The sequence below is a fragment of the Pteropus medius genome, unplaced genomic scaffold, assembly GCF_902729225.1.
Source record: "Pteropus medius unplaced genomic scaffold, Ma_sr-lr_union100, whole genome shotgun sequence".
Classification (NCBI taxonomy): Eukaryota; Metazoa; Chordata; class Mammalia; order Chiroptera; family Pteropodidae; genus Pteropus; species Pteropus medius.
The window spans coordinates 50,259,641-50,469,971 of NW_024340849.1; the positions used below are offsets into that span (position 1 = coordinate 50,259,641).

The 210,331-nt window shown below is 36.2% G+C and overlaps 1 protein-coding gene and 3 pseudogenes across 2 annotated transcripts; 2 read left to right on the forward strand and 2 right to left on the reverse strand.

Moving 5' to 3' along the window:
• Nucleotides 1-34,772: 34,772 nt before the first annotated feature.
• CEP192 (centrosomal protein 192) lies at nucleotides 34,773-197,278 on the forward strand. The gene is made up of 54 exons (XM_039846883.1): nucleotides 34,773-35,007; nucleotides 41,889-41,939; nucleotides 44,360-44,506; nucleotides 48,744-48,955; nucleotides 54,064-54,162; nucleotides 57,880-58,020; nucleotides 58,787-58,944; nucleotides 60,037-60,187; nucleotides 65,103-65,148; nucleotides 66,557-66,990; nucleotides 73,293-73,460; nucleotides 74,093-74,218; nucleotides 84,280-84,455; nucleotides 86,953-87,002; nucleotides 89,399-89,519; nucleotides 91,070-91,218; nucleotides 92,343-92,487; nucleotides 92,932-93,053; nucleotides 108,710-109,070; nucleotides 109,452-109,595; nucleotides 115,116-115,180; nucleotides 115,740-115,949; nucleotides 116,548-116,674; nucleotides 117,562-117,692; nucleotides 130,018-130,828; nucleotides 130,918-131,044; nucleotides 135,763-135,934; nucleotides 137,749-138,655; nucleotides 139,591-139,739; nucleotides 141,051-141,281; nucleotides 146,704-146,829; nucleotides 147,025-147,168; nucleotides 147,291-147,354; nucleotides 147,779-147,918; nucleotides 148,016-148,108; nucleotides 148,566-148,684; nucleotides 149,591-149,767; nucleotides 153,851-153,941; nucleotides 154,097-154,273; nucleotides 158,185-158,445; nucleotides 158,704-158,819; nucleotides 160,346-160,455; nucleotides 163,134-163,272; nucleotides 173,517-173,695; nucleotides 174,318-174,441; nucleotides 178,992-179,097; nucleotides 179,542-179,749; nucleotides 182,114-182,193; nucleotides 183,117-183,212; nucleotides 186,775-186,894; nucleotides 187,512-187,630; nucleotides 190,025-190,154; nucleotides 190,611-190,669; nucleotides 196,834-197,278. The coding sequence occupies exons 1-54, from the start codon at nucleotides 34,897-34,899 to the stop codon at nucleotides 196,970-196,972; spliced, it is 9,159 nt and encodes a 3,052-aa protein (XP_039702817.1). The 5' UTR covers nucleotides 34,773-34,896; the 3' UTR covers nucleotides 196,973-197,278.
• On the forward strand, nucleotides 76,133-77,903 carry LOC120589019 (serine/arginine-rich splicing factor 7-like; annotated as a pseudogene).
• Nucleotides 105,638-108,510, reverse strand: LOC120583375 (voltage-dependent anion-selective channel protein 3-like; annotated as a pseudogene). The gene is made up of 2 exons (XR_005647787.1): nucleotides 108,454-108,510; nucleotides 105,638-106,629 (listed from the first exon to the last, which is right to left on the reverse strand). The product of XR_005647787.1 is annotated as a voltage-dependent anion-selective channel protein 3-like (transcript).
• On the reverse strand, nucleotides 111,484-111,602 carry LOC120590925 (uncharacterized; annotated as a pseudogene).
• Nucleotides 197,279-210,331: the final 13,053 nt, after the last annotated feature.

A 210,331-nucleotide genomic window follows, 5' to 3' on the forward strand; every position in this document is an offset into this window, starting at 1 on the left:
TTACTCAGCCATAAGAAGAGATGAAATAGTGCCATTTGTGACAACGTGGAGGGACCTTGAGGTAATTATGCTAAGCAAAATAAGCCAGACAGAAAATGTTGAAAACCACATGATATTACTTATATGTGAGATATAAACCTAAAAGCAACAAACAAACAGAACAAACAGAGACTCATGGACATAGACAACAGACTAGTGGTTACCAGAGGGTAGGGGGACAGGGAGGATGAGGAAGGTAAATAGGGTAAAAAGGGTCAAATATGTGGTGACAGAAAGAAATCTAACTATGGGCGGTGAACACACAATGCTAATTATATGTATATGCCTTACTATTAAATTGTACACCTGAATCTTACTGGATTTTGTTAGCCGATGTTGCCATAATAAAAACTAATTTTAAAAAATGTGGAAGGAGAGTGGAATATTATTCAGCCAAGTGGTTTGTATTTGTATTTGGGGGCTCTTCCAAATTCTCATCAATCCTGCTAGCCCTCATTGTCATCTAAGGCTTAGCCAATTTCTCCTCTTCATCTTCATATGTAACAGACTTGTTAGTACAGCCCACATACCAGTTAGGTGCCTGCTTCCAGACATAAAAGCTGGTGCAACTCTCTGAAATCCTATGAAGTTTTCTTTTCTTTCTAAATTCAGTTCATTGAAACTTATTTCGACCACTGTTCATCATGTGAGTAAGAAAGTACAATTATTATTTTATTTAGATTTTTCTTTTTACAATGAGAGGGAAGGATTTTTTACTCTCTGCTACATCCTAAGTGTAATCAGACTTCAGAATGTCTTATATTTCCTTGATTCTTTTCTTTCCTTCACTCTTCACATCTAATTTCCCTGCAAATCCTGGCAGCTATATCTGCACTGTAAATCTTGAATTTATTCACTACTCTCCATCTCCAGGGATTCTACTTGAGCTAGTAGCATCACTCACTTGGGTCACTGAGGTAGTCTACTAATTTATCTCCACGTTTGTATTCTTGACCCTTCTATATTCTGTTCTCCACAGAGAAGCCAGAATGTTCATTTAGATGAAAAAAATCAGATTTCCTTTCTCAAAGTTAACAATTGTTTGTTTTATCTTGACTAAAATACAATTTCTATCACAGCCGACAGTGCTCTACATCATCTGTTCCTTGACTGCTTCTCCAGTAACATCTCATACTATACTTTTTTGTCACTCATCAAACTCCCACCTACACTTTCCTATTGCACACCAAGATTTGTTTTGATTTTTGCTGCCCACCTCATGGCTTTTGTATTGCTATTACTTGCCAGGGAACTTCCCCAGATTATCACAACTTTTGGCTGTCAGATCTATTCTTCACAGATCATCTCCGTATTGCATGGTATGAAAATTTGCAAAAATTTTCAAAGGTTCCCTCACCCACTAGGTTGTGGCTAAGTTCAACCAAAGGGATACACTTATAAGAGATAAAATGTTAGGGGGAAGGGGAGACATCATGATATTCTCCTCACTTTTGTATTTGAGGATTTATTTTTGGCAGCAATTGCATATTCTATGTGGTTCATGCTCCCACCATGCAGGCCCTGTCGTAGGTTATAGTACTACTACCTCCTTTGTTTCTTTCACAAGAGACAAAGGACTGGGAGTGGTTTCCTTCCTGCTCATCTCTGGGTTGCCTTGTTAAATCCTGTTTGACTTAATGACTCTTCCAACGACCATATAAATTACCCCTATTTAAATATCTGGTGTAGTTTTTTATTTTTCCTGATGGAATTTGGCTGATGCATTTGGCTACAAGTCATCATTCAGTTCTGACCTCAAATAATATCTCTTCAGAGTAATATTCCCAGATCATCCTACTTACAGTAGTTTCCTATTAACTCTCATCATATCACTCTCTTTACTTTAATGCCTGTCTTCTATTAGAACACAGGCTTTACCAGAGCACAGACCTCATAAGTCTTGTTCAGTGTTGTTTTCCTGTGCCTAGAATGGTGTCTGGAACACAGTAACACTTTAATATATATTTGTGTAATAAAAAAGAAATATTTTCTAGTACTTTTATAATTTTAATTTCTATGTTTACATTTTAATCCATCTAAAATTTATTTTTGTATCAGATGTAAAGTATAAGTATAATTTTTTGTTACATATTGTTAAAAAACAAAATTCAGCTTCGTAAATGTAAATGTCTAGTTGGCTTTATTCAACAATTTATGAATCTGGCAGCATTCCATCTAGCAAATAGTAAGGAGTTCCGAGGATATGTACAAAATGAAAGACTTTTACAGGCAGAAGGGGGCAGGAAAAAGACGTTTCTAGCAAAGAATTAATGATTTCAGGTAGGCTCACCTTCCTTTAGGGGATGGATGGGGTCTAGGGTGGAATACCTCACTAGTGCTGACTAGGTAATTCTGGATTGACCTGTTAAAGGTTATGTTCCTGAGAGAAGCTGGGATTGCAATTAGGTTAAGTATTAAGTCTTGGTTCCATGATATGAGCTTAGCATGAGTGACTCCATTTGGGGCCCGTTGTTACTTTTTAACAGTAGCTACTGGCATAAACTAATTTATTGAAAAACTATTCTTTCTGTACTATTTTGTACTGATCCCTTTATTATATACTGAATCCTACACATATTGTACTTATATTTGTTACTGAACATTCTATTCTGTTTTATTGTTCAACTCATGCAAGTAATGCACTATTTTAATTATTGTATCTTTATAATACATTATAATAACTGGTGGATCAAATTCTCCCCTGGACATTCTTTTTAAAAATTCTAACTGTAACAAAGAGTGGTTGCCATGGGCTGAGGGGTGGGGAAAATGGGGAATGACAGCCAGTGGGTGTGGGGTTTCATTTTGGGGTAATGAAAATGTTCTAAAAATAATATATATGATTGCCCAATTCTGTGAGTATACTAAAAACCACTGAATTGTACACTGTAAAAGGTTAAATAATATGGTATGTGAATTATAGCTCAACAAAGTTATTGTAAAAATCAATAAAAAATTCTAACTAATACCTAATTTTTTATTCATTTAGATGTACTTAGAATAAATCTTAAAGGTCCACAAAAACCTCGTTAGTGTTTGGTTGAAACTGTTTTAAATATATAGACTAATTTGAGGGGAAAATGACTTTAAAGTATTGAATCTTCCCATAGGAAATAATAGTGTTTCTTTTATTTGTTCAAATCATCTGTGTATAGTGCAGCCCTTTAGTAAAGTTTTAGAACTTTCCTCATATAAATCTAGCATAATTTTTCTTCTTAATAATAACTGCTAATATTTATTGAGCTCTTAATATGTACCAATTCCTAATAATTTATATTTCTGTTGTTATATTGAATAGAATGACTTCCCTTTGCATTTTCTAATGCCGACATATAAGAAAGCTATTAATTCTTGTCAATATATTTATTTAACTAGGGCATGTCTTTTTTAAAAAAAAATTAGTTAAAGAAATTACTAGCTCGACATCCACTTAGATATGCTGCTCTGTGATAAATAGCATATTATTGTACACACTCATATTGACATAGGTTTTTTAGTAAACTTTATTTTAATGTTTGTTATTAATCATATTTAACAATAAGAATTACAACCATCTAAGTAGCCTTCACTATGTGACAAACATTATAGCAGTCCTCAAACAACGTTGTTTCATTCAGTGTTATTTCATTGTAATGTGTATGAGATGCCAGAGGAAATTAACTCTTATTTGTATCAGTTAGCCTATGGTAAAATTGGTTTTGTTATATGTCATTTCACTGAAAGCCACAGAACTTATCAATGACATTAAGTACTTACTGTACTCAACGCATTACATATGTGATCTCTTTGAATCCTTGGTGAAACACTTTGTAGTAAGGATTATTATATATGTTTTATAGATGTGAAAACTGAGTCTCAGTTACACATTTCTACTCTGTTGTTTTAAATATAACTTATAAACCTTTACTAACAACCGTTCTCATTTTAAAAAATTGTTAGTTATACAAGACTATAATTAGACTTTGATAGTCTAAGATAAAAAGAAGTGAGAAGAGTACAATATGGCATGAATTTCTGTCATGCTGCATTCTTAAATTTTTTATTTTGGAGTAAGAGTCTTCATCTCTTTACGTCATTTTACTACAGTTCACTACAGTGGGATGTGATATTGTCTGAAGGTGGCTTCTAATTCCATGAGCCTATGAATGTTTTATTTGATTCTCAAAATCTTTAATTTCTCAGTGTAGTGTGAAAAAAAATCTCAAAAGAAAATTATATGGATAAATTCCCAGACCTGAAAGTATTTGTCTTTATTTTTAAAGTGTATTTTAAGCTATATGAAATCTTTATTTCAAGTGGTCTCTAAACTTTGCCATTTTCCTTGATTTTTTTATTTTGCTAGCACAACTTGAATTAACTCACTAAAGTCATTAGCAAAGCTGTTATGAAGTTCTTCTCTTGAACCTGACAACACTCAGGCAGAAAAACATGAAAAAACATGATGATGATATCCCAGTATTATCTGAGGGTATGGGAATGCTGTGGTGAGATATGAATTGATGTGAACATTGCAAAGTGTTATCTGTCAATTCTGTCAAAATATGTATGTTCTTTGACCCAGCAGTTTCACAAGGATGTTTATTATTGCATTGTCTGTAATAGCAACAAATTGGAATCTAAAAGTCCATTAATAGGAGACTGGTTAAAATGCCTGGCATACAGTAAATGCTCACTAAATGTTTACTGACTGAATGAACAAATGAATGTATGTGTATGTATGTATGTGTATATATATATATATGTGTATATATATGTGTGTATATATATATATATATATATCTCCATAAAATGAAATATCGATAGCAGATACATATTAAAAGAGTCAAGATAAAATATTGAATGAAAAAAGCAAGTCACAAAATAATCTTATTTATAATAGGAACTGCTTTTTGAAAAAAAGTTTTTATACACACAACAAAATTTTAGGATACACAAAAGACAATTCTGGCTATTTCTGGAGAGCAGAAATGCTAGACAGAGGAAAAAGTGCTAAGGAAATATTTACCTGTCCCTTTGCTGTTTGAATGTTTAAATCATGAATGTTTATTACTTTTATAACAAAAAAGATCAAATTATCTCGTTTCTACATCACTTCCATAGTGTTTATATGGCATTTTGTCCATATTGCTGTTTAGAGTAAACTTTTGATATGAAGGTTAAACATGCAAACAAATTAAAGAACAAACATGTCTGATATTTAATTTTAAGTAGTATTTTAAAGATATAAATGTCCTCATAACCCCAACCTTAAACTTTGTTCTCATTTGCTTTGTGTGCATTTATTTTAGGGGAAGCAAGAAAAAAGGGCTATGATTTAATCAACATAGCAAAGAGAAGAACACACCAAAGGAAGTTGGATGTGAGGGAAGTTGAGGATTCATGGGAGAGGAACTTGGAAACAGGGCATCTAGGAAAAATATTAAACTCCAATGAACACCGAGACATTTGGGTGGCCCCTCAGGCTAGCTATGTCCGTCATGTCATCGTAAGAGGGATCTAGGTTTGAGCCATATTTTATTTACATCTGAAAGGGTGACCCCAGTAGAGACTCAGATTGCAAGTTAAAGACTACAGGCTGTGCCTAGTGCCACGTTAGAGCTGTGGACCAAGGCTTCAGGGAGCGCAGAGGAGTGTGTGGCTGTCATCTCTATCTATTTAGCTAGGGAAACTTCACAAAGGACAGGATTTTTAGGCTGAATTGTGAAGAGTTAATAGGAAAGTTTGCTAGGACAAGGAGGGGTGTTAGAGGAGCACTTCAGGAGTAGGAAAAGCACACAGTGGAGGCATTAACAGTGCTTACTAACTTCTGGTGGCTATACTCCTGGCAAGCTTGCAGTTAGCTAGTGATCAATTCTGTCCAATAGACCATGAAAGAAAGGTAGGTGTGTCTGTTGCAGAAAGATAGGAGCAGCTAGTGTCTACCAGTTCTTGCATCCTGTGAGAAAGAAGTTTACCTCACAGGGAGTTAACTCCCCCATACTTCTGGGTTGTACGTGCACAGGTGTTAAAGGGTGAGTCTACTCCTCCCTTGCCTCATTATCAACTGAGAATCCTGGGCAAGAAGTAAGAGGGGGACAGAGGTCAAGTGCCTTCCAGTTGCATCTGCGTGAGGTCAGCCGGACCCAATATATAAGCATGTGGAGAAGAGCAGAGGTGTCTGGCAGCTGTTGAGCTGGATCTGGAACTTCTTCCAGGACTTCTATGGTGTCTGGATAATGGATGAGTACTCAAAGGTAAAGGAGGTGGTAGTTAAGTTAAATCCCAGGCTGTAGATAGTCCAAGAGCCTGGGAGGCTTATTTAGTTTATGAGATCCCAGGAATATTTTTAGTATAACGTAGGACTTTTCTTTAGTCTTATAGTCTCTGTCTTTAGGCAGAAACTGCATAAATTGTCCACATACATGAGTACAATTAAAAATTTTAATATGGAAGAAAATATGAAGCTGACTTTCATTTGCTTATGACTTGAACAAATACCTTTGCCAAAATGTATTAATCATGCATTTTAGTTGGACAAAACTATGATCTAGGTATAGTGAGTAATGAAAAATATTGGCAGTAATTGCCTTTGTGTTTCCCACAAATGGATAAATTATTTCTAAATGGGAGTTCCTTAAACCTTTCATCTGGAAGTAAATTTCGACGGATGATAAAATCTCTCTTACAGCCCAGTCTTCCATCCATATATAAATATGGTTCCCACTTGACATAGATGTAATGTGAGAAATTGAATCAATATGATGATGGATGAATCACAAAAATATATGTAGACTGAGGTTTATTTTTGAATTTAATTTGATTGTTATTGCAGATTACTCAGTGAATATTGAATTATTAGCAAGTTCTATCAGTTGCCTGGAAAACATTTATCATTAGGTGATGCAGACACTACTCGTCAGGAATAGATGCTGTGCAGAAAAATTCATTACGTTGTTCTCCAGTATCACTGGAGAAAAATGACTATATGGTAATTCATCGCAAAGGCCTGCACTCTACAAGGACTTTATAGATAAAAATGTCAGTATAACCATTTATCACATATATTGGCTAATATGTATTTTTCATGCAACTTTCTAAGAATTAGAATTTACTCAGATAGAAAAAAACGTCATTTGTTCTTGTTGGAGTTCTAATTTATAACCATGAAAATCAATAATTTAATTTAAATTTACTTGCTCTTCTTACCATCATTTAAATCATTGTTAAATGAAGCCAAATGATATGCTTCTCTTTATCTCTAAGTGGAAGTGCACATCCAATTTATTTTAAAACATTTACAAAGCAATATCACTTTCAAAAAACACTTAATAATTGCCTGGCAAGTTATTCTCTAATGGCCCAGTGCTATTCTTGTCATATTAGGAGCATTTTGACACAGAAAAACCTCAGGGGACTGAAAAAGCAACAGTCTCCTGATCTGAAGATGGGCCGAAGGGAAAGAAACCCAGAATCCTTACTTTCTTCACAAATTTAGACATTAAATTAGTTCAGTTTAGCCATTCTGGCTCTCCATCTGCTCCTGCCTCTCTGTTGCACTGGAAGCCTGTCCCCTCGCATGCAGCATAGACACAGACACAGAGAGGCAGATGGGGAGCAGGGCGCCAAGCTGCAGAAGCATCCTGGGTTTCGGTACTGTCTGCAAAGACTGTGCTCAATACAATCTCCCTGGTTCCAAACAGGAGCTGCTTGCATTTCTTCTGTACCCCTAAACCTAGGGTAGGTACTATAAATATGGAAGGGCCAGGACAGCAGTGGTACTAATGAATGAGAACAGATACCTGTCAGCAGGCTGTACTGGGGTTTCCCACTAATAATCAGCGTTGCTGAAACCCTGACCTGTCTCCTTAGCCCCCATTCACTTGGCTCCTGAGTGTTTCTAGATACAAAAGAATAGCCAGAACACTTTAGGAGACATGGCCCAGGGAAAGAAATGTGGGAGCAGTGTTCTGATCTGGACAAATAACAGGGTAAGAAGAGACTCAAGGAAGATAGCAGGAGGAATGAGAGATGCCAAAGAAAAGAGAATTAAAAAGAGAGACAAGGACACACACACCACCACCACCACCACCACCACACTGGCATGCACTGGTGGGACGGACCCTTAGGAACTCTTAAGATCTGGTCTGGATCCTGCCAGACAGCTAGAAGTTGGTCTCTGCCTCCCTGGCCAACAGTGAACAGGCAGGAAGGTCTGTTCTGAACACTTGCACCTGGCAGGCACAGTCTCTAGGAACAGCCACGAGGAGTGAAGAAGATGTAAACCCCCCTCAGAGTGTCCAGAAGGTGCTTCCCAGGCTTGACAATACCCTCTCCTGTGAGGGAGTTTTAGTTGGCAGCTGGCAGCTATTAACAAAAAGATGCAAACGAAGTGAAAAAGCATAAGGTTTCCTTAAAGGCAAAGGAAAAGGCAAAAGCTAGGTGTCCCTGGGAGGATTTGGGGAACCTGGGAACTCACACATCAAGCTAGGAGTATGCTTGGTTTATCCTCCTCTGTGCAGTGCAGTCTTCTCGGTGTGGAAAGGTGTCTGTGTCCTTTGCATTTAATGAAACCTTACACCTTTTCACTTTGTTTGCAACTTTTTGCTAATAGCTGCCTGTTGTGACACCAACATACATACATTTGCAGATAGATTATAGAACAAGAATGGTAATCTACAGTCTATAACCTTGTCCTACTTTCAGGTCATAAGTCACATTTTCTCTATCATTTCTTGTTTTCTCCCAGAAATCTCCTGTGAGGAGTAAGGCTGACTCACTGCCATTTCTCCAGTCAGAGTTCTTGACAAAGGTTGGGATAAGAAGTTTTCTGGCACAAGGAAGAATGCATCCTTCTGTTATATCTCCCCTAGTTAACCCTCGGAAAGGAGGAGCACAGCTAAAGGAAAACACCTGTGGTTTGGCTGATTAGTGAGGCTTATCCTTAGATGGTGATGCTGCCTGAAAGCCAACCTCTACAGAATTTAGTTCAGACTTCAGCAATGCATAACACAATGGCTACTGAAGACCAAGACCCATGGCTAGTTGATTCATTAAAATGGAATGTGACGTAGTGCCTGGCCATTCAAAGTACAGTAAGTCCTCACTTAACGTCGTTGATAAGTTATGCAACTTTAAGTGAAACAATCTATGTTGAAGCCAATTTTACTATAGACTAATTGGTATAAATAAAAGTTAAGTTCCTACAGCTTCTCATCAATAGTCTAATGAAACGCCATTATTCAAGAACCTGCTGTATGGTCCATAGATCAGTATCAGTGTCGACTGCAAGCTTATCAGAACTACAAGGACCTGGTCCCAACCGAGACTCACTGAGCCAAAATCTACATTTTCACACATCCACCAGGTGAGACATTAGAGTTTGAGAAGCCCTGGTGTGGTGGGCTTGAAGCTGGAAAATATGGCGTCTTGGGACAATTGTGAGATTTACCAGCTGTATAAACTCTAAGCTCCAGTTTATTCATCTGCAAACCAAGACAATCATTATAATCCCTTCCATTTCTTCCTCACAAGATTATTATAAGGTAAATTAACCTAAAATAAGCATATAAAAGCTTTCTGTAAACAGTACGTTCTCTGACTAAAGTACTAGGATAATAAGGCCAAGCTGCCTTTAGCGTGGATTCAATTCCTGTGCTGATTATTACCAGAATTTTGTGTTGTCATGGGCAACTCTTTAAGCCCATGGGCAACTCTTTAAGCCCAATTCTGGTAATAATCACAAAAGAAGCCAGGTATGAGAGTGAACTGGTTTGAGGCTTGATCACAAAAGAAGCCAGGTATGAGAGTGAACTGGTTTAGCACGACTGAATAGTTGATGTACCTAGTGCCAATTTCAGTGTTAATTTTTTTTCCATCTCAAAATTTTGCATTTAGAAAACCTGCAGTGCCAGACTCCTTAGTGTCAGCCAGTACTGCCCACCCTATATCTCCTTCTTCCTACTCCCTCTTTAACTGGAGACAATCTGAGGCATAAGGCATTAAACCAATAAACAAATGCCCAGTGGAGATATTATTTCCAAGGATTTCCTTATATGTCTAAGGCATTATAACTGTCCCCCCTCCTCCACACCAGTCTTTTAATACAGGACAAATATTGGTGACCTGAAAATTTTGCTTAAATAGAAGATTCTGTATAAATATGAGAAATTTTAATTTGAAAACCGTATATACTATTCTGAATATACCATAATCCATGCATGTAGTGTCTGTTACCATATGAACAGTTCTGCACTTGATGTCCTTTAATTATTATAACACTTTTATTGTACTATTATTAACTATTTTAGAAATGAGAAAATGAGACAGAGCTAGTAAGTGACTGGTAAAGTAATGAAACAAGGAAGCTGTTAGTCGGGGGCGGCTCTAATGCCTTGGTAGCCTATATAAGCAAACTGAAACCTGAGAGTCAATGCACTCAAATTTAAGAAAGTGAAACTTAAGAACAACCAATCACAAACAGCCAACTGGGCTTTCCCAAAGAAGGCAACCACTTAAGCTTTAGCCAATCAAGTAACTTCATTGCTCATTGCTTTCATTCTGTGTCTTGTCTATAAAAACTTTTTCCCTTCCTGCATGGAGAACATTAACCACATCTGGTTTGGCCCAGTTTGAATTGGTGTTTGCTCAGATCCACTTTTGAAAATTATGATGTGCCACGTTTTATCTTTTAACATGTCTCACGAAGGTCACTTTGTAGGCAACTGTCAAATCCAGGTCAACACCAGGCAGTCCAACTCCAGACTCTGCACAATGGACCCTGATTTTGTCCTCCAGAAAAAGAAGGATATAAGCACTAAGTCAGTGTTCTCAACCTTGGAATCACCTAAGGAGCTTAAAAAAATTCTGTCACATAGACTGGGAAAAAATATTCACAGTTAATTTATCTGAGAAAAGTCATGTATCTAAATTACATAAAGAATTCTCACAAATGAACAATAAAAAGACAAATAACTCAGTGTTTAAAACTAGACAAAAGACTTGAATAGATGCTTCACAAAAGAAAATCTAAGAACAATCAATAAGTACATGAAAAGGTGCTCAACATCATTAACACCAGAAGAACTAAAGATAAAAAGACTAATAGGATGTCCTTTCATACACACTAGGGTGGTTAATGTCAAAAACACTGATAACACCAATGTTGGCCAAGATGTAGAGCAACTATAGACCTCATACATAGCTATTGGGTGTGTAAAATAGTACAACTGCATTAGAAAACAGTGGCAAATTCGTATGAAGTCAAAAACACATCTGATTTTCAACCTAGCAATTCTACTCTATTATATTTAACAAAAAGAAAGGAATGAATAGGTTCCTAGAAAAGTCTCCAGAAATGCTCTTAGCAACATTGTTCCAGTTATCCAATGTGACTAAAAAAACTACACCAAAGTCAGTGGCATACAACAACCATTTTTCATGCTCACAGATTCTGTGGTCAGGAACTAAGAAAGGGGCAAAGTGAAGCAGCACTTCTCTGCGCCACCATGGCCAGTGTCTGACACACCTATTCTCAGATGGCTTGCTTACTTGCCTCTGCCTTCTGGTCGGCAATGGTTGAAGTCTAGACTTGCCAGATGCTTTCAACCAGAATATTTACAATAGCCTTTCTGGCCTGGTGGTCTCAGGGTAGCCAGATTTCTTCCAGGAGAGCTCAAGGCTCTAAGGTAAATGTTCCCAGAGAACTTCCGAGCATTGGGAAGCTGCATATTATAGCCCCAGATGTACCATAATGTCTGTATTAGTCTATTATGGTTGCCACAGCAAAGCACCACAGACTTGGTGGCTTAAACAGCAGACATTTATTTTCTCACAGTTCTGGAGGCTGGGAAGTCCAAGGTCAAAGGTTAGTGTTTGATGAGGACTCTTCCTGGCTTTCAGGTTGCTACTTTTGACTATGCCCTTTCACTTGGCCTTTCTTTTGTGTGGGGGGGATGGAGAGAGGGAGGGGAAGGAGGAGGAAGAGAGAGGGATAGAGAGAGAGAGAGAACGAACAAACAAGCTCTGGTTTCTCTTCTCTTTCTTATAGGGTCGCTAGCTTTATTTGGATTGGCCCTACCCAAATGATTTCATTTAACCTTAATTACCTCCCTAAAGGCCCTCTCTCCAAATATAGTCAGATTGGGGGTTAGGGCTTCAACATATAAATTTTGGGGAAACAATTTGATCTAAACAGTATCACTTCCACAACTCCACAATGTGAAGCACAATTCCACAGTGTGAAGTAGTCATATCCTGCCCAGCTTGAGCAAGAAGGGATGTGGAGACCATTTCTAATGAAGAAGTGTCAAAGATTTTATGGTCATGTTTTAAAATCACTACATAACCTTATTCATAATAGCTCCAAACTGTAAACAACCCAAAATTCCATCAACATCAAAATAGACAAATAAATTGTGATATATTCATATAATCAAATACTACTCCCCAATAAAAAGGAATGTACAACCACTTTGATGAATCTCAAAAACTTTCTGTTGTGATGAAAATGTGTTTCTTGTTTTGGATGGTGGTCACACAGGTATATGTAATTGTGAAAATTCTTTGAACTGAACACCTAAGGTATGGATGTTTTATTGTCATGTGGATTATTTCTCTATTTGCTCCTGCACGCATGCACACACACATACACACACACAAAAAAACTCCTAGGTGCTACTCCCAGAAATTCTGGTTCAATTAACTTGGGGGTATATCCTGGGCAAGAGGATTTTCAAAAATTCTTCTCGTGATTCTAATGTAAAGTGAGAGCTGAGGCCCTCTGCACGAGGCCGGTACAAGATGTTTGGGTAGAGGGAGAGGCCTACATAACATCCTTCCTTAGAAAACAGTGCTTGTTTTATATATGAGTATCTTATTGCTGCTATAACAAATTACCACAAATTTAGTAGTGTAAAACAACCAAAGTTTATTCTCTTATAGTTCTGGAGGTCAGAGTTCAAAATGAGTCTTAAGAGGCTAATATCAAGGTGTCACAAGGGCCATCTCCATTTCTTCTGGAGGCTCCAGGAACCTGTTCCTTGTCTCTTCCAGTTTTAGAGGCCATCTACATTCCTTATCTATATTAGTGGCCACTGCACTCTAATCTCTGCTTCTCATCATATCACCTTTTCTCTGACTTTTACTCTTCTATATCCCCCTTACAGAGACTGTTATAATGACACTGGGCCCACCTGGATAATCCAGGACAACCCCTCATCTCAAGACCTGTAACTTAATCATAGCCACTCAGTTCCTTTTCCATGCAGGTAACTTATTCACAGGTTCTGGAGATTAGGATGTAGACATATTTGAGAGGCCTACCACACTGTGCTGTTCAAAATGCAGTTTTTGAGATGTCAGAGAGACGATTGACTCCTCCCCTAGAATATTGGAAACCAAAGGGCTTAGGAAGTTTCCACAGCCATCTCAAACTATTTCTTAAACATGACCTGAAAAAATGTCCCATAATCTCTCTAGACTATAGCATTTCACGTCACCTGTCCCAAATAACCAGGCCCTAGGGTAGTGATCACTTTAATGGAAAACTTAATTTCCTTTCTCAGATCCCAGGACAACAAGCCCCATTACAATGTGAAAACTTGAGAACAGTAACCGCCCTGTCTTAAGAAGAGGAAGTGCAGAAGTTACTTAAAGTAGCAGTAAAGAATATTCGTAGAGGCATGTATTCTCACTTCTCCTTTCATATAAAGATTGAAAGTGAACATCAGCTCATTCGCAGAACAATGTGTTGATAGGACCCATCTTAAAGCTTTCTCTCTCTTTTTCTCTCTGTCTCTATTCAAATGTTTTTGAGGGCTTACTGTGTGCCAGGCAAAATATTCTCTGAAAAAAAGTGTTCTCCCTCTCCTGCTCTCTCATTCTTCCAATTTCCTCTGGATGAACATTGCTAAAATATCACTTTTCCATGTTGTTTCTGTCTGGCACTTGGGGTCCTGTATTGTCTATGCAGAATTTCCCCCCATGACTCACAACATGAACCTCAAATTCTAGCCAAGCCAATCTAAATAGAGATAGTTAACTATTTTCTATTTTGTAGCTTAAATTCTTAGCATAAAACATTGTAAAGTGTCCTTCTTACATGTCACAGTTAAAAACACCAAGGCTACTGGTCACTCATGGACATTACCACATGGTAAAGAATACTGAGGCTGCTGGTCACTCCCACACTGTACAGTGCCTCATTCTTCATCCTGCTCAAGGCCACTACCTCCCGTCCAGCCACACACAGCTATGCCAGACCACGCCTGCCTCTTTTCACCCAACTTCCGGAGACCAGTCAAATAAAAATCACCCAGAGAGTCAAATGTGTTATGCTAGGAGAAGTTTGGACCCCTGAAACTCATTCATGAAAGTCTGAGCACTTCCAGAATCTCAATTAAGGCACTATTGGAGTAGGTCATCTCTGAGGGTCTTTATACCAATAAAAGTCTGTTATCCTATCATTTTACTTCTATTGTGTCCTTTTAATATATAATACAAAATACAGCAGAAAGTAAAGATCCCAGGGAAGTAACCATGGAAGTTCTGTCCTTCCCTTATGCTCAGCAACTATAGGCAACACAGTCCTGAAACCCAGATCTTGGCAGTACAATCCAAAACTGCCCTCCGAATCTTTACAGGAATGACCAGGTCCTTCATTCCAGGCCCTAATGCTGTTGCTTGTACACTGAGAGAAAGGCTAGAATAGCAACGGTTTCCCTCTAAAACCTATCCAGTATTCTGGAAACAATATCTATTCTCACCACGTCTTAGTGGTGACGTGTATAGGAAGGTGACCCTCCTGGGCTTCTGCCATACCTCTACCCTTCTCAGCACTACTGCTCCCTCTGCTGGAGCCACAATGCACTACCTTCTCTCTCTTCTGCCCCAACCAGAAAGGAAAATCTGAGCTCTTAGACAGACTTCACCTTCCCAAACTCAGGAGCAGAGAAGTGAAGAAGTCTGCATGACCACCTTCTTTATAACCTGTTGCAGGGAGATAAGAGGGAGAATGCCAGCTTCTCAACTGTTCAGGAATGGACACCCCACAGGGCCACAGACCCCAGGCTTGTCCTTCACTTCCCAGGTTGCAGCTTTTTTGGCCCCAAGGACTGATGTTAATGCTCAGAAGACACAACTGAAACTGCAGCTATCTTTCCAATTCTAGAAGTGTATCTCTTTTCTTCATCAAACCTTAAGGTAGGAGAGGGCCTCCCTTGCCCACCACATTCTTCCTGTTGCAAGATGATTCTCCATGGGTCTCACTTTTTTGCATGTCTTGTAAGCAAGGCACTGGCTTCCTTTTGGTCTTGGTTATCTTTGCAAGAATACTTGTATAGTGAACACCTTGGAAGACAAAGAAAGATAAGTGTCTTTCTCCAGAGCAAAAGGCAGTTTACTTAAATCTTTGGAAATACAGTGTCTCCTACTAGAACAAAAAGGTAGGCAGGCTTACTGCCCATTATTAAATATTCAGGGTCTTTATGTTCAGTGATCCTTTTATATTACTACTCCCTGGTGTCACCTGGCCTGGCTATATTGGGGATCAGGGAAATGGCTTAAGAAAATGTAGATGCTCTGGCTACTGCCATGGTTATAAAAACATGACTTCTGCCAGTGTCCGTTAGACTGAGACATCCTAACTTGTTAGTTTGCAAGTAGGGTGAATTCTCAGACCAGACCCTTGTCTGTCACTGACACTTGCTAGTGCTGAACTCAGGGCAAACCACCCCCAGGCTACTCTGTCAAGGCCTCTGAGTCCCAAGCCTACAAAAAATTCCAAGTTTATTGAGCTAATTAGCACTGAATTTGGAAATGTAAAGATTTCATTTCCAATTTTATGATATGCTGCCTACTCTGTTATAGACCATGGAAAATTTCAGGTGTTGCTGACACTAAGAAATCTGCAGGGTTACAGGGTGGTTCAAAGTTCTATATGCGGTGTTTTAGTGCCACCTACAGGCTACCCTCTACACTCTCAACATTCATCCACATAGTGGGTTGGAGTAACCTATGCAAAGTAGGGATAAATCTCACAAATACAATGTAGAGCAAAAGAAGCTAGATAGAGTACATATTTTATCATTTACAGAAAGTACAAAACCAGGTGAAACTAATTGTATTAGAGTTTTCCAGAAACAGAACCAATGAAATATAAATATTAAATTCCTTAAAATAAATCCCTTTAAATAAATATTTAAATATCTTTATTACAAATAAATTTATAAATATATATTAAAATATAACTATATAAATATAGAGAGACATATATATTTAAAGAGATTAATTTTAAGAAATTGGTTCATGTGATTGTGGGGGCTGGCAAGTCTGCATTTTGTGGGACAGGCAGGTAGACTGAAAACTCAGGCAGAATTTCTGTATTACAGTGTTGAGGCAGATTTCCATTTTTTCCCCTTAAGAGCCTTTGCTCCTAAGGCTTTCAAATGAATAGATGAGGCCCATCTGTATTACCGAGGGCAGTCTCCTTTACTTATTGTCAACTGATTAGTAATGTTAATCACATCTACAAAATACCTTCACAGAAACATCTAGGGTAGTATTTGGCTAAACAACTGGGCACTATAGCCTAGCTAAGTTGACACATAAAATTAACCATTGTGGTCAACCCCCATGTCAACTTGGCACCTATACATACCTTCTTAACACTTTCCCCAAGAGAGATGCAAAGTCCTAGAGTGATGTTTACTCTTCACCTTGATATCCTATGACTTAAATATTATAATGTAAAATTAACAATACTTAAATAAAACAACATAAGTTAGTGCATCATATGTCATATAATAAAGGAATAGGAAGGGAATGAAACAAAGATATTATATATAAATAAAAAATGTTTATGTGTGTATGTGTGTATAAATATATATTTATATATGTGTGATAAATGTATTTATATAAATATAAATATATATACACACAAACATATTTTAAAATAATTTTTCAACTTTTTAATTACATTGGCATATAATATTATATTAGTTTCAGGTGTATAACATAATGATTAGACATTTATATAACTTACAGAGTGATCACCTTGATAAATCTAGTACCCATCTGACACTGTACATAGTTATAACAATATTATTGACTATATTCTATATGCTGTACTTTGCATCACAATAACTATTTTGTAACTATCAATTTGTACTTCTTAATTTCTTCCCCTTTTTAATCCCTTTTCCTCCTCCCATCTGGCAACCATCAAAATGTTCTCTGTATTTATGAGTTTGTTTCTGATTTGTTTGTTTATTTTGTTCTTTAGATTCCACATATTAGTAAAATCACAACATTTGTCTTTCTCTGTCTGACTTACTCCACTAGAACAATGTCCTCTAGGTCCATCCATGTTGTTACAGATGGCAAGATTTTATTCTTTTTTAATGACTGAGTCATATTCCATTGTATATATGTACCTCCTCTTCTTTATCCATTCATCCATTGACGGAAACCCACATTGCCTCCTTATCTTAGCTATTGGAAATAATGCTGTATTGAACATAAAGATTCACATGTCCTTTTGAAGTAGTGTTTTAGGTTTCTTTGGATAAATATCCAAAATTGGGATTACTGGGTCCTTCTTTGTCTCTCGTTACAGCTTATGTTTTAAAGTCTATTTTATAAGTATTGCTACCTCAGCTTTTTTATTTGTTTTTACTTTCATGAAACATCTTTTTCCATCTCTTTATTTGTGTCTTTTGATCTGGAGTGAGTCTCTTGTGGGCAGCATATGTAAGGACCTTTTCTTATCCATTCGGTCACTCTATCATTTGATTGGAGCATTTAATCCATTTACATTTAAAGTAATTTTCCATAGATATGCAGTTATTGCAATTTTATTTTTCATATTTTTAATCTTTTTTTTCTTTTCCTTCTTCTTAAAGAAATCCCCCCAACATTTCCTGTGATATTGGCTCAATGGTGATGAACTCCTTTAGCTTTTTCTATTCTGGGAAGCTGTTTTTCGATTCTAAACAATATCTTTGCTGGGTAGAGTCATCTTGGTTGTAGGTCCTTGCTTTTCATCACTTTAAATATTTCATGCCAGTCTCTTCTGGCCTGCAAGTTTTCTGTTGAGAAATCAGCTGGCAGTCTCATGGGAGCTCTCCTGTAGGTACCTAACTGCTTTTCTTTTGCTGCTTTTAAGAGTCTCTCTTTGTCTTTAAGCTTTGACATTTTAAATTATGATGTGTCTTGATGCGGGCCTCTTTGGGTTCATTCTGTTTTGGATTCTGACTTCTTGGGCTTGTATATCTATTTCCTTCACCAGCTTAGGGAAGTTTTCTGTCATTATTTTTTGAAATAGGTTTTCAATTTCTTGCTCTCTCTCTTCTCCTTCTGGTTCCCCTATGATGTAAATGTTGGTAAGCTTGATGTTATCTCAGAAGCCCCTTTTTTTTGGATTCTTTTTTATTGTTGCTGTTCTGATTAAGTGTTTTCTGCTACCTTATCTTATAAATTGCTAATTCGATATCTTTGCTTCATCTAATCTACTGTTGATTCCCTCTAGTGCATTTTTCATTTCAGTTATTGTATTCTTCATTTCTAACTGGTTCTTTATTATGTTTTCTATCTCCACTTTTATGGTTTCTATCTCTTTTGTAAAAGTTCTCACTGAGTTCATCTACTTTTCCCCTAAGTTCATTGAGCATCCTTATAACCCATGTTTTGAATTCTGCATCTGGTAGATTTTTCATCTCCATTTTGTTTAGTACATTTTTTTGGAGCTTTGTTCTGTTCTTTCATTTGAGACATGTCTCCCATTTTGTCTCCCATTTTGTCTGCCTCCCTGTATTCGTTTCTATGGATTAGGTAGGGTTGCTATGTCTCCCGGTCTTACTAGAGTAGATATGTTATGGGGCCCAGTGGCACAGTCTCCCTGGTCACCTGAGCCAGGCGCTCTAAGTGTGTCTCTTATATGTGTTATGCGTGCTCTCTTGTAGTTTGAGCCTTAGTAGTTGTTTGCATGTCAGTGGGAGGATTTGACCCTTGGGCTGATTGATTGTGACTACAGTAGAGGAGCTGTTGTGCAGGAATCACTTTAGCAGAGCTCTGGTGCCTGCCCAGTCTGCCCTTTGGGTACGTTGTTCTCAGATGTAACCCTGAGTGGGGCTCCGGCTCAGACTAAAGTTCGACACTGAGCATGCAGACTGGGATCTCCTGGAAGGGGCCCCACCACAGGCCAAGTTCAGCCTCAGCCTGTGCCCTGCCAGGGGACACATGGCATGAGCCACCAAGCAATCTGCAGATAGCTGCTATCCACTCTGGGCTTGGATGTGCCTTTAGAGGCCAAGCTGCAAACTGAGGCCGGCTGCCACTAGTGCTGGGCTTGAGGCTGCTCAGCAAGACGAATGGGGCATGCGGAGTCTAGATGCTACTTCTTCATGCTTTCCTTTAAGATATTTTAGGAAAGTCTGCAAGATAGGACATTTGTATGGAAAGCCACTGGAAGCAGCTTGGGTAGGCCCACAAGTTGGGTGGGGCAGGGTCTCAGGGAATCACCAGGGCAGGATGACCAGTATCAGCCAGGTTGATGAGACTCTGATATTGAGTAGTGCTGCCTGCATCTGCAGGTCGGGTGGGGAAGAGTTCAACAAAGGAACAATGCCCTCTTCCAGCACTCTTTTCTGGGAGAAAGCTGCCCCTCCAGCCCTTAACTGAAGCCAGACAGTTTGGTTCCTCCCCATATGTCCCTGGAGACTTTCTAGCTGCTCCCCCAGTGCTAGAGCTTGGAGCAAATGAGTTTGTCAGCAAATAAGTCAGAGCATGGGCCCCTTAAGAGGAACATCTGTAATTCCAGTGGCCCTCCATCTCATTTAGCCACAATCTCCCCTGCTTTTCACAGCGAGAAGATGTGATAATTTTGGCAGAAGCATTGAATAGAGTAAAGGCAAAACCCTGGACTGGTTAGCCAGGGGGATCTCCACAGCGAAGCTATCCCTCCCTATTTCAACCACCACACACAGGTGGGACCAGCCTGTTCTGCATCTCTGCCCTTTCTATCAGTCTCAAGGAGGCCTCTTCTGTGTATCACCAGTTGTAGGATTTCTGTTCAGCTAGACTTTAGGTGACTTCCAATGATGGCTATGTTGTAGTTTAATAGTAATTTTTATGTGATTGTGAGAGGTGGCAAACATAGCATTTACCTACTCCACCGTCTTGACTAGGACTTCACATAAATATATTTATAACCAAATAAGGAAGAAATACTCATAACAATTACTGTGTTCATTTCTAGAAGTGGTCATGTGTTTGTAGCTGGTATTTATAACTATCTTCTTCTAGTACCCATTCTATATTTTCATTGCTATCAGCAAAGATCTCAGCTGGTCGTGGTTCTTTGCCTGGTGGGTGACCCAAATCTTCATTCCTGACATTAGTAGTTCTGACTGGATTGAACTGTTGAAGTTTTTTATTGATCTTAATGCCAGGGCATGGTCATACAAAGAGACACCGCAAGGGATCTCCTTGTTCTAGACATACTCTTCCTTACCTCCATTGTGGAGTAGCAGCCCCATTTTCCTTTAGTTGGCAAGAGCAATCACCCCAGACAGCCCAGTAACTCCCTTCTTTTCTTGCCAATTCAAAAACGTCAGGAGCCCAATGTGGTTGGGCAGCAGTCTTAACTTTCAGTTTAAAGGAATCATTTTGTGTCTTTGGGTGGGAGCATTCTTCACTTTGAAGCTAAGACTGCTAGACCAGCAGAGCTTCAGGTCACAAGATAGGAAGCAAACATTTTGCTAGTGGGTTGATATTGAATAGTGCTCCTTCCACTTCCACCTCACTGATTCCTGGCTGTGGGAAAAACAGCACAATATACCAATTCAGAGATTGTATAACCTCCTGGGGGGACATTGTACCAGCCCTGAAAGGTGTTGCCACCTAGCTGGCACTGTAACTGAGTCTTTCAAAAAGCCATTCCACCATTCTATCTGCTCCTTCAGTATGGTAAGGAACAAAGTAAGACCAGTGAATTCCATGAGTATAGGCCCATTGCCACACTTTGTTTGTTGTTAAGTGAATTTCTGAAGCAGAAACAATGCTGTGTGGAATACCATGAAACTGGACAAAGCATTCTATGTGTCCACGGTGATAATTTTGGCAGAAGCATTGAGTAAAGGCAAATCTATATCAAGAGTAAATATCTCTCTCAATAAGAATGAAACACTGACCCTTCAATGGTAGAAGTGGTCCAATGTAATCAACTTGTCACCAGGTAGCTAGTTGATCATCCCAGGGATGCTTCTATAATGGAGACTTAATGTTTGTCTCTGCTGCTGGCAGATTGGGCACTCAGCAGTGGTTGTAGCCAAATCAGTGTTTGTAAGTGGAAACCCATATTTCTGAGTCCATGCATAATCTCCATCCCTAAAACTATGGCCACTTTGTTGATGAGGCCATTGGATGATGGCAGGAGTAGGTAGAAAAAGAGGGTGATCAGTCTCTATAGAATGGGCTATCCTATCCACTTGATTATTAACGTCCTTCTCTACTGAGGTCACCCTTTGGTGAGCATTCATGTATGTCACAAACAATTTCATGTTTTTCCCCTCATTGAGAAGGATATTCTTTCCTAAATATCCTTGTCACTATCTTCTCAGTCATGTTCCTTTTGAGTCTCTGACCATCAAATTACAGCTCATGAATCAGTATAAAATTGTACTTCTGGCCATTTCTTTTTCCAATCAAAATGAACAACCAGGTGCACTACTCAAAGTTCTACACACTGAGAAGATTTCCCTGGGTGGTAGTCCTGTAGTTGTCCACTTTTGACTGGTGACTGCATATCAGGCAGAACCATAAAGCAGAACCTGGCTTGAATTTTCTCTTCCTTAGTTAACTGATTGTAGGGAATTCCCCATGAAGCCATAGGTTAGGGTTGCAATGGAGAACTTAGTATAGTAAGAGTGTAGTAAGGCCAAGGGCCCCACTCAAAACTAGCAGATTTTTGGGGCACTCAGTAAATGGGCTGGCGTAGTACACTCAAATGAGGACTATGTTGCCTCCAAAATCTAAAAAGGCCCACTGGGTATTGTACCTCTTTTCTGGTTGTAGGAAGAGCCAGGTGCAACTTATACTTCATCAGATGACTTATACTTCATCTCCTAAGGAATATCTTTACATGCCCCAAATCACTGGAGTCCTAGAAATTTCACTGAGGTAGAAGCTCCCTGAGTTTTTGTTAGCTTTATTCTCCACCATCTAACACATGGATGTCTTACCAATGAGTCCAGAGAAGATGTTACTTCTCACTCACTAGGTCTAATCAGCATGATGTCATGAATGTAATGGAGGAGTGTGATATTTTGAAGGGAAAGGTAATCAAGATCCCTGTGAACTAAATTATGACGTCAGACTGGACTGCTGATATACACTGAGGTAGGACAGTGAAGGTGTGTTGCTGGTTTTGCCATGTGAAAGCAAACTGCTTCTGGTAGTCTCTATTGGCAGGTATAAAAAAAAAAAAGCATTTGTCAAATCAATAGCTGCATGCCAGGTACCAGGGTCTGTATTAATTTTCTCAAGCAATGTTGCCACATCTATTATAGCAGTTGCAATTGAAGCCACAACAACATTGGAGGTTAGGGCTTCAACATACAAATTTTGGGGGATCCATTATGACTGTATTTGGAGTTAGGGCCTGTAGGGAGGTAATTAAGGTTAAATAAGATCATAATGGTGGGACCTAATCTGAAGAGACTTGTGTCCTTATAAGAAGAGAAAGAGATACCAGCAGTCTCTCTTTGAGTGCACAGAGGAGAGACCATGTGAAGACACGGTGAGAAGGCAGTCATCTGCAAGCAAGGAAGAGAGCTCTCACCAGAAATGAAATCTGCTGGCACCTCCATCTGAAACTTCTAGCCTCCAGAGCTGTGAGAGAATAAATTTTTGTTGTTTAAGCCCATCCAGTCTGTGATATTTTATTGTGGCAGTCCAAGCTGACTAATATAACAGTGAAAGTATATTGCTGGCCTTGGCAACTAAAAGTGCCTTTGGTGGAAGTCTTTATTAAGAAGTATTGTGGAAAAGCATTTTCCAGATTAATAGCTGCAAACTAGCTACCAGGGGACATGTTAATGTGCTCAAGCAATGAAACCACATCTGGAACAGCAGTTGTAATTGCAGTGACTACCTGGGTAAGTTTATAAAAATCCACCATCATTCTCCAAGATCCATCTGTTTTCTTCACAGGCCAAATAGGTGAGTTGAAAGGAGATGTGGTAGGAATCACCACTCTTGCATCCTTCAAGTCCTTGATGGTGGCATTAACTTCTGCAATCCCAGAAATGCAGTATTGCTTTTGGTTTACTATTTTCCTAGGTAGAGGCAATCTGGTGGCCTCCACTTGGCCTTTTCTACCATAATAGCACTCTCTCCACAGGTCAGGGAACCAGTATGGTAATTCTGCCGGTTGCTGAATGTGTCTATCCCAATTATGCATTCCAGAATTGGGGAAATATACACAGGATTGGTTTGGAGACCCGCTGGACTCACTGAGAGATGGAGCTGAGTTAAACTCCACTGATCACCTATTCTCCATAAACTCTGACTCTGACTAGTAAACAACAGTGATGTTTTGGGTCTCTAGGAATTAATGTCCGTTCAGAGCTGGTGTTTAGTAATTCCTGAAAAGTCTAATTATTTTCTTTTCCCTCAAGCATAATTGGTATGGTTAAAGGCCTTAGGTCCCTAAAGGAAAACTGAGAGAAAGATTAACAATATATATTTTTGACAGTGCAGCAAGGCCTTTCCAAATTAGATCTGGCCTCCCCTTTATTCTAGGGGTTCTGGGTCTTTAAACTGGCTCAAGTCTAGAATTGAATGAAAGGCTGTGATTGTTTTTCTGATTGAAGACTTTTGTGAACTTGTTCTAGAACTCTTCCACTTACACAGATCAAGTAATAATTTGTAGATCACCCATCTATTCTCTTCTAGGAACACCATGATCAACTAGTCAATGCCAGTAAGATAATTTTGATTACTGCTTTGAACCTGCTGCACATTATGGTAATTGGCATCTTGTCTTTGGCAATTATGCTGCTATCCCTAGGATCCAATTATTCCCATTGCATTTAAGGATCCCAGTTCAGTGGCAACAGTTCCTACTGTAATTTCTGACCTATAGGGAAGAGAGACCACAGGAGTTCAAGGATGCTGGGGCTCCCTTTACAAATTTCTATTATGGTGAAAAAGTGGAATGAGTGAGCAGGTCTCATACAGTACATATACTCTAACATTCCAACTTCCCTAAGCCTTCTGATCCCTCTCTTTATAGTATACAAAGGCAGGTCTAGCATTTCAAACTCATTTAGTATAGGTCACCTTTTGGGTATGTTTCAGCCAGCCAGCCAGCCAACCAACCAGTGAAATAAACAACCAATTAAAGTCCTTTCTAACCCCTTGAGTTATACCACTGAATCCAGACTCTGCTTAGTCAGTTCATATCAATAAATTCAGCCTGATTCCATTTTATTTACCTTTCATCATTATCCCACACCTTTAACATACATTCCCACACATATTCCTCAGAATTATGGCTGTATAAGTTGGAAAAATAATGCAGTTCTTCTGGAGCATAGTGCAACACCTCATGGGTCAAACTTAGTATCTCACCATTTGGGGCTTGCTGGAACTTAAGTTTTGCTATAGTTCTAAAAGCAAATAGGGGTGCCTGGAGTGAGTCATGAGAAGAACCAGCAGTGTCTTGAAAGGCAACTACCTGAGAAGAGGCCATTACAGGCTCCTCAGGCAAAGCAGAGTCAACATTCTCAGATGAAGGTGGAAGGGTTGCTTCTACTGGCAAAGGAGACTCACAGAATTTAGGGGTTCAATGTTCCCAGCTTCTTCAGGATCTGTCCATATGTTTCCATTCCAACTTTCAGGGTCTTGTTTTTTTCCAACCATGCCCCTACTTTAATAGCAAGGCTGGGAATTCAACCACTTGCAGGATGAGATTGGGATTTGGTTTTCAGAAATCTCAGCTCTGTGGTGATAGGAGGTAAGCGATTCTTTCAGGTCAGACATAGAAACTTTCCAGTCAGTTACATGGTGCTCAAGCTGGAAATTTAAAGTCCCAAATTCATCCTTTTCTTTCCCTACTTTTCCAGTATAGTTAGTAGTAACAAGCCAATCTCATTAGTTTAACAAAATATTCTAGAGAATCAAATACATGGCCACCTAGAAAAACATACTTCTTGTAAATATTTGATTAGGAGCATCCAATGTTGATATTTTGGATATCTCTATTGCCACATCAAGCTATGGACTATATTGGTGCCCATTTTGTCACTGGAAAGAGTCATCAGTGCCTTTAACTCTAATCAAATTAGAGATCCAATTCCAGAAATCACAGAACCAATTCAGAAAATTCATCCTTAAGATTCTCTTCTTTTAGAACCACTCTTGGTATCAAAATCTTTACCAGTCTGGGTTCTCCAGAGATACAGAACCAATAAGTGATTGATTAATTGATTGATTGACTGATTGGCTAATGTGATTGTGGGGACTGGCAGGTCTGAAATCCACAGAACAGCCTGGCAGGCTGGAAACTTAAATGGAAGCTGATGTTGTAGTCTCGAGTCTGCAATCCGTGAGACAGGCAGGTAGACTGAAAACTCAGGCAGAATTCCCTTTTTTCCCTGGAAAACTTCAGTATTTGCTCTTAAGGCTTTCAGTTGAATGGATGAAGCACATCCACATTATTGAATGTAATCTCTTTCACTTAAAGTGACTAGATGTTAATTATCTTTACAAAATACCTTCACAGCAACATCTAGACCAGTGTTTGATCAAACAACTGGGCAACATAGCCTAGGCAAGTCGACATATAAAATTAACCATCACACTAACCAATGCTGTTAGAAATAAGGATAGTGATTACCCTTGGGGCAGAGATATAATGACCAGAAAAGGAAGCATAAGGAGAGCATCTGGGATCTGGTCATGTTCTGTTTCTTGATTCAGTGATGGTTGCATGGATGTATTCAGTTTGTGAAAATTCAGTGAGCTGTACACTTAATGACATGTGTACATTTTGAAATGTACATTTTACTTCATTAAAGAGTAAAATGTTAATAAAAAATAATAGAAACAAGGAAAAAGCATTATGTCACTTATGGAGAAAATTTATTAAAGTATAAGAAATTACCATATATAACTATATTGATAAATTTAAATATGTTGCTGAAATAATTGATTTTTAAAGGAAATTATAAATGATCAAAACTGACTTGACAAAAGTCAAAAAATCTGGAGATACCAATTAAAGAATTTTAAGGCAGTTAAAACTGACTACCTCTCACTACTAAAGGCATTAGGCCTATATAGTTTTGTGGATCCCATCTATAAAATCTTCACAGAATAGCAGTTCCTATGTTATTTAGAGCAGGGGAAAAAAAAACGTAAAAGCTTCTTAACTCATTGTAGGTTAATATAATTCAGAAGCCATAAAAGAGCATGTATGTAAAGCATACACAAACTTATCTTCCCATATTCCATATAAATACAGAGGCAAAAATCCTAAATAAAATATTGGTGAATCACCAGCCATATATTAAAAAAACAAAAAATCGGAGATAAAATAAAACGTTAATTCCTAATAAAGACTCCTCAGAAGTTAGAAATAGAATTCAATCTTTTAAGAAATTTTACATTAAAAGCAGTTTCATTAACATTAGGAACATGATAAGTATGGCCATAGCTATTATTCAACAATATGTTAGAATTAGCACTGGCTTTCTCTTCCTTTCTACTATACAGAGAACTGAAACCTCCAAACTAGTTTTCCCAGACTCTCTTACCAGCTCTCTCTTTCTAGTTAGGTTCTGCCTACTAGAGACACTAGTAGGAGACTGGAATGTGGGAGAAAGGGAGAAGCCTTTCTCCTATCTTTGTGGAGGCATGTAGATAGCTGCATAGTGGTGACAATGGGCAAGTATGGCTTCCTGCTCAGTTGTATATCTCTGACAGCAACATTAGCAGCAGCACTCTGTTCTGGCTCCAGCAGTTGCAGCAGAGGCTTTAGGACCTCAGCTGTACACAGCTGGTGGCCCTTGCTTCTTTGATTGTGGCTGCCGTTGGACACCTGCATAATCAGCTGGAGTGTTAGCTCCCAGCTTCCTGCTTTTTGGTGGTGAATGTTCCAACGGCAGCCACAATCAAAGAAGCAAGGGTCAGTGATGGCAGACTCTATTTTCCCTTTCATTCTTCCTGCCCTAAGGCTGGAAATGGTTTTCCACAGTTATTAATCTCTGGGAAACCTCATGTTTCCTTTTTGCTCTTTATGCTTATAATACATTTATAATCAATTTCCTGTGCTAGATTTTCTATTTCAAATAATGGAGTGGATATCATATTTGTGATTGAATACTGACTGATACAAAATATCTATACTCATTATTTGCAGCTGGTATGATTTTTTTTAAACCTATATTCCCGAGAGAATCAATGTAGAAGCTAAATGATCTAAGAGTCCAATAAGGGAATAGATATAAAGTAAACATACAAAAATTAATAGCTTTCTTATGACAATATAGAAAAAGAGCCCATCCACAATAGTATAAAAAGACAAAAAGTTTTAATAAACCTAATGAGAAGCACATAAAATTATATAAAGAAAAATTTTAGAACTATAATAAAGCACATATAAGAAAACCTACATAAATAAAAAAATAAAGCATGCTTATAATGATCTTTACATGTTAGTACATTAGTGGGGGAATGATTAAATAAACCACAATTCAACCACATTTTGAAATGCATAGGTTAAAAAGAATGAAATAATGAACTAGACCCATGTAAAACAATCCCCAAGACATATTGGATATTTTTTAAAAGCATAAATTGGTATAATATTTGTAACTATATTCTTAAAAAACAAACTTTCTGATACTAGGTACACATATATGTTTTATATCCTGTAAATCCATAGAAATATGTGTAGGGGTACACAGTAAATCATATATTTTGAGAACAGAGATTAGATTGTGGGGTGAAAGGGAACATTAACTTTTACTTTATATATACATACGTTTTAAAAAGTTTCTTACAGTAAAGTCTTACAATAATTATCTAATTTTAAGAAATGGGGAAGAGAATGAGGAGACACCCCAGACAAAAAAAAGCTAAACCAGAAAAAAAAATGGCATAGATTATAGAGGCTCTGTTCATACCTCTGGCGACCAAATCAAAGTTGTGACGGAAACAAGGAGCAGCAGCAAGGAAAAATCGTCTGGGATCTAGATGAACAAGCCATACAACTAGGGAGAAATCCAAGAAAGCACCCTGCAATGGTAGAAGGTAGGTTGGGGCAAGGATGTGGGGCTGCCTAGTCCTGAGCAGCTGAGTGAGACAGAGGCTGCAGCAGTAGCAGAAGCCTCTTAAATGGGCTGTGTCTGCTAGCAGATTTTCGCAGTGATGGAGCTGCTTGCTCTGAGCACCAGTGCTGATGTGGTTGCATGAAGGGGGCACTAAGGACTTACAAGGAGACATTGTCAGAATGAGGGCTTAGGTTAGACTCATTCTGTACAGAGGTGCCGGCGATATCCATTGTTCCCTGTTGAGCCTTCCCACCTCCCAGTGCGCCAAACACAGCCCCACCATAACCGTGATGTCATCAAACTGGATAACAGAGGTCGCCCAGAGGATTCCCTGAAACCCCACTTCCCTCAACTCTTGGCTCCACCCAAGCCACATCCTGGTATATCCTCAGCGAGTCAGGTGCTCCTTACTGAGCAACGCGTAGACTCACACTGGAGCCAACTGGCCTCAGTCTCTGGTGTGGCCTTTTGAGGCAATTATAAGCACAGCATCTGTGGATTGCTTGCTGAATCTTAACAGGTGGCCCCTGGAGGGATAGAGGCTTGGACTAAATTTGGCCTGCAGCTGCATCCCTCTCAGGACTGTGCCACTGGACACCTACTTCACAAATCCACACTAATAAGACTGGGAGACTTAGGAGCTTTGCTTAGTCCATAGAAACAGACACAGAAAGGCAGCCAAAATGGGAAAAGAAGCAGAAACCATATGAGAGAATAGAACAGAAATCCAGATATAATGGAATCAAGTAATCTAACAGATGCAGAGTGCAAAACACTGAGTATAAAGATGCTCAATGAACTTTTTGGAAGTGTAGATAAATTCAGTGAGAACTTCAACAAATAGATAAAAAACATAAAAATGGAAATGGAAATTATAAAAGAGAACCAGTCTGAAATTAAGAACACATGATCTGAGATGAGAAGTATATTGAATGGAATAAACAAAATGAATAAAGAAAAGGATCAAATACCCTGTCTAGAAAATGAGAAAGCCAAGGACACTTAATCAGAATGGCAAGAGATAAGATGCCAAGACTATAAAAATAATTTAAGGAGCATATGGGTCACTATTAAGGGTCCAAATATCCATCTGATTGGTGTAACTGAAGAAAATCAAGATGCTGAACTGCTGTTTGAAGAAATGATGGAACACTTCCCTCACCTGGTGAAGGAAATAGACTTACAACCTTAGGAAGCTCAGAGAATCCCCAAAATCAAGGATCCAAAGAGACCCACACCAAGACACATCATAATTAAAATGCCAAAGGTTAAATACAAAGAAAAAATATTAAAAGCAGCAAGAGAAAAACAGATAATTACTTGCTAGGGAACACCCATAAGACTGGCAGCTGATTTCTCTAAAGAAACTGTGCAGGACAGAAGGGTTTGGCCAAAATATTCAATAGGATGAAGACCCAGGATCTACAACCAAGAATAATTTATCTAGGAAAGCTGTTATTTAGAGTTGAAGGACAGATAAAGAGTTTCCTAGACAAAAATAAGCTAAAGAAATTTATCACCACCAAGCCAGTACTATAGGAAATGTTGGAGGGACTTCTTTAAGAAGAAAAAATGTATCAAAAACAGGAATAAAGAATGGTAACAACTACATTCCTACCAATAAGTACCTTAAATGGAAAAGATTTAAGTGCTCCAACCAAAAAATGGGGTGGCTGAAAGGATAAGGAAACAAGATCCCTACATATGCTGCTTATAAGAGACTGACTTCAGTTTAAAAGACACATAGAGACTAAAAGGAAGGGGATGAAAAAAGATACTGCTTTGACGGACCTAGAAGGTATTTAAGTCAGACAGAGAAAGATAAACACTATATGATTTCACTTATACATGGAATCTAAGGAATAAAAAGAACAAGCTAACCCAAAACTGACTTGCAAATATAGTGGACAATTTAGTGACGGACAGAGGGGAGGGAGATTTGGGGGGAATGGGAGAATGGGGTGAAGGGTTAAAGAAGTACAAATTAGTAGCTGATAGATGGTCACATGGTTAGTGAGCACAGCATAGGTAATGCAGTTAGCATTAATACATTGGCTAGGTGGAGGGTGAGGGGAGGGAGGATGCAATTGCAGGGATCGTTTTACAAACTATAAAGATGTCTAACCAAAATACTATATACTTGAAATTAATTAAAATAAATAATTTTTTTTTTAAAAAAGAAAAAGCCAAACCAGTATTACAAGAATGTTAAAGAGACCTCTTTAAGGAAAAAAAAAAAAAAGATCAAATATATGAGGAATAAAAGGCAATAACTACATGTGTAGCAACAATTACTTTAATGTAAATGGTTTAAATGCTCCAATCAAAAATCATAGGGTAGCTGAATGGTTAAGAAAACAGGGTCCTTACATATGTTGCCTACAGGAGATTTCTGATTGAAAGACACACACATACTAAAAGTAAATGGATTAAAAAAGATGTTTCATGAAAATGGAAGTGAAAAAAAAAAAAGCTGGAGTAGCAATACTTATACCACACAAAATAGACTTTAAAGCAAAGGCTATAAAAAAAGACAAGGAAGGAATCAGTAATTCCACTTCTGGGTATTTATCAGAAGAAACCAAAAACATGAATTCAAAGACATATGCATCCATATGTTCATTGCTGCATTATTTACACTCAAGAAAGAACCTAAGTGTCCATCAATAGATGAATGGATAAAGAAGTGGTAAATATATAAAATGGAATTTACTTAACCATAAAAGAAGGAAATATTGCCATCTGCAACAACATAGATGGATCTAGAGGGTATTATGCTAAGTGAAATAAATCCGACATGGAAAAATAAATACCATATAATTTCACTTATATGTGGAATCTACAAAACAAAATAAACAAAACAGAAACAAACTCATAGATAGAACTTTTTGATGGTTGCCAGATGGGAGGGGGGTTGGGGCATAGTGAAAAAGGGGAAATGAATAATAAGTACAAATTGGTAGTTACAAAATGGGCATGGGGATATAAAGTATAGCATAGGGAATATAGACAGTAATATTGTAATAACTAAATATGGTGTCATACGAGTTCTAGATTTATCAGTACTATAACATTTATAAGTTATATAAATGTCTAATCACTATGTTTTACACTTGAAACATAATATCGTATATCAACTGTAATTGAAAAATAAAAAATTATCTAAAAAAAGAGAATGAGGAGACAAGTCACAGAGTGAGAAAAATATTTCAAAACGACACATCTGATAAAGGACTGTTATCCAAAATATACAAAGAACTCTTAAAACTCAAAAATAAGAAAACAAAACAACCTGATTTAAAAATGGGCAAAAAACCTGAATAGACACCTCACCAGAGAAGATATACAGAAGGCAAATAAGCATATGAAAAGATGCCTGACATCATATGTCATCAGCGAAATGCAAATTAAAATAATGGGATATACTACCTATATTTTAGAATGGCCAAAATCCAGAACACTGACAACAGCAAATGCTGACAAGAATGTGGAGCAATAGGAACTCTCATTGATGATGGGACTACAAAATGGTACAGCTACTTTGAAAGATAGTTTAGTGGTTTCTTACAAAACTAAACATATACCAGATGATCCAGCAATCATATTCTTTAGTATATACCCAAAGGAGTTGAAAATTTATGTCCACACAAAAACCCACAGACAGATGTCTATAGCAGCTTTATTCACAATCATCAAAACTTGGAAGCAACTAAGATGTCCTTCAATAGGTGAATGGCTAAGCAAACTGTGGTATCCAGACAATAACATATTTTTCAGTGCTAAAAAGTTATCAAGCCATAATAAGGCATGGAAGAAACTTAAATACACATTAAGTGAAAAAAGCTCATCTGATAAGGCTATATATTGTATGATTCTCACTATATGACATTCTGGAAAAGGAAAAATTATGGAGACAGTGGAAAAATCAGTGGTTTTCAGGGATTGAAAGGGTGGAATGAATAAGTGGAGAACAGAGGGTTTTTAAGGCAGTGAAAACTATCCTGCATGAAGAGGAATTTTCACTCAAAAGGTTAACCTTATAATCAGCTCTTTGTTCTCCTTCTGCAGATATGCTTGCTGCATAGGCCATAGGGCAGGGTGACCTCGAAATTAACTAAAGACTCATCCTCCCTTTTGCTTGTTTTGTCTAAAAAACAAATGTAACTGCCTGTATCCATAGCAACTCCCACGCTCTGTAACCGTCTGAGGACAAATTAACCAATCGGCCCATCCAAAATAAGCCCTATATAAGCAAAGTCGCAACTGAGCTGGGGGCGCAAATCTTCAGAGCGCTAGCTCCTCTGGGACTACTGGCATAATAACCTGAGTTCTCCAACTCTCAGAGTGGTGCTTGGTTTCTCGCCAGTCTGATTTTTGCAACATTTCTGCAACACTGCAATGGTGAATACATGTCACTACACATTTGTCAAAACCCACAGAAATTACAACACCCAAAGTGAATCCCAAGGTAAACTATGGACTTTGGGTGAGTATGATGTGTCAATGCAGGTTTGTCATTTATAACAAATGTACCGCTATGTTAGATATTGATAGTGGTGGAGGCCAGTAAGGGAGTTGCGGGAGAGGAAGGAATTTTCCTTTATCCTGAATGTTCTTTTGGCTTATCTAACAATCGAATAGAGGTGAGACCAACTAATAAGAAACAATAACCAAATTTTATTACATACGTATGTATTGGAACCCTTCATACATACATGAGGGTTAGAGACTCCCACATACATTTCAAAAACAGAAAGGAAAAATGAGGTATACATGACATTCTGGACTAAGGATGATTTAAGGTACTCTGGGGCTTCAGAAGGTAAATGCAATGAGAACACATGTCCAGTAATCAGTAGTTTGCCATGCCATGTAGATGAGTTCTCTCTGATCTCTTAGTAAGGCCAAGCCTCCTAACTCAAATTCCTCTAATAGTTAATGGCGGGGAGGGGCAGAAGTTTCTCCTGAGCCCACAATGTCTCTTTTGACTTTAGCTCAAAATAATCCACATATTATTAAAGCACATTTTGGAGTGAACTCTCACAGAGGGTAGATATATATATCTGAACTAATATTTTTTTGCTCAATTTTGCTTGAACCTAAAATGCTCTAAAAAATGGTCTATTTTAAAAATCCCCTGTGCTTCACCTATTTAACCCCCCGCCCAGATAATCTCTGGTACCTTTCTTTCTGTCTACTGTCTTCCAAACGTAATTTAAAAAATATTTAAATTAAGAAGATTTTTAAGTTTTGGAGCTTTTATAAATTGATCGGACTTTTATACATAGTACTTTCTTAAAAATACTTAGTTATTAGTTATCACACCTGCAACTCACAGATTTGGGGTCTGCCAATTAAAGCACCAATAAAATCTTATATTTTTTTCAGTGCAAAAAAAGGAAAGTAAATTCTAGAAAGACTAGGTTATTGCTACACCTCCTTTTGCTGGTTTCTGTGTAACCCATCAGGGGACAGCTAGGACTATTTGCTTTGAAAACTTTCTAATTTGCTAATCTTACCATGGTCAAAATCCAAATACAAACCCCTTCAGGCTCATTTCTTTCTTCTTTTTCTCTCTTTTTTACTTTCACTCCCCACACCCAATCTTCCACTGTTTCCCATCTATCATTAAGCTCTCTGGAATATCTGATAAACTAAATCCCGTAAACTGTTAATGTCTTTGCAGATTATTCCTCCACTTACTAGGTTTGATTCAATCCTTGATTTGAGGACTCTTTTTTACTGGCCTTCTTCCCAGTGTTTTTTTTTTTTTGACTTCTTTATTTGAGGAACTCTGGCTCAGGCAGTCATTTTCATTTACTGGATCCTGTGCTTTAGAACAGGTACATGTAGAACTTTCTAATTCCTAGTATCTCATTGCATATGTCCTGATTCCTGTTCGTTCTACCGCCAAGCCTGTTCTACCTGTGAAATCTTTAAAACATTTTGACGCCTTCTGATCATTTCCACCTCCTTTCCCTTAATACCTGCTCTTGGACCCGCATGACCCCTCACTTTTCTTCCTCCAGACTCCATCCTCCTGTCTGCATTTATAGGCTACTGAGCCTGGACTATTTACTCTCATCTTCAGGCATCTCTCCATTTTCCCTTGCTCTTTAGTTGTCCCAGCGAAGATTCCTGACCAAATCCAAGTCCGCCTTCTCTACTCGCTCCTAGCATTCGCCCCGTCTCGGGGTAAATCGATCGAAACGCTGACCAGAATTGACTCAAGTTCGAGGACTGTGTATGACAGTTTTAACTTTAGCGTTTCTCTCAATTTCAATACTTCAACGATTAATTTTTACTTTTACCAAAGCACCGCAAACCCAACCGACCGGAGGACCACGGCCATGCACCACAGAACTCCTGGGGGAGGCGCAGTCGCTGTCGCGGCGGCCTCGCGGGGCATGATGGGAAGAAGGGCGGGGCGCGGGCGCGCGCAGGGGACGCGCTCCGTGCACGTCCTGGTGGCCCGTGTCCTGGTGGCTAGTGTCCCACTTTTGAGGGGGGAGGGGCATTCGGAGGAAGCACGGGCCCGGCGGAGGTCATGTTTGTGGCACGCAGCATAGCGGCGGACCATAAGGATCTTATTCATGATGTTTCTTTCGACTTTCACGGGCGGCGGATGGCGACTTGTTCCAGCGACCAGAGTGTCAAGGTACGCGCGGAGCCTTCGGGCGGGGCGGAGTCCGAAGCAGGGGAGTGGGAGCGTACGCGGAGCGGAGAGACCGGCGCTCTGAAAGGGTACCACTTTTGATATCGAGGCGCGCCTCCAGGTACGAAGCCTGGACCCAAAGGAAGCAGGCGAGCACCGGTAGGGGGCCTGCTCCGCCATGCTCGGCCCCTCACCCTGGGGTCACAGGCGCCGCCGGCGCGCGTGCTGCCGTGCGCCTGCGCAGAGCGTCTTGACCGCGTGCGCGCTCCCGCCGCTGCTGCCGCCGCTGCTGCCGCCGCCGCCGCCGCCGCCGCCGCCGGGGAAGCTGGGAGTAGGGGGTTCCCCGAGTTCGCGCTATCGCGTCCCGGTGGGCGGGAGCCGGGGAGCTTTCTCAGCCCTGTGCCCAGTGCGCGTGTGCCCGTCCGCGGAGTTCTGGCAGCAGCTGTCCTGCGTTAACCGTGCTTGCTCAGTGAGAGGACTGACCCCTGGTTCCTGTAAGGCAGTCAGTTCGCGTTGTGTTCTGAGTTCTGGGTACCTCACCTGGGGAGATAATTCTCTCCTTGTGTAGCGATAGGAGGCTCGTTTTGTTTCGCGATGAAAGAAAAGTACCAATCCGTTTACATCCAGTGAAGTTCATCTATAGAGGGATTGGAGTGTGTTTAATAAAGTTCCTGTAAACGTCCGTGACAAGCAGAATTTCTTCTATACGAGGGTATTTGGGATTTAGGAACCTCAAAGATGCAGGGTAAACAGTAACAGACTTGAAGGCTGGTGTGTGGAGTATTTGCATTCTCCACAACTTCGAAATAGCTGAAAATCCGAAGGACAGTGTTTACTCATTGTTTTTCACAAGTATGATATCAGCGATCCCTCATAGATAATCATAACTAGTTTTCCTTTTTAAAAACGATTTGTGCCGCCAAATTAATCAAATAGTGCTTTTACCTGTAAAAGGTTTGGAATCACATAAAAACATTTTTTTTTTTATTGTGGTAAACTAACCGTTTTAAAGTGTATGTTACAGTTCAATAGCAGTAAGCACAGTATTCACATTGCTGTGCAACCATCACCACTATACTCCCCAGAAAGTTATCTTCATCCTAAACAGAAACTCTGTACCTAGTAGCTCCCTCTTCCCTTTTTCCCCCAGCTGCTGGTCAGCTCTAACTTTTTCTCTATAAATTTGACTATTCTGGGTACCTCATATAAATGGAATCATATTTGATATTTTGTGTCTGGTTCATTTAACTTACCATGATGTTTTCAAGTTTGTAGCATGTATCAATTTCGTTTTTAAGGTTGAATAATATTTTGTATGTATACACTGCATTTTGTTTATCCATTCATCCACTTTTTGGCTATTGTGAATATTGCATTAATTAATGTGTTAGCTGAAGAGGTACTTTTTTTTTAATCGTTCACTTATTACTGAATCTTTTAATTTGTAGATTTTGTCAGAGTAGTGTTGCAATGAAGATCTTCGTTTAGCTTTTTATATATTTTGTATCATTTCCTTAGACTCATTCCAGTAAGAAATTAGTGAATATTTTAAAAGCTGTTGAGAGTAATTGGCAAATTGCCTTTTTGAAGGTGTCTGTTTTACACTGCCAGTGAGAGTATTGATTTGAAAGCATCATTTTCCATGTTGGGCATTATCATTACAATTTTTCTTTAAAAGTTTTATGTGATAAAATACACATAATAAAATTTATCATCTTAACCATTTTTAAGTGTACAGTTAAGTGGTATTAGGTACATTCACATCTTTCTGCAACCATCACCACCATTTCCAGGACTTTTTCATTTTGCAGAACTGAAACTCAGTATCCATTAAACTCTCCATCCCCTGGCAACCACTATTTTGCTTTCTGTGTTTATGAATTTGGTTACTCTAGGTACCTCATTTAAGTGGAATCATACATTTTGTCATTTTTGTGACAGGCTTGTTTAACTTAGTTTAATGTTTTCTTTTACTTTTGTACACGTGGCATATGTCAGTTTTCTTTTTAAGCCTGAATGTTCCATTTTATGTATTGTGTATACCACATTTTGCTTATCATTCCACTGTCCATGGACTTGGGTTGCTTCTGCATTCTAGCTATTGTAAATAATGCTGCTATGAATGTGAGTGTACAAATATCTCTTTGAAACCCTGCCTTTTATTTATTTTTAAATTAAATTTATTGGGATTAGGATTAGTTGATCACATTATAAGTTTAAGGAGTACCATTTTATAATACATCATTTGTATAATGCATTGTGTGCTCACCACTCAAAGTCAAGATATTTCTGTCACTGTACCCTTCTTTTAACCTCTTTATTCTTTCTCACCTGCTTACTCTCTAGTAACCACTATACTGCTGTCTGTGTCTATGAGTTTGTTTTGTTTGTTCATTTTTTGCTTTCTATTTTATATCCCACATATGAATGAAATCATATGTTCTTGTTCTTTTTTGTCTGACTTATTTCACTTAATATGATGTTCTCATGATCCATCCATGTTGTCGCCAGCGATACTTTTTCATCATTTTTTAAGGTTGACTAGTATTCCAATATATGTATGTACCACATCTTTATACAGTCATCCATCGAAGGACACTTAGGTTTCCATGTCTTGGCTGTTGTAATGAATGGTGCAGTGAACATAAGGGTACGCATAGTTTTAAAAACAAGTAATTTCAAATTTTTGGGGTAGATACCAGAAGAGGGGTTGCTGGGTCATATGGTAGCTCCATTCCTAATTTTTTTCTGTTTTCTATGGAGGCTGTACCAGCTTACATTCCCATCAGCAGTGTACGAGGGTTCCCTTTCTCCATGTCTTCTGGAACTCTTGTTGTTTCTTGCGTTATTGATAGTTGCTGTTCTGACAGCTGTGGGGTGGTATCTTACTGTGGCTTTGATTGCATTTCCCTTTTAGCTAATGAAGTTGAGAATCTTTTCATATACCTGTTGGCCATTGTGAGTTTTCTTGGGAAAAGTGTTCAGGCCCTCTGGCCATTTTTTAATTGGTTTGTTTGCTTTTTTGTTGTTGAGTTATATGAGGTCTTTATATATTTTGGGTATTAGTTCCTTATTGGAGGTGTTGTTGGCAAATGTCTTCTCTCGTTGGTTGGTTGCCTTTTTGTTTCGATGGTTACTTTTGCTGTGCAGAATCTTTTTAGTTTGATGTAGTCTCGTTTGTTTTTACTTCCTTTGCCTTTGGGGTCAAGTTCAGAAAAAAAACATCTGAGATCAAGGTTCATAAGTTTAGTACCTATGTTTTCTTCTATGTATTTTAATTCAGCTCTTATATTCAAGTCTTTAATTTATTTTGAGTTGATTTTTGTGTATGGGGTCATTAGCAGTCTAGTTACATTCTCTTGCATGTGGCTTTCCAATTTCCCCAATACCATTTATTGAAGAGGCTTCCCTTTCTCCATTGTATATTTTTGGCTCCTTTGTTGAAAATTAGTTGCCTGTTCATGTGTGGGTTTACTTCTGGGCTCTCAAGTCTGCTCTTTTGGTTTGTGTGTCTAGTTTTCTGCCAATACCATACCGTTTTGATTATTGTAGCTTTGTAGTATAATTTGAAGTCAGACAGTGTGATACCTCTGTATGACGATTATGTCTGTTCGGTTTAATGTGTCATTTAAGGCCAATAATTTCTTTATTGACTTTCTGTTTGCTGTCAGTGGGGTATTTGAGTTCCCTACTGCAATTGTATTTTTGTCAATTTCTTCCTTTAGGTCTGTTAGTAATTGTTTTATATATTTTAGTGCTCCCAGGTTTGGTGCATATATATTGATAAGTGTTACGTATTCTCGATAAAATATTCCCTTTATCATTATACAGTGTCCATCTTTGTCTCTTGTTACTTTTTTATCTTGAAATGTATTTTGTCAGAAACAAGCACGGCTACACCTGCTTTTCTCTGGATGCCATTTGCTTCGAATATCATCTTCCACCCCATTACTTTGAATCTGTTTGACTTTGTAGCTGAGATAGGTCTCCTTGAGGCAGCATATAGTTGGGTCTTGTTTTTTTTTTTTTTTTTAACCTATCCCGCTACTTTATGCCTTTTAATTGATCAGTTCAGTCCATTTACGTTTAGGTTTATTATTGACATATAGGGACATAATACAGCCGTTTTATCTTTTGTTTTTGTTTTTGTTTTTTGATTGTTCTATCTCCATTGTTTCCTTTCCCTTGTATTTCTTTCTACTATTTTAGTTTGGTGATGTTCTATGATTTTTTTTTTTCCTGTGCTATCCTTTTTTTGTGTCATTTGTCTCAGATTTTTGTTTGTAGAGTTTTTGTAATTACCTTTAGGTTTATGCAAAAAGTATTTTCATATGTATAATAGTCCTTTTTTTTTTCTGATTGCATCTTCTCTACATTCACCTGTGCAAATTCAGTCCTTTTCGCTGTCCCCTTTTATGTTTTTGTTATTACATGTTACCCCTTTATAATCTGTGTGTTCATTTCCAAATTGCAGAAGCTGTAGTCTTTTTTAAAAAATGCTTTTATTCCTTTTGACCTTTATATTATAATTGTTTAATACCTTATTCCAAACTAGAGTTGCAGTTTTCCACTTCTGTCTATCATCTTACTCACAGTTTTGTTTCCTTCTTTCTTTTTGTTCTAGGTAGAAGAGCTCTTTTCAACATTTCTTGTAATGCGGGTGTTGTGGTGATAAATTCCCTCAGCTTTAGTTTGTCTGGAAAAGCCTTTATTTCTTTTTCATATCTAAAGGGGAACTTTGCCGGATATATTATTCTTGGCTGGTGATTTCTTTTTTTCAATATTTTGAAAGTTTATTTCTACCCTCTCCTAGGTTGTAAGATTTCTGCTAAAAAAAATCCGATGATAGCCTAATGGAGTTTCCTTCATAGGTTATAGTCTTTTCCTCCTTGGCTGCCTTGAGAATTTTTTCTTTGTCATTAACTTTCAAGAGTTTTAATATAATGTGTCTTGGGGAAGGTCTTTTTGCATTGAGATAACTATGTGCTCTGTTAGCTTCTTGGATTCAAGGGTCCAGCTCTTTACATAGGTTTAGAAAGTTCTCATCAATTATTCGTTTGAATGGGCTCTCTGTTCACTTCTCCATCTTTTTTCCTTTGGGTATACTCATTCTTAATATTGCTCTTTATTGATGGAGTCAAAGAATTCTTATATCAATTCTCTCTCTTCCACCTGAGTCATTTCTATTTTTATCTTAAAGATTAGTAACTCTTCCATGTAGTCTGCTCTATTTTCTGAGCTCTCTAATTCATTCGTCATGTCATATATTGAGTTTTTCATCTCTAGATTTGGTTGGTTCTTTTTTATAGTTTCAGTCTCTTTGGTAAAGTACTCCTTCTGTTTATTGACTTTAGTCCTGAGCTCATTGAACTGCTTTTGAATTTTCTTGTAGTTGGTTGAGTTTTTAAAAAACTACAATCTTGAATTTGCTGTTATTTAAATCCCAGTCTTCCATGCCTTTAAGTTTGTTTTCTGGAGACTATTCATTTTCTTTCTGAGCTACCCTGTTGCCTTGGTTATTTGTGGTATTTGATAGATTATTTCTCTGGGCATTTGAGAAATTGAAAACTACTTTTTTAGGTACTATTTTGCTTTAACAATTTAGCAGATCGATAAGTAGAGATCTTTTATTTTCCAGTAGATAGTGTTATAGCTTAAGGTTTTGTTTTACCTGCACTGCAGGGACTTGTGGGATCATGGTGGTGTAGTGTTGCCTCAGCTGTGGAAAATGCCCAGTATTCCCCAAGGAGGTGGCCATCCCTTCAGTGACTAGGTCACCTTGGTCTCAGGTCACTACCCCTGTGATGGGATATGGTTGGCAGTGGGACTCCAGGCTTATGATTTTCCAGCACTGCTTCCTTACAGCCATAGGCTGCTAGCTGCACTATACTATCTGAGGTATCCCAGCTGCCAATACTGGATTCTCCTGCAGTGGGTGGGGAAGGAGTAGGGAAGGTGGATTTGCAAGGCTGTGGCTTTGTTTTTTCCCACTGGGTTTAGGGTTTAGCTGCATTGTGTATTGGCCACTCAGTATGGAATGCTGCCTCTGCCCTGCTGGCCCTATCCAGGCTGCCAAGTGAAGACTGAGATCCGGCCCTCCACTGCTACTGTACCAGCTGCATTCACTGCAGGCACCTACTAGATTGTGTCCACAGCTCCAGTCTCTCTGCAGATCCTTCTCTCCATCCTTCCTTCCCTGCTTGCTCCCATATGCCTACTTTCAGATATCTCAATGTGTGAATCTCAGACATGTTTGTGTGTTGAACAGGAGATGCTTTGTTAAATTGTAGTTGTCCGACTTGTAACTTTAAGGGGACAGACCAAGAAGTCTTCTCATTCTGCCACGATGCTGATGTCACTGTGAAATCCTGCTTTTTAACTCTTATGGGTATATACCCAGAAGTAGATGTTAATGAATCAATAATATATGCCAAATAAGGTCTCTTTAAACACATATAAACACAAAAAGGTTATGTATTGGTTAGTTGACAAATATGTTGTGACCAGAGACTCCTGTGAATCTCACCTTATATTTCTCCTAAGAGCAGTGGTTCAGTATTTGTTAATTCAGTGTTCACAGCAACATAGAGAACATAACTATGGCAAATAACAAGACTTGACTATAATTGTAATTGACTTTGTTACATATTAGAGTGTAGACTCCTTGACCCCTCAGTGCTTAACCCAGTGCCTGGCACATCCAAGGTTTTCAATAAGTATTTCATTGAATGAAAACGAATGTTTATTTATTGGTTGTATTCTTCTGTGAATTCATGTTCTTCTTCTTTGCCCTAATATTGATTCAGTCTTAATTCTGTCTTCAGTTTTTCATATTAATTTTTAGGAATTCTTTGCATAAAATATCTGTTTTAATTTTTTTATAGGTTTGGGATAAAAGTGAAAGTGGAGATTGGCATTGTACTGCTAGCTGGAAGGTTAGTTTTTTTACAGTGAATTTTTAAAAAATTGAAATGTTTATTGTTTATTTGGTAGTATCAGTGACTTGTTATTCAACTTTGAGAGAATTATATAATTTATACTTTTTTTCCTAAAAAGATATTTAACATTTTTCACTGCTAAAGTGACAGAAATACAATTTAGAAAATTTGAGAGTAAGAAAATTTGTAATTCTATAGCATTCTAACATAATTCTTTTTAGCATTTTACTATTTATTTCTTATTTATATACTTTTAATAGCTGTGATGTTTCATATGTAGTTTTATTTCTTTATTTTTTTAAAAAATAACTTTACTCAAATAGAATTTTACATACCTTAAGAGTCATAAGTTTTAAATGTACAGTTCAGCGAGTTTTAGTAAATTTATGCAGTTATGCAATCATAACCACAATCTATTTTTAGAATACTTCCTTCAACCCTGAAATTTCCATTATGCCCATTTGTGGTCAATCCTCATTCCCCTCCCAAGCCCCAGGCAACCACTGAACTGTTTTCTGTCTCTATATTTTTACCTTTGTGCCTGGCTACTTTCTTTTAGTATATTTTTGAGGTTCATTCATGTTGTGACATGTGTCAATAGTTCAAATCTTTGTAATGCTGAAGAGTATTAAAAAGCCACGTTTTGTTTGTTTATTAACCAGTTCATGGAGATGTGAACTGTTTCTAGTTTTTGAAAATTATGAATGATGCTGTTTTGAACATGTCATATAAGTCTTTGTGTAGATGGATTTACATTTTATTTCTCTTAGGTGGATATTGAGGAGTGGCATTGCTAAGTTGTATATGTTTTAACTTTCTAAGAAACTGCCAAATTGTTTTCCAAAGTGCCTGTACCATTTTATATTTCCACCAAGAAATATATGAGAGTTCCAGTTTCTCTGTATCCTCCTGTACACTTGATATTTTCTCTCTTTTTTGATTATAGCCATATTAGTGCATGTGAAGTGGTATTGCATTTGGTTTTGATTTGTATGCCCTAAATGACTAACAGTGTTGATTATGTGTTCATGTGCTTATTCTCCATTCATATATCTTCTCTAGTGAAGTGTCTATCTAAATCTTTTGCCTGCTTCCTTTTTTTGAGATGACATTTATACAACATAAAGTTAATCATTTTAAAGTAAACAGTTCAGTGGCATTTATTCCACTGATAGTGTTGTACAGCTACCACCTCTATTTAGTTCCAAAACTTTCTATCATTCCAAAAAGAAACCCCTATTTCTTGCTTTTCAGTTTAACAAAATATTTCATAAGTACTTTGGTATGTTTTCAAAGGCTCTTTAAAAACATAAATATAGCAATAAGACTCAAATTATACCAACAAATGTATTCTGTTTTGCTTAACTAATGGATTTTTAAGTTGTATTTTTATTGCGATGAACATTTTTCTGTAACCCTTATTTGTTAGATTGTGCTTTACTGGGAATTTGACATTTAACAAAATCTCACTGCCCTAGTGCATTTTACTTGATAGTCTGTATAAACAAGAATTAAAGGCGAAACCAGAAAAAATGGACAAAGGATAAAAAATAAGGGTGTAAAGTTTATCTTTGGTTGATGGCATTGTTACCATGTAGAAATTAATAAATTACGGAAGTATTCTGAGATTGTTGAGTGTAAAAGTGTTAGATATGCAGAAGCGTGAAACAGATTTTGTGAACATAATTGGTGGGCTGATGCTTGTCAAATGGTATTTTTACTGGAAAGCAGAAATGAAATTCAGTTGATGTGAAATTCTTTAAGATGTTTTTTTCTTTTTCTTTTTTTATCAATATGAGGAGTTGAATAGTAATTTGACATTTTTCACATATAAGGATACTGTTACTGAGCTTTATTTTCTCAGAATATAAGGATTTGGGCTTCTCTGTATTTGCTCACCCATTCCTTCTTTTCCTAGAATAGTTTATTGAGACAGACATCAGAATCATTTAAGCATTTTGTTGCTGTAGTTTCTGTATACTGTTAGGCAAATAATTTTATATGCTTATTTATTTTATTTTACTTTTATTTATTTTACTAGGTGGATGTTTCCTGTAGAGATAATTTACAAATAAAAAAAAATAGCGGACTTGTAGAATCTGTTTAAAAGCTTGGTCAGGCTAAACTCTGAAGCCGATCTCTGTAATTATTAGCACTGGAAAAAGTCAACTTTATCCACCTGGGTTTTTCTTTATCAGTAAAATGTTAGAAGAACTTCATTCCAGAAGGGCTACAGTCCTAAATGTAGAATATTTTTAAGTTAAAAAGTTCTAGTTTAACTTTTTATTTAAATGTTAAATTGAATCGCTTTCTCTTCTTACTGAAGTAAACATATCTATTCTGTTTCCTCAAGTAAAACCTTATATGTGTGAAATATGAGTAAACTCAGTTTTTGTTTTTTATTTTTAATCACTTAGACACATAGTGGGTCTGTGTGGCGTGTGACATGGGCACATCCTGAATTTGGACAGGTTTTGGCTTCCTGTTCTTTTGACCGAACAGCTGCTGTATGGGAAGAAATAGTAGGAGAATCGAATGATAAACTGCGAGGACAGAGTCATTGGGTGAGATATTCGTTCATTTTCATTCATTTTTTGGGGAAAAGGTTTGGGTGGGGCACGATCATCCAAGGAGCATTAGTTTTCTCAAGAACACTTCAGGCACTTGATAAGGTGTTACCACTTCCCTCTATGTTCGTCAATTCCATCTTTGTTTCTAACATGTTTTTCTCCTTCTTCTTTATTTGATATTGTGTTGGGCCTGAAATGGTACTCAGGAATACCCATGGCATTGTTTAATTGTGACTTTCATGATGAATCTAGAGTATTCGCTTTGTCAAATACTTAGTATACTCTAAAATTCTAAAAATCTTTTTTTCTCTTTTGTGATTACCTTTTCTTTTTTTCTTTCTTTTCTTTTTTTTTTTTTTTTTTTTTTTTTTTTTTTTTTTTTTTTTTTTTTTTTTTTTTTTTTTTTTTTTTTTTTTTTTTTTTACAAAATATACTCTTCTTTATCTGCTTCTGCTTTAACTCTAGCTCTTCCCTGATTGGGCGTTTGAATTTTAGGCAAGAGTATAATGTGTTTGCTGCTCAGGTTCCTTGTCTATAAAGTGAGAGAATTGAACTAGGCTACCTTTAAGACCCATCCCTATGTTTTCTTTTTTTTCCTCTTTATTTTTCACAATAGATATTCAGCCACAGGTATAAAATTTAAAAGATACAGAAAACTGTATGCAGTGAGAACTTCTTCTTCTGTGGTCACATAGTTCTCTCCCAGAGGCAATCACTGTTACAGGTTTTTTGTTTTTGTTTTTGTTTTTGTTTTTGTATATCCTTCTGGAGATATTCCATGTCTTTATAAGGACATAAATACAGTGTTTTCCTCTCTATTCCTACCAGTCCTTCCTACTTTCCCTCACATAATTCCAGTATGCTGACAATACCTTTTTTTTCCTGCTGCATTTTAAAATTATGATAAAATATACCTAACATAATACTTATAATTTTAAATGTTTGTAATTGTATAATTTAGTGCTAATAATTACATTCACAATGCTGTGTACATAATACTATGTGATATCCATACCACACTTTTCATCATTTCCAACATAAACTCTCTACCATTAAATTGTATCTCCTCCAGCCCCTGGTAATCTATTTTCTGTCTCTGGATTTGACTGCTCTAGGTACTTCATATAAGTGGAATCATACAATATTTGTCTTGTTTCACTAAGCAAAATATTTTCAAGGTTCATCTGTGTTGTAGCATATATTAACCTCATTCCTTTTATGACTGAATAATATTCTGTTGTGTGTATATGCCATATTTTGTTTATCCTTTTATCTGTGGATGGAATGCTGGGTTGTTTTCACCTTTTTAGCTATTGTAAATAATGCTGCTATGAGCATTGGCATATAGACACCTATTTGAGACCTTGCATTCAATTCTTTTGGATATATACCTAGGGGTGGAATTGCTGGGTCATATGGTAGTTCTATGTTTAACTTTTCGAAGAACTACTAAACTGTTTACCACAGTGGCTGCACCATTTTACATTCCCACCAGTAATGGACAAGGGTTCCAATTACTCCATATCTTTGCCAGTGCTTCTTACTTTTTGTTTTTTGAGTCTTAGTGAGTGTGAAGTGGTGTCTTATGGTTTTGAATTGCAGTTTCCCTAATAGTTGAACATCTTTTTATGAGCTAATTGGTCATTTGTATATCTTGTGATATTGTGATTTATAATTACGTTCATGGTTCCTGACTCATAGCTCCCAAAACCTTTGGAATTGCTGAGTGTCGAGAGTGATAAAGATGTATTTTGTTATGTTACCGTGTGACTTTTCTAAAGCACCTAAGGATGAGCTCTGGTTGCCAGTGGAGCCAACCATGCAATTAGAGGGTTGGAATTTTCAGTAATCTCCTGGAAGAGGGGAGGGGCCAATGAGTTAATCAGATGTTCCTAGGTAAAGGGGCCAATGAATTAATCATACCTATGAAAGGAGGCCTTCATAGAACCCCAAAAAGACAGGGTTTGGAGAGCTGGGTGGCAAACACGTGGAGATTTGGGGAGAGTGACATGCCTAGAAAGGGCATGGATGCTCCTTGACCTTTCCCTGTATCTTCCATCTCTTCCATCTGGCTGGTCCTGAGTTATATTCTTTTATAATAATATATCAGTGATCTAGTAAGTAAAATGTTTTAGGGTTCTGTGAGCAGCTCTAGCAAATTGAACCTAAGGAGGAGCTCTTGAACCTCTGATTTATAGCCAATCAGTTAGCAGCACAGGTAACCACCTGGGATTGTGACTGGCATCTGAAGTGATGGGTGGGTGGGAGCAGCTTTGTAGGACTGAGCCCCTTGACCTGAATTTAGTTGAATTCATCTCAGACTTGTTGGTGTCTGAGAATTGTTTGTTGGTGTAGGGGTACGCCCCCCCCCCGCTCGCCCGCCATTGGAATTGTTACTTCTATAGGGAAATATCTATTCAAGTCCTTTGCTCATTTTTTAATTGGGGCATTTATTTTTTGTTGTTGAGTTTTAGTTCTTTACATATTGTGGATGTTAATCCCTTATCAGATATATAATTTGTAATATCTTCTCCCATTCTGTGAGTTGTCTTTTCACTCTCTTGATAGTATCCTTTGATGCACAGGTTTTGAATTTTCATGAAGTCTGTTTTTTTTTCTTTTTTTTTATGTTTTTGGTGTCATATTCAAGAAATCATTGCCAAGTTCAATGTCATGAAGACTTTTTCTCAAAGTTTTAAGAGCATTATATTTTTAGCTTCTCTTTTATTGAGGTCTTTGATTCATGTTGTGGTAATTTTTGTGTATGGTCTGAGGTAAAGGTCCAATCATTCTTTTGCATTTGATATCCAGTGTTTCCAGTACCTCTTATCAAAAAGACTGTCCTTTTCCCATTGAATGGTCTTGGACCTCGATTGAAAATCAGTTGACCATATATGCAGCGTTTGTTTCTGGACTCTATTCTATTCTGTTGGTTAATATGTTTCTCCTTATGACAGTACCATGCTGTTTTAATTACTGTAGGTTTGTAGTTTGCATGCTAGTCATATTGTTTTATAATTCTTTTTTAATGATAGAAGGGATTGCTCTCATTGCCTAGGTACTAGGGCCTCTCTAAGACAAATCAACTGCTTAAGAGGAAAGAAGGGAAATTTATAGAAGTCATTTTTCTAGCAGTCAGTCTGAGGTGGATCAGTTAGGTTTAGGAGTGGTGGCATATAAAGGATTTTTATTTGAACTTAAAAGATATATTTATTTATATCTCATTAAATTAACTGCCATTAATACATTTAATGGTTCAGCATTTGTGTTGGTATTAATTATTCAGTGGTGTTTGTAGACAAAAATTTGCAAAGATTCTACCTTTGAAGTTTATGTAATATTCTTTTAATATTGAGAGTCCTTAAGATATATTTTGGTAACCATAGATAGACAGTAGGCTATTGGTTTCCAAATTTTATTGATGTTTTCAATTAAAAATCATCTAGGTACCAGAAAATAACTTATAAATGCTATCATGGAATTCTGTAATTATCACCAAGCCAGCTTTGTACCATTCTCTTGGCCTCTAGTAAATGCTTTCTCTTAAAAGTACATAGTGGTGGTCCAAGTTATGGTAATATACCTAGTAAATGACAGAGGAGTTCTGTGTGATTTTAGGGCCTGTACCATCCTTTTTTTTTTTTTTTTTTTTTTTTTTTTTTTTTTTTTTTTTTTTTTTGTATAGTAGTCCCTCCTTTTCTGCAGGAGATACATTCCAAGATATGTAGTGGACGCCTGAAACTGGTAGTACCAAACCCTATGTATATTGGGTTTTCATATATATATATATACCTTTGATGAAGTTTAATATATTAATTAGGCACAGGAAGAGATTGACAACAACAATAAAATAGAGCAATTATAACAATATAGTGTAATAAAAGTTATGTGAGTGTGGTCTCTCAACATATCTTATTGTATTATATTCATTGTTCTTGTGATGATGTGAGATAACACAATGCCTACGTACTGATACAAAGTGAGGTCAGTATGCTGGACAGAGGGATGAATCATGTCTTGAGCCTTATGGTGAGAGATAACCATGCTACTCAGAATGGTGTGCAATTTAAACCTTATGAATTTTTATTTCTGGAATATTCCATTTAATATTTTTGGGCTGTGGCTGACCACCGATAATTGAAACTATGAGTAGTGAAACCTCAGATCAGGGTTGGTGGGGGGCTGGAGTGGACTTACTGTATATAATTTAAATTGTTAATTTTTTTTTCAGGTTAAGAGGACAACTCTAGTGGATAGCAGAACATCCGTTACCGATGTGAAATTTGCTCCTAAGCATATGGGTCTTATGTTAGCAACCTGCTCAGCAGATGGTATAGTAAGAATATATGAGGCACCAGATGTCATGAATCTCAGCCAGTGGTCTCTGCAGCATGAGATATCATGTAAGCTAAGCTGTAGTTGTATTTCTTGGAATCCTTCAAGGTAAGCTTACAGAAGAAACTGATAATGTAATTCTAGTAAAATAAATTGGTAATTTTTAAGCTAAGCTAAGTATTTGATGGTTTATTTTCTTAAAAATGCTTTTCTTAGTTTTGTTTTTTTAAAAATATATAATACATAGAATAAAAATTCTCTCTCCTCCAACCAGTCTTGTCTACCTATTTCTACTGAACAGAAAAAGCTAACCATTTAAAATATTTTGGTGTATACCTTCTGGTCTTTTCTCCTGAATGTACAAATACATATTTAATGCATTTATAAACAAATAAGTGCAAATAAACACAGATATATCTTGTCATGTACAGATAAACACAAAACACAGACATTTATAGACATACTTTTTTTTTTCCTTGCAGTTTGCCTTTTTAACTTAACAAATATGGGCATTTTCCCATATATTGGTATATCTAGTCAGTCCTACCTTATTCCCTTAATTGCTGTATAGAATGTGACCCAAAGACTATACCATAGTTGCTTTTTATTAAGCTATTTTTTAAAATTGAATAATGAATCACTTGGTAAAGAAAAAAGTTCAAATAATCTAGAAGAGTACAAAATGAAAAGTAAAAGTTCCCCTATCCTCTAACAACAAATGCTGTAATAGTACTGTTATTAGATTTTAATTCTGGTAGTCACTATTTTATTTTTTAATGATTTACTTTTATCTCTGGTTCTTGCTATACATCTATACTTACTATAAGAAAGATAAATTTAGCACATTTATAAAGTGTTCCACTTCTCAAGGTGTCACTAGCTATCTTGTTTGTGGAAATGCTGATAGTTGTTTTAGTTATATTGGTAATCATAATTTCAAAGTGAAGTCTTGCTCTACTTGGTGATTTATCAATTTTTAGGCTATATATGGACTCACTTTTTAAAAGAGGAAATTAGCTTATTTTACTTCTACCTCACCCCTTCCATTTCCTAACATTTTGTTGTGTTGCTTGTATATTGACAAGATTTACAACATTTGTATTTACATTCTGTCATTTAATGTTTATGTTATGTTTTGATTGTAAGTTGATTCTAAAAATTAAGTAACAACCAAATTTGCAGTATTAGATTATGTAAATACTCATTATAGGTGCAAATGTAATCTGTTTTATGAAAATTTGTTCACACAGAATAATCTGGTGTTAACTTCTGATGGATGAATGCTTTTTTTCTTTCTCGATTTGTTTATTTCTGAGTTATACTTGGCTGTCACAATTTTCATATCACATATGTCTTTAGTTTTTGTGGGTTTTTTTTTTCCATTTTGGTGGCATACCTCCTAAAGTAAATTTTTTTCATACAGGATGGATGGGAAACTCTTTGAATTCTAGATACCTGAAAATGTCTTCATTTTATGCCATGCTTAATTGTAGTTTGGCTAGTTTTAGAGTTCTAAGTTCAAAGTGTAAGAATTTCAAAGATACTGTTTTGTATCTTTTTAACTTTAGGTGTTGTTAATGAGAAGTCTGAGGTCAGTCAGATGTTGGTTCTTTTGTAGATATCTTGTTCTTTCTGAAAGTTTTTAGGATTTTTGTCTTATACTTTGAAATCTGTTGCAAGCATATTCTCTAGTTTGTGGTTTATCATTTTGACACTATGATGACTTTTATAGTCAACAGAAAGTTCTGAATTTTAACGTAGCCACGTTTATTAGTTGTTCCTTTATTGTTATGGTGTTGTTTTATGTTTTATTTGAGAAATTCTTTTCCACCTTGAGGTTGTCCAGTGTATTCTGAAAGGTTGTTGGTTTTGCCCTTCGCATTTGGGCCATTAAGCTTCTGGGATTGCTTTGTAGGTTGTTTGAGGTAGTAGAATTTAAAAATTTAACCAGGGTGTTTCTAGGTATATTTTCTTTTAAAACATTTTTTATTAGGAAAAGTTTCAGATATACCAAAAGTAATAGTAGAAGTACAATAGATCCTCAAATATGCATCAGCCAGCTATAATAACTCAGAGCTACTCGTATTTTATCTATATATACATGCCTTCTTCTGTCCCTTCCATCCCCGAAAAACTATTAAAGTAAATCTAGATGTATACTCTTAGGTGTTTGTTTCTTTTGATTCATCCTGCTTGATGCTTAATGGTTCTTTTCAAAATAAAAGATCTTGTCTCAAATTGGGGATATCTTATGATTCTTTGATAATTTATTCTCTTCTGTTATCTCTGTTTTGTCTTTCTGGAACTCATCTTTGATTTTTCCTGAATTTACTCTCTATTTCTTTAAAATTGTTTAGAGATTTACTACTCTATCTCCCAGATCTCCAGCTTCTTCTCCAGGCACATATTTTTATACCATCTATTCATTTTTTAGGGGCTGGGGTGCAGTGGGGGATTGGCAATCATTTTTAATTGTTATGATGTCGTTTTCTCTGATTACACCTTCACCAACATAAAGCACAAAAATGCAGAAAACATGGTGATAAAAGAGACTTGTTTTCAGTATGAGAGCTGAGACGAGATGGCAGAGCCTTGCTCTCTTCTACCTCAGCATGGAACACGTATGTCAGGCAACTCAGTATTTTTGCAGAGCTGCTTCAGGTATGTTTGTGAATGACTGTGAAAGCCCCAACTATTGGATTTTTGGAGTTACAAATAAATTTTAGAATATAGGTCAATTTACAAATATAGAATCTGCAAACGAGGAGGATTGGCTATATCTGTTTTCTCAAAGATCTGTATATCTTGGTCTTTATCTTTCATGCTTCTTGTTTTCCTTAAGTAGGTATTAGTCTTGACTTATCTATTTGTGTTTATGAACAAGAGACTATTATGGCTAGTAGAGAAAACTGGTATAGGTATTTTTCTCCTGTTAGGTGCTATGTTTTCTTAACAGCTTACTCTCTTACCTAGAGAGTTGGCTGTGTTTAATCTGATTAAGTGGTATGGGTTAGCAAGATTTCTTTGTTGGGAGTGTAGACCAAGAAGGACCTGGCAGGCTGGAGAACCCCCAAACTGCCAAAGTCAGGAGGACTTGACTTTGGGGATGGAGCACTTTAATGTATTTTGCTCCTTGTTGTTCCTCTCCTTGCCAGTTTTGGAGTACTACTTTATTTCAAGTTCATATCACTCCTCTTAAGTTCTAAATCATCTGACTAGGGTTCTTCAGCAGAGTTTTTTTTAGCCTAGAGCAGTCACTTTCCAATCTTCAGGGGGTGCAGTCTTTTAAATGAATCACTTCATGATTACCTCACGACTCATTCCTGTTCTTTGCATTTGTTGATTAGAGATTGGAGCTTCTGGAATTTCCTCCTTACTGATAGTGACATGTGCTCTTTTCTCCTTTGCATTTTTTCTCTCATCTCCTGCTTCCTGTCTCCTTGGAATTCTTCCAAATTTCTGGATTTCTGATGATACACTCTGATTTCTAGCACTGTTGTGGTATTCTTTCATCATTTCCATGGAACCTTAGGGGAAGGGAACGCAGGTGCTGTCTACTATAATATAAAGAGAGTTGGATGGTTTTTCTCACTGTTTAGGTTTGAATCATGTGGAAAATGGTCTAAATGTGAACATCTTATTTCTGGATGTCCGAATGAGGTAATCCTCAATTCAGTTGTTACCTAGATGTTTTATGATTTGATTTTGAAATGTTTTAAAAGATATTTTCAGTAAATTTAGAATATGTTACTGTCAATGTACTTTGGTCCTCTCAAATATTTAGCATTGTTAGAAAGTTATATTTGTGAGATATAGAAACTGCTGTGGAATTACATCTCTTTAAATGACCAACAATTGTTATAAAGAACTTGTAATTTTATTTTATTACTATAGTACTTTGCAGTTTACCTGAGATTTTTCTTATACTAGGTGACATAGGGGAGGAACAAACTTTCCTCCATCCTCAAGGCTCTTCTGACTGGTCTAATAATTAAATAGACATGAGACAGATTAGCAAAACAAAATAACCAAATTTATTACATACATATGTATGGGAACCTCACATACACGAGCAAGTCAGAGACTCCACATGTACAAGAGATTGAAAGATAGAAAAGGAAACATGAGTATATAAGACATCCTGAGGTAGGGATGAGGCAGGTGCCTTGAGTACTTAAAAGTATCATTGCAGAATGATGAGAAGAAGTAAATAGTAAATAAAAGTTTGCCCTGCCTGTAGATAGATCAAAAGAAGTTATCTCTTCAAATTCACATTCTTCTAGGTAGCTGGGGAAGAAGTTTCTCTTAGGCCAGAGGCTAAAGTTGCCTTTAGCTCAAAACAGTCTGCATACCACAGAGATGCATCTCGGGGTGACTCATTCTGAACACCCACAGTGACTTGATTTATTATCAGAAGCTTTAGTAATAAAGCTTTAGTAATAAAGAACTAAACTAGTTCTTTTTTCATTACCATATTTTGTTTTCAGCTTTACAAGTTGGCAGATCACAGTACCAAGAAGGTCAAAGCTTAAACAAGGGTGTCATAATCAGAGATATTTCTTAATCTATATGAGGGAGGCAAAGGATATCAATATCTAGGTAATTAGGCATAGAAACAAAAAACATCATTTAACCTAGAGTTCAGTAGAATTCATCTTCTTATTGCTTATCTTTTGCCTTTTAAAAATGAGTCTAAAGAAGAGAATGGCATGTGGGGAGCATGCCTCTCTGAGGAGTGTTCTTTTTCTACGTTTCTTTCATCAGAGTCTCTCTTTCTCTCTCTCTCTTTTTTTTTTTTGTACAAAGCACTTAAAATCTTTTCTGTCCTGAATTCGGTCACCGTAGGGTTACCTTTTCATTCCAGGGTTAATGATCAAATCTTTCCAGAAGAAAAATTTGAAGGCCTTATAGGTGGGTTATTTATTTAAAAAAAAAATCTTTTGTGAAAAAAGCTACTTTCTTTCTCCACTATAAGAAAGTGTGGTAAAAACAATGCAAAAGGATGGTATCTTCAGTCTCCATGTTGAGCATTCTCAAGGATACACCCTCCCAAGGTGTTGCTGTGTTGGATGTATGGCGGAATTTAATCACACTAGTAGTGTCTTGCTGACTTGCGGATTGTAGACCTGCTTAATGCCAGTATTTTTTTAATTCTCTGAATTAAATGTATATTAGTTTAATCATTATGTAAAACATTTTTTACTCTTTATTTGTAGCTCTCGTGCTCATTCCCCCATGATAGCTGTAGGAAGTGATGATAGTAGTCCAAATGCAATGGCCAAGGTTCAGATTTTCGAATATAATGAAAACACCAGGTCAGTACTGCTTTGGTTTTAAAATTGCTCCAAATTGCATTTAATTTTTAAAAACGTTATTGCTTTACTTATTAACTGAATTATGTAGTATTCATTACATATTATCTGATTTTTCTGTGATATGCCACATTCTGTAATAGGCTGTGATAATATAAAATTGAACGATATAGAGGACAAGGTAGTTGATTTCCTGATATGTACCATCTTGTGAGAAAAACAAATACAAAAAAGTGAAAAATGGTGATAAATTTTATAAACTAGGAGAATTGGGATGTTAACAGCTTATACCTGGCGGGGAGGGGGCTGGGAAGGATCACCCAAAAGAAGACCTATAGGATGAGTAGAATTTAGCCAGACAAGGAGGGTAAAAACATTCCAGATGGAGAAAACTGCATGAGGTCCATGAATAAGAGAGAGCCAATATATTTCTTACTGTGGTTGGAACATAACAGGCAAAAAGAAGTGTGATGAGAAATATACAAAGTTTATATCTGCAAGACTTAGTGTTCAATGTTTAGGTTTTTCCTTAAGTGTAATATGAAGCCATTGAAAGATATTTAAGTTGGGGAATAACAGGGACAAATGATAGTTTAATTCTTCTATAGATGTGGAAAGTATTTTGGAAGGGAACATGAGTAGATTCAGGACTAGAATGCTGTGATAATAGTCAGGTGGGAGATTATAGTGGCTTTGGAATAGAGTAGTGATAGTGGGGATGGAGAGAAGTAGACAGTTGGAGAATAATTTAAGAAATGGTATCGGTAGGGTCTAATGATTTGGGAAGTGAAGAAGAAGGGGCGAGCCATCCAGATGATTTCCAAGGATCTGGCTTCATAGTTAATGGATAATGTGTAATTTCTTGAGATAAGGAACACTGGAAAGAGGGTAGATTTGGGTAGAGTGTATTAGCATGGGAAAATCTAATTTTGGTCATGTTAAGATATCTCTTAACACCTCAGAGACATAAACATTGTGTCAGAGGTATACTCAGAGTCTTATGGGAGAAAAGAGCACCTATCAGGTGACTGGGTGGGCTTCACATGTGCTGGACAAAATTCTTGGGTCTAGTTGTCAGATACTGGATGAGGTCTGAAATAGAAGAGAATTATAATTCTCATAGGCTCTGTAATTTAGAATGTTACTACTTGGGTTTTTAGGGGGTTCTTATATTTGCCTTCTACCTTCCTAGATTCTTGAATTTTTCAGAGAGGCTCTGTCTACAGTGGTGCTGTCCAATAGAACTTGCTGTGATGATGGAAATGGTCCATATTGGCACATCTAATGCAGAGGCCATTAGCCACATGCAGTTATTGAAACTTGAAATGTGGCTACTGCAGCCGAGAAACTGAATTTGTTAATTTTTATCAATTTAATTTTAAATAGGCACATGTGGCTAGTGGATACTATATTGGCCAGCACATTTCTAGAATATAGAAACCTTCCTCTGTAACTATTTTTAAGATACCAAAGCTATGAACCACATTACCAGCATATTTTAAAGAGGCTTCATGAAGAGCTATTATTGTTAATTTCTTTCAGCCTTAGCTGAACAGAGTGAATAATGAGCCATAAATCTAAAACTTAAAAGGTGGACCATTTCTAAAACAACATAGGAGAATAAAAAGTACTTCATCAATAATATTTGAATGAAAGGATAAAGAACTTGCATTTAGTTCTGAAGAAAATACAGGGCAGGTAGAAAGTACCTAAATAGTTAAAAGAATCCAGTGATAAAGATAATCTAAAGTTGTATTTGAGCTGGGAGAATAAATCTAGATTAGGGACTGGATCCCCTGTACTATTGCATATAACAAAGAGCCCAGAGAAGTTCTGGGGTTAGTTAAGTGTCTCAGTTGCTCAGTGATGTTATCAAGGGCCTTTCTGTTTTCCATTTTTTTTGCTGTCATCCAGTGTGTTAGCAACAGTTCCTTCTTAGGATCCAAGAGTTTCAGGTTTCACGTGCAAATATAAAGAAGGACATTTCCTTTCATAAATCTTTTTGTATTAGGAAGAGAAACTTTTATAGATGCATCTTTGCAGTCTTTTACATTGGGTCCTTCTTGCCAGAATTGGGTCACTTACCCATGCTTTAGCTGGAAGGGAGTCAGGCAGCATGCGTCTGGCATTTTCTGAGTCTAGAATGATGGGGAAGTGGCATTGGTTAGGTAACTGTGTGTGTGTGTGTGTGTGTGTGTGTGTGTGCGCGCGCATGTGCGCGCGCGCACGCGTGTGTGGTGGGGAGGGATTAGGAAGTTATTAGACCTTTTTGAGTTCACCTATTGGATTTTGTTTGGTCTGATTCTTTGAAGTAAGTTGTTTAACAGATTGAACATGTTACGTGGAAGATATGTGATAGTAGACTATGAAGCATTCAGTTATAACTAATTGATCTTTTTGAAAGTAGTGACACCTTTTAATACACAGGAATCATTGGTCAAATTAACCAATATTGGATATTATTTGTTGGCGACTTGATAATGATACAAGTACCCTGCATTTATGTAGGTTTCAGGGCATTTTCACATATATTATGAAATTTGAATGTTAACAATCATGAGTAGGGTAGGTAGCTTTTATATTAGCACTATTTTACAAATGAAGAAAGTGAGACCAGCAAGGTAAAATGACTAGTCTAAGGTCAAATAGAGGAGTCAAGACCACATAGTAGAAGCAGGGTGTAGATGAGATTGTTCAGGGTGATGTATAGGATGAGAAGAGGTCAAGAAGGGAGCCTCGAGGTGCATACTAGCTTGGAGATACTTCAGAAAGAATGTTGGGATGAAAGGAAGGCCAAGTAGAGAATGTTGGGAACACTAGTATTTCGGAGGAGGATGGTGGAAAGGTGAGATAGGAACATCTCTCTAACCCCCTCTCCAACACGCAGCGCTTCAGTTCTGTCCACATAGTCACTTGAAGACATAGAAAGACATAATGGAAAACTCTGATTCGCTATCTCAATTGTCTTCTTATTCTCTATTTGCAGATATAAAAATAGAATTGTAATGATGAAAGTAGACTTTGGTATAGATTACTTTTTAACCACTAAAAAGCTCTGTTCCTGCTTTTTTATTCACACTCAAATACTCAGGAAATTCAGTTACCCTTTTCTTAAAAAAGATAAATCAAGATCTTACTCTAATTTAGTTTTTGTTAAAGTGTTTTGAGCTAAACTTAAAAAATCAGCCGAAGAAACCTGGCTGCTTATATAGGTTTCCTAGGGCTATGGTAACAAATCACTGCAAATTGGTGGCTTAAAACAAATTTATTCTCACCTTGCTAGAGGCCAGAAATCTGAAATCAGGGTATTGTTAGGGCTGTGCTTCTTCTGAAATCCTACCTTGTCTCTTCAAGCTTCTGGTGGCTCCAGGAGTTCCTTGGTGTATGGCAGCTAATTCCAGTCTCTACTTCTGTCTTCTTATGACCTTCTTTTCTGTGTCTCTGTTTCTCCTCTTGTTTTTTATAAGGACACTCAACAGTGGATTTAGGGCCTACTGAAAATCCAGGGGATGTTCTCAGTTTGAGGTCTTAATTATATCTGAAAAGATCCTTTTTCCAAATTAGGTCAGTTTCAGATGTTAGGATTTCAATATACTACATACTGCAGAGGTCAACACTACTTCATTGTGAGCAATATAAAAAAAGTTGAAGTACCTCAACATGTGGATTTAAAAATTTTTTATTTCTGCAATTTTTAATGTAAATTGTTTTCTTTGTTAGGAAATATGCAAAAGCTGAAACCCTCATGACAGTTACAGATCCTGTCCATGATATTGCATTTGCTCCAAACCTGGGAAGGTCTTACCATATTCTGGCCATAGCAACCAAAGATGTGAGAATTTTTACATTAAAGCCTGTGAGGTGAGTTTTCAAAAATTACTAATTAGAAAGTGTTCTTAACTCTTGATTATTTTCATTTGTGGAGGAGAATGTAGAAGAGGCAATTGATCTGAAGAATGGGTTTGTTAATGAACATTTCATTTATAAATATATGACTATTGGGCATGAGGAATTGAGTAAAGAGAAATTCATGTTTTCTTAATTGTGTTTTATTTAGACTTATACTAACAATGAATTATATCCTCAATATAATTGGTACTCTATACATGTTTGAATGGATGAGAAGTGGCAATCTAAGGGAAAATTAGAGACATTCTTGTGAAATGTCTTGTGAAAAAGACATTCTTTTTAGCTTTAATTGTCGAATTGTGAGTTTTAGTTCTTTCCTTTTTTTCTTCCCTTCTTACTACTTCTTTTTTTTTTTTTTTAAATAAATGTATTATCTATTTTATTCCTCAGCTTTGGGGGAATAAAATCCTCTTGTAGCTTTCTTCTATGAAAGTCACTGATTATCTTTTATTCAGTGGTAGGATCATGTTAGGTACTGGGGAGTCAAATGAACATGAAATGGCCCAATGAGCTAATGGGGGGTGGTGGTATGGATATGCATATTACTATAAAATAATAAGTAGGTGAGACCATTTATATATATGTTTTGTTTTTCAATGAGGAGGAGAAAGGAGAGAGAGAGAGAGAGAGAGAGAGAGAGAGAGTATGTGTGTGTGTGTGTGTGTGTGTGTGTGGGTAAACCTTTTCGCAGAATTCTTCAGGAAAATTTTTTTAACAGGAAAGAACTTACTTCCTCTGGTGGGCCAACAAAATTTGAAATCCATATAGTGGCTCAGTTTGATAATCATAATTCTCAGGTCTGGCGAGTGAGTTGGAATATAACAGGAACAGTGCTAGCATCTTCAGGCGATGATGGCTGTGTAAGATTGTGGAAAGGTAAGATTTCACATATATTGCCTTATATTGGTGTTTTAGAATTTTCACTCAGAAATGTAAACTAAGTATTTTGAAAAAGATGATCTTTCCACAGTTACTTCCAAATTATATCTTATATTAATTTATGTTATTTTGAACTTTCATCATTTTACCTAGTTCACAGCAGTTAATTACCAGTTGAGTTATTTTTTCAAGTTCCCATGTCAAACAAAGCAACTTTTAAAACTAAAACTAACAGAATATGCAGTATCTTTAAGATAACTGTTTGCTATATTGCACAGATGTTTATCCACCTGGTAGAGGTGTCCTTGTGCACTACAATAATCAGTGTATCCCATACTTAGGATTCAAAATTATAGATTAGTTTATTTACCCTAAGCAGTAATTATTTTCCACGATGCAGTTTGGTGGAGTACCCTGGTCAATTTTTGGCTGTGTTAGCAGCAGCCCCAGATCTCCATTCAGTGTAACTTGATTTCGTGGGCTTTGCTGCCCTTTCCTGCCTCTGGGCTTTAGTGAACCATGCAGTTCCACCCTAGCAGGTTCCATAACTTGGGTTTCCTGGGCTCAGTGTCTCCTGTGATTAATTCTGCATTCAAAGAATTAGGCCTTGTTGAATAAGCCACTCAAACCCAAAGGTTTTGTTACCTATATCCATCTCTGAGGACATTAGGTACCCACATGACTTATACTTACATAACCAAGAAGACAACTCCATTACTCTACATATACAAGTAATTGAATTTCATTATAATGGAGACAAAGAATTTATTTTGATACGAACAGTATAATGCCACGGCTTAGAGAATTGAATTTGTTAATATATATCTCGTAAGGAAGGGAAATGGATGGTGAAAGCTTTGTTTTTTAAATTAGTAATTCTTTTCAGACTTTAAAAAATAACCATTAAAATTAAGATATATATATATATATATATATGAATGTCTTTATCGTTTATTTTGAAAGAAATGTAACCTTATAGGTCTCGTTTCTTTGTCGTTTAAGCACATGAACATAGATTAGTGCCTTTGACCATAGGTATTAGTCCATAGGTATTAGTCGTGTTAATGTATTTGACCATTTTCCTTTCAGCTAATTATATGGACAATTGGAAGTGTACTGGTATTTTGAAAGGTAATGGGAGCCCTGTCAGTGGGAGTTCTCAGCAGGGAAACTCAAATCCTTCCCTAGGTTCAAATATCCCAAATCTTCAAAATTCATCAAATGGATCTTCTGTTGGCAGGTAGGCTGATTTATGGGAAAACTAGAAATTATCTTCCTTTTTAGATCATTCTGGTAACCATAATAAAGTTGTGTTATTTCATGGATTTTAAGATTGAATGAAGAAATTCCACCCATAATTATGACACTAGAAAAAGTTTTCAATTCACATTCACTTTTTTAGTTCTGTGTTTGCCTTACTTAGTCATATTTACAGGTAGATTATAAGGCCATTAAACAAACTAAATTATATTCTGAAATTTAGTGATCAGAAATGTTTATAATTTTAAGATTTTACTTTCTTTTGATGTATGAGATGAAGAGGAAATATGAGATAATATTGAGGATTTTAGTTTCAGATTATTAATGTGTTAGTGCTGGCATTGTAGCCTTTGAATGGGGTTAAACTGAAATTTAAAATAAAATCCATTTGTTAAGGCTTTGTAGAAGAGAACAAGTTAAATTATTATTTTTTGTTTAAAACTAATGGAGATCATAAGAAGAAATGGAAAATTCTGAGCTCTTGATTTTTTAGAATTTTTAACATTTTAAATTCTTACTTAAAGAATGTTTGATGTGCTCTAAAAAGTCATGCTTTTGATTTCATATTCAAATTTTAAATATGTGAATTTGTAAGATAAAATTATTTTAACATACCTTTGTGAGTAATTTGGAATACGATCAGGAAACTTCAAAGCACAACCTTAATTGTCCTGTGGTTATCTTACTGTCCTCTTAAATAAAAGAATTGTATTTAAATTTTTTTTAACTGTCTTTATATTGTTATATTTTTATAAAGAAGTCCTGTTATTTGATTTTGAGGTTTAAGTATTTGCATGAAAACTATTTCAGGTTCCCATAGAAGATATCAGATTATAGAGATGGTTCCATGAAGCAAAGGATACTATTAAAAAAGAAAAAAAACTGTTTTTTGGTTGTTACCTATACTGCATATTTTCTAAAGAGCTTTGAAGTTTTGATCTGTATTCTTATTGTGCCAGTAACCATGTGTGTTAGATCTGTGATGCATTTTCCCTTCTCCATTTGTATTATGTCCTTTAACAGAAAGCACAGCTGAGTACCAGCTAACTGGAGTAACTTTGCTGTTTTGCTGCTTGTTGCATGCACACAGGAATGGAGAGCGAGCTCCTTTTCCCCTTCCCCAGCGCCATTTGACCTCTCCCAAGATACACCAGCAGCCTGCTTACTACTAAACGCAATCCAAAAGGCCTTTAAAAATACAATGTATATCATTTTTTTGTACTAGCCAGTCTATTGACACTATTTGAAACCTTTGAAAATATAAATGGAGAGGCTTTTTGTTGAGACATTGTCACCAAAACAATTTTTTGAAATGTTCCTGAAATTTACCTGGGTTTTAAGATTAAAAGAATTGTTACCATCCTTATAAGTAGTTGGGAGGAGGGAAAATACCACTTTATTCTATTTGGAGAATATAGGCTTATTTTGTTTTCTAAAACAGGCTAAAATGATGAATTTTTATAATTTTAATTTGAAGATTAAATATTTTTCAAAAAGATTGTTTTGAGTGCTAGTTTACCTTTTGTAGAATTGGTTTATAGATGATATTCAGTACAACTCTGTCATTTCTTTGTAATATTTTAAAAGTATTAGTAATGGAGAGAAGTAATAGTAAAGTAACAGAAGTGAGGGAAGTAGTAGTAAAATTAAATTGTACAGTTTGTAGCCAAATTAAATATTTGGTATTGCTTCATTTATAATTTGGTAGTAAAATGAAAATACTTTTGGGAGTTTTCAGTTTATATTCACTAAAGAGATAAATGTTTCTAATATGTGCTTATATGTTTTTGTGGTGTGATTCCATGGCTTAAGATTTCCTTCAGGTCAAAATTTGGAAACATACTATAAGAGCAGCAGTTAAAATTTTGCTGAAATTGTGCATGCACATTCACTTCCACATTCCATGTCCCAGGATTTTCTTTAGTTGGCTGCTTCATTTAGTTCATAACCTGTAGAACTCTGACCTCGATAACAAAGCTTTAAATCTTTACTAAAATGCATAAGTATTACGGGTAAGTTATAAAATGGTAGAATAATAATAGGACATATTCTTTGAGCCTTTTTAGTTATCAAAATTTTGTTCTGTTCTAAGGTTTTGCAGAAAAATAGCTAAGAGTATTCAAAGACTGTATTTCTTCAAAAGCATATTGCAATATCTGGCCATGCTATGTAAAAGTATATTTGAATTGGTTCTTAGTATCATGTTTGCACTAAAAAATGTACGTCTGCTGCTGCTACAAACGAGCATTGCTTAGAATAAAGAAAAAGCTTATTAGATTTATAAATTTACAGGACTATCAAATGTTTTGGAGAGGTTAGAAAAATGTCTTAAATTATAAAATTAATGTCTTTTTTGTAACATACTGGTAACTTTTTAAACATTTTAAGTTTAACAGATTGTATTTTTTTCTTTCAAATTTTTATGCTTGCTTAAGCAAGCTTGATTTGAGTAAGGGTCTTGATTTTTGCTATTATGTTGTTAGTTTTGGCATGAATATACTAAAGCTTTTTTTTTTTTTTTCCAGCATGTGTTTTCTCCTCTTTGGTTTTCTTTGTATTTACTACTTTTCTCTTTTTCTTCTGTGGTTTTTTTTTCTTTTTTGTTATCTGTTGTTTTGTTTTGGTGTTTTGTTTCTGTCTTCATTGTTTCAGGTATTTCTTTCCCCCTCTGGATTCCCCACAGGCTGGATCGAGATGGTCCAGTTATGCCCAGCTCCTTCCTCCTCCTCCTCCTCCTCCTCCTCTTCCTCCTCCTCTGGTAGAGCACTCTTGCGATGCTGACACTGCCAACCTCCAGTATCCTCACCCTCGCAGACGATCTCTCTCTCGGCCTCTTAATCCCTTACCTGAGAACGAAGGGGTTTAAAACTGACTTAACACTTAAAGGCCTTATTCCAGTGCTTTGTAGATGCTTTCATTCCTGGCTTTTTGTTTTTCATTTTCTTTCAGAAGATTTTTCTGATTTAGGGCCTGTCTTACATGTATTACAACCAGAACACAGTGTTTGGAACCTAAATGTTTGTGCTTCTGCATCAAAGGAACATTTTCTTTATTGGTTGGTAACCTTTGAGGAAATAAGATATGTACATGTTACATTAACTGTGAGAGTTACACCCAGGAGCTTCAAAGTGCCTGTTCTGTAAATTTTATTTTGAACTATTACCATGGTGTTAAGTTTCTTATAGTTTGTCATACTGGTTAATGTGAAAGCATATCATTATAAAGTTCACTCTGCCTTTGAGACAGATTAAGAAATGTTTTTAATTTTACAGGCTAATGTTGAAATTTACAAGTTTGTAAAATAAATCATTCCTGTGTATAAAGCAGCAAAACATAATATGGAGTATTTGGTCTTTTTTTTTTTTAAGAAATTGTTTTCACTACTTGAAATAACTGTTTAAAGCTTTTGTAATTATTCTCCAAGTAGATTATTTAATAAAATATATTTTAAAATATATGAATATGTTGTCTTATAAAAACAGAATATATTGTTTGATTGTTGGTAAAGCTTGTATCTCCTTAAATATCATGTTGCTAAAAAAAAAAAAATCCAAACAAAAAATAAGGAATGGGTATGACATTTAAAAGGTAGAAAGTCAATATGTAAACTAAAATGTAGAACTGACAGCTGTTGACTTTCAATCTAATTAGATAACATTAGATTACTTTCTAAAATGATACTTTTAAAATTTGAAAATAATATACTTGGAAATAATGGTAAAATGACTAAAATCATGAACTAGTAGTGTTCTCTTCAGTTTAGTTTTTTCAGGAATTGTCAAGGATTTTGACTTTGGGGCTAGAGAAAGATGTAATTTGAGCAGCATTTCAAATGTATTTATCAGATATTGCTATAACCATATATTTATAATCTAATTTTCAAAGACTCCTTTCCTGTGAATAGTGTCATACCTCTAGAGCTTAACATGCAAAGGATAAACAGCTGATAAGATATATTGTATTAATTTTAAGATACATTTGAGGGTTTTTTTGTGTCTAATCGTTAAAATGTTTTGTCTGTAAAGTTAGCACTTTAGCTTTCCAATGTAAGAAAAAGAATCCTTTCCAAATAATTCTCAAAAGGTCTTCCTTCTGTTAAAGGACTTGTAGATTTGTAGACTTGCTTAGGTTCAGAGCAATGGGTCTAACTAAGGGCCGAATCTAGCTCAAAATTAAGAATTTACATCTTTCAGATTTCAGTCATAGAGGTGTCTGAGGTTAGAATGGGATAATGAATTGAGACAGATTCTCACTCCAATTTTGTGAATATTGAGCATCTTCTGTGTGCAGGATACTGTACTAAACATTGGGATATGTAAAAAATAGGTAGTCTGCACACAAACTTAGTGTGAGAAGGTATTTACAGAATTTACAAAAGATAATGAGAATTTAATAAGGTTGAAACAGTATAGTAGGCATAAAAAGAAGTGATTTGTTTGAGCTGGAAGGGATGTGAGATTTCAACAGGTGGAGTTATTGAAACAGGAGGATAAGAGTTTAGGGTGATGGTCTAGAGTTGATAGAGGACAAGCGTGTGTGTTCAGGCAACAAAATGAAGGATTAGTCTGATGAAAGAGAAAGGTTCATTTGGTGGGCTAGTGAGAGATTAATCTGGAATCATACCTGTGGTTACATTGTAGAAGGCTTTGGACAGTTGCAGCTGAAGTGTTACCACTTAAAGCAGTTGGTAAAGGGAGCTATGGGAGATGTCTGCTTTTTCTTAACTGGGTATGCATCATTTCTAATTCCCGGGAAGGCACCATTGGCCATGGGGCTTCTGCAAGCTCTACTCAGTGTCTAAGGAGATTTGGAGGGAGTTCGATTCCTTTTCAATTGGCAAGTAAGATTAGATAATAGCTAATATTGAATACTTCCATGTGCCAGTGCTTTTCTAGATACCTTATGCAAACTAACTGGTTTAATTCTGACAGCAAACCTGAGGTAAGTTTTCAAATTATCCTCATTTTACAGATTAGGAAACTGGCAGGTTAAAGTCATTTGTCCAAGGCTGCACAGCTAGGGAGGGAGTCAGGATTGAGATCTAGGCAGTCTGGCATTAGAGTCTAGGCTCTCTTGCCTGCAGATACTTTGGATTGTAGATCCCTTTCCCTAAAGTCCTGCCAGGTTGCTGGGTGTGGTGGAGAGAGCTTTGGTCACTTGATTTTTTTTTTATGAAGGAGATTTATTGAGTTGGATACGAGAGATACAGGGTGAATGACAGTCTGGAACATACAGATACATTCCAGCAATTCACCCCTTATATGTGGCCATGATATAGACAGAGGAGTTAAAATACCCTGTGAAGCAAGGGTTGCTCATTATATTCAAATGGCATCCTTTCAGTTAAGTATTTGGTTTATTTTTCAGGATTCAGAAAATCTTGAGTTTTCTCCACTCTGTTCATTGAGTGTGGTCAAAGGTAGAATAGGGGTAATTACACTTTGCAAGGCTGGAAGGTTTCAAGAAGAGATGTCCAGAGAACTGTGGAAACATGACTGAGTTTGACAAGAAGACCTAATAAAACAAGTGCTCAGGACCAAGCTGATAACATGAAATGAGTGACAAGGTGTGAAAGTGGAGGCAGGTAAGGGTAGAGACAGAATGGTCTTCCGATGATAGAACATAATCAAAAAAGGGTGGTTTTTTTTTTTTTTTTTTTTTTTGGGATGGAGATATGCAGCGTTTCTAAAGGCAGGAACCAGTGGGTATCCAGGAATGATAGTTGAGCAGGAGATAGTGATCAAATGAACATGTTTTTCCCACCAGGCTAAAATTAGGAGTAGGACTTTGTTTTTCCTTTTCTCTCCTCCCAGGTGCACCATGCATCTTAAACATTGAATAATAGTTGAATGAATGAAGTTAGAGTTAGCTTTGGAGAAGAGGGACTCCGTTCCCTCTGAAACGCTATGGAAAAAATTTTGACATAAAGGAGAGTGAAAGGTGTGAAACTATCACCTATATGGTTTCAGTAAAGTAATAGTTAAGGCCTTGTGCTGAGTAGCTGTGGGTGATAGGATTTGTGCTGAGGATAGGAAAACGCAGGAAGTTAGCTAGGGATGAATTATGTCTCGTCGCCTCACCACTTTCCACACCAGACCAAGCTTACTTCACAAAGGCTATTAGGTGTAGCAAACTACTTACCATGAAGCTTGGATCCCGAGGAATGATTTCCTAATTGGAGCTTATTAGCACTGTGTAACATAAGGCAAATCACAACGCATTTCAATATCTGCCAAACGGTAGTAAAAAAGATCTGCATTCGCTCATGTAAGGACGAGAAAGCGGCAACGACACCGAACTTGGTGGTAGTACCACACGATTTGTTCACCAGAAATATTTCTTCATGTAGATGGCGAGTGACGGCGCTTTGGAATCCCAGATTCAAGGTAAGCATTACTTGCAAGTTGGCCAAGGCTTTCCACGCGGCACCTTGGGTTCGGCTGTAGCGAGAAGGCCTCCGCCCGGTCTCAGGCAATGCCGAACTCCTCCTCCAGACCTGCCGAACGCGGCTTCCTCGCTTCAAACCCGAGGCGCGCCGCTCTCACCCAATCATCGGGCTCCTGCTCGCCCCATCCCTCGCGCCGTCCAATTCAAAGCCGTCCTCGACCTTCGGCTCATGCCGCAAACTGCCGTAAACGTGGGCGGTGCGCGGTACGGTCGGTTAGGGCGGCCGCGCGTGCGAAAGCTACGCGCACGCGCATTTACAGCTCCGCCGCGACTCGGACTCAGACCTTTGGTTGTGTGCTTGTGTGCGGGACTCCTGAGGCTGGGGTCCCGGGCTCGGTGAGGAGGGTCGCTCCGTGTCTTGGTGTGCGGTTCGGTGGGAGCCAGGCGAATCCACTTGGCCGGCGTTTCTGCTGCCGCGCCGGCGGGGCAGTGCCGGTTGGACAGGGGCCGGGCTGGTGGTTAGCGAAACGCGAGCCGGAGTCGCGCCATAGCTCCGGGTCCAGCCGTTCGCACCGGTCCGGCCGCCACGCCGAATCCCGCTTAGTAAGTTTAATTGTGCTTTTGTGCCCGAGGCTCTTGGCCAAGCGTGGGAAGTTGACTCTGACCCGCGCGGTGTGTGCATCTGGTGTATCGTGGTGAGCGATTCTGGTTCTCTTCTTTGTCTGAAACTCTGACCCAGGAAATCACATTGTTAATACAGAGGGATCTTCCATTGTCACTCATTATTCACTAGTTTTGGTTCCTTCTAGGCGTCGTTCACATTTACTCCTAATACCTTTCCTAAATTCCTTGTATCTGATTTCCTTTTTAAAAAAACGTGAAATAAGAATGTTTAATGTCACTCTACTTTTGCTTTCTCTTAATTTCCGACTTTGTTTAGTAAAACATTAGGTCCCTTTCGAGGTCGTTGTTTGGAGGACAGCTGTTTTTATGATAGTATTTTTATTTGTTACCATTTTGAGGTTATTTGACTGAAAATTTTACTGCTCCAAGATCAGCTTTTTCTCCGAATTTCAGTTTTGTTGGCAAAGTTTGCGGTAAGCTTTGAAAAGTAGTATACTAAATGACTACCTAATTATAAGATATGCCTTAAAATGCCAAGAGTAAATGATGAATATTGGGGAATCTTGTCTATGTCTTATTTCCACGGCATGTACTTTTAAATGTGTTTAATTGTACACGTAGACCTCCAATTAATGACTACAGTAGATGTTATGTTATATATTCAGAAATGTAACTAAAGCAATTAAATAGTAGTAAACTCTAATGCAATATTTTGAGGTCACTGCTTTAAGGAAATAGTAAGAGAAATCCCAGAGGTGGTTACTTAGTTCAAATACAGTAAAGGAAAGATAATATATCTTCTTCATTTTAGGTGATGGAAGACGGGTGGATAATGCAGTATAGAGGAAAGTTAGGGAATTTTCCCTTCTGGGAAAGCTATAGGAATGTGGATGTCTATGGATGGTGTAGAACAAGTGTAATCCTTTCTGAAAATGAGATACTAGATATTAGATTACATCTTGGGGAATCTTCCACGGGGTTGTATTACCATTGCATTGAGAACAAAGCTCTATCTGAGCACCTAATCTGTGTATCACAATTGATAGGGATTGTCAGCAATCTGAGGGGAGCTGCCTTGTTTTTGCATTCCCAATGCCAGTAGAGTGTCTTTTGTGGTTTATGTTTGATAATGATTGTTGCATGAATGATCTTTGCTTAATATCTGAGTTTTCTTGGATTCAACTCCTTCTAAATAAGAGTGACCCTTAAAGAGTTTGGTATATATTTTAATGTGGTTTATAGACCTGTAAATAAATAATTTAGTAATTACAAGACTAGACATGTAGAGGCTAGTTTGAAGGCTTGTGCAATAGTTTAGATTAAAAAGTGATGGGCTTCAGATGTTGGGAATACAGAAGTGGGTCTCAGCTCCAAAGATATATTTGGAATTAGAAGCATTAGAATTTGGTAACTAATAGAGCAAGAGGGATCAGATGGTCCTAGGTGTCTGGCTTGTATAGCAAGAGAATATGGATAACATAAATCAAAACTAAAGATAACAGTGCGTGGGGGAAAGGTAATGAGTTTAGTTTTATATCTGTTGGTTTTGCACTACTTGGGAGGCAGTCAAGGGTAAGGTAGATGTCAAAGAGCCATTTGGAAATATGAATCTAGATTTCATGATAGAGGTCTGGGCTGAAGGTGATTTTAAAGATGAAGGAGGTGGCATTAGTACAGAAGAAAGAATACTCTGGGGCCAGACTTGCCTGGGTGTGAATCCTCTGCTCCCTCTTGTACTGTGTGGCCTGGAAAAGTCTCAATTCCTTTTCTTGGCCTCAGTTTTTCAGTAGTAATGGCTACCTTGCAAATTTGGTGCAGAGATTAGAGAAATGTATATAGAATATGTAGCACATTACTTGATAATAGAGTAGACACTATATCTCAGCGAGGTAGCTAGGGGACATAAATTATTTCAGCTTATTTTTTTTTCAGCTTATATTTCAGCTCTGTATCAGGTACTAGGAATATATGGGTAAATAAGATAGACATGTCCCCAAGAAACTGATAGTCTAAAGTCAAAGATGAGGTCACTTACTGTCAGTCATTTATTCATTTTATAACTTTGAGTACCTACTATGTACTAGGCATTGTTATAGGTATTAGGAAAATGATGGAGCAATCTTTTTAGTAGAAGAAGAAAAATACAAAAATAAATAGACAGTGATAAGTGCTGGAAGAAATTAAAACGAATATGACAGACTGTGGGGCTACATTTGAGCAGAGATCTAGAAGAGTATTCTAGGCTCCAAGGTCAGGATGGGCTTGGATGTTATAGGAACAGAAAAGTGAGTATATGGTGAATGAGCCCAAGTGGGGTGGAAGATGATGTGGCTCACTGAAATTTTCAGTAAGGGTATATGGTACCTGGTTTATATTTAGTGGTCCCTTTGACTGCTGTGTGAGGAATTGATTGTGGAGTAGAAAGAAGAGAAGCGAATAGACTGGTTGGCTTTTCAGTAGGGTAGGGTGGTAGTAGGGGAGACAGAAAGATGTGAGATGACTAAGGGTATGTTTTAGACATGTTTTACCCTTAGGAATGGGCTCCACTAGTAGATTTTTTTGGCACCATTGGTTTTTATTGAATTTAAATGGGTTCAAGGGGGCCTATTATTTTCAGTTGATCTTAGCCCTTAGAGTTCTGATATCTGATAGTATTTATGCCTTAGGCATTCAAGTTTGAGATTCCTGGTATATAAGATACAAATTGCAGGTCAGATTCCAGGTCAGAATCTCAGATATGACTCACATACAGAGCGGACAGAGGGTGAGGTGTAGAAGTATTAGTTTTGGATTCTTCTAAGACACTTAGCTGTGAAGGGAAGGTGAGAGGTGGTGGTAGGAAGTGCAAATGAAGGATGGGAACAAGTTTTCCACTTCCTCCATCCTAAAATTGAAGACTTTTGAACATATTTTTAGAAATGAAGAAGAACTAGAAATTGAAGAGAAAGAAATGCTAGAGCATGATCTGAGTGGAGAGTGCTTATGTGATAGTTGGTCATAGTTTGAAAACATTTATTCATTCAGCAAATTTATTGAGGGTCTACTCTGTGCAAGGCACTGCTCTAGATAGGAATTCAGTGGTAAAACAGGCCAAGTCCCTGCCCTCATGGACCTTACTTTCTAAAGGAAAAAAAAAAAAAAGACAAGGCAAGGAGATTGGAGTGCCATGCTACACTGTGTAGGTCTCTGAGGGAAGACTTGACCGATCAGTGGACATTTACAAAAAGATCTGAAAGAAGCAAAGGCACAAGATGTGAGGCTATTTGGGGCATCAGTGCTAGGCTGAGGTAAAAGCAAGGGCAAAGGTTCTGATGCAGGAGCCTAGTGTGTTTCGGTGACAGTGGTGAGGTCATTGGCTGATATGGAATGATCAAGGGAGAAGAGTGGTAGGAAACAAAGTGAGAGATTATTTAGTCCCTGTTGGCCATTATAAGGACTGACATTACTCTGAATGAGGTGGGAAGCCAGTGGAGGGCTTTAGCTGAGGAGTGATATTTGACCTATCTTACAGGGATAACTTTAGTGTGTGGAGAATAGACTAAGGAAGAGTCGAGGCATGGAGATAGAAGGCTATTACAATGAGTATCCATGCGGGAGAGGAGGTGATGGCTTGACGAAGTGGAAGTACTAAGTAATGGCAGGTTCTGGTTATATTGTTATAGTACAGCCATTGGGGTTTGCTTAGGGATTGCATAAAGGGTGTGTGTGTGTGTGTGTGTGTGTGAGTGGGAGTGAGGGGGGAACAGTCACTAATGATTAAGGTTTTTTGGTCTGAGCAACTAGAGAATGGAGTTCTCATTTTCTCTTGTGGGGAAGATTGAAGAGCAGGCTTTTCTTGAGGAGCTTGGAATGAAATGGAATCAAGATTCAGGTTTAGGTGCCTGTTAGATATCTAAGTGAAAATGTCAAGTAAGTAGTTGAATATCTGAGATTCTGGGGAGAGGCCCAGGCTGGAGATATAATTTCATATGGTATTTGAAACTTTGAAGGCAGTCACCAGATCTAGCCCTGAGGTCTAGGAGATAAGGAGGAACCAGCCAAGGAGAAGGAAAAGAAGCCGCTGATAAAGTTGGAGAACCCAGACAGTTGTGTCTTGGAGAGCAAGTGAAGAAAGTTTATTTCTGTGAGGGCATATGAATCCCATACTGTTAGGTTAAAGAAAATAAGGACTGAAAATTGACTATGGGATTATGGAGTTTGGCAACAGGGGTATCAGTGGTGATGTTGACAAGCCTTTTGGTGGAGTGGTGGGATGAAAACCAGCTTGGAGTGGGTTCAGGATGACAGGAGCGGAACTGGATGGCCAGCAGTGCTTCCTTTTGGGAGGAGTGTGTGCTGAAGGGAGCACAGATAGATATGGTAGCAGCAGTTGCAAGGGATAGCAGGGTATGAGATAGAGGAAGTCTTTTTAAAAAAATGGGAGAACTAACAGCATGCAGGTGGGAATGACTGCACAGAGAGAAGATGTGACATGTTTAAGAGAAGGGCCAGTTGCTAGAGTGATTATCATTGCATTGGTGAGAGGGGTTGGGATTAAATGCAAAGTGGAGAGATGGTCTTCTGAAAGGAACATGGATACTTCATCCATAATCAAATAAATTTTATAGGCTCTCTAGTTGTCCTAAAACCTTTTCTGTTTTATAGAGTAATTAAATTAGTCCTTGCACAGTCCTTCTTTGTTGTCCATCTTACCAATTGTGATAGCTCTTTAAATATCCTTCCAGGCTTTAAGCCTTGTCCCTTCCTCCGTAGGTTCATGGGCTGCAGAATACAGTCCCAGCTTCGTAATATACCACTCAGGCTTTTAGGATCTGGCTCCATGGTTTTATTCACCATGTTATTTTATACACCCATTGCCAAAATACATTGATTCACTTGCTATTGCCACTACATACTAAGTATTTAGAGTGGATTTTGGAATTAGATCTAGGTTCGAATCTTACTAATTGTATATATAACCTTGGGTAAATTTAATTTAGTCCGTGAGTTTGTTTCTTCATTTGTAAAATGGGGATATACGAGTTAAGGAACTAGATATGCAAGAAATCTTTTCTTTCACCTTTGCTTATGTTTATGTCATCTTTAAAAGCCCCCCCCCCCACTCTCTCTTTTGCTCCTCTCCATGTAAGGACACAACAAGAAGGCAGACATCTACAAGCTAGGAAGAAAGCTCTCACTGGAAACCAACTGTGCTAGAACCTTTATCTTGGACTTCTAACATCCAGAACTATGAGAAAATAAATTTTCGTTTTAGCCAATAAAAAAGTTAAAAATAAATTAAAGCTCCCTCATCTTCAAGGTATAGGACCAATACCCTCTCATTTATTGAGACTTTCCTGATGTAATGGTTTTCTTTACTGAAATCCACACAGCCATTACATGATAAGCACTCTGAAATATTTTTGAGATTGAATAACATCTTCTGAGTACTGTGATCAAGGTCAAGTTGAACCAATGGCCAATGTGGGCCAGAGGTTCTTTATCAGTAGTACAGATTCTTGGACATTGCTTTCCAGACTTACTCTTGTCCATGTGCCAAATATACTTTATTTAACTTAAAATTTTTCTTTGAATGGACCCACTTTTTAAAACATTAACTCATCCTTAATAATAATCTCTGAAATTAGGGGCCGGATTTTGCTAATTCTTTTTTTTTTTCTTTTTTCTTTTTTTTTCCTATTCTAGGTTAGAATAAGCACCCAACTGGTAAACTTTTAACTACATCCTAAAGTCATCAGTGTTGTGTCTTCCTTGCTTCTTGACTGGGTCAGTTTGTGGTAATTCATATTACTTCCTACAGCAATCTAAAAGTAAATAAAGCTGTGTTGTATTTCACTGTTATGTTAATTGCAAGAAGATAGTTTGATTTTTATATTCTCAGCTATAAAGTAGCAAAGTATTTTGAGATTTTCATTACCTCAGGATGCTTGCTAATAGTATCCCCTCTTAGTGCTATTCCAAAAATACGATTTTTCCTAAGATTTATTAGTTTTCTAAGATTTACGATCTTATACTGTTAATCATTTAAAAAAGTTTTATAATAATATTTGATTTATAAAAACTTATTGTTGCAGTGAGATGGAAGATCTTCGAGGTATAGCTGAAGAGTCATTTCCGAACTTTTTAACCAATTCATTACTTGGTAATAGTGGGATTTTGGAAAATGACACGCTTTCTTCAAATCTTGGCTTGCCTGTTGCTGTTTCAACACTTGCTAGAAATGGATACAGCACTGATAACAGGTAAGAATTGCTTGAACAAATGATGATTTTAGATCCATAAAGCCTACAATATACTGAATTTTTCTGTAAAATTTCTCACTCAAGCTTGAGTTTTTGCTTTATCTGGCCATATATGTAAGATTAATGTGGAAAAAGATAAAACTGTCTTTTTCCCTATTCCATTTCCCTATCAGTTTTGGGTGGGTGGGTTTGAGATTGGGTACCAATGATCTTTTGATCTAATTATTTTTTCTGTCCTTTGTTTTGGCTTTGTATTAGTTCTGCCTTATTGGTGGCTGGTAATTTGAATTATGTCTCTAAGTATGTGTACAGTTGCATATGCTTAAATATCTAACCACTTATTCATCCTCCCAACCTAACATTTGCTAAAGAGCATTATCCCTAATTTTGGAATGAAGGGGTTAGATTAATCCTGTAGGATTACTGTGACTCTTGTTTAACACATACACACCCCATTGCTGATCCGTTTCAGTGCTCTGCACATAGGATGATAGTTTTGAACACTAGGGCTCTATTTGTTTTACCACCTGGTGGTTCACAGTCATGCAATTCTATGTCACAGTGAATTTTAAATGTTTATAATTTAATTATTAACAATTAAACAGATTTTTTGTGTGTGTGTGCATGTGTAGGTATTCTGATATTCAGGCATCTTATTTAGTAGAAGAGAAGTTTTCAGTTCCATCTGAGTCATCTCTCAGTAGCCAGAGTGAAGCTGAACCAAGAAAGAAGTTACAGCTTAGCTTCCAGGGTGATGAGTAAGTTTGTATCTCCATTTTGCTTTTACTCTGTTAAAAGTGTGTCACTCTCAGTCTTGCAGAAAATGAAAATGTGATTGTGTCTCTGATTAAGTCTAATCATAAAAATCTTTAAGAGTTTTCTTTATATTTTTTATTTTTTTCAACAGCCATTAGAAATGACATTGCACATGTGATTCATAAAATATAAAAGAGTCTATAGCAAGCACAGCTTCTCATTCTGTATTATAAGTTTTCTGTAGTTTGAAATCCCAGAGGCTGGTTTTTTTTTTTTTTAATTATTTCTTATAATATGACATTTTAAAACTTCCCCACAGGGTTAATTTTCAACATATATGATGTATGACCTCCTTCTTGTAGATTGTATAGTGTACAATTTAAGGTTTTTGTTAAAGGCATTGGTATTTCTGACATGTTGCTTTCAAGAGAAAAAAACACCCACAGCCATCAAAGAAAGTTTTATTTTTTCCCTTTTTTTTATGATAAACATGTCTCTTTTTCCTAAAAAAATTAATTCCAGTTTTTTGAGGTTATGATAGTTTTGCCTAATATAATATTCCTTTACTCTCAAATTTTTACTTGCTAGTTGAGAAATTGCATTTTATTTCTTTAAATAGCAATGACTGGGCAGAGTCCTCTTAATACCTGTGCTTTATTTATTTTGCATTTTATATGGTAATGTTTCCTGTCACCTTGCCCCTCATAGTGAATGATTACTAGCCATTCTTCAGTTGTCTGTTGTATGTGTAGGTTTTTTTAAATGCTGCCATCTGATACACAAATCAACCAGTCTTATTTTTTAAAGAATAATTTGCTGGATTTTAATTTGTGTGAAGAAATAAAGTCACTTTTTCATAACTCCTAAAGTATTTCGTAGATTCCAGCCACTTATTGTTTAGCAGGGACAAAAACTATAGTCATGTATTTTGGGATCTTTCCTTCAAATTAGAGGAGTTTCTAAATTTGACTTGTTATTTCATTTTATTAATCTGCTTCACCCGTAAATATTTTCAGTGTTCTTAGTCTCTATTCACTTTTTAAAATAATTTTTTATTTTTTAGTTATAGTCTGCATATAATACTATATTAGTTTCAGGTGTGTAACAGTGATTAGATACTTGTGTAACTCAAAGTGATCCATCACCTTAATAAATCTAGTGCCCCTCTGACACCATACATAGTTATTACAATATTATTGGCTCTATACGTTATGCTGTAATTTCTATCTCCATGACTGTTTGTAACTACCAATTTGTATTTCTTAATCCCTTCTCCCTTTTTCACTGACTCCTCGAACTCCTCCCCCCTCAATCTGGTAACCTTCAAAATGTTCTCTATCTATGAGTTTGTTCCTGTTTGCTTATTTTGTTCTTTGGATTCCACACATCCATGCAATCATATGGCATTTGTCTTCCTCTTACTTACTCCATTCAGCACTCTACCCTCTAGGTCCATCAGGCAATATCTTTTTCTGTCCCCTTACTTTTAGTATGTGTCTTTTAATCTGATGTGAGCCTCTTGTAGGCAGCATATGTAAGGGTCTTGTTTTCTTATCTATTCAGCCACCCTATCTTTTGATTAGAGCATTTAATTCTTTTTCATTGAAGTACTCATTGATGGACATGTAGTTATTGCCATTCTTCATTTAGGCTTTTGATACATATTTTTTTCTTCTTAAAGTAGTTCTTCCATTTTCTGTAATACTGGCTTGGTGGTAATGAACTCCTTTAGATTTTTCTTGTCTGGGAAGCTCTTCATCTGTCCTTATATTCTAAATAATAACTTTGCTGAGTAAAGTAATCTTGGTTTGTAGGTCCTGGGTTTTCATCACTTTTAGTATTTTGTGCCAAGCGGTTCTTGTCCTGCATAGTTTCTTTTGAGAAATCAGCTGTCAGTCTTATGGGCATTCCCTTGTATGTAACTAATGGCTTTCCTCTTGCTGCTTTTAAGATTCTCTCTTTGAATTTAATGTTTGACATTTTAACTATGATGTGTCTTGGTGTAGGCCATTTTGGGTTCATCTTGTTTGGGATTCTGAACATTCTGGGGTTGTGTGTTTCCTTCACCACGTTAGGGAAGTTTTCTATCATTATTTCTTTAAATAGCTTTTTAATTTCTTTCTCTCTCTCTCCTCCTTCTGGTACCTCTATGATGCAAATGTTGGGATGCTTGATGTTGTCCCAGAGGCCCCTTAAACTGTCCTCATTTTCTTGGTTCTTTTTTATTGCTGCTGTTCTTATTGGGTATTTTCTGCTACCTTATCTTCCAAATTGCTGATTCAGTCCTCTGCTTCACTTAATCTATTGATTTCCTCTAACGTATTCTTTTCAGTTATTGTAGTCTTTATTTCTGACTGGTTCTTTTTTTATATTTCCTATCTCTTTGTTGAAGTTCTCACTGAAATCACTGAGCACCCTTATAACTAGTGTTCTGCACTCTGTATCTGGTAGATTCTTGTCCCATTTTATTTAGTTCTTTTTCTGGAGCTTTGTTCTGTTCTTTTGTTCGAGATATGTTTGTTTCCTCACTTTGGATGCCTCCCTGTGTTTGTATGTAGTAGGAAGAACTGCTGTGTCTCCCGGTCTTGGCAGAGTGGTCTTATGTGGTAGGTGTCCTGCGAGACCCAATTGTGCAGGCTCCTTGCTCAACTGAGCCAAGTGCTCCAGGTGTGTCTCTTGTGTGGGTTGTGGGTACCCTCCGGTTGTAGTTGATCCTTGGTTGCTGTTAGCACATCAGTGTTGTGGTACGGGCAGTACAGAGGAGAAGCCATGGTGTATCTTGGTAACCTGGGAACTGGTGCTGGCAAAGCAGAGTTAGAAGGGGCTATCAGTTATTATGGTCTCTTAGAACTGTGTGGATTGCAAGAAATCCTCCAGGTTTTGCCTTTGCAGAATTTGAAGACCCTAGAGATGTAGAAGATGCAGTGCGAGGCCTGGATGGCAAAGTGATTTGTGGCTCCTGGGCAAGGGTTGAACTATCAACAGGCAAGCCTTGGAGTTCTTATTTCGATAGACCCCTGCCCGACATCCCTTTAATCCCAATAATAGATGCTATGAGTATGGTGAAAAGGGACATTATGCTTGATTGTCATCGCTATAGCCAGCGAAGAAGCAAGTCACTGTCTAGATCATATTCGAGATTCAGATGTAGGCAGTACTCTCACTTATGAAGCAGGAACAGGGGAAGGAGGTTAGGATCAGCATTTCTTTGATGATTAAGATCTGTGTCTCTTAATACAGTCAGTTTCACTCAGACGGTCTAGGTCTGGTTTTATAAAAAGATGAAGGTATTTCCAATCCTGGTCGAGGTCAAGATCAAGATCCAGGTCTCTTTAGTGACCAAGAAGCAGTAGTTCCTCATCAGGAAGTCTATGAAGAAATGCAAGTCCTGAAAGAGTGGACTGAAGTTCTCAAGTTCACCTTTTTGGGAAAGGTGTTTTTCAACATTATTATAAGGGATTTGTGATGTTTGTAAACTAACCTAGGAAGGGTATTTCAACCATCTAATCAAATGAATCTGGATTATTACTCTATAAATTCATCGCGTAAGATAATATAAGATGTATTAATATCCTGTGGTGCTTGCTTTGGCAGCACATATACTAAAAAAACCATCCTATGGTCTGAAAATGTGGGTTTTTATTTGGTACTTTAAATAAAATGTTTTTAGGGAAAAAAAGCAAGGACCAACAACCAAGATTACTCTGCCCAGCAAAGATATCATTTAGAATCAAAGGACAGATAAAGAACTTCCCAGACAAGAAAAAGCTAAAGGATTAGTTCATCACCACCAAACCAGTATTGCAAGAAATGTTAGAGACTTCTTTAAGAAGAAGAAAAAAATCAAAAATATGAATAATGGCAGGAACTACACATCTGTTAACAGTTACTTTAAGTGTAAATGGATGAAATGCTGCAATCAAAAGACATAAGGCGTCTTGATAAGTGAAAAATGCTTACATATGTTGCCTATAAGAGACTTACTTCACATTGAAAGAGACAGACTGAAAGTAAAGGGATGGAAAACGATATCTCATGAAAATAGAAGTGGAAAAAACAAAAAACTGGGTAGCAATACTTATATCAGACAGACTTTAAAATGAGATAAAAAAGGACTTAATAATCTTAGTTCTGGGTATTTATCTGAAGAAACCCAAAATACGCCTTTGAAGGGATATGTGAATCCATATGTTCATTGCAGCACTGTTTATCACCAAGATATGGAGGCAACCTGGTTGTTCCATCAGTGGATGAACAGATAAACAAGAGGTGTTACATACATCCAATGGACTATTACTCAGCCATATAAAAGAATGAAATCTTGCCATCTGCGACAATATGAGTGGACCTGCTGGAGGGTATTGTGCTGAGGAGAATAAGTCAGAGAAAGACAAATGTCATGTGATTTCACTTATATTTGGAATCTAGAGAACAGGATAAATGAACAGACAAAACAGAAACAGGCTCAAAGATACAGAGAGCATTTTCATGGTTGCCAGATTGGGAATAGGATGAGAGAATAAGGGAGGGGATTAGGAGTTATAAATTGGTAGTTACAAAATAGTCATGGAGATGTAGGGTGTAGCATGGGGAATATGATCAGTAGTATTGTAATAGCTAGGTAGGGTATCATTTAGGTACTGAATTTATCAGGGTGATCACTGTAAGTTATACAAATGTGTAATCATCATGTCCTACTCCTGAAACATAAAATACTTTATGTTAGCCGTATTTGAAAAATTAAAAATTACTTTTAAGAAAAGTTGCTTTTTAGATGATTTGTATCATTTTACACTTTCACTAGAAAATGTAGCTGAGAATGCCTCCTTCTTTTGAGTTTTCCCCAGCATTTGCTGGTATTATTTTTAATCTTTGATTTTAGAAGTAAAAAAATTTATACACATGCATAAATGCATAGACAAGTCTGGAAGTCTGTAAACCACAGTGTAAATGGTAGTTATCTATTTGATTATCTAAATGGTGGAAATACAGGCAGTCTTAAAAAAAGTGTTCTGTTCGAATTCATAATTGAATATTTATGGGTTGAACATTCTTTAATGTTTATTCATTTTATTTCTGTTGCGAATTGGTTCTTGATAATGTTTAGATATAAGCACTTTATGTCAAAAATGTTAGTTAACTCTGTATATTCATTCACTCAGTGTGTATTTTTGACTGATTGCCTATTATGTGCCAGATATTTCTAGGATATAGCAGTGAACAAAACAGACATTAAACACAACAAACTAAAAATTAAAATATGCCAATTTTATTGCATGTTAGAAGGGAAAAGTGCTAGAAAAATAGAACATGGTAAGTATGATTATTAGGGAGGCTGAAGGGAATGGTCAGTGCGAGTCTCATTGAGGAGGTATAAGATGAGAACAAAGACTTGAAGGAGGGCATTAAAGGAGGGCGTTAGCCATGTTGACATTAGGAGGAAGAGGATTTCAGGTGGAGGGTGCAACCAGCGTAAATGCATTAAGGTAGGAACACACCCAACATATTCAAAGGGCAGAAAAGAGGCTGCAGTGGTGAGCAAAGACTTTTACTTTGAAATGGGAAACCATTGGGTTCCATGTGAGTTGTGTTTTAAAAGTCTCACTCTGGCTACTCTGTTGAGAATAGACTGTTGGGAGGAAGACTAAAAGCAGGAAGATCACTTAGGAAGTTTGATTATCAAGGGAGTGAGATAGTTGGAGAAGAGAAGAGCATTAAGACTTGATGTTTAGGTTCTGTAATATTAAAAGCTGGGGAGAGAAGGAAGAGACCTAGTGACTAAGAATTAGTCTTCAGAAGTAGAAAGAAAACAAAGTGTCTCCGAAGTCGCGTGAAGAACATTTATAAAAGAGTGATTCAGTTGTGTCAAATAAATGAAGTCTAAGAAATCACCATTGGTAACCCTGACAGGTAGTTTTGGTGGAAGTACAGGGAGGCATAGTGGCCCAACAGAGTGAATTTAAGAGAATGGAGAGTTGGTATTGGAGTCAGTGAGAGCAGACAACTTGAATTCTGCTCTCACTGACTTCTGCTGCAAAATATTTGTCTGCTCAGTGAGAGCAGACAACTTGAATTCTGCTCTCACTGACTTCTGCTGCAAAAATTTTCTTCTGGAGCAGAGAAATAGGACTGTGATAGTTGGTAGGGGTGGTGGGTCAAGACAAGTTTCTCTTTTTGTGATGGGATGAGTTACTGCATGCTTAGATGGTAATGAGAATGATCTGGAAAGGGAAAATTTGATTATGTAGAAGAGACTGACTGTTGCCATGTCTTTGTGTAAATAAGAGATTAGGATCTAATGTCCATTGTGGGGAATGACTTTAGAGAGATTGGACCATAGATAGTTTCTCTATTAACAGATGGGGAGGCAGAATATGTGGGTACATATTATGGTAAGAGTCTGTGGAAGTTGTCTTTTCAGTGCTTCAGGTTTCTCAGTGAAATAGGAGGCATGGCCATCAGCTTGGTGAGAGAGGAGGAGGAGGAGGAATTGGTGATTTGAAAAGAAATGTAAACAATCCTATGGGAATGTCGGAAAGTAAATGGACAAGGAATAGTAGGATTGTCAGACACTTGAGGGTTATGGTCACGAATTTAGTGTGAGACTGCTCAGTATGATTGTGATGTTTTCTCCAACCACATGAAGCTGTAGGTGTGCTGGCAAGGTATAAATAGAGATTTAGGATTAACTGGGATTATATTTTGATGAACACGGTGAGGGACAAGGGAGTTGAGGTGTATGATAACTGGCCATGGGATTTAGGTTAAGAAAGAGAAAAGGATATCAAAAGGGTGAGGGAGAGTGAAATGTAGTAGTGTGAATGGATTAGAGGCTTGAGGGGGTTAAAAGATTATAGAGTTGCAGTATTAGGGTAGATGACATGAGGATTTAGTAGGTGGTTCTAAGCTGAGAGGCTTTAGGGAGAGTGATCTGGAAGTGATACTGAGGGGCATAGTGGACCATGAATTTCATCTCCACACCCAGTGATACTAATGTTGTAGGAGAGACAACAGTCCTGTCCCCCTATGACAGAGCTTAAGGAGAGTAAAGTCCTTATAGGACATCCAGGCTTTCATTAAAGCAACGAGGTGAAAGGAATGTTAGAAAAGGGGTGCAGGAATACCAAGATTTTGCTGATTCTGCACTGTAAGGTACCGTGGAAGGGTTGGTTTGTTGGGAAGGAAAGAGGGGATGTGCAGTCTTGTGGAGCTTAGGATGCCAGCAGTAAGGAGTCCTGAACTTGTAGGGACTGAATAAATAGGGACAGAGAACATCATGAAGTTAGTCTCAGTGAGCTGATGTTGGTGATAAGACAGTAGATGTGAGAAGAGGGGAGAGAAATATTAGAAGTAATCTCTTGACGCTCTGATAGAAGTGCAGAGGTATGAGGAAGTAGTCTCGTTGACCCATGTTAACAGAAGATAGGAAACCTGCTGGCCTCACTCTTGACTTCTGTTGGGGTGGTGGGGCAGAGTGCTTTGTGGCTAGCCCTTGCCTCTGTTGAGTAATCTGAAGACCTGGGTTTAGTCTAAGAGCAAGGGCTTCCTGTGGCTACTGTGATGAAGGGTCCACAGCCTGTAGAGCCATGCGCTTAGTCCCCTTGTTAGGGATGGCTTCATGACCCTTTCTGGGGGAGGACAGAGTTTGTGTGTTTTAAATGTCCTTATTCTAACCTTGGAATTAATACTTTAGATGAGTATAGAATTTAAAGATGAAATAATTTTCGCAGAATTTTGAAGGGATTGCTTCATTGTGTGAGAAACTTGGATGTCATTTTGATACTTGATCCTTTGTATCTGAACTATTTTTTTCCCCTCTGGAAACTTACAATCCTCTCAGAGTGCCTGCTGGATGGGATTTCCTCTCCTCCCACTCACTAAATTCTAATTGTCATCAACCCAGAGATTTCTGTGCTTTAGTTCTAGATAATTATTGTTTTGGCACTTTTCTATTTTTCTCCCTTTTTCTGGAGCTACTATTTTGATCTGTTTCCATTGTTTTTCCTATTTTTTTCTTTTTCAGTGCAAAAAAAATAGATAAGTTCCTAATTTTTTCTCATCTTTCTGTTAAATTATTTGGCAATCATAATTTTGAGAGCTCTTTTTTCTGGTCTTTTGTTTTTTTATAATGGCTCCTTTTCGTGGATGTATGAAATAGCCACTTAAATGTTCCTGAGTGTTCTAATTGAGATTTTTTTAAAACTTATATTAATTATTCTTTGTCTCTGGGTTGTAGTTTGTTCATCTTTTTATCTCTTGAGCTGTTCTTTTTCGAACTATGTCTGATTTGTGGCTACTTCTAGGTTGCTAGTGTGGGCGTCCTCAGCTGATGGGTGTTTAGGTCTCATTTCCATTAGACCTCTGTGTGAGTGGGGCAGTGGTCCTGGCCAGCTTCACGTTATGGTGAGCAGGCTGGGGTGGGGGAGTATGTCTTAAATTCATGCTGAGTGTTAAATGCTTTATTCTAGGCTGCTGTTACTACCATAGCTTTATTCTGCATGGATGTTTCCTGTGACTCGTCTGGAGAAGAGCCTTATTCCTGGGTGTTTAGTGACATGTTGACACTGCTGTTTAGTTTGTATGGGTTGGGGAGCAGGAGTGGAGTACTGCCTGGCATGGTTGACAGAGTCTCAGTCAGCCCCTTTCTTTTGCTCTAGTCTTCTGCCCTCCTTCCGACTGTTGTCAGGAAACGTTACCGTGGTTCTTTCAGGCAGATTTGCTTCTGGGCCCTTGTGTTCTCATTCTGGACCATCTTTCTTTTCTCCTGCTTTGCCTATCTGCTTTTCAGATTCTAGAGTCTGAGGTAAGCTTGTGCTAGGACTGGTGGCTCCTATCCAGATTGCTTCACTTTTATAGGTGGGCTTACTGATATTTTAATGTGCTCCTGGAAGTTGCTTTGACATTTTTACTTGAAGCTTATGCCTTAATTTGAGAAATATTGATGGCCTAATAAAAAGGGATACCTATAGGTTTGAGGAAGTAGATTTTGGTGGTGCCGATGGTTATTTTAGAGTGCCCTTAACTGTCTGTTATCCTAAAGTTCTAATGATCACATTATATGCTTTTCATAGGGGAGGGCTTTAAAATTTGAAAATGAACCTGAATGTCCTGACTTGTTCTTTATTTCATGTCACCATCTTGCCCCTCCTCCCTTTTTCTTTTTTTTCTCTGCCACATGACTTCGTATCCATTTATAGTCTTTCCACCTACTCCTATCCTCTCTTTTACTCAGCTTCTATTTGGTGTAAACTTTTGTATACTTATCTGTGAATGCACCTTTGGTTTAAGCTAATGGCTTTTTATGTATTACATCCCCAATAAAGAACTGGAGAAGCTGGGAAGTAAATTAGGGTTCGAGATTTGCCTTAGACACAAAGGATTAGAATTTGTAAATTATGGAAAGGCTAATTTCTTTTCATCCATACTGGCTAGATCTGAGTTTGGGTCTAGGTGTCAGTTTGTCAAATGATAAATTTGCATTTAGAGTCTTTTTTTCTGCAGTTCAATCGCCTACCCCTCTTGCTGGTGAAATGGCTCATTGAGTTGCAATAGACCCAGTAGTTTGGGAGGAAAATTACTTTTAAGGAAAAACATTTTCATCCATACATAATAACAGAGGTAGATAGAAAGATAGGGACAAGAACAGTAGCAAGGACTAACAGTAAAACTTTTATAGCATTTAGCAATTCAGACAATTAGCTATTTGGCAAATATACAAGTATCCTTTAAGTCTGTCCTATTTAGAAAACTGACTTTTTCTCTAGAAGTGATAGTTTCAGAGATAGTTATTTGGGGGGAAAAAACCTTATCAGTTGAGAGGCACAGTAGCAGTATGATAATGTATTTGATTTTGGTAGACTGTCCATCACTGGATCCAAAATAATTGTGCAGTCCTTAGGATGTTACCAGTTGTGATTTCTGGCTAGTCCCAGAAATGTTTCTTTTCACTGTATCCACTTTTTTCTTTTTGAGAGATAAAATACATAACTGATTAATGGATATTTTAGAGATTTACCCTACGCAACTAACATTCCATCATCATTCTGTTTCCTAATAAAAAAAGTTCTGTCTCTAGGAAAAAGATCCATATAGAAAGCCAACATTTGTCAGATGCTGTCCTCAGAGAATCAGCTTTTCCTAGCAATCTAGCAAAAACAGAAGAGGAGGAGGCTACAACTGTAGAATCCTTTCAGAGCCAAGATCCTTGTGTTAGGATTTTACCACTGGAACAAGTGCAAGGTACTGAAGTATAAGAAATTGTTTTTTAATGTATATATTTTAATTTCCTTTCTCATTTCTCTGTCTTTGGACGGGTATTGATCTTAAGCTGTGATACTGTCAACTGAAAATGCTTTGGTTTGGCATTTAGCTATTAATATCATGTTTATAATACTTTTATAGGAAAAGGTCTCTTCATTGGTCTCTTAATTTTCTTTCCTGATTAAGCCGAAATCTTTCCTTTGGAAACCATGCTGTCTGTTGGCAACAGCACACTTTATATTCAAGACGAGGAAACTGTTTCTAATATACCGTTCATATTTCTCCCCACCAGTTAATTTATATTCTTATTAAGTCTTTTTTGTTCCTAAACTTTTTATAAGAATTATAAATTCTTAAATTATTTTTCCTAAGAAAATCAAGTCGAACACTTTTGAGTAGTATGAAAAATTGCTACCAAATTAGATCTGGGAAAGAAACTACAAAAATGAGGGGAAATTTTTAAAATAATAAATTTACAAATTTCTGTCAGATTGCTTTAAATACTTTATGTTCTCCAGAGAAATCAAGACTAGAAATTGAAAACTGTGTAATATAAGCTTATGTAGCAAAGATAACGTGTAACTCCATACTGTGGTTCAATACTCAAAAGGCCTTACTTGAGCCCATGTTATAAGATAGATGAATGAATGCACATTTATATGTTTAAGTTAAAAAATTTAAGGGTTGTTTGTATTTCTCTTGCTGAAAAAAATATGTATGAATGTAGAATAGCATTAACTCCTTATACTCACAAGCAATAAAAGAAAGAAATTGGACTTCACAAAAATTGAAAACTTTGTGCTTCAAAAGACACTATCATGACAGCAAAAAGGCAACCAGAAGTTGGGAGAAAATATTTGAAAATCTTGTATATGATACTAGCATTCTGAGTATATAAAATCTTACAACTCATTAAAAAAAAAGATAATCCAATACTACATGTAAATGGGCAAAGGATTTTAATAAACATTTCTCTAAAGAAGTTGTACACATGGCCAATAAACACATGAAAAGATGCTCAACTTCTTTAGTCCTCAGGGAACTGCAAATCAAAACCAAGAGATAGTACTTCATACCTACTAGAATAGCTATAATCAAAAAGATGGAAAATAGCAAGTGTTGGCGAGGATATGGAGAAATTGAAATCCTCATCTATTGCTGGTGGGTATATGAAATGGCACAACTGTGAAAATAGTTTGACAGTTCTTTCAAATGTTAAACACAGCATTACCATGTGATTCAGCAATTCCAGTTCTAAGTGTATACCCAAGAGAAATGAAAACATATGTCCATAAAAACTTGTACATGAATGTTCAGAGCAGCATTAGTCAGAATAGCTAAAAAGTGGAAACACTTAAATCTCAGTCAACTGGTGAATGTATAAACAAAATGTAATGTATGTCCATATAATGGAATAGTATTCAGCCATAAAAAGGAGTGAAGTATTGATATGTGCTTTGATATGAATGAACCTTGAAAACACGTTAAGTGAAAGGAGATAGACACAAAAGGCCACATGCTGTATGATTCTATTTATCCATAGGTAAATGTATAGATACTTAATAGGCAAAAAGAATAGAGGCAGAATGTAGATTAGTGGTTGTTAGGGCTTTGGGGGGAGGGGAGAATGGGGAGTGACTGCTAATGGGTACAGTGTTCTTTTCTGAAGTAATGACAATATTTTGGAACTAGAAAGTGAATAAGGTTGCAGAATCTTGTGAATATACTAAAAGCCACAGACTTTTACACTTTAAGAGGGTGATTTTATGATATACAAATATTGTATCAGTTAAAAAAAAACCTCCTATACACCTATCCCACAGTTTCAGTTAGTATAAGATTTTGTCATAGTTGCTCCATCTCTTCTCATTTTTTATTATTTTGTTTTTTTTTTTTTTTTAAAATTCCAGGCGTCATTTTGTTCCTGTATATTTCAGTATGCATCTCTGAAAATATGGACATTTTCTTACATAACTACTAAGTGCTATTAAGACCGCTAATAAGTAGTAGTCTAGTCCATATTCAGTTACTACTTATCTCAGCTGGTTTGCTTGATTTTGGGTCTAAGAAAGGTTATGTTATGGCACATTTATCGTATCTCTTAAGTCAGTGCCTTACTGAGATAGGCCAGATCAGTCACCCTGTAGATTGTCCCACTGTTTGGATTCGTCTGTTTGCTTACTCATGGTGTTATTTCTCTCTTCCCCATATCCTTTGTCAAGCAGAAGCTAGCTTTAAAGTTTTGATTATATTCATATTCAAGTGTTTTTGGCATGTGTGTCATTTTTTATGCTTACCCACCCCAACAGTTTTTTAATTTAACTGACCACTGATGAGTTCCAGAGCATCATTTAAAAGTGCTGTGTTCTGTTCAAAGGGAAAAGTTTTTAGTTCATTGATTTGCTATTTTTAGATATTATTGAGTATTTAGATAAAATAATTTGGTCTCAGTTTTTGTTTTTGTTTTCTTAAACAGACTCACCTATTGATTTTTATTTACAATCATGGATGAATAATGAGAATAAGGTAATCATTGATATATTTGTTATCAATATCTAGAGTTATTAGAGTGAGATTTCCTAGTTCACATATGTAAGTGAGGTGCTAAGTAGAACTGACATTTGCTAGACATCTTCTACTTATAAATAGTAAAAATAAGATACTGCTTCAAGTAAATAGGAAGTTGAGAGCAGTGCTGGTCCAGGTCCAGGAGCTGTCTATTCCTGGGCTGCTTCTGTCAAGAAGAACTGACTGCCCCCTCTGCTCTGCTGCTCTCTGTGCTGGCTGCCTCTAGAATGTTGGCTCTGTGAAGGTAAGGGTTTCTCTTTGTTTCATTTAGTGGCACATAGTTGGCACATACTCAGTAATTTGTTGAATGATAGAGAAGCTGTTTTCATTTGTAAGCAGCCCAAGCCTACACTCTTTCACATTTGTGATCAAAAAAGAAGAGCATGGTTTTTCTTGGGATAAGTTTAAAAAAAAAAAGGAGAATAAGTTTAATGAGCTCACTTGGGTCATATGTCCTCCCCTATGCAAATCACTGAGCCAAGGGATGAGTTGGGATAAAACACTGATTTATGAGTTGCATCTTATGTTTACTTTGTATGTGTGTGTGTGTGTACGTGTGTATATGTGCATCTGTGTCTATACATGCACAGATCGAGCAATATGACTGACAACCCCACCAGGACCACATGAAATAAAAAGATGGGTTCTTCAGAGGAAGGGACGCTGAGCAGATAAACAGTTTGTCTAGCATAAACAGTGAACTGGGATTTTAGGCCTATAATCTCATATCTGTAAGACTTGTTTAAAACATATAAACTAAGTATTTTTAGAACTTATGAAAAGGAGATGTGATTTTGGTTTTACTTTCATAAAAACTTATAAGATAATTTTTATAAAACGGTTACAAAAGCATTTAAGTTATTTCCCTATGCCAAGGGTTGGCAAACTGTAGCTCATTGTCCAAATCCAGCCTGCTGCCTGCTTTTTTAAAGTTATATTGGAACACAGCCATGCTTATTTGTTTCTACGTTGTATATAGCTACAACAGTTGAGTTGAGAAGTTGTGACGGAGGCTATGCTGGCAAACCCTGAAATATACTATCTGGTCCTTTACAGAAAATGTTTGTTGACCCCTGCTCCATAAACTTGCTCATTGGGTATAACCACTATTAAGTTTCAAGTGTGAGAAGTGCTTTTTATAGGAAGTTCAGATATGGTCAAATTGAAATTGAGTTTGAAAGCATGATTTCTTCAACTGTTTAGAGAAAAGTGGTTTCTAAAGAGAGAGAACAGTTCTTCCCTTTGATAGGTAATTTATTTTCTTAAGATGGTTGAAGAATTGACTTCCGAAAAATATTAGAAATCATTGATTAAAAAGAAGAGGGACCATAAAACGGGAAAGTAACAGAACAAGTATAGAAACATGAGATACTTGAGGAAAAGAGGATGAGAGCAGAAGGAAAATAAATGTATTAAAAAACTTAGACCAGAGCCAGCTACTACTGTATTTGACTTTTAATTTGGCTTTGTCTCAGTAGTCAAAACAGTGAAAGAAGTATGTTTTGTTAGGTCTCAGCATCTAAACTGTAAGAGCTACACCACTTTAGCAGACTAGAGATGTTTTCCAGTATCTCTCTAGTTCAGTTGGCTCATGTGTAAGGCACCAAGCATAGCAGAATGAATGGAGTTCTCAGCATTTGTGACCAAAAAGGCAGAGGTGTTTTACATATTGTTCTTTGTCATACAGATTTTCCCCCAGTTTTTTATGAGGAAAAATTTCAATGCACAGCGCTTATATTCCACAACATTAGACTCTGGCACATTAGATCTTTATGAGAATAACTCAGCACTGCCCTCTACAAGTATATAATTGCATTGAGAGCCCAGGTTTTTATCTTAAAAATTAGTGTGCATTTTGCAGTCTAATTGTTAAGATGGTAATGTTTGATATAAGATCAACATTTAGAAGGAAATGTGGTGTTCAGGGCCAGAATGTCCTTAGCAGACTGCTGTGTGCTCTTAGGGTTATATGGTTCTGGGTTGAGGAGCAGAGAAACCAATTGTTCCGATGGAGGTGCCAAGCTCAACTTTGCTATTATCTTCATTTCCTACCACAAGCTTTGTGTTGCTCAAATTCAGTTATGTATTAGTATACCATCTATATTGCTAGGTCTTCCAAGTGTGTGTATAATTTGAGACCTTAAATTTTAAGGATGTCTCATTGGGTGGGTCAGGGGAGGGAGGTGACATCGAGAGAGGAAGAAAGTTATTGACACATATAAAACAACTAGCACTTCATTGCCTAAATTGTGAATTACACACACAGAGCACATTGGCAGTCCTTTCTGCAGCATTGTGCTATGGTCTGCAAAGCAGTGAGTGTGCTTCTCTTACATGCATTATATTTCTCATAGATTTTTGTTCCTGATGCTGGAAAACATTTTGAAGACAAGAATTTAAACAATGACTTAAGCCATACTAGTTTACTAGAAAATGAGAAACTTATGTCACTGACAAGCTTGGAAGATTCTTCTGGTACTGTAAAGTAAAGTAACTTGTGTTTTCCTAGCCCTTACCTTGCCACTCCACGACTTTCTGTTCTTGGTTGTAGTAGTTCATACGCCAGCTTATTGTTTCTTTACCTCCTACCTTCCAGCACTCAAATGGCCAATTCTGTTAAGTGATAGAATTTTTAAAACTTATTTCTATGTATCTTGATATAATTATGCTCATCCCTTAGTTTAGTATCATAAGGGTACGAAGTAGTCACCCTAGGTTCCACTCAGAATAAAGCACTATGTTAAGAAATTGGGGGGACAATGAAATATTTAGCCTCTGCTCCCTAAAAGACCTGCTAAGTGAGAAAAGAGATGTATAACTAAACCTTCAGCTGTATTAAGTATATCTTAACAGAACAAATTGTGCAGGAATCATAGGAAGGTGACAAATTCTGAATGAGGAAGCTATCTGTGAAGCTTTATTGAAAGAGGATACAATTTGTCCTCTTTCTTGAAAAGGCCTGTGATAGGCCTTAACATAGATAAGGGCAGAGAAGTACATTTCAGGAAACAGAAACAGTTTCAGCAGAGGTCTTTAATGGTGGTGTGTTGTGTGGCGTATAGACCATGATTTGGAAATAGCCAGTGGTTTTGTGTTGCATGTTTACAGCACCTGTAGGAGGCTGAATTGGGGAACAAACCCAGAAGTAGGCAGGTAGCAAATATTCCATGGCTTTGAAGGCCAGGCTCTTGGGCTGAGTGGGATAAATATAAATAAATTCAGAACAGGTTTTGCTGCCAGAGGTTTTAGATATTTTTTGATGGTGGAATTATGGATAAGGAATTATTGATTTGAATTTATATAGATCTTTGTTTTAGTAGGCTAGATTCTTAGAGGCAAAATAGCTAAGTCAAAGGTTATGAGCATTTTTAAGGCTTTTAATATTGATAGCAAAATTATCCTCTTGAAAAGGCGGTGATAACTTACAATACCATTGCTAGTGATTGAGAGTTCTAGTTTTATCTTGCTTGCCCCTGCTGGGTTGGGTGTCAGAACATTAAAAACCACTACTAGTGTTGTTTATTTTTTTGTAACTTTTTGGTTTTGGAGGTTGAACATTTTTTAATCATAATTATTAGTGTTCAACTTTGTTATATCATTTTTCTTTAGTTCCTTCTTTCTCAAGATCAGATATTTGAAGTTTTATTTTACATTTACTAATTCCGCTAGAATTTATTTTTACTTTTATGTTGGGTTTATCTATCCTTTTTTTTTGAAAGTTACCATTTGCCACTCCATTTTCTGAATAATCTGCCATTTTTTCCACTGATCTTTGATGCCATGTTTCTTATATCCTAACTTACTATGTACAACAAGATTTATTTTTGTCCTGTCCTATCAAAGAATTTTTTAATTTCCATATTTAATTTGTATTGGAATACTCATAATGATTTATAGACTGAAATTATTTTTCTCATGTCATATGTTAAAACAAAATTGCATGACTTTTATGTTTTATCAGCCTTTGATTATAGTTCAGTCGCTGCTTTAAAGCCTGTTCTATATTTTTTTCTATTTACCAATAGATGATGATATTGATGATGAAGAGTTTTATGATGATCATTTGGAGGCTTATTTTGAGCAACTGGCAATTCCAGGAATGATATATGAAGACCTAGAAGGACAGGAACCCCCAGAAAAAGATTTTAAGTTACCTACAAGTGATACTGGTCAGGTATGTTCCAGTTGTTACGGTTTTTCAGAAATTTGACATTAAAAAAATTATTACTGGTCTCATTGGATAGTAACATAAAACTTAAGCTTTTGGCTTTCTTGGGACTCTTTTTCCCTAATATAAAATGATGAGAAAGATCTTTCCTGCTTCCTCTTTTCCTCACCTACAGAAAAATTAAGTAATAGTATAATGAACATCTGTATACCCCTCATCCAGATTGACCAGTTGTTAACATTTTGCCATCTTTGCATTTTCTTTGTCCCTCCATGAGTACTTCATTCCTGAATCATTTGAAAGTGCGTTGCAGATTTTGACATTTTACTCTGATACTTCAGTATTTATCTCCTGTGAATAAGGACATTTTCCTACATAATCATAATTCTGTTATCTAACTTTGACACATTAATTCATATTAATATGCAATCCATATTCAGATTTACCCAGTTGTCTCCAAAATGTCCTTTTATTGTTTTTGGTTCATGATTTAATCAGGAATTACACTTGAATTTGGTTGTCATGTCTCTTTATTCTTTCAGTTTGGAGTAGTTTTTTTTATGTCATTAAACCTTTTATAAAATCTAGGCCTGTTTTGTAAAATGACCCATAAGCTAGATATAGCTGATCAGTTTTCTCCCTCCTGCTAGATTAAACATTTGGTCAAGAATTCAGTTTAAACATTTTTCTCATGAACAGATTAAATGTAGGTGATGTTGTGTACTTCTCATTGCATCATGTCTGGAGACATATAAGTCTGTTTGTCCCATTATTGGTGATGGTGTGTTTGATTATCTTGGTTAACATGGTGTCAGCCAGATATCTTATTGCAAAGGTGCCTTTCTTTACCCCTTTGTTATCAGTAAGTCATCTGTGGGATGATACATCAAGGTCCTGTGAACATCTGATTCTCCAGCAACCTTTCATGAACTGGGTTTAGTATCATTGCTGAGGCTTTCCAGAAATAACAATCACATTGGTGGTTACAATGGTGATTTGTCCGTTTCCTTCTACATTAACTAGTTGGCATCCTTCTATACAAAAGACTTTCTCTGCTCTCCATGTTTTCCCTCTCAAAATGTTTGTTTTTAACTTAAAAAATTAATATAGCCAAGATATTCTTTTGACAGGCAAATGAAAACTATAGTTTAAACTATAAATCTCAGTCAGAAAATATCAACTGTCTGATTTCCCATGGCTCGCACTCTTCGGGAAATTCTGAAACAACCCACAGAGAGTCTGAGGAAGACCATGTTGTTTGTCTACCTGGGACCAGTATGTATTGAAATATGATTCCTTTGTTTTTAAACTCTATTTAATTTTGCATTTTTTTAAAAAAATTCTTTTTATGATTTAACACGTATTAACCCTTCTATCCCCTCAAATCATGAAAAAGCCTAAAATGTTTCAAAACAGCTTTTAATAATACCTGAGTACATTGGTATTATTAGAAATATTATAATCTGTATTTGTATATTACAAATGATCGTGCTCTGATCAGACATTTGAGAATTAGAAATGAGTGCTCTGTATAGTAACAGTTTGTCATGTTTACTGTTGCCTCATACTGATGGTTATTTTCTCTTGTATGCAAATTGGTATATTTGTCAAGAATACTAAATATTAGGTTTGCATAAAATAATTTGAATAGCAAGAAGCAGTTATTACATTAGATTACTGAAACTTTGACATTGCTCCGTTATTTTTCTTATATTTTAGGTAATTCTGATAGTAGAAGGTATATAGATGGTGCATTACCATTTTTCTCTAGTACCTGGAAAATTGAAAAAGAGAAAGAAAGGGCAGAAATTTCAAAGGGTACTGTTCTACATTGCGGAAGCGTAAGTTTATATGCATTTTCTTTAAATTTTCTATGAAAAGATAGGTTTTTGTATGATAGTTGTTTTCAAAGAAACAATTATTGACTTCGTGAAAAATGTAGAAAACAAAAAAATCCTCTGTGTGTTTGTATGTATGTATCTTTGATATCACTAAGATTGTATTTAATATATAATTGAATATATTTTCTTAAATATTTAATGACTTGCATTTAGATCATTCATTTGAAAAGTTCTTCAGCTCAGTGTTGACACCTTAAATAAAAAAACAAACAGATCATCTTTAACCTTGCTCAGGCATGTTCATTTTTAATTATTTCATTTTTTTCTCTATTTTTTAATGGCACCCCATTATTCCTTTGCTTGAAACTTGGTAGTCATTTCTGACTCTTATCCCTTTTTAAAAAGCAGTGTATGCCTCAGGATTGTATGATGGTTTTTAATTTAGAGGGAGTGTGTGTGCTTGTATATATAGAGACAGTTGTTTTATCCTCAGAGTAATCCCTTTGAGTGTATTATTAAAGTAGCGAGTGATAATGGGGTTGTTATTTTAAAAGTGATGAAGCTCAGAAGACCTAAATCCTGTCAATATATCCTCAAGACTGTGCTTAGACTTATTCTTGTTCAAGATACTTACTACTACATGTCTGATTTCTTGTCCTGTCTACAGTATTTTTATCATTCTGTTATTTGTCAGCACCAGGTTAATCTTGTTACAGTGGGGGTGTGTGTGTGTGTGTGTGTGTGTATTTTTTATTCCTCTGTGTGTGTATTCTGTGTCTCTTTAAAATTAGTAATCCTTTAAATGCTTTATGATCTGCCCCATGTTAATATTGTACATTATTTTGTATATTCTACAAATCCCTGTTCCTACTTTTTTTCTCCTCTCCTTTCCTAATTAAGATTATAATCTTTCCAGTCACAGGTCAAAACCTTAGTTACTTTTCAGTAACTCTAGAGTACATTAATTTGTCTGAATTGCTATTATAGTGATTGTTTTTTACAATATAGTACTTTATTCTATATAGGAATATTTTACTTGTCCTTAAGTTGTATGTTTAGCAGCTTCAAGAATTGTTACTCATCACAGGAGCCAGTAAACATAAAAATACAGCAAAAGGCCCCTCCCATCAGGTAACCAGAACAGGAGTTTATAGTCAGTGGGTTTTCTTCCTAGGACAGATGTTGGTCATATGTATACCTAAGAATATAGTTATAATTCTAATGTATTTAGTTAACAGACATCTAGCCATCAGCTGATTAGAGGTAGCAAATCAGGAAATAAAAGGGAGATGGCGTCTATTAATCTTAAAATGTGATAGTTGATGAATTTTATAAATGTCTATCTGTAGCCATTTAATTTTGGGTTAAGAATCATTTAATTTTGTTATAGTAGTTATTTTTCTAATTAGTGACTATTTGTCACTAAAAACAATAGTTTTAATATTGTTTAGTACTTACAAATTGCTGGGAATCTTGGTCAGTCAGGTATTTCAACAAAAAAAATTATCAGTACCTTTGCAGTAATAGATATGGTGCTTAGTGTAGTAGGCCATACAAAGATAATCTCCTTTCATGAACTTAGTCAGAAAATAAAAGAAATACTTAGATAACTGTAAAGTAAGGTGGCATCCTGGGTGTTGAAGCTCATCATACCTCTTGAAGGAAGTCCTCAGGCTTTGACCAGCTTACATTCTAAAAGTTGTCTGAAGTTTGGAAATTTTTCTGTGTAAGTAAAAACATAATTTCTGATGATCCATTTTTAGTTCTTCTAAAAAAGTATTTCATCCATAAAATAGCCAGGATCTGTAGGAATGTCCAGGCTCTCTGAAGGCGAAGCCCTGAGGCCCTCAGCAGTGGTTGAAAGGAAGGCAGTAAGTGTGGAGGAACTGTGAGGACTGGCTTCTGGCAGCCAAGGTTCAGGACAGTGTGGAGTAAACACATTCATCAAAGCTTTATTGCTTGGATGGGGGAAAATCCCTACCTGTAGGTCAGTCATAAAAAATGTTACATTATTTTATTAAGTTTCTTATTTTTCCCATATTTTAAGGTCGTGTGGTTTGTGTTACCATGAGATAACAATATTGTGTCCTTAATTTGGCAAGGTTTGCAGCCCATTTTTCTTAGTGAATGGCATCTAAGGAACTCAGTAATGCAAGCTACTAGATTACTTGTTTGTTGTAAAGTTGCTGTATATAAGAAATTGTTTTTTCCCCACCAAAGTAATGTAAATGGTGGGAGTTGCAGGAACACTGGTGCCATCTGGTATGAAAATGTCTTCTTACCTGAAAAGAGGAAAAATGGGGGAAAAATTGGAGATTTTAGGTATCAATTTCATATTTGTATAAATTTTTTATATATAATTTGGATCATAAAATTTTTGTCTCTTTCATAATTCCCCCATTTTGGTTTTCTTCTAAATATGTCTTTTATTACCTCTTATTCCCTAAACATTTTTCACTTACCTCCAACCCATCATTGTTCTCTCTGCTCTGTTTCTGTAGTGGTCAGAAATTGCTTTTCCCCGCTCTGGCATTAATATTACAGTTTTATGAACAATGGTGTAAGCTTTGCATGTGGATTAATTTTCCCACTGATACCCACTTTCCCAATATTTATTAAAATAATGCTTGCTTTTTTAAAAATAATGCTTTTTGCATTATTCTGTGTCTATTTTTTATGTTTTAAATATATTAATTTTAATTGTGGTAAAACATGTATAAGAATTTACTATGTTAACCATTTTTAATTATGCAGTTCAGTAGTGGTAAGAATATTCCCATTGTGCCGCAATCTCCAGAACTCTTGCAAAACCGAAACTCTACCCATTAAAAATATTGCTATTTCTCTGTTCCCCCCAGCATGTTGGCAGCTACCGTTCTATTTTCTGTCTCTATGAATTTGAGTACTATAGGTAACCTCATATAGATGGAATCATACAGTATTTGTCTTTTAGTGATTGGCTTATTTCACTTAATATAATATCCTTAAAGTTCATCCATGTTATAGCATATTTCAGAATTTCCTTTTTAGCTGACTAATATTTTATTGTACATATATACTTCATTTTGCTTATCCATTCATCCATCAGAGATACTTGGGTTCACCATTCAGTATGATGTTAGCTGTGGGTTTTAAAAAAAATGCTTTTACCAGGTTTGGGAATTTTTCCTCTGTTCTAGTTTTCTCAGAGTTTATTAGGAAAGGGTGCTGGATTTTGTCAGATGCACTTTTTGCATCATTTAAGATGATTATATATATTTTTTCCCTTTTCTCCTATTAATGTATACTACATCAATTTATTTATTTTAAATTTATTGGGGTGACATTGGTTAATAAAAACATATAGGTTTCAAGTGTACATTTCACTTAATACATCATATGTGTATTGCATTGTGTGTTCACCACCCAAAGTTAAATTTCCTTCTGTCACCATTGATTTCTTATGTTAACCACCCCTGCATTCTTAGTTATCTCTTACTTGGTTATGGTGAATAATCATATTCGTAAATCATATTCCTTTCTATTAGATTTGATTTGCTAAATTTTGAGGATTTTTTTCATCTATAGTCATAAGGAATTTTGGTTTGTAATTTTCTCATGATGTCTTTTTTCTGGCTTTGGTAACAGTAATTGTGGCCTTAAACAGTGTTAGGGAAGTGTTCCTTCCTCCTCTATTTTTTAAAAAAGATTTTCGGAAGGATTAGTGTTAATTCTTTAAACATTTGGTAGAATTCACTGGTGAAGCCATCTGATCTAGGAGTTTTCTTTGTTGGGAGGTGTTTGATTACTGATTTAATGTTTACTTGTTCTGTTGAGATTCTGTTTCTTTTTAGTTAGTTTAGGTGATTTGGGTATTCAAGAAATTAGTCTTTCTAGGTTATCTAATTTGTTGGCCTACAGTTGTTTATGGAGTCTTATAATCCTTTTTATCTCTGTAAGGTTGGTATAATGGCCCCACTTGTCCTCTGATTGTAATTATTTACATCTCTTCTTTGCTAGCTAATTTTTGTCAATTTTGCTGATCTCAAAAGAACTAACTTTTGGTTTCATTGATTTTTCTCTATTTTGTTTATTTCCAATGCATTCTTTATTATTTCCTTCCTTTGCTAGCTCTGGGTTTAGTTTCCTCTTCTATTTTAGTTTCTTAAGGTATAAAGTTAGATTATTGATTTGTGATCTTTCTTCTTTTTAATATAGGCATCGACAGCTGTAAAATTCCCTGAGCAGCAGTGCTTTCACTGCATTCAATAAGTTTTGGTATGTTGTGTTTCAGTTTTCATTCATCTAAGTATTTTCTAATTTCTTTTGTGATTTTTCTCTGACTCATTGGTTGTTTAAAAGTGTATTATTTGTACATTTTGATGGATTTTCCTTTTTTTTCTTACTGATTTCTAACTTCCTACTGTTATGGTTGTGAAAGATACTTTGTATGATATCTGTCTTTTTATATAATTATTGAGACTTGTTTTTTGGCTTATCATGATGGTCTATTCTTGAGAAAGTTCCATGTACCCTTGAGAAACATGTATATTCTATTGTTATGTCTCTTAGATCTGATTGGCTAATTTTGTCATTCAGGTCCTTTTTTTCCTTATTTACTTCTAACTGCTTATTCTGTCCATAATTGAATGTGAAGTATTGAACTCTCCAACTAGCATTGTAGAACTGACTGTTTCTCCTTTTAGTTCTGTTAATTTTTTTCTCATATGTTTTGAGAGTCTGTTTTTAGGTGCATAAGTGTTTATAATTGTTTTATCTTCTTCCTATATCAAACCCTTTACTAAGGTATAATGTCCTTTTTTTGTATCTTGTAATCTTTTCTGATATAAAGTCTATTTTGTCTGATATTATCATAGCCACTCCAGCTCTCTTTTGGTTACTGTTTGCATGGAATATCTTGTTTTATCCTGTTACATTACTGTGCTTTACTAGAGAAAAGGTTTTCCCTGGTAACTGTGTTGAAATAGACTCCAGAGTTCTAAAATAGTTACATAAGATTTCTGAGTCCAGTACAGTTGCCTAGGTAGAAAGACAGAATCTCAGTATTTTCTGCCATCTTCCCTGACCTCACTCCTCATTTACTTTTTATTTCTAATTTTATAGGATTATAATGAGAATTTAGTCTGAAAAATCTAAAACTTCTGAATGTTTAATAAAACATATATTAATATATGTGTTTCATGGACATATGAAAACTAAATGCTTTCCTATGGAATGTTTAGTTTTAAATAGCTATTACTTCAAGCTATTTATTGCATTATTAAACTTCTCTGTGATCACTTTTATCTACTAGATGTATTCTAGAAAAAATCGAAGTCTCCAATTTTTCTTGAATTTTTAGCAAATTAATTTTGCACCTTCAGGAGTTTTCTCTATGTACTTCTCTGCTATGGTTAATGCATACAAGATTATGGCTGTTATAAGCTTATTTATAAGATTATATTTTTTTGATAATAGTATCTTTATTTTTATCTCATTCAGTGCTTTTAACCTTAAATTCTCCTCTGTATGACACTGTATTAAAACCCTAGCCTTTTCTTTATTTTGTGTATAATTTTATCTTTTCCATTCTTTTTTAATATTTATCATTCGTTTAGAGGATTTCTTTATAAATAGCATGTAGGTTTTATTTTCTTTTAGTGTAATCCGGTAGTCTATTATTAATAGTTTTATATTTATTTTATTTTTTTAAATTTATTTATTTTTTTGTGTGACATTGGTTAATGAAATCCAGTAAGTTTGAGGTGTATAATTTAACATTAAAGCATATATATATATTGCATTGTATGTTCACCTCTCATAGTTAGATTTCTTTCTGTCACGACATATTTGACCCCTTTTACCCTATTGACCTCCCCCTTTCCCCCTCCCTTACCCTCTGGTAACTGCTAGTCTGTTGTCCATGTCCATGAGTCTCAGTTTGTCCTGTTCATTGCTTTTATTTATTTTTAATTTTTAAAATATTTATTTTTTTAATTAAGTTTATTAGGGTAACATTGGTTAATATAATTATATTATTTTCAGGTGTACATTATCATTTGACATCTGTATATTCTGTTGTGTGTTTACCACCTAAAGTCTAATTTCCTTCAGCTACCATATATTTGATCCCCTTTATCCACTTCACCCTCCCCCTATCCCACTGTATTTGACCCCCTTTACCCCATCTACCTCTCCTCTCCTCCCCCACCCCCTACTCTCTGGTAACCACTAGTCTATAGTCCATGTCCATAAGTCTCTGCTTGTTTGTCCTGTTACTTTGCTTTTAGGTTTATATCTCACATATAAGTGATATCATATGATTTCCAACTTTTTATGTCTGGCTTATTTCGCTTAGCATGATTATTTTGAGGTCCGTCCATGTTGTCGTAAATGGCAGTATTTCATCTCTTCTTATAGCTGAGTAATATTCCATTGCACCACAGCTTCTTTAGCCAGTAATCTCTCAAAGGACATTTCAGTTGCTTCCATGTCCTGGCCACTGTGAATAATGCTGCTATGAACATCGATGTGCAAATATCTTTTCGGATATGAGTTTTCATGTCTTTCGGGTAGATACCCAGTAATGGGATTTCTGGATCATATGGTAGATCAATTCTTAGTTTTTTGAGGAACCTCTGTACTGTTTTCCATCATGGTTGTACCAATTTGCAGTCCCACTAGCAGTGTATGAGGGTTCCTATTTCTCCACATCCTCTCCAGCATTTATTACTTGTCCTGTTGATTATAGCTATTCTAACAGGTGTGAAATGGTATGTCATTGTGGTTTTGATTTGCATTTCCCTAATAGCTAGCGATGTTGAGCATCTTTTCGTATATTTTTTGGCCATTTGTATGTCCTCTGGGGAGAAGTGTCTGTTTATATCCTCTACCCATTTTTTGATTGAATCATTTGTTTTTTGTTATTGAGTCGTATGAGTTTTTTGTATATTCTGGATATTAGGCCCTTATCTGAGGTGTTGCTTGCAAATATATTTTACCATTTGGGTGGTTGTCTCTTTACCTTGTTGATGGTTTCTTTTGCTGAGCAGAAGCTTTTTAGTTTGATGTAGTCCCATTCATTTATTTTTGCTTTTACTTCCCTTGCTTTTAAGGTCAAATTCATAAAATCCTTTAAGTTCAAGATCCTTGAGTTTAGTTCTTATGTTTTCTTCTATGCATTTTATTGATTCAGGTCTTATATTCAGGTCCATAATCCATGTTGAGTTAATTTTGGGTTTGGTGATAGACAACAGTCTAGTTTCATTCTTTTGCAGGTGGCTTTCCAGTTTTCCCAGCACCATTGATTGAAGAGGCTTTCCTTTATCCACTGTATGTTTTGGCTTTTTTGTCGAAAATTATTTGCCCATGTAAATATGGGTTTACTTCTGGACTCTTGATTCTATTCTACTGGTCCGTGTCTTTTTTGCTGCCAGTACCATGCCGTTTTGATTACTGTTGCTTCGTAGTATAATTTGAAGTTGGGCAGAGTGATGTCTCCAGTCTCGTTCTTTTTTCTCAGGATGGCTTTGGCAATCCGGGGTCTTTTGTGCTTCCATACAAATCTGATGATTTTTTGTTCTTTTTCTTTAAAAGAACAAAATGCCGATGGAATTTTGATGGGGATTGCATTAAATCTGTATAATGCTTTAGGTAATATGGTCATTTTAACTATGTTGATTCTTTCGATCCAAGAACATGGAATATCTTTCCATTTCTTTGTATCTTCTTTGATTTCTTTTAATAAGGTCTTGTAGTTTTCATTATGTAGGTCCTTCACATGTTTCATTAAATTTATTCCTAGGTATTTTATTCTTTTTGTTGCTATTGCAAAAGAAATTATTTTTTCCACTTCTTTTTCTGACACTTCATTGTAAAGAAAAGCTATGGATTTTTGAACATTGATTTTGCATCCAGAAACTTTATTGTATTTGCTCTTGTATCTAGTAGTGTTCTTGTGGAGTCCTTAGGGTTTTTTATATGGAAAATTCATGTCATCTGCAAATAGTGACAGTTTGACTTCTTCTTTTCCTATTTGGATGCCTTTTATATCTTTCTTTCTCTTGTCTGATTGCACTTGTTAGGACTTCCAATGTTATATTGAAAAACAGCGGCAATAGGGACAGCCTTGCCTTGTTCCTGATCTTAGAGGGAAGGTTTTCAGTTTTTCACTATTAAGTATAATGTTGGCATAGGGCTTTTCATATGTGGCCTTTATTATGTTAAAGTACTTTCCTTCTATACTGATTTTGTTAAGTGTTTTGATCATAAATGGATGCTGAATCTTGTCAAAGGCTTTTTCTGCATTTATTGATGTGATCATATGATTCTTACTTTTTAATTTGTTTATGTAGCGTATCATATTAATCGATTAGCATTATGTTGAACCATCCCTGTGCCTCTGGAATGAAGCCCACTTGATCGCGGTGTATAATCTTTTTAATATGTTGCTGTATATGGTTCGCTAGTATCTTATTTAGGATTTTTGCACATGTGGTCATGAGAGATATTGGTCTGTAGTTTTTTTTGTGTGTGTTATCTGTTTTGGTATCAGAGTAATATTGGACTCATAAAATGAGTTGGGAGGTATTGCCTCCTCTTCGATTTTTTAGAAGAGTTTGAAGAGAATAGGTATTAAATCTTCTTCGAATGTTTGGTACAATTCATGGGTTAAGCCATCTGGTCCTGAATTTTTCCTTTTTGGTAGGTTTTTTGATGATCGTTTCCATTTCCATACTGCTAATTGGTCTATTTAGATTTTTCAGTTCTTCTTGATTCACCCTAGGAAGGTCGTATTTTTCTAAGTACTGGTCAGTTTCTTCTGTGTTATTATATTTGGTGTTATATACTTTTTTATAGTATTCTTGTATGATCCTTTGTATTTCTGCGATATCAGTCGTAATTTCTCCTCTTTTGTTCTTGATTTTGTTTATTTGTGTCTTCTCTCTTTTTTCTTTAGTGAGTCTAGCCAGGGGTTTGCCAATTTTATTCACCTTCTCAAGGAACCAGGTCTTTGTTGCATTTGTTGCATTTATTTTTTCTGTCATTTTTTTGTTTTCAGTATCATTTATTTCTGCGCTAATTTTGATTATTTATTTCCTTCTGCTGACTTTAGGCTTCATTTGTTCTTTCTTTTCTAGTTTTTTAAGATAAAGCGTTAAGTTGTTGGTTTGGGCTTGTTCTTGTTTTTTGGAGGTAGGCCTGTAATCATATGAACTTTCTGTTAAGACCGCTTTTGCCATCTCCCAAAAGTTTTGATGTGTTGTACTATCATTATCATTCATTTCTATGTATCTCTTGATCTCTTTTTATTTCTTCTGTGACCCAGTCATTTTTTAGTAGCATGTTGTTTAATTTCCATGTATTTGTGATTCTTCCTGATTTCTTTTTACACTTGATCTCCAGCTTCAAAGCATTATGATCAGAGAACATGGTTGGTATACTTTCAACCCTCTTCTATTTGTTGCAGCTATCTCTGTGTCCCAGTATGTGGTCAATTCTTGAGAAGGTTCCATGTGCACTAGAGAAGAATGTATAAGCAGCTGTTTTGGAATGGAAGGCTCTGTGAATGTCAGTAATGTCCAGTTGGTCTAATGTGTCATTTAAGGATGTTATTTCCTCACTGATTTTCTGTTTGGATGATGTGTCCATATCCGACAGTGGGTATTTAGGTTTCCTATTACGATCGTGTTTTGGTCTGTTTCTCACATTAGTTCTATTAGTAATTGCTTTACATAGTTTGGGGCTCCCTGATTAGAAACATAGACATTAATAAGTGTTACAGCTTCTTGATGCCTGATTCCCTTTATCATTTTGAAGTGTCCCCAGTATCTTTCTTTACCTTTTTTATTTTGAAGTCTGTTTCGTCTGATATTAGTACCACTACTCACTCTTTTCTCTGAATGCCATTTGCTTGAAATACCATTTTCCACCCTTTCACTTTGAGTTTGTATTTGTGTTTGGAGCTGAGATACGTCTCATGGAGGCAACATATGACTGGGTTTTGTTTTTTGATCCATTCTGTAATTCTCTGCCTTTTTATTGGTGAGTTCAGTCTGTTTACATTTAGGATGATTATTGAAATATAAAGTCTTCTTATAGCCATTTTATCTTTTGCTTTCTGGTAGCTCGGTGTTTCCGTTACTTCCTTGTGCTTGTGTTTCTGTTTTCTTTATTTTGATTGGCTTTGTGGATTTTGCTTCTGGTTCTTCTTGTTTTATGTTATACACTTCACTTCTGTATCTTCTGTTTGGTTACCATTATGAACGTGTAAAGGATAGTGTGTACACACACACACACACACACACACACACACACACACACACACAGTCTTCCATTTTCTTCTGCGAGTTCCTTATCTCCATTCCCCTTTGCAAATTTAGATCTTTTAATTCTCTCCTTTTCAGTCATTGTTGTCTCAATTTGTCCTTATGTATGCTGAATGTTCATTACTATCTTATTATAACAATTCACTTATTATTATTTAAGCTTATAATGCCTTGTTCCTAGTAAGGGTTACAGTCCTCTGCTTCTATTTGCCTGATAGTCACTTTACTTCTATTTATGTTTTTTTTTTTTTTTTTTTTTTTTTGGTCATTTTGTTTTGGATGAGCTGACTCCTTTCAGTATTTCCTGTATAGTACAGGCCTTGTAGCGGAGATTTCCCTCAATTTTTATATGTCTGGAAAGGTCTTAATTTCTCCTTTATATCGAAAGGAGAGCTTAGCTGGATACATTATTCTGTGCTGGTCGTTCCTTTCATTTAATAGTTTAAATATTTGATTCCATTCCTTTCTAGCTTGTAAGGTCTGAGCTGAGAAGTCCGATGATAATCTAATGGATTTTCCCTTATAAGTTACTGTTTTCTTCTCCCTGGCTACCCTGAGAATTCTATTTTTGTTGATGATTTTTGATGATTTTAATACAATGTGTCTTGGTGAAGGCTTCTTTGGGTTGAGATAATTGAGTGTTCTGTTGACTTCTTGAATTCCAAGGTCCAGATCATTCCTTAGAAATTCTCTTCCACTCTTTGTCTGAAAATGCTTTCTAATCCCTGCTCCTTTTCCTCACCTTTGATAATGCGCATTATTCTTATGTTTTCCCTCCTGATGGTATCAGCTACTTGTATTTCTCTTTCATTATTTTTCATTCTTTATTTTCTTTCTTCTTCCTTCTGATTTATTTCTAGATTTTTGTCTTTGATATCACTGATCTTTTCCTCCATTTGGTCGACTGTATTTCCCAAGCTTGTTATTTCATTTTTCAGCTTTTGCAGTGTTTTCTGTAGCTCCAGAAGTTCTATCAGTTCTTTTTGAGGGTTGGTTTCAGTCTCTTTTCTGTGCTCATCTAGCTGTTTTGTCAATTCCTGAAATTGTTGATATGACTCATTTAGGAACTTACTGAGTTTTTTCAGAAGTACCATCCTGAATTCTCTGTCATTTAAGCCACATATTTCTATGTTTGTAAGCTTATTTTCTGGAGATTTTTCTCTTTCTGAGCTGCTTTGTCACCCTGGTTGTTCATGGTGTTTAATGGACTGTTTTTTCACCTGAGAATTAATGGAAATGTGTTCAGTTTTTTTTCCAGAAAGATTTATTATATATAGGTTTCTCTGTAGCCTGCTGCAAAGAAGGTGCTTTTCTTTTGGTTTCCAGTAGGTGGCGTCTAAGCCTCTTGGATCCCTGCTTTATATAACATCTTAATCATGCCTTTTTTTTTCTTATTGATATTTAATCACACTTGCTTCCCCCAGTCTCAGCCCTGTCAGTGTTAGCGACAGTTTTGGTAGTGTTTGCTCATATTTCCCTGGTGTCCGCTGTGTTTAGTCTTAGAGGATATGGGGGAGAGGCCCACCAGGTTGGGGTATGAGGGCTGCAGCACAGCCTCGTGTTTTGTGACCGCGGATGGTAATAATCAACTGTTTTTTCTCTGCCATCCCCACTTTTCTGCTTTGTGCCCTGATGAGTGGGCATTGCCGCCTTTTGTGTGGAGCTCACAGCACACCCAGGCAGGGCTGTTCAGGGAACTCGCTGCACTTTCTCCCTTCCCCGTCCTCCTGCAGGGAGCTCCTGCATCTGCGAGAGGCAGCTTCTTTTTTTCTCCCAGTCCACCACCCTCAAGTGGGATGCTGATTTAGATGTATGTAGTCATAATCCCATAGGTGGTAGTTTCACCCCATTGGCTCGTCACTTAATCACTTAAAGGGTTCAAATGCACTTCGTTAAAGAATTTTATGATTTCTTAGACTGTCATCACCTGACTGCATTTTAAAGTATATTCAAATGTGATGGATTTATTTTATTTTACTCTGATGCAAAACCAAAGATTCCACTACAGCACAGATACCAATATATTAAAAGGTTATGAAAAAGTGGTATGAGACATGCAGGACGTGATGTACAAACTGGAGGATCAGGTCATCTCCTTTATAACTTGACACACTACATCGTCACTGAAGAACACATTTAAAATAGAACTGCAGAACTGAAACGTGGCACAAATATGACAGCTTCCAGGAATGCCTTTAAGCACCTCCCTTAGGGTGGACTTGCGATCTTTAGACTTCAGTGTGGGGAAGATTACAATTCTTTGGAAGAATAAAAAGTTTACACTTTTGAAATTTCAGAGAATTTTAAGGCAAAAACATAATGGGTTCATTTCGCTTCACCTTCAGGGACAAATCTGATGCTTTATTCGAAACCACATTAAGCTTCTAGTTCAAATTTTAACGCAACTTTGTGATCTCTTGCACTGAAGTTCTTTCCATTGACTAAAGCTCATAGGGTCAGTTTTACTCCTGTTTGAAGGGTCTGAGCATTACCCAGTCTAATCAGGCTGGCATTATTTACTTTATCAGATAGAGAAGTCCTGCAAGCCAGTTTGTATTTAGCAGTGATACCAAAATGGATGTTGTCCAGCTATCCAAACAAGGTTTGTTGACGTTTCAGTATTCTCAATCTTTTGATACGTATACCCTCCACATCCAGTGCCATTGTTCATATGAGTGTGCAGCTGGAAGTCTGCAGCCTCATAATTATTCGGTGACATTTTGAATTTGGCTATGTCAAAACTCATCTTATAGCCAGCAAAGCCATACTTCAAATGCTAACATAGCCCAGCCAAAGATGGTTGGTCCAGAAAAATCTATATCAACATTACTGCCAAAACTGAAACGATCCTGTTTATAGAAGGCCTTCAATTTCCCACTCTTCTTTCCTGAGTTCAGTCAAATACTATATCAAGAGTTAGTTTCAACCCTTAGCCAACTTATTCTCCAAAGAGATTTCTGTTCCAAGAATATTATCTATGTTCCATTTTGGCGGAGGAAGGTAAGTCCATAATTACAGACCTTGTATTTGGTCTCTGGGTTGCCTGATGTTTTCCCTGTATCAGTATAAGCATGACCAGAAGCATAAAATTCCAGTCCACTACATGACTTGATTCTCAGATCTATTTTGACCATGCCAAACCTATATCTTTTGTTGAAGACATCCTTGTCAGCATTTCCTAGGTAATAGTAAGTTAATATGTTAACACATACTCCACCCAGAGTTGGTCTCTGCTCCACTGGGGCAATGCTGAAGGTCCTGATTGCATTCTTTATTCAAGATTGTGTAAGTCACTTTACTGAGGAGAGAGCTAGTTTCCCACCTTCTGGTTCTTTTTAATCTATGTTAGCATGTATGAAAATAGTTACCTAGTTTTCAATGATATTTTTTAGTCTCCTTTGTCTCTTTTAAATTGGGATAGTCATACTTTAAATTGTTTTTATAAGCTTTCTACATTAAGGAGATATTTTGATCCTCATGCATTTATTTATTTGGCTCAAACAACAGAAATTAATTTTCTTAATTCTGGAGAAGTCCATGATGAAGATTTCAGCAGGGTTGATTTCTCCGTAAGCTTCTTTTGTTGACTTATAAGTGGCCATCTTCTCGTGTTTTCATATGGTCTTCTCTCTGGTGATCCTTGTGCATTTTAGGCTTTAGTGTTTGTATCAGTTTTACAGGGATGCAGGACAAATCACCAAAGTTTTGCTAGCTTAAAACAACAGAAATTTATTCTCTCATAGTTTTAGAGGCCAAAAGTCTGAAATCAAGGTGTTGACCTGGTGTTTTTTAACTTGTGGCAGCAGTACGCCAATGTCTGCCTTTGTCTTCACATGGTCTTTCCCTCTGTGTCTCTTTGTCCCTCTGAAGTGTTCTTCTCCTTTCTCTTATAAGTTGACCCTTGAACAATGTAGGGATTAGGGTGCCAACCCCCCATGCGTTGAAAATCCTTGTATCACTTTTGACTCCCCCAAAACTTCACTATGTTCATTGGTATCTGCAAGCAATTGATTCCAGGACCTGCACAGATAACCCAAATCCACGGATGCTCAAGTCCCTTGTATAAAATGGTGCAGAGCAATTTATACAGTTGGCCCTTTGCATCTACGAGTTCACAACCACAGGTCAAAAATACTGTTTTGATCTGTGGCTAGTTGAATCTATGGATATGAAACCTAGTGCTATGGAATGCCGATGGTATATTTTTGAAAAAAATCCACATATAAGTGGACCTGCGCAGTTCAAACTTGTGTTGTTCAGCTGTATACTGCTCATTGGGTTTAAGGCCCATCCTAAATTCTCAATGATTTCATCTCAAGACCCTTTACTTAATTACATCTGCAAAGACCATTTCTGAAAAAGGTCACCATTTGCAGATAACTAGGATTAACACTCAGGCATATCTTTTTTTGGGAGGCACGGTTTAACTCAGGACAGTGTTAACACTTAGAAGATGTTATCTCCTGAAGAATACAAATCTATTCATCTGTATTTTATCCTAGTACTTTTACACCTAAATCTTTAAGCCATCTGGAATTTATTTTGATAAAAGGTAGAGATGTAAGTTTATTTTTTATATAACAAAATAACCCAGTTAATAAACAGTGGTGCTAGGAATTAAACTTGTGACTTTATTTCAAAGTCAGCATCTTTTCTGTTATATAGAACTACCTCCTTTTAGTACTCTAACTTTAAAAACTTTGCTTATGAGGATGGTTTTATCATAAATTTTATAACAGAGAAGACTGCTGTTAACAGGCTCTATTGGCACTTTATTCATAGCTGAATGTCTAAAAAGTACTATGAGCACTTGAGCCCATTTTCTGCAGTTATCTAGGAACTAATAAAAAGTGCATTTGGGAAAGTATGTTGGAGGGCTTGGTTTGAGGCACTGACTTAATATACTATGTCTGATGCAATTGTCATTAGAGTCCTAGACATTTGGAGTATTTGCTTTTTTGCTCATATTGAAATATCTGTGTTTTCAAGGGCTACTGTTCATATTAATTTTATGAGTTTGGTCACGGTAATGGGCTTACTATCTTTTAGAGACTTTTAGTGCTAATTATAAAAGTTAAATTGACGTTTCTAACATCCTGTAATGTAATAAACGTGTTGGGACCTGAAATCTGTTGATGTATGTTTGCCATGACCACATTTTGAATTTTGGCTTTTGTAAATTGCTCAACATTGATTCTTACATAGTCTGGAAGACTATAGTGTATACTGTATAGTCTGTTCTTTTATATAATAAACATTTTATGTCAACTGCATAATTTTTTCCCATAAAATTTTGGAATGAGTTGTAAAAAACAAAACTTACTGTTGCTCTCTTATTGGTTTTTAAAGGAATGCACAAGAGAAGATGTTCTGGTGAAGACTATCACAGCTACTCATGCAAAATTTAATCCTGATTATTTTCATGACAAAAATGCCAGTAAAAGTGATTTTGACTTGACAGACCCTTTAAAGCTGGAGGCAGGGTCTCCTCATCAAAATATGCTTTTAGCATCAGATTCAGAAATAGTTTTGCCCAAGAATAGATGTTTAGATATTGAGACTCCTAAAGTATCCAATCAAAAAAATACGAACATAGCATCTTTGAAATCCATTAGTGACAATGAAATTAATTCCACTGATACTCTTCGGTCACCAACTAGTGAAAGGCGAACATGTGAACGTTATGAGTACATTGAAAAGAGTAAAGACCGTAAGTGGGCTTTTTTTTTTTTTTTTTTTAATGAAAGTAAAGAAATAAATGGGGCGTACATTTTAAATAAAGTATATCGCTAAGTGGAATTTGCCTAATCTTTCATAGTAAAATATTTAAGTGCTTTATGAATTTTAAAATGCTATATTTAGTCACAGATCTGGTGGAAAAATACTTTTCTAAATCTTTTTTTTTCTCTCATTCTCCATTATAGACTTTTACTATAATTAAAGTTGGCTTATCCACCATCAGAGAGATGCTTTTCTTTGAGAAATAGATTTTCATTTTTCTAACTAGTTTTGGGCAGATTTCAGTACTGTTGATAACTAAGATAAGTCAACTAAATAAAATTGTCATGTGTCATTTATTTTATTTTTTTAGAAACTGATCTACCACAGAGTGTGGTCTATCAAAATGAAGAAGGTAGGTGGGTCACTGACCTTGCCTATTATACATCTTTTAATGAAGAACAAGATTTAAATATGTCTCTAACTGATGAGATGAATGAAGATTTCAGATCTGGTTGTAAGTGTATAAACTACTTTATTATACCACTTTCATTGTTTCTGATGTTCTTCTGAGATTACTCTGTGTATATTGCTTGGCCACGTCAAATTCCTTCTAGAATATATAACACTTAGCTCTTCACTTGTTTTTATAGCAACAAAGGCTTGAATTAGTGTTAATCATTGCAGAGTGAACTGAGCCTTTTCCTTATGCAAGGACAGTGGGTCAGACCAACACTCTTTAACTTCAACCTTTATATTGCAGAAATGGGCTTTATTTTCCCTTAGGCTTTACTTTCTCTTTGTAAAATCTGTCTTGAACAAAAATATTTCTGATAAATGAGCAGTTACAAAAGCCAATTCATTTTGGAGTAAAAGCTAAAAAATGTCGAAATGATGGCAGAAAAGTGATGAAAGAGATAAATTAAACCTCAAAGAATGAGCACATTAGGAACATCATTTAGGTATGTTCATTAGCAGAATCTCTTACAGTGAAAACAAAACTGGTGTAGGGCTGTAGAATGCACGGCATTTTGTCTTAGTCTATGGAGATGTTGCTGTGCTGCTGAAACCTCTGGTCTCTGAGAACCTCTAAACCTGGGATGAGGAAAGCATGCAGTGGACTGTCAAGCCCAGTTTGTTTTTAGTAAAAAAAGGTGCTAGAAGAAGTTATTCTGTTGCTTGTACTAAACTCTTTTAAAATGCCTAATGATGTGGAAATACAGAGATAAATAGGGCATTTTTTCAGTCCTTAAGAAATTTTCTATTAGCTAAGAGGGATAAGACAGGAATATAAAACAATAGATAGCATCATAAGAAACACAAACCAAGTGCTTTGGAGTTTATAGGAGAAATAATTTTTGCCTGAGAGGATAGCAGAAGGATTTCAAATAAGCTTTTGAGGTAGAGTTTTAATAGGTAAATATTTTGGGGCATGAGAAATTCCAAATGGGTGGAAAACCCAATGAAGGAGAATGAGATGAGAAAGCATGGGCATGTTTTGAAAATGGTTAATAGTTTAATGTGGCCGGCATTTATGGCAAGATGTGGGAAGTGGGGAAGAGCAGTATGAGATTAAGAGATGAAGTTGGAGAGGTACAGTAGGGCCTGGGAGTGGATAGAGTTTTGACTACCCTGCCAAAGAGTTGAGACCTGTTTAGTAAGCAGTAGAGAACCACTGAAGACATGCTTGTCCAGCTTGTTTTGCATGTCTCCTGGCAGCAATGATCAGTTAAAAAGAAGATTCCTTAGGATGATGTAGAAATCTAGATGTCACAGTGGGAATGAAAATAAAGTAGCTCACAAAAGATATGGAATTACAATGGTTAGGATTTCATGACTGGATTTCAGGAGATGGTAGAAAGGAAAGATTGAGGTTTGTGGTCCGAGTTATTTGAGAAAATGCCAATACCATTAACTGAGATGGGGAAAATCAGAAGAAATTGTAGAATTTTGGATGATTATGGTTTGAGGTTAAGATACTCAGTAGTTGGAAATATGAGTCAAATTAGAAGTTAAGTTACAGTTAGAACTTGCTCAATGATATCTTGATTTAGAAAGGACAAAAAGGGTATAGACTGGACAGTAGATACTGACATTGTCACCTAAAAAGTCAATGATGATGGAATTCTCATGTGTTGCTGGTGTAAGTGTAAATTGATCCACCATTTTGGAAATTTGTTTGGCAGTATCTTATTAAGGTGAACCTTTCTGACCAAGTATATACCCACTTTATGGGGTATATATGTTCACCAAATGACATATACTAAAATGTTTATAGCAGCACTATATGTAATAGCCCCAAACTAGAACCTCCAAAAAAAATTTTTTTTTTTTTAGGCGAGGCAACCCTTGGTTGACCTCACATATTATAAAGACCTTGTCAGCTTACCATCCCTTATTTTTTATGCCTACAGCACCCGATCTCACCAGGTGGTCTCCCATCCAGGTACTAACCAGGCCCAAACCTGCTTAGCTTCCGAGATCAAACAGGATCCAGCTTGTTCAGGGTAGCATGACCGTAGACACAAAATTCTTATTAACAATGGGATCGATTGTGTTTACTCATATATTCGAATGCTATGTAGCAATAAGAATGATGTATAGCCACTTGTAGCTGCATGAGTGAATTTTGCAAATATATTGAATGAAATAAGGCTTACTAAGAATACATACTATCAAATTCTGTTCTTATACAGTTCAAACATACCCTGTTCTATGGAGTAAGAAACAAGGGTAGCAGTTACCCTTTGGTGGGCATGTTGTGATGGGAAGGACAGGGAGGAAGCTCGAGAGGCCTTTTGGGTGCTGGCAGTCTTCTGTTTCTTGATCTGGGGTGTTGATGTGACTACACACATTTGTTCAGATTGTGAAAATTCATTGAGTTTTATACTTATATATACTTCTTATAAGTATATTACGCTTTGGTAAAAAGATTTTAAAAATTAGTCTTCAAATTGAGAAAAAATATTTCCAATTTATATTACAGATGAAGGGCCCATTTCCCTAATATGTAAATAGTCCTCATAAACAAAAAGACCAACTACTCAGTATAGAATTGGGCACAGTATGTAAACAGACAATTTATAGAAAAAAATAAAAATGGTTGTTAAATATGCAGAAAAAAGGTTCATTCTTACTTATGGAAAGAAATGCATAGTAAAACCACCCTATTTCTTAGTTATTTCATTAGCAGTTATCTAAAAGTTTGGTAATAAAACTATTTAGGTAAGAGTGTGAGGTAAATAGATATTCTGGTGCATTATAGGCACAGCCTCTAGGTGCAGCAGTATTGCAGCATCTAGCAAAATTACAAATGCACATACCCTGTAACCAGGTCATTCTCCTGGGAATTTATTCTTCAGATAGACTTGCATGAATGGTATGTGATGTATGTGCAGTGTTATTGCTTGCATATTGTTTATAATAACAAAAGGATGGAAGCAATGTAAATATACAAAATAGAGGACCGATTAAGTAAGGTACATTCATACAAGGAAATGCCCCGTGGCTATAAAAAAAGGTAAAGGAGCTCATTTAGGTACTGATATGGAATGATCACCAGAATAAATAATTTAAAATCCAAGACATAGAAAAGCATATAAAATATTCTAACATTTGTATAAAAAGATAGGAGAGGGAAGGACACATGTATTTGTAAATGCTTACATTGGAAAGATTTTAAAAAAGAAGAAATGGATTACAGGAATCCCTAGCTACTTGAACTCAAAAATCAAATAGATTCAAATAGTGAGAGATTTCCGGGATACTTTATACACTGATTGCTTCTGGAGGTGTGGTAAGTGGGGTTAGGGATGTGGGAGAGACTTTTCAGTTTTGTATTTCCTTTTATGTTATTTGGTTAACTTCTAAAAAGTCTTTATTGAAGCATGATATACATGTATATACCTTTTGAATTTTGTATTATGTGGACATATTACTATTAAAGGAAAAATAAATAGATAATGGAGGACTTTAATGAAACCATCTTCATGGAAGGATAGCATGGGTGGTAAGGAAATGGAGAAAATGATTATGGAAAACTATTAAGTTTGATGGAAGGAAAGGATGAATTAGATCAAGGGACATTAGGACTGGGGGAGCATGAATAAAATGGGAGCCTTTTTATAGGAAGTGGAAAGGGAATCTTGAAAATGTAAGAGAAGATATTCAGAATAAGATTGGACCAAGGACATAATTTTTTAGTGTCAAAATAATTTTAAATGAAAACTTAACCTACTTAAACTTTATTCAGAAACCTTACTAGATACTACTTCTCTTCCCCATTTCTGCTCTCTCTGAAAGTTCCATATATCTGTGGTACTTTAATTCCGCCAATAGCCTAGAATTTAAACACTGGGCAGAGGCTGGAGAAAAGGGGAGTGGGACATAAGGGCTGTTTCAAAATTTAACAACTAAAACATTCAGGTGACATTTGAAAGGACTATTGGATTTGGCAAATTAATTGGGCATAGGCTCATAAAAATGAAGTTCTGCTTTCTCATAATTTATGACTTATTTCTGATGAACATACAAAGTTACTATAGATTTTTATCTGAAGAATCTCTTAAAATTCACAGAAAAAGTACTTAGGAATATAATGTGACATTTGGAGCTATTTATGTAAGAATTTAAAAATGTAATATTTAACTCATTGAAGTAAATTAGGTTTTCCGGGTTACCTTCTTATAGGCTAATTTCCTACTTCTCTTGGCTGCTAGATATGGCTGGTTGATACTTTCACATTTTAGGGCAGTGGTTTTATAACTTACTTTGAGTTATGGGACCCCCACAGAGAATCTTCATAGAAAACTTTGTATGGAAGATAATATTTTGCATGTGATTTCGGGAGCTTCATGGTTCTCCTGGTGTTCACTCATAGACTTCTAGGTTAGAATGTGTTTATGTAAGAAATGATGTGTTCCCAGGGTAAAGAACCAGCACTATCCTTACAAGTAACAATCCAGAACTCTCTTTTTGGTGCTCTACTTTTCCTGACTGGAAATATGCTCCTGTATCTATTCTCATTTTGTCTCAAGATGTTAATGTTTGGACTGTGAGGGTTTCCTAAAGGGCAGTTTGGATCTGATTAGCCTTTGATGGACTAATGAGAGTAGGAGATAGCTCTTGTATTTGGTCTACAAGTGTACTGTCCCTTCTGGGTTGCTATTCACTCTTCCAATTTCTGCTACTATCTTGAAGTACCAGGTAGAGGCCCAGAGTGGGCAACAGACAGACAATCTTGAGTCTAGCCTGCAGACTTTTCTGAGTTAGCCAACATGTTTAAAATTCTTGTTAATTTTAATGCCTTGAACAAGACCATATGCTTTTTAGTTTGCTACTGTCTCACCCCTCCCTCTAGTGTTACACCTGGCCCTCTTTACTCATTGGCCATTAGCCTCTGAGGCATTTTAATTTGTGGCCTTGGCTTAGAGGTTGAAGGTATCTGGACCCATTCATTTCCCTGAGGTGAACTGAGGTGCTTATAAGACCTTTAAAGACAGACAACTGGATGACCACTTGTCCCTGTTTTCCTAGGCTGTGGGGTTTGCTGGGATGTCAGACTTTTACTTTCAAAAACTGGGACAGTCCTGGGCAAACAGGTGGTTGGGCACCCCAGCAGACATCTTCATGACGAGTTTATTGAATGTCTTGTCAGTCTGATGGTTCCTGATGAAATCCCACCTGTTTTCATGGGCAAGAGTACCTTATTAACTCATATATGCCAGATCTTCAAAGCTGAAATGAATGTGAATCTTTTAAAAACAAAAAGCTTACATTGTAAAGCCTATTTAGTAAGTTAGGGCACATTAATAACTGATGAAATCAGTCACAGTACGGTGTTCATTACCCAAAGTTTGAGAACCACAGACTTATGTACTTAATACAGATGTGTCAGTCATGTGATAGAAGCTTTCACGGACTTTAAAAATTTTTATTTCTTTAGTATTTCATTGTCCTCATTAGGCTTTTAGTTTTATGTATATGCTAGTATTTAGTAAACATTAGTATAATTTTACAAACCTGTTCTTTTTTTAAGCTGAGGCATTGGATTTGATTGCACAAGATGAAGAAGAATTTAACAAAGAGCACCAATTTATGCAGGTTTGTATTTTATTGGCATTAACCAAAGTTTAAACATTTTTCTGTATGTATTTCAATGTAGGCAAATTTTTCATTTCTTTCTGACTATATATAAAGTTAGTATAGAATTATATCTTGTTTCTCACATTTAGATAATTTCTATTTTTTCCTTCACACTCTGAATTAATTGAAAAATAACTGGCATACTAAAATGCTTAATTTGCTTAAAATCACCTTAATAATTGTTAAAGATATTTTCCTAGTTTTTAACCATGTTTTGAAATGAGGTAATGCTATTTGTTTTTATTGAAGATGTATTCCTTTGTAAAGATTTGTATTAATGAAAGTCAGTGTTTGATTCAGCAATATATTAAAACAATGCATATTACAACTCAAGTATGAAAAATGAATTTTTCTTCTTCTGGACTTTATTATCTGTGTGAGCTCTTTAAGCATGAATTTGTCCAATTTAAAAATTTAAAATGTTTAAATTTTCTTAGATAAATTTATTTTTGCATATGAAAAGAACAAAAAGAAGGCTTGTTGGGGAAATAAAATGAAACAATAACTTTTTTCCTAGGAAGAAAATATAGATGCACAGAACACTTCACTTGCACTAGGGGATACATCTTGGGGAACTTCAATTAATTACAATTTGTTGAGGAAGTCACTTAGCACATCAGATCTGGACAAAGATGATGCCAGTTATTTACGTCTATCTTTAGGAGAGTTCTTTGCTCAAAGATCTGAAGCTCTTGGTTGCCTCGGTGGTGGTTACAATGTGAAAAGAGTAAGTATGGTATGTGCTAGGAGTGGTTAAATTGACCAGCCCTTATATTTTGAATATTATGATGGCATAGCTAGAGCATAGTATCTTTAAAGCAGAGACAGAATAGGGACACAGTAGAATAGTGGTGAAAAGCTTAGATTTACTAGTATGTCAGACCCTGACTCCAGTCCTAGTTCTGCCTTTTAACTATTTCTGTTACATGGAACAATTGACTTAACTCTTCCATGCCTTCTAAAATGGAATGCTATTTTATATAGGGTTTCATAGGAATTAAATGGGATGGTGCATATAAAGCATTTAGCACTAAACTTAACATGCAGTAATTATTCAGTACCTGTTAACTAATTTTGTTATGTAATTGGTTAGTGGGAAGAATTTAAAGATTCATTTTTTTAACCTGTTGTGTAAAAACATATTTTGAAATATAAACCATCTTATTGGTTTAATAACTGTTCATCTCTAATAATTTAAGTTTCAATGGAAAAAAAATTATTTCGTTGAAATCATTTAGCTAGGTTACCAATATTAACATAAAATAGTATAGAATTTTTTAAAGCTGTTAAAACTTAAGGAAATAATTTACATGTTTATTTTGTAGCCATCATTTGGTTATTTTATTAGATCACCAGAGAAGAGAGAACCTGTTGCTTTAATAAGAAAATCTGATTTATCAAGAAGTAATTTGGAAAAAGAAATGGCTCATCTTAACCATGATCTATTTTCAGGTAATGGATTACATAAAAGAGTTTAGTAACCCTTTTTTTAATTTTAAACCTATAAATTAAGTAGTTGTGTGATTCTGTTCTTTATGAGTGAAAATGTATAAACAAATCACTTAGAATTTTTGCAGTATTACAGATTTGATTTTTATATAACCCCAGATTGCCTTTTCAATCTGAAGTGGAAACAAGTCAGACAGAATCTACCAAAATACATTTGTAAAAACCAAAGTAAATGAAAATAATTTGTTCAAAGGGGCAGTTAACTTTGTCTTATTTAAATAATTTGAGTTGATGAATTATAACTATTATATATACTATTTAGGTAGACTTTGTTAGAGATTTATTTTAAGATTTGGATAGTCGTGAGTATGATAAATATTTGTGATAAATATTTAAAATCAAACTTTTTTGGTTAACATACAGTGATACAATAGCAACTTTTTGCTAATACAATGCTTAGTCCTACATATTATATAAAATTGTATAAGATATGCTTCAGTCTTAAAGAGCCTATATACTAATAGGGGAGTTAGAATAAAGAGGCTATATCTGTAATTAGTTGAGTTTCTCTTATTGTAAAGAAGTGGTTTTTAAATTCAGCTTATTGTATATGTGTGAAATGTTTAAAATTGAAAATACTGAGTGATTTTTGTCAGTATCTGCAGGAGAAAAACTAAAATCCAATCTTCTTCAAAGTCCAGTTTTTGCAGAATTAAGCCAAATTAACAACGATATGGTCCTTTGTCCTAGTGACTACACATTTTGAAGATGACTGATATTTGGAGAAAAAAAGATGCCTTCCTTGGCAATTATATTGAGTGATCCTTATCTCACAGATTGTTTCCGTGAGATAGTGTATAGATAAATGGAATATTATGTATTTCCTACAGGAGACTTAAAAGAACAATCCAAGGCACAACTAAGTGAAGGATCAATTACACTTCATGCTGAAGAACTGGAGAGTATTTCACAAGTGGATGAAAATGATGTGACATTAACTGCCAGTAAAGACAAAACAGAGGTATTGCAAGCCTTTCATTAAGAAAAGCTAAAATCACATTGTCATAGAAGCCTAAGTTCAAGATAAGTTCACATGTGAAAAATATGGAGTATAACATGATTGGTCCTTTTTTTGGATTCAATTTTATTACAAGTGTCTTAAATTTTTGAAAACATTTTTTATCAAGGTATTATAAACATACAAAGGAGTTTGTAAAACAAACTTAGTGAGTTATCATAACTTGTACACCTGTGCACACCCCAGATCAAGAAAGAGAACATTGCCAGTAGCCCAGAAACTTATTTTGCCACCACTGAACACTACTTCCTCTTGTCTGACCTCAGCACTATATTAATTTCGTCTGTTTTTGAACTTTATATACAAGAAATTACATAGCATGTATTCTTTTTTTTTTTTTTACTTACATTTGCTAGATACAACTATTAACTATAATAGAAGCTTATTTTCATTACTGTGTAGTATTCTATTATATGACTATTTTGCAGTTGATATATCCATTCTACTGTTGATGGACATTTGGAACTCTATCTTATGTAAGTACAACACAGGGCCTGGCAGGGGGCTCTCTCTTCCTTCCTTCCTCCACTGTGTCTTCCCATGACACAGCAGCCCCACTCTTTTTCCAAATGCCCCATACCATTTTTGATCCACTCTCAGCTTTCAAGTCTAACCCCAGGACTCTTCCACCTTCTTCGGCCTCCAGGTAGCCCATTCCCTGCCTCCTCCATGTTTCCGTACTCCCTTGCTGCCAATTCTACCACCCGTCCTTCTCCCATTTGACTAGCGTCCTTACCCCGTCCTCACAGCCATGATCCTCACCTACCTGATCCAACACAAGCGGCCCATTCTCCTACTCCCCCACTCTTACCCTGGACAGTCTGTTTGCCCACAGCAGGGCTTTGGACCACTGGCAAACACACTGCTCCTGGGACCTTGGCTGCTGTCAAGCCCATTGCCCAGCCAGGCTGGGGCAGCCAGAGACTGGGTCCTGGGCGCAGAGGGTTGGCTAATATTTTATTAGGCCTGGCCAGCACCTCAGAAGGCCTTTGAAGACCCCATGTTCCCTCCACGATCCATGCTGCCAGGCACAGTCCCTTTCCTCCTGAGGCAAGGAAGTCAGAGGGCTGAGGAGAACGTGCTAGGCCCAGGCGTGTGCGGTGCAAAAGAGAAATGCCTCTGGAGGCCTTGAGAACCCAGCTGGGAAGCCTCCTAGACGTCAGGGGCCTTCATGTGTTTATGTGTCTGTATCAAACAGGCACAGCCAAGGCTTGCCTCATTTTCCCAGCTGGCTGTGGGTGTGCTGGAACTGTTCTATGTCCTTCCATCTCTAAAGAACTGAATTCAAATAGGACTGAGCTCTAATAGGTTTCTGGCTGGGAGTTTACAGTGTCCCTAGTGTCCCTGTGTGTGTGTGTGAGAGAGAGAGAGTGTGTGTGTGTGAGAGAGATATTGTAAATATTGTAGCTGTATAAACAAGTCTTGATATCTAGTAGAATAAGTCCTCCCTATTATATTTCTTTAAAAGTATCTTGGCTATTTTTGGCACTTTGCATTTCCATATGTATTTTAAAGTCAAATTGTCACTTTCCACAAACTAACCAAACAGCAGTCCTGTTGGGCTTTTAATTGGGATTGCATTTAATCTAAAGAATAGTAAAATTGACATCTTTATAATACTGAATCTTCTAATTCATGAAAATTTTACATCCCTCCATTGAGGTTTTATTTCTCTCTGTATTTTATGATTTCTTTGTGCAAAGATTTTGTACATCTTTTGTTAGGATCTATTCCTAAGTTATTGAAACACGATTTTAATATTTTCTTTCTTAAATTTATTTTCCATTTGTTATGGCTAAACAGAAAATGCACTTTTTAATATATTCAGCAACTGTGCTAAATTGAATATTAACTCTAATATCTAAATTCTTGGATTTTTCTCTATGTACAGTTATATCATCTGAGAATAACAGTTTTATTCCTTTCTTCTATACTTTTATTTCCTTGTTTGGTCTTACTTGATTCTACCTTGGAATAATGTTAAATAAAAGTGATGATGCCAGGTTTTCCTGATGCAGTGGGAAAGCTCTTCAGTATTTTATCTTTAAATTTCAGGTATGCTGTAGGTTATTCTTTAGCATTGAATTAAGAAAATTCCCATCTAACATTTTTTGTCTAGAAAATTTTTAAATTATTTTATATTTTATTTGTTTCAAGTATATAGTACATTGGTGCAACATTTATATAGTTTATAAAACGATCCCACTAATTGCTTTCTCTCCCCTGGCCCTCCACCTAGCCAATACATTAATGCTAACTGCATTCCCTATGCCGTGCTCCCCATCCCCATGACCATCTATCAACCACTGATTTGTACTACTTTAACCCTTCACCCAATTCAGTCCCTCAACCCGCCTTGCCTCTTTGTTATTTTGTTGTCATGTTGTATGGGTCTGTCTGCAGCTTGTCCTCTATCTTTGAGAGTCTGTTTTTGATTAATTTGTTCTTTTTGTTCCCTAGATTCCGCATATAAGTGAAAGTATGTGATATTTCTCTTTGTCTGACTTATTTTACTCAGCATAATAAACTCTAGGTCCATCCATGTTGTTGTAAATGGTAGGATTTCATTTTTTTTAATGGCTGAGTAATATTCCATTATATATATGAACCATAACTTCTTTATCCAATCATCTGTTGATGGGCATTTAGGTTGCTTCCATATCTTGGCTATTGTAAGTTGTGCTGCCATGAACATAGGAGTGCATAGATCTTTACAAACTATTGTTTTGTTTTTCTTTGGGTAAATACCCAGAAGTGCAATTGCTGGGTCAAAAGGTATATCCATTTTTAATTTTTTGAGAAACTTCCAGAGTGTTTTCCATACTGGATGTACCAGTTTGCAATCCCACCAAGAGTGTTTGAGAGTTCCCTTTTCTCCACTTCCTCACCAACACTTGTTCTTTGATTTATTGATGATAGCCATTCTGACAGGTGTGAGGTGATATCTCATTGTGGTTTTAATTTTAATTTCTCTGATGATTAGTGACTTTGAGCATCTTTTCATATGTCTGTTGGCCATCTGCATTTCCTCTTTGGAGAAGTATCTGTTCAGGTCTTCTGCCCATTTTTTAATTAGATTGTTTGTTATTTTGTTGTCAAGTTGTATGGGTTATTTATATATTTTGGATATTAATCTCTTATCAGATGTATCATTAGGGAATATCTTCTCCCATTCAGTTGGTTGTCTTTTTGTTGAAAACTTTTTAGTTTGATGTAGTCCCATTTTTTAATTTTTTTCTTTTATTTCCCTTGCCCAAGGAGATATAGCTGAAAAGAAATTACTGTTAGCAGTACCAGAGAGTTTACATGTTTTCTTCTAGAAGTTTTATGGTTTTGGGTCTTACATTTAAGTATTTAAATCTATTTTGAGTCTCTTCTCGTATACAGTGTAAGGTGTTCCAGTTTCTTTTTTTGCATGTTTCTGTCCAACTTTCCCAACACCTTTTATTGAAGAGGCTGTTCTTTACCCCATTGTATATTCTTACCTCCTTTGTCGTATATTAAGTTAGCGTATAGGTGTGGATTTATTTCTGGGCTCTCTATTCTGTTACATTGATCAATGTATCTGTTTTTATGCCAGTACCAGGCTGTTTGATTACTGTAGCCTTGTAGTATAGTCTGATATCAGGTAGTGCGATACCTCCAACTTTGTTCTTCTTTCTCAAGATTATCATGGCTATTCAGGGTTTTTTATGGTTCCATATAAATTCAGATTTAGCTCTCTGAAAAATGCCTCTGAAACATTGGTATTTTGATAGGGATTGCATCGAATCTATAGATTGCTTTGGGTAGTATGGCCATTTTAATGATGTTGATTTTTCCTACTTCTGAGCACAGTATATACTTGCATTTATTTGTATCTTCTTCAGTTTCTTTTTTCAATGACTTATAATTTTCTGAGAACAGATCTTTTACCTCCTGGTTAATTAGATTTCTAGGTATTTTATTGTTTTCAATGAAATTATAAATGGGATTGTTTCTTAATTTCTCTTCCCAACAGTTCATCTTTGGTGTATAGAAATGCCACTGACTTCTGAATATTTATTTTCTATCCTGCTACTTTTCTAAATTCATTGATCAGTTCTAACAGTTTTTTGGTTGAATCTTTTGGGTTCTCTATGTATAGTATATGTCATCAACAAATAACAAGAGTTTTACTTCTTCCTTTCCAGTTCACATACCATTTATTTCTCTTTCTTATTGCTGTGGCTAAGACTTCCAATACAGTGTTGAAGTGGAGTGGTGAAAGTGGGGAAAGGTGTCTTATTTCTGATCTTAAGGAAATCGGTTTTAGCCTTTCCCCATTGAATATGATGTTAGCTGTAGGTTTGTCATATATGGCCTTTATTATGTTGAGGTATGTTCCCTCTGTTCCCACTTTGCTGATAGTTTTTATAATGAATGGATGCTAGATTTTGTCGAACACTTTTTCTGCATCTGTTGATATGATCATATGTTTTTTATCTTTTGATTTGTTAATGTGGTGTATCATATTAATTGATTTGCGGATATTGTACCAGCCTTACAACCTAGGAATAAATCCAACTTGATCATGGTGTATGATATTTTTAAGGCATTGCTGAATTTGGTTTGCTAATATTTTGTTGAGGATTTTTGCATCAATGTTCATAAGATGTATCGGCCTATAGTTTTCTTTTTTTGTAATGCCTTTGTCTGGTTTTGGAGTCAAGGTAATCGTAGCCTCATAAAAGGAGTTAGGGAGCCTTCTCCTTCACGAATTTTTTGGAATAGTTTGAAAAGAACAGGTGTTAATTCTTCTTTGAATGTTTGGTAAAATTCACTTATGAAGCCATCTGGTCCAGGACTTTTGTTTTGGGGAGGTTTTTGATTACTTATTTTATTTCATTGGTGGTGGTCAGTTCAGATTTTCTGTTTTTTCTTGACACAGTCTTGGGAGATTGTATGTTTCTAGTAATGTATCCATTTCTTCCAGATTGTCTAATTTGTTGGCGTATAATTGCTCATAGTATTTTCTTAGGATCTTTTCTATTTCTGTGGTGTCCGTAATTATTTCTTCTCTTCATTTCTGATTTTATTTGAGTCCTTTCTCTTTTTTCCTTGATGAGTCTGGTTAAGGGTCTGTCAGTTTTGTTTATCCTTTCAAAGAACAAGCCCTTCATTTCATTAATCTTTTGTATTGTTTTTCTAGACTCTATTTTGTTTATTTCCACGCTGATCTGTATTATTTCCTTCCTTCTACTCACTTTGGGCTTTGTTTGCTGTTCTTGTTCTAGTTCTTTTAAGTGTAAGGTTATAGTGTTTATTTGAACTTTTTCTCGTTTCTTGAGGTTGGCCTGTAATGCTGTGAATTTCGCTCTTAGGACTGCTTTTGCTGTGTCCCATAGATTGTGAGTCGTTGTGTTTTCATTTTCATTTGTCTCTAAGTAATCTTTTGATTTCTTCCTTGATCTCATTGATAACCCATTTATTGTTTGGTAGCATATTATTTAGCCTCCATGTGTTTGTGTATTTTCCAATTTTTTTTTTTTTTTTTTGGTAATTGATTTCTAGTTTTATACCATTGTGATTGGAGAGGACGGTTGATATGATTTCAGTCTTCTTAAATTTATTGAGACTTGTTTTGTGTCCTAAGGTGGTCTATTATGGAAAATGTTCCATGTGCACTTGAGAAGAGTGTGTATTTTGCTGCTTTGAGGTGAAATGCTCTGAAAATATTAAATCCATCTGGTCTAGTGTGTCTTTTAGGCCTATTGTTTTCTTGCTGATTATTTGCCTGGAAGATCTGTCTATTGGTGTCAATGGAGTGTTAAAGTGTAGTTTGTTTTCAGAGATTGAATCTTGTCAAATGCTCTTTTGCATCTATGAAGACAAACATGAGCTTTCTTTGTATTAATATATAATTATATTAACATATAATTATATAAATGTATGTATAATTATATATATGTGTGTGTATATATATACATATATATACATGTGCGCCTTACTGTTGAATTGTACACCTGAAACTTACTGGATTTCGTTAACTGATGTCACTATAATAAAAATAAATTATAAATAGATTGATTGATTGATAAATAAATAAATAGTTTTTGAATGTTAAACTGTTCTGTACTTGGACTAAACCTCACTTGTGTATTATGTGTTATCCTCTTTATAGATCATTAGATTCAGTTTACTAATTGTTTAGAATTTTTCTTCTTTGTTTATGAGTGAAATGAATGCTCTTTCTTATAATCTTGGTTTTGGTATGAAGATTTTACTGGTCTGATTTTTTTCCATTTTCTGGAAGAGTTTGTAAGATGGTACAATTTTTCTTTAGATTTTGGTAGAAAACTGGTGAAAACTTCTATGTCTGAAATTAAAAGTATTAAAAACTAATACTTTATAATAGATTCAATTTCTTATTAGATATAAGGCTATTCTGATGTTTCAATATTTTTTTGTAGTTTAGTAAGTTGTTTTCTGGGAGTTGTAATCTTTTATCTGAACCTGAAAATATATCACTATAACATTGACCATAATATCCTCTTATAATGTTATTTAATATGTTAGGTTCTTAAGAAATGTCCTACTTGTTATTTTTAATATTAGCTATTTTGCTTCTCTCTTTTCCTTGGTCAGTCTTGCCAAGTATTTTTCAATTTTATTTTTAAAATTTTACATTCTCTTTTCTAGTTAATATTTTTTGGTCTTTATTTCTGTCCTAGATTCTGTGGACTTAATTTGGTTTTCTAAGTTCTTGAGATTACTGCTTAGCTTGTTTATTTTTTTGCTTTTTTGCTTTTTTTATATATGCATCTGAAGGTATGTTTCCCTGAAAGCAGGGATATTTTTGCATCTCCTTTTTTCATCCCATATGTTTTTATATATTTTTATTATTTCATTCAATGTATTTTCTAATTTCTCTGATCCATCTGTTTTTTAAAGTTTATTGCTTAGTTTCCAAACATTTAGAGATTTTAAAATACTGATTGTAAGCCAGTTGTACTATAGTCAAAGAGTTTTTGGTTTTAGTCCTTTGAAATGTGTTGAGACATGATATATATTTCAACATTTGTTTAGTTTTTGAAAATGTTCTCTATGCACTTGAAAGAAATGCCATTGGCGCAATTGTTGGTTGCCCTCTTCTGTATATTTCATTTAGGTAAAATTTGTTAAATCATGATCAAACTGTGTTCTTAGAATTATTCTTTCAGTTAATTATTCTTTCAGCTTGTTCTTTCAGTGACTTAGGTGGGTTTGTTTATTATTTATCATGAGTCTGTCAGTATTTCTTTTAAGATTTTCAAGGCTAAACAAAACTCATAGATACAGAGGACAAATTGGGGGTTGCCAGAGGGGGAGGGATTTTTGGGGTGAATGAAATGGGTGAAGGGAGTTAAGAGGTACAAATTTTCAGTTACAAAATAAATAAGACATAAGGGTGTAATTACAAATAAAAATAAGTACTAGTTGTAATGTGCAACATGATGAGAATAGTTAATAATGCTGTATGATATGCAGTCATGCATCGCATAAAGGCGTTTTGGTCAGCCAAGGACTGCCTACGTTGGAGGTCCCATAAGATTATAATGAAGCTAAAAAATTCCTGTCACCTAGTGAAATCATAGCTGTCATAACATCGTAGCACAACACATTACTCACATGTTTATGGTGATGCTTGTGTAAACAAATGTATTGTTTAATGCCAGTTGTATAAAAGTATAGCAGATACAATTATGTGTAGTACATACTAATTGAGAATGGTCAACAACTGTTACTGGTTTTTGTATTTACTATTTATTATTATTTTAGAGTGTAGTCTTTTTATATATATAAAAAAAACAACGTGTCGTGTTAAGCCAGCAGAAGCCTCATGCATCTCATGTTTACCCATCATTTTCTTTTGTGCTTGATTTAATCTTATGTCGTAGCTCTTAAGTATAAAAAAATCCACTGCTAATGTTGCTAATAAGAAGCCATATCAGGTGATTGACCTAGAAACAAAATTAAAAGTTACTGAGGACTACGAAGGTAGAAAATCAGTAATGGTTATTGCTCACCAGTCAGGCATGTTCCATTCCACCATAGCTACGATCTTGAAGAATAAGAACAAAGTGATGGAAGCTGCTAAAGGATCTGCTTCACTTAAGGCAATAAAACCAACAAAAATTTAAGAAGTGCATATATCAGACTTGGTGAAACTTCTCACTACCTGGATTAAAGACCAGATACAGAAGCGTATCCCTCTCTGTACCATGACGATCACAGCAAAAATGAAAAATTTGTTTGCAATGTTGAAGAAAAAGCTGGACTCAACTACAATGTTGAAATTACTGCTAGCTCCAGATGGTTTAACAATTCAAAAATCATTCATTACATAATCTGAAAGTGAGTGGTAAGTCTGCCAGTGCTGATGAGAAGGCAGCTGAAGAAATTTTTGAAACTCTAGATAAGCAGATTGTGGAGGAAAATTACTTACCAGAGCAAATATTCAGTATGGGTGGAACTTTCCTGTTCTGGAAACAGATGCCTGAAAAGACTTGATCCATAAGGAGGCCAAGACAGTTCCAGTTTTCAGGGCTTTTAAGGACAGGATAACAGTCTTGTTTCGGATCAGTGTTGCAGGCTACAAATTGAAACTGTGATCTGGCACAGTGAGAACCCCAGGGCCTTCAAGCATGTCAGTAAGCACACACTGCCAGAGTACTGCAGAATCAATAAGAAGTCATGGATGACTCATCTCCTCTCCCAAGATCCCTTCCTGAATTGCTGTGCCAGCGGAATGGAGAAGAACTGTTTGGAGAATGACATACCTTTCAAGATTTTGCTTATCATTGACAGTTCTCCCAGACATCTTCCTCTTATTGATGTTCTTCATCCCAATATCCAGGACACCACCTCTAAGATCCAACCAATGGGTTGAAGAGTTACAGCAGCTTTTAAGTCCTACTACCTGAAGTGGACCCTTTTCTAGGCTATTGCTGCAACTGAGGAAGACACTGATGCAATTCTAGAAGGATTGCAACACCTGGGACTGCATCAAGAATCTTGCTTGGGCTTGATGTGATGTCACTAAGAAGTGTATGAATGGCATTTGAAAGAAGACACAAGGTTCATTCATGGATTTTCCAAAGATTAGGAGGTTGCAAAAATCAGCGAGGCTGTGGTTGAGATGGCAAACAACTTTAACCTGGGTGTGAATGGGAATGACATTGAGGAACTCCTAGACATGGTTCCTGAGGAACTGACTAATGAGGAGTTGTTCCAGGTAGAACAGGAGTGCATAGCTGAAGAAGAGGCAAGAGAAAAGGAAACTGCTGGAGAAGAAAAAGAACGCTCAAGAAAATTAACAGGAAAGGGTTTAGCAGAAGTTTTTGCAGACTTCAACAAGCTCCTGAACCCTTTTCCTGTTTGCCCTGAGATAACTTGTGGATTACAGCCCTAACCTTACCTTCAAAATTTGCCATGAAATATCTCGCTTTTGTTATTTTCGCATTGCTCTAGTATATTGATGGTCTTTGGAAACATTATATCATTCTATTTATAGCATTCTATTTTTAGTAGTTCACTCGCTGGAAATGTTGTAGCCTAGAAAACATAGCTATATTCCTACATGAGCTGCACATTCTTTTCTAAATGAGAAAAGGGTTAAAGATGTTGAAAACATGGACCCCAAAACAAAAAGATTTTCATTCATGGAGAGGAATGTTCATGGTGCTTTATCTGCTTACAAGCAAATCTGTGATGGAAAGAAAAACAAAGCAACCGTTACCATAGGTATATTTTTAAAAAGAGTGATACCTCCTCAAGAAGAGCCTCAGGCAGGTCCTTCAGGAGGTATTCCAGAAGAAGGCATTGTTAACATAGATGGCAGCTCTATGGGTGTTACTGCTCCTGAGCACCTTCCATGGGACAAATATGGAGGTGGAAGACAGTGATATTGATGATCTTGAATCCTAACCCTGTGTAGGCCTAAGCTAACATGTGTTTATCTGTTGTTAGTTTTTAACAGAAAAGTTTAGAAATAAAAAAAAATTTAATTTAAAAATAGAAAACTTATGGAATAAGGATATAAAGAAAATATTTTGTACAGCCGCACAATGTGTGTTTTAAGCTAAGTGTTACTACAAAAGAGTTGAAAGTTTAAAAGTTTAAAAAATTAAGTTTATAAAGTGAAAATGTTACAGTAAACTTTTATTATTATTAAAGAAAAACAATTTTTTATGAATTTGGTGTAGCATAAGTATATGTTGTTTATAAAGTTTATAGTAGTGTGCAGTAAGACCCTAGGTCTTAACACAAAGCAACTTGTCCTGCAGGCGCCATTCGTGGTAAATGCCCTACACATGTGTACCATTTTTTTTATCCTTTATACTATATTTCTACTGTACTTTTTCTATGTTTAGATATATAAATGCTTAGCATTGTGTTTTAGTTGCCTACTGTATTCAGTACAGTAACATGCTGTACAGGTCTGTAGCCTAGGAACAATAGGCTATACATCTAGGTTTGTTAAGTACTCTCTGATGTTCACACATGACAAAATTACCTAATGATGTATTTCTCAGAATGTAGACCCTTTGTTAAGTAACACATGACTGTCTAGGAAAGTTGTTAAGAGAGTAGAACCTGAGAGTTTTTATAACAAGGAGGAAGTTTTTCTTTTCCTTTTATTGTATCTATTTGAGATGATGGATGTTAACTGAACCTATTATAATCATTTCACAATATATGTAAACCAAACCACCATGCTGTACACCTTAAACTTATACAGTAATGTATTTCTTAATAAAATTGAGAAAAATTTTGAGGCTATATTTTTAGATACATACAAATTAGGACCGTTCTCTTTTTCTGGAGAATGGAACCTTTTATCATTGTGCGTGATTCCCTTTGTCTCTATGCCTATTCCTTAAGTCTAGTTTGATAGTAACATAGTTAACAACAGCTATCTTTAGTTAGTGTTTGCATGTTATACCTTTTTTTATTATATTACTTTCAACCTTTCTGTATCATCTTAGATGTTTCTTTTATAAGAACAAAGAGTTGGATTTTATTTTTCAACCAGTTCCACAGTCTTTCTTTTTACTTATATTTAATGGAATTCTCAATATATGGGGGTTTGAATCTGCTCTCTTTTTTCACTTTCTCTGTTTCATCTAGACTTTTTTTTTTTTTTTTTTTTACAATTTTTTTGGATTAAGTACTTTATATTATTCCAATTTCCCCACTCTACTAATTTGGTAATTATATGTTTTCCTGTTATTTTAGACTGGTTATACTCCAGAAATTACAACATGTCTCCTTTGCTTAATAATGTTTAATAAAAAAATTTTTACGGGAGGGGGGTGTTTTTTTATTTTTTTACCTCTTGACATTACAGGAAGGGAGCAAAGAACTCTAGCAATCTCACATCACTTTAATCCAGTTTCTGGGATCGAAGTAATTGGAGCTGTACCTCAGTCCTTATGAGAGACAGTCTAATTTTGGTTAATCTTTACTCGTAGGGTATAGCCCTTTATAGTCTCATTCTAATGCATGATTTTTACCAGGGCCACCCCCTGCCATCAGTGGTAGACTCCGAACTGAGGTTTTTATACTCTTATACCTGTAAGAACAATTTTGATTAGCTTCTCGAAGTTTTTTTTTATCAGCTGCCTCTTCTTGAAGCCTCAGATCCCCATTAATGAGCTCACCTCTCTGGGATTCTTCTCTTGAGTTTTGGCCCCAACTTTTACTCTTTTTCTTTTAGCTCCCTAGTACCTTCTAAGGAATGTCTATGGATATGCTGTCCAGTTCTAATTGCTTTCAGCAAGAGTTGGCTTGCGTTACTTAGTCTGCTATTACTGGAGGCAGAAGTCTTAACTTGATTTTTGAATATTAAATAGATCTGTCTTTCTTTGTTTCATTTCAATTTTTTACCCATGATTCCTATTTACGTCTTGCTTATAAATCTAACAAGTGAATGAAATTACCAAGAACTTTACTTGGCAATCACAGTTGGGCAGTGGCTTCTCAATCTCAGTTTAATATTTTGGTTTTACATTATTCTCTGATTCAGTTTTACCATCTCTTGAAACTCCTGAAGAATTTTTTTAACAGTTGATAATCTGATTATGTAAGTAACCCAGTACTCTACAATTAAAGCTTATAACAACTGCCTTATTTCATTAGGATATTTGTTATACCGTTAGTTTCTTGCTGCTGTTAAATCTTATGTAGCACTTATAAAGATTAAACTAATATATACCTACCATGGACCTGAAGTAAATTTATCTGATGTAAATTTTCTTATTTCTAGGACACTTTCTTCATGAACAGCAAACCCCAAAGATGCAAAGGCAAGCTACTTGATGGTGGTGATTCTGTACTTAGGATAAGCACCATTGCTTCAGCTATTGAAAATGCATCAGTTAGTACTGATCCTTCCCAATTTGCTGCCATGATCAAGGCACTTTCAAATAATATTCAGGAAGATGATAAACAAAAGGACTGTTCCATTGTGTCTCATTTCTTACCTAATGATTTAGAAAAAAGTAATGGATCTAGCACATTTGATATGGAGAAATATCTTAAAAAAACCGAAGTTAGTAGATGTGAAGGTGGACTGCAAACCTTTTCAAGAGCTGATGGGTCTATTTGGGATTTGTATTTGCCAAAAGAACGGACTACAGAAGACATCCATACAGTAGACTTAGGCGCTACTACTAGATGTGTAAGGGAATCAGAAGAAAATACGGCAGCTATTTGCTATGGTGAAAATGGAGAGAGTGAAAGCCAGGAATCATTAAGATCAATAAACACTTCAAATTCAGTTCTTACAAATATAAGAGAGAATGAGAGTGCAGTAGTTGATATGAAGACATATTCCATTGACGACAAATTTCCAGATATTGGTAACAGTGAAAAAGCTACCTCAATGTCCATTCCAACGTCTAATAGTTATTCATTAGTAAGGACCCCCAGAATAGCATCCCTTTGGCTGTCAAAAGAGTGTGAAGAAATGCAAAGTAATAGAGAAAATCAGAGGGAAAATGAATATGTTAGTGAAACTAGCAGTGAAAAGCATGTGACTTTTGGAAAACATTCTTTAATCTCACCTAAAAATGTTGGTAAGTGGTAGAGTAATTGATAACATTCACAACATTTTGCAGACTTTTTTTTTTCCTGTTCTCATTAGAAAATAATACCTTTCTGATAGATTTGAAAAATCCTTCTCCTGAGCATGGTGCATGTGGTTCAGAAGATGGCCAAGATAGCTTCAGACCTTCCACTTCTCCACTGAGTCATTCTTCTCCTAGTGAAATTTCTGGAACAAGTTTATCTGGGTAGGTACTTTTTTTTTTTTTTTTTAAACAAATGCATGCTCAGTATAGGAAAGATGGTAAAAATTATTATCTATAGGTTCCTCTTTTGTGAATTTCATTCAAGGCGTTTTTTTTCTGTGCAAATTTTTATACTTTTTTTTTTCACTTATAATGATTCTCTGTTTAAAAAAATTAATCATGTTGAAAAATGGTATAGATGTTAGAGGCTCTGTTCATCCCAGAGCAACCAAATCAAAGTTACGACAGAAACAGAGCAAACAGCAAGGAAAAATCATCTGGGATCTAGTTGAACAAGCCATTCAACTAGGGAGAAATCCAAGAAATCACCTTGCAACGGCAGAAGATAGGATGAGGTGAGGATGCGAGGCTGCCCAGTCCCGAAGGGCTGAGTGGGACAGAGGCTGTGGCAGCGGCAGATACCTCTTAAAGGGCTGTGTCTGTGAGTAGACTTTCACAGTGATGGACTTGCTTGCTCTGAGCACCAATGCTGGTTTGGGTGCGCAGGGGGCACCAGGGACTTACAGGGGACGCTGAGTTGTTGGAATGAGGACTGAGGTGAAACTCGCTCTATACAGATGTGCCGGTGGTATCCATTGTTCTTCTGTTGAGTCCTCCCCCATACCAGTGCGTGAACTCACCACCCACAGGGGAGACATAATCAAACTGAATAACAGGTTGCTCCGTCCAGAGGATTCCCCAAAACTTCACCTCTCCCAACTCGTGGTCCCACCCAAGCCACATCCAGGTATATCCTCAGTGAGTCAGGTGCTCCTTGCTGAGCAGCACCTAGACTCACACTGGAGGCAGCTGGCCTTGGTTTCTGGTGTGGCCTTTTGAGACAACTATAAGCACATCTGTGGATTGCTTGCTGAATCTTAAAAGGTGGCCCCTGAGGGGCAGAGGCTTGGGCTAAATTTGAACCCCTGCAGCTGAACCCCTCTCAGGACTATGTCACTGGACACCTACTTCACAAATCCACACTAATAAGACCGGGAGACTTAGGAGCTTTGCTCAGTACATAGAAACATGGAAACAGACACGAAAGTCAGCCATAATGGGAAGATGAAGAAGCAGAAACCATATGAGAGAATAGAACAGAGATCCAGAAATAATGGAGTCAAGTAATCTAACAGATGCAGAATGCAAAACACTGAGTATAAAGATGCTCAATGAACTTATGGGAAGTGTAGATGAATTCAGTGCGAACTTCAGAGAGATAAAAATAAAAAATGGAAATGGAAATTAGAAAAGAGAACCAGTCTGAAATGAAGGAACGCATTATCTGAGATGAGAACTATATTAAATGGAATAAACAAAGTGAATAAAGAAGAGTTTTAAATGAGCTATATAGAGGATGGGAAAGCCAAGGACAATCAGAATGGCAAGAAAAAAGCCAAGACTATAATAATATAAGGAGTCTATGGGACACAGTTAAAGGTAAAAATATCCATATCGTAGCGGTACCTGAAGGAAAACAAGATGTTGAAGAGCTATTTGAAGAGATAATGATGACTTGGTGAAGGAAATAGACATACAACCCCAGGAAGCTCAAGTCCCAAAAACCAGGAACCCAAAGAGTCCCACACCAAGACACGTCATAATTAAAATGCCAAAGGTTAAATAGAAAGAGAATCTTAAAAGCAGCAATAGAAAAGCAGTTTCCTGTAAGGGAACACCCAGAAGACTGGCAGCTGGTTTCTCAAAAGAAACTATGCAGGACAGAAGGGCTTGGCGAAAAATATTCAATGTGATGAAAACCCAGGATCTATAACCAAGAATCCTTTATCCAGCCAGCAAAGCTATCATTTAGAGTTGAAGGACAGATAAAGAGCTTCCCAGACAAAAATAAGCTAACGGAATTTATCATCGAGCCAGCATTGCAGGCAATGTTAGAGGGACTTCTTTAAGAAGAAAAAACATACATCAAAAACAGGGATGAAGAATGGTAACAACTACCTCAAATGGAAAAGAATTAAGTGCTCCAACCAAAAGATAGAGTGGCCGAATGGATAAGAAAACAAGACCCCTACATATGCTGCCTGCAAGAGACTCAATTCAGATTAAAAGGCACACAGACTAAAACGGAGATGGAAAAAGATACTGCCTTGATGGACCTAGAGGGTATTGCGCTGAATGAAATGGGTTGGATAGAGAAAGACAAATATCACATGATTGCACGTACTTGTGGAATCTAAAGAACAAAATAAACAACAACAAAAGTGGAAATAAACTCATAGATAGATTATTTAGAGGGATACTAGATGGGAGGGGTTTGGGAGGAGACAAATAAAAGGCAAAGAGATTAAGAGGTAGAAATGGATAGTTGCAGAATAAACATGGAGATGTAGAGTGTAGCATGGGGAAGATAGTTAATAATGTAATAAATATGTAACAGGGAAGAGGGGTACTAAATTTAGTGGGGTGATCACTTTGCAAGTTATGTGGATCTCTGCTATGCTATACAACTGAAACTGGTATATTATTGTATGTCAACTATAATTGCAAGAAAAATCATTGAATTGTACAATGTAAATGCAAGCAACTAATTATTATATTTCAATAAAGACAAAAATTAATAATGTTATAGACTGCATAATGAATCTTTCATGATTTATTTTATTTTAAATTTTTTCCCCCTTTTTAATTCCTCCCCATACCTCCACCCCTGACCCATGGATGTTGCTGTTATTACTTTCTTAGGTATTCTTCTAGAATTTCTTTATGCATATATAGGCAAATATAAATATGTTCTTATTGTCATCCCTTTTAATGCTCAATATAGGGATTTTTACACACTTAAGTTTTGCTATACAAGGTATTACAGTCTCATTTGTATTATAGTCACTTTGGACGTGTGAAAATATATAGGATAAATTTCTGGAAGTGTGATCGTTGGGTCAAAGAGTATATGCATTGATGTTCATATTTAAATTAGTAGAATTCTTCCATAGAGGTGTTAATTTAATTTTCCACTAACAGTTTAGGAGAGGATCGATTTTCCCACAGCCTCACCAACATCAAATATTTTGATTGTTGATAAGTGAAAAATAGTATTTCATTATAGTTTTAATTCATATTTTTTATGAGCATCTTTTCCTTCTCTATGAGATATCTAGTCATCTTTGTTGCTTGTTTTTTTCATGGACTGTTAGTCTTTTTTTGTCTCCATTTCTAAGAGCCTTTGATGTATTGGGAAGAACAAGTAGTCCTTTATTTGTGATACGAGTTATGGTTCCTAGTTTTTAGAAATTTTATTTTACCTACTTTTTTTTGCCTATAGGAAGTTTATTTTATTAATTTATCAAGTTTTTTTTATGCCTTATAAAAGCTCTTTTATATGTTTCTATATTGAGAGATTTTAATAAACAGAAATTTTACCCAGCAGTGAAATGGTTAAAAATGTTCAATATTTTGGAACAAATTGAAATTACATTTGATTTCAAAGTTACCTATTAACTATTTCTCAAGCTGCCATTGAAGTTTTGCATGTTCACCTGAAATGGTGTGGATGAACTAGAGCTAAATATCTATTGAGAGCTTCAAGAACCCGTGTAAGTGCATGTCATACAGTGGCTGAAGTAGGCCTGAAGCAGTTTGGTTGGTATTTTGTCTCCATTTGTTAGAGATTCACTAGTATTTTGTCAGTACTGTCTTGATTTGGTGCTTTTTAAAAACCCAAATTTAAAATAGGGTTTTCTTTTGTGTTCACTGCCCAGGTGAGGATTTTGAATTTTATGCAAAAACAACAGGGTAAAATTCAGTCAAATTAAGGGCTGAATTGAAACTAAATGTCAGTGTTCAGCGACTATTTCCAGAGATGGCTGCTGGGACAGTATTTCTTACCTAGTGTGACTTTGCCACTTCTCAAGAGTTGCACCCTGTTTCCCTTCTCTTTGAATTGGTCTGGGCAGGCCCTACAATGGGTATCGACTAACATGATATGGTGTGTGTAGTAAGTAGATGTGAGCTCTTACTATTTATTGCTTTCTAATTTTTTTTTCTTAATATATTATGAACATCTTTCTGAGTCAAAGGTAGTATTCAGCAGCATGACTTAAAATGGCTTCATACTGTTTTATTGTGTTTGTGCTGTAATTTCCATAGCCTAGTTCTTCCTAATATAACATTTAAGATTCCCTACATTATCATCACTGGTATTCTATGATGACAAATTCTTTTAGCAAAATTTTTATATTTAGTGTTAATTTTTTTCTTAGGATAAATTTGTAGGTACAGAATATCTGAATCAAGGGGATTTTGATACGCATTGCTTAGTTGCCCAGCCAAAAGTTGTACCACTTTATATCAGCAGTATATGACTGTTTTCATTTTTTGCACTTATCTACATGATTCTTTTTTTCATCTTTACCCTTTGAGGACAGAAACTTTTTAATGCTCTGCTCATTGCTCTATATCAGGTATTTAGGAAATTTTTATTATATGAATAGCTACTAACATTGTATGTGGAATTTATTAATGAAAATCCCACTTTTTTCTTTTACAGTAGATTACCAGATACTTTATTCAGTAGGAATATAATTTACAATTTTAGACAATTAAGTGTAAAAAATTAATTCATGGTTATTACATATGGCAGCTAGAGCAGAGACTTTAAATTAACAAGATTGTAGGCAAAACAGGTTTGGTTTTTGCTAGTGTAGAAAATGTTAAGTAACAGACTAGACAACTCTATTCACAAGGTGTTCTCTCTCTTTCAGGTGTGCTTTAGAGACTTTTGGCTCAGCAGCTCATCATCAGAAGTCCCCCAGTGAGAGTGGGTTGTCTCAATTAATGTGTCCACAAGCTGGTTTGAGCAGGCTGACTTACGTGTCTGAACAAGGGAGCACCTGTCCCACCACAGCCTTAGATTATGGCCCTGAGGACCACAAGGTGAGTAGCACTTTTATTGTTTCTTTACTAAGGCTTTGAGTTCTAAAGTATTATTGAAGTAGGACTCAGACTGAGGTTCCAGCCTATATACTTTCTGTTGTCATTTTACCTTTAAAATAAGTATGTGTGTGTTGTGCGTGTATCAAATAGCTGCTCATGCTGGATAGGCACTAGAGGTACAAATATTTTCGTGTGTGCCCTCAAAGCTCTCAGTCTGATTGTGGACACTTGCAAGACACACTGTAATGCACTGAGACATTCACTGTGGGGATTCAGAAGGAGGTAACTAAAAATTTGACTGGGGTGTCAGAGCGATAGGTAATGTATTGAAGCCATATTTTTCAGAACTACTTGGACTTAAGGAGGAAGCAGACAAACATGGGGAAGGCAAATGGAGGATGGAATTGTAAAATACACACTGCATTTGAGGGACGCCTAGAAGTTTGGAATGACTGCAGTGAATCCTGTACTTGGGGAAAGAAGGAGAGGCCAGACTATGAAGAGTCTTAGATGTGAAATTTGGCAGGACACTGACATGATCTGTGTTGATGCTTTCAAGCTCATTGCAATAGCAGTTTGGAGGCGGCAGTGCCGGGAGCAAGACGAGAACCAGGAAGACTGACACGAAGCTAATGTAGTCAGTTGGGTGAGAGACGGTGCAGGCTGTGAAGGTGGGAGAGAAGCAGAGAGAGCTGAGAGATTTAGGTGGGAGAATTTTATTACTATCTGCGTGTGTGTTTTGTGAATGCGACAGTGTTCAGTATTTTTAACAAGCTGAATGTGACTTTGCGAATATGCAATCTAGGCTTCTTCTGCCAAGCTATTGATAAATATATCCACTAAAGTTACTAAACATAGGATGTGTTGGACAAACCGGTGTACCCATTTCATTGAAAGCTGTCTTTTTGTTGATGCTGTTAGATGTTTGGTCTTAATAGTGGTTAAGAGCTGAATTGTGGAGATGGCTTCTCCTCTGCTACTTTCACTCAGATACAGTCTTCCCAAGCCTGTTGTTCATGTGTAAGGAGGGACAGTGGTATGAGGACAAGGTTTGGCACCAAGAAGTTACCACTGAATATGTACAGACTGTTATTTATTTTTACTGATTGCTTTATTGATTGATGAGTAAAAGTTTGTTTCACAGTGTCTTTGTTTCTGAAACTTTTGTCCAGGAGAGATTTTTCAAACCAAGTACCAAGAGTAATCAGTGAGGGTTAAGTGCTTCTGAAAGGTGGTACATTATAAAGAAATGAATATATGAACATTGACTAGAGCTATTACTTCATATTTAAGAAAACATAACTACAGAAGTTTAGACATCGGAAAAGACTTGGTGCTCAAAAATTAGCATCTTCAAACATAACAGCAATATAGATAAATAATGGGGGTGGGAGAGCCCTCGAGCTGGCTTTGTGTTGATTCCTAACCTCATGTCGATGCCATTTGAAAGCTTGCTCACCCCCCATTTTTTCGTTATTAATTTACTTAGATTTTTTATTGTATTGTTTAGAGAAGGGGAAATCCCTTAAATTTGTACAAAATTACTTATCTCTTGTCCTTTGTGTAAATTTTTTCAGAGATACAGTTGGCGTATACTTCCTCTTTAGTCTTTTCATAATTATTTCTATAAAACAATGCAAATTTTCTAACTTTTAACTCTATACTACCTAGCTACAAAGCTACTTTTCTTTGTGTACGCCAGTTTTTTTCCCCCAGAATGTCATATAGATCTCTTTATTATTTGAGAGTAATCAGCATGGTTTGAATTTGTAATAATCTAAGGATTATTTCTAAACATTTTTTGTCACACTCAGAGCGATATCATCAGTGAGTTGAGTACCACAATTATTCGAGCCAGTCCAATTCCATCAGAAGAACAGAGAGAAAAGGGTTCATTTCAAAGTAGAGGAAAAGGAGCATCATCATGTATTATCCAGAAAAGCTCAGATACAGAAAAAGTGACTGAAACTACATCTCTGAGTAACATACCTGAAGATGTAAAACCTGATCTTAGATTGAGTAAAGATCTTTCTTCCCAAAGTGGAGATCTGTCAGAAACCACTGCGGTAAGTTTGACTTCAGACCCAGGTAAATTGGATGAGATCAGCCTGGTTCATCTGAGCAAGTCCCGTCTCAGGCACCCAGCTGTGTCAGCAATACCATGCCTCCCTATGTCACACCAAGCATCTGTAAATGAAAGTGAGAGAGTAACTTCCAAAGATACATCAACTACAGACACTACATTGAGTGGCCAGGCTCCTCATCAGACAGCCTCTGAAGACCAGTGTGTTCCTGTTCCCAGCTCCGTGGCTTGCGGCTCTGTACCTGAGATACAGAGCGTGCCCACTGCAGTTCCTGCACTCTCAGCTCGACATTCTTTTACCACAGCTTCCTTTGCCCAGCAATATCTGGGAGCACTACCTGCAGCTGGAAATGTTGCTTTGCCTCAGTGCTGTGCTGACAGCACCACAGTCTGTGGGTTCTCAGGAAGCTGTCCTTATCCTGCTATCATAGGAGACAATGTTCAGAGCTCTGTGGCCATGGACATTTGTCTAGGACAAAATATCAGCTCTGGACTGATGGGTACCTCTTCTTTTTATAACCCGTATTTTAATGTGTTACATCAGAATCTTCTAACTACAGCAAAACCTTTTCCTGTGCAGTCTCTTGGTGCAAATTGTGGAATTGAACCAGGGGATTCAGGAATGATATCAGGATTTGGTAAGATGCTTTTTCTCTGTTATTGTCTGTTGTTGCTTGCTATTATTTAAAAATTGAATTTTCTCAAAGGAGACCATAAGACTGATTTTGTTTCAAGGAGATATTGATTGGTCTGAATTTCTCATAAGTTTTTTTATTTGTCCTGAATTTGGACACATTTTTGGGCGAAGATTCCTGAAGTGGCCTAAGAAAAACATGAAAATTTATGCAAGTGAAACTCCTGATAACTTGTCTTTCTGTCTCTCTTATACTCTGCACTTGGATTTCTGTTATTCTTTCAACTAGGAAACACCCAGTTTAGAGTGAGTCTCCTTCCGGCTTTTAAATCTTTGCACAGGGGGGGGACGTTAATGTGGTAGTGAGAGACAGTACCCTTCCACCCTTATCTGTAGTGGCTGAACTGCCTCCGGATTCTCTCACTGATAGTCACTGTGCAAAGCAGAGCTGGTTGCTATGCTTTTCCTGACAATATACACAGTCGCTGGAGTACTATCTTCTTCTCTGTCCTCTCTTTCTTTTCCAGGAAATTCCAGAATAACTGTTTAGGATGGCAGAAAGATTGGTCATATTAAAAATCCAAGTTAGAGCCTCTATTGTTTGTTATTAGGTTAGGCCGTGGGCTTATATTTGTGGAGGAAAAAAGGAGGAGATTACAAATAAGTAATAACATCTAAGGATTGATTAGCTATAAATTGTGAGTTTAATCTGTTTTAATTGTGCTTATGCCTTTGCTGGATTCAGCAGGAAAAAATTGTTGACTAGCCTATTCTGGGACTTATATAATGTCAAGGATGCCTAAAGATCTGGGACACTTTGTACCATATATCTTGGGTGTAAACAGGTAGTCTTTTATAAAAATTTCCATTTAACCAATTGTGCACTTAATCAGGTGTTTGATATAACTCTCATTTTGACTATGCTTTATCTTTACCCAGGGAATGTAAGAGTACCTGAGGAACTGAAGTTTCCTCATGCTTGTTGTGTTGGCATTGCCTCACAAACCCACCTTAGTGTACTTAATCCAACTGCTCGCTGGCTGCAGGTCAGCATCAGGGTGCTCAGTGTTAGCATTAATGGTGAAAAGGTAAGCTTTCTATATCTTTCTCTTTTGACTTAGCAATCGCATTATGATTAATGCTGTATTTCTCCTTTCTCTAGTACTTCCTTTGATACTGGGGAGTATGTCCCTGCCCCACCCTTCATACATTGCACAGAATCATTGGAATAGTATCTTTCTCTTGGTCCCTCTTTTGTTGTAGTATTTCTAGTCTAAGAGGTGAATGTCTAATCTGAATGTATTTCTTATTTTCTGCCAGTTATTATACTTCATTGTTATTTATAAAGTCATGTATATGTCCTTTTAATGCTATTATTTAAACCACTGAAATCTCTTGAGTTTCTCGTCTCTATTTGTCAGTTTTGTTAAATGTGATTGAATATAAGTTACTGCCATTTATCAAAAAACAAACAAGTTACTCTAGGGCCTACACCTGCATTTAGTAAGTAGTCTTTGTCTAATTAATCTTGTTATTATGTGATATTTGAAATACCTGGAAATACAGTTTTAACATTAACTTTCTTATAGTAAGGGTCTCTCACATGATAACATCTGCTAAAGTTCTAGAATCTAAATCTCCGTTCATAATTACAATGACCATTTGAATGTAATTGAATATAATATGGACAGCAACTGCTATTTTGGAATGTCTTGGTTTTGCGACTGCTACTTGCAGACCAACATGGTGGATAAGTTTACTCTTCCCTGTTTCCTCCTAGTTATAGCTTTCACCTGGTAAAATAAGACTGTCTCTCCCCTTTTTCTAGCTTTTCCCCTATGTTTTCAAATCCTGAGGATAGATGAAAAGCAACTGTTTGAAAAAAAGGGTTGAGGGTGGAAGGAGGTGAGATGGGAGGCATTCTCAGGGATATCTAGGAAATAGTGTTATCTCTGAAAGTGAGAGTAGAAAGAGATCCCCATTTACAGTGAGGAGGAAGGGTTTGTAGTGAATCATAATCATAGGCTTGGAAGCCTAATGAGGACTATTAAGAGATCACTTGAACTCCCCCACATTATACCAGAAACTAGGTCCTAGGGCTACACAGGGCTGCCGCCATTTTTAGTGCCCTTTTCAAGTAAAGTGAGGGTATCAATAACTGTTTGCTTTAAAATAGACTAGGGCCATAAATTCAACCTATCTTCTTAAGTCTTCATAATTTTGACTAATTGTACTTTATAGATAATGAGTTATAAGACTTGGATGTTTTTGAAGAGATAATAAATGTATGGATTAGATAGTTTTAGTGACTAGGAAAAGGGATCTTAAACTAGTTGCTTTTCTTGATTTTCAGTGTAAAACCATACTTTAACAAACCATGTGGCTTTTTTTTTTTTAAGGTGGATCTTTCAGCATATCCTTGTTTAGTTTTCAAGAATAAAGTCATCATAAGACCTCATGCCACAGAAGAAATAAAAGTTCTTTTCATACCATCCAATCCTGGGCTTTTTAGATGTATATTCAGTGTTGCTTCTTGGCCATTTACAGCAGATGCTGAGACCGTAGTCCAAGCAGAAGCCTTGGCAAGCAGAGTCATTCTCACTGCTATTGCCGAGACCCCTGTAATTGAGGTAATAACTATTTGTAAGCAGGGCTTTGTTATATGTGACATCTTAATGAAGGCTGTTTAATATTTGGGAAAAATGAGTTTGTGGATAAATATGCCACAGAGTTACTTACCACCTAAATATTGGTTCTTAATATCTTCTTATCACACATTTAAAATTATTTGTTTTACAGAAACAGATATACTTGCTAAGATGTTTATAAAACAAAGTATAACATTAAACCCTATTTTCCAACTGATTTTTATTATTTGATGGTCATTTAGGAAAATGCCATGTTCATATTCTTCCTTCTCTATACCTGAAGATTATTTGCTGGCTGAAAAAGTTTCTCTTCTACAGTTACCCATTTTCTGGAAATAAAAGAAATTAGGTCTGGCCTAGTTGGGATAATGAAGCAGTCACTGGATTATATGCCTCTTTAGCACAGTGGCTCTCAGCCTTGGCTGCACATGGGCATACAACTGAGATTTTAAATGCACCCCAATGTCTCAGTCCCACCCAAACCAACTAAATCAGAATTGGAGTGGGGGAGGGGAGGCATGGCTAGGTATCAGTAATTTTTAAATCTCACCAGGTAATTACAAATTGTAGCCTTAGTTCACAGCCACAGCTGTACAAAATGTGTCTTGATTGTGAGTAAAATCAGAACATATTGAACAAGATTAGGAATGGGAGAGGGACAGATGGGGAAGGTATAAAACAAAGGAAAAGCAGAATAGCTCTTTGTGATAATTAAAAATTAGTTGATTCCTATTATGTGATTTAACCTAACATTTGTTTACCCACACTTAACAGGTGTTACGGAGCTCTTAAAATTACTTCATTGTTTCATTCTACAAAGCCATAACTGTGGTTCTGTTTAGAGGTGGGCTGTGGGGAATGAGGGGCAGGGTAACCTCCCAAGGAAGCTGATGAGAATCATTCAAGGTTTTCTTTTCACAGTACACTGTATTTCCTTACCTTTTTCCAGAGGAAATTCTTAGAAACTTAGTTCTGAAATTTTGTTTTCTAGGGCATGGAGGAAGAAGTAGTTTGTAAAAATTCTCATATTATAAACTCTTAATGATCTTTTCCTTTTTGCATAAGTGCCATTTTATGTACTTTTTTCAACTATGTGATGCTTGCCATTCTCTAGGGCTAAGTTTTTCAACTTTGGTACTGTTGACAATTCGGGCTGGATAATTCTCTTTGAGAGGTAGGAGGCTGTCTTATGCAGGGTAGGATGTTTATAGCAGCATTTCTGGTCTCTACCCACTAGGTGTCAGTAGTACCTCCTTTCTCCCAGTTGTGACAACCAAAAATGTCTCCAGACCTTACCAAATTACCTCCACCTTAGAATCAATGTCAGTAATTTTCTGCATTTTAATACATTCCACTGTACTAGGCTTCTAAACCCACCCTTAAACAGCATACACTTTTGTGGCAGACATGAAAAATCACAACTAAGCAATATTTGAAGCTGTCATATTTTAAGTGGCTCACATAAGTGATATTTAATAGTGTAAGGCAGCAGTGTAAGGTAGTTTCCCAAACTTGTCTTCTCATTGGAATTGCCTGACAACTTTCAAAAATACTGATGTCTGTATTTACCCCCCAGAGATTGTGATTTAATTGTTTTTGAGGTGTGGTCTGGTCTTTGAGTCCAACATAACAGGCAAGTTTGAGAACCACTAGTGTAAGGGACGGTTCAGTGTTAGCCAGTCCAGTGAAAGTCTCCTTGGAGGTGTGGAACTTAGAGGAGTAATTGGGCACTGTAGGACCAGCAGGATTTGACTAGGAAACAGTAATTCCCCACGACAGATAGTGCAGAAATGTTATACAGAGACCATGTCTGTAAAACCTGCTTTTTTAACTTGATAAAGGATCTCCCAGGTACCTACAGCAAACATCATAGTTTATAATATATGTACTTTTATTTTAGCTAGATACTGCCAAATTGCTAATTTATGTTCCCAGAAGAAATATATGAGTGTTTCTATTAATGCTAACATTTGTTGTTAAATTTTAAATTGTTTGCTTCTTGGATGTGAAATAATTGTTTAAGTTTGCATACTTTAATTACTAAAGAAGTCAAGCATCTTTTTATGTTTGTTAGCCATTCCGGTTTCCTCTTCTCTGAACTGCCTGTTCATATATCTTGCCCATTTTTCTGTTGTTTTGAATGTCTTTACCGATTTTTGTAGCTGTTTCTTATATTCTGGAGTATAAAGTTTTGCTAATAATTATTCTCTGTGATTATTTTCTCCCATTCCTTGGCTCTTCTTTTCAACTGTTTTTTGTTTGTTTGTTTTGTTGGGCTGAAATTTTAAATATAACTTAGTTAAGACTGTATTCCAGATACAAAACAAGATTTGCTTTTCCTCCTCCAAAAAAGTATCCCTCTGAAAGGAAAGAGGAGTTGATTCACGTTAACTCCTTGAGGGTAATGTGTTAGCCTGCCATTATGTGGGTGGGTGTTAGTTTGGGATGTTCTGAAAAGTCACATAATTGTTTTAAAAATAAGGAGATTAAGAAATTTAACCAGATTCAGTGATTATTCCAGGTTTATATAAATTATGGTGTAAATATTAAAGAATATTTAATATTCTTTAAATATTAGTTTAAGAAACAATCCAGTAAGGCGTCATGTGGGGATATGTGTAGGGCATAAATGAAAAAAACTGTCCTGTGTTTTATGAATGAGGGTTTCAGCTTGGAATAACTTTCAGTGACAACATTACATATAGATTCAAAGAGTGTTATGGTATCAGTTTGGATGTACATGAAGACTAAGGCTTTCTGAATGCATGAAGACAGCTCAGAAAGTGTCACTAGTGATGAAGTCACCAGTATTGGCGATCTTCGTCAATTTGAATATAATTGTTTTCTGACTAGAATACTCTTCTCACAGATCATCGTGGCCTTACTCTGCAACTTTCTTTAGTTATCTGCTTAGATGTGACCTGAACACTTCATAGAATGACAATCCCCACCTAACGTATCATCTCCACCCTCCCACTTCCTGTAGCCTGCTTTACTTTGTTTAGTACTTTTAAGCACTTGACATAATAAATGTTTACCTGTTTATTGTTACTGTCCTCTTTGCCATACTAGCACGTAAGTCACTTCAGGAGCAGAAAGTGTGCGTCTCTTTCGTTCACTTCTATGTGCTTGGCACATAGTAGGAGCTCAATTAATGGTTGCTTAACTGCTGATTCAAATAGAAAGCAGACACAGCAGTATTTCAAAATTTAAAATTTATATTGTTTTTAAAATATTCTATCACATATATGTACCCAAAATGATGAATATAGTCAAGTATTTCATCCACATTGCTAAAGATTTATATATTCAAGTTGGCCAAAAAGTCTTTTTAGAACTTCTTTTTGGGAAATTGAATTGTTATGTATTTTAAATACAGTGATAGTTTCCAAATGTGTTGGGAGTGTTTTAGCTGCTCCTCCCACATCTCCCCAACAGATTTGGGTTGGGGGAATTTTGTAGTGTGTGTTCAGGTGTTGCTAATGTTTCTTGTGTGCTTAAAAAGAACGACTCTTTCTCTCAGGTACAGAGTTCTTTTACATGCCCTTTAGCTCTCATTTGTTACTTCTGTAGCTCCAATCTTCTGTATTAATACTAATATTTCTGTTTGCTTATTAGTCATTTGACCTCTGAGGAGGTGATTGTGGATTTTTCAATTTCTTATAATTCTGTTGATTTTTGTCTTGGATATTCTGCAGCCCTATTATTACATGTCTTTATGCTCAGGATCATTTTATCTTATAATTAAATGAAATGGTTCCTTTTTAAGTGACGGTTCTCTATTTCTATTGTCACAAAGTCTATTTTGACCAGTGTTAATATTGCATGTCATCTTTTTTTTCATTTAATAATTTCCTAGTATATCTATTTTCATCTTTTTATTTTTCAGTCTTTGACCTCTATTTTGTTATAATGTCTCAAAATTTTATGGATTTTTTCCAACCTTTCCTGACTCTCACTGAATGGATTAAAATGTTTTTTCATCCTTCTTTCCTTCTATATTATCTTTGACAAAATATTTTAGTTACAAATGGTTTTAAAACCTCATCATTAATTTTTTTTAACAGCTCAAGCTATTTATACTTTTTTGCTCAGCATTGCTTCTTGAGTCTTAAATTTACCCTTTCTTAATGGACCCTATTCTCTTATATGTATTTAAAATGTACTTATTTTATCATTTCAGATTATTTTCTAGTTCTTTGGGTCCTAATTCTTCTACTAGTTAGTTTTTCTGAGTTTCCCTAATTTTTTCTAATTTTTAAAAATTTTTTAAAATTTATTTAAATTAGTTTCAAGTATACAGTACAATGGTTAGACATCTATATAGTTCTAAAATCTAATTTTTTAATAATTAAAAAATTTTTTTATGTCAGCTCACATTAATTGAACCTGCTTTTTGCTATAGAAATCCTGTGTGTCCTGGTTTTTCAAAATGTCCCTGGAGAGCACTTTGCATTAATGCTAGGGGCACTAAAGGTTTCAGTGATTTTTTTTTTTTTTCCCCAGCTTAGAGCTTTCATACCTGGTGTGGCATAGGCTTAGGGTTTTACTTTCTTGCAAATAATCTTTCAGTGCCCACCCATCCCTGGACAACTTCCCTGTAGTCTCCTGGGACATATAAACAGCATTTCCAGTTTTCATAAAGAGGGCACTTGTTTGAATTTCTACACCTTTAGGTAGTTAAATTCCACTCCACCTTTGCCCTGCCCACAACAAGCTCAGGATCCTATCTTTCCTTCTCAGGAGGGTATGGAAGCTCAGCTACCTTGGGGGTAAGTCATCCTTAAACCTTCTGGAGCCACTGTAGGAAGTTAGCTCCAAATAACCAGTCTGCTTTTCATTACCCTTTAATTTGGTTTGGCTAGACCCAAAAAATTTATGTGTGTGTTAAACATTGTCCAACATTTCTATATGTGTGGGTGTGAGGGCACTGTTTGGTTTCCGTTGTTTAAAGAAGTCAGTCTGTTGCAATGATAGGCACTCATTTTAAACTTTTGATGTCTATTTTGATATAATTTTAAGCATTTTCAGTATTGTCAGAAGTTTGGACTACATCTGAAAAAGCTATTGAGAAATTGAGAAATCAATATTGTAATAATAGAACTCATTGAAGGGAGGCTTATGTATTTTATAAAATTGTCGGTTTGTCTTAAGATCCAGTAGTTTTTCAGAGTAACAGCAACTAAGATGTTGCTTTATTCTGCAGCATATTTGAATACATAGACTACCTCAAAAAAAAGAATTTAACTTTTTTTTAGAAATAACAGTTGTAGCCTGGAGAAACTTAGGTAAGTTTACCTTTAATGCTGACTGTTTGTGGCTGAAAGGGCAGAGATGTGAACATAAGCTGTGATATTTATTAATATATTGCTTTTTATAAATCAGTCTTTTTTTTCATAATTAGGTAGAAACAGAAAAGGAAGATGTTCTTGATTTTGGTGACTTGACTTACGGAGGCTGGAAAGCTCTTCCTTTAAAATTGATAAACAAGACACATGCCACCGTGCCAATCAGACTTATTATTAATGCTGTAAGTACTAATGCACAGTAAAAAACCATTTACAGAGGACACTGTTTTTTGAATTCTAGACACCATTAATATCATTCTCAGTTAATTTTTCTGATGAAAGTAAATTTTTTATTAAGGATTCTGTCAACAAATTTAACACTGTACCAACCTTACACTATTGGCTTTACTGAAACTGATTTTTCTGTTTCTGAACAGAATGCCATAGCCTGGCGCTGCTTCACTTTTTCCAAGGAACCAGTCCACGCTTCTATGACAGCTGCTCCTTATGCTGATGTGATTGCTCAGCTGGCAGCTCCTTCTGTGATCAATCACATGATGCCTGCCAGTTACCCTGGTCAGGTAAGCTGGATGGATTGAAAAACTGAATTAGAATTAAAAAGGAAGTTAAGTTTCCAAACTATTTTTCTTTAATTAAGATTTTAATTTTAGTACCAGTGTACATTTAATTTTATTTTTTACAGGATCCAGAATTTCTGATAATTTGGGTTCTTTTCCATAGTCCAAAGAAACGGATCACTTCTTCAGGTATATGGTTACATTTTCTGGGAATTGCTTTACTCTGTACCTGAATAAATTACAAAGTTAGGGTGTGTTTCCTTTCAGTAAATATGAATGCTTTGAGTAATTTGTTAAATATTTTATGTCATTTTAAAAATGGGGCAGAGAGCATGCTATTTTGGGTCAAATTTATGTAATTGTAAGTAACTCAAGCAAGTACCACTGAAAACCTTTTGGGATTTTTTTTTTCTGTTAATTGATTGTATTATTTCTACCAATGGGATTTTTTTTTTTTCCTTTTCCTCTCTTTCTTCCACTTCTATTCCTCTTTGTTCTTTAGAAAATTATCTTGCTTAAGATTTCGTGGACTCCTGAGGGCGGTGTTTGACCACTCATGGAGTTTAGAATTAAATCACTCTGGTATCTAAACTAACAGAATGAACTTTTATAGAGATTCTAGACTCAGCAGAAGAATTCTTGGCAAGAGTTGATATAGAAGTCGATAGCCCAAACCCTACATCAGTCATTAAAAGTATTAGTCTTCGAGCAAGAACAGGAATAGCTAGGATACATGCTCCAAAAGATTTACAGGTACTCTAAACTTTTCTCTTTGCCATTATTTCGCCATTATTTGATTTCATTCTAATTGCGACAATTTTTATAAATGTCTATTTTACTCTGTCTTTAGACTATGCATTTGTTTGCCAGTGTGGCTTCCTTAACAAAGCAGCAATTACCTTTGAAAAATGCTGGGAATATTGACGTTTACTTAGATATCAAGGTAAGAATTTGTGTCGGTGCTATAACATAGTATTTCATACTGTGAAACTATGAATATCTCTTGTCACAGTGCCATGGGGATCAGTTGGAAGAATCTGTGCAAGTGCTTTAAGAGCTGAATGTTACGCTAGTATAAAATAGATAATAAAGAATTTTAATATCTAATGTTTCATATGTAAGAACAAAGTTCTCCATTAGTTCCTCAAAAATTAATTTGTTCTCCTATGGCAAGGTATAATTAGAGGAGAGTGATTCACATAATAGACATTATTTCTGAGACATGTGGGTAAGAGTGTATGGTTGGTGTTAGTGACCAGGAATTAAGGATTGAGTGGAAGGTAAAGTTTGTTATGGAAGAGGAAGGGGAGGGTGATAGATGAGGAGAAAAGGAAAAATAACCTGTCATAGCAATTGAGATTTCTTAAGTCAACATTTAATATAATTATATAAATATTTAGATCCCCAATCAAGGAAGTCACTTTTCAGTGGATCCAGAGACTCTGTTCCTTAAACCTGGAGAAGAACATGAAGTTATCATTTCATTTACTCCAAAAGATCTCAAAGCCTATGAGGAAAGGTAATGTAAAATTTTTTATAATGACAAGTTTTTACTCCTCAAAACAGCCACTTATTAAGATGTACTTCAGTGCACAGCCTGAATGATAAGAGTGCATGTTTTACCTTACCTAACAGATGATACAGCTGTATTTAACCTCTTTCATTTAGCCTCAGATTTCCTTCTTTTGTTTGTTAAAATCTTCTTTTAAACCAGCTGATTAAAAATTAAGAAATCACTATTTTCAAGTATATTCTGACAAAAGTAAATAATACAATGTCAGTCGTGATGTTTCCAATTAACTTCTCTTTCTCCAAAGAAGCCAGCTGTTGGTTATTAATTCAAGATACTTTTTCCCACTCTTTCTCTGATCTTGCGACTTTTTTACACCCAAGTGATAAATGGATGAATATCACCATAGTATGGTCAAAACACCATTGTCATTAGTATTTGATCTTGTTTGATAAATCTAGCATGGAAGCACTCTGTCCTGAGACACACATGGCCTATCTACTGCCTGGGTTACAGAACACCTTAGAGTGCTCAGTCTTCTACTGTGACCTTACCAGAAAGCTGGCCTGCACAAATATGAGTACTTCTGCCTGGAGTACTTGCCTGGAGTACTTGCCCTCAACTTCACTAGGTTAACTCCTTCATCTGGGAAGCTTTCCTCAACTTCTCCCAAATTTCTCATAAATAGTATTCAGTAGTGTTCTTGTAGCCGCATGAACTTCTCTCCCACTGTGTAGATGGTATTATGACAGTCCTTTTCCTTGTCTGTAGTCTCTGGAATTTAAGCTCTAAGGATGAGAATATCATTGTATCCTCAGCACCCAGCACGGTCTCTTGGACAAAAGAAGAATATAGCAAATAGTTTCCAAAAGAGTTGAATTCTGAATGTCCAACTTAGATGGTTTTCTTTGTTAGGATCTTGAAAATATTTGTGCAGCCATTTGGACCTCAATATGAAGTGATGTTGAAAGGTGAAGTAGTTTCTTCAGCAAATAAACCTCCACCATCTGGATCTTGTTGCTCATATATTCCATCAATTTTATCAAATAAGCAGTTTCTGGCTTGGGGAGGTGTCCCTCTTGGTAGAACACAGTAAGTATGCACATAGCAGCAGCCTCTGAATGCTAAGATTTTGCTGTTATCACCTGATGTTATTTTCTGCTGTGTTAGTTATGACCATGTTAATGTCTTTAGAATTAAGTAAAACGGTCTTATATTCCTTATTCTTCCTATCATGAATTCAAAAATTTTAATTAACATTTTTACCTATCTTTAAATGCAATCCAAAAAATATAGTTTTCAGTTTTCTTAAGCTTTTAGTGAATTCTCTGCTGATTTCCAAATCTAGGCAGAGTATCTTTGTTCCTTCTCTGGAAAAGACAATGAAAAGGTAGGAAGAAAAAAATAATCAGAGACATGGTATTCTGTTGAAGGAGTTTACGAACTAGTTGGTGAATACTTTGTACCATAAAGTAAGGAGTATAAGGGATCTCTAATAGAGCAGGTATGTTTTCTCACAGGTTAATTTGAATTATATATCTAATTTTTATATTTATTTTGATTATACATTATGGGTAACTGAGTTAATAAAATTAATTGGCATATAATATGTAGTACCTATAGTAATATTTTTCCCCTTCGTAAGCTTAGCAACATAGCTGAATTTTTTTTTACCAACCTCAAATCGGTAAAAACTTATAATTAACAACTTAAGTAATTTTTAAACCTAAATGTTTATTTAATCTTTCATATTTTGCACTTTTGTGTTTGTCCTAAATATTTTATGTATACATTTCTATGGTACCTGAGAGATAAAGATAAGAAAATTCTGGCTGAATCTCTACTACAGGTGTGAAGAAATTCTTTAGAATTACAGTTTTTGTCAGTGCAAAAAAGATCTAATTGATGCTCCTTACTTTACATAGAGTTCATACACCTGCACAACTACTCATGTAGTCATCTGTACCTTGTCTTGTTCCAAAAGCAGCTTTCAAAAAGACACAGAAAGATAAAAACAAGTGAGAAATGACTTGTATGGAAAATGAGACATAGTTATCATAAAGGTGGCACTAGAAGCCTTGCTGGGAGACCTTGTGTACTTGCCTTGACATGGGTCTTAGGCTTGGTTCTGACACTTCTCTCATCATCATTAAATGAGTCACAGCATTCAGAGGTTAAGCACAAACCAGTAACTGTGTGAGAGTATAGCCATTCCTGCTCCAGACTTTAGAGAGATGTTTTTTCCAGGGGTGACTTTAAAGAGAAATTCATGTAATATAATGAATTTCAAAGAAAAACAACTTCACAAATAAGTACTCCATCAGGATGCTTCCTCTCTGAGGTGCTCCAGTCTGGACTGGATGCATCAAACCTGAACACCCAATGATGGCTTTCTCTGGGTGTTGAGACACATAGAAGTTTGATTTTGAAATACCTGAGGCACCTAGAAGAATGCATGGACTGTGTGTTCTTTAATCAGCTCTCCATAAAGATTTCTCGTCAGCTAGACTTTTGAAAAATCCTATGTGGCAGTGAGTGTGAGGTAGTACACCCTCTTCGGTAGTTCTTGTGTTGTTGGTTATATATATTGTATGCTTTTTACAGTCAGTTAAGATGGAATCAGGATTGACATGTTGAAGGGAAGGACTAGACAAGGACATGTGCCTGTAGAGAAGGTTTTTCTGGTTTTGTACAGTTGAACCTGAGCAGCATCTCTATGCCAAAATTTTCCTCAAAACATTAATTTGTGGTCTGCTCCAACACATGTACAAATAGTTGATTGAGGCCTTTAGTTGCGTTGTGGAAGATGGCCAGAATAATTTAGATTAGCCATTAATGTCTAAGTTAAAAAGAGGAAAATTTTGTTTGCCCTAGTAATCATAGCACTTACCCTACAACTGCTCTTGTCTAATATGTCAGAGGCAGAAAATACTCAGTAAGATCCATCATCGGACGTGTTTCCATAGTATACCAGTTAGCACGTCTGCTTTACACCCAGAAGGTCCTAGGTTCGCGCCTCAATGGAGCCACGGTCCATGGTCTATGGCCATGCCACCCTGAACAAGCCTGATGTCTGATCTCGGAAGCTAAACAGGGTTGAGCCTGGTTAGTACTTGGATGGGAGACCACCTAGGAAGACCAGGTGTAGGCGTAGATAAAAATTAAAAAAAAAAATCCGTCATCATTTTTGTGTTAGTGACAGAATTCCCTGCCTTGTGATAAAATTTGTAATAAATTATTAATATGGTAGAGATGGCTATTCTAAAATCCAGCTGCTCCTCAAATGCCATACCATCCTGAAATATCACAACTCATCTAAAACAAAAGCGACATGTGCTAAAACTTTTTTAAAATCAGAAAGTACGTTAAGTTGAAAACAGAGACACTGTTTTGTACTTACTTTTGGACTTGTCAATGGCATTTTTTCCCTAGCCCTTTCCTGCGTGAGGGGCCTTCAGGCTGTCCTTCTTAACTTCACTTCCTCATATTCATGGACTTCCTTCTAATCTCACAGGTGTATGAGTAAGTACCATGCCAATGCAGAGAACCAACCTGAAAAGCCTTTCATGTGCCCTATTTACAGGAGTTGGTTAGATGTCTTACCTTGGCCTGGAGGAGCTTGCCAGTCCTGTGAGAACAGCTCTACCTAGTCAGTTGATGGTGCTCCACATGGTGGCTAAAAGTGTTTTTGTTTGTTTGTTTGTTTGTTGTGAAAGTAACAATTCCAAAGCATTAAATGGAAATATTTCATGCAGTACCTACCTAAATTATGGATTTGTGTTTCTTCAGTTTTCCTCACCTCTGTGTTGGTGTCCTGCATAGAACACCAATTTTTGGCACCACAAATAGCTCCCACCACTCCTCTGTAAATATGTTGCAGTATAATTCATGATAAAGAGGTATACTGTCTCCTTAAAAAGGAATCTTCCTATTTTCTCAACCCCTGTGAAATGTGCCAGGAGGCAGATAGAGGCTCTGACTCAGTAGGTGCTAGGAGGGAACTCAGAAACTGTCTGGGAGATGATGTTGCACAGTGCTGCCCTACTGAGTGCTCTTCCTGTGCAGTACTTGCCTGCTTCCTGCCTGACTTGAAGGTGGCTGTTGCAAAAGGGGGATTTAAAGTGAGCTCTTCTTCCAGCCTATGGAGGAAAAAATTAAAATTTTGGGGACAGTATTCTCATTGAGTTAATGGGTTTTGCCTCAGTTGCAGGTAGGAATGATAATTAATAAAATTATGTTTTCTATGGGTAAAGTTGTCTAAAGTGTTATTCCAACTTGATATTTTTAGATTTTTGAAGTTCTGTATTTTTCTATGTATTTAGTCATTCTGGTTTCTTATAAGTCTGCTTACATACTTAAGGTATTTGTTGGTTAGGATTTTAATATTGTTTTCTTATTAATTTGTGTGGAATCTTTATATAATAAAGGTGTTAATACTTTGTATTTTACATAGTTCTTTTTGAAAACTAGAAACTAAGGCCCAAATACCTCTGCTATTTGAAATGATAACATTTCATTCAAATAAAAAATAAATAAAAGTTAAAACTTTTTTTAATGATTGTTTTTTCAGGTTAGTCTTTTCCAGCCAGTTTACCTCGGAAGATTTTTCTCAGGTGTGCCGATAGCAAAAGATCTTAGATTTTATTCTGAGGTAAAGCTCCGCAGCCTTCCCTTTGAACACAAAGGGGACAGGGCATAGACCACAGCTTAAATAATTTAACTGCCAATCTTCAAAATTTGAGAAAAATAGAGGTTTACTCATGATTTATTCTCCAGTGAGGAGACGATTTATATACATTCAAAGATTGAAAGATTTTCTTACTACCAGCCAGCTGCTATTCATATGTTCATTCTACTTGCATTGTAATTTTGTCCAAGTAAGGTTAATCTGGATTTTCATTGATATTTTATAAGAGATAATACCTATACATAGAGTATAAATAATAAGGACAGCTAAGGAGATTAAACCATAAAGTTTCTGTGTTATCAATCTTCAGCATACGTTTTCAGAAATGTAGAGTTCTAGGACTGTGAAGAGACAATTCCAGGCTGCTAAAATGGCATGTGCAATCAGTCTTCTCTGAACATTGCAACTGGTGTTCATTGGCTTTGTTTTTATAGTTGTAGCAATATCCATGGAAGAAAAACACATTTAAAATCTATAATCATTTTTAGGCTTCAGAGACTAGCTTTAAGAAATAATTCTACGTCTACAGCCCAACACTTACGACTGCTTATTAGAGGACAAGATCAGGACTGCTTTCAGGTGTGTAGAGTGCATGATTTTGTTCTATGTTCTGTTTGGATCTAGAACATATACATAGCAGACCATTTTGTGTTGTCTTTAAAGAGTTTGTGTTATTGGCATGTTGTATTTGTGCTACAGCTTTGTTTTATGCAGCAATTGTTTTTAAATTGTAGCTTCAGCACACTTTTGGTTCAGAAGAACGACTAACCAATAACTGTGAGATCAAAATTCGTCCAAAGGAAGACATTAACATCTCTGTATTATTTGCACCTACTCGATTATCTTGTATGTTGGCTAAACTAGAAATTAAACAACTTGGAATTCGATCACAACCAGGCATTAAGTTCACGGTAAGATAATTTTATTGTTTTATTTCCTCCCATAGAGTATATGTGCTGCTTATTATAAGTCAAAATACGTGATTGCTGAGATTTACAGACAAATTAGGGAGTAATTATGTATAATATAGTATTGTCATATTATAAAAGCAGCCACCATAGTACTCCTCTAAGTAATAACCTCTTCTAAAGATTTTAAGTTCATTTCAGTTTGAGAATTTTGAAATGTACCTAACTTTACAGGAGCACATATTTTGGTAAGTCCAGATCAAACTGCTTAAGGTACTGTCTTTCCAATTAAATTTTATTCATTTAGTTTAAAATATTTATTGACACTATTTGCTAGACTGTTTCAGAATACAAAGATAAGAGTTTTTATATTTTGTTTCTTACCATAATTTTAAAAAAGCATTTCAAATAATTTCTTTAGATACATTCAAAGCACTAAGAGATAAAAGGGGATAGATCATCGAGAAAAGGAAAATGAAACCCAAGCTCCATTAAAGTGCATACCTTAAAACTGCAGAGTTGTTTGGCAGTGGGGCTGGGAGTAAAATTTTGGTTCATTTCCTAGTGTCAAAGAAGGAATGAGATAAAGATTAACAATACTTTCAAAAAAGATTTATTTTTTAAAATAGATATTTATGACAAATCTAGCTTTATTTGTTGCTGGAATTGACATATTCTCCCTGGAGCTGTTCAGTTGCCCCCGTGGGCTATGGTGAGTGAAATAGCACTAATATCTTTCTACGTGAGCCCAGGACACAATGCCAGAGTACTACATACTCTGATATCGGGTTACAGGTAAGGATCCAAGTGGTTTATGGAGAGGACTGAATGGGCTTTATCTTTTAGACTATTCTGAATATATTTTTATTAGTTTCAGGTTTGCTAACCAAGATTCTGAGGTTATTCCTAAGCAGGAATCTCTGGAAAACAAACAATTCCCTGGTCATTTAGGGCAGAACCTTTAATTTGACAGTTAACCAAGCAGAAATTCTGGTTGATGCCCTCTTAAGACAAACCAGGATCCTAGTGGGAGTTCTACTTAAGTAGATGCTACCTGTCTTCTCTCAGAGGTGGGTGGAATGGAACCTGATGTGCACAGAATATGATTCTTATCTCATAAGAAGACTTAGACCATTAACTTTGATGCATCTTTGTAGAGATAAGTAGCCAGGTAGAGTAGTAGAAGAGCACTCCCGAGAGAATCAGGAACAGATCTGCCTCTGTTTTTCACAATCACCCTTGATCAGTCACTTCACTTGCGCATGCTTCATTCCCTTATCTGAAATGCAGTTAATTGCAACCCCAACTTCTTGGTGTGGTTCTGAGGAACAAATGAAATTATCTATGCTTCGTATTCTATAAAGCATGATGGGACTATAATAAAAATGTATTTACTACATGCTGAATATGTATGCCAGGCACTACTCTAAATCATTACATGGATGATTTTTACATTTTACTTCAAAATAACTGTCTGAGATCATACCACTGTCTCTGTTCTACACATGTGGAAACTGAAGCCCAGAGAGATGAATGCCTGTGGTTGTGCATCTTACCAGTACATAGTCCAGGCCGGTTTATATTCAGGCTGCCTGACTACAGAGCCCACATTTATCTGTTGTGCAGGCGCTAGGTATTTATACTAGCTCTCTGTTTTCTAGTGCTTTAAAACAGCGATGCTCAACCAGAGGCCATATTATCCTCCAGGGGACATTCAGCAATTTTTGGAGACATTTTTCGTTGTCATAACTGTGGGTGGGAAGAAGATGCTACTGGCGTCTAGTGGGGGGAAGCCAGGGATGCAGCTAAATACCCAACAGTGTATAAGATGGCCCCCACCATAACAAATAATCTGACCAAAATGTCCACAGTGCTGAAGTTAAGAAATTTTACTGTAGAGTGATAGTTTTTCCAGTTGAATATTTGGATTTATTAGCAGTAGTCAAATTTCGTTTTATTTTATCATTCTTCTTAACCTTTTACTCAGTAGTTATTTATGATTCCTTAGGCTTTGAAAATACAGGAAGAATACATATATTGTTTATTTTATTTCTTATTTTTCATCCATCTTTTTTTTATGGGGACATTGGTTAATGAAATCCATATATTAAGTGTTTTTGATTTTATTTATTTTATCAGTAATCACTTTTTTAAAATAAGTTTATTGGGGTAACATTGGTTAATACAATTATGTAATTTTCAGGCATACATTATAATTTGACATCTATATATTCTATTGTGTGATTACCACCCAAAGTCTAGTTTCCTTCAGCTACCATATATTTGATCCCTTTTACCCTCCCCCTCTATATTTGACCCCCTTTACTCTGTCTACCTATCCCCTACTCCCCCACTCCCTACCCTTTGGTAACCACTAGTCTATAGTCCATGTCCATGAGTCTCTGTTTGTCCTGTTCTTTTTTTGCTTTTAGGTTTATATCCCACAAATAAGTGGTATCATGTGATTTTCTACTGTTTCAATCTGGCTTATTTCGCTTAGCATGATTATCTCGAGGTCCATCCATGTATTAAATGTTTTTAAAACCTAACTTTTTCCTGTTGTTTTCTAGTTTCATATGTAAAATTTACTTGTAAGTTTCTGTGAGAAAAGAAAAATTAGAAACACTTTTGGCTCTTGAAACTGCTAGAGTTCATTCTGAATTAGGTGAGATTTGTAGGAACTTAGATTTGAAGCCCTTTAAAATGCTATTTGTACTAAAAGGGAAGCCAGTACCCATTTATGAGGAGGTTAAATTTAATTTTTCAAAATGTTATTTTAATTAGATATATAACACAGCTCAAGCTATTTTATGTTTTCAGGTTTGCAAGGAATTCTTTGTAACCTATTTTAATTAAGAATGAAAGATCATTTTTAAAGGAGTGCATTTTAAAGGGTATGAAAAGTTTGTTTTCTAACGGGGTGCCTATTTTCCTACATTCTTATTTATAGAGTTTGTTCTGTGAATCCTTGTTTCCTGGTAGCACTGTGCCCTGTGGAAGCAGCTTGGCTGAGCATCAGCACCAGTCAGCACCTACAATCTGCCTCTAGTCTACACACCCGCTACCAGAGTGCCTGTCCTCTGAGAGTTATTTGAGTCCTTGGCTTCTTTTTGGTCCCTTGGCACACTTCTCTCTGACTCTGCTAGACCAAAAGCTAACAGAATTATATGACAGTAGACTTTCCCCCACAAAACATTTCATTTCAAAAATTCAGAATTAGTGGAGAGTTCAAATAATTATGCAGTGAACTCAGATACTCTACCACTTAGATGCTATAATTGATGTTTTGCTGTATTTCTTTTATCACATATCTAACCATCCATCAACTCATCTATTTTTTAATGCATTTCAGAGTAAATTACAAATATCAGTATGTTTAACCCTGTATTTCTTTTTTCTTCTTTTAGGCGAGGCAACCCTTGGTTGACCTCAGATTGCAAGGACCTTGTCAGCTTACAATCCCTTAATTTTTATGCCTATAGCACCTGGTTTTCCTAGGTGGTCTCCCATCCAAGTACTAACCAGGCCCAACCCTGCTTAGCTTCCAAGATCAGACGGGATTGGGCTTTTTTAGTTAACCGTATATTTCACCCTATACACTTCTTAAGCATATCTATAACTGTACTTTTAGTCTTTTGTTATCTAAGATTGGCTTTTATAACAATTAAATAATTATTCTTAGTATATTGGAAGGAAAATAGTTTTACAGCTCTTTGATTTGTTTTTCTCTAAGACAGAGTCTTTAATATAATGCTGGACTGGAAGTGGGGTAACTACTAGCCATAGTACAAAAAGAATAATAATTTTAATTGTGTTAAATCTGTATGGATTTTCTTCTTTGACCATAATTTAATCTTTGCTTTTGACTTACATAAAAATAATTTTGAGTGTATATGTACATTATGTGTTTTCAGATACCCTTGTCTGGATATGGAGGAACAAGTAATCTTATTTTGGAAGATGTTAAAAAATTATCTGACAGTTACATGGTAACCTTGAATGACTTAATACCTGGCAAAGAAAGTAGAATTGTTTTTTCTATTCGTAACACTGGCTCTCGAGCAGCTTTTGTTAAAGCAGTAGGTTTTAAGGATTCTCAGAAAAAAGTTTTCCTGGATCCTCAAGTATTCAGGATTTTTCCAGATAAATTTGTGCTCAAGGAAAATACACAAGAAGTAAGTAAATGAGTCTCCACACTAAAAATATAAACTCATTTCTAGCTTAAGTTAATAATTATATATTTTATGGCTAAAAACAAATAATATTTGAAGTGTGTTTAGGAATAGGAATACTTCTCGGAAATACTATACATATGCATTCTTGTCTATATTGACTGTTAGGCTTGTATGACAGTTTATTCAGAATACGATAACTTAAATATTTAATATTCACTTGATTTTTTTTTTTTTTTTTTTTTTTTTTTTTGGCACCAGAACGTTACTATAATATATAATCCATCAAGCAGAGAAAGCAGTTACAAAACTGCAACAGAACTGTCAACTGTATACTTCTTTGGTGGAGATGAAATTTCAAGACAGCAGTATCGAAGGTAGTTTACTTAGATGGTATTAGGACCTATTCAGTAGAAATAGTCAAGGCTTAAAAATTGGTTTGGGATTAATGAACTGGTAGGTGAAAAAATCTTGGTAAAATTTGTGTAGCTAATAAGCTACCATAATGTGAAGAAGAAAATGCCTGTAGGAAACTCATCTATATTTGCATTGTGCTCCCTTTTCTAGGCATTATATTGTGCCTCTTCTTTACTCATATGGGAGCCTCAGACTTTATAATAGGACCATCTTTGTAGTGATGGTAGATTGATTTCAGAAAAGACTTAAGAACTACTGAAAGAGTATATTGTCTAAACACACCTGACTTATTTGGAATATTTCTGGGAAAGTTGTGATTTGAAAGGATCAAGGTATATTTTCGAAATGTGTAGGATGTTTAAGTTGGTTGGCTACTTAAAGCATGTACTTCTGAAAAATTTGGTACATCTAGTTTAAATATAGTATGATGAAATATCAAATTTAGGTATTTAGGTTTAGGATGAAATGTCAAATTTAGGTATTTATTTAGGTTTAGGTATGATTTAAAGATAGGTAACATTCTTGTATGTTGAATTTAAAGTTCTTATAAAGTTTTGTTTCCTAGTCTAGAAGAGCTGACTATAAAATAAGTATGAAGTTCACGATGTTTCATCTGTTAGTAGGAAATGTTTAGCTCCCAGTAGGAGAGAGGTATATGCATATACCAGTCTTCTTCCAACCTTTACTCTGCTGTGTTTTATTCCGATGCATAATTTAGGATATTGTATTTTATCTTTAATCTCTCGAGGATTATTGGAATGTTTAAAAAGAGAGAGATTAATGAGAAATTGCTACATGATGTTAGAACAGACCTAATATGAGCAGCTCAACTTTGAACCTGATTTTGTTTTTCAATTAAGTATTTTAGAAATAGAAACTGACATTTGGAGAAATTAGATGAACACGTTTGGGTTTTTTTCCTTTATCTCTACTGAGAGATAGAAATCGGAGTATTGTTTTAGAACTCCTCTTTGATACAGATTTAGGTTAATGAGATTTCTTTTGTCTGTGAACATCTGAGTATTACAGAGAAATTTACATTTCAGTTCTCACACCTTAAAGATTCTGTAGAAGAGGCCAGATAAACATAGTTATATGGCAATTTAAATGTCCCCCTCTCCTGGTTTATGTGTATCATTTTTTGACATATTTTTTTTGGGAGATTTCTGTGGCCAAATTATTACAAATAATGATAATGTAAAACCTGAAAAGAATCTAATTTTATTATTCTTTCTACTCTTATATTAGGGAGTTCTTGTTCTGATGTTAATATTTAACTGAAACTGATGGTTTACTTCCATGTATAACTTTTAAGGCAATTTGCAAAACAGGTTTTCTTTTAAATTATTTACATTTGATTTAAGACATGAGAGCTATGTACTAATGTTTCATGCTGTTGGTGGAATTTGCCAAATACACTAATAAAAATCTAATTAAGGTCATTTTATATGTAAAAGCACTTTTGAATAAAAATCTTTTCTGACAGAGCTCTGTTGCATAAACCAAGGATTCTAGAACAGATACTTCCAGAGAATAGTGTGTTGCAGAATATTAATTTTGCCGAAGCATTTCAAGATGAGCTACTAGTAACTGAAGGTAAGGATTTCAACATGTCTTAAATCTTTTGGGTCATTTGTAGTATTATCTAGGTCTAGTGATGTGATATAAGGAGGAAGAGTATTAGTTTAGATATGGTGACAGGCTTAGTTTGAGCCACAGTTCTGCTATGTGACTTTGGACAAATGACATCACTGAAATTTAGTTTTCTTATCTATAAAATGAGAATAATAATAATATCTAACTTCTCATCCATACAGAAATATTGTGAAGATAAAATGAGAGAGCTTTGCTATGTAAATGTTAGATATTTAATATATTATTGCACCTATTCTGTGGGTAGACTTTTAAACAGGAGAATAATTGTTACTAAATTCAGATTAATTACTATTTAAGATTTAATGATTGAAAGCTTACACTGATTTTGAGATTTCTGTGCTTTTGTGCCTATTTTATGGTCATAGAGGATGTGATAGTGGCAAAAAAAAATCCCAAATAGATGATGGAGTGACTCTAACTTAGATGTTTAGCCCTCTTTGGGCTGTGTTATGTTACAGGTAACAATAAAGGCCCAAGAGTAGGGAATTACTTAATTATGCAGTGTAATATTTTGAAGCTATTAAAACAGTGATGTGATTTTATATTAATGACATGAGAAGCTCTTCATTTATTAAGAAAAAATTATTTTTAAAGTTTGCATAGTAAGATCTTATTTTGGTATAAAAATAATGTGTTTATATATAGCTACATAGGTAAAATTGCAGTAATAGACACACCAAAATATTAACAATAGTTATGTTCTAGTGATAGAATTTCAGGTGATAGTTTTTTTCTTCTATTTTTTTTTTTTTTTAATTTTAAAGGATGAAATATATATTGCTTCTGAAATGTGAAATGATAAAGGAAAAGGATACTTATGCCTATGTGGAGGTAATATAGAATAGTCTGATCTTTTCAGTAATTAGGAGTCTACTCAAAAGGAAGGCAGCAGTTGGGGTTAATTAAAAATAATGTAGAGATTTGACATGGATCTTGTCAACAGTGTGTTAAAGGAGCAGAATATGGAAAGAACCTTGGATTTGGAGTTGAAACTCAAAGACCCATCTCTACTACTTCAGCTCCTCTGATCTTCACCTTATCTCTTCCTCAAAGAAAGATCCCAATAAAAGAGTTAAACTAAACTATGCTGTGTAGTTGGAACATAAACTTAGTAACATATTGCAACAATAGTGAAGACTGTGTTTGAAAGTAGGTAGCCTGAGTTTATAGTGGTTCAGAGCTTGGCACAGTTTCATGATTCAGCAGCATTTCATTCATGAATTGAATAGACATGAATTGAGAGTACAGGGTGCCAGTCTGTAGAGGTAAAAGATGCAGTACTTGCCCTCTGGGGGCTTATAGGCTCAGAGGAAGACAGATGATTAAGGTATGGTGTGAAAAATGCTATGATAGAGCTGTGTTTAGGAATCTGGGGGAGCACAGAGGAAGGGTACTCCCACTTAGAATGAGGAATCTTAGAGAATGAGGAAGAGTTGACAGGGTGGAGAAGATGGGGACCAGAATGAGAAAGGATGTTCCAGGGAGAGGGAGCTGCGTGTACAAAAATTCAACAGATGTATTAAGGGTCATGTGTATAAACCCAACCAAGAGATAAGTAACCTGCTTATGGTTGATAAGATCACCCATCTGAGATGGGGTTGAACTGAGACTTCAGGAGATTTTTGGGATGCCAGATTCTACCTCAAGGAATTTGGATTACTTAAGATGGTATATTTATCATTCAGGTGAAAGGAAGAAACAATCTTACTTTGTTTTCTGTTAGTGTAGTAGATCACCTATGAATATATTGCAGTTGAACTTTCTGCATGATTATTTTGAATACCATTTGTTTGAGCATATTTCTATTACTGGCATTTATAATCTTTTGCAAAATGTGTAAGTAGTACATATTTTCACAGTTGATTTAAACTTTTATATTCACATGTCTTGGTTATTATAAATTTCCATTTAAAAAGTATAATTCTTAATATCTAACTTACATGTAGAATACAAACGTGTTCTATAAAATTTCTTGTGTGTATAAATTCAGGAGGAGTGATTTAGAGGTATTCAACTCCAGCACTATATTATTAATCTACAATATTTAATTAATATTGCCTGGTTTCTAAATTTGCTTAAGTTAAACATCTGTGAGATCACCACTTAAAATTATATACTTTTAACCTCTGTGCTTCAGATTCCTTCTCTTTGATATGGAGAAGATAATGCCTACCTCAAAGAGTTGTGAAAAACAATTAGGTTAATAGATACAAAGGGATTAGAACAGTGCCTGGCCCACAGTAAGCTTTATATAAATGTTCGTGCCACATATATCTTTAAAAATGTTCTTATTTTAATGTTCTCAACAACCCCTGAGATAGATTGTTACTCCATGTTCTACTTGAGGAATCTAAAGCTTAGAGAAGTTAATTTGCCAGAGGTTACGGAACTAAGGACTGGCAAGATTGTAGCTCAAATCCAAGGCCAGAGCCTTAGCTACTGATTATTGATGCTGAACTGCCTATAATTTTACACTAGTCAGTAGTATCAAAAATCAAAATATCACCTACCCCTAACCTAAGGAAGTAATATTTTGTGGTCGAAAAATATATAAATTTACCTGTTATTTTGTGGTTTGATTATGTAGATTCATGTATTTCAAACATTTTCTATTTCAGTGTATGATCTTCCCCAGCGGCCTAATGATGTTCAGCTCTTTTATGGAAACATGCGTAAAATTATACTTTCAATAATTGGAGAATTCAGAGATTGCATTTCTAGCAGAGAATTTCTTCATTCTTCCAAAGAATCTAAAAGGTAAAATAAGCAAAATCTCGGTCACCAGATTTTAAGATTATTTGATTCATAGTATAGCTGATCTTTTTCCTGTACTTTATTATTTTTTTGTCTCAAAATGTTTATTTCACCTTTATTTTTTGGTTAGGTTGAAACAATTTCAGATTTACAGAAAAGTTTAAAAATAGTACAGAGAACTCCTATATGCAACTTACACTGACATTCCCCAGTTAACACTTTATCACATTCACCTTATTATTTATGTAGATAAAACTTTTCTTCTGAACCAATTACGGGTAAGTTGCAGGCATCATGACCAATTAGCCCTTCGTTTCCTAAAAACACAGCTGCTTTCCTGCATAGCCATCAAAATTAGGACATTAATGTTGAAACAGTCGCTACTGCCATCTAGTCTACTGATTCCATTCAGTTTTCCTCAGTTCCTCAATAACGTCCTTATAGTTAAATAAACAGGAAACTTTCTCTTTCCTCTACTTATTTGGTCCAGAATCTAATCTAAGATCATATGTTGCATTTAGTTAGCTGGTCTCTTTAACCTCTTTGAAAGAACGGTACCTCCAGTCTTTCTTATCTTTCATTACTGAGATAACACCTAGGGCTGGATTATCACATCAGATCCACAGAATCAAAGATATTAACCAGAATTAAGCTTTACTAATTAGTTTAGTTAGTTATTTTTACTTGTACCTGAGGTTTATTTTAAATTACACACAAAACTTTGGTTAATTTGTTGTAAAACAAGTCTCTTCTCCACTGACTTCTCTATTTTCATTAACCTATGGTCACTAACTCTGCTGGTCAGCTAGGGACAAATGGTTTTTCTTAGACATTAGATTTTTCAGTGCTAAAACCAGGACCATTCCAAACAAACTTAATGCCAAAGCTTGCCCAATTCCTGTGGTTAAGCACCAGTTCATGATTTCGACATCAAATATAAATGTAACCCCTTAGTCACCCTCAGAGGATAAAATTCTCATGACATATGGACCAAAATCTGATTCTAGATATAAGTTCCCCATCATTATTTCCAAGACTTCTAGATAAGGGACAAGTGATTTAATCATTTTTATAGCAAACAGCGTTCAATCAGTGGATCAAATTAGAACCACATAAGCTAAGATGCCAGACAAAACAAGTTTGAAGCCTCACTCCAACACTCAATAACTGAGTGGCATTGTGCAAAATAATTTATTATTTTTTTTTATTTTTTGCTATCTAAGCTTTTATTTTATTATTGATACATAACATCCAATACATATAAATAGAGAGTACGAAGATTTAATTTACCCTTTCTGCTGTGCCAGACTCATTTAAAAAATAAGGTAAGAAGATGAAGAAAATTATTTTGAAAGAGATTTCAGTTCATAAACAATTAACTTATAGCAAAGAAATATTAAAAATTATATGAAAGAGTGGTGGGTGATAACTTGAGTTTTAACAATATATAAAGTTTTTAAAGTGTTTATACATTTGAAAAGAACCTAAAGAGTATACTTTTTTATATTTTTAGAAATTAAAATAGATTTCTCTTAGAATTTCTGTATATGTTTAAAATTTTTCATAATAAAATGTTGGAAAATAGATTAATTGTATTTTACTTTTTTCATACCTTGTTCATTCAGGTATTTCAATAAAATCGATGATTATTTAATAAGGAAGAAAGTACATAAGTAAAAGAAACAACAAAATCCAGCCCTTTCAAAAGTTCCTTGAATATTAGTATATTCGATGTGGTAAATTAAAGTAATTAATTTAGTTTTAGAAAAGTTTTGATAGTATATTCAACAATATAATACATGCTATCAGAATAGAACTTACAGCCTTTGAAAAGCTCTGTGGTCAGAGTTTATACTCGTTAGCTCTTTCAAACTTTTTGTTGCTTTTAGGTTTATATCACACATATGTGATATCATGTGATTTTCAACCTTTTCTGTCTGGCTTATTTTGCTTAGTATTATTATATCAAGGTCCATCCATGTTGTTGCAAATGGCAGTATTCATCTCTTCTTATGGCTGAGTAATATTCCATTGTATATATGTACCACAGCTTCTTTAGCCAGTCATCTATCGTAGGACACTTCGGTTGCTTACATGTCCTGGCCACTGTGAATAATGCTGCTATGAACATTGGTGTGCAAATATCTTTTGGGATATGAGTTTTCAAGTCTTTGGGGTAAATACTCAGTAGAGGGATTGCTGGATCATATGGTAGATCAATTCTTAGTTTTTGAAGAACCTCCATACTGTTTTTCATAGTGGCTGTACCAATTTGCAGTCCCACCAGCAGTGTATGAGGGTTCCTTTTTCTCCACATCCTCTCCAACATTTATTATTACTTGTCCTGTTGATTATAGCTATTCTAACAGGTGTGAGATGGTATCTCATTGTGGTTTTGATTTATATTTCCCTAATAGCTAGCAATGTTTGTTGGCCATTTGTATGTCCCCTAGGGAGAAGTGTCTGTTCAGGTCCTCGGCCCATTTTTTGATTGGATTGTTTGGGTTTTTTTGTTGTTACTGAGTCGTATGAGTTCTTTGTATATTTTGGATATTAGGCCCTTATCGGAGGCGTTGCTTGCGAATATGTTTTCCCATTCAGATGCTTGTTTCTTTACCTTGTTGATGGTTTCTTTTGTTGAGCAGAAGCTTTTTAGTTTGATATAGTCCCATTCATTTATTTTTGCTTTTACTTCCCTTGCTTTTGAGGTCAAATTCATAGAATCCTTTTAAGTTCAAGGTCTTTGAGTTTAGTTCCTATGTTTTCTTCTATGCATTTTATTGATTCAGGTCTTATATTCAGGTCTTTAATCCATGTTGAGTTAATTTTGGTGTGTGGCGATAGACAACAGTCTAGCTTCATTCTTTTGCAGGCGGCTTTCCAGTTTTCCCACCACCATTGATTGAAGAGGCTTTCCTTTCTCCACTGTATGTTTTGGCTTTTTGTTGAAAATTATTTGCCCATGTAAATATGGGTTTACTTCTGGACTCCCGATTCTGTTCCACTGCTCCGTGTGTCAGTTTTGCTGCCAATACCATGCCGTTTTGATTACTGTCGCTTTGTTGTATAGTTTCAAGTCGGGCAAAGTGATGCCTCCAGCCTTGTGCTTTTTTCTGAGGATGGCTTGGCAATCCAGAGTCTTTTGTGCTTCCTTACGAATCTGATGATTTTTTTGTTCCATTTCTTTAAAAAATGCTGATGGGATTTTGATGGGGATTGCATTAAGTCTGTATAATGCTTTAAGTAATATGGTCATTTTAACTATGTTGATTCTGCCAATCCAAGAACACGGAATATCTTTTCATTTCTTTGTGTCTTCTTTGATTTCTTTTAATAAGGTCTTGTAGTTTTCATTATATAGATCCTTCACATGTTTCGTTAAGTTTATTCCTAGATATTTTATTCCTTTTGGTGCAGTTGCAAAAGGAATTAATTTTTCCACTTCTTTTTCTGACACTTCATTATTAGAGTATAAGAACGCTATGGATTTTTGAACATTGATTTTGTACCCAGAAACTTTATTTGCTTATTGTTTCTAGTAGTGTTCTTGAGGAGTCCTTAGGGTTTTCTATATAGAGAATCATGTCATCCGTAAATAGTGACAGTTTGACTTCTTCATTTCCTATTTGGATGTCTTTTATATCTTTCTCTTGCCTGATTGCACTCGCTAAGACTTCCAATGTTATATTGAATAACCTTGCCTTGTTCCTGACCTTAGAGGAAAGGTTTTTAGTTTTTTACTATTAAGTATAATGTTCGCTAAGGGCTTGTCATATATGGCCTTTATTATATTAAAGTATTTTCTTTCTGTACTGATTTTGTTAAGTGTTTTGATCATAAATAGGTGCTGTATCTTCTCAAAGGCTTTTTCTGCATCTCTTGATATGGTCATATGATTCTTATTTTTTAATTTGTTTATGTGGTATATCACATTAATCGATTTGCCTATGTTGAACCATCTCTCTGCCCCTAGGATGAAGCCCACTTGATTGTGGTGTATAATCTTTTTAATATGTTGCTACATTCAGTTTGCCAGTATCTTATTTAGGTTTTTTGCATCTGTGTTAATGAGAGAGATTCATCTGTAGTTTTCTTTTTGTGTGTTATTTCTACCAGGTTTTGGTATCAGAATAATTAATATTGGCCTTATAAAATGAGTTAAGAACTAAGTATTGCCTCCTCTTTGAGTTTTTGGAGGAGTTTAAGGAGAGAATAGGTATTAAATCTTTGAATCTTTGGTAGAATTCACTGGTGAAGCCATCTGGACTTTTACTTTTTGGTAGGTTTTTGATGATTGTTTCCATTTCCATACTGCTGATCAGTCTATTTAGATTTTCCATTTCTTCTTGATTCAGTCTAGAAAGGTTGTATCTTTCTAACTATTGGTCCATTTCTTCTAGGTTATTAAATTTGGTGTTCTATACTTTTTCATAGTATTCTTGTATGATCCTTTGTATTTCTGCAGTGTCTGTCGTAATTTCCCCTCTTTCATCCCTGTTTTTGTTTATTTGTGTCCTTTCTCTTTTTTCTTTAGTGAATCTAGCTAGGGGCTTGTCAATTTTATTAAACTTCTCAAAGAACCAACTCTTTGTTGCATTTATTTTTTCTATTGGTTTTTTTTTGTTTTCAATTTCATTTATTTCTCTTCTAATTTTCATTATTTCTTTCCTTCTGCTGACATTGGGCTTCATTTGTTCTTCCTTTTCTAGTTTTTTAAGATGAAGCATTAGGTTGTTGATTTGGGTTCATTCTTATTTTTGGAGGTAGGTCCGTAATGATATGAACTTTCCTCTCATGACCACTTTTGCCATGTCCTAAAAGTTTTGATATGTTGTACTATCATTATCATTCATTTCTATGTATTTCTCGAGATCCCGCTTTATTTCTTCTGTGACCCAATTATTCTTCAGTAGTATGTTGTTTAAGTTATTCTTCAGTAGTATGTTGTTTAATCTTCATGTGTTTGTGGTTCTTTCTGCTTTCTTTTTGCAGTCGATGTCTAATTTCAAAGCATTATGATCAGAGAATATTGTTGGTATGATTGCAATCCTCTGACATTTGTTGAGGCTATCTGTATCTGTATGTCCCAGTATGTGGTCAGTCCTTGAGAATGTTCCATGTGCACTAGAGAAAAGTATAAACAGCTGTGTTGGGATGAAAGGCTCTGTAAATGTCAATTATGTCCAGTTGGTCTAACATATCATTTAAGGATGTTATTTCCTTATTGATTCTGTTTGGATGATCCGTCTGTATCTGACAGTGGAATATTTAGGTCCCCTACTACAATACTGGTTTGGTCTGTTTCTCCCTTTAGTTCTGTGAGTAATTACTTTATATGTTCCGGGGCTCCCTGATTGGGAGCATAGATATTAATAAGTATTATGTCTTCTTGGTGCATGATTCCTTTTATCATTATGAAATGTCCCTCAGTATCTTTCTTTACCTTTACCTTTTTTATTTTGAAGTCTATTTTGTCTGATATTAGTACCACTACTCCCACTTTTCTCTTAAATCCATTTGCTTGAAATATCATTTTCCACCCTTTCACTTTGAATCTGTATTTGTGTTTGGAGCTGAGATGTGTCTCCTGGAGGCAACATATGGTTGAGTTTTGTTTTTTGATCCATTCTGCAACTCTGTGCCTTTTAATTGGTGAGTTCAATTCATTTACATTTAGGGTGATTCTTGAAATATGAGGTCTTCTTATAGCCCTTTTATCTTTTTTCTGATAGCTCAGTGTTTCCATTGCTTCCTTGTGCTTTTGTTTTCTTTATTTTGGTTGGCTTTTGTGCATTTTCCCTCTGGTTCTTCTTGTGTTTTATGTTACATACTTCGGTTCTGAATCTTTGATGTGTGGTTACCATTACAAATATGTAAAGGATAGTTATATTTATATATGGTCATCCATTTTCTTCTGCACATGCCTTCTCTCCATTCCCCTTTGTGAATTTGGATCTTTAAATCCTTCCCTTTTCAGTCATTGTCTCAATTTGTATGCTGAAAGTTCATTACTATCTTGCTATAACAATTCTCTTATTATTATTTAAGCTTATAATGCCCTGTTCATAGTAGGGGTTGCACTCCTCTGCTTCTATTTGCCTGATAGTCACTTTACTCATAATTATTTTTATTTTTTTTTGAGGGGCGGGGTTCATTTTGTTTTAGGTGAGCTGACCTCATTCAGTATTTCTTGTAGTGCAGGCCTCGTAGTAGAGAATTCCCTCAATTTTTGTATGTCTAGAAAGGTCTTAATTTCTCCTTCATATCTAAAGGAGAGCTTAGCTGGATACATTATTCTAGGCTGGTTGTTCCTTTCACTTAATAGTTTAAATATTCAATTCCATTCCTTTCTGGCTTGTAAAGTCTGCCCTGAGAAGTCCGAGGATAATGTAATGGGTTTTCCTTTATAAGCGACCGTTTTCTTCTCCCTGGCTGCCCTTGGAATTCTGTCTTTGTTGTTGATTTTTGATAATTTCAATACAGTGTGTCTTCGTGAAGGCCTCTTTGAGTTAAGATAATTGGGTGTTCTATTGACTTCTTGAATTCCAAGCTCCAGCTCATTCCTTAGATTTGGGAAATTCTTGTCCACTATTTGTCTGAAAATGCTTTCTAATCTCTGTTTCTTTTCCTCCCCTTCGAGAATTCTCATTATTCTTATGTTTCCTCTCCTGATGGTATCAGCTAATTCTTGTATTTCTCTTTCATTCTTCGATCTCTCTTTTCTTCCTTCTGATTTATTTCTAGATTTCTGTCTTCAATATCACTGATCCTTTCCTCTGTTTTGTTGACTCCATTACCCAGGCTTGTTATTTCATTTTTCAACTCTTGCAGTGTTTTTTTTCCCTTCAGAAGGTCTCTTCTGTTTTTTTTGTTGTTGTTGTTGTTGTTGTTTTTTTGAGAGTTTCAGTCTTTTTGCTAAAGAGCTCATTCTGCTCATCTAGTTATTTTTTCAATTCCTGAAATTGTCGATATGATTTGTTTTGGATCTCATCGAGTTTTTTCAGAAGTACCATCCTGAATTCTCTGTCATTTAAGTTGCATATTTCTATGTCTATAAGCTTATTTTCTGGAGATTTTTATCTTTCTTTCTGAGATGCCTTGTCACCTTGGTTGTTCATGGTGTTTAATGGACTATTTCTCCGCTTGGGAATTAATGGAAATTTGTTCTGCTTTTTTTTTTTTCCAGAAAGAAGATTTATTGTATAATGGTCCCTAGCCTGTTGCAAATAAGGTGTTTTTCTTTTGGTTTCCAGTAGGTGGCATCTAAGCCCTGTTTTATATAAAGTCCTAAAAAATGCCTTTTTAAAAAATTTTCTTGTCAATATTTAATCATACTCACTACCCTCAGTTTCAGTTCCTGTCAGTGTCAGCGACAGTCTTGGCAATGTTTGCTCAGATTCCCCAGGGGCTCTGCAGTGATTGGTCTAGGATGGTATGGGGGGAGAGGCCCTCTGGGTTGGCAGTTGAGGGCTGTGGCTCAGCCTTGGTTTTGCAACCGGGGCTGGTAAAAATCAACTGTTGTTTCTCTGTGGTCCTGTCCCGCTTCTCTGTCTAATGACTGGGTCTTGTCGCCGCTGCAGGGAGCTCACAGCAGTCCCAGGCAGGGCTTTTCAGAGAAGTCTCCATGCCTTCACCCCTCCCCCTTCTCCTGCCGAGAGTTCAGGAGGCTGTGAGAGGCAGCTTCTTTATTTCTCCCAGTCCATCGACCGACACTTGGAGTTCTGACCTGTGGTAGCTCTTATGTTCAGATTCCACACTCAGACGTGCTCATATGCAGTTTGGGTGTTTTTTGTTCAGTTTTAGATGTTCAGCTTATTGTTTCAAGGGGAGAGATCTGGGAACATCTCTTACTCCGCCATGTTTAATCACTTTACTAATAATTTAAGTGCAACATGAAGAAATCCAGATTGCTAATAGTGTTTCATAGGTCCTTTTTGCAACATGAATTCTCTACTCTGGCTCAAATTTAATGCTATTTGTGCATGTGATATATCGCTTACACAGAAGGGGGAGCCATTTCATTCATGAAAGCTTGCTATACTTTGATGATTACGTAACTTATGTGATATTTTTGCGAACATCTATGCCACATAAATTTATAAATTTCAGATTTCTTTACCATAGACAATTCTAGACATACCAGGGGTATCTTGTTAAAAATATTCTGTAGATAAAGACATTAATATGTGTGCTAGGAGATTTCATTAGTAGAATTACAAGGGGATTTTACCAAGTCATTTTCTTTTCCCCTGGGCTTTCTATGGTAAACAGGAGAAAATAGGCTGCAGGCCAGCTGCGACCCTTTTCTTACCAATGACCTTGATGTTTTTACAGAGTACAGGCCAGTTACTTTGTAAACTATTCCGCAGATTCAGAACACCACAGAAATTATGCTGTTTGTTTTCTCAGTAAACAAAGCTAATTTGTCCCATTACTAGAAATATTTTTTCACTTAGTTAAAACAGTGTCTGCCAGGTTTCTCCACTATAAAGTTAGCTACAGTCTTGTAGGGAGGTAATTGATCATGACTTGATCCTCGTCAAACTTTTCGCACCCAGTGATGATTGTTGCCTGAGTCATATTATTACTATCTTGTTTACCAAATGGTGATTTTCTAATTTCATCTTTCTTTCTACATTTATCAATTGTCTTTCCACTATGAGGAAGAGATTTGCTTTTTCCTCTTTTATGTATTTATTCACTTATATTAGGATGAACTTATGCGTTCAATATTAATCCTTTACTGTCATATTTGGTCCCTTAATTTGATTGCTTGATTGGTGTATCCCCATCATTCTTTGAGCACTTCCTTATTCAGAGGTACAATAGATTATTCAAGGCTCATCTTACACTTCTCCTGTCCAAGCCCTAAAATAGCTGGGACTTCTCTTAGAAGTCCTCGTTTTTTTTGTAGAGAATGGTATTGAAACCAGGATGTGAGTAAGAGTAGTAAGTGCTATTGCTTTTGAATTATCATTACTTGTAGGCTCCCTCAGTGGACAGAGCTAGGAAGTAAATGCATTTATATATAAATCCATGTGTATCCATTATCTGTCTATAAATATGTTAAAACCACAAGTTAACACTGCTACCTCCGATTCTAATGCAGTACAGTGCATTCCATTCTTCCTTTCCCTAATTGTATCTTTTTTTCTCCAGTACCGAGAATCCTGGCTCTATTTGTCCTCAATATATTTACATTTTACTGAATCCTCCTGTTTTTAACCAATCTTATCACATGGTCTCAGTGTTGCCAACTCATATTGACTGAGAGTTCCCTGCAAATCCCAGTGCCACCAACTAAGAGCTCACTGCTGACTCACTCGCCCACCCCCACCACCCCACTGCCTCTAGCTCATGCCTGCTTACTCACTTTTATCTCTACTTACAATGTTAATTTTCTTTTAAGATATTCAGTCAAAGCAAGTTAAAGATAGTAGTTACATATATTTAAAATTATCTTGAAGATCACTTGTGAGGAATTGGTTCTTAGGAAGCTAAAAAGCCAATAATCAAATTTTTTATTTTTAATGGTGCCTTCTTTATTGGTCTGGGGCAGTAGAGGTTCCCTTTAAAAAGGAGGGGACAAGAGGGCAATGGTAAAGGTGAAGAGAGGGATTTCTTTCTGCTGAGTGGTGACTTGAAATAAAGATGTTCCACTCCAGGGTAGGAGAATTTGGGCATCGCACAGTTGAACTTCAATTAAATCATGTGCTTTTCTGATTATAAAATGTATTTGGATTATAATTTTTTGCAATCTAAGGCTTATTAGAAAACAGTTTCAACACTTAATAAAAAAAACTTCTTAAACTCGATTAGCATTTTTTACTGTGATATTTTTTCCAGAAGACTCTTGTTTTAAAGTTTTTTGGTGTTAACATTATGAAACCTGTTATTATTGTGCCGTTATAGATACATTAAGAGAGTCATTGTTTTTGTTTTTTTTTTTTCTTTTAATTCTTAATTTTGGGTAATTTTCTAGTAAATTCTTTTAAGAGATCTCAGGTAGCATGCAGAAGTCAAGGCAGGAAAAATTAAATCATCGGGTATTCTAATTAAAGATTAATATAATAATACTTATACTGTGTTTTTAATACATTAAGAATACACAATATGAAGGACTTTTATTCATTGAAAAATATACAGTATATAATGTACTTTTAGCTTTATATAAATGTTTAGATTTATGAAGATAATATAAATACTTGACACAGTCTGGCTTGTTATCATTTTTTTTCTTTCTATAGTGAATCGGACAGTCTTAGGAAACATGGTGGCAATGTTTCTTTGGATGTTTTACCAGTTAAAGGTCCTCAGAGTTCTCCACCTCTTTCACAAGCTGTTTACTCACCTCAAGATAAATCATCTTCTGAAGAAATATGGACTGTCCAACCTGAACACTTGATTTTGGTAGCCCCTACTACTTGTGAGTATGACAATGATGAAACTACAGGAATGCGCTCTGAAACTCAGGGCTGTATGTATTTAACTCTGTACCCATGGCTCATCTATGAGATATACATGGATTTTATTCAGATGTGACCGATGGCTTTCACAGGTCCTCCTCATTTATTAGAGACCTAACTCAGACTTGACCAGAGCTTCATTCTGACACAAGGCCATGGTCCTCAGTCCAAGTTCCCAGTTCCCCATATGGCAGAGCCATGCATCCCTTCCTGCCATCACATCCTCTGCCCCAAAGAACTCATTTGGCACTTGGCCTCTTTTACCTTTAACATTGATAAAGTTGGTTCATATAGTAGGAACAAATCTGGTACCTATGTATGTACCTGAGATAAGACCAGGTGGTAACAGTTTCCAGATTTTCTTTTTTCTCTGACTTTGTTCAGTAATGAACTTTGTTCAGTACCTTTGTAGTTTCTAAGAGTAAACAGATGGTCTTGATTTGAAATTCCTGTACTTGGGCAGTTGAGAAAGCAAAATAAGCTGGTTTACTGGTGTACTTATTTAGTATTTATTTTTACTGTTTATTAACTTTATCTTTTTCACTAATACTAAATGTAAGTAACATTTATCTGATATAATAGGTGATCTGGCAAAAACTGGACGTTTCCAGATTTTAAATAATTCTGTTAGGTTACTGAAATTTGAGCTGTACTGGCCAGCACATTGTCTTACGGTAACACCGCAACATGGATTTATCGAGCCAGAGTAAGTATGACCTTCCCTTTTCTCTGGGTGTTATTCAGATGCTAGCATGGTGACTTTCTAAGGGTTAAATAACATGCCACTTGACTCAGTAGAATTTTTTTGTGTGCTAACTGTACAGAGCGCCATGGATGTTTCTGTAGGACTTACAGTGAGTTTAAGACTCATGCCTCTTAGCGGAATAAAGACCTTGTCCACAGCCAATTGTGGTATATAGCCTAAAAGGGTCAAAAAAAGACGTGTGAGGTGGGAAAGAGTTCCTGGAGTGGAAGACATCTGAATATTTTTCTGATATATTGTTCAGCCTGCAAAATAACAAAGCAAGGGATACATTTGGGCCTGTGTTGAGGGGTGGTGGTCTCTGCCTTCCATTACCTTGAGTTTGGCTGGCTTACTAACTGCTGATTTAGTCTAAAAGGTATTTTATAGACAAAGCTTCCTGCGTAATATGTCCGAGCCATAACTTAGCTTGCTGTTTTCGGCAAAGAACATTCTAAGATAGAAGTCTTTTGGGGCCTAATGTTGATAAGCAGCTTCCCTCTATATGCAGCTTAATTATTAATAGGAGGTAAAGCAATAGCTCTGCAGCTTTTCAGGGACTTTATCTGGGTCGGCAAAAGACATTCACATCTGAAAGCTGCTTCATATTTAGGAATAGCAGCTTTGCAGAAGAGCAACATGAAGTTTATTTACTTTTGCAAAATGATGGAGTATGCATTTTAGAAGCATTTACTTGAGTAAGACTCAGGTAAGGTACAGATAGGGGCACTCCAGAGAAACATTCCTAGGACCAAAGCAGTCAACCATTTTTACTGATTTACTAATTAATGGTTAAAAATCTAGGGAAATGTTAGGGCAGGTTGTTCACAAATAACTTTTACATTGCCCCATGTATTTAGCTAGTAGCAATAGAAAATAATCTTGCTCAGTCATTTTTTTAAAAATAACTTATTTTTCAGTAACAGTTGACATATTAGTTTCAGGTGTACAACATAGTGCTTAGACATTTACATAACTTAGAAAGTGATCACCCCAATAAATCTAGTACCCATTTGACACCATGCATAGTTATTACAATATTATTGACTGTATTCTTTATGCTATACTTTACATCCCCATGACTATTTTGTAACTACTAATCTCTTCACTTTTTTACCCATCCTTCCTACCCCTTCCATCTGGTAGCCATCAAAATATTCTCTATCTGTGAGTTTCTGTTTTGTTTGTTTATTTCATTCTTTAGATTCATTATGTAAGTAAAATCTTATGGCATTTGTCTTTATCTGACTTACTTCCCTCTGCACAATACCCTCTTGGTCCATCCATGTTGTTGGAGATGGCAAGATTTCATTCTTTTTTGTGGCTGAGTACTATTCTATTATATATATGTGCCACCCCTTCTTGATGCATTCATCTACTGATGGACACTCAGGTTGCCTCCATATCTTGGCTATTGTAAATAATGCTGCAATGAACATATATTTTCACATGTCCCTTCAAAGTAGTTGTTTTGGGGTTCTTCGGATAAATTCCCAGAAGTGGGATTACTGGATCCTTCTTTGTCTCTTGTTATAGCCTTTGTTTTAAAGTATATTTTGTCTGGTATAAGGAGTTTCACCCTTAGGTTCAGGACTTTATGCTTTTTTTAATTTCCATTTTAATGAAATACCTTTTTCCACTCCTTTTGGTTTGATGGTGGTGAACTCTTAGCTTTTTCTAGTCTGGGAAGCTCATGATCTGTCCTTTGATTCTAAATGATAGCTTTGCTAGGTAGAATCATCTTGTTTGTAGGTCATTGCTTTTCATTATTTTGAATATTTCATGCCAGTCCCTTCTGGCCCGCAAAGTTTCTGTTGAGAAATCAGTTGACAGTCTTATGGGAACTTTGTTGTAGGTAACTAGATGCTTTTCTCTTGCTGCTTTTAAGATTCTCTCTTTCTCTTGAAGCTTTGGCTTTTAATTATGTAGCTTGGTGTGGGCCTCTTTAGTTCATCTTGTTTGAGACTCTGCATTTCTTGGGGCTTGTATGTCTATTTCCTTTACTAGGTTAGGGAAGATTTCTGTCATTATTTCTTGAAATAGGTTGTCAATTCCTTATTTTCTCTCTTCTTCTGGCACCCCTATGATGTAAACGTTGGTACAATTGATGTTAAATGGCACCTTAAACTATCCTAATTTTTTTGAATTCTTTTTTTGTTGCTGTTCTGATTGGGTGTTTTCTGCTACCTTATCTTCTAAATTGCTGATTTGATATCTCTGCTTCATCTAATCAACTGATGATTCCCTCTAATATGTTCTTCATTTCAGTTAGTCTTCATCTCTGGCTGGTTCTTTTCGATGTTTTCTATCGTCTTTTTCATGTTTTCTATCTCTTTGAGATCTTTGAGATCTCTCTCTGAGATCTTTGAGCATCCTTATAACCAATGTTTTGTACTCTGCATCTGGTAAATTGCTTGTCTCCATTTTGTTTGGTTCTTATTCTGGAGCTTTGTTCAGTTTTTTCCTGGAGCTTTGTTCTGTTCTTTCATTTGGGACATGTTCATTTGTCTTCCCATTTTGGCTGCCTCCCTGTCTTTGTATGTATTAGGAAAAGCTGCTACGTTTCTCAGCCTTAGTAGAGTGGCCTTATGTAGTAGGTGTCCTGTGGGGCGCAGTGTCCCTTGTGTGGATTGTGTGTGCCTTCCTGTTGTAGTTAAGCCTCGGTTGCTCTTGGCATATCAATGAGAGGGATCAACTCTCAGGCTGATTGTTTGTGAAGACTGGCTGTGATTACAGTGAAGGGGCTCTTGTACAGGAGCTGACCCTATGAAGCAGGATTCACTTTTGCAGGGCTCTGGTGCCTGCTGAGTCTGCTCTTTGGGTGTGTTGTTTGTGGAGGTAGTCAGGTGGAGCTCTAGTGTGGTCTGAAGCTGGCCACTGGGTGTGTTGTTTGCGGGGCCTCTTGGGAGGGGCTCTGTTTCAGGCCAAGGTCAGCTGCTGCCTGTGTTCTGCCAGAGGCCACTTAGTGTGAGCAACAAAGTGATCTGCCTCTTGTGCTGGGCTTGGAAGTGCCTGGGGGAGGCTGACCTATGAATCGAGGTTGGCTTGGGGCTGCTTTGCAAGAGATACAGGGCATGCCAAGGGCAGATGCTGCTTGTTTAGGGTTTGTTAACCTATGAAAGATTTAGGAAATTTTGCAGCCTGAGCCAAGACAGACTATTTTTAAGGAAAAGCCACTGGCAGCTGCTTGGATGGGCCCGCAAGTTGGGTGGGGCAGGGTCTCAGAATCACCAGGGCAAGGCGAATAGTGTTAGCCTGGTTGATGGAGCCTCAGATATGATGTCCACCTCCATCTGCATACTGGGTTGGGAGAAGGCTCAACAAAGGAACAATGGCATATGCCAGCACATCTTTCTGGGTGAAAGCTTCCCCTTTAGTCCTTGCCATGAAGCCAGACAATTCATTTCCTCCCTGTATGTCCTGGCATCTTTTAAGCTGTTGCCCCGGTGCTGGAGCTCAATGAGTGAGTCTGTCAGAGAGTAAGTCTGTGCATAGGCCCTTTAAAAGGAACACCTGAGACTGCAGCTACCCTTCATCTTACTCGGCCACAATCTCCACTGCATTTCACAGCTAGAGTTGTGGAAACTTCTCTCCCTGGCACTTGAAATCTGGCCTGGGAAGCTTGGTGTGGGGCTGGGACCCATCTCTCTTCAAGGGGGACCTCTGAAGCCAAGAATTTCCTCCCAATTTTTAACCACCATTCATGAGTGTTGGGCCAGCCCCTTTCGTGTCTCCACCCCTCCTACCAGTCTCTATGTGGCTTCTTCTACATACCCTTAGTTATAGAACTTTTGTTCAGCTAGACTTCAGGCAATGTTCGCTGATGGTTGTTCTGTAGTTTAGTTGCAATTTCGATGTGGTCACTAGAGGAGGTAAGCACAGCATTTACCTAGTTTGCCATATTGACCAGAAATCTTTGCCATTTTCGTCACGTGTACCAAAATATCTTTGGTAAATGGTGATTTCTTTTAAGGCACAAATCTAACTACATCATCCACAATTTAAAGTTTTTTTGACATCCTTTAGCTCTTGAAGAGAACATTGAACATAGAAAATTTTAGCAACTGAGAAAAAAAAGAAATAACCTTTTTTTTTTTTTAAATTTCATTTTATCTCTTTCTTTTTCTTCCAGTTTTCTCCTCACCTGTTACATTCTCTTTATACTGTGACAGTTTCATTTTTTATTATCAAGTGGCTCAGAGCTTTTGTAGTTTTGGTCTTTTGCTCCAGAAATTTGTATCTGAATTGCTTTTTAAATGAACTTTCTACTGTACGGTTTGTTTTCATAAGAGTTTCACCCTTAGGTTCATGGGTTTATGCCACTTAACTTTTTGTTAGCCACTGTGTTGGGGGTGAATGCAAAATCAGATGTGTGTGAGAGCTCATCTCTGTTCTCTGCTCTTTCTGAGCAATAAGGAAATAGTCTTTGATAGAACAGTATTTATAACTCTTGTGGCTATTGGTATTAAAGTATAGAATATTCTTGGTTTTCATTATTAAATTCTTTTTTTAAGGAGTAAGCTACAAATTCTTGTGAGTCCTAATTCCACCTTATCCACAAAACATTCAATATTCCCATGGAGTGGTTTGATCTATATACACTGTGACAATGGACAGAAGGTACTTTTTAATTTTTTTTTTTTTCCGAGCAACATTTCTTTTGTAGCTTAGGTGTCATAATCCTTTTTTAGCACTTACAGTTCAGAAATCGAATAAAAGTATATGTTCTTTCAGCCCCAATGGACTTATTTAAATAGAGCATTTAGTAGATATTAATGTTCTGAATGATTTTCCTGGGTTGAGGCAGGAGTGGAGAGTGGGGCCTAGAAGCCATTATTAATTTGCCAAATTTGCTTCGGAAAAAAAAAAGAGCATTTGAGAAGAGGTCATAAAGTCAGAGATTTACTTTGAGATCTGAATAAACTAATTTCTAAATTTATCAGTGTTTCATTTGTTTTGCATTACTTTCCCCTATGACTTAAAAATAGGATTTTTTTTTTTTTTTTTTTTTAAGAAAGATAGTTACATTTCTGTCTTATTATCCTTTTATTTGGCCCATTTCAGAAAATTGTGAAAGTTCAAATTAGAGAAGACTTGAGCCAGGAAGAACTTCTCACTCCTTTGGCCTCCAGCTCATTTGGAATTTCTTCTCGAGTAACTGAGCCTTCAGCTAGTCATCTGGTAAAACCAATGACAAAACCACCCTCCACAAAAGTTGAGATAAGAAACAAGACTGTTACTTTTCCTACAGTAGAACCTGGTGAAACTTCAGGTATCCTGTCACAAGATTATTTAATTAAAATGTCTACTGACATATTGAGTGTAATTGAGTTAACCATGTGTTAGTGATAGGTATAAAATTTTACCCCTTTACTGCAGGACAAAATCAAGTAGTCATTGACAGTTATTTCAATGATGAGCTGGATTTGGCAGAGCTTAAAAATCGTAAACTTTTACATCTCAGCATTTAACAAATCTTTGTATTCCAGGAGCCTTAGATTTTACTTGGTTAGAACCATCCCTCCCCAACTCTCACTAGATCTTTGACTAGAATTACTAATAGCTTAGTAGCTGAAGAAGAAAGGAAAATGAGTAGAGCCTGGCTCTGTTACGTACTGATGTGACTTTGAATCTCAGTGTTTGTCTGTCTCTCTCACTCTTTCTCCCTCTCTCTGTCCCCCAACCCTTCCCTCACACCCCATCTCTCTCTTCCTCTCTCCTCCTCAGTTCCTCCCTCCCAGCTCAGACTGAAAGACTATTAGAAGAGATTTGGGACCATTTATCACCTGGCCTTCTAAGCTCCCAGCCTTTCATTGGTTTTGTCTTCCACTCAGGTTTCCTTCTTTCACTCCTGGATTTTGTCTTCACCAATAGCTATACCATGTTTTCGCTCTCGGTTTCAGGACTGTCACTTCTTGGCCATCACCCCTGTCTTTATAGCTCAGTTACTGTAGGAATTACAGCAGTTATCTAACCTCATTCCAACTTCCAGGTTATTAACCCTACTATTTTTTCATTCTCCATTGTCCTACCTATATCCCACTTCTCTTACAGCCCTCTTTGAAATCTGAGGTCTGTCATTGTAATTACTACTGCACAAACATTCTTAACTGCCATGTGCCCGCTCTCCCTCTGCATTCCTATCTGGCAAAATCCTAGCCCTTGTTAAAACCAGTTGTCTACTTACTCCATGTCTCTACCCTACAGAATAACATTTCTGGAGAAAACTACAAACACGCTGACTGATTCATGAGCTCAGCTCTCAGATCAACACTAGGCTTTCTCCCAGCCCTCCTTGGTCCATCTCCAGCAGTTATTTAGCAGCTCCTTTCTTCTCAAAGCTCCTACTCCTCCTGTCCTCTCTTAATTCTGTTCTCTTTCCAACTCTTTACCTTGTTTCACACATCGTTGAAAATATAGAAGCCTTGAGGCTAAATGAAAGGCTGTTTCCACCACAGACAAACCCTTCTGCTTGAGATCTAGGCCCATCTATTCTTGCCCTCTTGAGCTTCTTCCAGCTCTTTCTCACTCCTGTGTCATCAGTTCCTCCCCCGTTATTGATGCATTTCCATTAGTACACAGTATGCTCTCCTGTGAACTATTTAAGAAATGCCTTCCTTGGCCCCACATCTCCTTGCTGCAGCTGCCCTCTTTCTCAATACCTCTTGCTAGTGAAATGATTGTACTCCCTGGCTTCAGTTCCTCAGTTTATTTAGCTGCTGCCACCACCACACCCTGAACTGCCACTCCTTTTGAGGTCACTGAAAAGCTCCATTTTGCCAAATCTGTCATCTCTTTTATGTGTCTTTGTTAATTTAATTTATCAACACTGTTGACCACTCTCCCTCCTTGAAATGCTTCCTTCTTAGACGCTCTCCTGGTTTTCCCTGCCTCATGCGTTCCTTCTCAGGTTCCACTGCTGACTCCTGTTCTTCCTGGGCCTGTCTGTGTTCCCTTCCCTCTGCTCTCCCTGTGCCCCAGATGTACCCACCAGGCACCTGCTCAATTTCTGCACGTGGACATCTCGCAAAAACAGAACTCTTGTTTTACCCATGAAACCTGCTTCTCCTCTAGCCTCACCCATATCTGTCAGTTAGTGGCTCCACTGTCTGCCCATTTCATTGAGCCAAATCTCTAGAAGTTGATTTCTCTTCCCTCCCTCTTCCTATCCAGTGCATTAGGAAGTCCTTTGCAGTCTGTTTTCAAAATGGGTCCTATATCTGCCCACTGCTTTTCCTCCCACTGTACTGATTCAACTACTACAGTGACGTCTTATCAGGGTTCCTCTTGACCCCTTTGCAGTCTCTTTTCTCCACAACAGCCATTAATTTCTTAAAAACATAAGTTACCAAGTCACCTCATTGCTCCCTTCCTTAAGTCTTTCAGTAGCTTTGCATTGCACTTTGATGAAATTCGAAATAGGATCCTGTCAAATGTGATTTTTTTAGGAAATACTATCGTTCCTGTTGGACTCCTCTAGGGATCTAATAATTGTATTCTTTTCCTTATGATGAAGTAATCACATCATAAGGAAAAAATACAATCATTACAGGTAATTGTCACATATTATTACTGTAATCTGCTTGTTTACTTAGCTCTCCAAGAGTTTGAGTTGTTACACATGTGTTCCTTTTAGAAAATTATCTGGAACTTGAGAATCATGGTAACACAGAAGTGAAGTGGCGTCTGTCATCTTTAGCACCACCTTATGTCAAGGTCAGTAATAATTGCCTTGAATATATTTGTTTTAATGTTTAAACTTTAGGCAGGGTGTTTTAAAAATCAAATTATTAACATAGGTTGAGATTATTGGCTTTTTGTTCCACTAACTCATTTATTTGATAGTCTCTATAGGTGGGGCTAATACATGCCTATTCTTTTCACAAGGTGGTTTTGAGAGTAAAGTTAGAGAATGTGTGTAAAAATATGCGCTTACTCTGTTTAATACTATCTTCTATAGCCCTGATTTTTATCTGAAATAACTTTATCTTGAAAAATATATTAGAATTTTATTATAGAACATTGTGTATGTGCACATACATTTTCCCCTCCCATGTTCTAATCACTGTTGTATGTTTTTCACCAGTGAGTGCTAGTGCAGGAGATAGAATTGAATGTTCTTTGCCACTGAGTATTATTAACCTTCTGTATATTGCAAATAGTCTCTGCTGGTGGGCACTGTCTGAACTGAGTGTGTTGTCATGTGTGTTGGTTAGAATACCACATGGCATTTTTGGCATGCGTTTTGTGTGATGGTAACAGTTTTGAGCCATAATATTAACAAAGCTTGTGTAAAAGAATGCTGGATCTACTGAAAATAAAGAACTGGTATCATGTAGGATGTTAAGATGTACACTCAGCAAGTCTTCAGGTTCTTTGCAGAAGAGACAGCCCTTCAACATTATGAACAGCGTTCTAAAGATCACTAGCCAGAGAGGAATGGCTGCTAATATAGGGAGAAGAGTCAGCATGAGCCCTTGTGTGAGCCAGATCTAATAGCGTTCCCACTCCACAGCAGGCATTGAGCTCTCTTTTTCTGGATTTGGGTGTCCTCGATAACCATGAAGGTATTACTCTGAATTGACTCGTTGCTTTTATATTTTTTTCGTCATTCGATTGTTTAAATGGTTACTTTGTAGGGAGTTGATGAAAGTGGAGATGTTTTTAGAGCTACCTATGCAGCATTCAGATGTTCTCCTATTTCTGGTATACTGGAAAGCCATGGAATCCAAAAGGTGAGTTTTGATCCTTTTTTTACAGCCATCTGGTAAGAACATGGTGTTGATTAGCCAGGAGTGTCTCATTTGTTTCCATCCAGAGCAGTTTGTTTCGCCTAGACCAGTGCTGGTCACAGCCAGGCTGCCACAGAAGGGACACTTCTCAGCGCAAAACATTGGACTGTTTCCTGCAGCCATAAGTCTTGCTTTCTGATCAGCAAAACAAAATACCATGCTTAGTGGTATGATTGATATACATTCTCATATAAGCACTTCATGTAGCCTCAGGCTGCCAGTACTTCGAGTAGTGCTAATCTAGACAATAGTTTTGTCCACCAGCTATAGTCAGAAAAATCTACTAATATCAGAACAGCTTAATGTTCATGTCATAGTCATTAGTATATTTTCATGGGTAAGTGGTAACAGATCCCTTTAGTACCATGACCCTTTTAATTAATTTGTAGACCTGATATAGCCCCGTCAAATCTCTCTTAGTGACACTAGTCATTCATTTGGCCTCAGTAATATACTTTTTCATGCTAGTAGCTGAAACTTGTTTAAACTATAGCACTTATATAATATTGGTTCATTTATTTATTCAAGGGATCAGACTTATAATAAGTTCTAGAATAATGTCGTGAACTCATAACTGACCATAAAAGAATCTTTGAGCCATGATGGTAATCACAAACTGTATGCAGTTTGTGTCTATATACCAGGCTTCCATAGGATTTCTGACTTTGGGAAAGGCACCCAATTCTACAAGCATATTTTATTTCATCTTTCAGGCCATAATAGAGCAAAGCAATAGAACAGATAACAGGCACATTGCTCAACAAAAGTTCAATATCTGAAGGGAAGTTGCAAAAAATAATAATAATAATAAGCAGGAAAGATATTCCATGTTCATGGATCAGAAGACCTGACATTATTAAAACATCAGTACTCCCTAAATTGATCTAAAATTCATAAAGATTTTCAGGGGACCCAGAATAACCAAAACAATCTTGAAAAAGAACAAAGTTGGCAAAATTCATACTTCCTAATTTCCAAGCCTACAGTAATCAAAATTGTGTGGTATTGACATAGACATATTGAATATGTGGAATAGACTTGAAAGCCCCAAAATAAACCATAATACTTCTAGCCAGTTGATTTTTTTCAAGAAAGGTACCAAAACAATTCAGTAAGGAAAAGAATATTTTTCAACAAAGGCGTGGGGAAAACTGATGTCCACATGCAAAAGAATTAAGTTGTATCCCAATAAAAACAAATAACTAGTTTAAAAAAATGGGTAGAGGATCTGAATAGATATTTCTCCAAAGAAGATATATAGGTGGCTGATAAACACATGAAAAGATGCTTAGAATTACTAGTCCTCAGGGAAATGCAAAGTAAAACCATAATGAGATATCACTTCACACCCCCTAGGATGACTATGATTTTTAAACAACAACAACAAAACATAATAACAAGTGTTAGAAAGGATATGGAGAAATTAGAACCCTAATATACTCACTGCTAGTAGGAATGAAAAGTGGTACAACCAGTGTGGAAAACATAAAATTACTATATGACTCAGGAATTCCGCTTCTGGGCATATATTCCCCCAAATGAAAACCAGTATTCAAACAAAAACTTGTATGCAAACATGCATAGCAGCCTTATTCAAAATAGCCAAAAAGGGTGAAATAACCCAAATGTCCATCAACTGATGGATGGATAAACAAAATATTCATACAATGAAATATCAATTGGCAATAAAAAGGAATTACCGATAATATGCTACTTCATGGATGAACCTTGAATATGCTAAGTGAAAAAAGCCAGATACCAAAGACCACATATTATATGATTTAAATTACTTTATATATCTAGAATGGGTAAATCTATAGAGACAAAGTAGATTTCATGGTTGCTGGACCTGAGCGTGAGGATAGTGGAGAAGGGGAAAGGACTTGATAATAGTATAGGGTTTCTTTATGGATTGTTGAAAATATTTTAAAATTAGATTGTGGTGATGGTTGCACAGTTCTGGAGATATTAAAAACTATTTGAAATAGGTAAATTGTATGATATGTGAATTATATCTCAGTAAAGCTATAAGAAAAGAATAATGAGGGTACAGGACTAGATTGTCTCCCACGAATTTCTCTTTTTCACATAATCCTTAACATAGAAATGTAACCTTCTGAATTTTGTTGTGTTCATCATTATATAACCTGGCCCAAACTAACTGCTTACCACATTGTCAAATCACATTTGTCAAATGAATTCTAGGTCTGGTTTCTTAATTTAAGTGGGGGAGGGGGAAGCAAGGCACATCATTCTGGGACCATTTAGGGGAGTGTTACCAAATAGCACAATTATTGATTTATATAATAGTGATTCAGAAGGGGGAAAAATAGTTTATTACAACCTAATTCTTAAAGTAAAAGATGTACACATTTTTTGAAACATTGGTCAATTTGATGTGCAATTAAATAAGCTAATGAATGTTAAAGTTCCCGTTATGTCTCTACTGTATAACATGCAGTAATAGGTTTCTATCCTTTTTATTTTTTGATGTTGGAAGGAGATAGAAGTGGGATTTGTAGAATACATGCTACTGCCACCAATAATTCCAGATAATTTGTGTATTTTGACCACTTAGGACATGATTGTTTTCGTTCTTCCTTGATTTTCTCAGTGTCCTTGTCATTTTCAGTGTAACTCCCTAATCTTGATCTCATCTCCTTGATCAGTATCCTGCCTTTGCCTCCATGCTCTCAGGTTGCTGGCTGCATTGTGTTCTGTAGTGACAAAAATTAGATCACTTAAGTGTTTTAATGTTAAGTTCAGAATCAAAGATATTGATTAATTGTTAACCTGACTAGTAGTCAGTATTTTTAACATTAAATTCTTTGATAAAGAAAGCTCTTAATGCTGGTAAACTTTATAAAATACTATTTGTAAATATTATAGTTTCCTCATTATTGAGCTTTTCATAGGTTTTATGCATATAGTTTTTATCTATAACTTTGAGCTATATGGTCAGGGTTACTGGTTCTGACTGACATTCTGAAGTTAATTATAAAAGCTGCTAATGTGTAGCATAGTGGTGCTTCTCTTTTCTACTTCCTGTTATACACCCATACTTCTTTCACATTTTCTGTATGTTCTTCCTGTCCTCTCCTTTAAGTGGTTTTGTGCTGTCCTCTTAGTACTTTACCACTTGGCCAGCAGAGGGTTCCATAAGCATTGCAGTGGAAGACTGAACTGTGTGTTTAGAGTCGAACCTTCTTCATTTAGCTCTTGTACTTGACAGCTCTAGAATTTTTGATAACTTTTTTTTTTCCAATTAAAAAAATTTATGTTTTGTAGAATATGTTACATAAAGCCTAAACAAATGTAATTTGGATCTGTTATAGTAACAAGCCCACTCAAAATAGAATTGTTTAAATTCTTTTTCAATTAGTGGCAAAACTAGCCAATGCAAAAATATTTTTCCATTTAATTTTTCATACCAACACTTTGAATTGTTAATCTGACTACATGTAAAGTTCAGCATCTAAATTTCTCTCCTGGATGTGTTTTGTAGGTCTCCATTACATTTTTGCCCAGAGATAAAGGGGATTATGCCCAGTTTTGGGACGTTGAGTGTCACCCCTTTAAAGAACCTCACATGAAACATACCTTGAGATTTCAACTCTCTGGACGAGTGAGTATTGCATTGAATTTAAGTAAATTATTGTGTATATGTATTAAAAACACTAAGTGAAGCAGACATGAAAAACTAACCTGAAAATGCAGAATATTTCCCTGGTATTATTCTAATTTCATTAATTCTTCTGTATAGCTCTATAATCTTAATTATTTTTAATTAATTAATTTTTTATGGTGGCATTGGTTAACGAAATCGGGTAAGTTTCAGCTGTACATTTTAACAGTAAGGCACTTACATATTTACACTGTGTGCTTACCTCCCATGATTAGATTTCTTTCTGTTACCACATATTTAATCCCTTTTACCCCATCTGTAATCTTAATTTTATCATTTATTTTTATTGACTGGCATGTTCGAGGTCTGGGTTTGCCTTTATGAAATCTGTCTGACATGATTAGGTAAGATTGTGTGTGTGTGTACACGTGTTGGTGTGTGCACTTGTGTAAGAAACTGAACAATGCAAAGTATAGGGTTTGAGATTTAGGGAATTTGAAAATATTGTCCCCTTTTAAAAAATTATGAAGGAAACAGTAGAATTCAAATAGATAAATGTCCATATATTTTCCTAAAGTATTCTCTTCTTCAACCCCATGATTTTCTTTTTAATACAGAGTATCAAAGCAGAAAATGAGCTTGAAAATTCATGCATTTCTACAAATACTCTTATTAAAATAGATAATTTAGTTAAGCCCCGAAGACAAGCTGCATCAGAGGCTTCTCTCATACATGGGTATGTTGTTTTTGTCATTCTTATAAATTTTTTCCCAATACTTTATTGAAGTATAATTACATTCAGTAAAATGCTCCATGACTTTAACTACAAGTTTACATGTATTACTACCACTCCAGTCGAGATAGAGACTGTTTTTCTTCCCTCTAGAAAGTTTTTTTGTGTCCCTTTGCAGTCAACCCCCACCCTCACTCCATGGTTTGTTATCTATTGCCATGGGTTAGTTTCGTTGAATTTTATTTTCATATGCATTCTTTCTGTCTGGATTCTTTCACTTAACATACTTTTTTGGGAGATTCATTTGTGTTGTTGAGTATATCTGTAGTTTATTTCCTTTCTTTTTGTTTGTTTAGTATTCCATTCTACAAACATATCATTATTTATTCATTTTCTTGTTGACATTTGGGTATCTTCTAATTTGGAGCCATTATGAATGAAGGTGCTGTGAATGTTATTGTACATGTATTTTTGTGGACATATTTTTTCATTTTGGGGGAGTAAAAGTACCTAAGAATAGAATTGTTGGGTCATATGACAAGCATGTGTTTAACTTTAAAATAAACTGCCAAATAATTTTCTTAAAGTAGTTGTACCATTTTACATTCCCAAAAACATTTTAAAAAAATGAAAGTAGATTCTTAAAAGCTTCTAAAAATGTTTATTTTATACTCATAACTTACACAGCTTTAATGATAATATTTAAGTATTTTACCTAATGAAAATGTTTCTAATAATCCTTAATTAACTAATATTTAGGTCTAAGTTCTGGAGGAATGTACTCGTAAGAAAAATATATGTTAAATACCTGCCGAATTTAATATAAATGTAGTCATTTGTTTCTAATAGAAGTAAAGGATACATTTCATAAGAAATTAGAATCCTTTAAAGAATATCTGTTCTCACTACACTCTCTTTGCTATTTACTCATCCGCTCATCTCTTACTTACTGAGTGCTCGCTGCATGTAGGTCAGTAGAGATAAGACCATGAGCAAACCTGCCCTGGTCTTGCCTCCACGGACTTCACCTTCTGGGGGAGGAGCCTCATCAAAATCAATCACATTAACAGACTTGGAAAGGAATGAATTAAATGGGAAACATCAGGAAGTATGACAGAGGGAGCTCGATCTGTTATATCTGGGAAGAACCTCCCTGAAATGGGACCTTTAAGTTGAGGAGAATGAGTAGAAATAACGTAGGTAAAGAGGACTGTGTCAGTGACCAGGGTGGTGGGTATTGTTGGCTCTTGAGGAATTAAAAGCAGCCTATGGGCTTAGAGCACAGAGGTGGTGGGAGAGTGGTATGAGGTGAGGCTGGAGAGGGAGGTGGGCAGAGTGCAGACCACACAGGGCCTTGTGTGTCAGGCATTATCTGCAAAGGTACTGGAAGCCATTGAATGACACGATCAGATTAAAGTATTGACAGAAAAACCTTTCCAACAGTAGTATGGACTAATTAGAAGGAAGCAAGAATACATTTGGTAAAACAAGTCAGAGATTATTCTTAAGCATTCCAGGACTAAGACAGTGTCAAGGAAGATGATGAGAAATGGACACTTTTGAAGTATATAGGAAGGAAATTTGGAGGACTCGGTTAATGGATTGGATAAAGGGGTGTAAGAAAGAGAGAGTCAGTGTCAGCTCCCTGAGACAAGAAATACAAGTGGAGGATCAAGTTTGAAGAGTAACATCACAAGTTTATTCTGTGTTTGTGGAGATACCTTTGAAATAGCCATAAGGAGATAATTGTGTATGATTGGCTGTGTTGCCCAGAGGCTCAGTCTGAGCTGAGAAACAAATCTGAGAATACTTGAGTTTGAGGTCACTGGATCAACTGAGATGAGATTTCCTACAAAGAGTGTTGTGTGAGCAGTTAGGGATGTCCAGGGCCAAGTCTTGTGGGACAGCAACATTAGAGGTGACTGACAAGTGGCCAGAGAAATGAAAGTCAGCAGTGTGGAATCTGGAAGCCAAGGCAAGAGGAAGTGGTCACTACTATCAGATGCTACCAAGAGGCCAGAGCTTGTGTCACATTCTCAAAGTAGTCTACGTCCCTGTAAAAATGAAGATTATCAATGGACTGGGCTGTGAGCAGCCAGAGTGAAATGAACTCAGGTGAAAGGACCACCTTTTATAAACTGGATTTGAGATGAGTGGAGAGCCCAGACTTTAATGAGAAAGAGGGACAGAGAGAGGTGTCAGCTAACCCAGCACCTTTGTAAGAGTATTCCTGCTGTCAGCATTTTATCTTTGTACAATTTAGTCAAATGGCCATTAGAAAACTATTTTCTACTGAGTTGTGAGAGAAAACACTAAGCAACACTTCATAATTTAATATATATATAGTTTAAATTACTATGGATTTTAAATAGATGACTTTTAAACCTATTTCCAAAGCAGACAGCTTGACTTGACCCACCGTGGAGTTTATGCCCCAGAAGATGTATATCGGTTTCTGCCAACTAGAGTTGGTGAATCGAGGACATTAAAAGTCAATTTGCGAAATAATTCTTTTATTACACACTCGGTAAGTTGGAAATACTGCTGTGGGCTTTGAAAAAGTAAATGTAGTCAACTACTTGATAAACATTTTCCCGATAATTAAAAGCTGGTGTTATAGTTTTATTTAAGTTGTAATAATGAGTTAATTTTTAAAAATGCCTTAAATATATTTGAAAAGAAAATCATAGTAAGTCCATGACCCTTTAGCTGAAAATCAAAAATATTTAGTGCTTGTTTTCATGTTTTTTATCTTTTAACTGTTTCTCTTTGATATTTTCTGTACCATCAGACCAACATATTTCTGGATAATACTTAACTTTAGTCAAAACTAGAGTAAATTCGTATTAAAAATACCCTTATATGTATTTTTATGAGTATTGTTTAACCTAATTTTGTGGCTATCCTTAAATTTACAAAGGCAAATGTATATTCAAATATCTAACTTGCATAACTTCATAAAGTGTTTCATATTAAATTCCAGCTGAAGTTTTTAAGCCCCCGAGAGCCTTTCTACGTGAAGCATTCGAAATATTCTTTGAGGTGAGTTTATCATAGATCAAAATGTTATCCTAGTGCAGGACTCCATTTTCAGGATATCGAGATTTCTCTTGGGAGTTAAGACTTGGGAGGTCTCTCTCTGTTGCAGCCCCTCATCTTCGTCACGAACACCACAGAGCAATATACACATGGGTCTTCATAAATAGGAAAAGAGATAAGGAGCCCGCAGGGAAAACATTTAGTGACTATCCACTAGTATATTTTATAGTATAGCAACCCAAACTTCATGCAGTGTTTTGGACTTACATATGATTCCTATTACCTGGTATTTTGCCAGCCATGTATAAATACATTGAACCTTAATTATCTTGTGATTAACTTTAGAATAATTCCTGTTTCAAATATTATTTTTACTATGCTGAGAATCAGGGATCTAAATTTTTACTAATTTGGACAAATATTAGTTTCCCCGGGTTATTTGGGGAAACTTTCATTACTTTCATTATGGTATTTTCCAGTTGTCATTCTTCAAATACCCTGTATTGTTCTTAAATCATCACCTTATTTTCTTGTTGTCTTTGCTAATTTTCTTTTTACATATGATGTCATTTAAGTTGAAATCTCAAATTTTGTCTCTCTTATTTAGAATTTTAATAGGATTCTATTGGACTTAACACTGAAGAGTAATTTTATCTTTATCTTTAATTAAACCATTTAATTATTATAAGACCTTTCATTTTAGCATTAGGAGACTATTCCAAAAACATGTCATATTCTGTGAAAACTTGGATCACTTGGTAAACATTCTAGGATTGTCTTCACTGAGTTACTAAGTCCAACAGTGCTGTAGTATGGAAACTTACATGTATCTCGGGATCCTGAAAAGGGGGAAGCCTGTTGCCTACACCTCTTACCTTTTCTTTCCTATCCTATGTTCTATAAAACATGTTGTTTACGTACTTGGGAGGTAAGCACTTTCATTGCCTCCCAAGGCTACTGACCTGGATGCAAACTACAAATTCAATGATGAATATATCTGGAAAGTTATCATAGACTTAATCTCGCTAAGCCTCCAATTCCTCATTGGTGAAATGGAGATGATAATGCTCCTGATGGTGTAGAATTGTTGTGAGGAGTACGTAAGAGATGTGTGAGCCTTAGTGCCCAGGCATAGGAAGCGCGCAGCAGACGATGGTATCTTTACCGTTATTAACAAAACCTTCCTTTTAGTTGACTTTACTGGCAGGATCCATCAAAACTAACTCCAGAGATTTCGATATAACATCACGGTTTCTTATCAGTGCTTTCCCATTTAATCCCTTCCACAACTATGTAGAAGAGAAAGGCCTAAGTTTTAAAAAACTACTAAACCCCAATTTTCCAGCTTCTCTGCTCTGAGTTCTTGTCTCCCAGTGGTCTCTGGACCCTTCAAGTTCGTGAGTTTGCCCTGATTGATTTAAGACTAGTGGTATTATAGTGTAACAGGTTGGTACTGCAAATACATAGTGGCATAACTGCAAAGCAGTTCCATTTATTTAAAAATAGATTATTTAAATTCCCGGTTGAGGTAACATTTTAGTAACTGAGTACAAATAGATACTGAATAAACGAGCTATACCGAATACTGTTATTATCTGAGTTTGAACTTTACCATAACTGCATTATTAATTCTGTTTCTCTTTTATTCTTTGCCTGGTTCACATCCCTGATCTTAACCAGCTTTAGACAGTTGTATATCTTTAAACATGAAGTAGATCATACGGAATACGTTCATGTAAACTAGCATACACCTGGCAGAACATACTGGAAGGGCTTCAGATTTTTGTGTCAAGGATCTCTCATCTAAAATAATAATGACGATTTTTTAAAAATAAAGCTTCTTAAAAAAGTTTCAAGAAATCTTATATATTTTTTTAAATTCCCTTGAACAGCCTACTACCAACTATTTTAAAAAACAGTGTTTGCCCCATCTACTGGGAGAAAAGGGGTCAAATATGTAGTGACAGAAAGAAATCTAACTATGGGCAATGAACACACAATGCAATATATAAATGCCTTACTATTGAATGGTACACCTGAAACTTTTTGGATTTTGTTAACCAATGTCACCATAATTTTTTAAAAAAATGTTTGCTTTCCGCTCATCTATAGTTTTGGTAAAGAATCATTATTTAAAATAGGTGTTAAATTGTTTAGCTTTATGTCACTTTTCCATTTTATGGTTAGAGGATGAAGCAGTCAAAACTTTCCTGGAGTTAAACATTCATTTTCTAACTTTCATTACTGAATACATTGTGGTTTCAAATTCTCTTTTGATGTTAGGGTCTTTGCTTCATTTTCTTAACCAATTTTTAAAAAATTCTATTTCAGCTGAAATTTGTAAGCCGAATTAGTTATCTTGACCCTTTGCAGAAAAAAAGGAAAACCCTAAACCTGTTCCATTACAATAGTGTTGCAAGCAGCAGAATCTATTGCTAATATGGAGTGTAGAAACAAGATGAATTAAATGAAGAGATATAAGGGGAATTGGGGATGGCAATCCTTCTGTGGTATACAGTAGTTGTCATTGAAGTATTATAAATTCATAGAATACTGACATTACCAAAAATCAAATGTAATTTTGGCAATTAATGTTAAATTATTTTCATATTACTCGTCTTTAGTTTTCATCATCTAAATATTTTAACAAGCTAGTAATATTTTTTTCTGTATGAACCTACTTGGATTTAATAGTTGTCTTAAGAGCAGCAACAGCTATCACTCTCTTCTTCCTTCTCCTTTTCGTGTTCATTTTGACTTCAGTATTATAGACATGATGAAAAAATGAGAAATTCAATTTTTATAAATGAGGTGCCATTTTGTTTAGCTTCAACTTGTTTTCTAAAATCAGTTTTGAAATATAAAATGTGTTCATTATTAGCCATTTAAAAGTAGACATTTTTATAGAGTGGAATTTGTTGACTTGCCATCCCAGTGCCAGAAAATTTTAAGCTGTCGTAAATTAGAGCACTACTTTTCTATGCAGCTACTGTGTTAATAGCTTCTAAAAGAACTTAGAAACATGAGAAATATTTTTAAATTCAGCAAAATTTGGGCAGTTTACATAAGTTAGCATTTAAAATAGATATTTTGTTTGCTTTATACTCTTTGAACATATTACTTTAAAATATTTAAAAATTCTTATGCTTTGAAGTTAAACTTTAAAAAAGGCACTTTTATACTTTATTACTGGCAGATACTTATTATTCTGAGCATGATGAGTTTCCAGAAAGTTTTCATCCATGTTAACTATCATTATGGAACTTAGGATAAATATGTAATGTTACAAATTCCAGCATCAACTCTAATAGCACAAAGTCAGTATAAATTTGATAAAAATAAGAGTAAGAAAATCATGTGTTTAAAGCACTAATTCTGTGATCTGTGTAACCAAATGAAAAAGCTCTAAGTCATAGAAAACTTCTCTCATGACACATTCATAAGCTTAAATTTTACATTAAAGAAAGTGGAAAAACTGGTTTCTTTATACATAAGAATGACTTCTTTCAACTTTGGAGAAGAAACAGATCTATAGTATCTCACTTGAGAATTTTTACCAGAAAACTGAAATAGTAGGTGCTGTTCTTATAAGTATTGGGTACTTTTGCATTTACCCCAAATATTAGACACTTTGACTTTGGACAAGGACTCAGGAATTATAATTTCTGGTTGAGAAAAATAGTTAGCTTACTTTGGTGTGTGGAGCCATATCTGTTCTGAGAAACAGTTTGCAGCCTTTGATTAAACATGTTTTCATTCATTAGATAACTCTGCTTTGTGACACTATTAACTGCACACTTCAAAGTAATAATGTGACTTTAGTTATCTGTAGGGTACATGAGGTAATAATTGCCTTATAAATGTGCACCTTTCCCAAGACTGTGAGGCCTGATGGGGCTACTCTCGGTAAGTTCTGGAGCGACGCACAAAATTGGCACAGGGACTGTGAAGTGTAAACTGACTACAACATAAAGAGGCAGGAGAGCTTACCCGCCAGAAGTTAAGGGGTTTTGCCTAATGCAGAGGAGGGTAAGCATGAATGTATCTTGGGGATGTTTAGCCTACCTAGTGATAGATTATAAAGAAGGTAAAAGGAAATGATTAAATTTTTGGTAAAGGTTCTTTTGGATTTTAGGTGATCATCCCTTTCTCATGTCTTTAAAAAAGATTCGTTTATATTTACATTTAGCCCTGAAAAGCATCCTTCTGTTAACCTATTTTATTCAAGTCTTATCTCTGCTGAGATGTCATAGCTACTGTGTTTCTCCTGTTCTGTGCCCAGGTCTCCATGCACACAGTGCACTGCAGGTCCTGGTCCACTCCAGCTCCTGAGCTGGCAAACCCTGCCAGGTCTTTTGAGAGGGAAGGCAGTTGTCACAAAGTCACAGCCAGGGAACAACAGTAACATTGAGCTGTTGTTACTTTTCACCCACACACAGGAACCAAGCAACTTAAATTATTTTCAATTTTTTTGATAATGATGGCACCTTGGCTGTGCTAATGTGTTAGCTTTTTCTTACAAAAGGTATTTCTTTTAAATTAAAAAAGAAAAATTATGGTTTATGTAGTTCGTAGGTTCTGATAAGCTCTTTAAATATTAATGGAGGCACATAAGAAATGAAGCAGTTTAGAGTGCACTTCCACAGCTGCCTCTCTGTTCTCTTAATGTGTTTTTTGCTCTAATGTGCCTTTGCTATAAAATTAGTCATCAGCTAGTAAAAGGTTTTGAACTAGACCTCTCCATTGGGTTCAGCATACTTTATAATTACCGTTTCCCGTGTGTGGGGGCGGGAGGGGGAGAGAGAGAGAAACAGAGATTAAAACGGTTTTTAATAACAGTACAAGATGGACATTTTAAAAATGTCCCTCTTACCAGTAGTGTTCTCTAGCTATATTAAACTTCATGGATCTTTCTAAATTGCACTCCACTTTATTCAAAGTACCTATAAATCTAAAGCAGATATATGTTTATCATAATACGTTTTTAAAAACACTTCCTCAGTTGACTATAGAACAGTTTTATATTCCATACTGAAATTTGTTAATAATGAGATCTTCCAGAAATTTATTTTGGTATATTTTATTACTTTTAGTAATTCATAAATTATAAAGCCCCTTAAGTTGGCAAAATGTACTGTGTTATTCTGAGTATAGAAATGCTAACATGAAAGAGAAAATTGTAGTTTGTCAGTGCCATAGACTAGGTACCATTTTTTTTAAAGGCACACTAGCTTTGACATGGGAAAATAAGGCATTAATGCATTTGGGAAAAATAACCCAGACTTAAAATGTATATATATTGTTATATATAGATATAGATATATCATCTTTTCCTATGTTATCAAGTTATATCTAGGAAAAGAGCTTCAAAATAAACTATTTTCTAAATTTCTAGTCATTGGAAGCAAAAGCATATCAGTTCATTCCTACACTTTAAAACATGTATCTCTGAGGTGAGACTAAGGATTGAAATACTTCCCTTCTAAGGGAAGTCTAAAAGCTGTAAATTTTGACCAAAAAATGATTAAGACTGAAAGTTGATAACAGCTGATAGGCAATGATAAAGTATATGTATTCACTACTAGAATAAAGTTATATATTTGAAGCTCTTGGGATCTAATTTTATGAAGACATAGGGCACGCATTACCTGCCTCAATATAATCTGAAAATAAGTTTTCAAGATGACTTTTAATAGAGGTTTCATGTGAATTTTTGGAGCAAAAACTATACAGCCCTGTTAGTGATGGGCATGGGACACATCAGTTTATTCTCTTCCCAGTTGAGTATGCTGCCAAAGTCAGTAAGGTTGGAATATGTAGGGTATGCTCTCACTTTTTCTTAGGTAAATAGGCACCTGCTTTTGTAGATGGAATATGCAGTTCCATACACCATAGATCAGAACTCTGATTTCCCCTTTTCCATTTTTATTGGCTAGCCAGGAATATATATACAGAACTGTTTGATTTAGATTTTTCTCTCCTTTGTACCAGTTGCGTGTTAAATAATACATCAAAGAAATGAGAACTAAATTTAAGTTGAATGTACCTGGACTAGTTTCTTTCACAAAAACCTACTGAGCTCTCTGCAGACATTGTGGTTAACTGTGGCAGGTTATTTGCTTGTTACCGTAGTATCAGACTGCTGATATTTTCCTTTCTCTCTGCAGAGCCCAGCATTACATCAACATGCCTGTGCAGTTCAAACCAAAGTCGGTGGGCAAATTTGAAGCTCTGCTTGTCATTCAAACGGACGAATGCAAGAGTGTAGCTATTCGACTAATTGGTGAAGCTCTTGAAAAAATTTAACTAGAATACATTCTGTGTAAAGTAAAGGGCATGAGTTATATTTTGGTGACTTCACTTTTCTACACTACAATTATATTTTTGTATATGTTTTGTATGATAAATTAGATATATAAACAGTAGAACTTTTTGTTTTGAGAAGCTAAGATTGAAGACCTGACTAAAATATCATGTATTTAAACTATAGTATTGTACTTAACTTTTAAGGGAAGAAGAGATTTCTATTTTTGCATTAATTATGATATTCTGAGTAAATATGGTATATATTTTAATGTGATATATCCAGAAATAAAGTTAATTTTCATTGAACTTGTCTTTTCTTTATGATGTCATACAGAAATCAGAATATTGCTTTATTCTGCTAATTATTTTTAAGCTCCTACGTCTGTTTCATGATTTTTCTCCTCCATTGCATAGTTTCCTTTCCCCTAAGAAATTCGTTCTCTTTCTTTCTGTCCTTAAGCTCAGTGATCCCCAACCTTTTTGGCATCAGGGTCCAGTTTCATGGAAGACAATTTTTCCACAGACCAGGAGTGGAGATGGTTTTGGGATGATTTAAGGGCATTATATTTATTGTGCACTTTATTTCTATTATTGCATTGTAATATATAATGAAATAATTATACAACTCACCACAATGCAGAATCAGTGGGAGCCCTGAGCTTGTTTTCCTGCAACTAGATGTTACCATTTGGGGGTGATGGTAGACAGTGACACCAAAGTGTGTTGCTTATGTCCGGTCTACTTAATCTTGTTTTGGTGGCTGCCACTGCAGAAAACCCTGCTTCACAAAGATAGGATGTTGGAAATGGAAGCAGGCTTCAAGTGCTTTTGTGACAATCTCCGGATATTCTGCCTTGACTTTAATCCACAATATATGGAGATTCAAAGTTGTCTCAAACACACTTTTAAGGCCACTGTCACTTGCGATCTCAAGCAGTTGATCCTCTTCAAACAGACAAAATTCCCCTGGCTTATTCACAAAAGAGTCGTGGATCCATTCCTTCCCAGTTCAGGGGTCTCGTGGTTGGAAAGTAAAGCTCAGACTCTTCTGAAAGCTGAAATAGGTGATCATGCACCAGCTGGGAGAAAGATGGCCCTGGCTCAAAATCTCAAAATCTCTGCTAATGTTCGAAACATCAAAAATTCCAATGTTCACCCTTCATCCCATAATTCCGGTTTGGCTTTGAATGCAGCCACTTTATCTACCAACTTGAACACAGTTGTCATTCTCCCCTGAAGTGACAGATTGAGTTGATTAAGCAGGTTGAATATGACACACAAGCAAGTTTTGCAACCCATTCTGTGTCACTGAAATGTACTGCCAGCAGTGACTTTTTCTTTAAGGAATCTAAGGAGTGATTCTCATAACTCGAACTCCAGCCAGTGATCTGCCTTTAGAAAGCCATCTCATTTCTGTGTGTAAGAGGAGACGTGAGCTCTGCGTCCATCTCCTCTCAGAGCTGCACTAACATGCGAGTTAGGGACGTGCACTTTACTGTTATTGATCATTTTAATCACATCCTGCAAAACATTAAATTTAGGTGACATTTTTTGGCTAGCCAGCGTTTCTCTACGGATGACACAGTACATAGACACATTCAGAAGCGACCTCTTCAACCCAAGTAGTGAAACCAGAAAGTCATGGCAGACACACAAAATGACCAATTCAGTTTTCCTGATATGTAATCATTTAAAGACTTGAATAGTTCTGCAGCTATGGTGTTGGTTGGCAACAAAAGTGGTCATGCATGTCCTCATGCACATCCTCCTGAAAAATAGATCGCACAAAAACAAGCATTGTTTTGTCAACATCAGACTCATCAACCTGGATTACATGTCACAGTGAGTCAATATCCTCTGCTATTTCATCAATTCATCTAGTTTTGGTGCTAGCCAAATGGAGAACATGTGCCACCTTTTGGACTGCAGCCTCTCCTAAAAGTTCACAACAAATGTCCTTAGCAGTGGGCATGATGAACTCTTCACCAATCGTAAAGGGCTTCTTAGCTTTAGCAATGCAGGCAGCTCATCTTTGGGTCTTTCCCCCTTTTCAAAGAAGCTCTCCAGTAATGTTTGTTTTTTACTCATTTTGACTGGGGTTAGCTTGTGGGCTTACCAGAACTGTGACTGAGACAAGCGTGCAGTGCAGTGTGGGAGAGAGGCACAGATGGAAGTGGTTAATAAAATAATGGGCGGGCCACGCGCAGACTAAAATAAGTGTTGGATTCTAACTTAAAGCCTGCCACCAGAGGCAGCTTAGCTGTTACTTGCCACTCACTGATAGGGTTTTGATATGAGTCTGCAAGCAATTGATTTATTATGGTTTCTGTGCAGTCACACCTCTCTGCTAACGTTAATCTGTATTTGCAGCCGCTCCCCAGGGCTAGCATTACTGCCTCTTATTGTAAGCTCTGTGTGACTAGACCTGCTCTCCCCCCAGTCACCACTGTGTCTCTGGACCTGGTCAGTGCCTCGTATGTGTGATGTGACCAACTGCCCAGCAGTGCTCAATGCCCTGACCCAAATGTCCTATCATCCCTTCTCTCTACTCCCAGTAAACATCATCCTAGGCATTCCCCCAAGATTTGTTACCTATTTTCACCAGTCTCCTGTAGACAGTAGTAATAGTCAAACCGTTATTGAGTGCTTTCTATGTGCCAAGTAATGTCCTTAGTGCTCTTTATACACTGTCACCCTTAATTCCCAACAGCTTTGTGGAGATTGACCCTTTCTGGTGAGGAAAGGAGGTGCAGAGGCCTTCCTGCTGCTGCCCGCTGCAGGTACCTGTGACAGCATCTGGGGAGAGACAGGTGAATTGATCCTAGGCTGGGGATGGGGCTGAACATCAGTAGCGGGCAGGGCTGCTCTGGCATGGCATAGTGTAGATGAGCAAACTCAGATTTGGTCTGGTAAGTATTAACTAAAAGTCACATAACAGAAGGGTTGGAGCTGGAATCCAAATCTTGGTTTTTCTGACTTGGATGCAGATAATAGGAACTGTTCCTGAAGCTAATAATTCGAGAAAATGTAACATTGGCATATGTCTGCTTTTAAAAATTTGATTCCCTTTGGTGTAAAACAACCCCAAGATTGCAAATTAGTATGTCGCACCTGGGTTAATGCATCTGGCACATAGCGTGGTAGGTTCTTAAAGAGGTTGAATGAAAACCTTGTTTTAATGTGAAAAATTATTTTCCCAGCTTCTTCCTAAATAAGATTGTTTTTTATATGTCTTTTCCATTTAGTGAAAACTAACACGTCAGTCTTAAAGATACAATCTTGTCCACTGCATATTCTGGATACCCAGACTGGTTAAGATCTACGGGTTTCATATTGTTGGTTCCCAGACTCCAGCAGCAGACTTGTTTGGTGTTCAATAACGTTTGCTTTTCAAATTTTATGCAAGTTGTATCTTTTTAGGTTGCTAGTTGGCTTTTATTGAATTTTAAAATGCCACTTTGAAGTCCCATAACCACAGGCCCAGCTTCCTGCCAGTTCCTCTGTATGGTATCACTCTGCCTTTAGACCTCTTTCCAAATCCCCAAATCCTACAGGACCACATTTTCAGACCTTGTTTGATAGCACTACTTCTGTCATTGTTAGCAGGCCAATGATACATTAAAGTAGTAAAACTAAACAGTACAAATATTTAATTTATTTTAAAGATTGAGTAGTTAGTTAACTTGTTTTTGTGTTTTTATACCACTTCCTATATTAACTTAGTCTGGCTTTTAAAATATTCAGAGCTGTGACATTCTAAAAATAGTTGCTTATAAATAAGGATTATTAGAGTAAGGTACATACATGGTGGATGTGATAGGCAGCTTTCAAGATGGCCCACAATAATCCCTGCTTCCTGGTGTTCATGGTCTCATGTATCCCCTCTACTTGAGTAACTTACTTCTAATACCTCAGCATTGATGGAAACGTCACTTCTGTGATTAGAATACAAAAGATTATGACTTTCAACTTGCTGACTCTCCCTTGCAGACTTTAATGAAGCAAGCTGCTATCCTGGAGAAGGCCATGTGGTGAAGAGTTGGGGGCAGCCTCTAAGCAACAGCTGGCTGGGAACTGAGGAGGTCAGTTCAGCGGGCCTGAAGAACTGAACCCTGCCAACCACGATTTAAGCTTGAAAGACGATCCTTCCCCAGTCAAGCCTTCAGTCCAGACCCCAGTCCTGGCCAACGCTTTGATTGCAGTCTATAAGAGACCCCAGCACAGAGGACCCAGCTGCGCTGTTCCCAGATTCCTGCCCCACAGAAATGGTGAGATCATAAATGCATATTGTTTAAGCCACTAAGTTTCTGGTGATTTGTTATGCAGCAATAGATAATACAATGGATGCTTAATGAAAAGGAAAAATAACTGCACTGCAAATTTAATAAGCCCTTATAAATCAGCCACATTGGTAAGTAATTACATATAAAGAATAGAGACACCCCAACAACTATTGATCTTTTTGTGATTAAAAAGCTCTCTCTTTTAATCTTTAAGAAAATGGACACGCCCTTGTTTTCTTTCATCTTTAAATGTTTAATTTTATGCCTAGGTAAAGATCTAGGCACACTGAACAAAGTATCTTGTAAGTTTTTAAATACACACCAATTAAATGATGATAAGCATTCAGAGCTTATTGAGCACTAAGGAAAACTATAAGAATGAAAGTCAATGTTACCTGTCTCTGGTCCTTTGAGAGTTCAGACAGGAAGGGTTCAGTGTGAGTGGTAGCACACTGATGGGCCAGCACCCCTATCAGAAGCACCTGTCTGACTCTGAAAGCTGACAGCTGAGCAGCCCTGGGCTTGGAAGAGGGTGGTGTTGAAGTAAAGGAGGAGCTAGGTGGGTAAAAGTATAATTGGAAATTTAATCCTCCTTGGCATTTTTATAATTTTTATTTCTCCTATATCCAGTGCTTACCCCCAAAGATACATACTGTATCAGCACATGGAAGTGGCTATATATTTAATTCTATGAGCACAGTTGACAAACGGTCAGAAGACAGTGTTCTTCTTGGTATGATTTTAGGTGGGGCAGGAAGTCCCATGCCACTTGGTTCAACCAGATTCTCCTTACATTTCAGTTGACCCACAAAATTGCCCTTGTATAGAATCAGCATGAGGAAATGCAGTCTTTTATACTTACATGTACATGAGATTTGATCTCCGACAAGCTTTGAGGCAGGGCATAAAACACTCATCATTTGAGTGGACTCACAGCGGGTGTCTTCTTGATAGATCAAGAGTGGATGTAGGACTGTTGAGAGGTGGGAGAGGGCACCAGATGCCAGACTTTGTTCTATCATAGTTTCCCAGAGGGCCACCTCTATTGGCATAATGCTTATATTTTCAACCTTAGAAGCCGATTCTCCAGTAGCTTCTTTGGAACTGTCTATTGAAATATCCAGAGAGGTCAGTTTGTTCTGCTGCTAGAGCCAGGCTTGCTCTGATCCCACCTTCTCTCCAGCCTGGTTTCCCTTCACTTGCTCTTCCACAGGCATGTCCAGCCTCCGGAAGTGTGGCTCCCAACACTTCCCCTGTTTCACGGTGACACTTTCCCCATAGGAGGACCTTTCGTTCCTACCTGCTTTCCAGGTCCTCAGGGAAGATGGCTCATCCAACTGATGGGTAACTGTGTTGAATGATTTTCTGTTGAATGTCTTCCATACATTCAACGGGAAAGGCCACAAGGCAGGACCAGGGCTCCTGGTTTGCCTCTGAAGCCTCAAGATACAGAGTATAGTTGGCTCTCGGTAGATTTTCATATGTTTTGAATGAATGGATGCAGCACTACCGAGGTTTCTGTTTTAATATTTCAATGAAAATATCAAGGTGTTGGATAATAACAGGAATGGATGGACACTTGTTTAATGTAATAATGTATTCATGTCTGGCCAAAACCAAATTGTACAAATGAAGAAACGCTGGAGCAGGTCAGGAATGCTCACACCATGACTGTCACATGGCATGGCCCTGGTGCAGGTGGACAAGGGAAAGAGATGAGGCATTTAAGTTGGTGATATAATTGTTGATATGGAATTCCAAGATAATTTTCTTTAAAAGTGGTAAACAATGAGAAAATTAGTAATGTGACTAAGCACAAAATAGACATACAAAATTTAGTAGACCTTCTATATAAGAGAATAGTACTGGGCAGTCAGAAAATATAATGAAAGAAAAGATAAAACACCTGGGAATAAACGTGTAAATAAATGTGTAAAATATAAGAAGAAAACTTTAAAATCACACTGTGAGACAGGAGACTGGAATAGGGGACACTCGCCTGTGTTGCCATGGTGAGCTCTCTGTAACATGAGTCAGATCCCGTGTGACTGGTAGAGAGGGCAGTGGCAACAGCATAACACAGAGGTCTCGTGTCTCGGGTAGCATTTCCCCCGAGAGCTAAGGCTTTGTGCCCCCACACTGGCAGCTCCACTGTACCCAGGACCCACTCACTGGGAATTCTCCACAGACACAGCGAAAGGCTAACGATTGTCGTCCCTGGCATAACTGTGTTTTGAGTTGAGCCTGCAGCTGGCTCTCCATCTGCCCTTTCTTTGCTCTTGCCTCAACCTTAGAGAACTCCATCAATCTAAATTTTTTTTTTTAAAGGATGAAATCCTACATTTAACATATATCTTTATTAGGATTTTACATATCCTTTTAAACTGTACTAGAGTTTTACGAGGATTAGCATAACAATTATTATTACTGCTTTAGTTACGAAGTTGCTTAGATTTTAAGGAGTTGGCCTCAAACATGCTTTCCCCATTAGCTCAATTTTAGTGTGTGAATGAATGGGAGGCTTGTTGGGAATATGTGTTTTGCATGATAGTAGAACCTACTTTTGAGGGAAAAGATCCAATAACTACATCTGTCAGTTCTCCTTAAACTGATCTCTATATTTAATGCCTCTCCAATAATAAACCTACAAGATTTTTTTTTAAGTGGAATAGTGATTCTAAAATTGATATGGAACAATGCCATGCATGAACAACCAGGAAAATGCTAAAAAGGAGTCATGAGGGAGGCTGGTCCTACCAGGTATCAGATAAGAGGCTTCGGTTATTTGTCTTCTGGCATGATGGAGATAAAGGTTGGGATGGGAAAAGACACACCTCCACCCTGGAGGAAGGAATAGTTCTGGGCTTTCTCCAAGTGATCAGTCCTCGGGACTCCCATTCCTCCCTTCTTCACGAGGTCAGTGGGCCAAAGGTGGTTGGCTCTGCCAGTGTAATTCAGGAGAGGAAGTGTTAGGAAGCAACATAGCAACAAGGAAGTTTGTATTTCATCCTCCATCTGTCAGTGGAAACTTGTGGTAAGAAGCTGGAAGTATGATTCGTTGGCCACTTCAAACCCTAACAACAGGAGTTAAAATAGCCTGGGTGAGACTGGTTTATGAAAAGATCAGTGAGACAGAATGGACTCCAGCAACATCCAAATACATACAGAAATTCAGTATATGATAAATTTGCATATAAGTGGGGAAAAGATGGATTATCCCAGAATATCTTCCAGACGAACCAGATGTTAAAAATGTAACCATAAAATTCCCATAAGGAAATATGGGAAAATAATATGTTATTAATTTCTAATTATGAGACAAAAACTGGGCGTTATATAAGAAAAACTGATAAATTCAACCATATACAAATGAAAATTTTCTGGGTGGAAAGCATAACCATAGTCAATGACAAACTGGCAAGAAATTTATAATACTTATGTAAAGAGGCTTTAGATATTAATAAGAAGAAACAACAATGGAAAAATGGACAAAAGACAGTTAATAGGAAGGAAATATAAAAAATTTTTTATTTTTTAAAATACATGTATATTCATCAGCTTTCAAATAGCCTCAGTCTCAGTGATTTAAAATCACACATTGTCTCTCTCACTCATGAGGTGGGTGAGATGGCACTGGGTGCAGTTCATTTCACCTTAATGTGGCTAGGCCAAGCCCTTAGATGTGGGTCAGACTCAGGTAGCTCTCGTGTTTCTCCTTCTCTCGGCCATTAGGCATCGGGTCATGTTTGCCTCGTGATGAGAGCAAAGATGTAGGAGGATGAGGAGACACATGCCATGACTCTTATGACCTTGTCTTAGAGCTAGCCACTGTTATTTCCACCCAAATTTCATAGGCCAGAGCATGTCGCACAGCGAGTCCCACATGAGGGGCCTAGAAAAGTGTGGGGGTGCAATTGTATTTTTTTATTACAGGGAGGAATGAACAGTGTGGAACACCAGCCAAATCTGCTGTGATGTGTATTCTTTTGAATAGATCATTCATATACAAGGTGTAAATATACAAGGTTTATAATAAAGTCTCCCTCTCATGACTATCCATTAGCCATGGAGCAACTCTCCTCAGAAGCCAGTTTCTAGTCTAAATTTCGTGTGTGTGTGTGTGTGTGTGTGTGAGAGAGAGAGAGACAGAGAGACAGAGAGACAGAGAGACAGAGAGAGACAGAGAGAGAGTGAGAGAGAGAGCGCAAACAGAAAGCCAGGCTGTTGGGATTCAAATCCCATCTTCCTCACTTAACTGGTTTTGAGACCTTAGGCAGATTTGACTTGTAGTTAATTTTCCTCAGCTATACAATAAGGATAATAGTATTATCCATTTTATGTTTGTCATGAAAATTAAATGAATAAGTATTTGTAAAGTGCTTAGAACAATGTATCTGACACATTAAAAGTGTTATATTTAATTTTATATAATTATATAAAACACATGATGGTATAGTATATTTGCCTTTTTTTTTTAAATTAAAAATATACCTTGGAAAACTACCTCATTATTATCAATGACCATATAGTATGTCTTTGTTTGGCTGAGCCATTATGTTTCTTTGTAATTTTACTATTAATTTTAAGTATATAGTACATTGATTAGACATTTATACAGTTTATAAAATGATCCCCTTATTGCTCTTTGAACTTCTTTAACCTTTCATCTCTTTCTCCCAGCCCCCCACCTCCCCTCCTCTCTGGCCATCACCAGATTGTCCTCTATTTTTGTGAGTCTATTTTTGATTAGTTTGTTCTTTTTGTTCCTTAGATTCCACATATAATTAAAGTCATATAGTATTTCTCTTTCTCTGTCTGACTTATTTCACTCAGCATAATAACCTCTAGGTACACCCATGCTGTTACAAATGGTAGGATTTCATTTTTTTAATGGCTGAGTAATATTCTGTTGTATATATGAACCATAACTTCTCTATCTAATCATCTGTTGATGGTCATTTAGGTTGCTTCCATATCTTGGCTATTGTAAATTGTGTTGCCATGAACATAGGAGTGCATAGATCTTTACGAATTATCGTTTGGGTTTTCTTTGGATAAATACTCAGAAGTGCAATTGCTGGGTCAAAAGGTAGATCTATTTTGAATTTTTTGAGAAATCTCCAGACTGTTTTCCATAGTGGTTGTACCAATTGGCAATCCCACCAATCATGTATGAGAGTTCTCGTTTTTCCACATCCTTGCCAACACTTGTTCTTTGATTTATTGATGATAGCCATTCTGACAGGTGTGAGGTGATATCTTATTGTGGTTTTAATTTGCATATGTCTGATGATTAGTCATCTTTTCATATGTCGGCCATCTGTATTTACTCTTTGAAGAAATATTCATTCAGGTCTTCTGCCCATTTTTTAAATGGATTATTTGTGGGGTTTTTTGTTGTTGCTTAGTTGTATGAGTTCTTTATATATTTTTGGATATTAACCTCTTATCAGATGTATCATAAGTGAATATCTTTTCCCATTCAGTTGGTTGTCTTTTTGTTTTGTTGATGGTTTCCTTTGCTGTACAAAACTTTTTAGTTTGATGTAGTCCCACTTATTTATTTTTTTCTTTTGTTTCCCTTGCCTGAGGAGGTACGTCCACAAATAAATTACTAGCAGCAATATCAGAGAGATTACTGGCTATATTTTCTTCTAGAAGTGTTATGGTTTTTGTCTTATATTTAAGTCTTTAATCCCTTTTGAGTTTATTCTAGCATAGGGTGTAAGAAGATAGTTCAGTTTTTTTATCTTTTTTTTTCTTTTTGCATGCATCTATCCAATTTTCCCAGCACCATTTATTGAAGAGACTGTCTTTACAACACTGTATATTCTTGCCTCCTTTGTCATATATTAAGTGAGCGTATAGGCATGGATTTATTTCTGGGCCCTCTATTCCATTCCATTGATCAATGTATTTATTTTTATGCAAGTACCATGCTGTTTTGATTACTGTAGACTTGCACTATAGTCTGATAACAGGTAGTATGATATCTCCAATTTTCTTCTTTTTCAAGATTACCATGACTATTCAGGGTCTTTTATGGGTCCATATTAATTTTAGAATTATTTGTTCTAGTTCTCTGAAAAATGCCATTAGTTTTTTTGATAGGAATTGCACTGAATCTACAGATTGCTTTGGGTAGTTTGGCCATTTTAATGATGTTGATTCTTCCTACCCATGAGCACGGTATATGCTTCTATTTATTTGTATCTTCTTCAATTTCTTTTTTCAATGACACAATTTTCTGAGACCAGGTCTTTTACTTCCTTGGTTAATTAGATTTCCAGGTGTTTTATTGTTTTCAATGAAATTGTAAATGGGATTGTTTTCTCAGTTTCTCTTTCCGACAGTTCATTGTTGGTGTGTAAAAATGCCACTGACTTCTGAATATTTATTTTCTATCCTGCTACTTTACTAAATTCATTGATCAGTTCTAACAGTTTTTTGGTGGAATCTTTAGGGTTCTCTCTATATAGTATCATGTCATTGTCAAATAACGAGAGTTTTTACTTCTTCCTTTCCAATTTGGATGCCTTTTATTTCTCTTTCTTGTCTTATTGCTGTGGCTAAGACTTCCAATACAATGTTGAAGAGGAGTGGTAAAAGTAGGGAAAGTTGTCTTGTTTCTGATCTTAAGGAAAATGCTTTTAGCATTTCTGCACTGAGTATAATGTTAGCTATAGGTTTGTCATTTATTATGTTGAGGTATGTTCCTTCTATTCCCACTTTGCTGAGAGTTTTTATAATGAATGGATGCTGGATTTTGTCAAACAATTTTTCTGCATCTATTTATATAATTATATGGTTTTTATCTTTCAATTTGTTATTGTGGTCTATCACATTAATTGATTTTCAGATATTGAACCAACCTTGCATCCCAGAAATAAATCCAACTTGATCATGTGTATGATATTTTTAAGGTATTGCTGAATTCGGTTTACTAATATTTTGTTGAGGATTTTTGCATCAATGTTCATAAGACGTATCAGCCTATAGTTTTGTTTTCTGTAATGTCTTTGTCTGGTTTTGGAATCAAAGTAATGGTGGCCTCATATAAGGAGTTAGGGAGCCTTCCCTCTTCATGAATTTTTTGGAATAGTTTGAGAAGAACAGGTGTTAATTCTTCTTTGAATGTTTGGTAAAATTCACATATGAAGCCATCTGGTCCAGGACTTTTGTTTTGGGGAGGTTTTTGATTACTGATTCTATTTCATTGGTGGTAGTCAGTCAGTTCAGATTTTCTGTTTGTTCTTGACTCAGTCTTGGGAGATTGTATGTTTCTAGGAATGTATCCATTTCTTCCAGATTGTCCAATTTGTTGGCATATAATTGCTGGTAGTATTTTCTTAGGATCTTTTGTATTTCTGTGAAGTCTGTCAGGGCCGAGCGGATGGCCAAGTTTCAGTGTCAGTGGTATTGCTGACCGAGAAGAGAAGGTTCGATGGTGAGAGGCCCAGTTGGAAGAATGCACAAGAGCCAGATATGAGGATGAAACGGCAGGCACCAGCTTTATTGTGCGGAGCACACTTCTGTTTCTAGAAGTGCAGTTCTGTTGGGGAGTACAGTCTATTGCATGGGGCGCGCTCTCACTTCTGCTCCCCTTTTCTGTTCTCTCCTTCTGCTCACCAGGAGACCGCATGTCTCCTCACATAGCAGAGTACAAAAGTGGCATTCAGGAACACGTGTGCTACAATAGGCTGAAGTATGTTTACATATTTTCTAAGTCTGGAGTCCTATTCCTAGTCTCGGCCTGGATCATAGCCAGACCTTGGACCAACCAGACCTTGGGCCAGTCAGGCCTGGAACCCACAGAATCCATAGTTATTTCTCCTCTTTCATTTCTGATTTTATTTATTTGAGTCCTCTCTCTTTTTTCCTCGATGAGTCTGGTTAAGGGTCTGTCAATTTTGTTTATCTTTACAAAGAACCAGCTCTTGGTTTCATTAATCTTTTGTATTGTTTTTCCAGACTCTATTTTGTTTATTTCCACTCTGATCTTTATGATTTCCTTCCTTCTATTCACTTTGGGCTTTGTTTGCTGTTCTTTTTCTAGTTCTCTTAAGTGTAAGGTTAGATTGTTTACTTAAGCTTTTTCTCCTTTCTTGAGATAGGCCTGTAATGCTGTGAATTTTCCTCCTAGGAATGCTTTTGCTGTGTCCCATAGATTGTGAGTCATCGTGTTTTCATTTTCATTTGTGTCTAGGTATCTTTTGATTTCTTCCTTGATCTCATTAATAACCCATTCATTGTTTAGTAGCATATTGTTTAGCCTCCATGTGTTTGTGTATTTTCCATTTTTTTTTTTTTGTAGTTGATTTCTAGTTTCATTCATTTGTGATTGGAGAAGATGGTCAATATGATTTCAGTCTTCTTAAATTTATTTTGTTGTTTTGGGGTGAAATGCTCTGAAAATATCTATTAAATCCATCTAGTCTAGTGTGCCTCTTAGGCCCATTGTTAACTTGTTGATTATTTGTCTGGAAGATTTGTCCATTGGTGTCAATGGGGTGTTAAAGTCTCCTACTATGAGTGTATTACTGTTGATCTCTCCTTTTATGTCAGCCCATAATTACTTTATGTATCTAGGTGCTCCTCTGTTAGGTGTGTATGTTTACTAGGGTTATGTCCTTTTGATTTGTTGATCCTTTTATCATTATGTAATACCCTTGTCTCTTATTATAGCCTTTGTTTTAAAGTCTATTTTGTCTGATATAAGTATTGCTACCACAGCTTTTTTTTTTCACTTCCATTTGCATGAAATATCTTTTTCCATCCCTTTACTTTCAGTCTGTGAGTGTCATTTGATCTGAAGTGGGTCTCTTGTAGACAGCATATGCATGGGTCTTGTTTTCTTTTCCATTTGGCTACCCTGTGTCTTTTGATTAGAGCATTTAATCCATTTACATTTAAAGTGATTATTGATAGGTACATAGTTACTGCCATTTTATTATTTGTGTTTGTTTTTTGTATTCTTTTTTACTTCTTCTTCCTCTTCCTCTTCCTCTTCTACTTCTTCTTCTTCTTCCTCTTCCTCTTCCTCTTCTACTTCTTCTTCTTCTTCCTCTTCCTCTTC

Bases quoted from the DNA above. Each gene is read 5' to 3' on its own strand.
- CEP192 (XM_039846883.1), top strand. From the start codon at position 34,897: ATGTTTGTGGCACGCAGCATAGCGGCGGACCATAAGGATCTTATTCAT. The intron at 35,008-41,888 runs GTACGCGCGGAG...ATTTTTTTATAG, and splicing joins CCAGCGACCAGAGTGTCAAG to GTTTGGGATAAAAGTGAAAG. The intron at 41,940-44,359 runs GTTAGTTTTTTT...TTAATCACTTAG, and splicing joins ATTGTACTGCTAGCTGGAAG to ACACATAGTGGGTCTGTGTG.